The sequence below is a fragment of the Prenolepis imparis genome, unplaced genomic scaffold, assembly GCF_030444845.1.
Source record: "Prenolepis imparis isolate NDT839.2.m4 unplaced genomic scaffold, iyPreImpa1.0 SCAF_15, whole genome shotgun sequence".
In the NCBI taxonomy this organism is placed as follows: domain Eukaryota; kingdom Metazoa; phylum Arthropoda; class Insecta; order Hymenoptera; family Formicidae; genus Prenolepis; species Prenolepis imparis.
The window spans coordinates 6,259,904-6,548,261 of record NW_028141173.1 but is presented as its reverse complement, the minus strand read 5'-3'; the positions used below and the strand labels follow the sequence as shown (position 1 = coordinate 6,548,261).

At 37.1% G+C, this 288,358-nt stretch overlaps 19 protein-coding genes and 2 pseudogenes across 39 annotated transcripts in view; 15 read left to right on the top strand and 6 right to left on the bottom strand.

The window, feature by feature from the left end:
• The window catches only part of LOC145946000 (odorant receptor 13a-like), a 3,750-nt gene extending 1,096 nt beyond the window's left edge, over positions 1-2,654 (top strand). The window contains exons 5-10 of the mRNA XM_083055341.1: positions 714-975; positions 1,104-1,223; positions 1,318-1,408; positions 1,487-1,623; positions 1,715-1,847; positions 1,952-2,654. Coding sequence (XP_082911467.1) covers positions 714-975; positions 1,104-1,223; positions 1,318-1,408; positions 1,487-1,623; positions 1,715-1,847; positions 1,952-2,002 — 794 coding nt within the window. The 3' untranslated portion in view covers positions 2,003-2,654. The remainder of the gene's footprint in view (positions 1-713; positions 976-1,103; positions 1,224-1,317; positions 1,409-1,486; positions 1,624-1,714; positions 1,848-1,951) is intronic.
• The window catches only part of LOC145946014 (odorant receptor 4-like), a 29,283-nt gene extending 19,226 nt beyond the window's left edge, over positions 1-10,057 (top strand). The window contains exons 1-9 of one of the 2 annotated variants that reach the window (XM_083055378.1): positions 5,837-5,980; positions 6,058-6,177; positions 6,997-7,114; positions 8,022-8,283; positions 9,125-9,244; positions 9,337-9,427; positions 9,506-9,642; positions 9,734-9,866; positions 9,970-10,057. In XM_083055378.1, coding sequence (XP_082911504.1) covers positions 5,837-5,980; positions 6,058-6,177; positions 6,997-7,114; positions 8,022-8,283; positions 9,125-9,244; positions 9,337-9,427; positions 9,506-9,642; positions 9,734-9,866; positions 9,970-10,017 — 1,173 coding nt within the window. In that variant the 3' untranslated portion in view covers positions 10,018-10,057. Of the gene's footprint in view, positions 1-5,836; positions 5,981-6,046; positions 6,178-6,996; positions 7,115-8,021; positions 8,284-9,124; positions 9,245-9,336; positions 9,428-9,505; positions 9,643-9,733; positions 9,867-9,969 lie in introns of those variants that run through there. The other variant, XM_083055377.1, reaches the window with a different exon arrangement.
• A 4,095-nt stretch (positions 10,058-14,152) lies between these two features.
• LOC145945953 (odorant receptor 4-like) lies at positions 14,153-18,488 on the top strand. The gene is made up of 9 exons (XM_083055263.1): positions 14,153-14,430; positions 14,548-14,667; positions 14,797-14,914; positions 14,987-15,251; positions 16,262-16,375; positions 16,483-16,573; positions 16,943-17,079; positions 18,148-18,280; positions 18,381-18,488. Exons 1-9 carry the CDS (start codon positions 14,287-14,289, stop codon positions 18,429-18,431), a joined length of 1,173 nt encoding a protein of 390 aa, XP_082911389.1. The 5' UTR covers positions 14,153-14,286; the 3' UTR covers positions 18,432-18,488.
• A 2,055-nt stretch (positions 18,489-20,543) lies between these two features.
• LOC145946229 (uncharacterized) lies at positions 20,544-28,906 on the top strand. Its single transcript, XM_083055755.1, has 14 exons — positions 20,544-20,710; positions 20,856-20,975; positions 21,096-21,213; positions 21,294-21,558; positions 21,660-21,770; positions 22,589-22,700; positions 25,947-26,132; positions 26,316-26,435; positions 26,577-26,694; positions 27,699-27,963; positions 28,063-28,161; positions 28,285-28,375; positions 28,508-28,644; positions 28,717-28,906. Exons 1-14 carry the CDS (start codon positions 20,567-20,569, stop codon positions 28,904-28,906), a joined length of 2,076 nt encoding a protein of 691 aa, XP_082911881.1. The 5' UTR covers positions 20,544-20,566.
• Positions 28,907-32,001: 3,095 nt separating this feature from the next.
• On the top strand, positions 32,002-38,561 carry LOC145946228 (uncharacterized; annotated as a pseudogene).
• A 1,417-nt stretch (positions 38,562-39,978) lies between these two features.
• On the top strand, positions 39,979-42,433 carry LOC145945954 (odorant receptor 9a-like). Its single transcript, XM_083055264.1, has 8 exons — positions 39,979-40,032; positions 40,164-40,281; positions 40,367-40,631; positions 41,455-41,571; positions 41,678-41,768; positions 41,913-42,049; positions 42,148-42,280; positions 42,371-42,433. The coding sequence occupies exons 1-8, from the start codon at positions 39,979-39,981 to the stop codon at positions 42,422-42,424; spliced, it is 969 nt and encodes a 322-aa protein (XP_082911390.1). The 3' UTR covers positions 42,425-42,433.
• Positions 42,434-42,835: 402 nt separating this feature from the next.
• On the bottom strand, positions 42,836-99,383 carry LOC145946227 (uncharacterized). Its single transcript, XM_083055753.1, has 27 exons — positions 97,054-99,383; positions 92,644-92,733; positions 86,475-91,637; positions 83,428-83,529; positions 81,237-81,284; positions 79,058-79,257; positions 78,141-78,333; positions 77,871-77,972; positions 76,907-77,046; positions 76,667-76,739; positions 76,344-76,379; positions 74,974-75,118; positions 74,274-74,379; positions 72,916-72,945; positions 72,127-72,159; positions 70,371-71,195; positions 69,513-69,565; positions 69,245-69,414; positions 62,876-68,136; positions 54,785-56,882; positions 51,141-51,345; positions 49,146-49,404; positions 48,532-48,646; positions 48,303-48,425; positions 48,071-48,225; positions 47,870-47,949; positions 42,836-47,312 (listed from the first exon to the last, which is right to left on the bottom strand). The coding sequence occupies exons 1-27, from the start codon at positions 98,054-98,056 to the stop codon at positions 47,144-47,146; spliced, it is 16,977 nt and encodes a 5,658-aa protein (XP_082911879.1). The 5' UTR covers positions 98,057-99,383; the 3' UTR covers positions 42,836-47,143.
• A 34,317-nt stretch (positions 99,384-133,700) lies between these two features.
• Pus7 (pseudouridine synthase 7) lies at positions 133,701-136,591 on the top strand. Its single transcript, XM_083055469.1, has 6 exons — positions 133,701-134,016; positions 134,088-134,585; positions 134,662-135,138; positions 135,222-135,876; positions 135,941-136,092; positions 136,160-136,591. Exons 1-6 carry the CDS (start codon positions 133,920-133,922, stop codon positions 136,354-136,356), a joined length of 2,076 nt encoding a protein of 691 aa, XP_082911595.1. The 5' UTR covers positions 133,701-133,919; the 3' UTR covers positions 136,357-136,591.
• On the bottom strand, positions 136,102-137,709 carry Eif3k (eukaryotic translation initiation factor 3 subunit K). The gene is made up of 4 exons (XM_083055470.1): positions 137,552-137,709; positions 137,139-137,358; positions 136,842-137,061; positions 136,102-136,775 (listed from the first exon to the last, which is right to left on the bottom strand). The coding sequence occupies exons 1-4, from the start codon at positions 137,602-137,604 to the stop codon at positions 136,618-136,620; spliced, it is 651 nt and encodes a 216-aa protein (XP_082911596.1). The 5' UTR covers positions 137,605-137,709; the 3' UTR covers positions 136,102-136,617.
• Positions 137,710-138,351: 642 nt separating this feature from the next.
• On the top strand, positions 138,352-139,134 carry Phf5a (PHD finger protein 5a). The gene is made up of 4 exons (XM_083055844.1): positions 138,352-138,480; positions 138,554-138,627; positions 138,721-138,911; positions 138,994-139,134. Exons 2-4 carry the CDS (start codon positions 138,576-138,578, stop codon positions 139,081-139,083), a joined length of 333 nt encoding a protein of 110 aa, XP_082911970.1. The 5' UTR covers positions 138,352-138,480; positions 138,554-138,575; the 3' UTR covers positions 139,084-139,134.
• Positions 139,094-141,897, bottom strand: Hinfp (Histone H4 transcription factor). Of its 3 annotated transcripts, none has more exons than XM_083055833.1 (6): positions 141,779-141,897; positions 140,900-141,425; positions 140,470-140,806; positions 140,073-140,388; positions 139,701-139,998; positions 139,094-139,642 (listed from the first exon to the last, which is right to left on the bottom strand). In XM_083055833.1, exons 2-6 carry the CDS (start codon positions 141,380-141,382, stop codon positions 139,424-139,426), a joined length of 1,653 nt encoding a protein of 550 aa, XP_082911959.1. In that variant the 5' UTR covers positions 141,383-141,425; positions 141,779-141,897; the 3' UTR covers positions 139,094-139,423. The 3 variants fall into 3 exon arrangements, with proteins under 3 accessions (XP_082911959.1, XP_082911960.1, XP_082911958.1); XM_083055834.1 differs by having other exon boundaries at positions 141,794-141,885; XM_083055832.1 differs by having other exon boundaries at positions 141,706-141,844.
• Positions 141,781-145,315, top strand: LOC145946292 (5-taurinomethyluridine-[tRNA] synthase subunit GTPB3, mitochondrial). Its single transcript, XM_083055835.1, has 4 exons — positions 141,781-141,955; positions 142,458-142,631; positions 142,892-143,852; positions 144,721-145,315. Exons 1-4 carry the CDS (start codon positions 141,781-141,783, stop codon positions 144,959-144,961), a joined length of 1,551 nt encoding a protein of 516 aa, XP_082911961.1. The 3' UTR covers positions 144,962-145,315.
• A 29-nt stretch (positions 145,316-145,344) lies between these two features.
• Positions 145,345-153,401, bottom strand: LOC145946293 (uncharacterized). The gene has a single exon (XM_083055836.1). The coding sequence runs from the start codon at positions 153,399-153,401 to the stop codon at positions 151,941-151,943; it is 1,461 nt and encodes a 486-aa protein (XP_082911962.1). The 3' UTR covers positions 145,345-151,940.
• A 153-nt stretch (positions 153,402-153,554) lies between these two features.
• LOC145946294 (protein Loquacious-like) lies at positions 153,555-158,214 on the bottom strand. Of its 5 annotated transcripts, none has more exons than XM_083055837.1 (7): positions 158,005-158,213; positions 156,901-157,228; positions 156,684-156,819; positions 156,293-156,587; positions 155,477-155,626; positions 155,131-155,242; positions 153,555-153,691 (listed from the first exon to the last, which is right to left on the bottom strand). In XM_083055837.1, the coding sequence occupies exons 2-7, from the start codon at positions 157,217-157,219 to the stop codon at positions 153,555-153,557; spliced, it is 1,149 nt and encodes a 382-aa protein (XP_082911963.1). In that variant the 5' UTR covers positions 157,220-157,228; positions 158,005-158,213. The 5 variants fall into 5 exon arrangements, with proteins under 5 accessions (XP_082911963.1, XP_082911965.1, XP_082911964.1 ...); XM_083055839.1 differs by having other exon boundaries at positions 156,684-156,804; XM_083055838.1 differs by lacking the exon at positions 158,005-158,213 and adding an exon at positions 157,562-157,920.
• Positions 153,914-155,081, top strand: Mthfs (methenyltetrahydrofolate synthetase). The gene is made up of 4 exons (XM_083055843.1): positions 153,914-154,221; positions 154,362-154,617; positions 154,717-154,764; positions 154,837-155,081. The coding sequence occupies exons 1-4, from the start codon at positions 154,111-154,113 to the stop codon at positions 155,007-155,009; spliced, it is 588 nt and encodes a 195-aa protein (XP_082911969.1). The 5' UTR covers positions 153,914-154,110; the 3' UTR covers positions 155,010-155,081.
• Positions 158,215-160,740: 2,526 nt separating the features above from the next.
• LOC145945959 (putative ATP-dependent RNA helicase DDX5) lies at positions 160,741-167,587 on the top strand. The gene is made up of 8 exons (XM_083055268.1): positions 160,741-160,910; positions 161,232-161,585; positions 161,662-162,315; positions 162,433-162,605; positions 162,692-162,751; positions 164,745-164,987; positions 165,069-165,245; positions 165,793-167,587. Exons 1-8 carry the CDS (start codon positions 160,894-160,896, stop codon positions 165,828-165,830), a joined length of 1,716 nt encoding a protein of 571 aa, XP_082911394.1. The 5' UTR covers positions 160,741-160,893; the 3' UTR covers positions 165,831-167,587.
• Positions 167,561-217,008, bottom strand: Gluclalpha (glycine receptor alpha 1). Of its 11 annotated transcripts, none has more exons than XM_083055282.1 (11): positions 216,965-217,008; positions 212,199-212,266; positions 211,142-211,290; positions 203,625-203,692; positions 179,884-179,953; positions 178,045-178,198; positions 177,510-177,592; positions 177,299-177,433; positions 177,054-177,206; positions 175,400-175,680; positions 167,561-174,322 (listed from the first exon to the last, which is right to left on the bottom strand). In XM_083055282.1, exons 2-11 carry the CDS (start codon positions 212,255-212,257, stop codon positions 173,741-173,743), a joined length of 1,734 nt encoding a protein of 577 aa, XP_082911408.1. In that variant the 5' UTR covers positions 212,258-212,266; positions 216,965-217,008; the 3' UTR covers positions 167,561-173,740. The 11 variants fall into 11 exon arrangements, with proteins under 11 accessions (XP_082911408.1, XP_082911405.1, XP_082911399.1 ...); XM_083055279.1 differs by lacking the exons at positions 167,561-174,322; positions 203,625-203,692 and adding exons at positions 174,413-174,789; positions 181,410-181,483 and having other exon boundaries at positions 216,692-217,007; XM_083055273.1 differs by lacking the exons at positions 167,561-174,322; positions 203,625-203,692 and adding exons at positions 174,413-174,786; positions 181,410-181,483 and having other exon boundaries at positions 216,965-217,003.
• LOC145945960 (cytochrome P450 CYP12A2-like) lies at positions 213,579-234,300 on the top strand. 2 transcript variants are annotated; one of them, XM_083055271.1, is made up of 10 exons: positions 213,579-213,594; positions 220,669-221,004; positions 223,648-223,892; positions 225,311-225,554; positions 226,172-226,368; positions 226,681-226,882; positions 227,253-227,409; positions 228,920-229,168; positions 229,450-229,665; positions 232,941-234,300. In XM_083055271.1, exons 3-10 carry the CDS (start codon positions 223,676-223,678, stop codon positions 233,046-233,048), a joined length of 1,590 nt encoding a protein of 529 aa, XP_082911397.1. In that variant the 5' UTR covers positions 213,579-213,594; positions 220,669-221,004; positions 223,648-223,675; the 3' UTR covers positions 233,049-234,300. The 2 variants fall into 2 exon arrangements, with proteins under 2 accessions (XP_082911397.1, XP_082911396.1); XM_083055270.1 differs by lacking the exon at positions 213,579-213,594 and having other exon boundaries at positions 220,537-221,004.
• Positions 234,301-241,999: 7,699 nt separating this feature from the next.
• On the top strand, positions 242,000-251,903 carry LOC145946226 (cytochrome P450 CYP12A2-like; annotated as a pseudogene).
• A 3,776-nt stretch (positions 251,904-255,679) lies between these two features.
• On the top strand, positions 255,680-263,595 carry Fbp (fructose-1,6-bisphosphatase). Its single transcript, XM_083055389.1, has 4 exons — positions 255,680-255,962; positions 258,849-259,319; positions 261,550-261,739; positions 263,286-263,595. Exons 1-4 carry the CDS (start codon positions 255,790-255,792, stop codon positions 263,475-263,477), a joined length of 1,026 nt encoding a protein of 341 aa, XP_082911515.1. The 5' UTR covers positions 255,680-255,789; the 3' UTR covers positions 263,478-263,595.
• A 1,577-nt stretch (positions 263,596-265,172) lies between these two features.
• Septin4 (septin 4) lies at positions 265,173-273,889 on the top strand. Of its 3 annotated transcripts, none has more exons than XM_083055390.1 (9): positions 265,173-265,795; positions 266,195-266,371; positions 266,677-266,769; positions 268,200-268,365; positions 268,517-268,667; positions 270,018-270,183; positions 270,775-270,943; positions 271,493-271,574; positions 272,255-273,889. In XM_083055390.1, exons 1-9 carry the CDS (start codon positions 265,786-265,788, stop codon positions 272,414-272,416), a joined length of 1,176 nt encoding a protein of 391 aa, XP_082911516.1. In that variant the 5' UTR covers positions 265,173-265,785; the 3' UTR covers positions 272,417-273,889. The 3 variants fall into 3 exon arrangements, with proteins under 3 accessions (XP_082911516.1, XP_082911520.1, XP_082911517.1); XM_083055394.1 differs by having other exon boundaries at positions 265,175-265,795; positions 266,191-266,371; XM_083055391.1 differs by having other exon boundaries at positions 265,182-265,795; positions 270,775-270,931.
• Positions 273,890-288,358: the final 14,469 nt, after the last annotated feature.

The following is a 288,358-nucleotide window of genomic DNA, read 5'->3' as shown; positions in this document are numbered from 1 at the left end:
ATTCATTAGTCCGTTTCATACTTGATTTTGCATGTATTTATACATCAGAACCTTTTCAATTTATTATTACACTGGTCAACAAAAATAACTTTTGTTCAATTGCCAAGGATGTTTAAACGAATTTAGGGTACTTTGGAGATACTGAATCCAACAATGAACATAGATTTGTGCCGAATCGGCTCTAGTTTTTGAGACAATGAATATTCATATTATGATATTACTCCGATACGACATGTAGCTGCCGACATGTGCAAAAGGGTTTGATTTGTCTTTTTATTCTTTAATATTGTTTTATTTATATCCAACGTGATCCTAATGAGAGAGACATACATAAAAAAAAATTATACAAACAGCATTTTTCTATGCATTAATTGTGATTATCTAAATCAGTTTGGATTCATTAGGTATTTTATACATATACTTTTATATAATTTGAGACAGTTTCCGTATGATTTAGGGATAGGCTACGTCTGATCATTACATTTTTTGCACTCTTTATGTTTTTCATGGAATATCCATTATCTTAAAAGTTAGAATCAATCTAGGGCCATATTCGGTATTAGGCGACACAAAGTGTCCATCCTAAAATCGATCTAATATAATTGGCAATAAAATCAGTGTTGACCAGTGTTATAGATGATATATCTAGATATTCTATTCCGTCTTTTTCTCTGCGTTTCTGTCTTATGTAACTCTTACTTTGTACATTGCAGTATATTGCACAACGGCGGTATTTTTGTTTATGTCAATGTCCCTTGTGCCGTTCGCACTCGATTTCGTATGGCCCCTCAATCAATCCCGTTCCTTACTACTGCCGTACCCAGGATACTACTTCGTGGATCCTCGTGAATATTTCGTGCAAATTTTCTCGCACTCTCTCGTGTCCTGGATGCTTATTTTTACCGGCGCAATCGCTCACGATTGTATGTACGTGACTTACGTCGAGCACGTTTGCAGTTTGCTCGCCATGAGTGGGTAAGAATAATTAGGAATTGATTTGACATGTGCGAACATAAAAATTGCATCAAAAATTTGTTTTTTTTTTTTATATACCTAATTTAGCCGTCAAAATGGATAAAGTGAATTGTACAAATTGCTTGCAGACTTCGTTTCGAGCGCTTATTCTGTAATCATGATGAAACACAGACAGAGATCGTTGATATAAACGACATGTATCAGAAAAGAATTTCGTTCATCGTGCATATGCACCAAGAATCTTTAAAGTAAGTGTATATAAGATGACATATTCTGTTGTTTACAATTAAAATATTCAAAAGCGACAAAATTCATTTCACAATTATCTTATTTTTTACTTAGATTCGCGGAACTTTTAGAAGATACCTTCAGCGTACCCTTTGTCATACAAATGTTGATAGTAACAATAGATATAAGCATTACCTTGTTTCAAGTATTTATAAATTTATTATACAATTGTACTTAAAATTTCTGCAACAGATTTAAATATTGGACGTTTTTTATATTGAAGATTGCACAGCCGGGCGCCGATATATTGGAAAAGATAAGATACACGTTATATGTCATTGGTCAACTGATTCACTTATTCCTCCTCAGTTTAGAGGGACAAAGATTGATAGATCACAGTCTTCAAACAAGAGACAAGATGTAAGACGTTCGTCTTCGAATTTCTTTTAAAAAATATCGGATTTCTATGTTATGTTTTGTATTTACCTCGCGCATTTTTGGAATATTGTAGATACAACAGCGCTTGGTATAAGACATCCGTCAGATCGCAAAAGCTGATCATGATGGTGATGATGAAATGTCTTCGACCGAGCTCTTTAAGCGCCGGCAAGATTTACATTTTTTCTCTGGAGAGTTTTACCACGGTAAAGTATACATATATAAGTTTTACAAATCTCATTTTGAAGCTTCTCCTTGACATGCCTGTATATATGTATGTATGTATGTTTTATGTGCTTTTGTTTTAAAGATTCTACAAACTTCGATGTCGTACTTTACGGTGCTCGCGTCCTTTCAATAACTTGCGATCTATACATCTCTAGATCTGGTAATCTCTTCATCTAGTAATTTGCGTTTTCAAGTGTCGAAAACGTCACAAATGCTTAATTCTTATATTATAATTACATATTGTTTGTTAATCACGTAATATCTCAAATTTATACATCTATCTAACTTGTAAAATCTTATCGTGCCTTAAGATATTATTGTAAGTCATGGTTTCAAATTTTCGTGAAAGTATTTACCTGAAAAATTGCATCAATATTTTCATTTTTACCATTCCGAGTGACAATCGAAGCGATAATGAAGCGACCCACGAAAAATATCATCCATATCAGAATCCAATAATGATTCATACAAGGTCCCAATAAACTCCGGGAAAATAAAAATGAAAGGATTTGCCGTCTGTGCCTAATATTTCCTTAGGAAAATAAAATAGGTAAGTATAGGGATAAGTAATAGGAAAGTATCTAGTAGTTAAATCGTACCCCCTAAGGTAAATTAAAATGGCAATAAAACTATCAAAAAAATGACAAAACTTTTTTATTTATTTGAAATTGTTTTTTTTGTCAACGATATACGCTAAATATTAACACACCATTGCTCCATATCGTAAACTAAAAATAAAAAAAAAATAGTATTTAGTACGACTTACAAATACTGGCTTGCTAAATTGTACCCATGAGTTTTAAAATCGTACCTCTAACAATAAAATTAAAAAATTGTAACAAAAATGAAGTTTCATATTTTACTAAACAAAAGTTCTCAGTCTGCAACAAAACATATTTATAAGAATATCATATTTATATAATTATAAATTCACTTTAAAAATTTAACAAAAATACTTTTTGTATCATACAAAAATATAAATAAATATTATTTAATATAATTATAAATTAACATATCCTTATATAAGTCTTGCAAACCTCGATGTTAACTTTACGTTTCTATAGTCCTTCAGCGAATAAATCGACAGTCGATGATTTATATAGTAACATGAATACATGAAAAATATCTCATTTTGATCTGGTTCCCACAGAGATCTTGAAATTAATTTACATACACATAAAAATACAGTTTGCTCTGGGATTGTAAAACTTGTGCTACTAGATAATTCTATTTCTATACATAATTAGAGGTCTAATTATAGATGCTATATTTAGTCAGAATTATAAATAATTATTATTATAGAAATTATAATAGGTATAATTATAAGGATTTATAACTATTAGTATAATTCTGAGAAACTATAATAGACATAATTATAGACAATTATAACTTTTAGTTACATATTAAATGATATTACTACATTAATTGCATCTGTTGTTATTTTAAATTCGCTTCTCAGACTTAAATTTGCATTACTTTTTTTGAAACTTATTTTTCTCTAATGTTAGAAAACGTATTTAAATTTGATTTTTTAAATTATTTAAATGTATTTGTTTTTAATCTAATTAATTTAAGTTAGATAAATCTGCTTTTCAAATTATATTTTTTTGTTTGCATAAATTTTACTGAAATATATTTTTGTGGCAATATTTGTAGATTTTTAACACATTCAGCATCGCTAATAGCACAATGCTTTTAATGTATTTTAATTGGTATCCAAGTATAAAGAAGTTATATTATCTCACAATTAGCTTAATATTATAAGGAAAAATATTTATTAAATTTGATGTTGTAAGGAAAAATATTTATTTTTGCTGGAGAAATTTGCCTTTGCAAATTAATGTGTTTAAAGATTAAAAATTGATTTTGTTAGAAAAAAACTCTATAGCTATTGTATTTTATCTGGCTGTTACATAATAAAGAGATATTCACATTTGCCATGACTAAATATTTGAATCTGACAGCATTTTGAAAAATAATATTATAAAAGAAGATGCAATAAATGTCTTTTACTTCGTTTTGATGAATTTTGCCTTTGTCGCGTTGTAGTTTATATTATATATAGGTATTACACAGTTAAACATATATGTATTTTCTATATAATACACTCGTCAAAAAAATTATCGCAACACGTAATTAATATCAAAATTTAGCATAAATTCAAATAAGCGTATCTCCGCGAAAAATTGTCGTATTTCACAAATTTTTTTTTGTTTTAAAGGGTAATGTCTCTACTTTAAGGAACTTTCGTTCGATTTTGATTTTATTCTCTCCCCCTTTCTCCATCCCTTTAAAAGGGAGGATGTGTTTTTCTTCAAAAAATTGTATTGTTTGACGAACTCTATGGAGTGTACTAAAATTTTTTTCGCAAATATCATCATAACTATCGTAAAATATGGACTTTTCTCTACAAATTTAAAAAAAAATTCAATACCATACGATTTTTTTTCGCGAAGTTACAGCATATCAAAGTTACCTATGCATTTTTGCCTATATATTTAATTACCGCCAACATTAGCATTACCCGATGGGCACTACTGGGAGGTTGCTGGTCGGATTTTGCCCATCGTGTGTGTGTGTGTGTGTGTGTTGGGGCAGGGATATATGTGTTCGTATATAAAATTGTATATTTCTGCCTCGTCTTCGGATGACCTCTTGCAGGCGCTCACGCATATTAATGCAGGCTCTAATTGTGGCTTGCAGAATTTCGAACCATATTCGATGTAGGGCTGCTTCCAATTGCTGGAAATTGGTTGGTAGTCTTTCAAAATCATGCAGCCATCTTCCCATAAAAGGTCATCCGAAGACGAGGCAGAAATACACAATTTTAAATACGAACATATATCCCTGCCCCAACACACACACACACACACACACACGCGCGCGCGCACGATGGGCAAAATCCGACCAGCAACTTCCCCGTAGTGCCCATCGGATAATGCTAATGTTGGCGGTAATTGAATACATAGGCAAAAATGCATAGGTAACTTTGATATGCTGTAACTTCGCGAAAAAAAATCGTACGGTATTCAAATTTTTTTAAAATTTATAGAGAAAAGTCCATATTTTACGATAGTTATGATGATATTTGCGAAAAAAATTTAGTACACTCCGTAGAATTCGTCAAACTATGCAATTTTTTGAAAAAATAACACGTCCTCCCTTTTAAAGGGATGGAAAAAGGGGGAGAGAATAAAATCAAACTCGAACGAAAGTTCCTTAAAGTAGAGACTTTACCCTTTAAAACAAAAAAAAAATTTTTGAAATACGATAGTTTTTCGCGAAGATACGCTTCTTTGAATTTATGCTAAATTTTGATATCAATTACGTGTTGCGATAACTTTTTTGACGAGTATATTTTATATAATATACAATATTTAATATAATATTTAATATAGAAATATAATATTTAATATAAAAAAGATACACATGCGAAAAGGAATAAAATGTTATTTTGTTATCGATATTTTACTTGTTACATTTTCCCTCCTTTGATATTGTACAGTAGTATTTTAATAATAAAATAATAGGAATTACATTCGCGTTGTACTTTTTCTCACAAGTCTCGAAGAGAATTCGCGATGCACGCGAGAGCTTTTCACTAATAGAGCCCGTATTATTTTCGTAATATTGCTCTAATCGATACTCTCTCACTCTTCTTTCCTCTTGGGAAAAAATGCAATGACACCGCTCGTCAAGGGAGAGAGAGCTTCACTACGTTATATTTAGTGTCAAAGGAACAAATACTATATCTGTCTATCAAACATAAGTGACAGGTGTTCATTTACAAGCACGGAATCGTTTTGCGAAAATAGAATGTATGTATAGGTAGTTTTATCATTATGAGGGGATATACGTTAGTACCCTTAATTCCGTGTCCCGTTCAGGAGGGTGAGCTACCGGTCGTACGAAGGATCGAGATTAGTCGATCTCGCGTTTCCGAAGACGCAGTGTCTCTTGAAAAATTATGAACCTTACTTGGAATCATTATTACAATATTGTGTACAAAATATCATCGTTGACTGGTGTGTGGCCGTATTTGAAACCGAGAGCGAGAATATTTCGCGTTACCGTACTGACAATTATTCTGTTAACCATCTTCATCCCTCAGGTAAATCGATATACATCTAGAGTGTGCGATCGACGGATCAAGGAATTTTTTGCAAAAGTTGAGAAGAATATTTTCAGATAGCGTATCAATGTACATGCAAGAAAGACCTACAATGTACTTTTGAGGCGAGTACGTCGTATCTGCTGACGATTGTGGCTACGTTAAAGGTGTATACATTCCAATTAAACATCAGCACAGTAGGTTTTATGATATTTCGCGTCGCCAATAAGTATTACAATTTTAAAAATCATAGTTTGAATAGAAAAAAGAAAAGTTAAATTCTCTTAATATTTTCTTACATTATTTTTATGGGTTGTTTCATTGAATCGCGGGAAAAAAGAAAGGACCCCGATCAAAACCACGGGAAAAGGCCGTTCGGTCAAGTTTTCTGAAACTGCGAGAAATGTTTATTGATGTGATACTGAAAAGTCCTCTTGAGCACAAAACTCATTCATCGAGCCGTTCAGCCGATAGAAGCATCGGAATGTTGTCTAGCGTTACTTTCCTATTGATATATATATATATACAATTTATCGAGCCGTTCAGGTGGAAAGTCGCGTTACTTTCTTAGGGTGAAAACCCATGAATATTCAATTCCTCGTAAAAAAAACGCGGAACGGCTCTGATTGGTTACGCGATACGCGTTACGCGGAAAATATCAGTCCATAGGTTTTCACCCTTAGTTTACAATTCCTACCCGAATGTACTCCTATGCTTCTTCATTGCGTGTGTGTGTATATATATATATATATATATATATATATATATATATATATACACGCAATGAAAAAGCACAGAAATATATTTGTATAGAAATTGTATCAATAGGAAAGTAACGCAAGACAACATTCTGTTGCATCTATCGGCTGAACGGCTCAATGAATGAGTTTTATGCTCAAGAGAACTTTTCAGCATCACATAAATAAACATTTCTCGAAGTTTCAGAAAATTTGACCGAACGGCCTTTTTCCGTGGTTTTGTGCGGGGTCCTTTGCTATTAATCAATGTTTTGTTAGATGAAGAATCTCACCCGACATTTATCCGTCGATTGGAACAAAGTTAAAAATGCCGAAGAGTACGAAATAATGAAGTCGTATGCCAAGAACAGTCGACGATTCTCTCTGATATATTCGGGTAGAACCGACGAGAAAGATGATATAGATAGAAAATCACACATATGAAAAGGGCTAATAAGAAGAGCAAGGCGCAACAAACTCGTTTTTAAATTCTTCTCTAATTATTTTGAATATTTCTTTCAATTATCTTCAGCAGATCAATTCCAGCTCGAAATTATGCCCTGTCGAATTTATTAGTCCGTTTCATACTTGATTTTGCATATTTATACATCAGAACCTTTTCAATTTATTATTACACTGGTCAACAACAATAAACTTTTGTTCAATTGCCAAGGATGTTTAAACAAATTTAGGGTACTTTGGAGATATTAAATCCAACAATGAACATAATTTTGTGCCGAATCGGCTCTAATTTTTGGGACAATGAATATTCAAATTATGATATTACTCCGATACGACCTGTAGCTGCCGACATGTGCAACAGGGTTTGGTTTGTCTTTTTATACTTTAATATTGTTGTATTTTTATATCCAACGTGATCCTGATGACATACATAAAAAAAATTATACAAACAGCATTTTTCTATGCATTAATTGTGATTATCTAAATCAGTTTACTTTGTTTTTATGTTATTTTACTGAATATGACGCCATTAGGTATTTTATATATAAACTTTTATATAATTTGAGACAGTTTCCGTATGATTTAGGGATAGGCTACGTCTGACCATTACATTTTTTGCACTTTTTATGTTTTTCATGGAATATCCATTATTTTAAAAGATAGAATCAATCTAGGATCATAGTCGGAATTAGGCGACACAAAGTGTCTATCCTAAAATCGATCTAATATAATTGGCAATAAAATCAGTGTTGACCAGTGTTATAGATGATATATCTAGATATTCTATTCCGTCTTTTTCTCTGCGTTTCTGTCTTTTGTAAATCTTACTTTGTACATTACAGTATATTGCTCAATGGCGGTATTTACATTTATGTCAATGTCCCTTGTACCGTTCGCACTCGATTTCGTATGGCCCCTCAATCAATCCCGTTCCTTGCTACCGCCGTATCCAGGATACTACTTCGTGGATCTTCGTGAATATTTCGTGCAAATTTTCTGGCACTCTCTCGTATCCTGGATGCTTCTTATGATCGGCGTAATCGCTCACGATTGTATGTACGTGACTTACGTCGAGCACGTTTGTAGTTTGCTCGCCGTGAATGGGTAAGAATATTTAGGAATTGATTTGACGGGTGGACTTCCGAATACGACCCACGCCCGATTGCTATGAATTTTTGTAGAAACATTGTAAATGATGTCAAATGAATGTCCTTAAGTGGATTTTCACCGATACAATCATTTAATGCTAAAAATATTAAAATAATGTTCTGTATAAATTATTGTCTATTTACGATTTACGAATTACGAAAGACAATATGGCTGATCATTTGTGTGAGTTTCTGTGGAGGCGAGATGTAAAAAAACACAAATTAGATCCATTTAAAAAATTAATTGAAGACATTAAAGCTGTATATTCTGGCTAAAAAAAGAATAAATTGTTTCTTGTTGATGTTTTCGTTCTGATATTCTATTTTTGTATTTCTTAGGATTCTTTATATATGTATATTGTATATCTTAGGACGCTTTATATATATTTGATATTAAATGTGTTATGTTATTTGAATATATCTTTCTTGATTGTCTATTGGAATTCACTGTGTTTAGGCATATACTTTACAACGTGAAGCGAGGTCCACCCTGCCTCCCGTTGGGGAGGGTGCGGGAGGGGGGCCGAAGGCCCCCTTGCACCCCCCCTGGTGTGTGTGTGTGTGTGTGTGTGTACCCATGTGAAAAGACCCTATTCTATATAATTACCGACAATAATTTATATAGAAAGTTATTTAAATATTTTTAAAATTAAATGTTTGTATCGGTGAAAATCCGTTTAAGGACAATCATTTGACATCATTTACAGTGTTTCTACAAAAATTTATGGCAATCGAGCGTGGGTCGTATTCGGAAGTTTATCCAATTGGATAAAGTGAATTGTACAAATTGCTTGCAGACTTCGTTTCGAGCGCTTATTCTGCAATCATGATGAAACACAGACAGAGATCGTTGATATGGACGACATGTATCACAAAAGAATTTCGTTCATTGTGCATACGCACCGAGAATCTTTAAAGTAAGTGTATATAAGGTGACATGCTGGTGTTTACGATTAAAATATTCAGAAGCGACAAAATTCATTTCACAATTATCTTATTTTTTACTTAGATTCGCGGAACTTTTAGAAGATACCTTCACCGTACCCTTTGCCATACAAATGTTGCTAGTAACAATAGGGATAAGCGTTACCTTGTTACAAGTATTTATAAATTTATTATACAATTGTACTTAAAATTTTTGTAAATGATTCAAACATTGAAGGTTTTTTATATTGAAGATTGCACAGCAGGGCGCCGATGTATTGGAAAAGATAAGATACACGTTATATGTCATTGGTCAACTGATTCACTTATTCCTCCTCAGTTTAGAGGGACAAAAATTGATAGATCACAGTCTTCAAACAAGCGACAAGATGTAAGACGTTCGTCTTCGAATTTCTTTTAAAAAATATCGGATTTCTATGTTATGTTTTGTATTTACCTCGCGCATTTTTGGAATATTGTAGATACAATAGTGCTTGGTATAAGACATCTGTCAGATCGCAAAAGCTGATCATGATGGTGATGATGAAATGTCTTCGACCGAGCTCTTTAAGCGCCGGCAAGATTTACATTTTTTCTCTGGAGAGTTTTACCACGGTAAAGTATACATATATAAGTATTACAAATCTCATTTTGAAGCTCCTCCTTAACATGCCTGTATGTATGTATCTATGTGTATATATGTGCTTTTGTTTTAAAGATTCTACAAACTTCGATGTCGTACTTTACGGTGCTCGCATCCTTTTAATAATTTGCGATCTATACATCTCTAGATCTGGTAATCTCTTCATCTAGTAATTATATAATTATATAATAGCGTTTTCAAGTGTCGAAAACGTCACAAATGCTTAATTCTTATATTATAATTACATATTGTTTGTTAATCACGTAATGTCTCAAATTTATACATCTAAATTAATGGACACCTTATCTCTCGACCAAACTGGCAGTATATTTATTAAGAAAATTACAACGTTTCGACCTCTATATTTGGTCCTTATCAAGTGATCTGTACAGCAAGATTTTATATCATTAATGAGGGATTAACAAATGAAATAATTAATTTACACTTACATAGTTTCTTAAAGTTATACACTTATGTCAAATTGATACGCGTCATGCTAGACAGACAGTTTATTGCCGATTAAACGACCTTTATTATTTTGTCATAGATATTATTAAGATTCTCAATGTCCTTATGTGAATTTATTGTGTTGTTATTTTTCTTTATATAAAACATCTCAGCTATCTCTCTTTTTCTTATATGTTTTTCGTTATGTAAAATGTTTGGGGTAGACCAATCGAAGTCATGGTTAAAATCAATCCTATGCTTACTAACCACTGAAAGATTACTGTTGTGAAGTTTTATATTATTTGAATGTTCTTTGATTCGCGTGCATAATTGCCTTTTTGTCTGTCCTATGTATGAGGCGCTGCAATCCTTACAGTTTATTTTATAGACTATTCCCGTTTTTTCCTGTAAAGATAGGATATCCTTCCCAAGTTTTATTACATGGTTTAATTTCTTAGGAATGTAATGCACAATGTTAAGACCGATCGTTTTGAAATTCTAATAAATATTATTTAGGCCTTTTACGAAAGGGAGCGATATAGTATTAGTAATTTCCCTTTTCTCCTGATTGTTACTAACGTTATTTGTTACGCGATTTTCCAAGGTATGCAGTCTTTTGTGAACAAACCGATTTATGAATTGTTCAGGAAAGCAATTGTTTGTCAATATTCGTTTAACAATTTCAATATTATTATGGTGAAATTTTTTATCTGCTAGTAAAATTGCATGATCGACTAAATTAAAGATCGTATTCATTTTATACTTGAGAGGATGATTTGAGTAGAAATTTATGTATCTATCTGAGCTAGTAGGCTTTCGGTACCAATTAGTAACCAAACCTCCGTTCGATCTAATAACCGTTGTGTTAAGAAAATTCAGACAACCATTAGATTCTAATCATATGTAAACCCCAACCGCACATGATAATCATTAAAGACCTTCAAGATTTCCTGGACATTATTTTTTGGAACGATCGTGAAAATGTCATCCACGTACCTAAAATAAGTTTGAATGTTAAAACTTAGTTTTGACAAGCAAAAAGTCTCGAGATCGTCCATTACTAAATCCGCCAGAATAGGCGAAAGGGGGGAACCCATTGGACTGCCAAAAATCTGTTCGTAGAAACTTCCATTGAATGCGAAACTTGTTGAGTTTAAAATGAACTCGACAGCATAGGAAAAAATAATGTCCAGGAAATCTTGAAGGTCTTTAATGATTATCATGTGCGGTTGGGGTTTACATATGAATTAGAATCTAATGGTTGTCTGAATTTTCTTAACACAACGGTTATTAGATCGAACGGAGGTTTGGTTACTAATTGGTACCGAAAGCCTACTAGCTCAGATAGATACATAAATTTCTACTCAAATCATCCTCTCAAGTATAAAATGAATACGATCTTTAATTTAGTCGATCATTTTACTAGCAGATAAAAAATTTCACCATAATAATATTGAAATTGTTAAACGAATATTGACAAACAATTGCTTTCCTGAACAATTCATAAATCGGTTTGTTCACAAAAGACTACATACCTTGGAAAATCGCGTAACAAATAACGTTAGTAACAATCAGGAGAAAAGGGAAATTACTAATACTATATCGCTCCCTTTCGTAAAAGGCCTAAATAATATTTATCAGAATTTCAAAACGATCAGTCTTAACATTGTGCATTACATTCCTAAGAAATTAAACCATGTAATAAAACTTGGGAAGGATATCCTATCTTTACAGGAAAAAACGGGAATAGTCTATAAAATAAACTGTAAGGATTGCAGCGCCTCATACATAGGACAGACAAAAAGGCAATTATGCACGCGAATCAAAGAACATTCAAATAATATAAAACTTCACAACAGTAATCTTTCAGTGGTTAGTAAGCATAGGATTGATTTTAACCATGACTTCGATTGGTCTACCCCAAACATTTTACATAACGAAAAACATATAAGAAAAAGAGAGATAGCTGAGATGTTTTATATAAAGAAAAATAACAACACAATAAATTCACATAAGGACATTGAGAATCTTAATAATATCTATGACAAAATAATAAAGGTCGTTTAGTCGGCAATAAACTGTCTGTCTAGCATGACGCGTATCAATTTGACATAAGTGTATAACTTTAAGAAACTATGTAAGTGTAAATTAATTATTTCATTTGTTAATCCCTCATTAATGATATAAAATCTTGCTGTACAGATCACTTGATAAGGACCAAATATAGAGGTCGAAACGTTGTGATTTTCTTAATAAATATACTGCCAGTTTGGTCGAGAGATAAGGTGTCCATTAATTTGTTTTTATATTACTGGTGATTCTGATTTAACATCTACCACACCTATTGTTTATACATCTATCTAACTTGTAAAATCTTATCGTGCCTTAAGCTATTATTGTAAGTCATGGTTTCAAAAATTTTCGAAAATATTTACCTGAAAAAAATTACACAATCTTTGCATTTTTTACTATTCCGAGTGATAATCGAACCATGATGGTATCAGGATCCAATAATGATTCATGCAAAGTCTCAATATACTATGAGAAAATAAATATATAACAATTTGCCTTCTGTTCCAAATATTTCCTTAGGAGGATAAAACATGGAAAAGTATCTAATAGCTAAATCGTATCTCTTAAGATAAATACTAAAATTGCAATAAAACTATCAAAGAAATGAAGAAGTTTTTTTATTTATTTGAAACTATTGTTCTTTATCAACGATATGTGCTAAACATTAACACATCATTGTTTTATATCGTAAATTAAGAATTAAAAAAATGTTGTATTTGATACGATTTACAATTTGATTTGCTAAATTGTACTCATGAGTTTTTAAATCGTATCTCTAACAATAAAATTAAGTCTTTATTTTCTACAAATTTCTCAGTCTGCAACAAAACATATCTATAAAAGTGTCATATTTATAATCATAAATTCTCTTCAAAAATTTAACAAAAATACTTTTTGTATCACACAAAAATATAAATATGTATAAAAATTATCTTAATATAATTATAAAATTTGATAATATTTTCTTCAGATGTCCATCTAAATATAAAGATAAAACTAATGCTTAAATAAAAAAATTAATTTAGTAAATCGTACCAGTACGATATAGGACAAAATTAGTAATACGTTTTACCGAACTTCCATTGCTTTGTCAAATTTGTGAATAAAATAATAATCTTAAAACATTTTGTCGATTTTTTAACACTTCCATATACAAGATTAAATAAGATGAAAAAATGTTTTAATTATAAGTTTAATTGCTTATCTTTTTCAATGTGACAGTTTAGGCACGAGATGCCGAATATTACACATGCAAAATAATACAAAATAAATTTATGAACATCACTTATCAACGAATCGCTTGAAAAGAAAATAAACATTGCTGCATTCGAATAAAGCTAGCTGCGATACAGCATTAACGCCTTAAAATATTTAACTTTGTTTAAGAAATACAGTAGAAGTACGATTTAACGAACGGTACGATTTAGCATACTTTTCCCTATAGGTATGTGTCAATATCATATGTCGGAGGTCTTTTACGTAGTAATTTCGATGTGTCACATCTCGCGATATCCTACTTAGATGTCGCAGCGCTTATAACCGGCCATTAAATTGTTTAGATATATACAAAAAAAAGAAAACTCATTTTTACTTGGAAATTCTGATCGATATGCGCGGCACGCATCAATAAACTCGTCTCGCCCCATCGACAGGCCTTCATTTACATCGATATTGCATGCGTTACGAGATGTATAATAATAAGCAAAATTAAAGGTTTCCCAACGTGTGGTATTTTCATGTGACACTCTATTCTCCTGCTAAAATATTGATTCGTCCCTCTTTCTGGAGAACAAAACGAGAGATGTAGTTGATCGTGTGTCGTCGAGGGCGAAATACTTATCTGAAAAAAAATTATCGGCCTTGTTACGGACTATGAAGCCTGTTTGGAATCATTATTACAGTATAACGAAGAGAATGTTGTTGTGGGCCGGTCAGTGGCCTTATCAGAAAAGAAGAGAGAGGTTGCTCCGAGTGACTTTGGTGACTATGAGTTCGCTTTCTATGATTATTCCACAGGTTGCTCTTTTACATCTAATAATAAAAAAAAATAATTAATATAAAATAAAATGTTTAATTTAAAAAATACGTGATGATAAAGATTTTTATAATCTCTATCAATAATTGTGGTTTTAGATCGGCAAGTTCATTCAGTGTGACAGAGATGTGCCGTGTATTTTAGCGGCTGTACCGACGCATCTATTTCAACTTGTGATTATAGTGAAGCTATATACATGCCAATTTAACAATAGCAAAGTAAATTAAAAATTATATTTACATTGATAAAAAAAAATACTTTTTGACATTTTGATGATTATATACTCATTAAATTACTTTCACAAAATTAATTATCCGATAAAATTTATGCGAGATATATTTCTCTAGATTAAAGATCTTACTGATAAATTGTATGACGACTGGAAAAGCTTAGAAATCCCGGAAGAATACGAAATTATGAAAATTTATGCTACAAAAGCGAGACTGTTTTCCATCATATATATATGTAAGGATAAATCGCGTTCAATCCTCATTTTGCCTGTAATAGAAGACGACAATTTATTTATTTATGTTGCAGCGTTATATTTCGTAACTCCTCCCCTATTTGTATTAGTTAGTCTTACTCCGCAAATATTAGATTTCGTGTTTCCGCTCAACGAATCCCGCCCTATATTATTGCCTTATGAAGCACACTACTTTGTTCGCGACGACACGGAATACTACTATTACATTTTCTTCCACTCTCTTGTGGGTATAGTAATAGCTTGTGTGGGAATGATCGCGCACGACTGTATGATCCTGACTTACATCGAGCATGTCTGCAGCATCTTCGCCGTAGCTGGGTAATAGCACACACACATACAATATACATATATACAAAATGTCAAATTTTAATCGATCAATTCCAAAAATCAATTCCTTTTTTATTTTTGATTGTTCAACAAAATGTTTCAAACAAAAGTTGTTTGATTTGAAGGAAAACGAAAGATGACGCTACGGCTTTTCTGAAGGGCGCTTTGAAGGTCATTTGAAGATCATTTATGTTTTTTAAATGGAATTACTAATAATATTTTTACATAAATGGATTTCTTGCAATTTTCATAAAAATTTATAAAGATAAGATGGCAAAAAAATATAAATACTTTATGAGATATTTTATATCTAAATTTGATACTAATTTTACATAGTAAACTATGAATAAAATATCTCATAAAATATTCTTTTTTTGTCACTCTTACCTTAATACTTTTATGCACAAACTAACAAAAGGAATCAAATGATGCAAAAAAACACATAATTGTTTTTAAGAAAAAGTAGCTACTAGTTGTAAATTACATTACTTTTTTTACAAACAACGAAACAACTATGTATTTTCTTTACACCAATTGATTTCTTTCAATATTTTATGCATAAAAGTATTAAGATAAGATTATTGAAAAATGAATACGAGATATCTCACATTTTATGTAAAATTTAGGTGTAAAATATCTAGTAAACTATTCATTTTTTGGCCATCTTACCCTTATAACTTTTTATGCCAAAAATTGCGAGGAATCGATTAATATAAGAAAAATATAATGGTTCCATTTAAAAAAACATAAGCGACCTTTAAGTGATCTTGAAAAACGCCCTTTAGAAAAGAGTCAGTAGCGCATTCTGTCTTCCCCCTTCAAATCAAATGACTTTTATTTAAAATATTTTATTGTACAATTAAAAATAAAAAAATTTTTGGAAATGGTTGATTAAAATTGGATACTCTGTGTATATATATGTATATGTTATATTTTTTTCTTTTACAATCTTTTTATATAATAAAATTTACGAAACAGAGTTGATGTCTAAATATTTGCAGATTTCGTTTCGAAAATTTGGCGTATGAGAATATCGATACACTGAATAATGATCCAGATAATGTTTACAATCAAAAGATAGCGTGGTCCGTTCACGTGCACTGGCGAGCTTTAGAGTGAGTATGTAATATATATTATGAAAAATAAACAAATGCTTACGAAAGGGAATATTTTCAAGACAAGATGTAACGAATAACGTAACGTGAATTTTTGCTTGCCGAAGATTCGCGGAGCTTCTCGAAAATACCTTCTCTATAACTTTCGCCATACAGATATTGATAATTACCGCAGCGATGAGCGTTACCTTGTTACAAGTACGTACTTTAATCAGAGTTAAGAGTTAAGAGTATTGCAATTCAATTTGCGATAAAATTTTTGCACATATTTCGAAAATCTACTCTGTTCAACGAGAGAACCTGATGCATCGGATCGCACAAAAATTCGTCCGTTTCAGACAGGTTTTCGCCCATGATCTTCCCCTTCACTGCTTATTTAACTTGTTAATGTCTACAATAAATGGCACCAGGTCCCCGAAGTATTGGATCGCCGGTATCTCTTCTTATTATGCGCAAACCGATGCACGTTCTCTTGTTGAACAGAGTCCTGATCGAATCCTTACTCGTACGATTGCAATTAGCGCGAAGGTGTGAGAAATTAAAATATATATTTATCGCGTTCTCGAGATCGCGGCGCAAGTAGGTGACATTATGGAAGCAGTAAGATACGTGGCGTTCATTGTTGGCCAACTGATACATTTATTCTGCTTCAGTCTGCAAGGACAAAAACTGATAGACCACAGTCTGCAAATGCGTGACAAGATGTAAAGTATCGATTTTAACTGCAAAATATATATACCGGGTGTCCCAGAACAACCATATAAAACTTATTAATAGCAGATTCCTGGTATCATTTGGAGACGATTTTTCTTTAGGAAAAATGTCGAGGGAGGCCATTATTTTTGCATGTTCTCAATTTTTGCCATCATGTATCTTTGTAACTAAGCCTTAAATTAAAATTCTATTAAAGTAAACTCTACCTGAAATTAACTGATGAAGAATGTGGTTTTGTTAATATTTTATTTCCACAAGACTTAGTTTGTAAAGAACCTTTATTTTCAACCGTTTATAACTCGAAAATTATTGGTGCCTCGACATTTTCGCTGAGAAAAAATCGTCTCCAAATGATTCTAGAAATTTGCCATTAACAGGTTTTACGGCAGTTCTGGGACACCCTGTATATGGAGCATTCTATGTCAAGTGAGTCACTTTTATTGCAAAAAAAATTGACCTTTTTTTTCATTTTTAATAGCTAAATTTTATCCTTAACATCCCTAAAACCTAGGGGAGTTACAGAGTGTTATCTTTTACGGTTTAAAAATAGCACTTTATTCTATTTCGATATATCAGATTTTAATATGGCGAAACAAAAATCGCACAAAATGAATCTGCTATTTTGAATTTTACTGTTATTATTTTCTGTTTGAACTAAAAAGCCTTGTACTCGTTTAAATAAATAAATAAATAAATAAATTTTGAATTTTAAAAATTTGAACCCGAATTTGATATCTGTGATCAAAAATTCTTTGAGTTATATCGATTTATACGTGCAAAGTCCCGAACTCTTCGTCCTTTCTCTGTTAATGGGATTATAAGCACATATTTGATATAACGAGATGGAATGAGGTGCTATTTTTAAACCGTAAAAGAGAACATTCTATAATTTCTAGGTTTTAGTGTAGGAATGATAAAGATAGCTGTTAAAAATAAAAAGGGTCATTTTTTGTAATAAAGGTAACTTACTTGACATGAAATGCTCTATATATAAGTCTGCCATCGATTCGTAAAAGAAATGGGAAAGTTTAATGATCGTTAAAACGCGTATATTGCAGATATAATTGTTCCTGGTATAAAATACCCGTGAAATCGCAAAAGATGCTCCTACACGTGATGAGAAAGTGTTTGCAGCCCAATTTTTTGAGCGCCGGCAAGATTTACATTTTCTCCCTGAAGAGCTTTACTACGGTAAAGAAAATAGATTTTTTTTAACGATTATTCCGATACTCTACAAAGTATATTTTTTAAAGTTTTTTTTAAGAATCCTCGATACTTCTATTTTTTAAAGGTATTACAGTCCTCGATGTCGTATTTTACCGTACTCGCATCCTTCGAGTAAACAATGATCGATAATTGTTGCTGAATAGTAAATTTGTACAAACACAATAATATGTTATCATAGATACAATAATTTCCTAATTACATTAAAATTATAATACGTATAAATAATCTTATTTAATTTTTATTTCATAAAAAGTCATCCTATTAGCTGCACTGCCATATATCTATAATTAAAATATTGTTTAAACATAATTTTAAACTTTTATTGTTTCACGAACAAAGTTAGATAGAGGTTTGCTTGATAAAAAAGTGTGAACAGCATTGAATAGTGAATAGCAAGAAAGATAATATTTAATATTGACAATCTTGTATTTTTTTTATTATATCTCTCTCTTGAGATAAATTGTTGTCATTGTAAGTTGACAAAAATAATGAATTATGTTTTACTTACAAGTGCAATGGTATTTATTGTTTTATTTATAAATTTTCTAAAGTATAAAATATAATATTATATATTAATTATTGCGAATTGAAGATGTGAAAATACGGTTTTCAAATCATTTATTGATATAAAATATACATGAGACCATAAAAACTAGTTACATATTTTGATAAAGAGATTTTGATCAATTTTTTCCAAAGCGACAATAAGATTTATATTATTTTTTCTATTTCAGATCTTTATATGATAAAACAAATAAAAATTATTTATCATAACTTTTTTTAATTTCTTTAACATATAATGTGTGTGCTCTTGTTTTATATACCTATCTTATACAGGGTGTCCGATAACTCGCGAACCACCTTTCGTGGGCAGGTAGAGCATGTTAAACTGAATAGAAAAGTCCTGTACCATTTTGCGATTTTCTCAATAATTAATTTGAAATAAATTAAAGAAAATCAGCCAATTCGCGATGATAAGCGCGCGGCGAGAAGAGACAGCCCACTCGGGGGTCCAGCGTTAGCGCTACTCGTATGTAGTTTTGTCTTTTGTAAAGCGCTCCTCCCCGCTTCATCGCGTGCCAAGCAACCGTGTAACATTATACTGTTTCTTTTTGCCGCATGCTTAGTAGCGACATAAAACTGGGCTGTCTCTTCTCGCTGCGCGCTTATATCGTCGCGCGAATTGGCTAATCTTCTTTAATTTATTTCTCATTAATTATTGAGAAAATCGCAAAATGGTACAGGACTTTTCTATTCAGTTTAACATGCTCTACCTGCCCACGAAAGGTGGTTCGCGAGTTATCGGACACCCTGTATATGTATAATATATCGTATTTATTATATCTTAATTTTGTAGCTTGCGAGAACAATATACAACATTGTGTGTGTGTGTGTGTTATGTTTTATTATAATTCTTATATTAAAATTGAATACTCTTTTTCTCTTTCTTTCTTGTTTTTTCTTTTTTTTTTTTGTTATATATAATCACATGAAATTTCAAATATTTAATTTACAAATTTCTTAAAATTGTTTATGTATCATAATAATATAATAAAATATAATTGGTCACAAATTCTCTTGAAAAATATTATTTAATTGTAAATGTATTAAATGTTATCAAAAATACTTACTTAAAAATTGAAATATTATAAATTTTTATTTGTCAAAAGATGATTATGTAAAACAACTTTACTTATTCATATCATAAATAATGAATAAAGCGGATTTAATATATTCTTAAAATAAAAAGAATTTAACAGATCGTATCGCCACGAATACGAAATAATAATGCGAATTCTAAAGAACAGAGAATAGAATACATATGTGCGCGTAAATAGAACGTGTTAAAAGTCTTTCCCATAAAATAGAAACAATTTTAATATGTCACGTTTCGCAATAATCTATACATAAATACATCATAGCATTACATCTGGGATCTTATTGTTAAATATATGAATGGGACGCTAGAGTCTGAACAGATATGTTCTAGGATATTATTATTGAATCGATATGTTGAGCACGCGATAAAAAAGCATCTCCCCTATCCGCATGCTATTATTATTATTCACAATCACATTGTATGCATTATAAAGAGTGACACAAGAGATTAAAGGTTATTCGACATGTAGTATTTTCACATATGGCACTCTATTCCTTTCCACTGAAATATTTATTCGTCCCGTACATCGAAAAATGAGACAAAAATAATCGACATTGTACCATCGAGTTTGAAGGATCTCTCTGAAAACTATGGAGTCCGTCTGGAATCATTATTACAGTGTTACCAAGAAAATGCTCTTTTTCATTGGACAGTGGCCTTATCAAAAGAAACAAGAGAAGTTGCTCCGAATGACTCTAGTGATTACATTAGAAATTTCTGTGTTGGTTCCACAGGTTTCTATAATCACTTAATTGGATTTGTTATCCATAATTTTATCAATAATTAAACAAGATTAAACAAAATTGTTTAATTAAAATGTAATGATAATATGTGCAGAATGTTTTGGACTCTATAATCTACTAATAATAACATTTCTAGGTAGGAAAATACTTTCATTGTGGCAGAAACATGCAATGTATTTTAATGTGTATACCGACGAATCTAGTGTTCACCATAATTATGATAAAGCTGCTCACGTGTCAATTTTATAATTACAAAGTACGATAACACGCAATTTATATAGTTTTATAAGTTTCTATGATCATTTTTCGCGATTGCATTCTTCTATAATGACTATTAAATTATTATCTAAGAAAATTCAATATTTTTACACTTTAGATTAAACATCTCACCGATCAACTGTATAACGATTGGAAAATTTTGAAAAGCCCGGAAGAATACGAAATTATGAAAATGTATGCAGCAAAAGCGAGATTGTTTTCTTTGATTTATTCTAGTAAGAATAAAATTCTCTCGGTTTATTTCAATTTTACATATAACAAAAATAATAAACAATTTGTTTCATTTTTGTTGCAGTGTTTTATCTCATATGTTGTCCCATGTTCCCATTTACTAGTCTTATACCAAAGATATTAGATATCGTGTTGCCCCTGAACGAATCCCGACCTGTAATCATGCCTTATGAAGCTCACTATTTCGTTCGTGACGACACAGAATATTTCTACTATATTTTATTTCATGTTGTCATTACTGTAACAATAACGATAACGGCTGTAGTCGCGCACGATTGCCTAATCTTGACTTACATCGAACATGTCTGCGGCATCTTTGCCGTGGCTGGGTAAAAATAATTCGTATTTTTCTTTTCGTTATTTAAATATATGATAAGAATTTAGGAAAAACAAAGTTAACTGATGATTTACTAATTTCAAATCTATCTAGATTTCGTTTCAAAAACTTGGCACATAATCCTAATAGAGAGAAAAATAATACGGATAAGGTATATAATCAAAAAATAGTATCATCCGTTTGGGTACACTGGCGAGCTTTAGAGTAAGTATATGTAATAATGATATTATTTCTTTATATATTAAAGCTCGCCGCGGCCATGTTAGATTGTGACATCAGAGGCGAGAAAGCGCAAACTGAAAATTCTTAGATGCGATTTTTAAATGAAAAGATATTTCCATGAAACACTACTTCAGATGGCACACTTTTAAAATATTTCGAAAACTATTTTTTTCCCTTGACAGTCAATCAACAACCATAAAATGATCGTGATATCAGACTTTGTCATGCGGAATGACTGCGCATATAGAAAGACCAGACGGACTGGGCCTCATATTACAGTCATTTTACAGCTGTTAATTGATTATAAAGAGAAAAGAATAGTGTTCGAGATATTTTAAGAGTGTGCTAAAGCCATCTGAAGTGCTGTTTCATCGAAATATCTTTTTATTTCGAAATATGGCATCTAAGAATTTTTAGGGCCAATTTCACCAACGTCGGTTAACTTTAACCTCCGGTTAAACCATATCTTTGTCTCTTTTCAGATGTGTTCTTAAAAAGAGACAAAGATATCATTTAACCGGAGGTTAAAGTTAACCGACGTTGGTGAAATTGGCCCTTTTAGCGTGTGATTTCTCGCCTCTGACGTTACAATTCCAACATGGTCGGTGAGAAGCCAGAAGCCTTAATTTTATTATTATTATTTTAATATTATTATTATTATTTATTGTAATATTATTATTATTATTATTTTAATATTATTATTATTATTATTATTATTATTATTATATATTATATTTCGATATGTGTCAGAATAATTTAATAAATGCTAATTAAAAAATGATCAACATATGTTATTATAGTAACACTTATTCGCCATATAGATTCGCAGAGTTTCTCGAAAGTACTTTCTCTGTAACTTTAATTATACAAATATTTATAATTATCGTCGCAATGAGTCTTACCTTGCTGCAAGTACGTGCTTAATTGTTAAAATATTGCAAATCTTGCAACATATACACATTTTCAACATCAAATTATTACTTAAGTTTATATGTATAATTACCCCCGACGAATACAAAGTTAAAATATTATTCCATTCGAGATGGCAGTGCAAAAAGAAAATATTTTTGAAACATCAAGGAACGCAGCATTTATCCTTGGTCAATTGATTCATATATTCTGCTTCAGTATGCAAGGCCAAAAATTGATAGACCACAGTCTAGAAATGCACAATAAGATGTGAGATGACAATTCTAATTGTAAAATATTTAAGATCTGCGATCAGTTCACAGTGAAAATAAAGAAAGTGATAACTGAAATGTATATTATAGATATAACTGCTCCTGGTATAAAATGCCAGTGAAATCGCAAAAGCTACTTCTGAATGTGATGAGAAGAAGCCTGCAGCCGAATATTTTGAGCGCCGGAAGAATATATATTTTTTCATTGAAAAGCTTCATGACGGTAAAAAACAAATTTTCACAAATATTGCGATGTTACATAATTGCGATGGCAAAAATACACTCGTCAACAAAATTAACGCATATGTATTTTAAGTCAAAATTTCGCATAATTTCAAATAAGTATAACTCCGCTAAAAATGATCGGATTTGAAAAATTTTTTTTTCACTGTCAAGCTTGAAGTCTCTACTTTAAAAACCATTCGTCAGATTTTTAATTTATCCTCCTTCCCCGTACGCTACTGCTTCAAAAGTAAGGACGTGTTTTGTCTCTAAAAAATTGCGTACTTTGACGCACTCCACGGGGTAAAATAAATTTTCTTCGCAAATCTTATCATAACTATCTTATCATAACTATCGTAAAATGTGGACTTTTTACTACAAATTTAAAAAAAAAGCAAAGTTCGTACGATTTTTTTTCGCGGAGTTATTACATATGAAAGTTACCCATACATTTTTTCCATTTACCGCCAGCATTAGTATTACCCGACACGCACCACAAAATTGCTGGTTGGATTTGGCGCATAGTGTGTGTGTGTATGTGTGTGTATGTGTGTGTGTATGTGTGTGTGTATGTGTGTGTGTATGTGTGTGTGTATGTGTGTGTATATGCGCCCACGCGTGCGTGCGTGTAAATTTGGGCTCAAATTCCTTAAACAACAATTAGAGCATGCATTAATATGCGTGAACATATAGAAGAAGTAATCTGAAGACGAGGCGGGAACACACAATTTTGAATGAGAACATTTCTACATTTCCCTCTCTTAACCATACGCACGCACGCATACGCACGCACGCACGCACACACACACACACACACACACACACACACACAGCAGAGAGGGTTTGGAGTCATTAAATGGAGAAAATGTATGGGTAACTTTCATATGTAATAACTCCGCGAAAAAAAATCGTACGAACTTTGCTTTTTTTTTTTAATTTGTAGTAAAAAGTCCACATTTTACGATAGTTATGATAAGATTTGCGAAAAAAATTTATTCCACTCCGTGGAGTGCGTCAAAGTACGCAATTTTTTAGAGACAAAACACGTCCTTACTTTTGAAGCAGTGGCGTACGGGGAGGGAGGATAAATTAAAAATCTGACGAATGGTTTTTAAAGTAGAGACTTCAAGCTTGACAGTGAAAAAAAATGTTTCAAATCCGATCATTTTTAGTGGAGTTATGCTTATTTGAAATTATGCGAAATTTTGACTTAAAATACATATGCATTAATTTTGTTGACGAGTGTATATTGTAATGTTTTTGTAAAATTATATTTTAAAAAATTGCCTCTTTATTTTAAAGGTTGTACAATCTTCAGTGTCATATTTTACGGTACTCGCATCCCTTCAGTAATCAATGGTTGATAAATTCAGATAATATATTCTGCACAAGCATATTAATATAAATAATTACGGCATTTCAATATCGCACTTCTAAATAATGTGTAGATGAATCATTAAATTTTATTTGAAAGAATTATCATCTTGTTAATCATGCTGTTGAAATGTTACTCGTATTTTTATTAGGTATTCCTGTTTTACAATGCCAAACAGATATTAAGCGGATAAAGTAATGATAATGCTAAAAAAAATATAAATAAATAATAAGAAACATAATAATTTAATTATTATTTTAAATGTGCTAATATATCCATATTTGTCTTAAGGTAAATTATTATAGTTGCAAAATTTGACAAATTTCAAAGTACATTAAATTATATTTGCATCTAATGCATATAATATATGTAAATATAGTAACGCGAGTAATTAGCGCGAGTTTAAAATGAGAATAGAAAGTGGATTTAAATCAATAATTAGTACAAAATGCATTAAACCACAAAAGCTAGCTTGAAATAACAAAGGATTTTTCATCGAATTTTTTCGATCTGTTTGGCTTTATTGTAAATGTAAGTAATCAGTTTTTTCAAATATTGTAATATATGTGTTTCTTTGACATTTTTTTAAAAACGTTAGCTTCCAAAGTTTATATTTTTTTTCTAAAAATGTTACCTAAATGTTACCTAAATATATTAACTTTCATCAAAAATGCTTAAGTACTTAAAAACTAAAAAAAATGTTACAAACTTTTGTATTTTAAGTGATGCTTACGTAAAGCAATTTTTTTTACTCCATCGATCTGCTATCCATACCATACATAATAAATAATACGGTTTATATATATTCTTAAAATAAAAAGAACAGAGATCATGTCGCCACGAATGCGAAATAGTAATGCGAATTCTAAAGAAAAAAAAATAACAATGCAAATTCTATAAGAACAAAGAACAGAATATATGTCTGTGCGTAAATACAACATGTCAAAATTCTTTTCCATAACATGGAAATAATAACAAATTTAGTATGTCACGTTTCGCAATAATCTATACATTGACGACATCGTAGCATTTACATCTGGGATCTTAAATATATAGATAGAACGCTAGAGTCTGAATTGATACGTTCTAGGATATTATTATTGAATCGATACGTTTCGCGTGATAAGAAAACATCTCTCCTAGGTCTGAACTTTTTCCCTCGGATATAAATAACCGATATCGTTCTTCGCGCGGGAACAAAACATCGTCCCCTACTATTTGACAGGCTGTCATTTGCAATCATACTGTATACATTACGAAGCGTGACACGTGAAATTAAAGATTTTTCAACATGTAATATTTTCACATATGGCACTCTATATTCTTTTCCTGAAATATTTATTCGTTTCGTACATCAAAGAAACGAGACGAAAAATTTAGTCGTCTTTGTACCATCGAAGTCGAAGGATCTTTCTGAAAACTATGGAGTCTGTCTGGAATCATTATTACAGTGTTACCAAAAAAATGCTCTCATTGAGTGGACAGTGGCCTTATCAGAAGAAAAAAGAAAAATTGTTCCGAATGATTGTAGTAACTACATTCGAAATTTCTGTGTTAATTCCTCAGGTTATTATTATAATCATTTAATTGAGTTGTTATCTATAATTTTATCAATAATTGAATAAGATTTTAAATCTATAATTTTATCAATAATTGAATAAGATTTTAAAAAATCGTTTAATTAAAATGTGATGATAATATGTATACAGAATGTTAAACTGTATAATCTACTAATAATAACGTTTCTAGGTGGGACAAATCATTCAATGTGGTAGAAAAACGCAATGTCATTTAATCAGTGCACCATCATATTTAGTGTATACTGTGATTATGATAAAGCTGCTCACGTGTCAATTTTATAGCCACAAAGTATGATATTATAATACGAAATTTTATATTATACATTAATCAGAAAATAATTTTATAATTTTTTAAGATCATTCTTCGCGATAAGCATTCTTTTACAATGATTATTAAATTGTCTAACAAAGTTTAATATTTGCGCTCTAGATTAAACATTTAACGGATCAATTATATAGCGATTGGGAAATGGTGAAAAGCTCGGAAGAATACGAAATTATGAAAACCTATGCAGCAAAAGCAAGATTGTTTTCTTTGATTTATTCGGGTATGAATAACACCCTAGTTTACAAAAAAGTCTCTTTTTTTCATTATTTTAAACCAGACAAGGTATTTCTTATAGATTGTTGGATGCTGAAAACAATTCCGCAAGCCAATTTTCACCAGCATGTCAGGTTTCCGAAATAATTAAGGTTTAATATGCAAAAAAATGGCTTTTTTTGTGATATTTGAGATTTTTTGTGAAAAAGGTTAACGTTATCTGGAAATTCTGATCGGATGTCATGAATGTATTGTTCTTCTCCTATAAAATGCATTTTTTTTATTTCGATATCTTACTTTTTAGTCACGTTAGGAAGGATTTAAATACAGAGTTTTGCTGAAATAGCAAATATTCTGCCTATGATCATGAAGTCATATAATTATTCTCATAATTTGTAGTTTAGGACTGTCGATACTTCGATACACATACACAGTAATTTATCGTGATAGATTCTACTAAATGTATATTTATATATAGGGTGTCTCATTTTAGTTGCCCACCTTGAATTTTTCGAAACAAATGCATTTTCAAAAAAATGTTCCAGACAAAAGTTGTATGATCTAAAGGGACAAATAATGGTAAAATCAATTTTGGAAAAAATAATTTTTTTCCAAAAAATCTTTTTTCTCAAAAATATTTCCATATAAGTAGTTCTCAGCTTTAATCTTTCATAACATGGCTAAAAAGTAAGATATTGAAATAACAAAATTGCATTTTATAGGAGATGAACAATACATTCATGATATTTAATCAGACTTTTCAGATAACGTTAGCCTTTTTTACAAAAAATCTCAAATATCGCAAAAAAGCCATTTTTTGCATTCTCAATTATTTTGGAAATATGACGTGCTAGTGAAATTTGGTTTCTAATCTCGTTTTTATCAAAAATCTCTAAGAAACACTTTGTCTGTTTTAAAATAATTTTTGGCTGTAAGTAAACTAATGTAATTCGCTCTACTTCAATTTTACATACAACAGATGACAAACGATTTGTTTCATTTTTGTTGCAGCATACTACCTGATATGTTGTCCCATGTTTGCACTTATAAGCCTTATACCGAAGATATTAGATATCATATTGCCCTTGAACGAATCCCGTCCTGTATTGATGCCCCACGGTGGTCATTACTTCGTTAGCGACGACAGAGAATACTTTTATTACATTTTGTTTCACGTTTTAATAGCTGTAGTAATAATTTTAACGGCTCTACTCGCGCACGATTGCGTGATCCTGACTTACATCGAACATGTCTGCGGCGTCTTTGCTGTGGCCGGGTAAGCAAACGTATAATTTGTATTTTTCTTTTACTCTTCTTTTAATATAATAAGTTTAAGAAGTCATAATTGCTAATTTACTCGTTTAAATTTATATAGATATCGTTTCGAAAACTTGGCAAATAATATCGATATAAAGAATAATATAATCAATCAAAAAATAGTATCAGCCATTCATGCACACTGGCGAGCCATACAGTAAGTATGTATAATAATGTATTTCCATATATATGTGTATCAGAATAATTTAATAAATATTATATTTGAAAAAAAAAATTATCAATATATACGTTATTATAGTAACACTTATTTGCCATATAGATTCGCGGAGTATCTTGAAAATACCTTCTCTGTAACTTTAGTTATACAAATGTTTATAGTTATTGTAGCAATGAGTGTTACCTTACTGCAAGTACGTGCTTAGTCGTTACAATATATTGCAAAACTTGCAACATGTGCACATTTTGATCAAATTATTACGTTTAATTATAATTACCCGATGAAGAAGAAGTAAAAATATATATATGTATTTATTCCATTCGAGATGGCAGTGAAATTAGATAACACCATTGAAGCGATAAGGAACGCGGCATTTGTTGGTGGTCAGTTGGTTCACATATTCTGCTTCAGTTTGCAAGGCCAAAAATTGATAGACCACAGTACACAAATGCAGGATAAGATGTGAGATGACAATTGAAATTGTAACATTATGTTATACGATCGATTCACAGTGAAAATATAGAAAGTAATCAGTGTAATGCAATGCATATCGTCGCAACATTACAGATACAACTGTTCTTGGTACAAAATACCAGTGAAAGTGCAAAGGCTACTTCTAAATGTGATGAATAGAAGCTTGCAACCGAATATTTTGAGCGCCAGCAAGATATACACTTTTTCACTGAAAAGTTTCATGACGGTAAAAGATAAGTTTTTTCAATAATATTGTAATATTATAACATATTTTTATAAAATTATTTGAAAAAAATTCTTTTTTCTTTCAAGGTTTTACAATCTTCGGTGTCATATTTTACTGTACTTGCGTCCTTTCAATAATTAATAAAAAATCGATAAATTCAGATAGTACTTCTGCACAAGCATAATAATGTAAATAAATATGGCAATTCATTATCACACTGGAAATAATATGTAGAAATGTAGATGAATAAAAATAAATTTCATTTAAAAGAATTATTATGTTAATCACGTTGTTGAAATATTATATATATATTTTTATTAGATATATAGCGTTTTACAAATAAAGCCAAAACAGATGATATTTACCTATAAAGCAATGATAGTGCAACAAATAAAAATAAATAATGAGAAAGATATTTTAATTATTATTTTATACAAGTGTGCTAATATATTTACACGTGTCTTAAAAAAATTATTATCGTCGCGAATTGACAAATTCCAAAGGACATTAAATTATATAATATTTGCATCTACAGTATATGATGTATAGTAACGCAAATAAATAATTAGCGCGAGTTTAAAGATAAGAAAACAAGTGAATTCAAATCAATAACTAATATAAATTATATATATTAAATCAAAAAAGCTATAGTTATACCTGGAGAAAATAAAGAACTTTTTTAATAGCGTAACAGTTTATCTGTTTGGCTTCACTGAAGAAAGAATGAAGAATCGGTTAAGAATCGATTTTTGCAAATATTATGATACCATATATGTTTCTTTGGAATTCGTTTTAAGCGATTGCTTTTACATAACATGTACAATAGTATAACAACAGATTTTAATAACAAATTTGATAACAAATTTAATATGTCACGTCTCGCAATAATTTATATATTGACATTTTAGCACTTAAGTATATCAGACCATTTAATATGAATAGAACGTTAGAGTCTGAACTTATACGTTCTTTAATATTATTATTGGATACGTTTCAAATTCAAGATATAAAAAATAAAACTTTTAAATAATTAACTGATATTAAATTCTCATGAGATCACAAGATCTAGTTGCACATTTCTATAAAAAATTTTCAATTAATTTTTTCCGAAGCGACGACAAGGTTTATACTTGCTCTCCATTTTAGACCTTTATATATGATAAAGTATATAAAATTATCATAAATTTTTAAAAATTTTCTTAATAATGGTGTGCTTGTTCTTGTTTTTAAAATTTTTGAAACTAATGTCCTATTTCACACGTACTTGGCTTGCGATACCCTATTTTTAATAAAGTTTAATAATAAAGTTGGCACATTCACATATCCCGTCGAAAACAAAACAACACGCTATGTTTAATTATTACAATTTTTGTATATAATAATATTTTCATATATTACAATTTTATACGTTTGTTAATCATGTGATATTTCAAATTTATATATACAAATCACATAATCCTTTAAAGTATCTTTGTCAATCACAGTTTTAAATTTCTAAAAATATTTATGTAAATACTGAAAACTTGCTATAACCTTTCCATCTTTGTTTGCAGTGATAATTACCTAGATTATATGCGTTTCTTTGAAATTTTTTTTAAAGATGCTTTTTTTCTGAAACGCATCAGAATACACTATGACATGCACAGATGTAGAATAACTATTTTATCTTATCATAAGCAGTTTGTTAAAATTAAAAAGAAATTACATTGTTTCACAATAGATTGTTTATTTCTTCGCAATTTAATTAGTGAATATAGGAGATATAGAGATCATAACATATAGATAATCATAATTTCCTTTACTTTTACATTTGAAAAAGAAGATTTAACTTTCTAAAACTTTGTATTTTTAATTTTCGCTCATCCTATAATCGATACATGTGCGCACATGTTTTATAATACTATATTTATTTAGATAATCTATTTATATAATAGATTTACTATTATATACTATTATATATTTACTATTAAAAGAAAGAAAATTTGCTATTATATACTATTATATTATATAAATTTACTATTATAGATAGACTATTATAGACAGATATTACTATGATCATACAATTAACACAATTTTTTTATTTTGACATTTTCTTAATGACAAGATGTGTGTCTTAATTTTACTTTTTACAAACTTCGCGTTCACGATTTGACAATTAGAATCGGTATTTATATATCGCATCGAAAACACTATACAGTTATGTATTGTAATTTTTATTTTAAAATTTAACACTTTTGTTAATCAAATAATACTTTATATATTTCACTTTCACATATGTATTTCATTCTCATTTTACTATCGATCTCTAATTATCGGTTGACAAAATACGAGTAAAAAAAAGTATTGCGAGTAAGTTTGTGAAAAGTAAAACTAACTAAGCACATATCATATCATTAAGGAACAAATTCTTTTTACTCGTTTATATATCTATTAATAGTGTGACACAAATTCTGTCAAAAAAAATATCTAAATATATTATCTACTATCAAAAATACTTACTTAAAAGATGTTACAAATTTTACCTTTTGTTTTTTGAGTAATGTTTATGTAAAAAGCGACTTTACTCTCTCTCTTATCTATTCTAGCATTTAATAACAAATAATTCTTTATGCTCTAGTCTTAAAATTAAAAAGGAAGATCGTTCCTCTACGAATGCGAAATAAAAAATGCGAATTCTAAGAAATAAAGAATATAGAGAGTGCGTAAATACAGCATTTCGGAAATCTTTAACAATACAATTTGATATTCGCATTTCGTAATAATCTAGCTATTAACATCGTAGTATTTACATTGGATTACTAAAATATATGAATAGAATAATGGTAGGTCTGAACTTTTTCCCTCGGATATAAATAACCGATATCGTTCTTCGCGCGGGAACAAAACGTCGTCCCCTACTATTTGACAGGCTGTCATTTGCAATCATATTGTATACATTACGAAGCGTGACACGTGAAATTAAAGATTTTCGACATGCGGTATTTTCACATATATGTATACGGTATACTATCTTTTTTTCTCGACTGAAATATTAATTCGTTCCGTACATCGAAGAAACGAGACGAAAAATTTAGTCATCTTTCTACCATCGAGGTCGAAAGATCTCTCTCTGGAAAACTATGGAGTCTAAAATATCTATCTGGAATAATTATTACAGTATCGTCAAGAAATCGCTCGTGTTAACTGGACAGTGGCCTTATCTGAAGAAAAGAGAGAAATTGCTTCGAATGTCTTTCTATATCATAGTCCAAGTTGCTATGTTGGTTGTGCAGGTTACTTATGGATTTTTTATCTATAATTGCGGAAAATTTTATTAAATAATTGTTTGATTGAAATGTGATCGTAATGTGTATAAAGAATGTTGAACTATAATGTGCTAATAACAACGGTTTCTAGGTGGCAAAATTCGTTCAATGTGGTAAAAACATGCATTGCATTTTAATGACTATACCGATGTTTCTAGTGTACTCTGTGATTACGCTAAAGCTATTATCGTTCCACTTTTGGAACAACAAAGTAGGAGGATGATACAAAAAATTATATTATATATTATTTAAAAAATGTATTCTATAACCATTTTTCGTGGTTGTATTCTTTTACAATGACGATTAAATTTTCTAATAAAGTATTTTTGCTATAGATTAAACAACTCACAGATCGACTATCTAACGATTGGAAAATTTTGAGAAACTCGAAAATACGAAATTATGAAAACCTATGCAGGAAGAGTGAGATTCTTTACTCAGTTTTATACGAGTAAGGACATATTACTCTATTTCAATTTTACATGCAATGGATGATAAACAATTTGTCTCATTTTTGTTGCAGTATACTATTCCTTTTGTGCTCCCATATACGTATCTCTTTGCCTTGTACCAAGGGTATTAGATATCGTGTTGCCATTGAACGAATCCCGTCCTATAATCATGCCTATTGAAGCTCACTATTTCGTCAATGACGACCGAGAATACTTCTATTACATTTATTTCCACGCTGTGATATCTGGACAAATAGTTGTAATAGCTGTAATCGCGCACGATTGCACAATCTTGGCTTACATCGAACATGTCTGCGGCGTCTTTGCTGTGACTGGGTAAGAATAATTCGTATTTTTTTTCTTATTAGTCCTTTTAATAAATTAGGAAACAAAGTTAACTGTCGATTTACTGTTTAAACGCGTGTAGATATCGTTTCGAAACATTAGCAAATAATCCTGACATAAAGAATAATAATATAAATAATGTATACAATAAAAAAGTAGCTTTAGCCGTTCACGCACATTGGCGAGCTTTGGAGTAAGTATGTAATTATGTATTTTCATATGTGTGTGTGAGAATAAATTAATAAATGCTTATTAAAAAAATTCTAAATATATATTGTTGTAGTAATATACTTATTTGCCATAGATTCGCGAAGGTTCTTGAAAGCACTTTTTCGAAATATTTACTTATACAAGTGTTCATGGCTCTCGTAGGAATGAGTGTCACCTTGTACGATGTACGTACTTACAAGTTGTTAAAATTCACTTGCAATATTTGCACATTTTGAAAATCAAATTATTATTAATTTTATAATTATTATTGAAATAATACTTATTTATATTTTTGTCTGGTACAAAAAGTATTTTTGTGAAACTTTTAAAGAGAATTTATGATTATAAATATGACATTCTTATAGATATATGTTTTGTTGCAGACTGAGAACTTTTTATAGAAAATAAAACTTTATTTTTATTACAATTTTTTAATTTTATTGATAGAGATACGATTTAAAAACTATGGGTACAATTTAGCAAACCGGTCTTGTAAATCATATCAAATACTACTTTTTTTAATTTTTAATTTACGATATGAAACAATGATAAATTTGTGTTAATGTTTAGCGTATATCGTGACAATGAACCACAGTTTCAAATAAATAAAAAAATTTTGTCATTTCTTTAATAATTTTATTGCAATTTTAATATTTACCTTAGGGGGTACGACTTAGCACACTTTCTCCTATTATAATTACTTGACAAGTAAAAAGTTAAACTATATTTATTGTTTATTGCATTCGAGATGGCAGTGCACTTAGAGCAGAACTTCCTTCAAATGTTGAGCTCTGCAGCAGCTGTTTGTGGTCAACTGTTTCATATATTCTGCTTTAGCATTCAAGGCCAAAGATTGATAGACCACAGTTTAGAAATGCACGAAAAAATGTGAGATAATTTCAATTTTTTAAATTATATAATTCCGTGACCTGTTAATTGTCAAAAATAGAAGCCATCATATTGAAATGCATAACGTTGCAATATTGCAGATATAATTGTACTTGATACAATATACCTGCGGAATCGCAGAGGCAGCTTATAAACATCATAAGAAGGACTATGCAAGCGAATACGTTAAGCGCCGGCGGGATGTACATACATTTTTTCACTGAAAAGTTTCATGACGGTAAAAAAAATAAATTTTTACAAATATTGTAAAATATTCTTATAACATGTTTTTGTAAAATTAATTTAACAAAATTTCCTCTTACTTTGAAGGTCATACAAACATCGGTGTCATACTTTACCGTACTCGCGTCCTTTTAGTCATCATCGGTTGATAAATTCAGATAGTATTTCTGTACAAGTATAATAATGTAAATATTTACGGCAATAGATTTTCATATTGGAAATAATATGCATATATAAACCATTAAATTTCATTTAAGAAATTGCCCTATCAGTCACAATATTAAAATATTACGCATAGTTTTAGGTATTATATAAAAAAACATAATAATTATAGACCGCGCATATTTTTATTCTAATTTTGGCGAAGCGTTTAATTACTATGATAATAATTAAAAGATTTACTGCTATAAATAGATTATTATGTTTATACAATTATTTTATTTTTTTTTGTTTTATCTTTAATGACATGGCACGTATGTATGTTGTTGCTTTATTTTTTATAAACTGTGTGTTACTTTATGATATTTTGACATATGACAATTAGAGTCAGTATTTATGTCAAAAATAATATACAGTTTTTTAAATTTTATTTAAAAATTAAATATTTTTGTGTTAATCACTTAATATTTTAAATATTTTACTTACAAACTCTTTGTGATGATTTATATATGTATACAGGATGTTGAAAAAAAGGTAAAATATTTCAAGGAGACTTAGTATGTCTCAAAATAAGTTAAAAAATCTTAATAAATATAGGTCCGCAAATGAGTGATTTTTGAGATATTTGCAATATCTCATATAATTTAATTAACCTACAATTTAATTTAATTTACCTATATTTACATGAATAAAATAGTAAAAAATAAAAAAACAAAAATAATAAAAATAAAAATTTAAAACAAAAAATAGAAATTATAAAAATAAAAAAAGTATATAAAAAATAAAAATAAAAATATCTCAAAAAGGGTTTATTTGAGAGAATTTTCTCTTAAAATTTACACTGAAAATCATGGTAATCGTGGGACATAATATGGTATGGAACGAATTTTATGAGAATTTCTCTGAATAATATTTATCACAATAAAAATAATATCTGCTATTACAATAAAATACAAAATATGTTTGATTAATTTTACTATGCAGTTTAGTCAAACATATTTTATGATGATAGATATTATTTTTATTGTGATAAATATTAATCAGAGAAATTCTCATAAAATTCTTTCTATACCATATTTCTATCCCACCATTACCATGATTTTCAGAGTAAATTCTAAGAGAAAATTTTCTCAGTGTATATTTTTCTTCTCGTTCTTCTAATTTCTAATAAATTAGGAAACATTAATGTTAATTTACTGTTTATGTAGACATCGTTTTGAAGCATTGGGAAATAATCCCGATATAGAGAATAATAATATAGATAATGTATACAATAAAAAAATAGCATCAGCCATTCATACTCATTGGCGAGCTTTAGAGTAAGTATGCAATTATGTATCTCCATATGTATCACATAATCAATTAATAAATGCTTATTGAAAAAAAATTATAAATGTACATATATTGTTGTAGTAACATTTATTTGCCATAGATTCGCGAAGGTTCTTGAAAACACCTTTTCTGTAACTTTAATTATACAAATGTTCATGGTTCTCGTAGAAATAAGTGTCACTTTGCTGGAGGTACGTACTTATATAGTTTTTAAGAATATTGCAAGTCACTTGCAATCAGTGTTTGCTGTTATCTAAATAAAATTATATAGATGATCATCTATATAAAATTATCTAGATGAAATTTTGGCATCATCTTATCTTTATATAAATAATAAAAATATGTATTATCTAAGATAAAAGAAAGTGTTATCTTTACTAAATTATCTTGACAAATGTTCAGATAATTTGGTTTAGAGTCATAACACATAAAAATGCTTAAGTAGTAGAACTTAAGCAATAAGCGATAAAAAAATTTATAAATAAAAATATATTCATATATTTTTATATCCCCCCCCCCCCCTATTTATAATTTACATTTTTTTAATAACTGTGTTTATATAAACGGTCCTAAAAATAATTTTATCTGGAAGTTATCTAGATGAATCGCCATATAATTTTATCTTTTATCTAGATACATTTAAAACAAAATCATCTTTATCTTACCTAATATGAATTTACATATTTTCATCTCATCTTTATCTAATTTTTAAATCATCTAAGAACAACACTGCTTGCAATACATTTGCACATTTTGAGAATCACGTTATTACTTATGTTATATCTTATAATTACCTGACAAGAAGAAGAAGTTAAAATATATGTTTATATGTTTATTCGAGATGGCAGTGCACTTGAAATGATAAAGTCTGCAACATATCTGTCATTGGTCAATTGATTCATTTATTCTGCTTTAGCCTGATGCAAGGCCAAAGATTGATAGACCACAGTTTACAAATGCACGAAAAAATGTGAGATGACGATTGCAATTTTTAAATATAATATATAATTTCATGATCGATTGATTGCACTGTTCAACAAAAAATGACTTTTTTTAACACCGGAACGAGACTAATCGTTTCTGATAGTTTTTTGGACGCTAAACACGAATCTAATAGTTTCCAAATTGCTCCATCACGTCACAATTTTGAGAAATTTGCAATTAAAGTTGCAAGAAAGAGCTATTTTCACAAACTTGTCATATTATAACTACAATATGTGACGTGCTGGAGAAGTTTTATTGCAATCAAAATAAAGTATGTTGTTAGAACTTTCAACCCTCAAAAGGAATTTTTAAAACATTTTCTCTTACTTTGAAGGTTGTACAATCTTCGGTGTCATATTTTACCGTACTCGCGTCATTTCAGTAATTATATATATAATGGTCGAAAAATTCAGATAATATTTCTGTACAAGTATAATAATGTAAATAATTACAAAATAGATTTTCACATTGGAAATATTGTGCATATAAACTATTAAATTTCACTTAAGAGAATATCTTATTAGCCACGCTGTTAAAATATTGCATGTAAATTTAAGTATTATAATTTTAAAATATAATAAACATAGTAATTATAGATCGCATAGTTTTATTCTAATTTTGGCGAAGAGTTTTACATATCGCGCGTATATTTATTATATTTATAGCTTTAGTATTATATAGATAGATTACTATATTTATAGAATTATCAATTTTTTTAGTTTTTTTCTTTATGATATGTGTACTCCTTTTTTATTTTTTATAAACTTTATAGTGCTTGCGTTCTTTTGCTAATTTATATTTTGACATACGACAAATTTTATTTAAAAATTAAACATTTTTGTGTTAATCACTTATAATATTTCAAATATTTTACTTACAAACTCTTTGCGACCATCTATATCATTGTTATAATCATGGTGAGATAATTTTCAAAAAAATAATACTTAAATATATATTACGTATTATTAAAAATATTTACTTGTGTGTGTGAAAACTGAAAAAATATTATTACTTTTAATTTTCGTTCTCATTATTTTGAAAGATAATTACGAAGCGAATTTACCAATCTATTCCAGAATTCAATAATAAATTACGTGGTTTAAATATATTATCAGAATAAAATGTTGAGCTCGTATCGCTACAAATGCGAAATATGCGAATGCAAAATATTTTAACGGATATAGTATAGAAAACCTGTATATGTAAATACAGCATAGAATTTTTTTATATAACAATTTGGCGTGTCAAGTTCGCAAATATCTATGTATAGACATCCTAGCGTTTATATCGGATCACTAAATATATAATAGCAATGCTAGATCGAAACTTATTTCCTTGGATACTATAATCGATATGTTTCCCTATGGTAAGACATCAGCTTCACCATTTGACAGGTTATCATACACAATCATAATATATGCATTATGCAAAAGCGTGACACGCTAGATTAAAGGTTTTCGACATGTGATGTATTTTCACGTGACACTCTCTATTTTTTTTCGCTGAAATATTTATTCGTTCCTTACGTCGGAAAACGAAACGAAAAATTTAATCGTCTGCCAGCCGTCGTGGAGTACAAAGTATCGCTTAGAAAACTATGGAATCCGTTTGGAATTATTATTACAGTGTTACGAAAAGAATGCTATCATTAGCTGGCCAGTGGCCTTATCAGAAGAGAAGGGAGAAGTTGCTCCGAGTGACTCTAGTGACTATGACCGGGCTTACTATGATGGTTCCACTGGTTACTGTATCCATTTATGAATTTTTTATCAATATATTTTATCAAGATAATTGCGAAAATAGAACTAACAAGGGGAGGTCGCGGTTGACTCTTCACCGATTTTGATCTCCTTTGGTATGGTGAATCTACATCGAAAAAAAGTTGCTCCGTGTTCGAGCTTTTCGTCCAATGCGCCTTGTAAAAAAAATTTTTTTTTTCCCGAAGTTTAGAGAAATTGTCAGGTTCGTTACGAGGCCTAAAGAAAGACACACTTTCGATCGGTGCCGCTAGTGCAGCGGCAGAGCACAAGAATAGTAATCCCGGGATCCCAGGTTCAGCAGAACTTTGGTCTGTCATAATTTTTTTTTTTTTTTTTTTTTTTTTAATAACATTATTATTTATTATGATAAATAAATATTTGGCATATTTTTATCGTTAGTTATGCATATATCTCTTTATATATTTAAAATTAATAAAATGATCGTAATATAAATAAAATATTTTTATAGAGAAATATTTTTAGAAATATTTTTACTTTTTAAAGATTTATACATTTTTTCAAATTTTCTTTAATCTAATAATGTTAGAATATACACACTTTTCATAGCTTTACAAAATTCGGATTTTATACTTGCTGTGAACCGCAGGATGCAACCGCTGGTTGTGAAAGTATAAGGAACGTTGGAGGGAGACGAGAGGGTCGTCTGATCCTCTCTACTAATAAGGGTTCTAGAAGGTCGGTTAGAAAATATCTTACTTATATATTTATGACATATTTGTTACATATTGAAGCAGAAAATAATAATGAGTAATAAATTAAATTTTGTAAAGCTATGAAAAGTGTGTATTCTAACATTATTAGATTAAAGAAAATTTGAAAAAATATATAAATCTTTAAAAAGTAAAAATATTTCTAAAAATATTTCTCTATAAAAATATTTTATTTATATTACGATCATTTTATTAATTTTAAATATATAAAGAGATATATGCATAACTAACGATAAAAATATGCCGAATATTTATTTATCATAATAAATAATACGTTATTAAAAAAAAAAAAAAAAATTATGACAGCCCAAAGTTCTGAACCTGGGATCCCGGGATTACTATTCTTGTGTTCTGCCGCTGCATTAGCGGCACCGATCAAAAGTGTGTCTTTCTTTAGGCCTCGTAACGAACCTGACAATTTCTCTAAACTTCGGGAAAAAAAAATTTTTTTTACAAGGCGCATTGGACGAAAAGCTCGAACACGGAGCAACTTTTTTTCGATGTAGATTCACCATACCAAAGGAGATCAAAATCGGTGAAGAGTCAACCGCGACCTCCCCTTGTAAGATATCATAAGATATTATTGATTAAAATACGACATATCTTTTTACAATATTTTAGACCGGCAAATTTGTTCAATGTAACAAAGACATGCATTGTATTTTTATGACAATGCCGACATATCTAATGGTCATTGTGATTATGGTGAAGCTATACACCTGCCAGTTTAACAGCGACAAAGTACAATAATACGAACATTTATATTATGCATTCAAAATATGTTTTCTTAAACTTTTATTATTATTTATAATCTTTTGTCAGTTATTATTCAATTAGCTAAAATTTGATATCTATGCAAGCTATTTTTTTAGATTAAAGATCTCACTGATCAGTTGTATAGTCATTGGAAAAATTTAGGAAGCCCGGAAGAGTACGAAATTATGAAAGCGTATGCAGCAAAAGCAAGATTGTTTTCTTTAATATATACCTGTAAGGATATAAATTTCTATTTTTTTATATATAACGGTACAACGATACAACGATACAAAAAGATTTAATTTTATTTGTATTGCAGCATATTATGTCATATGTTGTCCAATGTTTGTATTAATTAGCCTCATACCGCAAATATTAGATATCGTGTTACCACTCAACGAATCCCGTCCTATATTATTGCCTTACGAAGCCCACTATTTCGTCCAAGATGACAAACAATACTTCTATTACATTTTCTCCCACGCTCTTATAGCCATAATGATAATCATAACGGGTGTACTTGCACATGACTGCATGATCTTGACTTATGTCGAGCATGTCTGCAGCATCTTCGCTATCGCTGGGTAAGGATAACTAATACACTAGTCAACATTGATTTTATTGCCAATTATATTAGATTGATTTTAGGGTAACTCTCTCTTTTGTATCGCCTGATTCCGCGAATATGGCATGGTTTTCCTAGATTGACTAATTTTTAAGATAATGAGTACTCCATGAAAAACCTATATAGGCGTAGCCTATCCCCAAATCATATGGAAACTGTCTTAAATCATCTCAGATAGCATGTCCAAAATCGACGCATAAGACATCTTTAAGATATTTTTAAAATGTCTTTTGGATATCATATCATAAGACTTCTTAAAGATGTCTTATAGATTTCTTAAAGATGTCTTATGCTCCAATTTTGAACATGGTGATGTCTGGGATACAAAAGTATATATGTATATGTGAATAAAATACCTAATGGTCGTATTCAGTAAAATAACATAAAAACAAAGCTAATTCAGATAATTAACAATTAATGCATAGAAAAATGCTGTTTGTACAATTTTCTTTTATGTATGTCATCAAGATCACGTTGGAGATAAAAACAATGTTAAAGAATAAGAAAACAGACCAAACCTTGCTGCATAAGTCAGCAGCTAACAGATCGTATTGGGGTAAAGTCCTAATCTGAGTCCATTGTCTAAAAAACTAGAACCAATTCGGCAAAACTGTTGTCATTTTTTGGGGGGATTCATCCCCAAAATACTCTAAATTCATTCAAACATCCTTGGAAACTAAACAAAAGTTTATATTTCTGTTGACCAGTGATATCTTTTTACGTTCTTTTTGTACAATAAATTTGAACAAGAAGTTTAGAAATGGATATCTAAATGTTTGCAGATTTCGTTTCGAAAACTTGACATGTCATAAGGATACTGATCCGATAAATAATGATCTAATTAACATGTACAATCAAAACATAGCTATCTCTGTGCATGCACATTGGCAAGCCTTGGAGTAAGTATATAAAGAAATAGTCTATATCTCTAGAAAATAAGAATAAATTAATAAATACTCATTATGTGTAAGGAAAGATTTTCTCAATATGGTGTTTTTATAATAGATTTGCGGACCTTTTAAAAAATACTTTCTCTATAACTTTCGCCATACAAATAGTGATAGTTACCGTAGCGATGAGCATTAGTTTGCTGCAAGTACGTTTTTATTTAATAAGAATATTATAATTCAACAAACATTTGCACATTTAAAGAATTAAGTTATTATTCACATTTTTTTAAATTAACAAAAGTGTGAAAGAGAGCTTAATATATTATTATTTATATATATTAATGTTCGAGATGGCAATGCAATTAGATAACACTATCGAAATGATAAGGAACGTGGCATTTCTTGGTGGTCAATTGGTTCACATATTCTGCTTCAGTCTGCAAGGCCAAAAATTGATAGATCACAGTCTAGAAATGCAGGATAAGATGTGAGATAACAATTGCAATTTTAACATATATATGTCTACGATTAGTCATTAACAGTCAAAATAAAGAAATTGTTGAAATCTATTACTTCGTTATACAGATACAATTGTTCCTGGTACAAAATACCCGTGAAATCCCAAAGATTGCTTCTTAACGCGATGGGGAGAAGCTTGCAACCGAACATTTTGAGCGCCGGCGGAATTTATATTTTTTCCCTGAAAAGCTTCACTACGGTAAAAAGAATAGATTTTCACGAATATTATATAATCTTCATGTATACATTCTCTGAAGGCTTTTTAAAAACATTTGCTCTTATTTTAAAGATTCTACAATCTTCGATGTCGTATTTTACTGTACTCGCGTCCTTCCAGGAGTAACCAATCGATCAAATAGTATTTATATATATATATATGTACAGGCATATATATATATATATATATATATAATGTTATATAATGTTATATAATGTATTTGTAATAGATTATTGCATTGGAAATAATGTGTATACGTACCTTTTTTAACTCTTATTTGAAAAAATTTACCTTGTTATCCGCGCTGTTGAAATATTACACATAATTTTAAGTCTTCCTGTTTCAGAAGTAAAAAAGCTATAAACAGATGTTCGCGCGAATAAAGAAATGAATAAATCTGGAAAATGGGAAACAATTGTAAGAGAGATAATATTTTTACTTGGAACGCTGATATAATATATATATATATATATATATTCATATCTTTGATCTATCGTGAGGTAAGTTATTATCGCGTTTTATTATTATGTCGACAGATTTTAGTAATGGACTAGGTTTATTTGCATCTAGGATATATAATACAGTAATATTATTATAGAACGCGAGTTCAAGATGTGAAAACAAAAGTAAAGTGAAATCGGTAGCTGAAAAAAATTTGAAAGAAAATTAATCAAAAATACTTATTATCGATATATAGATGAATATATGTTAAATCACGAAACGATAGTATTACGCTAGTCAGTGAATTTTCGATACTATCACACATTAATAAACTAAAAAAGTCGTTAAAGTTAAATTAAAATAAAAAAATAAATCTTAAGGCTGATTTGATAGCTTACTTATATAGATACAATTTTTTTCTTCCATAGAAAGCGAAATTTGTATCGTGCAAATATATATATGTATGTATATATGTAGCTTTCTTTCAAAATTGTATACTAATAAAAAAAAGAGTTATATTATAGTATCAACCAGTGCCGTAACTAGCTTTTTATGTGCCCTGGGCAAGATTTTATTTTTTAATCCCTTAATTATTTTGGGGGAAAAATAATAATAAAACGAAAACAATGTAACAATTGTTTATAAATAATTTTTGTGTACACAAGAAATAAGATAAGATATATATAAGATCATTCATATTTATTTCATATTTATAAATAAAAATAATTATTTTAATTGCACTTTTCTGGCTTTCATTGCAGCAAATTAATTGATTATATCATCATAATTAATATCTTTAACAATATTATATTCAATCGAAATTATGGAAAAATTGGATAATCGTTCTTCTCCAATTTAAAATTAAAAATTTGAAAATTTTATTATATTTGAACAATTTTTTTGTTTAGTTTCATTTCAAGGCCCCCTTTGTTCTGGGCCCTGGGCCTGTGCCCCTGTTGCCCCTGCCTAGTTACGGCACTGGTATCAACGCATATTACTATGTATACCAATGTTATGATATATCCCATAAGAATTTTAGGACCACCAATTCTTTTTATGAACGAGAAGAAAAAGGCTGGATTACATAGATTTATAACAATCTCTTCCTGGTTGTCTCGTAACGCGTTAAACTTGAAACTGTAAGTCTTAGTCAGATTTAACGGGATATGTACGTGGATATATGCGTGCACGTGTATGCACGAAATCGTGTGACACGCAAGACGCAATGTTTCTTGACGCACGCGAACGGCTCGTATCTTCATCGCACATTTAACGATGCATTGAATCATCTAGATGCGGCAGAGACAGACTCAGGGTTCTTTGAATTATGTTGATCATAAGGAAAGTACCCAGCACTAATCTTATGTGAAATAAAGTTCGGTTAAATCAACTGGTTTTTTCATATGTTGTAGCTTGATCTGCTGAACATAAGATGAACCAGCTGAGTTTACCGAGATTCAATTTCATTTAGGATTTTATATAGGTTCAAAGACTCCGCTAATTCGATATAAAATTGTAGCTTGGTAAAATCAGCTGGTTTTCTTATATGTTGTAGCTTATGATCTGCTGAACATAAGATAAGATAAGATAATTGCTTCAATGCTAAATAAGGAACTAGCTACAGTTAGATGCAAAACCCGTATTTTTCGTGTTTAACTGGCTGTAACTGTGCTTTTTGTTCAGTTTTGAGCCTATTACATTTTTGTTCATCAGGTCATAAGCTGCAACATATGAGAAAACCAGCTGATTTTATTAAGATTCAATTTTATATCGAATTAGCGGAGTTTTTGAACCTATGTAAAATCCTAAATGAAATTAAATCTCGGTAAAATCAGCTAGTTTTTTGTAGCTTATAATCTGCTAAACAAAAAATGTAATAGACGAACACGAAAAACTATGGCTCTGCAAGTTGTTTGACTGACTGTAGTTAATAAGTAACTGTCCATTATTTAGCTTTTTGAGGCTATATTATATCTTTGGTTCAGCAGGTCATAAGCTGCAACATATAAAGAAACCAGCTGATTTAAGCGAAATCCATTTCACATAAGATTAGTGCGGGGTACTTTGTTTATTTTTACACCATTAGATAGAAAAAATTATTGAAATAAAATTCTAATTTTTTCAGGCTTCAATTTTCTCCAGTCCTCGAAAAAAGAAGAAGTACAATTGTCCTGAATTAAGTGTGCGCTGAACATACGGAGCAAAAAGTAAAGAGGGACGATCTTTCAGGTCCTGTTCCACTAGTTTCTTTCGAAGGTAAAAAAAAACGACATCCTCCCGCACTCGAATATCATATTATCGGATATACATTTCGGCGCCTGTATAATGCCCTTGTCACATTACAGCTTTCTCTCTTTCTATATATTTCTCTAGAATTATTGTAGTAATAGTATTGTCTGATTCCCAACTGCGTTTGTTTCTTTCCAAGGAGAACAGAAAGTCAAAATGATGTCAATTTGACGTCATATTGACCAAATTTGGACATAAAGATTCAAATTTGATCAATATGACGTCAAATTGACATTATTTTGACTTATTTGTTCTCCTTGGGTTGTTATTCTAGCGCTTATATAAGATATAGGCGATCGTGCGTAATGGTGAAATAACGTTACGGAAGATCGCATGTGGATACGATTTGAATAAACGGCGATCTTTTTTTTTTTTTTTTGGTAGTTTCTTCGTCGTTCGATGACTTGCATGTTTATAGTTGTTTCTATAGCATGCATATGTATATACATGACTTTGTTACATGTCTGCGTGCGCGTGATAACGTTGCGTCCGATATTTGCTAATTATTCGTGTGGTACAACATGGTATCTTTATATATATATTATATATTATCATGTGAGACAGTATATATACGATATCTCTGTATGCGCATATGTATATTAAATTTATATATAGATGTATGTGTATATAGATATATGTTATATATCTACTCTAATATATATGTTGTATATTTATATATAACTCTCTGTGGGTATACAAATAATGTTTACAAAAATATTAATTTGGGTAGACAAACTTTCAATAATTATAAGTCCGTTAGTCTCGAAATATTCACGAATGCAACAATAACAGTGACCGATTTTATTATATCTACAGTATACGCGAAATCATCAGGGAAACCGTCGCGTTCTCTCTTTTTAATTCAACACAAGTCTCCACGCGAGCGGATGCTGATTCTTTTGCCGATCTCTCTCGAAAAAAAAACAGCCATCCTAAAATCTCAAATTATATTATCCGTCATTTCGAAACTCTTCGATGTCGTATTTTTTTTTACGCTTTTTTTCGATGATACTACGATCTCTTCGACGATCTATCTTCCTGGATCGGGAAAGCTAGCGGAAAGCGCGCTTGCCAGGAACAGCAACAACAATAACTTACTAAAATCGTTATCGTACACTACTTACAAACTCTACTTACAAACTCGCGAATATTCTAGCGGACTATCTTGCTAAATCTTTTGGTAAATCCGACGCCGGAGAGAGCCCTGATACGATCAGTGATTGATTCTGGTATTTTAATTATCAACAAACTCACTTAATTAAGTGTGAGAAAAGCATATAGAACTTCTGATAATGATAAGTGACATTAGATGCGAGAAATGATATCAATATTTCAAATATTGACAGTAATAACTCTGATCGTATGAGGGCTCCGTTACACCTCGCCGTAAACACACACTGACACTTGTAATATTTATCTTAATCGCGTTAATTTGATAACTTCATCGTTAGATCCAAAAAAGGAAGACTCGTGTGGCGTTCTTTACTTTTTTTCACTGTGAACGCTTAACCCTCTCGTCTTTCAAATTGTTCATCGTTAAGGGCGATGAGAACATCGTCCACGTTGCATGATAAGGATTTTTAATCATATTCGCTGAACTCGAAAAGAGTTTCTTTCGTGCGATCGCGTGGATTTAATTAGACATTTCGTTCGTTGTACTGGTGACATTTCGCGAATTATATGAATCTTTGTTTCTCGCGCGAATTATCATATAATTATCATCATAAATATTCTCGAAATGGAATTAAACATACTATTTCATAAAATATATTATCGAAAATATAAACATATTAGTTGACAATTGCTAAAATTTCTTGACATAATATACACGTTAAATAAAATTGCAAATACACAAAATAAATAGAGATAAAATAATCATGACTGACACTTACCCTTGATACAACGTAGTCATGCTTTAAAAAGAGAAAAATTAAAAATTCGTAATAATCTCTGTCGTTCGCAATCGAGGACGTTTCGTATTGTCGAAAGCGATCGGGTTAAACGCTGAGAAATTCGCCGTCTATCTTAACGATTCCGTCTAATGCTTTGGTGAATATTATTATCCTGGGTCTTGATACGCCGCGCGGCGTCCAAGTCCCGGATCGTCGGCCTTCCTCACAATCTCTCCACGTAGTTTCCCGGGAAAGTGCCGAAATAGCCGGTTCTCTGACTGGAACCCACGTACCATCCGTCGTCGCACTTCTCCATAACGTACACCGTGTCGCCCTCCTTCAGCTCAAGCTCGTCGTCGTTCTGTGGCTTATAGTTGTACAACGCTCGATACCTTTATACGAGAAGCAACCAGTGTTGTAGAGAAATAAGTAATTTGGATTAAATTCTGAGTCCTCGCTGCAGCCATATTAGATTGTGACGTCAGAGGCGAGAAAGCACACGCTGAAAATTCTTAGATGCCATTTTTAAATGAAAAGATATTTCGATGAACCACTATTTCAGATGGCTTTAGCTCTCGAAAACTATTCTTTTCCCTTGACAGTCGATCAACAACCGTAAAATGATCATGATATCAGACTTTGTCATGTGGAATGACTGCGCATGTGCAAAGACTAAACGAATTGGGCTTCATATTACAGCTGTTGATTGATTAAGGGAAAGGATAGTTTTCGAGGTATTTTAAGAGTGTGCTAAAGCCATCTGAAGTGCTGTTTCATCGAAATATCTTTTTATTTCGAAATGGCATCTAAGAACTTTTAGCGTGTGATTTCTCGCCTCTGACGTCACAATTCCAACATGGTCGGTGTGGAGCCAGGAGTCTTAAGACGATAAAATGTTAAAGGCTTTACACTAAACTAACTAAATGCAAATGAGAAGTCGCAAACTTACGGGATTGGTTCCGAATGCGTGTCGATGTGCAACGTTTCGCTGAGTTGCGTTATGTGCAACTTGCTCCCTCCCATACGTGGCTGCAAAGGAGATCAAACTGTTACTTGTGTGTTTTTATATTATTTAGAATCGCCTTGAACAAACGTTTTTCATTGATAGCGATATATATAATGAAGCGATACGAGAGAACGAGATAATTACCAGTGAATTGTAATGGGGCTGGGTTGTGTTGATATTGACCGGATTGGACGGCACGTAATGATGGGGTCCCATACTCAATTTTCCTCCGGACGAACCGTTCGCTAAGAGACTGTGCGCAGCTGGAGACGCGACCGGTTTGTTCTGAATCGGTGTCTCTGAAAGAGAAAAATTTCCTCCGTCAATTATCGATATCGCGCGATGCTCTCGAATCTCCATCGGATTTCATAATTACCTGATCGATGTCCGGGTTCCACGAGGACCTCGACGTAGGAAATCGGGAATATTCCTTTTCTGTTTCCTATGCGTCCTTCGTACCAATTTTCGTCGACCCTTCTTGTCAAGACCACCAATTCGCCTGTAAAAAAATAAAACCGATAATACGAGAAATAACTCGCGCATATAATTTTGCTTGAAGGTAAATTAAAAAAAAAAGTCTCTCGACTCGCAAGCATATAGCTCACCTTTCGCCAAAGACAATTCGAGATTAGTCTGGGCGATGAAGTTGAATTTGGCTCGTGCCTGTCCTTCGTGAGCCTTCTTCGGCGTCGTTCGCATCGTACCATCGTATGGTAGAATCTGCATTACAAACGTTTCAAACTTGTACAATACTATAGAGCAAACAATTTGGGTTGATTCATAAATAAATTGGGTTGATTCATAAATAAATTGGGTTGATTCATAAATTTTGCTATATGACAACGCCTGATCACATATAGCTGAAATAACCCTGGAAAAAATTCTGGAGCTTTCGCGATCAGTTCTACCTCATCCTCTTTATTCTCCGGATCTTGCCTTATCAGATTTCCATCTATTTAAGTCACTCGAAAATTCATTATAAATGGAAAAAAAATTCCATAATGATGCTGAGATCGATCTGAACTTTCTTTGCATCAAAATTCATAGAAGAAGAAATTAACAAATTATTGTCTAATGGGAACAAGTATTTAATTAAGGAGATTATATTATAGATTAAAATTTATATTGTAAATAATATTTAATATAAAAATTCAGTTTGCCAAGTAAAACGGAACTTATTTACGAATCAATCCAATATACAATAGGCGAGCGGATTTACCTCGACGTAGTTGGAAGGAAACAGTCCGATCATCGCATTGTACTCCCCTTCGTACCAGTTCTTGTCAACTTGTCGTCGAACAAATATGATGTCGCCGCGTCGGAAAGTCAATTCCCGGGATGACTGGCCGACGAAGTTGTAGAGCGCCCGCGCGACCAAACGCGGTTCCGGTGTTTGATCTTGGGATCGACTTCGCTGGCTCAGATCGTCCACGAAGTCGTCGTAGCGATTCAAAGGTATGGGTGACTTCTGGGAGGGTCTGTAATTGTTGGAACTGTCGAAATGAAACTGTCTCTCGACGAGCCTCGTCGAGATTTTGTCCCTTTTCTATTTGCCCCGAGCAAACGCCATCTTATTTCGCGGATTGATCATTATTATCGAGTATTTGCGGATGTAGAGAAATTTCGAGAGGAAATGATAGATTTGTTCTCTCTCTCATATTTTTCTCCTCGATCAATGTTCCCCCGCAGTTTTATATTCTTCATAATAAACAGTCGATTCATTTTACAATCAAATACTTAATAATCTTGATTAAGAGCAGTGTTGTTCTTAGATGATTTTTAAATTAGCTAGATAAAGATGAGATAAAAATATGTAAATTCACCTTAGATAAAATGAAGATGATTTTGTTTTAAATATATCTAGATAAAAGATAAAATTATATGTCGATTCATCTAGATAACTTCCAGATGATATTATTTTTAAGACCGCTTATATGTAAACACAGTTATAAAAAAAATATAAATTTTAAAAGGGATATAAAAATATATTCATATACTTTTATTTATAAATTTTTATCGCTTACTGCTTGAGTTCTACTAAAGTATTTTTATGTGCTATGACTCTAAACCAAATTATCTGAACATTCGTCTAGATAATTTAGTAAAAATAATACTTTTTTTTATCTTAGATGCAGATGTAGATAATACATATTTTTATTATCTACCCATATAAAGATAAGATGATGCCAAAATTTCATCTAGATAATCATCTATATAATTTTATTTAGATAACAGCAAACACTGATTTAGAGCTAGGGCGGAATTTCATCTGCTCTCTTTCAACAAAGGTAACTGAAGAGACTTTATATTATCACGAATATCCATGCTCGGAGCATCCTTCCCCGAAGGGGAAAGGACGTCGACGAAATTGATCTCTTTCTCTTTCGATTTCTCTACCTGTGTGCTCACCTACGCTTTCATTGTGACGCCCGCGTAAAACGACTCACGACGCGTTACGCAACCATTGAATAACAGGAAATGTTTACAAACCGATGACAAGCCAAGGATACACATGCCTCTTTCGCCATATTATAAACTTCATCTATGAAAATATTATCTTATATCGCAAGGAATGCGAGGGTGATCTAATAATTAATTTCTTCACGCGCAAAAATGTTGAAATTAAAATTTAGAACAAAATTTTGCCTCCGTCTCTAAATAGGAGAGATTAAAGTGAATAAAAAATATGTATTATCTTTATCTGTATTTTAGATGAAAAAAAGTGTTATCTTTACTAAATCATCTAGAATAATGTTCAGATAATTTGATTTAGACTCATAGCACATAAAAATGCTTAAGTAGTAGAACTTAAGCAGTAAGCGATAAAAACTTATAAATAAAAATATGAATATATTTTTATATCCCTTTTATAATTTACATTTTTTTTTATAAAACTGTGTTTATATATATAAGCGGTCTTAAAAATAATATTATCTGGAAGTTATCTAGATGAATCGCCATATAATTTTATCTTTTATCTAGATATATTTAAAACAAAATCATCTTCATCTTATCTAAGATGAATTTACATATTTTCATCTCATCTTTATCTAGCTAATTTTAAAATCATCTAAGCACAACACTGTTTACGATCAAATATCTTGGTTCTTGATGCCATTTCCTTATCCCGATTGATCGAAGCCTCGCAGTCGCGAACTTCGCCCGCGATTTTTCGAATTAAAACGAAAGAAAATAAAAGATTTTTTGCACTTACATGAAGTTGTCCGTGTGCCTGCGGGAGTCGATGTCGTGCAACTCCTGGAGATACTTGCGACGGCGCTCTTCCTGGTAGACGCGCCGCATGTTTTCCGCGCTTCGGCGCGCGAGCTCCTCCTCGCTCAGCGGTTCCTTCGCCTCTGCACGCACCGGCGAGCGATAGTGAATCGTCACCTCACCCTCCACATAACGCCTCGGCGATTCTGCGTTAAACAAGAGATCGGCGTTTATCGGCGTTTTTCGATCGACTCGCTAAATAATGGTTTCATCGCATTTTTCTTTTCTTTTTTTTTTTTAGATATTTCTGGGCAACTGTATTCAATTAGATTCTCTTACTAAGACTCTGCTTGTTTCAAAATACACACCTGACGTTTCATCTAGCTATTAATCGCGTCGCCATTTGACGCTGCCCCGACGGACCTTTGTCATGATTAAAAATGATGATGGCGCGTATTTGTTGTCGTCGGTTCTATTTATATTCTTGATAATGTGAATTTTAATAGGATCACTCAGGAGACCGAGATTTCGCGGATTTTCCGGCACATTCCGACTTGGTATATATTCGCGATCATTCATCCGACGACATTCGAGTCCGACAGAGTTACTGGAGCATGTATCCCGCGCGTCAGATCGTTTTACTGGAGAAAGATTGAATCATAGGCAACATACACATAAGAGAGACGACGACTCGACCCACTTCGGGTCCGGTCTCGCTTGTTTAGCTCATTCCCCGCTAGAACATATGGCTTCTTCGCGGAGAGAAACCGCGGTATTTAAGCCTCGCGGTCATCGACCAGCGAGAGATAAAAACCTAGATACGGTCCCTGAACAACGTAATTTAACATATGACATATAACGTATCTACGTAACGCTTGATTGACATTTGATTGCGCGCACGTGACCTGTCAAGTTTCATACCGATTTGGGAAATTTACAATACTTATACGTGTTATTATATCCTCGCGGAAGGAAGAACCGCGTATCGGTTAGCCGCACGTTCATCATCTTTGTGCTGATTTATGCAAAGACACGAAGAGAGCAGCCAGCCAAAGACCGGGTACCGACTCGCGCGGAACTTCCTCTCTCGTCTCTTATCTAGGGAGAAGGCGAGCACGCGTGTAGAGCTTATACATATATACGAAGCTTCGCTATTTTAGGAGAGAAGTGTTGCGCACGCACCTGCGCTGAGCGGGATAATGACCAGGTTCATCGCGATGCGAAGAAGTGCAGCACTCACGCACTATGCACTCGAGTGCATCGGACAACACCGAGACCGCGCGATTGATAATACGGTAAACACCTTGCGACTATCTCCGATAAAACGCAGTCGCGAGATGCATTTAGGAATACCAGATATGTCATAAAAAAGAGAGAGAGAAATTTGTTGACGTGCACAATTTTTCTGGCATAAGATATGCATTTTTTTGTATACGTACTTCAAATACTGGGATGCTATGCGTAAAAGTTAGAGAATGGAAAAGATGCGTGGAAGGAAGAAATAACACGTACTAGTTTACAACCAGAAATTACACTAGTTTACAAAAAAAAATTTTTTTTCATTATTTGGAACTAGACAAGGTGTTTTAGATTCTTTGATGCTGAAAACGATGCCAATTTTTATCAGTATGTCAGGTTTCTGAAATAATTGAGATTTAATATGCAAAAAATGGCTTTTTTGATATTTAAATTTTTTTGTAAAAAAAATCAATGTTATTTTGAAAGAACTGTCTGATCAGAAGTCATGATTGTATTGTTCATCCCTTATAAAATAATTTTTTTTTTCAATTTCGATATCTTATATTTTTTAGTCATGTTAGGAAGGATTTAAATATAGAGTTTTGCTGAGATAGCAAATATTCCGCCCATAATGATGAAGTCATATAATTATACTCATAATTTGTAGTTTAGAGCTATCGATACACATACACAGTGTAATTTATCGTGATAGATCCCCCTAAATGTATATTTATACATATATAGGGTGTCTCATTTTAATTGCCCACCTTGAATTTTTCGAAACAAATACATTTTTTCGAAAAAATGTTCCAGACAAAAGTTGTATGATCTAAAGGGAGAACAAATAATGGTAAGATCAATTTTGGAAAAAATAATTTTTTTCCAAAAATGCTTTCTTCCTCAAGAGCATCTCCACATGAGTAGTTCCCGGCTTTAATCTTTTAATATGGTTAAAAAGTAAAATATTGAAATAAAAAAAAAGGCATTTTATAGGAGATGAACAATACATTCATGACACTTGATCAGAATTTCCAGATAACGTTAATCTTTTTTTACAAAAAAAATTTTTTCAAAGTTATTTTTTGCGTATTAAATTTAAATTATTTTGGAAACCTGACGTGCTGATGAAAATTAGCATCGTTTTCAGCATTCAAAAATCTATATGAAACACCTTGTCTAGCGTTTCCAAAATAATTAATATAATTAATATACAAAATGCATATTAAATGCATATTAAATAATTAATATGCAAAAAATGACTTTTAAAATAATGAAAAAAAAAATTTTTTGTATATATATAAATTAGTGTAATTATTAAAGAAATTGAAATCTCTTTCGGAATCAGTGACTTTCATCCTCTTTTGCAGTGAAATCGTACTCGGCTAGCGTAATCCAATTTGTAAGCGTGTAACAATTCGAAATGAGAAACCAAATTTCAATCTCAGAATCTCTCTCTGCCGCATCGCAACCTTTCACCAGCTTTCATTCAGAGATTCTCACGCGATCGATCGCTCCCTCTTTCTCCTACGTGTTGGGCCTATTTTTTTTCTTTTGTTTACGGTATCTTACGATTCTTTTCTCTGATTCTCTCTTCGTTAATAATTTCATTCCACTTTATCGTGGGCGCTCCACAAATCGTGGGAGGTTACTACTTTCTTTCTCGCTATTGTAGCAAATTGGTGCACCGAAAATATTGTATTCTTGAAATAAAAGAGAAGACTGTAAAATATTATAAAATCCTTCTTAACAAATATTTTTAAGTGTTTCTAGAACTAAAAATATAATTTTTTGTTAATAATAAACGATTATATATTTTTTAATGCGGACCGTTTCATTGAGGTAATATCGTCATCTTGATGAAATAATGAAAAATGTCTAATTAATATAAAAATAAGAAAAATAATTAAAAAGTAAGTGAATTCTATTTTACAAAAATATTTTTTAAATAAATAGGAAATCCTTAAAATGAGAATACAATTTTTTCAGTATGCAATATTAATTACTTTTGAGAATTTTCAAACGCAAACCTTAAATTTAATTTTTCCATGCAATATTAAAATATTAATTGCTCGACAAATAAAATAAAAATAAATCTCAAAGTGTGATAAAAATAAATGATAATTAATAAAACAATTAATAAAATAATTAATGAATTATATAATGTTTCTTTCACGATTTGATTATATCACGTCTAAATTAACATAAGGCGGAAAAGAGCACCGGTTCCGGAATATGAAACCTACTTTACGCTCCCTCCATCACGCTTCCCCCTATCCATCTCTCTCGCCTCTTCAATCATCGCTTCAACAACAGCTATAGCAAAACGATTCTAACAGAGCGCGCGGGGCTATTTACGCGCGGCAGGAAGAGGATTATTTCAGGAAAATTGTGTTCATGTTTACTGACTGTACGGAATCGGTCCGTAGACCGTAGACGGAAGCGTGTTTCCGGCGGCGTGAAGTCCGCCAATCGGGCTCGTCTGATCGAACAAAGGGCTGGCACGGCGGGAGGCATCAGGGTCAATCGGACGTCTGTGTGTCCCGACAGGATCTACCATCATTCGCTGATCATTCGCGAAGCGATCGTTGACAAGCTGCGGCGAAGATCCGAGATCGCCACAGGATTTGCGCAGGAAAGACGGTCGTCTTCCGTCGTCCTTTCTTCCACGAGACTGACTATTTCGAAGAGGATCCCTGTTATCGATTCTCGTACCATGGCTGATCCGATCTCGTCGTTCCTTCTCAGCTGATTCGGTCAGCAGATCTTCGACGAGATCCTCGTGGCTGCGCAGAATAGTCACGTCGACGCTGTAGTCGTTCAGATATCTCCTCTCAGCCTCCTCCATGCGTTCGCACTGCTCGTTCACCATGCTGAGGTCCAACGGAGGAGGTGGAGGGATTCTCGTCTTGCTCTGCGGGGTCAAACGACGCTCGAGCGAGACCATCGGCTCGTCAGATATCGATTGTCCGCGACCGATCAAGCGTGCCCGACCCTCGCGTCGTCCCGATCGTTGCTCCCGACATTTGCCCGACCCGTGATGACCCGATCTTGCGATATGGGAATTGAGCGCGTAATCGTCCGACTCGGGAACATTGACTGCTCGTGCGACGTAGAGAGAAGCGTCCAGGCTCTGCCTCTGGATCGTCAGATTCGGCAGGGATTTGCAGAGATCCTGGCGTCGCCTTTCGTCGCTATTCAACGCGACATTCGCCGAAAAGGGATCCAATCGGCTCCAGCCACTTCGCTCCGACTCATCCCGCGTCGATCGATGATATCCGCTCCCGTCCCGTCGAAAATCGATCTTCGGGTCTCCGAAGATGTACTCGGGCAGGTTCCTCTTTCGACGCCACGTGACAAGATCAGTCTGATCGTCTTCCGAGACGCGGCACCGATTATTATCGAGTATTCCTCGATTATCGCGCGTCGAGCTACTTTGATCTACTTTGACACTCGGCGAATCCACGTGCCAATCGTTATTCGCCTTCCCGGCCGGTACGTTTCTCACGTCGACGCGTTTTATCTCGCTTCCGGGTAGGATGTTGACGAGCACCTTGCCGTTTCTCCGGATATCGCTCTCGCGATCGACTCGGGACGAATCGACGTTGAATTTCCTATGCTGGACGACGTTGTTCCTCCTGGCAAACTCGATAAACGCGTCGTACTCTTCCTCCTCTTCCTCCGGGGTGCGCGTCGTCAGGGTCCGGGACTTCCGGTCGTTTATACTGCTCATGGACGATTGATTGCTCTGGCTGGTGAGCGTCTCGGTGCTGCCGAAGCCGGCGCCTCGCCTGGACGTCTCCGTCTGATTGTTTCTACCAAGGTTTCTGGAATGCGACCCGTTGCAATCCCGTCGCGGGTTTCCCGAAGCGAAGAACTGTCGTCGGAGATAGCGATTGTGCGCGAAAATCTCGTGCAATCGATCCCTGCTGTCGCTGAAGTGCTCCTTCTCGAGTCCCACGGGATGACGCGTCGACGAGGAGGAACGCGGGATCATAGGACTTCCGTAGGAACGTTGCGCTTCTTCTTCTTGAAGAAAACCTCGATCTCCCGCGGTGATTCCGTAGACGGCGGGTTCGAAGCGCGAATCGCCGCAATAATAGTCCCTGTAATCCTTGTAGAAGTATTCCCGCTCAAAGTCCGTCCTCGGCTTCCAGCTCCACCGGGAGTTCTCCGGCTCCCGGTGACGGCTGTCCGGGTATCTTTGCGAGAGTGTACCGTCTTCGCAACGCACCGTGCAAGCCCGTTGCATTTCCGGCATGGAACCTCGTTGATAGGTGTGTCTCTCGATCGTCCGGGTCACCGGCCTGTCGTCGACCCGGCGTCTCTCCAGGTCGTCGATGTCGCTCGCCAGGTTGGTCCACTGAACACTGCGCTCCAGGTCCGCGACGCGCGGCAACATCGTCCTGCTGCCCATCTCGTTCATCGCGAAAACATGACAATGAATTCTACGAGTAGGTATAGTCTCTCTTTCCCGAGTGTGTCTCTTAATCAGTTTTGCGCCTCGTTATCAGGTTTACAGAGATTACGAGCGACGAGTCGAGTTTTTTTTTTTAATGTTGAGTTTCCTGAGAGATAAAATCGACGAGTCGGATATTACTCAAAAGCCGATGATGAGTCTCGCGGAATTAATTGCGCGATAACACGCGAACGGGAAGAATGGAAGACGCCGATTGAGCAATCGGCGGCTTTTGCGGCTTCTTCGCCTCGACAAGTCTTCGGAAAAGACTCGTTCATTCACGCGTGCGCGAAGAAACGTCACGATTTATTCATCATCGGGCGATGACTCGCGATCGTTTATTTAAACGCCACGTCCGACTTTTTCCACGTCCACGACAGTTTGGACATTAGTCGTCGTAACGGTTGTTACATGATGAACGGATGTGCGGAGGTGCAACGTCGGTTATCAAGGTCGAAACGATCGGTATCGTTCCGTGTCACGTTTCTCGCTGCTGCGCCAACACGTATTTTCGTATTCGCGATTAACCTCGCGTGTAATATTAATAGAACGGCCCAAATATAATTTTGCTTATTGAATTTTTTTTTTCAAGTAAATAAGGCCCGAAAAAAATGTTTGTTGACGATAGTCCAACGTAACTGGCCTCGTAATGACGTTGATTTATTAATATTTAGGAAAAACTATGCCGTTATTATAGGAACAAAAGACATTCACGTATCATCAGAAGAAGGTTCGCCTTATTAAGGAGCCTCTTCCAAAGTGTCTTAAGTGCCTAAACAAAGCGTGTTTGTTATACCTACGAAATCCTTCCCTGAAGGTGCTACTTGCCTGAAGAAAGGTGCTACTTGCACTCTCATGGCTATTCTATTTAAATGAGCACCGAGTTTCCAGGGCAATGTGGATCAACGTGTTCGCGAGAAAGACGGTATCGCGGTGCCGTTTTTTTCTCTCTCAAGGAGAACGAAAGTTTCACACCGAGAGTCGCGACTTATTTTCGTCCCATCGTCCCCGCGTTCAATTATTTCCTAATACAAATACGTTCAACAAAGTCTTGAAAATCTACGCGTTTGAATCCAATGTTAATTTCGAACAGACCATTCTGGAATTTTGAATTTCAAAAATTGCTCGATGAGAACGCGATCGTCCAAAGTCCGAAGACAAACTTCGTCGTAAGCCGATAATATCAGATAACCTTGCGCGCGACACGTATGTGCGCGAATTTACTTCGACGTAGGTATATAATCTCGTCTTGTTCGAGCTGGCGCGAATTAAATCGTCGATTAAATAGCCGCGACTTTTATCACCGTGACCGATCACGCACTGATAACTCCGCGACTAATTTATCCAAGGATTTTCCAAGAGGAACTCATCAACGGCATCAGCGCTTCCTCCTCAGGATTCGAAGCGGAATCGAATCCCTCTTTCTATGCACTCGCGCGATTTGACACTCGTCGATCGACCTCTTCTCGATCACCTGTTAACGAACCTGTTAACGCACCTGCGTCGCGCGACGCACGCGAAACACGTCTGAGAAGAGGCGCCGCGAGGTCGGCACCGGCTTATCGCGGCTCCCTACTCCTTGAAGAAGAACGGTTCACCAAGCACGAATCTTGAGGAACGTCTTCGGGCTCGCAACGCACTCGCGTAACGCGTGTTTACATCGAAAACAGTAGTATATCTCATCACCGATATATATTTCGGGATATTAGAATGGGTGATTAAAATTGATTAATTTGATCCTTCCGTCAATGAACGGGTGGTACCCGGGTACCCAAAGCAATTTCAAGTGTTAAAAATGTGTCGACATCATCGAAAACAGTATATTCCATCACTGATGTATATTTCAGAATATTAGAATCGATGATTAGAATTGATTAATTTGATCCTGCTGTCAATAAACAAGTGGTACCTGAGTACCCAAAGCAATTTCAAGTGTTAAAAGTGTATTGGAATTTTTTTCTATATAAAATAAAATACAAAAAGGGTCTTTGTATTCTGAAATTTCCTAAAATATAACGAGAAAGAATGTTTGATGTTGTTGTTATAAAAAAATTGCACACAATGCAATATGTCGAAAACACGCAGTTGGTACCCGGATATCCATATATTGATGAAAAGGTGAAAAAACTATGCATTGACAGAAAGGTCAATTAATTCTTATAAGTAAATAATTCTTTACAAAAAATCGAGATCGAGATCGGTATAAAAATATTAAATTACTCCTGTACATAACATAATATCTCATAAATATAACGAGATATAATTAATTACGTGATTTTTATAGGAAAATTCGCGAGTTAATAAACGTTTATTTCCTCCAAGTCATTATCCGCAAAGATAAAAAAATTACGTTTGTGTTAAAAAAACTGTTCAAGGCCGCTTACAAAGCCGCGTTGTTATTTCACAAACGCACATCGCGAGTTTTATTATTACAGTGTCTTGTTTCATCAACTTTTTTCACAGCGTATCACTAATTATTCACAACTTTAGCGATACCATCTCCACATTTGTTTTCCCTCCCTCGCGTGCGTGTATAAATTGTAAAAACTTTGTAAAAATTTAAAGACAGATAAGAAAGGCATAATGCAGAGAGAAGAGATTCCATTATCATCTCTCGACGAACAGGAAAAGAGACATCAGAGAACATCAATCATTGAGAGAGATTAGATAAGAGACGATCGAGCACTTCTCCGTGAGATCATCTTCGTGCGCGCTAAATATATTTAGTTTCAATGCGATTCGCGTATACACGTGACAATGTCAAGGTAATCTAACGCTGAAGAGACTCGGCCACGTGAGCTTGATTATGGGTGTATGCTAATTATAATATTATGCAATAACGGGGAACGACTGTTCATATTACGCAGCTGTTCAAATTTATCGCGCGATATTGTAACCCGACTACACAACCACACAAACACACAGACACTCACCACATACAAACACACACACACACACGTGGATGACTATTACTTCAGCGTCGCGTGTGTGGTCATCGTCGAAAATATAATGATGACCACCTACTTATCCAATTTTAACATCGCACAAATATGCGTTCTACGATTAAATTACGATTGAAATAATTAAAATCATCATCGATATTTTTTTTTGTTTTTCATGAATTTATGATAATGATTAAACAACACTTGTAAATAAATTTTAATGCATTTTCAATGAAAAAGATCTCGACCGCGTGTGAAAATTAAATAATGCCTTAAAATGAAAAATAATTATTTATATGTTGGAGATAATAGAATATGTTAAGCGAGAATTCTCGATTGCGTGCGGTCACATTTAATACTGTAAGTGTGTAAATTGAACGTCAGCCAGTTCACTGTTACTTTTCCGTTAGACAATTAGCATGCTCGGCTGTGTCGGATGCCCTTGACATCGTAGAACCGATAAAATGATTTAGGGCTCTTTCTCTTTCTCTCTGATATCTTGATACGCGCAATTATCCCGACAAAACTGATTTCCGATTTGGAATTTACGATGCCGCGATAGTAACTTCGATTATGCGAATTGACAGATCTCGTCATAGATCAGCTGATCGCCGGCTCACACTTTTTCCTTTGTCAACGTCAAATGTCGCCATCACCTCTATCGCGATTTCATCATTTCCCGATCTCACCTGCTCCTCTTCCTCTCTCTTACGTAACATAATATATTTTATTAATATAACTTTATATATTTTTTAAATATATAGTAACGTTATATACTTTTTAAATATATTTTCAGATGGTTCCATCATGGTTGTACCTTTCTAATACGTAATTGACATGTGGTCGTTTCAATTTTTCAAATCATCGCAAATCATTAAGACATTCAAAATCAAAGAAAGCGTAAAAAGTAAGATTTTACAAGCAAGATCCAATTTTACACGGGCAAACTTTCTGCAGAGCAACAAAATATTCCGTCCTCTTCGCATGCAACGATACATACATCGTCGAGACGTCGTCGTTCAGGCAAACAATAAGAAATCTAAGTGAACGCACGATGCATGTTTAATATCGAATTTTCTAATCGGGGCTGCACGGCGAGTGATTTCGCTCGCGCGAGCAAATTTCGCCATCGCGAAAGCGCGTTATTTTCGGCGCGATATCAAACGCGACTTATGACGATGAGCGAGAGGAATAATTAACGCACGTAACGCGGATGAACATCGTCGATTATTGCGCTCATGCTCGACCGCTCGTGCAAACCCGGTTGTGCAATCTCCTTCCCCCTTCCTCCCTCCCATCCCTCTTTTATTCCTGAGTTCGCCACGCATCCCCGAGTCGCATGCTTCATTGTACACCTAGAGTCCCTAGAAAATAACTCATCGTATCTATTTTTATTAGTTCAGCTTGCAAGCCCCTCAAAATGGCGTAACCAGTCACAGTACAAAGATTTTAAAAAAGTAATATATATATATACATATATATGTACGCCATTTTGAGGGGTTTACGAGCTGAACCAATGAAAGAATCTGGCCACTTCATGTGGCCAGACTCTATCTTCTAGGGACTCTATGTGCACCATCGTCATGACACAAGTGTCTAATAAGTGCCATCGGTCACGTGCGCGGAAACTTTAATGAACGTTAAATTGATGCAAGTGATACTCGTACCACTCGATGCATGTATACGTCGTGAAAAAATGTATGTCTTTCATTTCGAATCTAGTGTTTAGAATTAGAGCTGTTTCAATCTCGAAAGAGACAGAACGAAGCATTTTGTTATTTTTGTTTATATGTTAGTCGATGCGATCTTCAAATGAGAGAGATTACTTCGTTTTAGATCATTATTAGGCCAGTGCATAAGTTCTTGCCGATTTTTTGCCATTTTTCATAAATTAATCAAAGTATTTTCCATCGTTTTTTACGACTTTTTCCCAACTTTCCGCTAACATGCGAATGTCACGTCGAAAAATGGGTCATCTTTTCAAATAATTCATTCGTCGACTTATTTTTGCGATATTCGAGAAGTCAAACAAGCCGTGCTGCATCAATCTGAATAATCAGAATCAATGATGATCAGAAAAGGCAATATTTGGTGAGAAAGCTGAGTGGAAGAGAACTTCCTATTTCAAGTCGAACAATGCTTTTTTGGTCTCTAGCAATATGTGACCTATCATGCAGCAAGATGATTGCTGGCTATTTAAACCACTATAAGTCTTACAAATGATTCTATGTGAATCAACAGCACTTGTTTTATAAAAACAAAACAAAAGATAGTGGTAAATGTGCTCTTTATCTTATATATATTTTTAATCATCACTAAAGGCTGGTTGTTCCACCTCTTAGTAAATTTTACCTAACAGATAGTCTTCTCTTTTCAGATAAGTTTTAAAAAAAGACGAACATATACTATCTGTTGGGTAAAATTTACCAAAAAGTTGGAACAGCCGGCCCCAAATGTGAGGATATGTTGACATCTATAGCTTCTCATGCGTAAATGTCAATGTAGAGAAGCTATAATATACGAAAACCAAAAACATTTCTGTTCATAAAGTCATATTAACAGACATCGGCAAGAACTTTTGCATAGTTTCCGGATGAAGATCAGTACCAGACGTTACATAAAACAACACGCGCATAAACGTACACGAGATGCACATAAAAAAAATATACACACACGCTTATATGATATAACCATGAAAATATGATATAATAATGATGAGCTTGTAATCGGCATTACCTTGACGATCGTCCCTGCAGTGCTGGGATTTTGGCGGCGGCGGGGGTGCATTCGAGTATTCTATGGATGAGTGGAAAAAAAATTAAAATAATAATTAGCCGTGCGCTAGACACAGCTATATGAAAATAAACTGTCGGGAATTGAACAAGGTGCCGCACGTACACATCGCGCTATCTTCCTCTCTAGAATCTAAATGATATTGGTGTCGCGAGCATGATTTTTAGATCCGAATGTAAATGAATTTAATTTAAATGGTAAATTATTTCGAAAAACCCGGATTTTTTTCTGAAAAATGTAGAGAATAAATTTTCCCGCGAAACTCTTCTTCTTTCTTGCTCCTCAAACTTAGAGAAACTCCGAGACCCAGCTCAGACGCTCCAAACACTTGGCGGGATTCAGACCTTCGAAGGTGACGGTCGGTCGAGCCGTGTAGATAGGCAGAGTCGGCCACCAGGTTCTCCGCCTTCGCACGGCGGTGGGGGAGGGCGGCGGGGGCGGTGGTTGGTACCTGAACCTCGGTCTGTGCTTGTCAGGGTCGAAGGGTTGCCCGGCGAAGGCAGTGGAAGTCTGCGACGGTTTGAGGATCGACGCGGGCGTTCTAGGTCGCGTCGGCGACGAAGAAGTGGCGCGCGGTCGTTCCGGAAATCTCTTCCGGAAGTCACCAGCGGGAGACGAAGGACGCGTCCTCGAGGAGCCTCGATGAATCTCGAGATCAGCCGGCGATGATAAAGAGCGCATGTTGTCGCGACGACTGGGATACCGATGAGCCACCCACTTCCCCGCCAGGTAGGGCGCGATGTCGCGAAGCTCGCGGACATCCGGCGCCGATGTGAACATCTCGCCCATCAGGGAGGTCCGGGCGGCGACTTCCGGCGATTCGAATCTCTTCTTCATCCGACAGACCGGTCTTCTCGCCGCGAGTTCCTCGGTCTCCGCCTGCCTGGCCACGTGGTTGGTGACGGTGCTGGTGACTTGCGGGTCCTTCAGCTCGGCGGTCTTGCTGATGACGTCGATGTGCGGCATCGAGAGGTTGTCGCGGCGCAACGGCATCCGCGGGATCGGCGGCGACTCGCCCCTTCGTCGCGGTCTTCCTCTTTTCCTCGTCTCGAATCTCCTACGCAGCCAAGCCACGTCGATGTCGTGCTCCGCTCCGTGAAGTTTCCGCGAGCCGTTGCGCGTCGCCTCGCTCGTCCTCTTCAGCAGGCACCGCGCCAGTTCCGGGTCGCTCCGGAAGCGCTTGGGCGCGGGCGCGATCTTGACGCGCCGCGACAGGTCCTCGGCGCTCTCAAAGCGCTCTCGCAGTCGGCGCACCGCGCCGCTTCGCACCAGCTTCAGGTAGGCGCGCCAATACCTCTCGGGATCCGGCGACGAACTGCGCGGCCCCCAGCCGCTTCCGCTGTCCACGCTGCAGGACGAGTTCGATCGCGTGGTCGCGCGACACGGACTGACGCTGTGCGGTCTGGCGTCGTGTTCACGCTCCCGTGAACAGGAGCGGAACGGTCGTCGTTGCTGCTGTTGTTGTCGCACGCCCGTCACTTCCGACAGCGTCGGGCTGTCACGCGCCTTTCGCCGCTCGCTGATGCTTCTCCCGCTCGATGGCGACGTCGATCGCGATCGATCGAGCCTGCCGCAGAGCGGACCGTACCTGGCCGACTCGGTCTCGCCGAAGAGCTCCTTCAGGTCGGCGAAGCTCTGCGACGACGACAGTTTCTTCCTCGTCGTCGCTGTCTCTCGCTGCCACTCTCCTCCTCCTCCTCCTCCTCCTCCTCTCTTCTCTACGTTCTCGAAGAATTCGATCTTCCGCGACACGTCCTCCGTCTCGATCGCATTGCCTCGTTGAATCACCGTCTTCACCGAGGCTTCCGAGCTCTCCGTCATGCTGTCGACGTCGCTGCCCGAGATCAGTTTGCTAGATTTCGCTTTCTCCGACGGTATCGCCATGGCTAACAAGGGTGGTTTCTTCGACCACTCTTCAAGTACGGTTTCCACGCGTTGCTTGTCGCTGGGACTCTCATTATTGGGCGTCAACACCAGTAGAAAATCGCTCTTGTCCTTGGATCTCGTCGAATCATCGATGTATGACGCTTCGAGGGAATAACATGTTCTGGGAGAGGTACTGGCCACGCTGGGTGTGTCGGACGCGCAGATCGTCTTCGTCGTGCTCTTCGTGGTCGATTTTTTTGGCATCTTCTCGATCGCCAGAGCAGCAGCTATGCTACCGCGAGTCTCTCGAGGCGCTAGAGGCGAGGATAGTCTCCTTCGCGTTATCTTGTCCAGCACTTCCTTGCCAAGGGTCAACGACAGTCTCTTCTTCTCTAGTTCCGACATCGGCGGTGAAACCGATTTTTCCGATCCGGATCTCTCGAGCCCCTTCAGACGACCGATGGAATCGCTCTTCTTCAGGGTACCTTCGACTCGAGTCGCGTCGTAACTTTGTTCCTTCAGCATTGGTGATTCATTCGTCGCGATCATCGAATGGCATCGTACATGAAGGCTCTTTGAATCGTGCTGAGGACGATCCTTGGAGTCACCTTCAGGCGGAACAATTATTTCGTAACTCGTCAAGGTTTCGCGTTTAACCATTTCGCGATCTTTGTTAACAGATTGTTGATCCTCGTTAATTTCGCGAGATGTTTCCACGACTTCGCCATTCGATCGCAATGTGGATCTCTGAGGATTGTCGCTGCCGTAGATTTCATTCAGTTGCTTCTTCAAGGTTGCCACTTGTTCGATAGATAGACTGCTCCAAAATTTTTTGCTGCCGCCGAGACTCCTCTGCAAGGACGGATGGTGATCGGCGGATCTGTCGATATCCCTGGCGTTGGCCTTCTTCTGCATCGTCGTCGCCACGTTTACGACCGAGCTACCGCGCCAGAGAGGTTTGTACGTGTCCTTCTGCGAGGAGATGGCTGCTCGCCTGGAAGATTCCAGCTCGTTTCCCTCGTTTTGGAGCCTTTTGAAATACTGCAGGATGTCTTCCACGGAGCGTTCCTTGCAACGAAGTCCACAGTCGCCATGCCACCTAAATTTATCGATGTCCTTCGTGCTGAAGAGAAAGTCCTTGTCGCGCTGGACGCTCTTCAGCTTCCCGTAGAGCGCCTTCAGCTCCTGTTCGGCCTTCTCCTTCGACCTCACTTGCTTCCAACGATCATAGTCGATGATTTCCTCGTTCTTCATCCTCGGTCGTAGATCCCCGGACGAGAATGTACGCTCCAGCTGATCCATTCTGCTGAGGCTCGCGTAAAAGTCACGCAAGTCCTTGTATCGCTTCGACTTGCGTCTGTGATGCAGCAGCTCGAGTATGTATTGCTGATAGTCCTCGCGATCGATCGATGACAAAGAGCCGGTGCTCTTCAACGACAAGTTCGAACCGAGCATCCTCCGTCTGGCGTCTTCCGCCTCGCCGGCGCTTTTGGCTCTCGCTTTCTTCGAGGTGATCGTCAACGGAGCGTCCGAGTCGTCTTGCGTCGAGACGCGAATTCGTCGAGGTGCTTGGAATCTCACTGGCGACGGCGAAGACGATCGCGGAGAAGATTCCCTGGATTCCGGCAGAGTCTTCAGCGGCGGTTCGCTCAGACTCCGCTCTTTCACGTGTTCGCGCGACAATTCCGGACTGCGATTGCGCAATGTGGTGGTCGAACTGAACTCGTCTATGCCCAGCAGGCTGTCGAACTTGCTGATCTTCTGCAAAACCGATCGACCCGGCCAGCAGACCCCGTACGGGCTGGAACTCCTGGACGAGACGACGCTCTCGCGCTCCCAGTTCTTGAACTTTGAGTTCGAAACCGGCCGCTTGTGCGCCAGATAAACGCTCAAGGATTTCAGAGACGGCTCCGACTTGAAACCCTCTCTCGCAATGTCCTGGAATATCTTTGCGCGTTCGCCGACGAGAGATCTTCTCGCGGCCGCATGAGATTGCACGACTGAGGCGCTATTTCGCAGGAATAGGTTCTGGAAGAAGGTGTCGGTGCGTGTCATCTCCTGGTGCCGCTTAATTTCCTCCACAGTCAAAGGCACGATCTGAACCTTGAAAGGTTTCTGCTCGACGCTCGGCACTATCTTCTCTATCCTCCTTAATAACATAATATCCTCTTTCTCGACCATCTCTTTCCAGCCGTTCAAGGACGTGCTCGCATCAACTTGATCGCTGTCCTTGTCCCTCTGAGTTTTCTTCCTCGCTTCCATCTTCTTTCTGTTGCCGTTTGCGCCCACGCGTATCGTTTCCGGTTTTTTAACCGGAATCCTGACGATCGTCTGCGGCTTTTCACGAGGTCGCTTCCTCCTGTTTATCTCGCTATTCACCTCGGAACAAGACGAAGACACGGAGCGTAAGGATTCTTTACTGACGAGCAGTTTTTCCGGCGGCTTCGCGATTATCTTTGCCTTTTTCTGTTCCGGCAAGACTTTTTTAATCTGCGATGACGTGCTTTTTGCGGGAGATTTCAACTGGGAGCTCGATGTCTTCCTTGTCGTCGCAGATGGTTCAGACGTCTTTCGCAACACGTCCTGTCCCTTGGGCGAGATCGCCACGGCGCTCTTGAGAGATTTATCTATTGAACGCTTCTGTTTGCTCGATAAACTGTACGGAATCGTCGAGTTCTTTATCGCAGTGCCTGACGAGAGCAATCTTGACTGCACGTCTCTCGTTTCTCTCTCTTTCTGTCTCTGTAAAGCTTTTCTGACCTCCACTAGCGAGGAGAGTTCCGCCGGTGATTTGCTCAATCGCTTGCACGACTGTTCCTGCTCCTTCTTCGTCAGACGAAGCTTTTCTCTCTTCGCGCTTGACAAAGGATGATCCGATCTCGCGGCAATTTGACTCCTTTCCGGAGATCTCTGTCGCTCCTTGGAAGTAACGGAAGTGTATTTCGATGGCACTTTTACCGTCGGGAGTTTATCAATCTTCGTCGAAGATTCCCGTATGATTCTCGACGTCGGCGATGCTGAGGAACAGACGTAACTTCTCGTAGTGCTCGACGGCGAATTCGACTTCTTGCTTACTTCGAAGTGACTCTGCGACAGGCAGGGATCCGACTTCCTCTTGTTGAAGACGTTGGAAAACAGACCGGACTTAGTGGTCTTCGGGATAACTGGGCTGCTGGAGGATGTACGCGTGATGATCGCGCTGTGGAACTGCTCACGGTTTCGTCGTTGTCGCTCGAGATTGCTGCAAAATTTTTCCCTCAGCGACCTAATACTCGTAACACTGTCGGCGCGCGCGAAACACTGTTCGTGCCGGGGTTTCGACGAGGAGGAATACGAGCTATCGATCAGTCGCGTGCTTTCCGAGTACAGCTTTAGAGTTCTGCTGTGGCGCGAGGACTTTCTTCGGGGCGGCGAGGGCGGCCTCGGCGCCGACATAGCTTGCGATGTAGAGCTACGAAGAGGAGCTCTCATGACCGGCGGCGATCTTGAGACCGGTACCGATCGTAGCGTCTGCGAGAACGAGGAGAAGACGGTCGACGTGCTCGAGGCGCTTCTCCGATGCACGCGTATCTTCGTCAAGGTCGGCGAGATCGGGAAATACTCGATCTCGGAGTCGTCTGTGGACAAAGTTTCGGGTTCGTTTTGCGTTGTCTTGTGTGTAATTGAGTCCTTTTTGCCTTTTATACCCTGCCACCAAAAAGATCAAGTCGCCTAAGGTTGTCTCGCTCAAGGCTAAGCTGGTGGCGCTAAACTTGCTCCTCGCGTCGTGGTGTTACTGCGGCTGGCGGTGCGCTTTGCTTATGAAAGAAGATTGCAAGAAAGGAGCTTGTAAAAGGATCATTCCGCGCACCAATATCGACAGATTATCTCGAGAGGAGAATTTGTGCCATATTTAAATTTAGGTGGGAACGCCCGAGGCTGAAGGTTGCATCAACATCGACATTGGTTGGTTAACTAACACCAATTATCGATTACCTGTCCCGGTCTAGATCGTAGCTTCGCTATGGCGTGATCGGGGAAGGAAAGTTTTAGAGCTGATGGAGGTCGATATGCAAGAGCAAATTCCGTTGATTAATTAATTAATCGATATCAGAGTCGAGTTCTCGTTCCTCGGCAAGTTTAACGGCGAGATATACCATAATAGACGGGTCTATCCGGCAAACTTGGACACTTCATTGTCTCTCGCGCTGCCTCTCCTCCTCCTCCTCCACCTCAGCCTAATTAATCGCGATTAGTATTAACTCGACGTTGATGCAACCATCCACGGGTAGATACACATTGGAGGAGTTTCGTATGTGCTAAGCTATGTGTTTCAGCGCACTACTCACACGTCATGCCTTGCGCTTTTCAGCACAAATCAGCGCTGCAAAATTGAGATTCAAAATCATCGTCTCGATTCTCATTAATGCATCCAAACTTGCGAGAAACATTTAGGATACCATACTGCATAAATTATTCAAAATGCGTGATTATAAAAATAAATTATAATAATAATATTCTCTAAAAAATGATAAAATGGTGTAAAATAATTTCTTGACAATGCTAAAAGTTTCAAGACGCATGCGTGAATAACAAAACGTATTAATAAATAATAATAATAATAATAATAATTAATTAAACACATACACATTGCAAGCAACATTTGAAATGTACACACCACATGCCAGAGTAAAAAAAACCTGGGTTACACGGCCGATGTCGATCAGCGTGCTCGATTAAGGAAGGATAGAGCGTATCAAGACAAATGAAAAAGATGAAAAAAACCGAACAAATCAAAATACTCGAAGCTTAAGGCTCGGAGCGACTCACCCTTCGGACGTTCCGGGGCTGGTTTGCGAAGCCCATGAAGGGGTACGTCGCCACCGCTTTGAACCGTCTTGTACGCCAGTCTTTGTTCCAGAAGACTGAGCGGACTGATATCCTCCCTTCGGCGAAACACCAGGGTCGAGTCGCTCTCGTATCCCGACTCTTTGAGAGCACTTTGCAATCGAAAAACGACGCCGGTGAGTGACATCAGGATGTTGTTATCAAAAACATATATATTTTGTGATAATCAAAACTAATCTAAATTACTTACTGAGTTATATACGGCTTGGTCGCGATTCGTGCGTGGCTGCGCTGATCGAAAGGCTGAAAAGAGAGAAATCGTTATTGTTATCGTTGATACTTGACAGTCATCGATCAGTCGCTTATCGTCTACGAAACATGCTACGCATATGCTACTCCGCGGACTCTATTACAACGCGAGAGACCATCGGATTATCGGAGGATTCGAGAGCCGGTGCTTTCGATCGGCAATCGCACGAGCAAAACATCGAGCAAATCATGCCGCAGTCGTGTAACGCTAAGCCGGGATATAAAGAGATATAGGCGCGAGGATTAAGCTAATGAGACATCATCCCCGGAGGAATGAGAGATGTAGACGAGGCGAAAACACAAGTGTACAATGTACAAGTATCAAAGTATAAAGTCGACAAATACAACATCAGCCATTTATGATATGCAAAATATACGAGCAATTTTATGAATCAGATAAATAAAATAAAATTTTGTTATATACTAATTATTGACTTGTAATAAAAATTAAATAACGATATCGAGCAATTTGCTTTTGTAACCAAAAAAAAATTTGCTCATGCCATATCCAGTAATGTATTAAAAATATTTTCCAGTCTTTTCGGGATATGATCGCTACGTGTGAGAGAAGCGCGATTTCAAGTCTTTTTTTTTTCAACGAAAGGCGAATAGAAACGGCACGTACGTGTGTGTAAAAACAGGCATATAAAAAATACAAAAGATACACAGAGGCACAACAAAGAGACAGAGAGAGAGAGAGAATAAAGGAAAAATGTGGAGCGACAGCCAGATAGAGACAGCTAGAGAGGACAACGTCATCGTGCACTCTACTTGTCGACGATGTGGCAGCCGTTCTAACCCGTGAGGCGGCCGATTGCGCGGTTTGCGCGGTGATAACGGAAGGTGTTGTCGGTGATGGTGGTAGCATGATATGATCGGTGCTGGAAAAAGAAGAAGAAGTAGAAGAAGAAGAGAGCGGCGGACGCTGTTGCGGCTCTTGGTCTTGATGAGGGTGGCGATGCGATGATTGATGATGATGATGATGCTCGTGATGATGAGGATGATGATGATGGTAGCTGTAATGAGAACGATGCTGCTGCTGCTGTTGCTGCTGGTTGCCGGTCGAGCTCGGCGCGATCGCCACGATGGTGGCTGGAAGAGGCGACACCACAGATCGCTCGATCCCGACCGGATGCGATCGTCGCGTCGGGCAACGATCCGGCAACACGAAGCTCTTGGATCTCCCGTCCAGGGTTGTCATGCCGACTGCGTGCTGCCAATAGCAGGGATCAGCGGCGGCTGAGCGTTCCAGGGGTCGGATGATGCGACCAACCCCTTTGTTATCGCCGGTGACGACGGCCTGACGATCGATCGGGTCGACCGGCGGTGTCAGGGACACCGACTGATCCTGGACCGGAGTCTTGGACCGGTGCGAGCGCGACCTTGAGGACAGATCGATCGATCGATCGGTCGAGCCGCCGTCCATCGGATGCGGTCGCCTCATGCTGCCGACGAGCTCGGAGCTTTTCGTGCTGCTGCTGCTGCTGCTGCTGATCACCGGTATCCTTACATTGTCCCCCGGCCGATAGGAGAGGCTGAGGACGCCGGACTGCCGGACAGACTCGTTGCGTAGAGACTGCATCTTGACCTGCGCGTGCTGAGGACGTCCGTTTTCGTTCAGCCACTATCATCCGGCATCGTATCGTCGTCATCGTCGTCGTCGGAGAGGGATGGACAGCGGTGTGGGATGACATACGAGCGGTGACATACGACACGCAGACATGGACGCGCACGCACACGCATACACACACATGTAGGTACGATCAGGGACATCGATCGCGTCAAGACGATCCGGACGGGGATTCGAGGCGGAAGACGTTAGATGCAATAAAAAGACACACTGTGCGTAAGTTAACACATGGAGAGCACGATGCGTTCATCGCAAAAATTATTTTGTTATACGTCCCCAATATAATGTTTCGTCGTGAATCTCTCAATTTGATTATACGGATATCGAAAAAAAAATTCCGTAGTATTTTTTCAACGAGGTCTGGGAAATCCCCGGAGGGGTTGCATGCAAGGGCATCGATTATCGGAGCGCGACAAGCCGCCGTTAGTTATCACGTTTGACGTTAAGCCACGCGAGAAAAATGGCCAGTCGTTGTTCTTTGCTGGCTAACTTTATAAACGACCGCAAAGATTGAAACATCTCGAAATTTAACGATTATGTCAAACGTGAATAAAATGCGCATTTTTTTCGTAAAAAAAATTAAAATAAAAAATTATTCTCGCGAGCCTAGGAAACGACAATATTTTCTTATGTATGACTCTGATTTTACAGGATTTTCTACGGAGAAGAGAAACGGGAGAGAAAGATTTACGTGGAAACAAGGTGTTCTTTATAAGATTCCTCTAGAAGCTACCAAGTTAATTCCGAGGTAATGGAAAATGTTAATTTTAATTGAGTCTTACCATCTACATAGGAAAGAGTACCACAGTGATAAAGAAAGAGAGAGAGAGAGAGAGAGAGGAAAAGTAAAGAGGGAATAGAACGAGAAGGGAGAGAAGAAGAAAGTTCTCTTATTTAACTACGCATTAATATAAAAATGGCGTACCCCGTCAAATATGTCCATGACCTCGTCCCACCACTAGAATCATAGAATTAAACACGATGTTATGCTATGCATCATCTAAAAAGGGTTATCGGAACATTTAGATTCAAATAAAGGGTAATAAAGAGTGTAATCGAACACAGTATATTTGGATTTTCTCGCCATTTTCCATCTAAAATGAAACAAGAAGCTGAACAATCTAGCACTTTTAATATACATATCAAAGAAATTAATATTAAGAATTTTCTTGGGAAAACAATTTATGGAAAAATTAAAAAAAAAATTTAATTCATTATTCGATCGTAGATGGAAATCGGTGTATTTCAACATAGGATCAACTACAAGCAGCGCTACAAAAGCCGTGTTAAAATCAACGGGGTTGTACTACGTGAAACCGTAGAGTGCCTCGAGAAGCAGTTCTCATCACACGAGATATAATGAAAATTTATGTAACCTGTATTATTTTTAATAGCTTCTCTCTCTCTCTCTCTCTCTCTCTCTCTTTCTCTCTCGTGGGACTCTGCGCGCCCTGAACACATAGGCGTGTGCTTATGTATTTATATATGTGTTTATGTATATGTGTGTGTGTATATATAGATATATGTATTAAAGAAACGCAACAGCCACCTCGAGGATGGCAGGAGAGAGAGCGGGAGCTCGCAATCAATTAATTAATTCGTGACGCCAACAGAAAAGCTCTCAATAAACGGAGAAAATGTCAAGAAGAAGAAAAAAGAATTAGCCGGCAAAAGCAACTCGTTTTTAACTCGTTCGATTGACTTCGGTGATTACCTTCCTTCTCGTCCGCGCGTCGAAAGTTGGCTAGAAGCAAAGCCATTTCAAACGATCATGTTCACAGGTGTGTTCAGGTTCAGGTAAACCTTGGGCAAGCTTTCGGGCAAGTTTTGCGATCGCGCGCGCGATATTTACAATTTATATTTCTCGTTGCGAGAAGAAAATTAAAAAAAAAAAAAAAGATTGATTCACGCGAATTTTTCTGTCACAGTCGCGCAAAATACGATACGATACAGAGTGATATACTATACGCGTTCAATCAATTTCGCGACGTATAATGATGTTTTGATAGAGACAATCGGGAGGAATGGATGGCCAATTTTGAGTCCGCGCCAATTGATTTTTTGGCCATGGTTAACTAAACTCTCATATATGTATACATATATGTACACATACAAATATATATATTTTTTATATATTTTTATTTATAAAAATTTTATATATAAATTTTTATATATATAAATATATACATATTTTTATTATATACAATATACAGTATCTGTATTTAAATAAGTGGAAAAAACTTTGGAGATGATTCTTTCTGTCGAAAATTTAAGGGGGGAATTTTTCATATAAATATTCATATAAATAAGGAAGAGGTGAAAAAAGTTTTTAATTTTTTTTCCAAATTTTGGACGAGTTAAAAAATGAAATTTGATGAATATTTTCCACTAATAAAAAGGATATTTATTAAAATTGTTTAATCTTCCCGTATCGTTATATGTAAGGGAATGAAACTAACAACCCCTATTCAATTTTTTATCAGAAACTTTTTAACGGACCAGAATGTGATCATATAAAAATATGTGTTAGAAAGCTTGATTCTCTTTTAGAAATTTTTTTATTTCTTTTATTTTTTTTCGTAAAATCAATAGTTTTCAAGAAAAAAATTAAAATCTAATTTTTATCTCCTCCTTTAGAGAAATGCATGTTTATATGAAAACACCCCCTTAATTTTCGACAAAGAAATCTCCTAATTTTTCGCATTTATTTAAAACCTTATTATAACTTTTCTTTTTTTATTCAATATATATCTTTCATCTCTAATTTGTGTTTATTTAATATTCTTTTATATTTATATCTAAAACAGAAATTTACATGAGCTATTATGTACAGATAATATCATCTAAATATTATCTTTCAGTAAAAATTAGTTAACCGAGGCTATTTCGGGGCGAGAAACATTCTTATTGTTGGAAGATTTGATTGTTTCATCAATTATTACTCTCTTCGGACAAACTAATGAATCTACACGGTGTCTTATGATCGAATTTTTCGATGTTACATGGGAAAGTGCGTTTTAATTTGATACAGGCAAGTGATTTGTCTAATCTCGAGCATAAAAAGGTGCGTACCTCTTTAGCTTCCTTTTCGGCGATCGACGAGTGTCCTGGTTCATAATCCTCGATGCGACCAGGTTGATTTTTATAAATATCCGTCGAATACTTCAGCGCTCCATTTCTGAAATAGAAATAGAAAATTGCTCCGTCGTAAATGTGTCTTTTTTTCACATAAGAAGATACTGTCGTACTTTTCGAATTTTATCTTCGCGCTCCTAATCTATCAAAGTTCCCAGGTAGAACATAAAACTCATAATGATATCATGATGACTTAAAAATCTATAAATTTTGGAAAAATTTTTTATATATTATAATTATTTATTCTATTATTTTATTTATTTTTTTTTATTCTTATTTATTTGTTCACACATATTCTAATAATATTCAAGCAACATAAATTTTTTTATATAATGCGATTATATAACTTTTATATTAGGGAGCTTTAAAAATCTGATTCTTTTTGTCATCTTTAAATAAATTTTTAATCATTTTTGTCCAGGTAACTTTTGAGAGATGAATAAAATAATAATGACGTCATTATGAGTTTTATATTCTACCTGGGTTTTTCGAGACAATAAAATCTAATTGAAAGATGGAAAGAAATCACGCTAAAAGAGAGAGGGGATATAAATGATCTCGAGAGCACATCTTTTTTCGGTTAAAAGGAAAAAAAAAAGAAACAAGCGGACAACAAAGTTTCTAAATTCTCCCTTACTTTCTGGGCAGAGTCGCCGTGGTGAAGTCATTTTCTTTGTTGCGCAGCCGTCGACGGCTATCGAGAGTGACGGATCGATCCGAGTATGCGCGCGGTTCCGGTTCGCTCAAATATCCGCTGCTACTTCCGTATCCATATCTGCCTCCTGAAACAAGAATGTTTCGCTTTTTTGCATTCTATTCCCAGAGTCGATTCTCTCCGAAGTTCTCTGTTAGCCAAAAAAAAAAAAAACAATTTACCGGTAACCAAATAACATTCAATTAACAGCGCAAACAATTCGACGCTCGCCTTGGTTTAGTTTCTACGATGTTATAAAAATATCAGGTTACTTTGCGCACAAACACACGCACATGTGAAATACTGTGTTATTATTATTTAAAAATAAATTATCGAGCTCATCGATATTCAGATTAAATGCGTAATCTCGAAGAGCGCAATTAAAGTTTAATTAAAAAGTTTTTCTTCTCTCCCTGGATTAAATTCTTGTCGCGAAAGAATCGACCGCGAAACAATCTTAGGACGAAGTTCCAGGAAAGATCGGAGACGTGAGAATTTCAAATCAACTCGAAAAGTTTCTTCGCGACAGCGAAGAAGTCGCACCAATTCCGGAAGTTATTCCGATTTGGCTTAATCTATTCGACGAGAGCTCGTACTTCCGAGAGATTCTCCTTCATGGACGTTTCGATACGAGCCAAGAATCTCCCGAGTTTAAAACACACAAATTAATAAGATAACAACGTTGATGGATTAAGTAACAACATTTTTCTCATCTAGCTTCGGGGAGGAGGAAGAAAACAAGTGTTAATTAATTATTAGCAGGATGTTAGGTAAAGAGTCACAAGATATAATGATTCGTATACTTGTCGCAAATTGTTTATTATAATATATTATTTTCACGTTAGTGTGTCTAGAGCAGCAATCATTATCTTGCGTTACGTAAAAGGCGTCTGAATGGCCAATACATTTTTTTAATTTAGTTTACAAAAGTAGTGACCCCCCCTCTCTCTTGCAATATTTTATTTCGCAAGCCAAGTCACTTCCCAGATAATATCACGTCCAAAAACGGGACATAAGACGTCTTAAAGATGTCTTAAAGACGTCTCTTAAAGACGTGTCATAATATGTTGTCTATAAAAGACATCTTAATGACATCTTATGTCCCGATTTTAGACGGTGTCTGGGTTCCTTCTCTTGATGCATATTTTATTTTACAGATATTAATCGCGCTAGATTGCTATACAGATTTTGCAGCATACAAACTGCGACTACTGCGTTTACGCAGCCAGCCCACGCTCAGTGTAATATTAGTAGCGATGTCGCAATTCGCGACCACCGCGAGTAAACAGTCATGCGCGGAAGTGCATATTCACCTCTTCTCGATTTGTATTTTATGGTCACGTAGTCATCTGGAAAACACGAAATCGCAAACGGAATTATACATGGATCAATTGACCGATTGTTTTTGCGTTTTTCGCGGAAAAAGCATTAATATTCAAAAGCGCGGCACGCATTATATTTATTTAAAACGAGATCAAATTTCCCTCTTTTATTCCGCAAAAATAATAATAACGATACTAATTCACGTTGTATATGCGTATGGCGTAATAAAGAGATGCGATTTATTTTTCCCCTATCAAATCTGTATGCAATGACCGAAGCTCGTATATAATTACACGCGATGAAAGAAACTTACCATTTTTATCCGCGCGATGTAACGAGTCGTACATTCTCTTGTACCATTTCGCTTGATTATTCTCCTTGACTTCCTAAAAATAATTTGTCAAGAGTACTGACAAGAGAAAAGTAAGGCAATCTCTCTCTTTCTCTTTTTATACGCAATACGATTTAATTTCTCTTCCCACGAGACGATCTTATTACTTGTCAAGCATAGAGATAATATATATACTTTGAAAATTATTATTTATCGACCTACCGATCTCAACACGAGAGGGATACCCTCCCTAGTCACCGGGCCGATCCCCTCGAATTTTCGAGGGCCCAGATCGGCCATCTTCTTCGGCGGTTCATTCTCCGTTTCCGGCTCGCTCTCGTACTCTTTCTTCACGGTGTAAACTGAGCGATTCAATTTCACAAGAAATCATTAACACTCGCGTACGCAATCGGAGAACAAATAGAACACGTGTATATGTCTGTTAAACGATTATCACTAATTAACGTTAGCTTGATAAGAAGTGGAAACGGAAACTGGGTTTTCCGAAAACTAATATACATATATAAAAATTATTTTTTTTAGTTACTAGGGTGAGTCAACTGAAAACCTTAAATATTTTTTTATCTCGTAATTTATTAAATATAAAAGGTATAACTTACATTATTTTTCTACGTAGTCTCTATGGCATGCAATATAAGTGTTCCGGAAGTGGATGGATACATGTAGAAAAAAGATTTTTATATGTAGAAAAAAAGGGTTCTACTGATTTTCACGTCTTTGGACTGTTTAAATGGGAGGCAAGTCTCAGAGGGTCGATTCTGAAAATATAAAAATTACAAAAATGAGCGAACTTATTAAATTTGGACCAATGAAATTATAAATTTTCTTCTAAATTCGCTCATTTTTGTCATTTTCATCCAGTTGCGTGATACAGAATCAACCCCCAGATCCGACGAAGAGGCATAAGTGCCTACGTTCTAAAGGAAAAGACTATTTCTAGAGGTATCCATGCACTTCCGAAGCGCTGGAACACTTGTATTGCACGTCATGGAGATTACGTAGAAAAATGATGTAAATGTATACTTTTTATATTCAATAAATTAGAGATAAAGAATATTTAAGATTTTCAGTCGACTTACTTATATAAATATTAAATATTAATACTAACAAAGTAAAGAATTACACTGTCTGATTATGCAACATACGGTTTAATCAAAGTACTTACTTATTTCTCCCGGCGAAATCAACGGTCTTTCGTCGCTCGAAGGACGATTATCCACAGACTCGCTCTCCTCCAAGTAAGCCGCGCCTTTCGGCAATTGTCCCTCTGTAATAAAATTGCGATGACGTTACAATAGATTTATAATGTCCCTTTCAAAGAAAGAGGGAATTATATTCCCTCAATTTATCAAAATCTTCGTTTCTTTCTCTCTCCCTCTTCAAAATTTCTTCTTCGAAGAGAAGGGTCTGAGAGATTTACGTGAGAATCGCTGACCTCTCGCTTTCTGCAGCAACGTGATGGTCGGATTCTGGGCACGTGGCAAACGCGGGGCGGACGCGAGCGCGTTCAATCCCTGGGACGGCGCCGAGTGCGAATTCACGATCCGCGAGGTGCTGCTGCTCTCGTAAACGCTGCGCGAGTTCACCGTGCTTCTTTCCTCTTCGTTCTTCCAAGGTGGAGGCGCCTTCTGGAACAGGAACTTTGCGTGAGAGTCCCCGCGTCTTCCAGAACCGAACTTGCGACTCGACTCCTCAGCAGAAGTCATGAAGTCGGTTCCGAATAATTTGTGAAAATTATTGCAATTTTTTTATATTAAAAAATGCTTTTATCTTTCAATTCAAAGGCATATGTGTGGCATTATACGATTGCGAAATATGGACTGTGGCGGAAGTGAATATAGGAAAAAACTGGAACCATTCGAAATGTGGTGTTACAAATGAGGATACCGTGGATAGATAGGGTCAACAATAGGGAAATAATAGAAAGAGTAATAAAAGAGAAACAAAGGAAGGAATATATCGGAATATATGGATATAGAGTGCGATCAAGAATAGGAGAGACAGGATGGCAGAACGTTTATTGAGATACGAAGGATTAGTTCGTGACATATAGAAGCGTAGATGGGAATAAGGAGAAGCAGGGGTAATCCAGACTAGATTACTGCTCGCAAATAGTGAGAGACATGAAATGCTCTACTTAGGGAAATGTGTAGATTAGCGGGATAGGAAAGGATAAAGATACGCGTCCAACCAGTCTTCAGATCAGACTGAAGACTCTATGATGATGATGCCTTCGTTTATTTAAACGTAATGTTATCCAGATTGAATTCCAGCATCAAATTTAATGCTCTGACTAAGCAAGCCAGGGTTTCGCGCGCTTAAATAATTGCCGTCCAATTAAGGAACCCGTACCTCTTCTTTCGATTGCCTCTTCCGGCTCAGCACAGGACTCTCGAACGACACGGGACGAAATTCCTTCCTCTCGGCGACGGGGCTCGCGCCAGCGCTGGCCGGGGTCCAGACCGGCGGAGTCGGCTCGTTCTTCGGTAGTTCCTTAGTTCGAACGGGGCTAGGTTCCTTCCCAGCTGGCGTTTGTCCTGGCGACCAAACGCCTGGCAACGAGAATTTCGATACTTGAGAAAAAACGGTTATAGATACAGCGTTTGTGACAACGAGGCATGTTGTTAATCAGCACTTGGGTTATCGTCAAACTTGATTATGAAAAGAGACTGGACTGATCTATTGCGTTTATCTTTTTCTTTTTGTTTTTTATAATTTGCGATAGATATATCGATTAACCCAGATACAGGACCTAAATGAACAGAAATTTTATGTCAAAGGAAGAGGGAGCTCGCCGAAAGGTCTTTGCTCCTGAAACAGATGGTGCTGCGTGGATTTTGTAGATTGGCGCTAAAGCTATGAAATGTGTATATCGTCGCGATGCTAATTTTGGCACATGGAAAGGCGCGTATTACATAAGGGATCATCTTTTTCCCCAGCCGTTTCCCGCATTTTGCTACATCACTAGTCTATTAGTGGTCCGAACTAAAACGGTTTAAAAACTGTCCTCTGACGTAGATGATTTATTAAGCTTCTCGCTCGATGTTTACGTTAATTTGTCCCGCATATTTACAGAATCTACAAACAAAATTAAATCGCGCGCAAAGTATTTATAAAGACGATGCTTAGCTCGTTTTCTTATCCTAGAGCGCATTATTATTTCATAATAGCTTGTCATATAAAAATAAATTTCAACAAGTTGTTATCGCGCGCCTTCATAAGAAAAAATCTATGTCACAACGTAAGCGACATAAATGGAGTTATTGGCGAGTGCGATCATCGCTGTCCTCGTCGAATGTCAGAGATGGGGAGACAACATTAGCCCGATAAAGATACTCGGGGCTGTCGCGATGAGTCAGCCAGCTTATGCTCGTCGGATTGAACTTGTCGGCCAATTTGCACCGAGTCGTATCTCTCTCTCTCTCTCTTTCTATCGCTCGCGACAACACGAGGAAATCAGGAGCAGCGGCTTCATTCGAGACGCGGATAAAATTAGAAACTCGCGTGGGCGTCCTGGGGCATTATAAGACACGCATAATTACAATTGGCCGGGAACATACACAATGCCGCGATTTTCTGGAGCGATACGCATTCTGCGCACGACACGTCAGAGTGTCGGTGTTACGTGTGAATCAAAAATCCGAGATACTATGTTAAAAACAACACGAGAATAAAAAATAGAGATCGACATACCGCGCGAATAAAATACATCTCTCTTCTTGGCGACTGATTTATTATATTTTTCCCGATTAGAGAGAGAAATACGACAATCAATGTTATATATAATTTAAGTTATAATTTACAATAATAAATTGTTGCTAATCGTCGATCAATCGACGTGCTGTTGCGACACCAGCTGGCCGAAACGTCAAAAACATGGTTTTTGGAAACATGTATGAATTTTGCGTTATTTGTGATTGACAATGGAAATTAGCTGAAACACCAATTTCGCGAGGATAACATCTCCCGAAATTTTAACGCACACGCGCTTCCCGGTCTTATTTGGAGAAATTACAGAACGAGATTACACACGTTACTCGAAACACGCACGCATATATACGTCACACAAGCGGCCACAAGAACTTAATTACGATGCCGTCGTTAAGAACACACGTGGCTTCCCACACACACATACACACATACACACAATGCGGCTACACCCTACGCGTAATTAATTTTATTACACCTTCTAGATAGGTTTGTTAACGTAATGGAGAGGCACACTTTTAATAGCAGTCACTTTTCTCATTATATTGTATCTTCATTATTCATTTACAACGAATTTCCAGCTTGATATTTAATTAAAAGGTCAAATAAGTCACTTTTATATGTTAATTAATTAACATTTTATGGAAAATATTAGTAACGGGACCGTAAACAGATATTTTGATAGAGAGCCACGTCGATCATAAATAATATTGAATACTAATTAATTAAATCAAATATTCTCGATCGTTATGCAAAGAGTATTTATGCCCAACAACAACGAAAATACACACGTTAGTTTCACACAGTCCTCGCGCAGGTTTACCTGGTTTCGCTGACGAGGCTTTAAACGTAGGCGCAAACATAACGTTCTCTGAAAGCATGAAACGACATTTTGTCAAACAATGTGTATTTCGGATTCTCGTCGTTTCAAAGGTTTGCACTTTTCTCTGTCTATATAGCGGGACGTTTTTCTTTTTTTAGTATCCTGCATAATTTTATTACGATGATTTTTCTACAGTGTTAATTCGTTTGTGTGAAGAGGAATCTTTTTTTTTCAAGATTTAAATCGGTCTAGCTATCAATGCGGAATATCCTGATGCCTATCGCGGGTCAACGTCAACATTGCTTATATCATACGCCACGTCATCTAGAAAAGCTCTTTAAAGTTACTTTCACGATGAGACCGTCGCGCGATTCATTAATATAAAACCGATCTTGATGAACCACGAGACGAGCGCGGAAAAAGAAGGACAAAGCGAAGTGGATTGCCTTATTTATCCGCAGACTAAGTATAACGTTAACAGTACACTAGATGTCTTTTATGAATTGATCAAAGTTAATTCATAAATCAGATTTTATTCAATCTCCGTAAGTTGTTCTTTCAACCTCTTAAAATTGAATTATTTTTTTTTTTTTACACAGCGAAAGAGACAGATTTATTCGTTTCTGCCCCAATTAAATATTCTTCGCATGTTTTCCCTTAAATTTCTTCAACAATTTGGAGAACAACAATCTGATTGGACGCGATTGCCTTCCGATTCTCTTCACGCGAGGAACAACCTGTTGAAGAAATTCACAAACATCTTATCGCGGTCCTTATCCTCCCTCACCCTCTCCCTAGCCCTCAAGAAGGTCTCGTCGACCTTCCCGAAACGATCACTCACTTTTCTCCAACATTGTCACTTTACACAAGCACGATGAGGCGACGCCGCGTATTTTCGACGAGAAACAGCCCTCTCGGCGAGGTAGCACGGGAAAGTAGCACGGTAGGTGCCAATCGACTGAGAGAGAAGCGTCGCGACGCCGACGAGGCTCGACGCCGCGCCGCTCACTACGCCGACGTCGACGTCGCCCGAAAGCTGGTGTATACAGTGTAATTTCGAGTCCACCGCGCCAACCAGGGGTTATATATATATGAATGTATACGCGCGTTTCAACGATGAATGCGACTTCGATTTTTCTCAATATTTGTATATAATTTCTATATTTATATAATTATATATATATAATTTATGTATATAAAATTTCTATATTTATATACTTATATAATTATATATTTATACATTTGCATATATGTGCGTATATGTGCATTATATATTTAGTTATTATAAATGTATATATAAATATATAAATATTTAATTATACAAGGTATTTTTAAATAAGGAAGAAAAATTTTAGGAAAAGATTCTTTGTCGAAAATTAAAAGGAGTTTCATATATAAACATATAGTCCTATATTATCCTTCCCCGAGGAGTTACACTTCTCCAAAGAAGGATTTTAAAAATAAGTTTTTATATTTTTCTTGAAAACTATTGAGTTTACGAAAAACATAAAAGAAATAAAAAAGTTTCTAAAGGAATCAAGCTTTCTAACGCATATTTTTAAATAATCACATTTCGGTCCGTTAAAAAATTTTAATAAAAAATTGAATAGGGGTTGTTAGCTTCATCCCCTTATAACGATACAGGAAGATTTTAAAAAATATTAATAAATATCCTTTTTTTTATATACTAATGAAAAATATCTACCAAATTTCATTTTTTTAACTTGTCCAAAATTTGAGGAAAAAATTAAAAACCTAATTTTCATCTCCCTCTTTGAAGTGTAACTTTTCAGGGAGGGAGAAGTATATGTTTATATAAAAAAAACCCCCTTAATTGTCGACAAAGAATCATTTCCTAAAGTTTTTCACACTTATTTAGGAACACTCTGTATATATTTATATATTTTACAATATATTTATATAATTATATATTATATATTTATGAAATAATATATATATTTATGTTTTTCTCAATTTAACATAATAAATAAAAAATAACATTCGAGATTTAATTATAGTTTGACGATTCATCTGAAATATTTTCAGTCTCTCTTAGTACCAATTTTCTTCGTCGTTTACAAATTAATCTTTTATGTTGCAGAGTATTAGAGAATAATTATTTGTTTCTGAGAAAAAAATATGTGTATAATGCATGCATGCTATCAGTGATGAAGCGAAATTGCAAACGCACCTTGCCCAAGTAGAAATCCCCTGCTGATTCTCAAAGCTTTGTCAATCTCGTGCAGCAGACAGTCGCTGTCATTGTCCCTTGCCTTCGCAACGCAGCTAATCCCTTTGATTAAAAAAGCATGCCCACATCCACCAAAAAAATAAAAGAAAAGAAGAAAAGAAAGTTTTACGATAAATTAATCTCGAGCGGAGAGCGCATTTGTAAGTTTGTTAGAGCGAGCGGAACAATCTCTCTGTCGCTCAAATAAAGTCATTCGCTTTGTAAGAAAAGAAAAAAAAAAAAAAAAAGAGAGGGGGATGAATACATCGATCGGCATCCGAGAATACAAAAATTCCCTCGTGTCCACAGACGAATGCCTAAATTCGCACATTTAACTCCGACGAGACGCGCGCGCTGTGGCTAAACTTTCGTGCTAAAATTAGAATAGAAAATAAACGAACGCTTCGGTAACCGCGTTGAAAGGTTCACTAGACTTACGAAATGCAAATAACCGACAGTTAGTTAATAATAATAGGCGAGCGAGCTGGCAATATGTCAATGAAAGTTAACATTGTTGCGTGTCGGAGACAGGTGACTTTTATCGAATATCGATTTTATTGCATATCTAATATATACAGCTTGTCCCTGTATATTATTGTTGCGAGCGTTAACCGACGTGAAAATATTTAAACAAAACATGCACTCGTGCCGCATTGTAATTCATTTATTTACATGTATTAGTATTTATCGTCATAGTAAACTGACAATGAGAAAAATTGAAAGAGCGAACGTGCGATATTATATTGTATCATGCTATATCATAACAGCGTGAAAAAGTCACTTGTAGATGAAATATGAAGACAATCGATTCCATTAGGCACCGAAATCAATGGGAGGATCTAATTGTCATTTGTTTTTTCCTCAATAAAATAAGAATTATCAGTTCTCAAGAGGAAAGATGTAATATTGCAATATCGAAAAATGTTTCCCTCGTTCTCCGATTTCATTAACAAGCGCGACACTTACATAGAGGTCTACCTCTCGTGGAGAGAGCGAGCGGGCCAGTAGGCCAACATCGCGCGAGTGATTCAAAATAGCCGAAAAAACGCAAGACGGTGGTTCTCCCCGACTAGCCGAAACGCGAGTGGCCTATTTCTCATTTCCGCGCGCGGAGGCTCTTATATTTAGATTTTCATCCTCCATGAATCACGCATGTCGCGCGGATGCGGGAGGCGAATCGCGATCCGCCACTTTTCCGCGGCGAGATATTCGTTTCGGGTCGAAATAAATGTCTAGAAAACGTGTCGTGTCGACTAGAACGTTTTGTACGCAATCCTACGTTATTGCGTCGTCGCTTTTCGAGGGGAAAGTTGAAAAAAAAGAAAGAAAGAGGAACAAATCACTGGATGTAGGGTGAGTCAACTGAAAACCTTAAATATTTTGTATCTCGTAATTTATTGAATGTAAAAGGAAAAAAGAATTCTCTTCGTCGGACCCAAGACTTGCCTTCCATCTTTTTGAGTATCTTCCACATTTGCAAGATCTTGCCTAGTGATTTTTACGTCTTTGGACTGTTGAAATGGAAGGCAAGTCTCAGAGGGTCGATTCTGAAAATGTGAAAATTATAAAAATAGCGAATTTATTAGACTTGGATCAATAAAATCATACATTTTCTATTAAATTCGCTCATTTTTGTCATTTTGATCCAGTTTGTGATTCAGAATCGATCCCCAAGTCCAAAGTGTGATGCATGCCTACGCTCTAAGGTAAAAAACTTTTTTTCTAAGGGTATCTATGCACTTTCGAAGCACTGAAACACTTGTATTGCATGCATGGAGACTACATAGAAAAATGATGTAGGTGTGTATCTTTTGCATTCAATAAATTACAAGATAAAAAATATTTGAGTCGACTCACTTATGTAATAACGCGACGTGCGTGATTAAGTATTATTCCGCGGCTGATCGAACCGCTCGAGAGAATCGAAACGTAAGCGACATGTGACGCAATTTGATAGCCTCTGAGCCACCCCGTTGATATCCGTTATCGCGGTTCATTATCCGCGGATTGAACAACACGACGGTGGACCCGGCCGAAGCTCGAATGTTAATGCAATAATTTTCCATCGCGTCGCTTTGATGAATCGATTTCGGGGTTTCAGAATGAATACCAAAATATATGTATATATACATACGAGTGTCGATCGTGTCGGATTTACGTCATGGAATATTAAATCCCGCTTTGCACCGAACGACACGGATGAAGCCGATGATAAAAAATAGCGCGTAAATACGTATTTATTAATGTCGCGTTAGAGCCGCGTGTCGCGATACAACGCTTTATTTATTATTTACACGAGAGCGATTATCGATTACGGGACGAGATATTAATCGGATTTATTCGGGAACCCCGGGGCGCGATTTGGATGCTGCGCGAGATCCGAACCGCCGTCGAATATATAGAGGATTCGCGATGCTCCACACGCTTCCGCTTTATCGTCGAGAACTAATTTCGCCTTCCGAGAGTTGTCTAGGAAAACGTATTTACTGTAATGAGATTTCCGTTTTCGACGTTACCGCTTGTCTCCCTTATTGAGGAAGTTCGTCTAAACCGCCGACGTTCGTCAAAGACGAGAATTCCTGACTTTCGATAAATCTCCGGCGCTTTAATTAGAATCGTCAGGATGAGGGTATTTTTTATATTTTACAATTTTCGAATTTGAAAAAAAAGAAATTAATCGGAAACTAATTACTATCTCCTTCGTTCAACAGTCTTCGCGTTGTCGACACCGCAGGCGGACGGATAGAGAGAATTAGCATAATACCATCAACATCGTTAGTGACGACAAACACTAAGGCATCTACGAACGTCGAGACAAGATGCGCGCGCTACGTTAGTTGGTTGGTTACAAAAAGGGGAGGCATCGTCTCCTCGGACTTTCCGTTTCCCCGGCGCTCGGGACGGGACATCACTCTCTGAGCAGCCATCAACCCACCAATCATATCTCGCAACACGACGAGCAACACAGCAAAATCCATCGTCCATTCCATTCGCCGTAACTCACTCACCGCCCGCCTCGTCCTCGGACATGGTGGAGATGTTCAGGAACTCCCGCAGGTGCTTCGGCAGCTTGCCGGACGCGTCCCGCAGCTCCTTGCCGTCGATCAGGAACCTCGCGTTAATCACGTTCTCCTCCTCCCGCTCCTTCTCGGGATCCGTCTCGTCGAGATCGATCCCGCACCTGTTCAACCTCTTCCGCGCCTTATCGATGAACTCCCTAGCCATCGCGCTCATGTCACCCCTGTCATCGGTCTTACGCCCCATGTCCTCGCGCGAACTGATCTTCACGACCTTGTGGCTCTTCCGCTCCTGTCGCTCCAGCACCTTGTCCACGTACTCGTCGTACATCCGTTGGCGAAACGCCTCGCCATTCGTCGGCAACGTCGTCGGTCTCTCTTTCCACTCGCGCCGAGTTTCCTTCTCATTAGACACCTTGGAATCGTTCCTCGGCGTCTCCTCGGACGTGCCGTTCCCCGATGTTCCCTTCGCGTCTCCCCCCGTCGTCCCCCGGGTGATCACGTGGCGCTGCTCGTCCTTACGCTCGATACTCTCCGAGAATTCCTCGCGAATGCCGTTCTCGTGAGATACCTTTGTGGAAAATTGCCGACTCCCCGCTCTATCGATCGTCTCCGTGCGAGTCTTTTCCACATTCCGCGATTTCTCTCGCCAGCGTTCCCGCTGAATTTCCGGTTTCTCGCTTCGACGGCTATCATTTTCCAGGAAGCGCTCGTTGCTCTTCTCCTCGCGGTTACCTGGCTGCCTCCGTTGCTCATCGTTTTCGCGTTCGAAATTTACGTCACCTCTCTTCTTCCCGGTTCTTTCTTCGATGGGCGACGTTTTCCGTAAGTGCGTTTGAAATTCCTCGAAGGCCTTCCTCTCCTCCTCCTCCGCCAGCAAGACATTCTTCAGCTGCTCCTCCAACAACTCGATGTACTTGAGCTGCTGAACAAAGTACTCCTGCGGCAACGAGCCTCTCCTGTCACCGTCCAGTCGCCGCGACGTTTCCGTCTGCAGGGTCTTCAGCTTGTCCATGATCCCCACCGCGGCCACCTGCTTCAGCTTGTCGGTCTCGTGACGCGAGGGTCTTCGCGGCTCCAGGTGACTCCTCGGCGGATTCTGATCGAAGATGCTCGTCGTGTCGATGCACGATCTGTCGACCGTAACCGCGCGCTTCGGCAACGGCGGCACCTCCAATCTGTCATCGATCAGCGCCGGATTCACGTGTCTGCCGGGATCGGCCGATCTTCGAAGAAGAGGCGGCGTCCTCTTCCCGACGACGTCCATCGATCGATCGATGATGGCGCTTCTCGATCTCTCCGAATCGCGGACTGTCGCGGCGCCGTTCGCCAACGGATGACGATGTCCGTCGGTCTCCGCCGCGCTGGACCGCGGTTTCGTAATCTTAAGCTGATCGATCACGTGACCACTCGGCTTATCGTCGCCGTCCTCGCCCCTCGTCGCCGCCAGAAATAGCTCGTTCGCGGTGGCACTTCGGTTATCGCGATTTACTAGATTCGACCAGTCGCTCGGTCGGGCGACCTTGAGACTTTCTTGACCTCCGCTCCGCCCTGAGGAATCTAGGGCATCGTTCTCGGTCGTCGTTTTCGTTCCTCCGTTTCGTTCTTCCTTGATAATCTCCAGTAGCCTGCAGCTCGATCTCTCTGTCATAGTATCTTGAAGAGTCGCTCGAGAAGACGAGGCTTTCGAGGTCGCGTCATCGTCTATCCGAGTCGTCGGACGGATCTGTACTCGATATCGCGGTACAGGAACGCATCGCGGCTGGTCCTCTCGATAACTGTAGCGATTTAGAAACTTGCGGTGAAGATCCAGCAGGGTGTCCGCGCTCGCGCGCACCCGCGAGGCCTGCTGCGACGGCGACAGGCACACCAGGAGTCTGGGATCCTCCGAGGTGGACAGAGCCCGCCATCGTTCCTCCATCTCGCCGTCCGCTGACTCTGACAACTCAATATTAACGCTAGTGCGGTCTGAAACAGCGTTTACAATGTCGTTAGGCCGAAGCGGCGGTTCGCTCCCGTCCTGGGTTTTCGTTAGTTCGCGTCGTCGAGCATCACTCACTCCATGCAACGCTTTCAATCGCCGGGCGTTATCGTTATGCTGCGCACTCGTCCACGGCACGTCGTTCACAAACCTCTGCAGAATCCGCAGACTCTCGAAGATGTTCAGCTTGGGCGCGGTGATCTCGTCGATCATCTGCGACCCGAACGGCATGGATAAGATTCTCCTCACGCAGAGCTCCCGAAGGGACGACGGTCGCTTCGAGACTTCTTCGCGAACATCCTCGGTATCGTTCAGGTCGTAAAGATCCTCCACGGGCGAGTAAGAAACCGGCTGCGGCGATTTCGAGTTCCCCTCTGACGTTTCATCTGCGCTCTTCAGCAACGTAAGCTTTCGCTTCAAAGGGGAGTCTTCCTCGTTATTCTCCTTCGTTTCGTGAACGATCGTATCGATGTCGGCCAACGACGCGTCCAACGAGCGACGCTTCACGGTGTTCAAGGACGTGGTGCTGCTGGAGGAATCGTGTCCTTGAACGTCGCCCTCGGGCGAGGGATTTTCGCTCGCCGAGACGTCCGGCCTTTGAGAGCTCGCCTCGTCGTCGGACGAATTCCTCGCGTTGCTCTGCCGAGACGCTGAGCTGCGAGTCTCCTCCTCTTCGTGCTTCTCTTCGTGCCTCTCCTCGCGCTTCGACTCCCACGTCGAATATTTGAAATCGCGCTGGTTAGCGCTCGAGCTTTTCTCGTGTCGTTCGATCATCCTCGAAGTCTCCGACTTCTTCTCGCTCTTCGTAAATCGCTGAAAGACGCTCGACTTCTCCTTCCTCTCTTCTCGCTCGGACCTTCCCTTAGTCTTCGTACTCGAATTCCCCATCGTCGATCCTCCGCCGCTTCGCTTCGCCGAGGAATCCGATTTAGCGTCTTTCGACGACTCGTAGGTCGCAGAAGGAACCTTCTTCCGCGAATCTTCGTCCTGGTGCGAAAAAAGGCACCTCTGCACCTCCGCGTCACCCTCCTGCCGGCTCGGCGGTGCGCTTCGATCGTGTGTCGCCGCTGCAACAAGCGTCGCCGCGACCTCCCCTTCCCCGCGACGCGTTATTTCCGTCCTCGTCGCGCCTGCCAACGCGACGCTGAGCGTTCCGACGTCGCGCGAGCATGACGGATCATCGTCGCGAATACCCGATGACGCGATCGATCGGCTTTCCTCAGTGTTACCTTTCGAAACAATGCCCGTCTGACTTAGGGACTTCTCGCCGACGACAGTCGAAGAAAAAGAAGCAGAAGAAGAGCTACCGGAAATTTTCCTCGACGCGGAAGACCTTTCGCGAGTTTCCGGAAGTTCTGGTCGTTGCGGCGACTCGAGAGGCTGATGTTGAATGTTAGGGCAGCTCGAGATATAGTCTATTTCAGGTAGCGCCGGTGGTCTCTGAGGCTCGTAGCCGAAACTGGACGATCTTCTAGGTGGAACAGGCGGAGATCGTTTCATTCGCGACGGACTCGAGGATGAATCAGCCTCCTTCTTCGTTTGTGATACGTCGGGGGGATGGTTGATCACCGTTTCGGCGAAGTCTTTCGGCGAAACGCCGCGTTCCTCCGATTCACTGGCAAGCGTCTCGTCCTCGGGCAATAATTTATTACCTTTCGCTTCACTCGCCTCGCTTGCTGTCACGTTACTTTTCATCGTCTCCTTTGCCTCATCGACGTTCTCCTCTTTATCATTCGCGACGTTTTCAGCATCCTCTTCCACGATCTCGATTTTCTCGATCCTTGAATTATCTTGCGTCGCTATAATTTCCATAGATTCGCGAGACAGCATGTCATCTTTCTCGTTTGTTACTTCATCAGCAAATATGGTATCCTTTGTTAATTGCTTTTCAGGATTCGCCGAACTCGTCTCAATATTTTGCTCGACCTCTTCGCGATTATTTACTTTGTAGCTCGAATTTAATTCCGAAACGTCACCTTCCGTCGTCTCGATCTTAATCTTAACATCACATTCCAGCTTCTCGGAAGCTCTCTCGAGCTTTTCAGGATCGTCCGTCCTCCTCTCGACGGAACGTCTATCTTCGCGCCGATACTTGCTGATCTCCTCGTTTATGAAATCCCTGATGTGCTGCGCCTCGTCCTCCGACAGTCTCTCGCCCTCCTCCTGGATGATGTCCAGGAAGCTACGGGCGTAATGCGACGCCGCCGACATCGAGCGCTTCCTCGTCTTCCGGCGCGAGACTCCGATCGCTTTTTCCATGTACTTGCTCTCTTCCGTCAAAACGTCTCGTGACACGTCTTTCTCGAGAGATCGTCCTGCGTCCTCCGCCACTTCCTCGGAGAAGCTCGGGAGTTGTAGGCCCTCGATGAAGGTTCGCAGCTTCCTCTCCACATCCTTGGGCATCACCGTGGCGCACATCGAGGTCGGCGATTCCGTTTCCGGTTTGGAGAACTTCCTCTGCGCCACAAAGTGCTGCTGCCCGACTCGCTCGTTCAAGAACTTGGATTCTTCGGAACTCTTGAATCCTTCGACCTTTTCCGCAGCAGACTCGAGCTCGACGATCGTCGGCTGGCAATCGACCTCCGTATCGCTGTCGTCGACCTCCCGAATCTCCAATCGACTTCCATTCGCTCGCGAGAGCTCGGTCCTCTCGTAGCCAGGAAACGGCCGTATCGATTCCACCGGCTCCGATATCGTCACCGTCGTCCAGTCGCCGCTTCCGGTCTCCAGGATACCCACCCCGGCGATATGGCCGATCGTCGCCTCCAGAGGTAGACTGCTGACGGTCGTAATCTCGATCGTCCCCGGGCGAGACTCCTTCAGTTCGACCTTCTCGATCCTGCATTTATCGTCCGGTTGGATTCGATATCGGCGACTCGACGATCCGCCTTCGATCGGGTCGTCCGAAACGGAATCCTTCAAGTCGATGATGTTGTCGTCATCGTCGTCGTCGTTCCTCGAGGTCGCCGGTGGCTGTTCTTCAGGTTTCCTCTCGGGGTTCCGCGACGATTCCGCGACATTCGCCGGAAGACGCTCAAGAGACGGTCGGTTTCGTCGGTTCCGATTCTTGCGGCCGCGGTTCCGATTCCGCGCGCTGCCACCCTGAGGCATCCCGAAGACGACCTCGCTGTCCTCCGCGTCGGTCGCGTAATCCGAGAGATGATCGCGATATCCTACGACGACGTTTTTCGCGACATTCGTGGAAGAAGCTCTCAGAGCGCGCGTTCCGCCCTCTTTTTCTTCTCTATTTTTCTCTCTCGCGCAGGATTCTCCGTAAATATCCCGTCGCGGTCGTTTTACGTAACTTCTCCGAGCTCGTCCGTTTTTCGCCTCCACGTAACGTTTCGCTATATACGCGTTCTCTACTCGGGACTTTTCTCTCTGTCTCTCTGTCTCTCTCTTTCACGTGCGTTTCCGACGCGGCTTTATTTTTACGTTTAAAGACGACGGCTCGTTACGATTTCCCTGCTTTTCGCGGGAAAAATCAGCGGAAATTTAAAGTTTCTAAGAGTATTACGTGAAAAAAAGCTGTTACTGTATAGAAGAATATTAGGCAGAAAGTTATAGCTTCGATCTCTCCCACGAATTTCTATTGAACACATGGATGTCTCGGGACTGAGGCATAAACAAGTTTATTAACGAAAATAAATATTTAAGAGATATATTAAAATTAAAATACTTTCTTTAAATTTCTTTAATAACACTAATTTATAAAAAAAATTTTATTTTTTTATTTTTTAAACCAAACACCTTGTCTGGTTTAAAATAATTTTTGGTTGTAAACTAGTATAATTTAATAACTACTCAAAAATTATTCTTCTTTAATCGAGAATCTTTGACAACTGCTGATATTTTAATCTTCAGATACATTTTTATATTTAATTTCCGAGAAAATTTGCTACACTACAACTTTAATATATACGTACCCTGCATCTTTTATTTATATTTTAGATCCTAGTTTCTTTCCTACTTGAGACAATTCGACATGTTTTTAGGGAGATCGTTCCATCAGACAGTTGCAATCGCAAGATGACGCTTGATGAAGAAAAGAAGAGAGAAGAAATCGCGTGTATGTACAGTGTTTTCAGTGATCATGCAAACAAGCGTGGTCCAATCCAGCATCCCGCAACTATATATATATCCCGTCTCCTTTTGTCGATAACGAGAGGACCTACTTACTTTTCTTAACGTCGCTTCGTTGTTGTTCGCTCTGGCAGCTCTTCAGAGCACCGTTCTGATTAGCGTAGTTCTGCTCGACTTTTGTGTCATCTGAAAGAAATGGTTTCGATGTTACGGTGCGCGAATCTCAGAAAAATTGTCTCATTCCAAGTTAAAAATTATCTTCGTTTGCTCGCAACATAAACTGTGATTAAAATTTTTTTAATATAAAATTATAATACAAATAAATATAAATAAAATTACAATATAAATTTTTAAATATAAATAACATTCAAGAAGAGAGAAAATTTTTAAACTTTATATTGCTTTATGCAAGATTCCTCGACACATGATATTCTCATGACAGATCTCCGGAAGATGCTAATCTAACAGTCTTTCACGCACTATATCGATTAGTCAGTCCACAAAAAAAAATCGCGAGTATGTGTGCGTGCACGAGACACGCGCGTTAAATTTAGGCGAGGATCCCGACGACGATCATGTCGTCCGTGTTAAAACGTCAACCACCAGCAAATCATATCGCATGGCGCGATGTCGCGACCTGTAGGGTTCGTGAATCGCGATTATGCACTGACCACACGACGAGTGGACCCGGACTACTCGCGTAAAACGCGCCCGCGTTCCCCACCCGAGTCAAGAGTCACGTGTTTCGTCGTGCATCTACATACATTGCATACCTCACATGTTCGATCCAGGTGAATCTGTATGATGCGTACGCACACGGAAAGAGAATCCCGTCATCGGAATTTCTATAGTGCTTCGATCTCAAAATTCTCACTTATTCCGCGATCAAAGATGTTACATATAGTAGCCAGATAGCAAACGTGCACCATTTTAACGTCGAATAACGTCATTAGACGTCAAAATAATGTCATTTTGACGTTTAATAACGTCAGTTTGCTACTTGGAATATAGTTTGGGTATACGAATCAGCCTACACTTCCCAGGTAGCAAGCGTACATCATTTTGACGTCTCGATGACGTCATTAAATGTCAAAATGACGTCATTTTGATGTCTATGACGTCAGTTTTGATTAGATGTTAGATACGTCAAATAAGAGTACTCGACAAAATTTTTATCGCAAAATGTACCTCCTTTTTATAAGAGAAGGGACGGAGGATATCTACAGAAGAGAGTACAAGTATACATACACATACACGAAACTGTGTGTGCAGGGATACAATTGTGACGCGCATTAGCACACAGGGGTACGCACGTACACACGTATACGCGTCCCCTCTAGAATCCCCTCTGAATTCATGAATAGCGCCGCTTCCGAGTTGGACTTCCTTCCGAGCACACAATGCCGGTCGAGCGACTGTCGACTCGCGCACCCATCTATTTTCCACACTTTTCATTGCGTCACGGCACGGACGCACGCACACACGTGCGTCGCATGAGATCCGGAAGTGACGGAGTAACTCTTTTTATATAGATTTATTTTTTTTTTTTTTCGTCGAACGAACGCGCCTTCTCGTATTTCAGCGAGTTGACCCGTTTAATTCGGCGACGCTCATCGTAACTCGATCCGGAGCGAAAGGAGCGAATGTAGCTAAAATAAGGAATCCGATGGAACGGAAGCTCGATAGTATTAGTCGTAAAAAAGCCTACGCTCTGCGCAGATCGGATAGTTGTGACCTTGCGGTTACGCAACGAAAGTCACCGAGTGCGATAAAATATATCGTATTAATTGCGTAATTCGATCGAAGAAGCTTAGATAGCAGAATTGGAGGCTGTCACAAACACGATAGAGGGGGATGAAAATCGGGGTGGATACAGATATAGTATTACATAATTCCATAATTATATATATATGTATATATATAATTATATGTATTCTATATATAATTATATACATATACAGGATGTTTCCTAAGTAAATACAAAACATTTAAAGGGATATTCCTTGACTTATTTTATGAAAAAAAAGTCATAGAAACATATACATTCTAAACTGCTTTGTTTTCAAAATACAAAATGTCAAAATTGTGAAAAAAAATATGAAAAATGTGGGGGATATAGACTGACTATAAGCACACCGAACTTCGAATCTTCAAAATATTAAACAGAATAAAGCAGGTGGCTTATTGATACACATGATATTCAGCTTTTAAATTACAGTTTTTACAATTTTTATTTAATTTAATTTCAATTTTTTAATTTAATTTGAAAACTGTTTATCGTTTCAAAAAAATCAAGAGCCAATTTTAGAGTTTCAGTTGGGGATTTTTAAAAAATTATTAAACTTGGAAAAAAACAGTGGCGTACCATTTTCATTAAAAAAACTTAATATGATTATTTATATACGCACGACCCTGGTGAATCTAAAAATGTTTTATAATTTCATTAAAAAATGGTTCATAATATCACATATACGTGTATCAAATCTGAATAAAATATCTTTAAACGTTTTTGAAATTTTCAAAATTTTTATTTTTTTTCACAACTTTGACATTTTGTATTTTGAAAACGAAGCAGTTTAAGATATGTTTATAAGACCTTTTCTTCATAAAATAAGCCAAGGAATATCCCCTTGAATTTTTTTTACTGTACTTATTTAGAATTATACACTCTGTATAATTATATAATTATATATGTATATTATATATATATTAATGTTATTAATATTATATATTCTCTTTCTCTCTCCCATAAAAATTAATACAAACCCCGGTCCCTTTTAATTTACAGTCGCGTTATTATGAAAAAAAAACTGCACACGGCTGGCTTCACGGTATAAATTACGTGACGGATTTTTCCCCGGGGAAAAATTAGAGGGGAGACACACGCGCATTTATAGCGAGCCGGTACCGGGACCCCATGTTCGCCATGGGCGCGTTAATACGCACGATGGGTGCGTCCCGTCATGCCCCGAAGGTGCCAAGCCCACGTTTCCGCGATCCGACGTCTTCCATCTTCGTCTCCGGATGGTCTCTCCTGCCCTGCCTTCCTGCGCCCTTCGCGTCCTTCTCGCGTCGCGTCGGGGGATTTCCTTCGATCCGATCGCCACCGCCGTCGCTCATCGCTTGCGCAATCCCAGGTCGGCGTGACATATTTTATTGCGCGTCCGTTGCATAATCGATCGTCACGCATCGCGTACATTCGACGGATCTAAGAGCCCGCGCTCTCGTGTCTGATTTTTACATTCAACGCGATTTCCGTGAAAAATCGCAGAGCGTCATTTTTAATCGAAATAATTATTTTTTAATTTTAAAGATATTTTAATTTTAATTATTTTTTAATATTATAGATATTTAACGGAATGATATAACTTGGATATAAAGATCCCAAATTATACTCTCTCTGATACCAACTGGGTTTGATCATTTGAGGATTGATTCAACTATTAATTCTACTCTATTAAATTGGTCGTTTAATGTGGTTAAAGCGTGCGCTTTTTTACATTTTCCAAGTACGCGAACAAACTGTTCTAGATATCTAGCGTGCGACTTGTTCGCGATAAAGAAACAATTTCCGTTCGAACAAACCCGCTCAACAAACGGAGATTGCCATTTCCGGTGACGCATTGTTCGATCGAGACTGCGACTGCGAATTTTGCGACGTAAATCGAAAGCCATCGTTTCGATCGACCGTAATATCGATAAATGTCGAGCACGGAAGACTGTCGCGAAGAAATTGTTACGATAATTTTGTCGTTGACTTCAACAAATATGATTAAAATAAATCATGTAAGAGAATAATAGAAATACCGATAAAAATACGAATGATTGCTCATTATTTAAAAATTCATTATTTCAAAAAATATGAGAAAATTAATATTTCTTCTTACTATTTTTCAAATTATATAATAAAATTAATTAATAATAAATTAATAAATTAATAATTAATTTATTAAATTATTTATTAAATTATTAAATTAATAAATTAATAATAAATAATGATTAGTAAATGATTAACTGATTAAATTAATGATTAATGATGTAATAATCGCTTGGTTTTATTAACTAACAGCGTCGACGTGGTTATAACTCTAGTACATCCTTCCTATTTAAAGAATCGGATGACCCTCAAAAAGCGAACGTAATGACGCGTTACTAATTGCACCGTTTCGTTCGTTACGGCAAGAACGGCCTATAAGTGCGATCGAATTTCAGCGACAAGAAGCGCACTGTTGATGTCAACGCGAAATTGGATTGATGCGAGAGAGAAACTTGGGTTCCAACCGCGCAAAACGTTCGTTCAGCTCGTAATTAAATTATTAACACTGTTTTTGCAAAAATTTCCGATACCTCAATGATTAAACATTATTTAAACAATGTTTATCCGTAAAAAAATCTACGAAAATTTTATGAATATTTTTTACACACATAATACATGTTATCCACCTGTTCCCTTCAAATATATACAACCCTATATGTTCCCCAATCGACTTTAATCGCTATACCTACCGTTCCCTGTTTCGACATCAAACACGTTCGAACTCTCGCCCGGCGGTTTGTCTGGACAAAAGTCCAAGCCCTCGTCCACCTCCTCCTTCGTAATCTCCGTCTTTACACGATTATTCGATCCCACCCCTTCGTAGTCTTCCTCCCCGAGTCTCAACCCTTCCCCGTGTTCGACAGATGTTCCCGAAGGCTTCACCTCGTCCTTGAAGCGAACGGTCTTGTTCTCGCGCGCCGCGAGAAACACCTGTTCGCCGTGTCGGTTCTTCAAAATCGGCGCCCTGACAAATAGATCCAGCATCGTGCGCTCGATCTTCAGATGCTCCTCCACGATGCGGTCCAGCGTGTCCGCGTACGATCTCTCGGAAACGTCGTTTTCGCGAGTCAGGCCCTGGCTCGGGCGGAATCCGTCGGGAGAGCTTCTCAACATCTGGGATCCGAGGGTCCAGGGTCCCTCGGGGATCGCCACGGTATTCATCCGCCTGAAATCCAGGCTGTTCAGCTTGTTCTCAAAGTTCTGCCGGGTCTCCGTGTTGCGGAAACACGGTGGCGGATCGATGAGGAACTTGAGCGCCTCCAGGTGCTCGTAATATTCACGCTCGAGCTCCCCGGCAACCCCGTTGACTCCCTTCTGTCCGGTGTCGTTGACTCTCGACGTATCTACCCTCATGGGAATCTTCCTCTTCCTCAGGTGTACTCCGTTCAGCGTCCACGGAATTCCCACGCGTCTTGACGGTTCGGCCTCGTCGTTTCTGACGAGAAGCTTCTTCGGACGCTTATTCCGACGTTTCCACGAAGCGCTGAAGCTACGCATCGCGGTCAGAAATCGAACATTGGAGGTTGACGGAGAGGACTCCAAGTGACGACGGTGATGACGATGTTGACGGCGTCGAGTGGACGGACGTTTCGTCGTCACCAGAGGATCCGTCGTCTCGTTGCAGCCTCGCCATCGCGACGAACGTCGCCGATTAAACGTCATCAGACATTGAGCGCAATCGAAGAGTTTCATCTTCCTTGAAAGATCGATTTTGTCCGAATTTATTTAATTTTATTCTCCTTGTATATATAGTTCTATTCGATTCGAAATAAGCTCCACAATTGTCCCTCGTTCGAGCTTCATTAATTATCATTGATCCAACGGCGGCCTCATCATTGAATTCACTTTCGTCGCGTGATTTGTCCCGCAACAAATTTATCGCAGCGATGCCCTTTCCTTCGTCATCATTACGCAACCACGTGCAGCTTCATTAAACGGCGATTCGCGACTATTGTCGGATAATACACGCATTGTTGACGATCGCGTCATTCGCATCGCCAGTCATCCCCTGTTGCGTTGTATGTACGCATTTCCTGATTGAACACTCATCGGCATTTCCTTTTATATCGACTCGAACATTCGCTCGATCAAGCGACAAAGTTAACGAAAAAATTATTATATATACGAGAAATTATATCGGTCGATCGCATAATTGTCCACGGTTTCTTGCACCATATCTGTCATTTAAGCATCTCGCGTTTCATTAAATTTTATTACGCCGCGCCGAGAAAAAATTGTACGACTCAAAGCTATATACTCACGTACTTCATTATGGCTTTAACACACTTTCGCGTTTTTTTTCATTATTTTTTTTTTTTTTAACTGCGATCAACCTCCAATTTTCGACCGTATCCGAAAATTTTCGCGCTAATTTCACCCTTTTTTTGAAACGGACGATGCAACGCGGTTCGAAATTCGATTACTCGGCGCGGCGCGCTCGACAAGGCGTTCCCTGATACTGAACGGGAAGGTGGGTCTCGCAGGCCTGGAAAAGGAAGAAGCGGAGACGACGAGGGTCGCCTCCTCGCGATGCAGGGCCTTCTCGGAGAGCCGAGGGTGCGCCGGCCACGGAATTGCCGCGTGTCGTTGTGGTCGCAGGTGTACCCGTACGTAGATGAGAGCGTACATGCGAACCTGGGACAGGTGTGTCGCGTGTGCGTGGGACACGCACACACGCTAAGCGAAGCGTGGGTATATATGCCGTCTGGATGTGCACTGTACCGCGACGACGAGCGGGCAATTTGGAGAAAAGAGCCGGTAATAATGGCCAGAGTGGTGGGATGATCCGTATTTATGGTCAACGTACACGTCATACGCTGCACTTATTAGGCTCGTTGTTATCCTCGGCTAGAGTCCGAGAGTCGAAACTGAGCGGCCAATTAGCGACGATTAATTAACAACAGCCTTCGACGCATAATCTCTCGACATAACAGGGTGTCTACTCAAATTTCGTAAAAAATTTCTTTGAGAATTCTCTGATCTTCCAGATATTTTCGTTTAAATTTCAAGTAAAATAAGAAAATTTGTAGACGCAGCTTTTTAAAATAAGTTTCTTTGCTGCATGCGCTTTCTAATGTTTTCTATTCATACGATTCCAAAATTATCAAGTGTGCAGTTTTTCTAGCATTTAATTGATTTATTAATTGTAAAATTAATTTGGACAATAAGTGCGATATATCACTATATCTCAACACTAAAAATATATGCAAAAATATATAAAACAAAAAATAATTTAGTATAAATGTCTTAAAGAATACTAATTTATTTAAATAAATTATTTATTAAATTATTATTTATTTATTTATTAAATGAATAAGGAGTACTAATTTATTTAAATGTTACCTATTAAAAAAAATTGAACAATTTTCTATGAAACTTACATAAGATCTTGATATTTTGAAAAATAGATCTTTAATTTAAAAAATTACATTTTTAAAAAAACTTAAATATTGCAAAGATATGTTAGACATATATTTCTTAAATACTAAAGAAGAGTAAAATTATCAAAAAGGCAATTTTTTTTTAAATTCTCTAAATTCCAATCAAATTCCATGAGAATTCTCTGATTTTTCAAGAGGTAAAACAAATTCCCTGAGAATAGCAGGTTTTCAAGGTTTTTCCCGGGAGCGTACACCCTGTATAATCTTCAAAATATTTTTTTAACGTTTCATATAAGTGTATCGCAAAATCTTGGGTTGATGAAAAAAAAATTTGCTTCCATCGATTTTTAGAGCACGGAAGGCCGACTTGATTAATTCGGCCAACCTAAAAGCTGTCACCGAGGCTAACTTCTGTCGCTGTCGCGCATAAAGGAACAGGCCGCCATTGTCCGCCATTGAGATCATCGGAGATAATTAAACTACGCGCATTGTATACGCTCAGTTAACTGGCAGGATTATTGTGCTCGACCAAGCACCGGCAGTCATGCGTGGGTAATTTCTAGATCCTGCGGCAAAACGCGACAACCGGACAAGCGCAACAAACGGACAACGAGAATCGAATCGTGCGGAGAACGAGAATTCGTGAATTATTAAGAGTGTCGACAGGATAATCATCCGCCGACGATTCGATCGCTCTATCTCTATGAACTAACTGTGTTATATCTCCCCCCTTCGAACCCTTTACCGAAATTACTAGGATCCCTCCCCCCGCAATCATGGTCGCGTACCCGTAAAATACGTCGAGTTAGGCGCGTTAAAAATTAATTGGAAAATGACGACGGGGCTCTCTATAAGCCCGATGTTTGATAACGCGTGAGATTAATCGGGAATCGATACCGAACGCGGTGAACTACCCGTTGGTCAAATTCGCTCGCGATTAATTGGAAATATTCGCTCCGTAACTTTAACATTATATATTTAATTAATCGCAGGCCGCACATTCGACGCGTTCGGCAAAAGTTTTTGTAGTCAACTGTTAATTATTAATTATCGATATACATGATACGTTTACGTCTATTTCGTTTTACGTATACATATTTTTATCTTTATCCAAGATAACGTGAAAAAATAATTAATAATTTTATAGAAAGACAGCATGGAAACTTACTGGCAACGTTCTTTTCCGCTTCCGTCCGTGTGCGCGTTGTGGTCCTTGTGGTGATTTCTGTGGCACAGAAATGACGATTGGCTTTCGCTTCATATGGACACTGATAGGTTTTTGCGGCAAATATACTTACTATTCTGAATCTCGGTCGTGGTATTCTCCTGCAAACTGCTCTTGTAGATCCTCCTCTTTGGCGAGCCGATATTTTCCCTGCGACAAAAAAAAAAGAGAATAAAACTTCCGATTGGAGTAGAATCAAGGGTTTAATCTTGCTCGGTTATTTCGCAAAGAGTCTTAGTGTGTCTTAAAGAAAAACGACTCACTGATTGAGACCGAGCTTTAACTGTTCCCCGGAATTACGTAGCAAAGCGTGCGCCTCGCTGTTGGTCAGGTCTCGAGTGCTCCTTCCATTAATGTTACTAATCAGATCACCCTCTCTCACTCCCTGTTGAGCTGCCTTGCTTCCCGGATTTACCTGCAACAGATGAAATATAAATAGGTGAGAAAAATTCAGTAATTTTATCTAATAAGAGTTTGACGATCTCTGAGAGGTCGTTAGATGCAAAATAATACGATTCGGTTGATCGTAAATTAACGAGCGAATTATCAGAACAAGAGGACGATTGAGAACCACTGCAAACCCTCGATGCGCCTAGAGGCAGGCAACTTCCCAGACGTCGACGTTGTCTGAAAGCGACCGTGCAGGCGAAGCCACGACAAATTACCACGCGATAGGATCGAAATGCGATGAAATACGACGATACGTTTCACAAGTCGATAATTAATCAATGATTAAGTGCCGTAGAGTATTTAAGAATATATATTATAAGATATATAAAATATATATTTATATATATTATATTATATGTTATATATAATATAAAATATTATATATATATATATATATATATATATATATATTGTAATATTATTTAAATTATAATATATAATAAATTTATATATATTTAATTATTATAATATATTTATATATTTAATAATATATTATAATATTATATATATTATGTATATTGCGATATTTAGACAAAAATTTTTTTACGATTACATGCTTCTTCAAGATAATTGATTATATCACAAAAGTGTTCAATTATACCTATTATATATCTGGTATTGGAAAACTCAAGAGAGAGAGTCGCAGAAAAATGCTCTCGCGCGCGCACTTATTGCGATGGCAATATTGAACCAACGATTCACGTACAGCATAAATAAATCCCGAGATAAATCCCAGGAAAAATTAACTTTCCTTTCTTCGACGACGCTTAAGATTCTCACCGTGCCGTCGCGCTTCCGTTGACCGGATGCTACTCGGAACTTCAACATCCCGACGTGCTCCTCCGCTCAATAGCTGACAGAATGCAACCGCAAAATGTCAAAGTACCGGGTGAAGGGAGATTTGTCTCGATCCCCTTCTCCTTTGTCAACGAAAAAAAAACTTTTGTCGCCGCGAACGTTGCGAACTTTGAACGTTCGACTCTTTTTTTTTCTATGCAGTCTACGAAACAAACGACACGTGCGTATGGTGTTGTTTATTGCTTCGTAAATAAACACATATGTCTCCTTTCAGTTTTATATTGTTTGGAATGTGTGTGTGTGCTTTTATTGATTGATTTTCGATTAACCCTTCTGTCATTGAACAAATATCTGGTATACCAAAAGCAACTTTAAATATTAAAAATGTGTCGGAATGTGTTTTCTCTACCCGAAACAAAATACAAAAGGCCTTTGTAATCGGAAAATATAACGAGAAAGAATGTTCGATACCCAGCAGCTGCTATAAAAAAATGGTCTCAATGTACAAATATACAATTGGTACATTGTTGGTACCCCGCATATATTGATAAAAAAATGCAAAATTATGCATCGACAGAAGACTCAATTATTACAGAAGCGTTCTATATTTTTACACGGCTGTTTTCCCAAATTCGCTTCAATGGACACGTTATTTGCGCAACAAATCATGGGCGTAAAATTCGAATAAAATGCAAAATCGCGCTTCGGGACAAAATGACAGACAAACTATCAGAGAATACTCGGACGAAGACGCGACCAGGAAGACCAGGTGGAAGGAGCGACGGTGCACGACGCGTCGGAGGAGAAACGAATACTGAAGCTCGTCTCCTGGACAGGATGCATCCACGTCGTTGGACCGCCGTCGCACCGGCGCCAGACTTTTCGACTACGGCGGAACAACAGAGGAACTTTTCCGACTGACCTTCCTCTCGGATGTTGTTTGGATTTCGAGAGAAATGGAAAAAGGAGGGGTGGACGTGTAAGGACGAAATATAACGGCGATCCGAGCGAGAGATTCGATTTTGTTTACGTAAACTGGCTTCCGGCCAAACCGCATTGTTTCGCGCATTTTATCTCGATTAAAAATGCGTGCACTTATTTATTGTAGCCAAATATACAGGGTGTTTCTAAATAGTTGCGAAAAATTTTAGATGATTCTTTGTCGAAAATTAAGGGGAGTTTTCATATAAACATATAATACCCCTTGAGGAGTTATACTCCTTCAAAAAAAATGTTTTTCTTGAAAACTATTCATTTTACAAAAAAATAAAAGAAATAAAAAAGTTTCTAAAGAAATCAAGCTTTCTAATGCATATTTTTAGATGATCATATTCCGGTCCGTCAAAAAGTTGTGATAAAAAATTGAATATATTAGGGATTGTTAGTTTCATCCCCTTATATAATGATACAAGAAGATTAAAAAGATATTAATAAGTATTCTTTTTACTAGTAGAAAATATTCACCAAATTTCATTTTTTTAATTTGTCCAAAAAAATTAAAAACCTAATTTTCACCTCTCCTTTGGAGAAGGAGTTGTAACTCCTCAGGGAGGGATATAAAAGTATACGTTTATATGAAAAAGTCCCCTTGATTTTTGGCAAAGAATCATCTCCTAAAATTTTTCGCAATATAATTAAATAAATTCTCATGTCCCGATTATTTATATATCGGAGACGCGAGTTATTATGCAAGTTATACCGAGGCAGAAAGCTAAATTATCGATAGATGAGCGAGCGAGCGGCGAGGAAAATACGCTCAAAGTGAAACAGGCGGACGAGCGTTGAACTAGCAGACGGAATTCCGCGCTTTACGCTTCGCGCATAAAATCTCTCTCAAACTTTTAACTATGCGCGACACGACTTTCCAAGTGCATCGACAAAACTTCGGGACGCTCTGCTTCATTACCAGCCAATGCGAGCTATTTTCGCGGCTAAAGAACTTTCCGAGCTATTCACGACAACATCCCAGTCGTTGTCTCCTCTAAGTTCTAAATTATTAAATTCTATGTACATAAATGAATAAAATCTTAATGGACAATTCTATCATTCATCCATTTTTATTTAAAATTAACTCGTTTTGGATAAAATAATGTGTGCAGACCTTGATGTAATATATTAATATCTCAATTTTATATTTTTCGAGATGTCTATTTTACGATCAAATGTCGTCCGATTTTAATGACTCTTCAATCATCGTGCGGCGAGCTAAGAGAAACCGCAAAAGCGATTGGCGAAAGCGACGAAGAAAATTGCTTTCCAACAGCGCGAGATAATAACATCCATGGGGCGGAAACGCGATGGTGAAAAGCGAGGAAAAACCGGACAAGATGATGTAAGACCAGTCAAGGATCATCGTGCTCAATCTTACGGAATATAGCGAGATATAATAAGTGATCGTAGGATATATACAAGGCTGCCGAATCCGGACACTTTGCCAAAACATTCTTCAACTTTGAAAAAAAATTCGACTTTGAAAGATCTTAGGGAAGATCTCGAGTCTTTTGAAGTTTAATTCTTCTTGCAAATTTCACATCTCTCGTAAAAGTTGGAAGAAAAATAATAAGAGCGTAGCGCGAGTTATTCTTCTATCTTTGAGGTTTCCTCGAATCAATTTAGAGTCAATTTTTCCACGTCAACGGCAATTTTCGACCGTCAAACTGTCATTTCCCCTCGTAACGCTCATCCTTTCCTCGCGGAAGCGCTTCGTATTTGATTATACAACATTGTATAGGCGCGATTCCGAGGCGATTTATATCTCGCGCGGCAATCATGCGACGCGGCAGACCGAAAAATTGAATATTCTCGAATGCGTTCGATGCACGAGCATCGTGAAATCCCTCTCGTATATATTTTCCCGACCCGTTACGCGATCTTTACATAATTGCGAGAAACAAATCGACGTAACGGTGACAAAAACCGCCGGAGAACTTCCGTCTATCGAGTCTATCATCCGCGCCCAAGTGTTTTATTTTTTCCACAAATATACATTTTTTCAAATATTCCTCCTTTTATTTATTTATTATTTTTTTCTTCTTTTAGACTTGATAACACAGGTCTGCATGCTTTTGATGTTTGAGATTTAATAGTAATTTAAGAAGGTTATAAATGTACCAAAAATTACGATTTTAGCCAACTCCGCATTTATTTTAGATATACTAATTTTTTTTAAATATTTCTGATAATGTCATCGCAAATTACAAAATGATACGTGTACATAAATCATACAAACTTATACAGCACCCAATACCAAATAATTTTAAACATAGAACTCAAAAATTCAAAAATCCCAATATCTTAAAAAACACAATAAGCTAAAATACAAAAAATATGCATTTATAATTTTAACATCTTCAAAGTGATATATCTCGAGAACAAAATACTGTATGAGAATAATTAAAAATGGATTTTAAAAGGGAAGACTAGTATTATGCGACGACATTATCAGAAACATTCAACAAAAATTTAGTATCTTTAAAATAAATGCATATAAAGTTGGCCAAAATCGTCATTTTTGACACCTTTAACTTTATTTATCTCAGAAACCTGATGTGAGTAAATTCTGAAATCAGATTCAGTTTCAGCGCGCAAAATTATCTACGAAACTACTTCGTTTGCTCCAACATGTCTTAAGACTCTCTATTATGCAGGCTAATTATTAAAAAATTTTTAATTGATCAAAATGTATTACAATGATATATTACAAATTCATTTGTCTTAAGGCTCCTTAATCCTCGACGCGACCATGTTGGATTATGACGTTAGAAGCGAGAAAATACACGCTGAAAATTTTTGCGTGCCGTTTTTATTATAGATAAAAAGATATTTTGATGAAACACAACTTCAGATGGCTTTAGCACACTTTTAAAATATTCTCCGAAAACTATCCTTTTCCCTTTATAATCGCAATCAACAGCTGTAAAATGACTGTAATATGAAACCCAGTCCGTCTGGTCTTTGCACATACGCTGTCATTCCGTATGACAACTGACAACGTCTGATGTTTCAATTATTTTACGGTTATATTGATTGACTGTCACACAAGGGGAAAAAAATGTGCTAAAACCATCTGAAGTTGTGTGTTTCATCAAAATATCTCTTTATCTAAAAATGGCGCGCAAAAATTTTCAGCGTGTATTTTCTCGCTTCTGACGTCATAATCCAACATGGCCGCGGCGAGAACCAAGGAGCCTTAAGATGAGAAAAATTGTTGCGGGAGAGAAAAATAATTTTCTCTCGGCTCTGAAAGCCCTTGTGGCTGCCTATTGAGCGAAGAAAGGCATGACGACTTCGTGCCGGCTTTAATTGACGAAGCCAATTCGCGCCCATTATGTGATTATCGCGCAATAAGGCGGCACGTTATGTACAAAAGACATCGTCGAAACCGAGAAATTGCCGTTCGTCGAGGATCGTTAGCGGTCTCTCCATTCGGGGCGGCGTGTAAAGAGTGGCTAGGTTTCGCTACCGAATAAGACGTGAAATTTCACGCCGCGATCGATTACAACAAAGAACGAGTATCTATATATACATAAAGCAGACGACTATATATGCATAATGCATCTCGGCAACGAGTGCAAACTTTCCCGTTATTTCCGGAAAAACTTGCCGGATGTAAGTTACGAAGCTATCTCTGCTCGGAGGATCCGAAATGGAAATGAAAAATTGCAACGTTATACATTTATCACAAAAATAAAAATTTTTCAATCACTGCACGCGATGAAATATAAAACCCCGAAAGGCTTCGGATTCGCGGTTCCATAATTTTCCACAAAAATTGGGGAAACATTTTTATTCTCTCAACATTTTCAAACGCAAATACACACCTCGTCCAATATATATACGTCGAATAACGTTAATTTAGATTGAGAACCGTGTAAATATTTTACGATCAATTTAACGGGGAACTGACGTCTTTTTACCGTATAGGTATCTTTAGGACACGTCAATCGTCTTTACGCGGAAAAGGAGAGACGGAGAACCTGCCTACGAATCGCGTATGCATAAGAAACGCGTAACAAGTCGAAGGGATTTTCAAGTAGTCGACACTCTCGAGCTACGTGAGCGGAATCTGATGCTCATAGATGCCTCGTTCGAAGAGAACCGCGCACGTCAGATCTCTCAATATTTCGCCTCGAAATCTATTTCCGCGGAGACTTTATGTCGCGAAGTGAATCGCGGCCGCTCGAGACAGACACTAGATTGTAATTTAGCTGTTGATCGCAGCCAAACCGCCCCGACGATAAATCTGTAGACACCCACCGCGATATGCGACATTCGTGCACGCACACCAAAGATAACCAGCAATTTATAAATGATATTGCATCGTAAATGTATCATGTACTGGGTGTCCCAGACGTACCGGATAATCCGTTAATGGCAGATTCCTGGCATTATTTGAAACGATTTATTCCTCAGTAAAAATGTCGAGGTACCAATAATTTTCGAGATATAAGCGATTGAAAATAAAGGATTTTTCGCTAACTAAAAGCCTTGTGGAAATAAAATATTAACAAAACTACATTTTTCAATCAATTTCAGGTTGAATTCAATTTAATAGAATTTTAACTCAAGGCTTATTGTTAGTTACTTATATGATATATTGATGGCAAAAATTGGGAGAAAAAAATGCAAAAAATGGTGACTTCGCTCGACATTTTTGTTGAGGAAAAATCCAAATAACCTTATAGGAATCTCCTATTAACGGAACACTCTGTATATATACTATATATATATATATATATATGTATATAAAATTAAATAAATTCGGTAAAATTTATGGGTCATGACATTTAATTGAATTCTGGTCGGGATCGAGCGTTCAATTTTTTAAACAACACATTAAACCGCGACAAGTAAAATAATTAGACTTTTCTAATTAAATAAAAATGTCGCAAGCACGCAATTTTTACATTAAATTCATAATCGAGTTTTTGCGCTTTCACGAATATCGCGGGGCAGAAATTTCTCCTGGCCCGTTCGTTAAAAGTCACATTACATTAATTGTACCGAGGTGATCTTTTTTTTTAACGAAGAGAGAGAGAGAATCATGCGATTAATTACTATAATTCTGAAATAATAAATTGCACGAGAGTTCCATGAGATAGAGAGTTGCAAAAAGAAAACTTCGCACGAATGTGAATTACGCGAGAGAGTCATCACTTTATAATCGATTTATTATTTGTTTCACTGGAAACTCGCGTTTCCCGGAGCAAGTTTCGCTTCCGCCGTTGTTAGCCTCTTAATGCGAGTCGCGCATGGCGCGGCATTAATTATAATTCAATCGAAGGTGCACTACGTCGAAACGACGACTACGCTACGACGACGACGACGACGACGAACTTCGACCATTAGCCTAGGACGCGCTGGAACCTGGAGGATGAAGGCGAATTGTGAGGGATTCAAATGAGACAGGAAGAAAGGACGACCGACATCGAGTCTTGTGAAATGCATTATGCATTTGGCTAGTTCCTCGCCTCGCCGAGGATGGTTGAAGGCTTAATTAGAAGGCAGTCTAGAGAAGAGCAATTAAACTCACTGCGCCCGGGCGCAGGAAAAACAGATCGCGATATAAACGTCAGCGTCGTCGTTGACTGGCATTCTCTTGTCCGTTTGACGATCTTTTCCCTCCTCTTAGATCCTCCTTTTAGAACGGTAATTAACGCGAAATGACGAATCGGCGAATTCGCGGCTCTTTATTTTGAGACCTTAGTTGAATCATTCTTATTTTATATAATATAATAAATATATGAGCCGTTCGCTCGAAGAACGACTTAAGTCGACTTAAGTCGTTTTTTAAAATTCGCTTGCCACTGTGTTACTATTCATCTAAACAATAAATCTGTTCAGTTTCGCTAATTTCCCAACTATTTTAAGGGGATGCTGACCTTGTCCTGTTTTACCGACAGAACGATATTTTTCTGCACCCTTTTCTCTTTATTGGTTGAATAGAATAATAAATATTTTTCCACGATTAAAGTACATATAGAAACAAAGATGGAACCTCTCGATTTTATGTATAAAACAAAAAAATATTTTTAGTTAAACAACTTTTTTTGTTTTTTACATAAATTTGAAAGGTTCCGACTTTGTTTCTATATGTACTTTAATCGTGGAAAAGCATTTATTATTCTATTCAACCAATAAAAAGAAAACGGTGCAGAAAAATATTGCTCTGTCGATAAGGGTCAGCATCCCCTTAAGGTCTTAAAATAATATTTTGTATTGCGCGGTTTCAACGGTGCACCACCACCAACGCGCCAATAGTGCGCTGTCGATGTCATTGCGCGTTAAATTCACAGTTAATCGCTCAGATTTCTGTATATAATGTATATGAGCCGTTTGCTCGAAAAACGACTTAAGTTGACTTAAGATTTTGCACAAAAAATTGAATTAAAGATTCAACTGTGTGATTCGATTTATTAAACATTATGTTTTTCAGCTTTTATATTTTTTTAATATATAGAGGTATACTATTTAGTAATAATTTATTACTATAAAAACAAATTTTAAAGTAATATAATTGTTTTCACCATTGATTACATTAAAATCATATATAAAATTTTAAGTCGTTTTTCTGATTACCGACTACAACATGTAAAACATCTTTGATGTCCGAAAAAAATATTATTAATATACAAAAGCTGGTTTTTAGCATCAATTTCAATTACACACATAAAATAAAACATTAATTAATTTAAAAGAAAACTTAGTATCTCGGTGGACGAAAATTTATTTTATTCTATATTACATTAATCTACAACTGTAGTCTTCTTTTAAATTAATTAATGTTTTATTTTATGTGTAATTGAAATTGATGCCAAAAAACAACTTTTATATATTAATAATAGTTTTTTCGGACGTCAAAGATGTTTTACATGTTGTTGTAGTCGATCGTCAGAAAAACGGCTTAAGTCATATTTTATGTAATCCATGGTAAAAACAATTATATTGCCTTAAAATTTGTTTTTATGATAATAAATCATTACTATATAGTATACTTCTATGTTCAAAAATATAAAAGTTGAGATACATAATATTTAATAACTCGAACCACATAGTTGAATCTTTAATTCAATTTTTTGTGCAAAAACTTAAGTCGACTTAAGTCGTTCTTAGAGCGAACGACTCATATATTATAATATAATATTATAACACAATATAATATTATAATATTATAAGAAAATAAATATATATTATTTATTATTATATAATAAACGAGTAATTGACTTTTATAATTAATATATAACTCATTATACTACATATATCGCGACGATAGATCTTCAAACACATGTTTGCGTAATTTATTCATTTAATCAAGTAAGAATCGAAGTGACAAGAAAACAAATTATAAATTATCGTTTTGTTACGAACTTTACCGATAATAATTATTTTTTGAAAAATATTTAGAGGCAAATAATATTCGTGTTCTTATATAGATTATACATATACATATATACATCTATATATGTATATTTATGCTCTTATTTAAAGAAAATTATATATTAAAGTGAGATATTTAATTCCAAAATCTATTTAAATACATTTAATAAAAAATTAATAAATGATCTTTTCCCAGGAAAATCCATGCGATCCGTTCACATCGATCGACAAGGCTCAAACAAAGTTCGTTTGTCACATCGAGATGTGTGTATTTTTAAATCGGAGTCTCGATCGCCATGCATAATCCATTACAGTAACATCGACGTTTCGAATAAATATCCATATAAATCTAGTTTTGGATAGTCACGTTTCGCGGATATTTATGCAATATCCGATATTCCAGCCGCGAAATCTATTCGATGTCCGTCGTCCGATACCTATCGCATGAATATTCGCTGGCCGCTTAAAAAATTCAATAAAGAGTCTTATAAAAATGATGGGAGAAAAAAAAACGAAAATCACACAAATGTATACATATACGTCAAAAGTGCTTTATATCTCAAGTGCGGAATTATTTGTCAAAAGAATATTCATGTGTGTGTTGGCACACATGTGTGATTAATAGAATAGTAATACTTAGCTCCCGAAAGTATGAAATTAAAACGCAAATTACTCACTCGTCTTGTTCAAAGAACGGAGAACTGAAAAGGTACTAATATACTAGGTACTTTCTAACTTGTTATTTAATATGCTTTTTAATTAACTTGGCGTAAAAAAATACTTGCCATTAATTCCCCCTCCCGCTCCTCCAAATTAGCTTAAACTTGACCGAAACTCCTCGCCGCTCTATTTTTACACACTTTTATTCTGCAAAGAAGTCTTTTACGGTGGAATAAAAATTTTCAGAAATTCTAGCAGTATATTCCGGAAGAAGAGAGAGATACATTTTATCCCGCACGCAGATCATCTCTATCCGCTACAAGAATATATACTGTCATTCACAAGCACGCCTTGATTCAAGCGAACAAACGGATTCTCACTCGCCCAGATTATTATTACGGATCGTTAACGAGAGTTTACGAGATTGTGCGGGAATTCCGCCACTGTAATGTTCTCTTCTCGTAAAAGCCGACTCCCTCTCTCTCTCTTTCTCTCTCTCTCTCTCTCTCGAGGTGACGCGGAAGAAGAGACGCGGAGAGAAACCGCGTCGACGCCCCCCTTAAATTTTATCAAACGCCCGCGTTGTTTTGCGCGACAGAGCCTTCGACGACGGATATTAACCCGCTGCGCATTCCGTCGTCGAGAAATCGTCACCGGAGAGAGATTGGGCGGTGCCGATAATTGACGGGCTGGGAGAATATAAAGATGAAATATATACACGTGTATTCGAGAACGAATCGTATAAGTACAAGGGTTGATCATAAAGTTCGTACCTTTAGAGGAAAGACTTACAAGGAAAAGAATGAAGTGGTTGAAACTGTGCACATTTTTTATTAATCTTTTTCTATATAAATCCTGCAAAGTTACATATTTTTCCCAGCGATGCAAGATCTGTCGGATACAATTATTGTAAAAATCGACATATTTTGTTTTTTAAAAAAATAATATTAAAATTTTATTAAACATTAATAAAATTTATAAAAAGTTTAATAATTTATAAAATTCTTTAATAAAATTGTAATATCATTTTTTTATCTTGCATCGCTGGAAAAAATGTGTAACTTTGTGGAATTCATATAAAGAAAAAACTAATAAATGTGCAAAGTTACAACCACTTCATTCTTATCCTTATAAGCAAAGGTACGAAAACTTTATAAACGATCTACTTACTGTCAGATACTAGACCTTCTATTCGCTAATGGAAAATACAAGGTTTAACTGAGAAAACATATATGGAGCACATCAACAGATTCTCTGGCCAATTTGGAGACGATTTTTTCTCAACGAAAATGTCGAGAGGGAGGTCATCATTTTTTGCACGTTGCCAATTTTTGCCGTCATGTATCTGTGATATAACTGGCCTTAAATTAAAATTCTATTAACGTACACTCTACCTGAAATTAATTGAAGAATGTAGTTTTGTTAATATTTTAACTCCACAAAATTTAGTTTATGAAAAGTCCTTCTTTTTCACTCCTCTATAACTTGAAAATTATTGGTGCCTCGACATTTTCACTGAGGAAAAATCGTCTCCAAATTGACCAGAGAATTTGATGGTGTGCTTTATATATGTTTCTTTTTTAGTTATACCCTGTATATTTTTATATACGACGAACGCGGGATACTCATTTTTATTTGAAAATCGATATTTTTCAATTTATTTCTTTTCGTTCGACTCTTTATACGAATCACCCTTTGATTGAGAATCCCGTTAAAATCCGCGTCGAGTGCCTGGCGCGTACTCAAGAAACGTACTCAACGACGCCATGTGACTGGCATCGTACGACCCTCAATTATTTATATCGTTCGAAGAGAAAGAGAAAGAGAGAGAGAGAGAGAGATAGCAGCTCAATACGTCGGTAAATCTTCTCAAGAAGCGCAAGGTGAAGGTAAAATTTACGAGAAATATAAACTTTGCATTTCAATAGGTGTTATAAAATATTCTCGCCCACTTTACACACGCCTGGAAAATACGTAAGAATCTTTTTGCGGAAAAAAAATCATTAAAATAATATACAATCTTAATTATCCGTGAATATTATATAGACGCATACATAAATACGCAAGAAATTCCCTCTGTTCCCGATACACATCGATTAATTAAAAAAATGCATTAAACTCCCCCGCGGACCGTAATAACGCCGGATTATTTACGATGAAATATTCGTATCGATAACCCATGCTCTATCCTCTATCTACGTTCGTTCGCCACTAATAGCCGCGGATTATGTCGTAGGCTGGGTTAAGTCCCTAATTAATTTCTACACCCAATTTTCCGATCCGCTACCATGATTTATCGCGCGTTGCGGTTTAAATCGCGTTCAATCGCTCTCATTCTCGAGCCACAAATATTGCCCTAATCGTTAATATTTTAATACAACAATTACGATGATCAATGTACTAATCGAACCCAATTATTCTCTCAGATGGCTCAAACACGATTCTCAAAGCTCGAGACGTTATTCGCGTGTCGGAACTCGTTAGCACGAAAGCGAAAACGCGTTGATGATGTAATTCGTTTAAAAAAATACAATAGTCGAGTGTGTACATACATATAGACGATGATCCGAATAAAAGTGTATCGCGGCGATATTTCGCAGAGTTTCTTGACGTTCGTTTCTCGATACCGTTTCTCACCCGACCTTCGATCGATGAGCTTGCACGAGGCTTTCCGAATTGAAAATAGCCCCACACATACACCTACATGCTCTAGTTGACGCGTCTCAAGTTTCCTCCTACATCACCCGAACGTGTTCGCGATGGTGAAGCGTGAATATGCATAAGAGAGATTGGTATAAATATTTATGCAGAATTATGCAATGCGAGAAATTTGTCTCTCGCTCATTTTCAATTTCGCCATAAGAGCGAAAGAAATCGTCGTTAATTTCGTTTAATTCGCGCGAAGAGAGCAGATTCGATTCTAATGCCGGATCGAATCGATCCCTATCTCGCGATGTCACCGATGCGAGTCGACCGATAATAACCCGGCATGCAATAGTGACCCCGTACTCGACTCGCGATCGATTGCTCGACGTGCCGTTTTTAGCAGACGCGAATTTAACCACATTCTACAAAGCGAGAATAGTCCATCCTTTCGACGATGTTAAAACATTTTCTCCGACGTAAAGGGGAAAAAAATATCGAGCGAATATAAAAAAGGGAAAACCAACGAGAAGATAAAAACGGAACGAAAATATGGTTGAAGTAGAGTAAGAGCTGTGTGTGCAATATTATTTCGCGCGAATACGTTCGTCGATTTTTATCCGCTGTCGGAAAAATGTTTGCTCAAGTGTGATATATATATATATATGAATTTTGGAATCTAAAGTATATATAAGAGAAAACATTAGCAAGAATTTCCGGTTAATTATAAGTCTGTTTTTACCGACCACACTTTCTACATTCGTTTTAACTCTTTTCTTCTCTTCCTCTCCTCGAGGTATATATAAGTACGTGCTTGTTCCATTCTAAGTAAGGCGAGAAAAGTACAGAAAGCGGAAAAGTACGACACGGATATTAATGGAACTGTGTGTACGTGAGAGAGAAAAAGAGAGAACGATATTTCCTTTCAAGCTTAAAAGCTTTCATTTACCGCTTCATTTACAATGATGATGTGTGCTAAAAATGGAGCATCGTAATCAATAGAGAAGCTAAACAATCGCGAAAAAATATACTTGTTTAATAATGCTATATGTCACTGATCTGCGAATACTTTCCAATGACACAATCGCTTCAAATGGAAATTTATTCTCAGCCAAGCATTATAACACGACTATCATATCCACATACCAATGTACCACATACCAAGATTGCACATTATCTTTATTGACGATACCGCACCATGATTTTTAACAGATTACAACGTTCGCTTATAAAAGAAAAATCGATATCGCGTTCTCTAGTTGAAGAAAGATTAATGCTTTAAATTCGCAACACTGCAGAGTGTCATTAAGCCAGTGTCATTAAAATTGAGCCAGTTTTAAAACACTCTGAAAATATATTTACTGTCAATCTATTGTATATTCTAACATCTTCAATTTTATATCCATCCGCTCTCTCTCCCTCTTTCATTCTCTTTATCACTAAAAGAAATTGCGAATCCGAAGTGGATTCTACCTTTGCGCGTTTAGCCGCCACTCACCGTGTATCTCCTCTTGGACGTTTCACAACATTGATTTCCCGCCGAGTTTTTTCCCCGCTTTTCACGGCTTTTCACACCTAACTCCGCCTAATGTCTTTTCTCGCCCCGCGCGATCGCGCGAACTTTGCCGGACGAAAAAAATCGCGAGGAGAGACGTGTATTCGGCGTGGCCGATGGCGTCGAGTCCGGTCGGTTCACTGATGAGAGAGGGAGAGAGAGGGAGAGACTGGCCTAGGACAATATTAGAACCGGGTTCTCGACGCGCGAATCGCGGACCTCACCTCGTCCGTCTATATCCCGCGAGCCTCTTGATCTTGGTCCATCCCAAGCTCCCCCGACTCCCCGAGGCTCCTCGTCTTCTCTCACCCTGGTTGAATCCGACTCGACGTAATCCCGCGCGGACGTTCGGCCGTAAATCATTGAAAATTACATTACGCGCGTGTCAGTTTATGTCACTCGTATTAATATTGATAAAAAATTATGTCATCTCTATATCGACATATCGATGAATGAGAATTTTTGTAGAAAAAAATTAAATTCCTTCTAAATTTTTCACTGGAGAACGATCGTCGCATAATTGGAAGAAATTGTCATATCGATGATATTTATAGACCCGAGGTCTTGATTTTTCTCAGATATTCTGTTGATCAATTAATCGTTGACTTTTAATCATCCATCTTATCTATACATATATGATGATTACATCAAAGGAGCCTTCTATTTCTTTTTTTTTCTTAAGCGATACATAATATATGTTCGGTCGTAAATCATTGAAAATTATGCGCGTGTCAGTTTATGTCACTCGTATTAATATTGAGAAAAAATTATGTCATCTCTATATCGACATATCGATGAATGAGAATTTTTGTAGAAAAAAATTAAATTCCTTCTAAATTTTTCACTGGAGAACGATCGTCGCATAATTGGAAAAAAATTGTCATATCGGTATTTTATAGACCCGAGGTCTTGATTTTTCTCAGACATTCTGTTGATCAATTAATCGTTGACTTTTAATCATCCACCTTATCTATACATATATGATGATTACATCAAAGGAGCCTTCTATTTCTTTTTTTTCTTAAGCGACACATAATACGACCGCGATGCCTCATACAAGGTCTCCTTACATTTCCGTTACATGTCGCGTGTGTGACACTTCTCGCATAATTATCGAGTGTGTGTAGACAGACAATATAGGGTGTTTCTAAATAAGCACGAAAAACTTTAGGAAATAATTCTTTGTCGAAAATTAAAGGAGGTTTTTCATATAAACATAAACTCCTCCCTATATTTCTTTATGAGAAATTACACTCCTTCAAAAGGAGAGGTAAAAATTAGGTTTATAATTTTTTTCTAAAATTTTGGACAAGTACAAAAAATGAAATTTGATGGATATTTTCTATACTAAAAGTAAAAAAAAGATACTTATTAATATTTTTTTAATCTTTTCATATCGTTGTAAGGGGATGAAACAACCCCTATTCAATTTTTTGTTAGAACTTTTTAACGAGCCGGAATGTGATTATCTAAAAATATGCGTTAGAAAGCTTGTTTCCTTTAGAAACTTTTTTATTTATTTTATTTTTTTCATAAAATCAATAGTTTTCAAAAAAAATAAAAACCTAATTTTTACCGCCCTCTTTAGAGAAGTGTAACTCCTCAGGGAGAGATATAGGAGCATATGTTTATATGAAAAACCCCCCTTAATTCTCGACAAAGAATCGTCTCTTAAAATGTTTCGTACTTATCTAGAAACACCCTGTATATGCAATATATATTCAATATCCGATCGCGAAACGCCGACATCACAATCGCACTCGACGCGACCTCGATCGAAATCGTTACGCGATCGCGATGCAGGTAACAAGTCCGCTACTCTACGTCGCAGGTATGTTCACAATGCTCACGTAAGACGCCTCCGCCTCTCCTTGTAATGTGCGTGTGTATAACGCGCGCGATAAGGCGCAGCGTGTTAGATTTAGGGTCAACGATACGAGATGCCTAAGTGATGAGGCGAGTCCACCTGACATTATTCAGCGCGTGGGTCGCTTCGGGTCAATGTTAATGGATGTAGCTCTGGTTGACCGTAATCTTTATCTAAGACGAGTGTTCACGCTAATGTTGGATAGATCTTCAAACTTTATCTTACTGACAGCTAAAATTCTTTTCTCATGACACTTATATCGAGAAATAAAAAATATATTTTCCTTCTCTCTCTCTCTCTCTCTCTCGGTATTTTTATTTCGAAATTTAAGTAAAGAATTATGCGTGACAGAATATGAATAATTATTATCCTAGAATTATATAAATTCAGCACGCATATACACTTGCTGTTTATCATGCACGCTATCATGTTTCACGCTTACGCTACACGCATAAAATTAGTGAAGCATTTGAAATATGACGAAAAGATATTTTAGACTATCTGTAACAGCCACGCATGTTTTCGGCACCGAGTTGCAGATCTGGAATTAATTAACAGCCACTATCGCTGCTCTTGTTACGACGTTTAATCGTAAACCGAGAGGCGTCGGTTACAACCCGAGCTTCTTGCGCATCCCTCTCGTGTCTTGTTAATCTCGTCCATTTATTAAAGAAGATCACTTGAGTTATTCGTGATGTCGGCCACAGCACATGCGTGCAAAAAAGGAGTCGTGCAGTGGCAGAACTTTGGCTGCGCGATAATAAATAAATAAGAAGGAACGTCAAGGAAGCGATATGTGTCAAAATCCGTAAAAAATATGGATAAAATTGTCAGTCAAGAGTCAAATTCAAATATACGACGACAAATATAATCCCAATTTCTAAAGTTCTCCCTGGATGAAAGAACATTCTGCCCTTTGACAGATCCCGCAATTTGAGAACCCCTGGTATAGCGGGTAACAACTCGGACTCTCCACAACCTGGGTGGTCAGAGTTCAAATACCGTCCGTCATCTCCGGAGTTTTCTGATACACACACGCCATAGTTTCGCCGTGATTCAAAACACGCTCTGATCTACGGTTCCCTTTGTGCGATATCGATACATCGGATACATTTTCAAACTTTTCATATGCGAAATGTTGGATTAAAAACTACGTCAAATAATTAAATTGGAGATGTTCTAGATTCCCGATGAATCCCTTTCCTCCCCAACGGGGTCATCAAGACTTTCGAACAAGATTCATCATCGGTTACCTTCCTAGGAGCTAGTAAGGGATATTTTCCTCCCTCTTGGGTGTCAAATCGCGTTACATTTTGACGTAACTCCCCTTCGCGATAAATACACGATGCGTGCGTACACGCATAACGCAATTAGAGGCTCGCGGATGAAGCCAGGGAGAACAAGACCGCAATCAGCAGCTACGTGACTTTCACCGACGCGGTTGCCGCCGATACCCGTCCACATCTCGCGCATCTCTTTTGCTTCTTGCGGGACCCCGCGGGGGTTGCGAATGGGGGGAGAAGGGAATAATGGCGGTTGTTAGAGCGAGTAAAGATCAATTCGGGTATAATAATGTCGGGCAAACACGCGACGCGAAGGTCCGCGTCCAAGGACTCGCTGCACCTCGATATTGACGTATCGAGCGGCGAACTGCGCTAAGAACCGACTTTCATAACGGCGAACTATTTATAAAGCATCGGAGAGCGCGGATTTTATTAACAATAAGACCACCAGGTTCGATGCACACCGCTGGACCAAGAGCGCATTCTTCTCTCGTTCGAAATTCAATTAAATAAGTTCGATCAAATAAAGAGTAAGCTGGCAATACTTGGCGCGAAAAAGGTATCTTCTTATTTTCTTTCTCTCTTACTTTATTTATTCTTAGATTTAGCTTTATCTTTTTCCAGATCCAACCGCAACCTGGAATAGGTACTCGAACATTGCGTTATATCGTCAATCGTGACATCACGCGTATTGAAGAGAGAGAAGAGAAGTACAATGTTACGAGGAACGCATTATGTGTACAATAAGCGAATGGAGCTTTTATGGACGGCCTTCCCTTATTCGAAGAATGTGTGGTCTCGGTCGATATTTTTTTCCGAGGTGTGCACGAGGCAAACGTTGAACGCGCAAATATTTGCGGGTATACACTCACTCGCGATACTCTTATTCTATGAAGTTAAGAGCGCGGGACCGATATTTCCGGTTGGATCTAACAAAAAAAATTTCATTACATCCGAATGTGTACCTAGCTGCACTCTGGTTACGAGAGGACATTTATTTTTCCCAGACACGAGTCGAGTTTCCGATCGACAGATCGTCATCATCGTAGCCTTACACTTTGTCGTTATACTTCGCCGTCTAATTTCGGCGCGATTCTGCCTATTAATCTCGTGAGACTTTGTGTCAATCTTTTTGCGTAGATGATTATATCCTGCGTATTCGCAGATAAATACCAGCGTCTGCTTCACGAGTAGCGCCGCGAGCTACAGCTCTCGTCGAGATTGAGAGAGGGAGATCTCTCTCGCAATTAAAGCCTCGAGCATCCGCTTAAGTTACGATTGTTACGGAATTAAAGGCGCCTCTCCGCGAGAGAACGTAATCCCCGCCGGCTGCGAGGATCCAACTCCGTTTCAAACTATCCGCGGTATTCATCATAAACGAGAGGTCTCGCGAGATGAAAAAAAAAGAAGAAGATTTTGCATTATATATTCGAGATAAACGGTGCTTTTTCGTGCGAAACGGCTTTTATGTAAAATTATTCTCGGAAATCTGTCTCCCTCTCCCTTTCCCTTCAGAGATTTATCCGCGACTCGGAATCCCCTTAATCCGTATTACGTTTACTTTACAAGCGCGACGAGAGCTTGATTTACGCTTTCTTTAATTACGCTCCTTTCACGTGAATGACAGATCTGTCAGGCAGATCGAAACGCATGTAAGAATCAAGTCGGCAGGAGTTAGGGTACAAACCTTTTTCCGGTACGTGCTCGGCAAGCAAGCCCATTGCGCGTAACTCGTGTGAACCATTGTGAAGAGATTTTTCTCGATCCCGATCCTGCTCCTTATAGCGATTGTATACGCGCTTCTTGATGACTATAACTACTTGCTCTACAAACAACGTACAATCGGCCTCAATGCCGGATGCAATTTCGTCTCATTGTCAGCATTGATACACCAGGTTTCACACCGAGTTCTCTCCCCGCGATTTCGAAGAAATCATAAAATTCAAATCCTCCTCTTTCCCGGGAGGAGAAACGATCCTTTTCACCGATCTCTCCTCTTTCTCGATTAAATTCGTCGATTGAACGAGGAATTCATCTCGCACTTTGACATTTCCGAACCGAGCGCGACTTCCGTGTTTCTCAGCCAACGTGCAGGACGAATTTACGCGAGCAACTCATTCTCGAAGCTCTTACGAAGGCGTTCACGGTATATATATCTCGTGATACACGTAGCACAAAGCTTTCCCTGTTTCCGCGCGAAAAAAAAAGGTCGCTATCGAGTCTTGCACCATCGATATGACTCAGGCGCGTTCGCGTTTCTACGCGTCGAGCTGTATCAAATCCGACACGTTCATCGATCATTTAACAAATTTTTTTTTATCGAAATAAATGTTTCCGCACAATGAATTCCGCCTCGATAGTTCGTCATCGACTATAGCGAGACAACGACGCAGATCCGATAGAAGCGTCGGTCTCCGCTCATCCGCGTCATCGGAAAATGGCGCGAAATTAAAAGTTCATTAGTTAGATAGCGGATCGCGGATCTCGATAACGAGCGATTCGATAAATCGCGTAAACACGTGCGCCTATAGAACGAAACGGCGATCGCGAGCGTCTCTCGATCGTACGCGGGCGAGGAATCGCTGCCACTGGCCCAAGAAACGACGGCGCGGTCGCCTCGACGCGGCGAAGGCATATGGGACCCTCAGGCCCGTCATCACGAGGCTCCACCGAGGCTTCTAAGAAAGAACTAGAATACGCCGAAAGACGGAATAATAAAGAGCTTTCATAACGCACTTTCGATTCTTTGAACAATTTTCTTCCATACATATATATCAACATTGTATTTTTACTTTTGAAATATTTAATATCAATGAGGAAGTCTTTGATTATAATTGGAATAAAAATTAAAAAAACGATAACTTAAGAAGAATAAAAATAAAATAAAAATTGAAGAAGAATGAAGAATTTAATTTAAAAAAATTAAAAATGGATTACAAGTGTATAAAAATGAGAAAAAAAAACGTGATAAAATGTTCGATAAGAAAACGTCTATCTAATCTTAGAGCGCGAAGATGAATCGTAAGAGATAATGGCGATTTTCGGGGCCTCGACGGGGCCGGACACGCTCCTGGTCACTAACTCGTTCTACGACGATAAGTATCGAGAGTAGACGACAGGGCTGCGGAGAGGCGTAGTCGCACAGCGGGGCCCTGTTATGCGGGCGTAAGCGAACGCTAGTTCGAAACAGGGCGAGCACATTCTCTTTCTCAGAGAGAGAGCAACGTCGACAGGGAGAATGCAGGCGTGAACGAGTGAGTGAGTGAGTCACCGACTCTCTCTTTCCTTCTCTCCCTTTGCTGGAATGACCAATGATCTAAAGAGCGCGAGGGGCCCCTCTTGCACCCGCAGAACGTGCGCCACCAGACACACAATCGTCGTCATATATATGTATGTATGTACATACAACATCGGGGTCGTACGAGTGGCTCGTCAAAATGCTATTAGCGGCCATTTGCCCCTCGCCTTCATTCAGGGGCCCCTCTCGCTGCGGAAACGTCGCGACGAGTCACCACGAGAGGTGGCTGACCTTCATCGCTAATTCCTAAGCGGAGTTATGGGATTATGTAAAAAAAAAGAATTCATCTCTTAAACCCAGTGACCTGAATACTCGCTGACATAACTGACAAGCTCGAGTCACGTTCCTTTCTGCATTTTAAACGAATATTGGGGAATAGTTTCGCTCTTCGGAATTTTTCATCGACGTCAAATGCACGAGTGACTGCTATGAAAAATGGATGCGCAATCAAATAAGTGCAATAAATGTGTTTTACGAGAGATATTCCTAACATAAAATAAAAAATGCACGTACAAAAGAACGTTCTTCCCCCCCCCCCTCATCCCTTCATCATCAGAGAAGCGTTCCGGAAACGCCGTAAACACCGGGTATATATCGTATAATTGCCGTCACGGCAATATATTCCCTGACCTTGTCGTTATCACATTAATAACGATAGAAACAAAGGTGTTATCAGGTGCTCGGAATTGCGCCGTCCATTATTCATTAGACAGCGGCGGCGGCTTTAGCATTTATTTACGCGCCAAACGCGCGGCGGAGATCGTCGGGGCAAATTTATGGCCAGACATCAAACTTGCGCTTGTGCGATCGAATGCACACAGTTATTAAATCCTTGGCAACAGCCGAGTGGTGTTTCGCCTTTAGGGACGCCTAAAATTTAATACCCCCGACGCTTCCTTTAGTCGCCACTTGTACAAATATATATAATATCCGCATTAATTTATATATATTATATAATTTATATATATTATATAATTTATATATATTATATATTTTTTCTTATCTATTAATTCATTATTATAAATTATTTTCTCTTAATTATCATCGAATAGTGATATTTCTTTAACCCATCTAGCGCCATCAGCAAATTGGGTCTTTTAAGTTCATCCCGTATTACTTTTATGTTCTAGACTTTCAAAAAATTCTGGATTATTTGTTAATATCTCTATTACAATATCCAATCGATTTTTAAAGCCAGATATTAAACCCAATTGTTTATACAAAGCGAAATTTGAACAGCAATTTGGAAAAAATGGAAATTTGTGTCTTAAAAGACTTAGATTGCTGATGGAGGATTAAAGCTTCCTAATAATATCGAAATCGTATATATAATTCGTCTGTGCGGTATTTTTTAGTATCGATTCCAGCTAACGTTCAGCTAAGATAAAGAATGCTAATAATATTCGCTATCAAGAAAAAGAAAGATATCGTCCCGCTGAGACATTTGGGACATCCCTGGGGCCGATGCCGCAATCATTGGCGTAGCCAGGTGTCGGGGCGCCGACGCCTACTCTTATGCAACCCGGCGTGCAGGGCTGCAAACGCGCTGCGCGAGCCTGCAGGCGGCGGCGGCGGCGGTGGCGATCGATTACTTTTACGGGCGGAAAGGAGTAAAGCGCGCGGCGACTCCACCTCGTGCTCTTCAAGATTGAGAGAGAAAAAGAGAGCATGGGATATAAAATTGAAGATGTTAAAATATATAATAGATTGAGAGTAGATATTTGTAGATTGTTTTAACCCTCCGCCAGCAATCTGGGTTTATTAAGGCACAAGCAAATTTCCATTTTTTCTTATCTATTAATTTATTATTATAAAATTTTTTTCTCTTAATTATCATCGAATAGTGACATCTCTTTAACCCTCCGTCAGCAATCATTTTTTTTACTAACGTCGTCAGCAAACTGGGTCTTTTAAGTTTATCCTATATTATTTTTGTTCCAGACTTTCAAATTTCGCTTTGCATGAATAATTGGGTTTAATATTTTGGCTTTAAAATCTATTGGATGTTGTAATAGAGGCATTAATAAATAAACCAGAATTTTTTTTAGATTTTTTGAAAGTCTAGAACGTAAAAATAATATGGAGTAAACTTAAAAGACCGAGTTTGCTAACGATGTTAGTAAAAAAATGATTGCTGACAGAGGGTTAAAACTGATTTTAATGACGTTATCTAGCGAATTTTATCTTCTTCAACTAGAACGCAAGTATATCAGTTTTTCTTTATAAGTGAATTGTTGCAATCTGTTAAAAATTGTCGATAGAGATTTGCAATGTTTAGTAGCAAGAATATATATTTTTAATAAACTGTGAAGAAAAAGTACCAATCTTAGAGAGAGAAAGAGAGACAATGTATTAATGGCACATTGTTGTCGTTGCCGAATGCGTAGTGCAAAGTACTTGGACCGAGTTACAAGTTTCTATTAATGTCAAATTCTATTGGATGTTGTAATAGAGATATTAACAAATAAACCAGAATTTTTTTAGATTTTTGGAAAGTTTAGAACATAAAAATAATATGGGGTAAACTTAAAAGACCGAGTTTGCTGACGGCGTTAGTAAAAAAATGATTGTTAACGGAGGGTTAAAAATTAATTCTAATGACACTAGCAAATTTGAATCTTCTTCAACTATAGAACGCAATCAAGTATATCAGTTTTTTTATTTATAAGCGAATCGTCGCAATCTGTTAAAAATTGTCGATAATTTGCAATGTTTAGGTGGTAAGAATATATATTTTTAATAAACTGAAGAAAAAGTACCAATGAGAGAGAGAGAGAGAGAGAGAGAGAATATATTAATGGCACAATATTGTCGTTGCCGTATTCGTAGTGCAAAGTACTTGGACCGAGTTACAAGTTTCTATTAATGTCATGTCTCGCGTCGGGATGCGTTACTTATCGCCGTTAACGGTCTTGTTACGAAACTCGACGGCTTTCACGCCGTCGCGTTATTACGCTCGCAGCTTTGAACAATGAATTAAGCCACGCGCGGATGCAGCTCCTCGTGAATGCGTCCTCGCTCCTCGAACCGCAGCGAAATGCTATGGTATAAATAACGCAATTTGGAACAATGCATTACAGAAGTTAAATACGCCGATTTTAATCCGTTTGTAAATTGAAGCGGAATGATTCTCACTCATCCCTCGCCGCAGGGGGGCCGGAAAATGCTCTCAATCACGTTAAAATGACAATTTATGTTAAATTAATACAAACGAATACAAGCGCGCGTCTATTAATTTATTTCATTATCGGACTTTAGCATTCCGGCGAAGCGAATATTACTGCCATTTCGATCATTATCCCCAATTACTGTCGAACACGCGATAAAACGCATAATTTTGAACAGAGAGACGCCAAAATGATTTCGGAAATTCGCTTGCGTTCATCATCAAAACACGATCGCGCGCGCGCGCGCGTTTGAAATTCCTCCAAGAAGCAAACTCGCGTATTAATCGAAGCTGAACGCATATACTCCCGCCGCCCGCGGCGAATATCTATTTTTAAACGAGCGCGTTTGTATCCGAAGAGTCCAATTTGCATCCGTCGATTTAAACGAGAGAATCCAACCCGGACTCGTCATTCTATCCGAGAGAGAATGCAAACGTAACCGATGAGACACGGTGAACGAGCGCGGCGGGAGATAAGTGTGAATTAATGGACGTTTGCCCCGGGGTCAGAGAGCGAGTACACCAAATTGATACCGACGAGGGATGCAGCTGCTCATCTCTAATGCTCGATAGCAATAAACGATCGTCTATGCACGCTGGAAAAAAGAGATTGCCGTGAACTCCTTAACCCCTCGCTTCTCGAAGAAGTCCCGCCCACAACATGTAGCCTTACTTGCGAGAGATGTCAAACCGCGATCGTTCAACTGGCGGATAAATACACGACAGCTAAACGAGTTAATATCGCGGTAATAGATACTTTTGATACGAGATATAAAACATCAGAGGATTCCTCTCTCTTCGCAAACATCGTCCGTCAGGTCTCGTATTAACTCTCCGTCAGCAATCATTTTTTTTTCTTTTACTAACGCCATCAGCAAACTGGATCTTTTAAGTTCACCTCCTATTATTTTTATGTTCTAGACTTTTAAAAAATCCAAAAAAATTCTGCATTACTTGTTAATATCTCTATTACAATATCCAATAGATTTTAAAGCCAAGTATTAAACCCAATTGTTTATACAAAGCGAAATTTAAACAGCAATTTGGAAAAAAAATGGAAATTTGCTTATGCCTTAAAAGACCCCGATTATTGAAGGAAAGAACACTTGATTCGCAATTTGTCCGAGAGGAAAGGGTAATTTCCACAATACTTAAATAAAAAAAATATGATTGAAAGATTCACGTAAGAAGCCGCGTTGCGTGTAAAATCCTTGCGCTCATCTGAAATGCGGCGACGCGTCGCCGAGAAATGCTCAAGGAATAATAAGGTTCGTCGGATGAATTTATTTGCCTTCGTAATAAAGTCCGTTATACCCGAGCACTTGGTGCGATGAGGGCGGAACGTTTAGTTACATATGGACATTACAACACGAGTGATGACGTATCCGTACCTAACCGGTGGTGCAACGACTGGACGGCACTACTGTGCCGTCTATTTTCGTTGATTAACCACCCTATGTCATCGCTCGACATAGCGGTAAGCTATCCGCTATATAGAGATCGAAAATGCCGCGATTACTTATACATTCGACACGCTCCAAGGCGAGCCTCGTCGTAAAGAAGTTTTCAGACGCGCGCGAAATTACAGGATAGGAAGAGAAATATGCGAATACATTAAATCGTACTTTCTAACCAAGAGTTATGCGGCCGGTAAATAGGTGGTATAAAGTTTTGTTTTCGATAGTCTTCATGAAAAAAAAAAAGGAGGAAGACGCGATACTACCCTTTCGTCCAGGTCTTAAAATGGTATATCGTACATGAAATAACTAATTCGCTCGGTATGAAAGATCGACCCCGCGTGGAATTCCGTGCGCGAAGTCGATAGCACGTGACCGGTTTCAGTCTGGCAGAGAAAACGAAAAGGATCTCCGACGGGGCGAAACGAAATATATATCTTCCCGCGAGCATTAAAATGAAACATCGCCGACGTCGGAACGCGGGAACCAGGGGGGACCTAGGATTATATGGAACGGAGCCACTGTGCCTTAAAGTGGAACTCTAGTAGTCCTCGCGAAACGTGTCGCTCTTTCTCTCTCTCCTCCGGGCCGGACGGGACTGATTAACATTTATAGCGCACGATTAAATGGCGGAAATGTGTGTTGTAAATTTTGATCGCGATTCCCGGAAAAGGCGATTCGCGAGAACATCCTCCTCCGTATTTCGTCCTTTCATCCTCGCCAATGTGACAAATTCGCGTCAGGCGAAATTTATAAAAATTGCGTCCTTTCTTTATTCAGATTGTACACTCTTTGGATACGAGAAGCATACATAATTGATATTAAAAGACCGTGCGCGGTCTCGAAAGACGATTTGGATATATTGCGCAATCGTCAACAGGGTCACCGTGTTAATCAAGATCATCGCAACCTTTAATTCGTTTGCGCTCATAAGCATAAACTGCCTATTATTCATACATGGCCATTCTGACGCGAACAAAGCGTAGTCTGAACAAACGTTCATAACGAGCATTTAATTTTCGAGCCTCTCTAATAATCGCGGTGATCATTGGATCCAATTTTTCATTCAAATTCGCTCCTTTGCTCATCTTCCCGCACAATTATTACAGCAATTACGACATCTTTCTCTCGATTGAGAGAGCGCGGCAGATCCGTATAAGGATTAAAGAAACTATCGGCGCAAAAGAACCGGATAGTAAAGTGTCAGAGTAATCCGCGCGCAAAAAGAAAAAATAAGAGGCTTTCGACGATGACTTCCGCAGCGCAAGACAGCCTGGTAATGTCGGCTAACACACAAGAAACCGCGTTTGCCTTTTGCGGTCGCAAAGTCGTGCAACTGTGCGCTAATTGTCATCACGCGAGACATCAGGTTCCTCTCGCGTTACCGGTTTACACACACGATTGCGTCACGAATGCGTGCCAGTTTCTGCGGCCTTGAAAACGCGATGTCAATGCCACGTGGAACTCTTCCGTTTATTTATTTATTTCCTTTTTGCTGCTCTCTTGCCCACCTTTTAATGTAATTTAAGATTCGAGAGAGAATGAGAGAGCGAGAGAGAGAAGACATTCAAGAGTTGCCCCGTTCTCCAACTACTCTCAATTTTCTGATGCCAACAACGATGCGCCGTATATTCGACGGGATACAAAGCGGTACAGTATGAAACGTTAATACCGAACACGTGCTGCTCACTCGAGGGAGAATAATTTTCTGCATAGACGGCACTGATAAGAGACGGATCGTATGTGAAAGAACGTCGTTGTATCTCTTCGTCAAGCAACGCATTAACCGATTAAGCCTCGAATTTAAGCTGTGTACACACTTGTTAGCGCGCAGTTGCCCGGTCAAGAGTTCGCACAGAGTTGTTGTGACGTTAATATACATGATAAATTAATTTTAATCTATACAACTCGCAAATTTGCAGGCTCGTCGCGTTATTTGTTCGTAGAGTTCATCAAAATTTGCCCAAGTGGTGATTTAAACACGTAAAATCATGCTTAATTCATCTTTTCATCACTTTATAGGTAATATCCAAGTAGCAACTGCGTATTTTAGGAGGTTTCCGAATATAAAAACCCTTTGTACTTTGTTTCGGGCGGAGAAAAGAGTTCCGATACATTTTTAACATTTAAGGTTGCTTTGAATACCTGAGTATCCGTTCATTGACAGAAAGGTTAAACGGTTAATTTTAGCACAAATGAAGCGAATGCTGAAAGTAAACCTTAAGACCGCGATGCTAATAAGGTTATCGAAGGAAATTGTGGAAATGCCAACAAGAGACACAAGTTGGTACGTTTACACGTCACCCTTAATCGGGTTTAATGACATCTGTGGTTATAAGATTGGCCAATCACAGCTACTCCTCTGAAGAATGGAATGGCTGTGATTGGCCAGTCTTAGAACTACAGATGTTATTAAATCCGATTGAGGGTGACGTGTAAACGTACTCGAGATGATGTTCCACGTTTCGTCGAACTGGAAAGTACGGCGGCGCGAATTGTCGCAATTTTAGCGCGACCTTTGACCCGCATCAACTAGAGAAGAAGAATATGTTTTCGGATCGCGACTGGGAAACGTGTTTTCCGCGTCAGCGCAGTAAAATATTGTATTCATGTCACGCGCCTGATATGCAATTCAAACAAAGTTCCGTCTCACGTTGCTTGCGTTGCAACAATTTGCGCGCTTGTAGCATTTCTGAATCATTTGCCGCGTCACAACATCACCTACGTTACATAATAAAAGGTCACGTGTCGCGCTGCAATAGCGAGCAAACTCTCCGCACGTGGGAAACTGACACGAGAATTTTTCAATACAGGCAACGATATGACGATTCACGTCGCGCGGAGACACTTAATTGACATTTAATTAAAAATATAATGTCTGCTGTCTTAGAATATCACGCGTGTGTTATATCAAGCAGCGCCTACTGCAGGTTATAATACGGTCAGATTTTAATTATTGAGACAATTAGAAAGATAAAGATAAATCAACGGATAAGAAACGGAAATATATTCGCGCGCATATATTTAGTAACTAATCCAATTTTAGCAAGGAAAATTTAGCCCAGGAGAATCTCGCGTGCCAGAATCGATCGCGACTTTGTGAGGCAACCACGAGAGGACCGTCGTTAATTTGCGTTATCTTCATAGCCCACGCCGAATAGACGTGGTCGTGGACCCGAGTTGGAATAAAATGAGATTCGTCGACATTACGACGTCACACGTGGCGACGGTAAAAGACGCCAAGGTCCTCGTCGAGTCGGCTCAACAGACCCAACTATCGAATGTCTGAAATCGTAGCTAGTCGTTTCATAATCGCGATTACGCGCGTCTCTCTCTTTATTGCGATTATAGAAATTGAATAAATCGAGATAGATAATGCACTTGAATATGATTGTAAAATTCTGTTTCCTTTTCAGGAAAAAAAGTAGACTATTTCTTGAATATAACGAGCTACGTAAAATAATTTTTGAATATGTCTAATTGCAAGTGTCTAAAAAAAAGATATTGAACAACATCAAAACCTTGAAAATATTGTCCACTAAAATTTTATTTTCCGTTCTTTATGTCCTTCTTCTTGAAAACCATTAGATCGATTGTTACCATTTTTTAATCTGTTCAAAACTAAATAAATTATATGATTTGATCGTCCAGTTTAAAGAAAGTGTAATTTCATCAAAAGCTAAAGTCGCCAAAAAAGATGACTTTATCCAAATCGTAATAAAAATGCAGAAAGAGCTTAGTCAGCAAGAAGCATCGATCAAAGTGTAGCCGACATATGAGAAAAAAATTTTTTTTTTTTAAATTCTCAAAGAAAAGGAACATAAAGATTGGCAGTTTCACTTTTGTGATTTCCTCTTTAATTCGGACAAACAGGAAATTTCCATATGAATTATAAAATCTAATCAAGAGTTAGAAAATTGCACTTATTGACTAATAATGAATATATAAAAAATGTATATTAATTATTTTCGTTCTTGTAGAGAAAAACAAAATTTGTCTCTTGTAAAAGAGAAGTTCTATTAAAGTAAATGTCTAATTTTTCGTAAACTAAATAAGACACATGAAAGTGACTATAGAGCGTAATAGGGAGACACTAATCACATCTTAAGATTGTACTTAAGGCATTCTTAAATATAAGAACCGACTATGAATACCGGCCTAAGAAAAATTACTGTGGCGCATTCAGTGATAAAAGTATACGGCATGACACGGGCGGATCGATGCAACTTTTTCCACTTACGCGATTATCTCGTTTCACCACTCACGATAAACGCGGCAAGTCTATTGTAAGATTCGCTAAATTGGATAATAACGAGAAAAAATCTCTCTCAAAGCCTCTTTTTTAAATCGTAACACCGCTTTCACGATAAACTTGTGAGAATATCCTCGACGTAAATTCAACGAATTGGTGATAGGGAACGTTTAAATACGATGCAATAACGAGAACTGCATCGAAATTTAGCTACGTGTAATATGATATTTGTTAATTAATAATTACAGCGATATATCTTCATCAAGTATTCAAATTCGGAATGTGACATAATTATGATTACATTTCCAGTATCACTTCGCTTTGTCTGTGCATCGCGTTCAACATAAATCATACGATTGACGCATCCTATTCTATAGCACACACAGTACGCGCGAATAATTATTATCATTAATAACAGTTAACATTTTGCACCGTATTTCGCTGTGCAATAATGTGATAATATTTCCAAAAACACGAAATATATAAAATAATATACATATAATATATAGCGTTATATATACATCACGTTTCTTCGCGAAATCAAATTATAACCTTTAAATTTCAAAAAAATATCGCAATCACGTGATCGTGCGAGATCGAAAAAAAATATATCCGCGATATCGAATCATCAACCATCGTATATATATATATATATATATATAAATAAATGTCTTTTTAAGATACTCTCAATCATGCGATCGCGTGATCGCGAAAGAAAAATATACGACGTTCACTCACCCTGGAGATGCGCAGAGGTTGATGTGTGTCGCATCCGCCGTGCATGCGGAAGCCCCAGGGGGATCCGCCGAAGAGGGTGACTTCTCTGGCGCTCATCCCGCGTCGCTAGCCGGCACCACGTCGTCCACACGCGCATCCGTTTTTTCCCGCGTACTACGCGTCTTATCTACGCATCGCAAATTGCGAAATCGCGATATGAGAAATCGGAGCGAGACGAAGATTACGCGTATAGTTCGTTATCGCACTCGCGTAACTGTCAAAATTTCTCGCCGTCGCGACGAAAAGCAGAGGAGCCGAGGAACGCACCGAAAACACCGGGTACGTGAAACCGCGTCGTCGACGACGACGTGAACGCGATGACGCCCACTGACGGAAAACGCGACGTTAAATCTCGCGCGCGCGCACACGCGCGCGATCCGCACTCGACCGTGGCTCGCGTTGGACTGATGGCGCGCGTCCTCCCCCTCCCCCACGCCCCTATCGCTCTCCCGCGCACGTAGTAATCGCGCGTGTACTCTCTCCCCCTCCCCCGCTCCCCCTCTCCCCTCACCACATGTCTCGTATACTCGCGGGGGCGCGTGTGCTTTCTCCCTCAGGACTGCTTTCAGTGTTGTGCTTAGATGATTTTAAAATTAACTAGATAAAATGAAAATATATGTAAATTCATCTTGGATAAGATGAAGATGAGTTTGTTTTAAATATATCTAGATAAAAGATAAAATTATATAGCGATTCATCTAGATAACGTCCAGATAATATTATTTTTAAGGCCGCTTAAACACAGTTATAAAAAATATGTAAATTATAAAAGGGATGTAAAAATATATTCATACTTTTATTTATAAGTTTCTATCGCTTACTGCTTAAGTTCTACTACTTAAGTATATTTTTATGTGCTATGACTCTAAACCAAATTATCTGAACACACATTATTCTAAATAATTTAGTAAAGATAACACTTTTCATATAACAATAAGACGAAAATATAGATAATGCATATTTTTATTATCTATATAAAGATAAGATGACGGCAAAATTTCATCTAGATGATCATCTATATAATTTTATTTAGATAATAACAGCAAACACTGACCGCTTTCCCTTTATTTTATACATATATTCGCGAATCTCATGATTGACTTGCTTCTGCCGCAAATTTTTCGCGGATCGTTCAATATATAATGTTTGATTCTTTTATTATTTATTTATGAAATGCGCTTGCGAAAAAAATCCATCGAACGGCAGGACGAAATTGCGAATTTTACGGGGAGCCTACATATCCGATCCTGGCCTTTATCCTTCTATGCATTTTTTATCCGCATGCGCTTACCTGATCATGATTATCCTATATACGTTGTCCTCCCACACGACGACGCGTATCTCTCGGGACATTTTCGCGCAATCAACGCTGACTCTGCTTCTCCTTTTTTAAGCGTCTAGAATGAAAGGGAGGTGAATTCGTTGCACTCTTTGTGTTGGCAGTTCTATGATGCATTCACTTCTCTTCTGCAAAGAGGGAAGGTACGTCTCCTTTTCTCGACTAAAAAATGAAACATTGATTAGATGATTGTAACATGAAATAAAGCGAAATAAAACATATCCATTATATATTTCACATACTACATTATAGTTACTTTCGTGTATAAGTATTACAATATATTCTATAAGTACATATAATATGCTTATATAATAAAATAAGCGATTAGAAATCGACGCCATAACTTTAAATGAGAGAGAAAAGATCGATTCCATGCGTGCGTTTTTCATTGATATCAATAAATTTTCCTATTAAACAAATCCAGAGTTTCCTGACTATTACTATTATAATTGTTTAAAATTAAATACCTTGTATAGTGTATAGAGATCGCGATGTACATATCCTCGAGTTTTTCTTCGCGCGCGAAAAGGATTCGGAGAACACTTGTGAAAATGCAACGATCAAATGGCGCTAAAAATGGAAAGCAATATGACGCGAATTTCAACAGTAAACTAGTGCCATCTTTAACCGACTTTACGAAACTAAATGTTTGATGTATTACCTTACCAACATGCGATCAATGGAAGATGAAAAAATTATATCTTTTTCTTTTTATTGTTAAAAAAATTAAATTCTAGAAAAGAAGAGAGATAGCATAAAAATTTCTTTTAAACTTAAATGTGATAATTTTTATAAATTAAATAAATCTGATTGTGAGAGTAAAATTCGAAACCTTGACAGAAAGAATATGGCAGCTCTCTTTCAGACACGTGTTTCTGTATAAACATACGTACTTGACATATCCGATTATCAACGAATGCAACCTTAATGCAATCTTAATTTAGAAAAAAAATCTGATTTAAAATTGACGTAAAAATATATACTGATTACAAGGAATTATTACGGATCTTTTCATCGAACGCATACATAATGTCTGCCGAAAATGCTGGTCTTGCGAGTAAAAGATTTGCCGGGCAAAAACATCGAAATAATAAAAATCGCAATACTAGAAGATTTGAACAAAGAGGTAATTTATTGCTTGTTACAACAGTAAACATTTGATATAGTTCTGCAGTTAATGAAGAGATTTTTGTTAAGGTGATTATCAAAACAATCCTGACCGAAGAGGCTTTAAACGCAATTTTGAGCAATTACCAGGAGAAAATGCAAAGAGGAATAAATTGGACATCGGCAATAGACTGAAGGAATGTGATTTAGGAATTACTGAGTACATCGGCAAACACCCTGGCTTCTCTGCAATAATCAAAGAGAGATACACTGATTTCCATGTCAACGAGATAGACCTAGATGGACAAGTGACCAAGCTGACTCATCAGGATATTCCAAGTAATCCAGATGATAATGTAAATATCGAAGATCTAAAAACAATGATATCACCAGCAATATGGGATCAACTGCAAGTTCTGAAGGAAAATCCTTCAAGTATACAGATTGATGTAACAAATGTAGACAAAGCTGAACGCAGAATTATTCATACAATCGCACGAAATTTGGCAAATGTTATCAGCCAAACGAAAGTTGAAGACGATAAGAAATTTATAATGATTATCCCACATACTAAAAACATTAAAAATGGTAAGTTATAAATATTTATATATTTTCTTATTTATATCTACATTTACATGATTCTTTTTAATTCGTTCTATCACAGATCACAAGATACGCAAAGACAACAGAATAGATTGGAAAAAACGCGATGGCGATTATTGTCATTTTCTGTTGCACAAAGTGAATATGGATACGATCGATGCTTTGAACCAATTGGCCACAAATCTACGAATACGGCCTAACAATTTTGCTTATTCTGGTACAAAAGATCGTCGAGCATGGACGACTCAGTGGGTTAGTTTGAAGAGGGTAGATGCACGCGACATATTGAGAGCGTGTAAAAGTATACACGGCGCATATGTAGGAAATTTTAAATACGTTAAAAACAGCTTGAAATTAGGCATGTTACTTGGCAATCAGTTTAAAATAGCATTAAGAAATGTTTGCGGAACAGACGAAGAGATTGAGCAAGCAATGATATCGTTGCGCGATAATGGCTTCGTTAATTATTATGGTTTACAAAGATTTGGTACAGTAGCTTCTATACCCACACACGAAATTGGGAAACGTCTACTTCAGGGTAATTGTTATTGTATATATTCCATATTATCACATGTAACATTTTGATTTGATGTATATATTACAGTAATTTTTTTCAATTAGGTAAATGGCATGAAGCAATTGAATTAATTCTAAAACCGCGGCCAGGAGAGCAGGACAAAGAATTAGCAGAGGCTAGACAAATTTATGTGGAAACAAAAGATGCCCATGCTGCTTATGCCAAGATTAAAAGAATCGACAAGATTGAAGCCCGACTTTTGAAAGGTCTACAAACATCGGGCGAGAAAAATCCTTTAGGTGCACTTGACTCTGTACCGCGAAACATTCGATTAATGTATATTCATGCTTATCAAAGCTTTGTTTGGAATCATATTGTGTCGAGAAGAATAAAAGAATTCGGGACGAATGTAATTGTAGGTGATCTAGTTTATGACAAACAAAGCTGTCAAGAGAATATAACTGATGAAACTACGAATTATCCTTTAAATGATAGTGATGACGTTAGAGAAACTGATGTTATTTCTACTGAAGAAATAAATGTTGATCCAGCAGAAAATAAAGCAAGTGAAGAAAATTTGGAGCAAAATTTGTCAACAGTAAAAAGTCTTAAAGAAGAAGATTTACCAAATTACACTCTAACCGATGTAATTATACCTCAACCTGGATGGAAAGTTACATATCCATCCTATGCTAAAGCTTGGTATGACGAATTTTTAGCAAAGGACGAATTAACTACTGATCTTAAACAAAACAATAAGTAAGTGTTTTTATCTGCAAAGTTAATGTAACAAATTGTTATTATCATCTACTATCTTTTCCAGAAAATACAGTTTGAGCGGTGCCTATAGAAAAATATTGCAAATTCCGACGAAATTATCTTGGAAAATTATGCATTATAAAGAAAAGCATGATAATCTTATTCTCTCAGATATTGATGAAATGAGAAAGCATGTACCTCCGCAGAATAATCCAGGTAAATAGGTTCTTTTATACAAAACGTTTATTTCAAAGAGTTTGCATTACATTCATATTATTTTCAGATGGAAAGAACAAAGCATTAATCATTGAAATGTGTCTAAAGTCCAGTACTTATGCCACAATGGCACTTCGTGAAATTTTGAAAAATGATACTTCAGCAGAAACACAAGTTGCTTTATCTGCTTCTTATAATACAGAAAATGTACAGTCCAGTACTGTAGATAATTGTACAAATTCAACAGAAGTTGAAGAAACATAATATAGAGAAAAATTGTCAAATTTCAGAACAAATATATCGATGCAAAAAAGAATGAAGCAATGAAAATAGATAATGTAGAAACTATATCTTTAAAATATGCTAATATCTATTGTAAAAAAAAAAAAAATAACTTTTATAAATATGATAAATCATTAATACATATATGTGTATTTCTCAATGAAAACAAAAATGCTAGAAATTGACCGTGACAATAAAAAATTTTTTTAATGAATAAGATTTGTTACAAAATAGTTCCTGTATTTATAAACAAGCAGCCATCAAACCTGCCACATTCTCGAAATCAATCTTTTCAGTAATATTTTTGGTCTTGATATTTTCATCTTGATTTGCAATGAAAATGATCGACTTGCTCTCTTCTTTCCAACCATACTTTTTAACCCAGTGCTTCAATGTTGCATCTACAAAAACATAATAATAAATTTTATCATCCAGTAATATTAAAAACAAAAAATTTTGTGACATACCATCTACACCACCAAGCAATTGTGCCAGCAATGCTTTATCTATTGTTTGAAACGTGATACCGACTACGTGACACACAAATTTTCTTATCGAATCCTGGAAGCCTACAATTCTTTCGCACAGTTCCGACATTGATAATACTCTATCCCAAAAATTCTGAAAATCACATCGCTCCAAGATGTCTCCCAGATACATGATTTGACTAATGGGACTTTCTGACATCTAGAAATTTATATAAAATATATAAATATAAAACATTCATAAGAAAGAACATTGCTTTACACTTTAATCAAACTCACTAATTTCTCGCTGAGTAAACATTTGCACAGCACAAAGTCAGTGTGCGGAAGATTGGTTAAAGCCTTCAGTAGTATCTGACATGTAATATCCATATTGAATCGATGCGGATTTAATTGGAAGAGTTTTAGAACAGCCAAGTTTGCCTCCAAATCATAAGCATTCTCCCTCGATTGTATTTCCACATACTTCTCCAAGGTTGAGAGGTTATCTGGATTGTACCTAAAAACATGTATATTTTAATATAGATTCCAGCTAAAGATTGATTAATTAAAAATTAGAACAGTAAATAAATATGTGAATTTTCTAATGAATTTTAATTCTGCATTTCAGTGCAATAGTACGTTTTTAAGAAATTGATTAGCAGTTTTGTTAAAAAGATTATTTATACAAATGAGCGTAAATAAATAAATACCTTTCGATGCCTTTAAGCATTCCAGCCACGGTCTGTCGCATAGCCTCAGCCATTTTCGTCAATGAAAAATTTCAAATTGTAATAAAAACAAATTATTGTCGGCGTGACAGAAACGTGAGATTTTCCAAACAACCTAACCTCAAACACGCAAGACCATAGAATAAAATTATAGAGAGGTACAAAATGGACGAAGTTTCGGTCCAAATTACAGCCAATGGCCTAGTTTACATCGAGCACTTGATACACGTATTAAGCCTAGTCTACAATAGAGTCGTAAGGTCGTAAACGTAAGAAATTGACCAATCACAGTCGATTATTCTCCTCGAATTCAACTGTGATTGGTCAATTTCTTTCGTTTACAACCTTACGACTCTATTGTAGACTAGCCCTTAGAGTGCGATTTCACTATCAATTTGTCGCTAGCGTCTAATGGCTTCTGCAGCCAGCGCGATTTCGCGACACGCGACGCGCGATATCCAATGAGCGTACAGCTTTTTCGAGAAAGCTGTACGCTCATTGGATATCGCGCGTCGCGTGTCTCGAAATCGCGCTGGCTGCAGAAGCCATAACTGATCACGTGATCTGGGGCTCGATTCTTGAATTCATTCGCAAGAGAAACGTATGCGCAAATTCGGCTCTTACAGAAAAGTTGCAAGTTGATTGGCTAAAAGCCATGCGATAGCCAATCAACTTGCAACTTTTCTGTAAGAGCCGAATTTGCGCATACGTTTCTCTTGCGAATGAATTCAAGAATCGAGCCCCAGCTTGTCCCCGCTTGCACTAGTTCAGTTCAGTGCAGTGCACGGTGAACTCAGTGCAGCAATAAAGAACAAATCTCTCTTATTGGCTATCGATTTAATCTTCGATTATCGCCGCATATTTGCGATATGGCAACAAACTGTCAAGATAGGAGCTGAAAATTCGAATGTGTATGTATGAAAGTAGTTATACAAACGCCGATATATGTAAAGCAATAATTATTTCTCGAAATATTATTTTCAGAATCGGATAGCATTTGAAAAATATGGCCAAGCATCATCCGGATTTGATTTTCTGTCGTAAACAGCCGGGAGTCGGTAAGTCGAGAGGTTAGGTTAATTAACCTCACTTTTCTGACAGTTTGTTTATTTATTATAATTGTTGCTTAATTGTTCGAATTTTGTTTTCAGCTATCGGTCGGCTTTGCGAGAAATGCGATGGCAAGTGTGTCATTTGCGATTCTTATGTAAGGCCCTGCACCTTAGTCAGAATATGTGACGAGTGCAATTACGGTTCTTATCAGGGACGTTGTGTAATATGCGGAGGTCCCGGCGTATCGGACGCGTATTATTGTAAAGAATGTACAATACAAGAGAAAGATGTAGGTTTGCCACTAAAAAGGAAAACATTACATACGATAGATTTGTATATTCTCGTGGATTGTAAATTTCAATGTTTTTTAGAGAGACGGCTGTCCTAAAATAGTCAATCTAGGGAGTTCAAAGACGGACCTCTTCTACGAGAGGAAGAAATATGGATTCAAAAGAAGATAATCGCAAGATATTAAACATTCTATTTCTTTATATGGTTTCTGTTAAACGTAACATTGAGCATCAGGTAATTTACTACTTTTACAAAAATATTATAGCGATAACACGTTTGCATTCTGCAATATCATAATTATAGATAATAATTTTATAATAAAACAAAAGTCTGAGCAATGCTCTGTGCAAAATAATAGATTAATTAGTTGGGATAATTTTGACAAGAGTGAGTTTTAATGTCAAAATTGGTTAAAGCAAAATATCTCTATAACAGTATATCTTAATCGCAATGTATAATATAATTTATATAAAAGTATATAATCACGGAATATAATCTTTTATTATAGAATTATGTTAAAATTAACGGCGGTTCTTCCGATGGTGGTAACTCATTTGTTTCTTGTGTCTCAACAATTTGCCTTTTTATAATATTCCCTTCCTCGTCCACTTCATCAATAGATATCAAAATATTCGATATAACAGGCATAGATTTTCCAACATCACTATCGGCTATTTCTTCTTGCAAATCTTGCACGGTTTCTGTCTCCTCTGTATTGTCTTCAACAATCTAAACATACGATTTTAAATAGAACAAAAGTCTCTCGAACAATAACTGTAAAACTCACTTTTATTTTTGTCAACGATGTAGTTTGATTCAATTCTAGCTTGTATTTTTTGTTTGATAAGTTTGCCTCTTCGACAAGCAACTCATTCTCTTCATCTACAGCCTCATATCTGACCATTTGAAGTCTGTAGCATCCGTCCTCGTCCTGTGTATAATGGAAGCGTTTGTGTCCACTTGGCAATTGCAACTGATGAGTTTCTATAAGATGTTTGGTCAATCTATAACTCTTCCGGTACTTGATAGGACATTCGTGACAGCAGTACCATCGCACTGCTAAACTGTGTACTCGTTCTACATGCCTATGATAAATTTAACAATTGCAATAAACAATAATGGATAAAACAGCTTCTTTATTGAAAGTCTGTATCATTACCTATCCAAGGTATAAGCTCCTTTGCACGTATAAAGGCATCCTTCGAATTGACAAGAAAAATTCGGGCCATTAGTATGGACAGTCATATGAGAATCGAGATCCTGTTGCGATTTTGCAGCATGCGAACACAATTGGCAAGGAAACGTTCTGGTCGACACGTGGCGATATCTCACGTGTTTCGCCAAACTCGCCGGCGATTCACAGCTCATATCGCAAAGGGAACACTTGTAATTGAAGACATGGGATCTCATATGATCGCGCAAGATTCTCTCAGTGGGGTAAAACTTATTGCAGTGCGAACACTGGAATCCTTGTACTGTAAATCGTTGAATTTTAGAAAAAAAAAATTTTTTTTAAGAAATTTAAAAACAAAAGAAATATACGAGATTTAATTTACCTTCCAAAGGAATTTGTCGCTGACAATGCGTGTGAAATTTCGTTTTAGAGGCAAACGTGGCACCGCAGTCCGGACAGGCGACTATTTTTTCTTTGGTATGACATTTCATGTGATCACGGAGTTTGTATAAACTAGGATATTTGCCATTGCATCCGGTCCACTTGCACTTAACTCCATCCTTAACTCTATTGCCTTGCGGGCAATCTCTCATGTGTATAGTCACATGATACAGATACATTTGATAGTTTTTGAACACTTTCAAGCATTCTTCCCACCTGCACATGTGTGGCGATGGTGAATCTATGATGTTCCTCCATTCTGGATCTCTGCGGCATCTCTACAAGAGAATACAATTTTTAATTTAAAATATTTTCAATTTCAGTAATTATTACACTTGAAAATTTATCAATATATATTTAATATTACTTACAGGAAGCTTGGTTCTTCCACGAACATTGGATCCAATACACTTCAGCTTGGTGTGATAGGCATGATAATTAACATGCTGCACTATCTCATCGGATACATCGGTGCAGTAAGAACAGTCCTTCCACTGACACTCATAGACCTCATTGTCGTCCTTCACGCTTATGTGTATATTTGGTATGTGACTCGAGACATGCCTCATAAATTGATCCATATGATTACCACGAAATGTGCACGCCGTCCATTCACAGGTAAGATCCAAAACTTCATTCTTCAATTGCACTCCCACCTTGTGTCTCTTGGCGCCGCATTCCGAGACAGAGTCAAATTCCGAATCTGTGTTGTACCAATCATCGTATTCGGATTCCTCCAACTTTCGCTTGAGACTATCTTCCTCGGAGTAAGGATAATCTTGCTGCGATTCTACCCACTTGCTACATCTGTCGAGTATCTTGCTCGTCATCAACTTCTTCGCTAAGTCTGTCATCGTGTATAAATAATAAATATGTCACATCTCATGTAAGTTTCACCTGCAATACAATTTACAGATTAATGAAATCTCGAAGACTATACAATTCTACACGTTCAAATATGCCGCCGTGGCGTGACGTGATAAAACGACGCTGATCGATCCAGGAAAGTGATGAGATGATCTTGCAAATAATTTTATTTCACAAATCAATCAAACATATTCATCTCAAGGCGTCTTTCGGCATCAAACCACGCGACAAGTCACTCGATCGAGACCCTCGGCACGTGTTTAAATTATTCCAACAGTCTCATTGTGCCATCATAGTCACGATGTGCTACCTTTGCTTCGCTAATCGTTGCTCGCATATCGTTCCGCGTTAACGTTTATTCTTTATCGTATTGCAGTAGATACTTATGCTCAAGACACCTATCCTGATGTTCTCCCGCGAGTGTCTCGTCCGTGGACCTTCCTGGTGGAAAACGGCGCGAAATATCGTACCGATCCGTCACGTTGCTGCCACTCCTTGCGCGATCAGCTGTTCGGAAGCCAACAACCGAAGGGGGACGACAATTTGCGCCCTGTCTTCAGGTTGTCAAGTGCTTTCTTAAAAAACCGGCACGTTTTAATATCGCACACACATACCATGTGTCTTCCTTATCTTTCCTTCATTTCCCAAAAGGTTAAGAACCGCCAATCGAGCATGTCTCATCATGTGACTTCCCTCTTTTTTCAGCGAGATGTTCCGTTAGAATTAAAAATTATATGTACGGAAATATGATTATTTATTTTTTTTCGTACCATCAACGATATATTTTAATTTACAATTCAGCGAATCGTTAGCATGTGAAATGTACTTGAATCGTAAATGCATTCGATTAATATTCCACGTGTGAAATTATCGTTTTCTACTAGCTTCTTTTCGTAGTCTTTACGCGGTTCTTTGAACCGACAACTTTTCAAATTTATTTAGTTATAGATTTATCAACCTTTCCGTTTATACATGAAATTAAAACTTTGCAACTTACATTTTTATTTGTTTATAATACATAAATAATACAATAATAACAACAATAATTATATGTTTTTAAAGGACATGGAAAATGTGGCGTTGCGGTGGTGAGAATATCGGGAAGCCGATCTCTGGAAGCGCTAAAGAGGATGACGAATATATCGAAATTGGAGCCAAGGAAAGCTTTCTTACGGAGGATACGCGATCCTGAAACTGGAGAGGTCATCGACAATGGGCTCTGTCTGTGGTTTCCTGGTACGCGCAACACTTCAGCAGTTAATCATCAGTTCAACCCAAGACTCATCTGCTCTTTACCATGTCCAAAATCGGCGCATAAGATATCTTTAAGATATTTTTAAGATGTCTTTTAGATATCATATCATAAGACTTCTTAAAGATGTCTTAAAGATGTTTTATCCTTCAATTTTGGACATATGCATGGTGTGCTGCCTGGATTCTAATAATAATTAACTGTCGAAAAATATACGGCTTGAATAAGACGATGTGATTTTCAGGTCCGCACTCGTTCACCGGCGAGGATTCCGTGGAGTTCCACGTGCACGGCGGCTCGGCGATCCTGACACGATTGATGCAAGCCCTCTCGAGGCTACAAGTGCATCCGGCTCAGCCTGGCGAGTTTACCAGACGCGCCTTCTACAACAACAAGCTGGATCTGACGGAGGTAGAGGGTCTAGCCGACCTGATAGAGGCCGAGACCGAGTGCCAGAGGAAACAGGCGCTTCTACAGGCTGATGGTGTCCTGCGTAAACTCTACGACGGCTGGCGAAAGGTTCTCTCGGAATCCGTAGCAAGTCTCGAGGCGTACATCGACTTCGGCGAAGAGGACAACATCGAGAGCGACGTGGTGCAGCGAGCACACGACGCTCTCAAACAGCTGATGCGGGATCTGGAGGGACACCTGGCTGATGGCAGGCGCGGCGAGATCCTACGTAATGGAATTAGGACTGTGATTGTTGGTGAACCCAACGTGGGCAAAAGCAGCCTGCTGAATCACCTGGTGCAGCGAAACGCCGCCATCGTCACGCCTGTTGCAGGCACCACGAGGGACGTCATCGAGCTGAGTGCCAACATCTCGGGCTATCCGGTACTGATAGCGGATACCGCGGGTATTACGGATAAAACTGAGGATATCGTCGAGGTCGAGGGCATCCGTCGTGCGAGAAGCTACGCGGAGAACGCAGATTTCGTTATCATTGTGATAGACGCGTTTAAATACGTGGCCAGCGAAATCACGTATGAAGATTACGTGCCCGAATACCTGTCGTCGCTGGGAATGCACGAATTATTAGCGAAAATGGGCAGGGAACGTTTCATCGTGATAATGAACAAGAGAGATTTGCTGAAGGCGGAGGACAAACATCGTCTGGACGATGTTGAAGCGGTTCTCGTGTCTTGCAAGACGGAAGACGGCTTTCAGGACTTGCTGCGATCGCTAACAGATCGCTTCAGTAATATGTACGTACATGCACAAAATGCAGATAATATTACGTATATGTACAATGCAGATAATTACTGAGCTACAGCCAGTCAAACAACTCGCAGAATTTGAATTTTTCGTGTTTGACTGGCCGTGAATCAATCTGTTGCAGCTTATGATCTACTGAACAAAAAATGTAACAGGCTCAAAGCTAAATAATAGACAGTTACTGATTTACAATCAGTCAAAAACTCGGGCTTTGCGAGCTGTTTGACTGGCTGTAACTCAATAATTGTCCATTATTTAGCTTTGAGGCTATTGAATATTTTGTTCAGCAGGTCATAAGCTACAACATATGAAAAAACCAGCTGATTTAATCGAAATCCATTTCACATAAGATTAAGGCTCCTGGCTCCTTTCCGACCATGTCGAAATCGTGACGTCAGAGGCGAGAAAACACACGCTAAAATTTCTTAGATGCCATTTCGAAATAAAAAAATATTTCGATAAAACAGCACTTCAGATGGCTTTAGCACACTCTTAAAAAACCCCGAAAACTATCCTTTCCCCTTTATAATCAATCAACAGCTATAAAATGTAATATTATGAAGCCCAGTCCGTCTGGTCTTTGCACATGCGCAGTCATTCCGCATGTCGAAGTCTGATATCTCGATCATTTTACAGATGTTGATTGATTATAAAGGGAAAAGGATAGTTTTCGGGGGGTTTTAAGAGTGTGCTAAAGCCATCTGAAGTGCTGTTTAATCGAAATATCTTTTCATTAAAAAATGGCATCTAAGAATTTTCAGCGTGTGCTTTCTCGCCTCTGACGTCACAATCCAATATGGCCGCGGTGAGCACCCAGGAGCCTTAATACTTTGTTATTACAAATTGACGACGTTTTAGATGCGGCGAACCATCCGCGGAGAGTCCGACCATCAGTCAGGCGAGACATAGGGATCATTTGACGCGGTGTCTGAGGCATCTGCGAAATTACTTCGAATTATGCGCCAATGAGCAACACGACATGGCCATAGCGGCGGAGGAAATACACAAAGCGATGAGAGAACTCGGAAGGATAACTGGACACGTCAGTACCAATGAGATATTAGACATTATATTCAAGACCTTTTGTATCGGCAAATGATGGATCAGTGTAAGCATTTTTTATATGTACACACAAGAGCGTTTTGCGTATTTCTTATAGGATATTTTGTTGTCTGTGAGAAAAATGCAGAGCGTGTAATAAACTCGCGTTTTTTTTTCATCCATACACGATAAGTGGAATAATCTCTCGCAAGACAAAAGATCGCAAAATCTCAGAAGATATGACACATTATTTTGATATCCGGCAAGACATCGATTCTGCAAAGTCTTTGTTACAAGAAGATATCGAAAAACTAAGTTATCTGTGCATATACATATAAATGTATGTATAAATAAAAATATATCTCGTAGATTGTTTGAGGAAGTCTTGCTCAAGCTAGGCTACGAAGATACGGCATTGAGTTAAATAAATAGAAAGGTACCTTCATAAGCATCGTATGTTTATTAACAATGTTACACGCACAATCATACATAGAACAACCTTTTGCCTGATTATAGGATATAGATGCCCCACGCGTTTATACACAGATAGGGCTCCGTTATATGGTCTCAAGTCGTTATCTGTATGCCATGTCCGTGTTATATGTGCTAATTGTATCGTTATTATGACATTTTTTTACTCATAATAACTCGACTCGCTCTTGTAAAAAGGATAATTCGACAACAAAATAACGAAAGCAACACAACTCGACTGAGGGAAGGAGAGAAAGCAAAAAAAAACATTAGAAATTTACATATAAGTCGCATACAAAAATTCGCTTTTTTCTATCACGGACGATTATTTATATATATATATGTTACAACGCTGTGATATTTCGAAACAGACTATATTTCTCTATTACAAGAAAGAAAAGAAAAGAAACAATTGACGCTTAATCCTCTTAAATGGTATTATTATTAGTTACACAAAGTCCATTATGCACAACCGCTAATAAATATTATTCTTTTTTTAAATCGGTATTTAATATCGCCCTAGCTTCTTCCCCCATTTTTACAACGTTTAAATTTCGAACAGGTGCATCTGGTTCTTTGTTTTATTTTATTTCTCTATGGTAACTTCTCTCTTTCTTTTTATTAATCTTTTTTCCTCCCAATTAAGGATTAATTAAATTCAATAAATTCGTGATTCGTTGCGGGATTCGTCGTTCGCGACTTCTGCGTGCATAATAATATGTTCAAGGATGTGAGTCGCGAACGAGTTCACTATCAATATAATATACGATTACAAATCGATCGGAAAAAAAGAAAGGTAAATCGAATGATTTTTATGTATGTATATATATGTATGTATATATGTATATATAAATTAATTTGGCGAATTTATCACACGCGACACATTAACACGCCGCGCTAGAAGATTCATCTTTCCCTTTTTTTCCTCTTCTATTTCTCTTTTATCGTATAAACCCAATATATAATAGAACCCCTCGAAGAGTAGAATGCTCGTTTGTACAATTGCATAGTTTATTTCTTTGAGATCTATCCGAAAGCAAACTGAATCGCGCTGCGCTGTTTCGAGCACGCATATTTGTCTTCAAGATCGTCTTCATTTTCTATCTACACGTAATGTCCTATTTTTTCTCGCTTTTTTTCTTTTTAAAGCCTTAGAAAACGCAACGCCACGGTTTACACATTTCGACGAAAATAAAATGCCACTCTACATCGCTTCTCTCTCTCTCTCTCTCTCTCTCTCTCTCTCTCTCTCTTTTCTCAATTCTTCTTCTGTGAGATTGGACAATCTTCATTCAGACCTAGTGAACCGCTCATCCATCAAGCACACCCATCGGAATAAAAAAAAATCCAAGAGCAATTAACGCAAATAAAATTATAAAGACATGCTTGTTAAATACGAAAATATATTTTTTATATTGTTTCAAGAATAATAATAACGTAATATAAATTTTCATCGCAAATCAGTCGAACAAAATTACTCGTTAAATGTAAGAATATGTATTCTTTTATGATAAAATTCAAGTGTAATAGTAACTCGATGTAAATTTTGAAGTCAACGCTCATCTTTTCGATCAGAAGAATCAATTAACTATAGATGCGATATTTCAAATAATATTCGGGGCCCCAATCATACAACTTAGATTTAAGTAACAATTATCTTGCTTAAGACATACGCGCACACACATTATTAGACACATGCAAAAACTGTATACATATTTCGATTCGAAGCCAATAATTAGAATAGTTAGGATAAACGCAAGCGGTTCAGAAGGTTTCTTCGCGTTTCCACATGGAGGATACGAACGAGAAAAGATGGAAACGAAAGAAAGATTTTCGAAGACCCATCAGATCATTTTCTCCTTCTCTCGCCCATAACCGGTCCACGAAGACCTTTTCATGACATCGGAAGAGACATCGTTCATTTCACTCGCAGTTCGTTCTCTATCTAACGCGTCCCTTGTTTAACAGCGGAGGGAATACGAGAAAAGAAAGACGCGAAAGTAAAAGGTCTGTCGTGGATCGAATCGAAGACTCTTCGATTTCCGCTCGGTTTCTTTTTCCTCATTCCTCAAAATTGGTCCACGAAGACCATCTCCTCGTCCTGATCGAGGAGTCCGAATTTTTTTTTTTCTTGATAATCTTTTTTTCTTTCTCCTTATAGATTAACATTTTTTTTTAAACTTATTTAACGCGTCATTGACCATATCACATCATATCAACGTCGCGCGCTCTTCTCTTTATACTAAACTGCTCAGCATTTGCTCCTTATTTCTCCTGAAAATACTTTAGCGAAGTGTGAAGTGATTGTTAAACATTAGCTTTCAAAGACTCTCGTTCTCGTTTCTCTACTAAAGGCGCTAAATTCAACGATAATTACGATTATCGTGAGCGTTATTACCCAGCAATTCGTTAAACTGGAATAGAACGCCGCTAAGAAATTATAAATTAATTTATAACAGCATGCTGATTGAATTTTGAGACGCTAAAAACACTCTCGGTTCGATTTCGTGAGGTTTCGTTCAGAAAACTTCCGTAAAAGATGTACAATTCTCGCATAATTCTGACGGAAAAGCGAATTTTTGTCTACATTTTTTCATTTTCATCTTTGTAACTCTTTTGCGCTGAATAAAAAGTGGAATGTACATCAAATTGATTTCGTACGATTTATCAGATTCGTGAAATAGAACTTTCTCTAGATCATGTCAGAGAGATGACTGATTACGTCTTATAAAAAATGCATATCTCAACGCACAAAGTTTTGACAATTGTGTCGGAAAATCGCTCACGCATCTCGGAAACATTCCAGGTAGCAAGCGTACGTCATTTTGACGTCGAATGACGTCATAGATGTCAAAATGACGTCATTTTGACGTAATGACGTCAGTTTGCCACTTGGGATATATCTGTCTCGATATCGGTGTCTCATATGTATATATTTGTTAAATTATAAATACTAATAAATAAAAATAATAGTATATATCTTTAGATATTAATATTTATAAATTTATATAACATATGATAGTGTGTAGATTTAAAAATTTCTAAATTAAAAATTCACAAGCACATCTTTCTATACTTTATCGGACGCGAGGGCAGCTTTTAAATAAAGTAATCCGACCGAATCCGCAAGTTACATTACGTGGACAAAAAAAATAATCGGTAAAAAGAAACATTCTCACCTCGAAGAACACAAAGATGAAATATCGAAGACAATAATTGTCGCGTCATTATTCAGTATCTCGGAATTTTCGTTTCGTCTCGCGAGAATATCTTGAAATAAATCGAAATTAAGTCCTCGGGACTGGAACAATCGGCACATTTTTCGTCGACGTTCCGGTGCCGAGGTGATGATGACTCATCAAGATCATCAGCTGCCGATGGCACGGATCGTTTTTTTTTTCTTTTTCCGCACGGAAAGGAAAGGAGACGAGACCGCATTTATCGCTTTTCTTTTTTTCGCTTCTAGCGAATGTATGTCTATACACACATACACATTCTATACTTTGCATGTAAGTAATGCCTATTTTCCAAAGATATATACGTTATGAGAAGCACACACTTTCGCAATCATTAATCATTAAACTCCCTCTCTGTGTTTCTCCCCTTTTTTCTTCACGCGTTTCTATGATCCCTTGGAAATGTCATTCCTTCTGTCATCGCGGGTTTTCTATACTTCAAGACATGACAGGAACGCGTTTGTCGCTTTCGGGGTGACGATTGAAAAAGGTGTGCATACACGATTTCGTTTCTGTTAATTCTCGCCGATATCTGGCTAGGATTCAATCTAGGATCTGGTAACGTCAATTAATACCAATTTCTAATCGATCTCGTATTGATTTTACAATGTATTCTGAAAATATTCTCAAAGATATATTTTAGAAATAAATTTTCTTTGCAGTTTAGTAGTAGATTAATTTTTTTATAAAATTATAAACTTTTTTAAAGTGTTTTTTTCTAAGAAAAATATATATATATATACAAATCGCAATTGGTATTAAACGGCGTTGCTACTATCTCTGTTCTAACGCTTATACTAATGCAAATTTCTATTTTACGCGGTGCCCCACTTTTACAGAGCACAATGTATAAAAGAGAAATATATATTACTTAGAGATTGCAACGGTGAAATTTAATTCTGAAACTGTGAAATTCCTGAACCATCGCAACTCAAAATGGCGTATGCACACGCAGGATACTATAATTTTACGAAAAAAAAAAAAAATGAATAAAACCGAAAAAAGCCGATCATAGAAGAGAAATGAAGATTATATTGATGCTATACCAAATATATTTTGCCGTAAATCAATCTTCGGGGACCGATTAACTCCTTCAAGAACATCATTCCCTTATTACAGTACGAATGAAGAAGAAAACCTTCATCGCGCAGAGTTAGAATATCAATGTTCCGGTGAAATCGGCCCCGATAAAGAAAAATATCTTTAACAATGTTACTAAATTCATTCGACGGACCAAAGGGATATGTCACGATCCATGAAATACGCGCCTCGCGTATTTATTCTCTTTTATTTATCAATAATCGCGCGATGTTACTCTTTTTCATTTAGTATAAAAGTCTCATCCGGTACTTAACACGATCGATCTCTGTACGTAGGCAAATTCGAAAAATTCGACTACACACACGCTCGAGTACACATGCACATTCGACTACCTTGAGACATGTGTACTCTTTAATGAGGAATCCTTAACGATTAAATCCTTACACGCGTATTTAATATGTGATGCTTATGAGTTTATGAGCTACCTATACTAAAGGAAAAAACATACACCACTGAAAGATTATATTTCTCCTTATATCTCTTTCTCTCCGCGATCACGCGTTAATTATTATTAGCTATATTCGGATCGCGCCGCAAAGCTACGTTTTTTTTTTGTCTTTTTTCTTTTTGCATTGTGCATACGCTTAGTGGAGATGTAATGTTTCGCGATAAATGGGAGCAAAATTCGAACTCTACTCGCGATAATAAAAATTCCTAATTTTCTCATCTACCCCCCCCCCCCCATCATTCCTGTAACATGATCTTTCTCTCGCGCGCAGGCATCATTACACCACCACCCCATATACAAATAGTGAAGCACATTAAAAACATAGCGGTAAGCTAAGTATTATGTAAGTATTGGAAAACTTCCACTAATTCTATGCAAAGTATAGCTTGTAGAATATCATTCATTAAAACTAGGACTTACACAATAACCGTGAGATAATATATATTTTCATTTCCTTTCTCTCTTTTAATATTTAAGAATGTTTCTTCTCCCCGTCGAGAGGCGAAGCGTTTTCCGCGCTCGAATATTTCTTACCCGTTCAATCATGACTCGAAAACTAATATAATCAAAAACGACACGCCCCGTCCTAATCACAGCGTTCGCTGTAATTTAGGTACCGCTTCGCTTTAGATAGCGTGTATTCTTTTATATCGCCCCCCACCCCCCTTTTGTGTCTCTGTATGAAGATTCACACACGCTATGTAGATTATTACATCATATTATTACATCATAAAATTATAGTTGAGCTCACAACACTCACTATACCCTGCCGTGTCACATCGAATGACGGAAACAAGTGAAAATCATCGCTTCTGTTGTTTCTCGTATCGTTAAAACGCATCCTTTCCAAGTGTTGCGCTGTTGACGATGATTTGGATACGCGTAAATTTGCCAAAGTACCGTCTCCTCGCTCGGACACATTCGCGTCGATCGTGGCTCTATATATATAACTCAGATTGGCTAAAATTTATTTCAAACTGGATCAGAAATTGAAATAACTTTCACCATATCTCTCGCGTGTGATGCGATTGGTGCGAGTAATTTGGCTAATTTCGCGTACAAGTGTACTTGCGAAACGCTCGACGCAACGATTAACAACTCGACAGTACAACTTATTACATCAACTCGCCCATCGCGGATCAACAAATAACATCTACGTCAGAAAATTGATAAATACAGAGAGGGAAAGACAAATTCTCTTCAGCATCCACGAATCTCGTAATAACCAGAGGAAGAATGATGTTCGAGCATTCGTCATCGTGTTCTTAAATTTTTACAATATTAAGGCTCCTGGGTCCTCGCCGGGGCCATGTTAGATTGTGACGTCAGAGGTGAGAGAGCACACGCTGAAAATTCTTAGACGCAATTTTTAAATAAAAAGATATTTCGATGAAACACTATTTCAGATGGCTTTAGCGCACTTTTAAAATACCTCGAAAACTATTCTTTTCCCTTGACAGTCAATCAACAACCGTAAAATGATCGTGATATCAGACTTTGCCATGCGGAATGATTGTGCATGTGCAAAGACCAGACGAACTAGATCTCACATTACAATCATTTTACAGCTGTTGATTGATTATAAAGGGAAAAGAATAGTTTTCCCTTTATTTTAAAAGTGTGCTAAAGCCATCTGAAGTGCTGTTTCATCGAAATACTTCGAAATGGCATCTAAGAATTTTTAGCGTGTGTTTTCTCGCCTCTGAAATCACAATTCCAACATGGTCGGTGAGGAGCCAGATGCCTTAAGCGAAATCTATAGGGAAAAAAATCTGACGGTTTTATTTGTTGAATCGCGGCGGTCTCCTCAACCGTGGTATCAGCTCCGTTCTGACAGCTCTGGCGTAATTCGGCGCTGCGTATTGATCGGTCACCGCGATCGGGCTCTGAAGACTCTGTATGAACATGGACGAGTCCTGTATCTGACCTACGCCTGCCGCAGCTGCCGCCGCCGCCGCCGCAGCCTGATATTGGTACTGACTGTTGGTCATGTCGGCGGTCGGATAGTGATTCGGTTGCACGAACTGCGGTGGATTCTCGTACTGCGGATACGGAATCGAACTTTCGGCGGAGAACTGCGGGATCACCGCGGGATTCACGTTGACCGGCGTCGTGGCGAAGCTGCCGGGATCGTAGGTCTGATGATACTGATTCAGCTGGCCGATCTGCGTGGTGTTGAAGGGCGGCGATTGCGGGAACTGGGCCGCCGCGGTGTCGGAAAACAGCATGCTCGCGACCGTCGGCTGCGGGAAGGAGTCCGGTGGTCGCGGATACGGCGACATGTTGGCCGTCACCGCGTTGTTCAGATTCTGCACGTTCGGTATACCAGCGGCGAGCGGCGAGGTGCCGTATCCGTGGAACGTGGTGGTCTGCGAATGGCCGATATGATCGGTCAGGTCCTTCACGCTGCCGCTCTGCAGGGAGCTCATCATGTTGAGCTTGGACTTGGCGCCGCCGATGGTCTCGTTACCGTGTTGTTTGGCGCGCGCATCCGTCAGCAGCGGATGCCGCACGTTCACGATGCTCTGCGGGGCGCGCAACGGCGGAAAGTTGATCGGTGCCATCTTCAGCACCGAGTTCTGCTGCTGCTGTTGCTGCTCGAGCGCCTTGCGTGCCACCGCGAACGCGCTGTTGCTGTCATTCCTCTGAGAGACGGCGGTGTACGACGTAGCGCTGGACGGCGTGTGATTATCTCGGTGCAAAACAGTCGGCGCCGTCGCTGATGACTGATGATGCGTCGCGAATCTCAATGGCAGATTGGCGCAGGTCATCGCAGACGCAGCGGTGCCGCCGCTGTTATTGCTACCCCTGCTCTTGTAATCCGGACTGTTCACCGACACTGGTTCCTTGTAATCCGATTGAATCGGATAATTCTTGATGCTCGAATCCGCTTCACCCGCAAATTTCTTCGGACCGGCGTAATCCTTCAGATGCTTCACCGGATTGCTCTCGTGCGCGGTGCTGTTAACGCAGGTGCTGACAGGCCGTACATTGCTGAACGCTGTAGAAGAGCTGGACTGTTTCGCGTTGACGATCGATGCGTTTTTCGTCGCGCTGTGCGATTCGCTCGCAGACTTTAAACCTTCACTGTTACCGTCATTCTTTTTCATCGACGAGTTAATTTTGCTAGTGGCGATCGGGTTCCCGGACGTTGCGATGGTGTGCAAAGTAGCATCCTTATTACCCACTGCGATGTTTGCTGTTCTGACAGATAGCTTGGACGTTCTAGCTTTATTTCCCATGTGGTCCACCTTTTGTCCATTCTTTCCCTTGTCGGAAATCTGATTGCTAGCTGATAATACTTTGGTGTCTGTATTGTTATTCTGACTTTTCGATGCGAAATTATTGTGAGATTTGCAGGTAACAGTGACAGCTGGCAGGAGCAAAGCGCTGGCTCACTTCTTGGTCATGATTTTGAGATATTCCAGAGCATTTTGAGCAGCACTGGCTTGAGCATCTTTACTAGTCGCACCGCAACCATAGCAAACTGCCACTGGCAGGGTAGACAGTTGCACAAGGCACTGGAATTTACCTGGAAGATGGGACAACATTAATGTCTAAACTCTAATTATGCCTGCTGCATTACTTCTACTTTTCAACATGTACAATTAAACCATTTTAATAAAAGCTCGCATCACAATTCGTGATAATATGTGATATCATAGTTCATAGGCATCATACGCATATCAACAAACATCTTACATAATATAACGATCAAAGATTACACAATGTTCTGTACAGTTTATCATTTATAAGAAATGTGCTCGACATAAAACATTGTGACCATATTTGCATGCTTATCTGGTTTATTAACATTTGTAGTTATTACTAATTTTAAAAAATCGTGTAAACGCTAGTTTTACACCGGTAATATAACATTTGTTATTATTCGTTATCTACAAACATTCCTACATGTGACCTACAAGCAGCAGTACGATAGATCCAGGCACTATGGCAGCTTTCACATCAGCTAAGAGTGCTTTGAGAAAAAAAATGAAGAATACTCTTCAAAACATTAGCTTACAAGAAAAAAGGGAACAATCTATAAACGTATTGAACAAGGTGAGTCAGGAGAAAACATATAGATCAATAATATACTCAAGTCCTTGAAAAGGTTATGTTCTAATGAAATGAAAGAGTTGTATATAAAACAATCATAATTTTTTACATGTACGATTAATTATTCTCGCATTTTTTTACAGCTATGCGGGCTAAAGCAATATCAAGACAGCAAGAGAATCTCGGTATATCTGAGTACCAAGGACGAACTTGACACTTTGCCCATCTTAAAACATATGTTTGACACAGGAAAGGAGACGTTTGTACCGCGATATCGTGGAAAAACTATGGACATGGTGAAACTAAAGTCGCTGGAAGACTACGAAACATTACCCTTAACGAAATGGAACATTAAACAGCCGAGCCTCACTGAATGTCGCGAAAATGCATTAGAAACCGGTAAACCCTCACAATAAAATAAGTCAGTTTTCAAAAGTTTTCTTAATGTCCTAAGATTCATCGATTAATAATTTAAATTCTGTATATTTCATCACACAGGTGGATTAGATTTAATAATTTTACCAGGTGTTGCTTTCACGATGAATGGTGAGCTTTGTTCAACAAATAAATATCTTATGATTGTTTTTTATCCTATTATATTATTTTATAATTAATTAGGAAAACGTCTGGGACATGGAATGGGTTATTATGACAAATATTTGAAAATATGTTTTAAAAAACAAACCACAAAGCCGTATTTAATTGCAGTAGGATTTAAAGAACAAATACAAGAGGACATTCCAACAAATGAAAATGATGAGCTTGTTGATATTGTACTGGTCGATAAATAGATTATACATAAAAATATAAAAGCTTGTAATTTGACTTTCATGCAAAATGTGTGATAGAAATAAAATTGTTTTATCTTATTGACAAATAAAATTACCTTTATTATATAGATCATAAACTTACCACTGATAGATTTCTCTTCAATATCAACATAAGTTACTTCAAACTGCTGCTCTGATGCAATTTCTTGTAAGAATTGTACCAAATTTACATCCCCATCATTGAAACAAGTATTCTGCAACAAGATTAGAATGACTTGCACCGTAACTTTGTCAATTTCAGTTTATTATATATATATATATATATATATATATATATATATATATAATATATATATATATATCGATATAAACATACAGACAATTTCTCTCTAGCTTAATAGTATAAAATCTTTGTAGTAGAATAACACAAGAGAAGAATTATCAGAATATTTATTTTTCTATTGGCTTCATCGAATCTGAATACAAACCTGCAGTTGAAAAAGCTTAACACCTGTGGATGACTTGAGACTCTTGTGAAATTTCGAAACTTGGATACTATGTACTGTTGTCAATGTCGAGATTTTGCTACCTTTCAGATCGGCATAACGGGCGCTCACGTTTGCATTTCTTTGCACAATCTATAATGGACAATTAATATATACATGTAAAACTTTTGGTAAGCACATAAGTTACAAGGAATGCTTCATTAATAGCTACTCCACGTTTACATAAAAACTTAAATGAAGTGGATATGACCCAAGCGTAATTATTCTTCGGAGAGAATATACAATTGGATGTTAATATTGTACATTGAAACATGATACTACACAAATAATGGTCCGTTATAGATTTAAACAGATCGGAAAGATAGCTCACATTTTACAAAATGGCGTTAAAGCCAAAATCACTTCCACTTCGCTAAATACACGCGCATTCACACACACACATACACACATGTAAAATAGACATTATCACTAATCGCTTGTCTTTCAATCCCTGCTGTTGTATATCTGACAACAACTACAGGATCCTGTATTGCATCTCGACTATACTTTTTTTTCTTTTTAAAATGTATTTCTAATAAAATCTATGAATTTTAAAAACTAATTTCTAATTCCTTCCTAATTCTAATCAATGAATTTTAATTATCAACTATTTTATTAAACTACAATCACAAAGGATTATCAAGGAAATATCCAAACTTTACAAGTTGACAACGACAGGGATTAAACAATATACATACAAATTGACATATAATATTCATCATTTAATATAACAATTAACAAAACAATACGAGTTCTTACCTCATCCTCATCAACACTGGGAGCTTGGTTATTCATATCGTGTAAAGCTTGCCACATCTTATGAGCGGCATGCCTCTTGGCAACTTTTTTACTCTTTCCTTGACCAACCTCGCGATATTTTAAGATTGAACAAACAATAGTGAATTGTCTCTCGTGAGGTAAACCTTCCTCACCCTCCATCGAGTACTTCGGCGGTGGCCAATGACGGGACATACACATTTCTTGTAAGGCTCCAATTGGATTATTCACTACTTTCTCCTCTCCGTAAGATTGTAGTTCTTGTAAATTTTGCGAGCTGCATGAAAATAAAGCATAATTTCATATAATACATTTACATACAAATTGCAAATACTTGAAATATCTCAATATTCATAATAAGCAATGGCCTTACTCGGGTAAACTATTTGGAAGTGGAGATTCTGCAGACTCGGTATTTGCTCCGATTAATTTATCCAGAACGGCTTTCGCAGCAGCGTGTTTCGCTTCTTTTTTGGACCTGCCAGTTCCCATTGCTGAAACAATCGGATCTGTTTTTAAATAGCTACATACTTATCGATTGACAATATGCTATTGTCAATAAGAAAAAGCAATACAAAAAATATACAAACCAACGACATCAGCAACAGTGACTCTGTATCGAAACGTAGGTTCGTGAATAGCTCCCTCGATTTGAACCAGCTCGTATTTGGGTATCGTGCCCCTACGGGAAAGTAATTCTTGAAGAACAGAGACAGGTGTTTTGCTGGGTAACGCCTTCATTTCTAAACGCGCTGCCTCGTGTAGCGGTAGCTTCTCCAACATCATAGCGTGCAATGTCACACGAACTCTATTACGACGATTAACGTTGTTTGAGTGATTAGGAACGCCACCCACACCGGCCATCATGTTAGGTCCAACCTGCTGTTGTTGTTGATGCAACTCCTCCATTGTAATGTCCTTAAATAAATTATAAACATTAATAATTAATCTTTCTTCAATTAATGTCAACAAATTAGAAACGTACAGAGTATTGATATAATGTAAAAAAAAAAAGGAAAGAAAAAAAACACAACATTCGTCTAGGCCTAGGCACTCGAAAAATACACGATAAAGATAACGAGAATACTGTTGAGCTGTAGAGCATCTAATAAACCTTATCCTATATTCTTATCTATAGTTGTATATTCGTCTTATCGAGTAGTAACATATGTAACACAGCTAATTTATATGCACGATACGTTTCAAACTATCCTTGCGCTAGACATCAAGATACATATCAAGATCGCTTACTCGGAATTCCCGACCATTGTGGAAGGATATAAGCGAAACGTCAGCTATCAACGATCGTACGTCTTAAGAACGCGGAAATCGGGGCGAGCTGTCCGTCACGTCGAACGCGAGGAAATCGAAATCTCAATCGACGGCGCGATAAAATCGTCGGGGGACCGGCATGGCCGCCATGATTGTTATAAAATCCATCGATTGACCGTAATACAACGACGCGAGAGAGGAAATATAGGCGCGGGACTCGATGTCGTGGCGCGACGTAAAATACGACGTCGTTTTCCCCAACAATGATGTCGACGACAACGACGATGATGATGACGATGACGGCGGCGACCCGGTATCGGAGTAACGGCCGACCGGTTGTGTATGTGTATGTATCGTCCGCTACGCGGGTTCGATCCGCGGGCCAAAGTCACCGGGGGGACAAACACGCGTCTCACACTTACGGATTTTTTCCGGGGAGACGTGTAAAAGGTACGGCTGGCTCCAATGACAGGCCAATTCCTATGCGAAAAGCGAATCCCGCTTTTTGTGATCGATCCAAGTCTCACAAAAAGCTTGATCCGTTTGACGACAGAAAAATGGTTTACTGGCTAGCGGAGAATCCCTTCTTCGTTCGCAGCTCTGCGATATCTAAGAGTGTGTCCGTGCATCCCTCTTCTCACACGCGCGTGCGCGCGCGCGCGCACGTGTGACTGCGCCGCCGATACACTTGTGGCTCGTTCTGCGCAGACGCGGCGCGGGAAATGTATCGACGCTCGATAAAGTACCTTCGCTCGGTAATTCTTTCGCGACAGAATCAAAATTATCCAGATTAAAACGATCTGTGCGTATGATTGGTCAAATCTGAAATTTCATTAATAAATACATTGAGAAAGAACCCCGCACAAAATACATAGGATTTTGGCTTTCAGTGGAATTGGCTGAATTTTTGATATGCTGTAGTTTAGGCATTCTGATCAAAAGATGTAATAGCCTCAAAGCTAATTATAAAGGACCGTTACTATGACAATGAGTTACAAAACCAGTCAAACATCTCGCAGAGCGCGAGTTTTTCGTGTTTGACTGGCTGTAAATCATAGTAACCATCTATTATTTACTTTAAGGGGATCCTAGTCGGATGGTCGAACTCCGATAGGTTAGCACCACACATATCCAAACATATACACGTATACACATATACACACGATAGGTTAGCACCACACATATCCAAACATATGCACGTATACACACATTTGAATAAAACGTACTTTATATATAACTTTTTTATTAGACTTGCAATCTTACTTTAATTGCTCACTAATATTCCTTCAAGTTATCCCTATCTCGCCAGTTATATCTTATGCACAGACAAACTGCAGAACTTTTTTATTAAATAAGTATTGTTACGAACTGACACAAGTAACCGATAACAAAATTGTAATTATTTAACTTTTTTTTGTTTTTTACATGGAATTATAGCTTGCGAGAACCGTTCTTATAAATACTTTAATCGTAGAAAAGGATTTATTGATCTGTGTAGTTAACAAAAAGATATTGCAAAAGTCGTTAATTTCGCATTGGGTCGGTAAGACAGACTCAAATAGGATCCCCTTAAGTGTACGTACTACGAGTCGGGTTCAATTCCCGTCACTCGCACTTTTTTTTATTATTTATGCAAATTAGAATATTTATTCATGTAAAACAAATTTAATTCAACAATTTTTTTAATTTGCACTTTCAGAAAACAATTTTTTTAATGTACTCAGGAAACTGGATATAATTTTTATTTAACTTATAATCTGATTTTACACCTTATATTTAATATATTTAATTTTTTATATATTGTCCAAAGTTTAACCTCATAAAATTTTGTCCTTCTCGAATTACGTGGAACGCTACGTGCGAAAGGCAAAATCTCGTGCCTGCCGCCGCACGAGTCCACGAGACGCTCATCGTTGGTGAGACAAAACCAGAGCGATGGATTGTTGGTCCTTGTCTGACTCATCTGTTTAGTTCTCAACTCGGTTCTTATCCGAGTAGTTCGGATATGAACCATATCACGGATTCGAACCATTTCTACGTTTTTTACCGAGCGTAACGACGTAGTTCATGTCCACTTTCTCAGGGAGCGCATCAGTACACGCGTCCACCGAACCGCGGTGGCCGCTCTCAGGGGTTCGATTCTTGAATTCATTCGCAAGAGAAACGTATGCTCAAATTCGGCTCTTACAGAAAAGTTGCAAGTTGATTGGCTAAAAGCCATGCGATAGCCAATCAACTTGCAACTTTTCTGTAAGAGCCGAATTTGCGTATACGTTTCTCTTGCGAATAAATTCAAGAATCAAGTCCCAGGTTTCTCTCTGCTATGAATACCGGCCATTGTTCACTTTTCACGTTTTCGCTCTAAAGAAAAGTTACATGATCGACCCCCTACTTTGACCACAGTATACTTACATACAGTAAGGACAGTCCTTTGTTCTCAAATCAGCCGCGCAGATTTGCTTGCGCATCGTAAGCGACCATTTTTATAAGTCATGCCAATCCCGTTCAACATAAAGAACCCAATAACTCCATTACTGTGATTACATTTATAGTAAAATATAATCTGTAAAACTACAATACTATCATTTTGATTTCGCGTTTTATGCAATATTTAATTTTTATTCAGAAAAAATAACTATAAAATAATATATCGAAAATATTTCGCGCAAAATTGTTTTAATAGTAATGGGTACGACAAAAATATTGATACGGTGCTGCAACCTAAAGACAAGGCGGACTGCTGAAAGGTCAGCTGAAAAAGATCAAAGGTTCCGACGCTGTGTGTCCCTACTGTATATTATAAGTATACTGTGCTTTGACTCTAAAGCTGGGAACACAATGCTAAGCGATAGCGATAGGAATAGCGATAACGATAGAAAAATATCTATTCTCTGTTCTTATTGGTGGAATAAAAAATATTTACCAATAGGAACAGAGGTTAGATATTATTCTATCGCTATCGCTATTCCTATCGCTATCGCTTAGCATTGTGTTTCCAGCTTAAAAATGAGCGTCGGCGTGAAAAGGCACCTTAAACAAGGACTGCGCGCATGCGCGAGACGCATCGCGCGTCGATTGGCTCGCCCTGTCGCGCGACGACCAATCAGCTGACGGCAGTTGTCATCGGCGGATCAGAATGACGAGAGCGCGTCTATATCAATTGCCTACTCTTAATGGCCGTACTCTTTTCCATTTGCGTCACTTTGTCGAATTTGTTCGAGTTTTCGCGTTCCGTATGCGAATCGTCGCGCGTAATTTTGAGTGATACTTGTTTAGTGAGAAAATAATTTGTTCTTTGACGAGGCGCAGATATGGGCCGCTACAGAAGGTACGTAGATGCGAATAGGAATGCGACGAGGAATACGTGCGTACTGGGTCTCCGGTCGAGAACGCTTTTGTTGAAACTCCAACTTTCGCGCGATGACAAGCCACTTGCCTTTTCATCGTAAAAGCCGGCTTTAATTGGTATTCTTTCCAAAATTCTTTGACAAAGTGTTTCCATAACTTTGTATATTTCTTCAAAATTGCGATACGCTTTTGCTAGACAGCGGTTGTCAATCAATTATACATGACGCTTTTCTTGGATGTCTTAAAAAAATTTTGTAAACAGAATTATTTCAATTAACCGCGTATATATATGTTGATCCAGCCGTAGTCGAGACAGGGACAGGCGGCGCAGATCGCGTACTCGCTCGAGGAGCAGATCACCACGTGACAGGAGGAGCTGGGGTGGCAGCGGAGGACGCGACAGGCCTTCCAGCAGTCGCAGCAATCGTGGTCAGCCCGGCGCGAATTTGAGGAAACCACGATGGGATCTCAGCCGATTGGAACCCTTCAAGAAGGACTTTTACATTCCTGACGATTCGGTTCAAAATCGAGATTTACGTATCGTGGAGAAATATAGGGCTGACAAGGAAATTACCCTGAGAGGCAAGAGTATACCCAATCCTGTTCTCAATTTTGAGGAGGCGGGTTTCCCGGATTATGTCCTGAAAGAGATCAAGTAAGTGATTACAAAGATTGACTCTTTTGATTATTTGTATTTTTAAGTACTAAGTTATTTTTCTTTTATATCGTAGAAGACAAGGTTTCACCGAACCTACATCAATCCAAGCTCAAGGATGGCCTATTGCGTTAAGCGGCCGAGATATGGTGGGCATCGCATCCACAGGATCCGGAAAGACGCTGTCTTATATATTGCCCGCGATAGTTCACATTAATAGCCAGCCGAAATTAAGTCGCAAAGACGGACCTGTCGCGTTGGTGTTGGCACCTACCCGAGAACTTGCCCAACAGATTCAGCAGGTTGCCGATGACTTCGGCCACTCGTCAGGCATTAGAAACACCTGTCTGTACGGCGGTGCGCCGAAAGGCGCCCAAGCCAGGGATCTGGACGGCGGTGTGGAAATAGTTATCGCTACACCTGGTAGACTGTTAGACTTTCTCGAGTCAGGGAAGACAAATCTGAAAAGATGTACATACTTAGTATTAGACGAAGCTGACAGGATGTTGGACATGGGATTCGAGCCGCAAATCAGAAAGATTATAGAACAAATTAGACCAGACAGGCAGACACTGATGTGGTCGGCCACGTGGCCTAAAGAAGTAAAGAATTTAGCTGAAGATTTTCTTAAAGATTATGCTCAAATCAATGTCGGTTCTTTACAACTTTCAGCTAATCATAATATATTGCAAATAATAGATGTATGTCAGGACTATGAAAAAGAGAATAAGTGAGTATAAGAGTTTCGAGTGCTTTTGGCTTCTTGTTCAAGTTTTAATACAACATCTAATAGTTATTTAACAGTTATATTTAGCAGTTCTAAACAAAGTCATATCAAATTTTATAGATTAAGTACTCTATTGAAAGAAATAATGGCAGAAAGCGAGAATAAAACTATAGTATTTATTGAAACGAAGCGTAGAGTGGATGAAATAACGAGGAAAATGAAGCGCGATGGTTGGCCAGCAGTTTGCATTCATGGTGACAAGACGCAGCAGGAACGAGATTGGGTTTTACAAGGTATATATGAACGCACGATGCTAAATAATAAATTTTCAAACAAAATTTCGAAAAAAACATTAACAAAATGTGTATGTAATTTGTAGATTTCAGATCGGGCAAAGCACCAATCCTTGTTGCTACTGATGTTGCTGCACGCGGTCTTGGTAAGTTATACAATGTTTTCTATTATATTATTAGACGCAACGATATATTATCAGTTATTTTCCTATTACATGGAAGACAAACTGATTAATATTCACGGTATATTAATTTAAATTCCCCAAAATTATAATTTTTTTTCTTTTTTATATACAATGCTCTATTCTGATCGAAAATTTTTACCTAGTAGTATAATGTTCCGTTAAAAATATGATAAAAATGAAAGCAATTTAAATTGTGTTTGAAAATCTTGTCAATCTTGTGGTACACCAAGTTAGAGTTAATCTTGTAGCAAATTAAATAAATCGAATTATACATATAGTCGATAATGCCGGAGAAGAGTTTGTTAGAGTTGCACAAGACCTAATCTCTTAATCTAATTTATATGGCATATTATACATTGAAATCCGGAACCTTTATGCGAACGGGACATTACAATCTTGAAAGAAGGAAATCAGAGAGAAGGAATAGGGCAAAAAGCAAAAAAAAAAAAAAAAAAAAGATGAGCATATTGAAGCAGGAGGATGATTGGAGGTAGCCACACACAGCTAACGCGGTTGGATCTTTGTTTGTATTGCAGAGGCACATTGCGCGCAGGCCCACGCCGGGTAATGCAAAGCATGTCGGGGGTGCCCGCCGCCGCTCTTTGTTCGGTGGTGCACTGGTTTGCATTGTCTGCGCTGGCCGCGACGCCGTGCCTCTATCCGTCCGTCAATCGCGTGTGACCAAGTCCGGCCAAGTCCGGGCCATATCGGATGTACCACTACTACTCTACTACTACTACTACTACTTTACCTACCTACCTACATTCTGGATATCAGTCCTACTGCGCTGCGCTGTACGCCATCCGGGCTGGCTGGCCAGGTCGTTGTTGCCAGAATAGAGTCCCCTGCGCTGGCACGCTCAAGCTAATCAGACAACCAACAACGTTGGTCCGTTGAGGCGGTGGCATGTGATAGCAGATATGCCAGAGCCTCTCTTAGCGCGCCCTGCGCCTGTGAGCGACAGAGTGGCGGAGGCAGTAGCTGGAGCGAGCGCAAATAGCCAGGCCCTGCCCGTACGTTGCTAGCGAAACACTCGCCCACTGCCTAATGTATTTTAGTATTATATAGTTTCAATTTTTTTCATTAATCGACATTTACACATACACACATACATACATACATACACACACACAGACACATATGTACACGTATACGCGTATATATAAGTACATGTATGTATACATGCGTTTGTCTCTTGCCTGTGTGATTATTAACTTGTTACAGATCATGTTTGTCAAACTGATATGTATATATATATACGGGTATGAACGCGTAACACAAACCTACCCATCACTTTATGTCCCTTTAAATTGTACGCATTCCTTTGTCCTTTTAATTCTTGAGACGACCTACACCATACAGTTATATTCTTTTAATCATAACTAACTATTGTATCATACGAATTTGTCACGATTCTGGATCTCTTTTCTAGATATTAGCCGCATATATTTCTTAAAAAACTTTAAAATGTATTTTATAATCGCTTTTCTCCTTTTTTTTTAAAATTATATATATATAATAAGTATTCACCATTGTGATATTTAAGAAAGGAAGAACAGAATCGTGCTCGGTTCAACAGTTTGTTTTTGTTTTATAGTCTTGTGCTCTAAACACTACATAAAAATTATCTCTTTATAGAAAACTTATTAAAGTTATAACAAAATCATATCAATAAGAAAATGCTATTTTTAACAGTTTTTAAAAATAATTTTTCAAATGCAAGAAGCAACGCAATAATATTCGGATTATTACGTGGCTTCTTCGAGAGCGCATCGAATGTCGTTATATAATTTATCGTAATAAACCGTCCGATAAAAAAAAACATTAAAACCTCTACTCGACACGCGGTGTTTCACAATCCTTGCGACACTACTACTATCTTAACCCGTATCTGTCCTCAACACTGGAATCCCACAAAGAGTCGGGCCGGTCTAATGCCAAATCTTAATTTCAGACGTTGAAGACGTCAAGTTTGTCATCAATTTTGACTACCCCTCCTGCTCCGAGGATTACGTTCATCGGATCGGTCGAACCGGTCGTCGACAGAAAACCGGCACGGCGTATACCTTCTTCACGCCCAACAACGCCAACAAGGCCAACGACCTGATACAAGTGCTGAAGGAGGCGAATCAGGTGATAAATCCGAAGCTGTTGGAGCTCGCCGACGGTAAAGCCGGCGGATATGGCAGAAACAGAGGTATTTCTAAACCGAGTATATCTAGAAAACCTATATTGCTTAGAGTTCAAGCTTGTAAAGATGGATTCATGTCGGATTCAGGTGCAAGAAACCGATGGCGAACTCGAGGCGGCGGGGGCGGTGGTCGTAATGGAAAGGAACGCAGCTACTCGCGAAGTAGAAGTCGAAGTCATAGCAGGGAACGAAACGGTCGGAGCAGTCGACGAAGCTACAGTCGTAGCTACTCGCGAAGTCGTAGCCCCGTTAGCAATCGTAACGGTAAGAATGCCATGTCGACTACCAAAAAGCTGTTAAGGCTCCTGGGTCCTCGCCGCGACCATGTTAGATTGTGACGTCAGAAGCGAGAAAGCACACATTGAAAATTCTTAGATGCCACTTTGAAAAGATATTTCAATGAAACACTATTTTAGATATGGCTTTAGCACACTTAAAATACCTCGAAAACTATTCTTTTTCCTTTATAATCAATCAACAGCTGTAAAATGATCGTGATATCAGACTTTGCCATGCGGAATGACTGCGTATGTGCAAAGACCAGACGGACTGGGCCTCATATTACAGTCATTTTAAAGCTGTTGATTGATTATAAAAGGAAAAGGATAGTTTTCGAGGTATTTTAAGAGTGTGTTAGAGCCATCTGAAGTGCTGTTTCATCGAAATATCTTTTTATTTCGAAATCTAAGAATTTTTAGCGTGTGTTTTCTCGCCTCTGACGTCACAATCTAACATGGCCGCGGCGAGGACCCAGGAGCTTTAAAGCCCAACAGAAAGACAATGTATTAATGGGAAATCGTTTCTCCTCCAGAGGTTATCGGCAAGAGTTATTGGAGTAGCGAGAGATGATCTTCCAGCGGTGGCTAAAGAACGTATTTATACAAGGCAGGTAAATTTTTTTTACGCCCTTATAAAAGCGATGTATTAGATGGATAATTGACTGTTGAAACCAGCGATTTAAAAACGAAACATACGCTATTTGATAAGTTATTTATGCCGAATACTACAATGGGACGCTATTGTAATCTTGCATAACAGCATATAATCTGCGCATCCCATAGAATCGAACCATTAAAAACTGGCGCTAGATTATGCGGGTATTTGTGATTTGTGAATAGCATGATTTGAGAAAGATTATTAAATCCGCAATTCGTCATTCGGTAGGAACGATTTTTTTTAGATTAAGGCGAATCAGGAATCGCGAACGACAAATTTTGGACGAAAGTACTATGAAATTGCGAAATAATCTTGCGCCAGTTTTTTTGACTTGCCGTATAACATAATATTTGATAGTTTGCCGACCACATTTACACGAATCTCTTATGTCAACTTTGATATACCGATCGTAAGATGGTGAGCTTTTATGCAATTCACGCGTATTTATAAGAATATTTAAAGTATACTTGAACAATTGAAGATATTTTAATGGCTATACTCACACTTGTTATACAGTGGTAGAATGTGCTATCATCTTTTATTTCCTTTTGCAACTTTTCTGCCGTATCTCTAATTTTTTTCCTCTCAAAAGTGTTATCTATATACACCATATTTAGATTAGATATAATAGACGAACTACCGTTTATATGTTTTTATAACGCTCTATTTCTCATACACTATTTCCAGTAGTAAAAGAAAAAAGAAAAAAATAAGATGATGTAAGCGAACGGGTAAATCTAATCATTATGCAAACTAAACTTCCTAAGAATGTAACGATGTTTAATTTAGTATATGTATAAACATATATACACTATATAAACATTATATATACTATACATACATTATATACACATATACGCACATATATGTATATGTAATGTATGTATATAAGTTTAAGTAGTGTATATGTATATAAATATAGAGATCATAATTATAAATGTCTAGCGCGCTTATTTGTAATTTATTCGTTTGTATTTAGACAATTTTGTGACAAATAATAAATATTAATAATAATATAACAACACTCGACGGACAGTATTTCACCAACACAACATAAACAAATTCATAAATATGTCTAATGTAAATTACATTAATCTATATTACAATACTGACACATATGTTGGCTTTCATTTAATTATCTTCCAACATGACTATATTATTTTATCAGTAATCACTTACCTGCGATGCACTCGGCGATGATGTATATCCATAAATTAAAAGCGCTATTAATTTAATAAATTATTTAAAAAAATATGTCATTCGTCATAAAAAAAATTGAAATGAATCCTAATTGTAATAATTGTACTTTGTTAATCGCGTATAGGGAAGAGTAAAACAACAAAAGAATGACTCATGCGTAGGATCGATTCTTCGCTCCCGTTCTGTTTAATTTAATTTATATCTTAATTACAGTGATAATGTTTAAAGGTCTTACGGTAAATTTAGAATACCGATTCCGTTTGTTGTTTTCTCAGCCTAATGTGTGTGCAGCACCGATCTTCGGTTCGGTTCGCTTATTATTAGCTCCTTTCGGTGGCCGATACATGTCGACAGGATGTGATTAATTACTTACTCAACCAATATAAGATGTACACACCGGTGTAATTGACGATCTAATGTGATTTTACGCTGGAAAAGATCCCTTCTTTTTTTTTTTTTTTTTTTTTTTTCATCGGACTATGCGCCACGATACAAATTTATTATGTTACACATCTTGGAATATCGAATGCTTTTGCACTCACGAATCACAAAACACATGCAATATCTTCTTCTTCTCGCTCGAGAGTCGAGATTGTGTGCCGCCACTCTCTTTCGCCAAGGGAGGACACAACAATCCTTATTACGATTATTATGGACAACGTTTAATATCCGCTCGTCGATACTTATCCAGGACGCGAGCGCGGTTTTATGGATTTTAGGGGATTAATTGAGACGGTGATCGACCTCGATTGCGATTACGGCGAGGAAATCCTCGGCAGTCTCGACGGAAAGGTCGAGGCACCTTCGAATAATCGATTGAAAGAGGGGCGAGAAAGTATCCCACACACTAATGTTATGGATTTCGGTTAAATCAGCTGGTTTTTTCATATGTTGTAGCTTACGACCTGCTGAACAAAAGATGTAACAGCCTCAAAGCTAAATAATGGACAGTTACTGAGCTACAGCTAGTCAAACAACTCGTAGAATCTGAGTTTTTCGTGTTTGACTGGCTGTAAATCAGTAACTGTCTATTATTTTACATAGGCTTTGAGCCTATTATATCTTTTATTCAGCAGGTCATAAGCTACAACAATGAGGAAACCAGCAGATTTTATTAAGATTCAATTTTATATAAGATTAGTGCGTAATTTTTGAATTTATGTGAAGTCCTAGATGAAATTGAATCCCGATAAAATCAGCTTATCATCTACTGAACAAAAAATGTAACAGGCTAAAAGCTAAATAATAGACAGTTACTGATTTACAATCAGTCAAACTTGAGAAACTCGGACTTTGCGAACTGTTTGACTGGCTGGAACTCAATATTTGTCCATTATTTAGCTTTGTGACTATTGAATCTTTTGTTCAGCAGGTCATAAGACATATGAAAGAACCAGCTGTTTTAACCGAAATCCATTTCACATAAGACATGTGCGGGATACTTTCTACGTACTTAATTATACATAATTCGATCCGTAGAAAAATTTATCGCGCTTCTTTCAGTTTAAGAGTCCTCTACTAGACACAGAGGTGCGTCGTACTTTCGGTCGAGGACCAAGAAGAGATCGCTCGTCGTTCGTCCGTGATTGTAAGAAAAACGATATACTACCGATGTCCCACTAATCGTAAATGTTAACGTTAAAGTGCGATTTATTTATTCTTCGTGTATTCTTCGCAAATGTAAACGTGCGCGAGAATCTCTTTCGTATGTATATGTGTGTACGTGTGTTTTTAACAAGCTCCTCGCATAAGTTTTATTTTATCTTTTCTTGGGGAGTAAAGGAGGGATTTATTTTGTTTTTACAGAGGGCTCAGCATGCTTCGTTCACATATATTACAACGTACGCATATAACAATACATTAAACCCTTTAGGTGTGTGTCTTCGGACGTGGGAGAGAGCTATGTGTGTGTGGCGCGCTTATAATTATTATACTTGCGATACAACGGGATCTCGTTATTCGTGTGTCGTGCAAGGGTCATATATTCATGTGTGTGTATATGTGTGTGTGAGACGCTATGTACTTTTTTTTTCTTTTTCTTTTCGGTGTGCGAATCGATCTCGCCTGGACTCGAGTGACTCCAGGCAAGCGAGTGACAAGTGTGAGGGTGAAGTTTTACACGGTCGTCCCTAACTTCCGGTCACCGGCAGCAACCTCCTCAATCCACGAGATATAATATAATGTATAGTCTGTCTCTATTCCGGAATTTTCTTTGTTCTTCAGCGAGATTTCTTAAGAATCGAGGAGGATACGCGATCCGGTGACGCGTGCCGGCGCGTGCGTGCAGCAGATTCGATGATATTCTATAATTAAACGTGTCAGTCAATTGTCTGCAATCGCTAAAACAGCCGGAAGCCCCGTCTCGAAGAGTCAGCGGCTTCCAAGAAGGAAGCGAATCGATGATGGGAGACGAGACGAAACGTTGGAAGCAAATCGTTGCTCGGTCGCTCAAATCAAAGGCGTTCGAGGGCTAAAAACCCTTCATTTTCATCATAGGCAATCATGAAGACAATGCAGGGGAAAAGGAAAAGACGATTTCTCGAAGAAAGACAATTTCTCGCGCCGTTCTATCAAACTCTCGTGTGGATTCTACGATTGCTCCTTTGTATCGCCAAGAGATGATCGTCGGAAAACACAAGAGTAAATGTTTCCGAAGTGACTCGTAACACTTACATATAATCTCTCGATCGTATTTTCTCGTGACTTTTCGCGCGCGCAAAAAAAAAAGAAAAAAAACAAGGTCAAGTGCCACGACGCGAAATCGTTTTTATTGTGTCAGGTTGATGAAAAACATGCGGAAAGTTTCAAGCGATCTACTGTGTAAGAGCCTGTAAAAGATTTCGCGACGATTTAAGTTTCAATTCGATATCGAGCGTCCGCGAGATTCGCTAAATACATCAGGCGCGAGTCTATACGCTATCGAGAGAGATTCGATTAACCGATGTACCTATATATATACATAGATCTCTACGTATAATCGTTTCGTAAATACTGGCTTTGTGTCCCTTCAAGTCTCTAACATGTACAGAGAGAGAGACATCTCTTAAGTATACACGGCTCACGCGGAAGCCAGTAATATACCGGGTGTTTACGCGCAAACACTCTATCATATTCACGAATCGTAGGCCACGATATAGACGTGGAGCAGAATTCGAAATGAACCGGATAGGATGGAGAAACAAAGATCGAGAACGATCGCTCGTCGTCCATATCGCACCTGCGATCCAATTTTATTCTACGTAATTCGAGAACTCCGAGCAAAAGAATAAAAAAATCAGGTGTCCCCTCCGATTATTGCTAACGTTGTTATACGCACGATAATACACACTGCGCGATTATTAATTAATTATTCGTCTACTTAAATTACATGCGTGAAGCGGCGCTTCAGATATATCTCACGCGCAATCGATTCTAATGCATATCCGGATTTGCAACAAGTACGAACGTTAGTCTGAATTGCGCGAAACGATTACGGAATTACGAGTCGAGAGATTATAACATGCATTACAAGTTTCAGAAGAATGATGAGGTGTACTATCGTTACGATATGGCGAGAAGCTGGCTTCCTTCTTGAGAAAAAACTCAACGCAAGATTTTCGTAGCTTTGTATAGCGCATGTAGAGATATTTCTCGGCTGTCGGAAATAATTCCCGCTCGCGATTATTCGACTTTATTTCTCATCATGATTTTCGATAAAGAGAGATCTGCCTAAATAATTACTTAGAAGTAATTTTTCACTTGAATCGTGTGACGTAAATATAAACTCTCTCGCAGCTTAATATCCCTTATACCTTTACGATAATATTTTCGAAAAGTGCGGCGATTCGTTATTATAAAAAAACACAGTCACCGTTTAATGACATTTGTATCTGCATTTACGACGATTTCCGCTTTCGTGAGGATGCTTTCCGTTTCCGTATACGCGTGTGATCCTTACCGGAGGCTTGTTATACCCAGAGACAGATCTATATCTTTCATTTTAAAGACATTATCTTGGACTAACGACATTGATTGATATTAAATTCGCGTTTACCAGGCGAACAATTGTAATTGTAGAAAGAAGATGAGCTCGTCTCTGAGTACAACACGGTCCTACAAAGGCGCGAGGTAATATCCAACGTCGCAAGATAGTTACTTCTTCTTATGCACGCGCATAGTATCGATTGCACGAAGTAAAAGGAAGATACACGAATGGGGGAGAGGAAATGCAGAGGGATGCGGATCGGACATAACTCCGTTCATCGCAAATTATCCGTCTATCTTCCTGGATTGGAGATGATAGCTCTCCGCGTCTTCAGAGAAATAACGCGGAAAACTGCATGTCCGATCGCGCATTCTCCCGCTTCCTCGTTAAGGCTCCTGAGTCCTCGCCGCGGCCATGTTAGATTGTGACGTCAGAGGCGAGAAGGCACACGCTGAAAATTCTTAGATGCCGTTTTTAAATGAAAAGATTTATATTTCGATGAAACACTACTTCAAATGGTTTTAGCACACTTTTAAAATACCTCGAAAACTATTCTTTTCCTTTGACAGTCGATCAACAACCGTAAAATGATCGTGATATCAAACTTTGTCATGCGGAATGACTGCGCATGTGCAAAGACTAGACGGACTGGGCCTCATATTACAGTTTTTTTGATTGATTATAAAGAATGAGAGATATATATAAGAGTGTGCTAAAGCCATCTGAAGTGCTGTTTCATCGAAATATCTTTTTATTTCGAAATGGCATCTAAGCATTTTTAGCGTGTGTTTTCTCGCATCTGACGTCACAATTCCAACATGGTCGGCGAGGAGCCAGGAGCCTTAACCTACCGAGTACGTAACAGGGTGGTGCTCTCGTCGAGGCTTGCCGGGGTCGCCGTGTCGTCTCTCGCTTGAGGGTAGCGTCTCCCGTCGAGTTTCAAAAAATACAACTATCGTCCGCACCGCGCTTTCCTTCCTTCTTGCGATTTCTTTTTCTCTGTGTGAGCACGTTCTGCGTCTGTGTCTTCGTCGTCTCCTCTCGTTCCGTCCGCGAGGTCGACGACACCGCAGTTTTCCTCGCGACGGGTAGAATAATAAGTCGACGGGGATGGTTTTTCACGCGCGGCGTCGCCGATCTCTTCTGAGCAATATACGTGTGAGAGCCCCGGAGCCGGGGGCATCTCCCCTCTCCCCCTGGGTGACCGACCCGGGGCAGCGGAAAAAGGAAATACATTGTTCGCGAATTGCGCGCGAACGCGACTACTTCGCCGGTTTACTCTTTGTATCGGCTCGCACTCGCGTCTGCGCGTTAATCTTTATCCGGGCTTCGGATTATCTTTGTGAGAAAAAAATAACCGGTTGGATTTACATCTCCTTCACATTCATTCATGGTTTTCTCTGCCGTTCGTTTAAAGTATTACGAATTCGTCGATAACTTTTACGGCGATTAATGGGTTCGGCGAAAGCGTATTAGCTTTTCTTTCTATAAACGGGAAAAGAATCACCCGGATAAGGATTAAAATTAGCGATACCAAGGCGTCTTTTGTCTTTGTCAGTGATGAAGGAACAGATGGTACCTTCTGAAGCGTTAAATTACAATGGTCGAGTCTTCCCGACTCAAATTTTACACTTTGGGACAACTGTTTTTCTTTCCATATCTTTTTTTATATAAATTTTACGAGATAAATAGAAAAAATACAACTCAAAAACACGTCGTGGATTTTCAAAGTTCCTTGGTACCGCTAGAATTGATAAACCCGCCAGCTCATACCAGCAGGTCGTTGCACATTCGGAAAACTATCGGGGGGAACGTTCGACATCTCTATAGATATATCTCCTAATATTTTGCAACGTCAAACATTCCGACCGATCCTCCCCTGTGCAATCTTAAGAAGGGGCAACACGCGACGTAGCGAGGTAACGGCAGACTGTTCCGTATTCTTTGCGAAATGACTATACGAAACATCTACAAACAAACATTGCCGATGCAAATATTATCGTTTCGCGAAGAAATCGGAGCACGATCGTCGTTATCGCGTTATGTCGCGTGTTTATCATCTTACCCCCCCTCCTCCCGTTTTACGGTAATATTTACCGGATCGTGGAACCGTCCGACATCAATTCGCAACGACGGACGTGTTGCCATCTCACGCAACGCAGATATAATTATACTTATAAATTTTACGCTTTTTTTTTTAATTGTTAACAGGCCGTGGCTATACAGGGCCCACTACGCTTTCAGTTCAGTCTGTGGCACGCGGTCTTCCGAGCGGGTCATGAGGTACGGTGTGCGTGTACATGTACTAATTGTGTAAAGTGCACGCGGGTAATGTGTTGCGTTTTTTTATCGTCCTCATCGTTTTCTTTTTACCCACCGTCGTAAGATATTCTATCGAGCATCGCTAACATCCTCGTTGTGCCTTGGATGATCCTCGTCCTGGAATATTTTCATTTCGGGTCGCGGACAGTAGAGGAATCTCTCTTCGTCAAAGTGCCTCTGGTCCTTATCGGTCCTTGTATCGAGCAAACGCGACTTGATCTCGTTGGTGTCAAAGACTCTTTTGAAAGTTGCCGCAAGGCATTTCTTCAAGGATCCGACTTGGCTTCTCGTACGTACACGCGATTCTGATTCCGTCACACTTTCCTCTTCCCCTTCCTCAATTCTGTATGCCCGCGTTATCTTCGCCGCGAAACAGATAAATAGACCAGTACGCAAAGTTGAAGAAAATGAACATGAGGGGGAAGGCAACGCGCGCAAAGATATCGATCCTCGCGCTGCCCTGGGCACGACAGGTGAGCAGTTTGCGCGACAGGTCCCAGCAGCCCTTTTGCGACGACACCGTCATCGCCGGCGCGGGCGGTGGCACCGCGGATGATGACGTAGGCGGCGCGATCGGCGGCGAGGGCGTCGCGGCGCGCGACATGCGCGACGGCGTGCCCAACGGCGACGCCGAGGAAGCCGGGGAGGGCCATCTCGACGGCGATAGCGACGACCTCGCCGAGCTCCTGCGCGAATGGTGTCGCAGCGGTCGCGTCGGGGAACAATGCCGGTCGGCGACGCAGTCTTCGTCGTTCAGCGGCGAGAAGGACGGCGACGGCGAGCGATCCGGATGATAACGCTGATGACGATGCTGCGACTTGTGGTGATGCTGCTGCTGCTGCTGATGGTCCTGCTGGTACATACGCGGCAGCGAATGATGCTGCGATATCGTCTGATTACCGCCGGCACGCTGATGACGCTGCAACTGCTGATGGTAGTGATGGTGATGCTGATGGTGATGATTGTGATGATGAGGAGGATTCTGTGGAAGAGGAGGAGGATGATGATGATGATGATTCTGAGGATGATTGTACGGCTGTCGGTGACGAGGACGCGAACGTTGTTGCGGCGGTCGTGTCTGTTGTTGAAACTGTTGTTGCTGAGGATGGCCGCGAGCCACTTCCCTTGTTGATCCGAGCGCTTCCTCTTCGTGGTTTACTCGCCCTCCTCCTCCTCCCGAAACAGGTACGTGGACCAGTACGTGAGGTTGAAGAAAGCGAATACGATTGGGAAGAAGATCCGTGAGATAACGTCGATGCGCTTGGACCTCGTCGGGAACTTGGACAGCCACGACCTGCAGCAGTTTTTTTTCCGTGGTTGCATATGTATTTCGCACTGCCGCAATTTATCCGACATGGAATCCTCCGGGTGTCGGACGAGAGGCTTCTGAAAGAATTCAGGCGATATTGATCCGTTAATTGTTCGCACTCCTTTTCTCAATTCAAGCAATTTCGATTCTCTCCACTTTGCCAAATAACAGAAACTCTAACTCTATAATCTTGTTTCAATCTAGGAATTTTAGATGTAGAAAATGTTTGAGAACAAACTCGACACACGTGAAAAATTCAGATCTTCTCCTAGTCCAAGTTTAGAGGATTGAAATCTAACTCGCTACAAAATTCAAGAAGGAGATCTATTTATAATTTTGTGCTGCATATTTTAATATTATATATATCCTGATACGTGTATTTTTCAGTAATATTATAGCGATAAAAAATTATAAATAAAATTTCGTTGTAAATTACAAATCATTTAAAGTAAGCAAGACATTTCTAAATTTCATTTTGTTTCGAAAGACTCTGAGAATTTTCAATTACACTTTTTCTCGTAACGAACGAGAGCAAATCGAATAAGATGCCGACAGAGGAACGTTCGAATAGAAGCGGTGGCCAGTAAAAGCACGGTGACCATCTCTATAAAGCATCCCGAGCGTGCTCGGAATCTCGAGAAACGCATCACGTATATGTATATATCTCTCTGTTCTTGGTATACTGACCATAGCGAAGTTGGCGGATCCGTCCGGCTCGAGCAGTTCCGAGGATGGGTCGATCGACGACGAATGCTCCATCTCGCTCGGCGGGAACTGCTTCTTCATGTTGTCGCTGTGCATGTCGCTGCGCGACGCGTAGTTGACCAACGCAAATTCGAGTAGAGCGCCAAACACGAAGGTCAAGCACACCCCCGTCCAAACGTCAATGGCCTTGGTATAAGAGACCGGTGGCAGTGAGGCGTTTATCCCTGATGTCTGCGTGGCCATCGTCAACAGTGTCGTAACGCCTGGAGAAGGACAGATGTTAAGAAGGATCATGTCTCCCATGACGAGAGAAGAGAGAAGAATCGTAATAGAAAGTAGACAACACAGTTACAAGGTTTCTCCTTTTTTTTAGATCATCATTATATTGATTATTTTGATTTTTCTGCAAGCAAAATACCCCGCAATCCTAAATGGATTTCGGTTAAATCAGCTGGTTTTTTATATGTTGTGGCTTATGACCTGTTGAACAAAAGATGTAATAGCCTCAAAGCTAAATAATGGACACTTTCTGAGCTACAGTCAGTCAATCAACTTCCAGAATCTGAATTTTTCGTGTTTGACTGGCTGTAAATCAGTAACTATCTATTATTTAAAATGTATTACAAAGAAAGGCGAAGGAACCAGCGCAGTAATTAAGGCGCAAACATTTTAGTTTATTCAAAATAAATCATATATATAAAAACGTAAATCATATATATAAAAACGCGAACGTTTCTGTCCTTTTTTTGGACTCTCCTCAGCGCAATACCTAACTGATACAATAAATTTAATCTAAAGTCCCTACGATGTTAACGGTTTTCAAACTTACATAATACTTAATTGTTAAACGGATGATTCGCGCGTGTCAATTACATTAGAAAGTCTAATCTAACGGGTTCCCTGGTATGCACGTCATCCTTAGGTTGTGTCTCCATATATATGCTCGATGTCATGTTCAAGAGCCTGTATATCTGTGTAATCTATTATTTAGCTTTGAGTCTATTACATTTTTTGTACAGCAGGTCATAAGCTACATCATGTGGGAAAACCGGCTGATTTTATCGGGATTCAATTTCATCTAGGATTTTATCTAGGATTTTATATATCAAAAAATTCCATATTAAGCCTGTAAAATTAAATCTTGAATCTAAGATCAGCTGGTTTTCTCATATATTGTAGCTTATGATCTGTTGAACAAAATATATAATAGACGCAAAGCTAAATAATAGACAGTTACTATAAAAAATTCGGGCTTTACGAGCTGTTCGACTGACTGTAACTTATTGTTAGTAACTATCCAATATATAGCTTTGAGACTTGACATCTTTTGTTCAGCAAGTCGTAATCTACTACATATGAAAAAAAAAACAACCAATTCCACCGAAATCCAAAATTCTATGTAAATATTTAGTGCTTTAAAAATTTTCGAAAGTCTACTTTAATCTCTATCTCGCGATGATTATGTTTCATTTCTCGTTAATATATTGCGTTCTCGACTCTTGTAATTCTATACTCTTGTTATTGCCAAAGAGTCGCCAATAAATATGTAAATGAGCAATCAAAGTTCTGCGTTGTCCGATAACACGAGCCTGGACACGAACGCTTGCGCGTTTAGATTAGCCGTGATAATTTGTACCTAGTGACACTCGGGCGGGCACGGCGCTCTGATCCAGCCAGAAAGACACCCAGGACACGATAACGAGCATGCAGCACGGGATGTAGATTTGGATGAGATAGTAGCTGAATTCCCTCTTGAATAGCAGGTCCACTTTCAAGCAGCTGTATTCTCCTATATTTTTTTAACATCCAATAATCTCGTCAGATTACGTTAGGGTTTTCGTCTACAGTGTATCCTGAACCATCTACAGCGATTCTACTCACCGGTGTTCGTTTTACTATTGCAGTAATCCGTGAGGAATTTCTCCAGGGTGAACCTGGGCAGATGTAAATTCTTGACCACTTGAACGGGATCGCCTTCCTTCCAGAGAAAGACCAAGTCGTCCGTCGTCCATCCGTCTGTCGAAGAAGGGAAAGGAGGCGTAATTATTATTTGCGCGTGTAATCGCGATTAATTACAACTGTTGTTACTTACAACTGGCCATACGAAGTGAGCAAACTTGTCGATCCAGGGGATACAGTTTCAGATTCATGGGACAGGAGAGCGTCAAGGATATCCTGCGCCAGGGCAAAACAGATTATGTGTATAATGTTCTCTGTGGGGTGAAGGAAAAAAAAAAAAAAGAGATGGATCCAATTCGCGATATAACGAGAGAACGTATGCGTGTTCGATTGTCAGGGTACACAAGATAGATCTCCCCGGTGTGTACATTAGCGAAGCGAATTTCACAACATTCAATTATACGGAGAATGAAACGCGGGACGGGTATATAATGTATTCTGGTTTATATCGAAGCGACGTGATTTAAATGTCGATCGGATAAACTGGTCGAAAAAAAAAAAAAAAAAAAAAAGAAAACTGCGTGCGATGTTTACCGAAAAATAACGAAAAATAAAAAATTAAAAAAGCGCGTTTTTCATGTCGATCTTTTATAAAAATTACGTCATCTCTCGTTGATTGAATTGGCTCTGACGGACGTTTTTTACCGAAGGCGAGGATGGATACTCACCGTATGCTGTAAAGAACCGAGCCGTTGGGAAAAATTCGTATATATACGTTGGGCATAATGATATTGTGGAAATGGCCCTCCTTCTCGTTCGAGAAAAACAGATCTGGCATCCAGACCCTCGACGCCTCCGTAAGAGTTAAATATTTAAGTCTACCTGCAACGGACAGTCCGACAATTTTTCATTCCGCGAAAAATCGCTCTTTGGTATGCGTCGCTCGTTAAAAAAAAACGTACGGTTCGGGGGTAAACACACATAAAGAATTGCACGAGCGGCAATTTAGGAAAGAGAGGAGAGAGAGATAAAAGTGGCCACTGTGTGTTAAATTTGCGTAACGACCGTTGCTCGTCGAGAATAAAATGTTATGACTCGCCCTTTTACGGGCGATATGGAAAAAAAAAAGTTTAATATAAATGCCCTTTATATACGTGCGGAGAGATTCTCGCGCATGTACCAAATTATGCGATACTATATTGCGTAAAAATACTTTGGCATTTGTTTAAATGAAAAGAGAATGAGATTTGGTCGAGCTATTTTATATAACTTTTCATCGCGAGAAACGTTCGGACAGAATATATTCAACGTTTAAAATCCTGTTATATATATAGCACGATTAATGTGTTATTCTTGTAACGGAATTACATGATTGTTGTTTCCATTTTATATCGCGTGTAATCCTCATTAGCGTTAAAATCGATATACCGAAAGTATCACGCGTGGGAAAAAGAGTGAAATGTAGCCTATTTTGTGATCCTCGAAATTCGAATCGAATTGTATGTCAAACGATGCTGAATGATGGGACATTAATCTCTGAAAAATTTAAAGTTGAGCATACGGGTTATTTTGGAGATTATAAAGTGACCAAATTTCAATATTGTCCAAGCACAAAAACTTCTGATAATATAGTGGTATTTTGTCTAAAATTAGTCAGAATGGTTCTCTGACCACTGTAAAAAATCCGACTCCTTTAGCCCTGTTGCTTAATTTTTTTTAAGGCTCCTGGGTGCTCACCGCGGCCATATTGGAATCGTGACGTCAGAGGCGAGAAATAACACGTTGAGATTTCTTAGATGCCATTTCTAAATAAAAACATATTTGCATAAAATAACACTTAAGATCTCTTTAATACACTTGTAAAAAACGCCGAAAACTATTCTTTTCCCTCGACAGTCAATCAACAACCGTAAAATGATCGAGATATCAGACTTTGACACATGCGGAATGACTGCGCATGTGCAAAGACCAGACGGACTGGGCCTCATAATATTACATTTTACAGCTGTTGATTGATTATAAAGGGAAAAGGATAGTTTTCGGCGTTTTTTAAAAGTGTATTAAAGAGATCTTAAGTGTTATTTTATGCAAATATGTTTTTATTTAGAAATGGCATCTAAAAAATTTTAGCGTGTGTTTTCTCGCCTCTGACGTCACGATTCCGACATGGTCGACAAGGTACCAGGAGCCTTAAGGGATAAAAACTACTTTCAAAAAAGTTTTTGTTGAATTTCTCAAGAACGGATATAAGATACGAAAAAATGTTTCAAATAAAAGTTGTTTGTCTTGAAATTCTGCGCAAAAAAGGTTTATTGTATTTTTTCGTAGGACTAACCCTTTGGCCGGAAACCGCGTCTGAAGAATAGTTTCTGAAAATAAAGAGAATCCTCTTCTATAAGAGGAATCTGTAAGGAACTATTGTGCAGAATTGCTCAACTTTAAATTTGTCAGAGATTTCGAATTTCGAGGGCCACAAAATAGGCTAAAAAACTGGTGTTTTTGGGGTCACTCTTTAGATTAAGCGTAAATATATATGTATAAAATATTGTTTAAAAATTTCTACGTACCTCCAAAGTCGTCAAATTGTAATCTCTCATCGAACCATTGTTCCCGAAATGTTAATTGTACGGAGTATTCCTAGAGAGAAAGAAGAAAAAATTGCAATTAAACAGCGTCCCGCGTGAGATGGCGACGAGTTGTTTCCCTTTCTTCTTAACCACCCGCGAGCTATGGTCTTTCCAAATTAATAAAGTTTCGTAAAGTAAAGAAGAAACCAACGTGCGAGACGTGAAATGAAAAGCGGCAAAAGTCTAAATCGCCCAGAATCTCAAATCAGATGGCATTTATAATATGGCAAGTCCTATATATATAGTCGTCGTAACGAAAGAAGAAAATAGCTTTATGCAAATGATGGCTTTGCAATTTAACGAAAGAGACCGCGCGAAGATATAATTACACAATTTTATTTCTCATTCAATAATTATCATTTTCTCTCCCCCGGTGTATCCAATAGTAATAATAATCTCTCGACGGGGGAGAACTTGATAAATGAGAGAATTTATTTGCCGTATAATAATCAATTCTCCCCCTTTTCTGGTAGCGATTTGGTAAAAAAATATACTCTCGCACTTCTTATAATATTATCTCGCAAACGTCAAATCGATATTCTTACCGTGAAAGATCGTTGATGCAGATATGGATAATAGAATTATATAAGGATATTCTTCTTTTCATCAGATATTCGAATGTTCTGACTTTTCGACTTATTATATATCAGATCGTTATCAGATCGAGATACGTACTTATGTACTTGTCATTTGTAATTTCAGCAGAATGTAAAAAAAAAAAAGAAAGAAGTAAACTATCGTTCGAGTCATTTTCTACGTCAGAACAGGAACATTCTACGTGATTTTAATCTACGATTATAAAGATTGACGAGGTCAGCAAGATTCGTCGATCCACATCTGCCCGATTAATCTCCCTTGGAGTCATCGCGTATCGTCGACAAGTCGATTCGTCACGGATCGAAACCGGTAGTATCGTCACATCCACGTATAGGAGGACGTCACTCTATCGACTTTTGAGTACGACGTACGTACACGTGTCAATCCGTGACGAAGACCATCTATCAACCGGTAACATATATGTGTCGAGAAATGTGTATCGTCGCGACAGAAAGGAGACGGAAAGAGCGTCCCAGGAAAAGAGAACGAAAATACACTCTCGTTATAATGTGCATTATTTAGAGAGAGAGAGACATCCGGGGACGCTTTTCACCGTCAGAAGCGATTTTCATGCAATTTCGAGGGCGACACGCAAGCATCGACAAATCGGCCGATCTGTCGTTAATAGATATTCCGATACATCGCAGTGCAGCCAAGAAATGGCGGGGGTGAAAGCAGGGGGAGGGGAGGGAAGGACCAAGGTGCGAGGGGTTTATAAGAGCCATGCAAAAGCGTACATCGAGAAAAAAGGGGGACCTACCGGAATGTATATATAATATCAGGTCAAACGCCAGAAATATATGTCTACAACGCAATCTGTTTAAAAAAGCGATACAGAGAGAGAGAACAACGCATGCAGTTTGGCTCACGGTGTCTCGTGTTTTCCCCGGTTCTCGCCTGCGACCTTTTCTGCCCCCGGCGACGAAGTCCCGTGCCCTGTTTCCTATTTCAGAGAGGGTATAAAAGGGGGAGAGTGCGCGCTTCCGCTTATATATATATATATATATTTACACACATGTGTACATATATATATATATATATATATATATATATATATACACATATACGTATATATATGTTTCCTTTTTAGTCTCTTTGTTTTCCTCGACCTACCGACCGCCAATTTGTATCCTTCGTGTGCGGTGTGCGGTTTCGCTACGGTGTTTTTTGAACGTGAAAAACATTAGGCTCTCTCCGTTCCGCGCTGGCCCTTCTTTTCTCTGTCTCGGGTTCTCGTAGTTTCCTAGTTTTCCCTCCGAGAGCCGACTTTTTCACCTTTTCGTGTGTGCATGCGTGTATGTATTGTGTGTTATATACGTGTGCGCGTTTCGCTCTTCACGTCCGGCTTTTCTCCTGGCTAACTCTCGTCCAATAAACGTCTGGTTCCCCGTCGTTAATTTTCTTTCAGCGACCAGTCTCTCTCGCACCCCATTCGTTATTCGCACTTATTTGATAAGTTTCTGAAAAAATTGACGAACATTGCGCCAGAACCAGACCACCTTCTCTCGAACTTCCATTCGTTTATTTTATTTTATTTTTTTTTCGCGTCGCTTTTCTCGTTTCCTTTTCTACCGATCTACATCACTTACAGAGGAACATGTGTTAAACTCCATTTGAGAGATGCCGGTTTGTAGTTCAAGATACTTATCCTTCTTGTGTTAGAGGACGAGCTAGCTCCTTGGAACTGTAAAACAGTATTACCGCGATCGCGAGATGCGTTTTCACATTTTTTTTCTTTTTCGAGGTAAAAATGATCGTCGCTTTTGTCCGCATGGAAAAAAAGTGTGCATAAAACGACGTTATAGGGCGTCGTCGAAATATGCGAACGAAAATCAATAAGATTGTTCTATCAAATAGAGATATGTGTATATATCTTACCTTACATATAGAGCTCTACATCGACCGGCGGAATAAATCGCCACTAGTGCGACAAGACCTTTTGACATTCAACTTTATTTTAAGAGTCGACAATGATACCTAAAACGAGCATTCTGATTGCCGGATCATCGCGGCAATATATTTTCGTGGAAAAATCTCGAATCCGCGCCTTTTTTTCGAAAAAATAAAACCAACCAACCATTCAAATCGAGAAGCACACATGGAACGAAATAAAAATTGTGTGTGTGTGTGTGTGTGTGTGTGCGATGCGGAAAGTTTGTGTACACATTTTGTAGCCCTTACCAAACGTTTTTGCCAGAAAAAAAAGAATACTTCGCTTGTTCTCTCAATCGAGCATTTCGCATCATCGAGTAGATCTACACCCAAATGACGACGACATAAAAAAATATATAATACGAATAACAGTGAGATATACATATCGAGGGAGGGGGGGCAGCTTCATACAAATCTTTGGCGTACAAAAAATCTACATACAGTGAATATATATATATCTCCAGTTTTTACGCTATACAAGAACAAGTGCAAAGCATATCCACAAAATTATTCAGTGTTCTATATTAAAGAAAAAGAAAAAAAAAAAAAAAATAAAGAATAAAGGTAACCGCACAGCTCTCGAGTTTACGTCCAACAACGATCCTCGCCCATAAGATCTAATATTACGGCGGGACGCACAACGAATTCCTGATTCTGTTGCACCGTAAACACTGTTACGCGCGTAACAGCTGGGGCTCGTAATTTTTCATTGGCTCTTACCTCTAGTAAAGCCGTTGCTCCAGATAGCAGTTGGGCTCTCTCACTCTCTCTCTCTCTCTCTCTCTCTCTCTCTCTCTCTCTCTCTCTCTCTCTCTCTCTCTCTCTCTCTCTCTCTCGCGAAATTCTCGAGTTTACGCGCAAAGGCAATACGTTTGGCGTTTAGCCGACCATTTGGCGAAGCTTCCCCTTTTTGTTTCTTTTTTTTTTACGTTGATCGTCGCGGAAATAGCGATAGTTACTGTCCCCGGAGAATCGTGCGGGATATTTTTAATGTGTCTGGGATATACAGACTTGCTCGGTGCGAAGGAGCACAACTCGATTATGCGAAGCGACGAAAGGCTAATTGGTCTCGAGTCGAGTCCTCGATCTCCCACGTGCAAAACGGCGAGTTCGAGCGACGAAAAAGTACACATCGTATCGTCGTCCTTTTGTTGTTCCGGCAATTGTCCTGATGGCAATGGGATAATGGGATAGCGCCGCGAAAAGTATTCTCGCAAACCCTCCGTAGGCCGTATTAACTTTATTATCCTCATTTCTCTAACACGTTCGTGGCCCGAGAGCGGGAAAAAGAGCGCTATAATATATTTGTTAATCCGCGTTTAAAAATATTTTCTCCTCGTTATTAAAAAAATATACATACAATTTTACAATAATCGAGAATGTGCTAAAATAATGAAACTGAATAATAAACGAAATGTACAATTATTGTCGAATGAATAGGATAAAAATAGTAATTGTCGAAAAATGTTTGTTCTCGAAAGAACCCCGCACAAAATACATGGGATTTTGGCTTTCAGTGGAATTGGTTTTGATATGTTGTAGGTTTAAAGCATTCTAATCAAAAGATGTAATGGCCTCAAAGCTAAATAATGGACAGTTACTGAATTACAATGAGTCAAAAAACAAAAAAAGTCCTAATTTTTCGTGTTTGATTGACTGTAAATCAGTAACCATTTATTATTTAGCTTTGAGTCCATTACATTTTTTGTTCAGCACGTCATAAGTTACATGTGAGAAAATCAGTTAATTTTATCGGAACTCAATTTCATCTAGGATTTTATACATATATGTTAAGGCTCCTGGGTGCTCACCGCGGCCATATTGGATTGTGACGTCAGAGGCGAGAAAGCACACGCTGAAAATTTTTAGATGCCATTTTTTAATGAAAAAATATTTCGATTAAACAGCACTTCAGATGGCTTTAGCACACTCTTAAAAAAACCCCGAAAACTATCCTTTTCCCTTTATAATTAATCAACATCTGTAAAAGGATCGAGATATCAGATCAGACTTTGACATGCGGAATGATTGCGCATGTGCAAAGACCAGACGGACTGGGCTTCATAATATTACATTTTACAGCTGTTGATTGATTATAAAGGAGAAAGGATAGTTTTCGGTGTTTTTTAAGAGTGTGCTAAAGCCATCTGAAGTGCTGTTTCATCGAAATATTTTTTTATTTCGAAATGGCATCTAAGAAATTTTAGCGTGTGTTTTTTCGCCTCTGACGTCACGATTTCGACATGGTCGGCAAGGAGCCAGTAGCCTGAAAAACCATGTACTAATCATATAAAATTGAATCTTAATAAGATCTGGTTTTCTCACATGTTGTAGCTTATATTGTCTGCTGAACGAAAAATCTAATAAGCTCAAAGCTAAATAATAGATGATTACTAATTTACAGCCAGTCAAACGCGAAAAACTCGCGCTCTACGAGATGTTTGACTGGGTCCTTTATCATTTATTATTTTACTTCTATACGTCGATCGCTAAAACTCTCCGTCATCCAACTTACGCAATATTTCGCAATTTTGTTAGGTCATAGAGGGTTTGCCGAAAAAATTTGGGATTTTAATACTGCCAATCAGCTCGCTCGGCGATTCGTCCGTTCTCTCACCGATGAGAGGCAGCCTCACGTGTGTTGAATTATAATTTGGTTTCGCCCAAGTGCGACGTTTCCTCGTGTGCTCTTTACGGAGAACGGGTTATAATATGAATTTTCCCCCTTTCGTCTTCGACGCGCTCGTACAAAATTCACCGTCACCATCGTCTTTAACATGTTTGCTCGCAATAGAGCTCTAACAGGCGACATCCATTCCCACACGCACGAATTTCATTCTCCCCCATCCTTTAGAATGGAGAGAATCCGTTCCAATGTTCGTTCAGTCAACAAATATTTGTCAGGATAAGCGATACCGAACGTGCTCGCGTACTTATGAGAGCGTGATATGCAGAATGAAAGAGGAGACAGCGAGAAAGATAGATATAGATAGAAGTAGGAGAAGAAGAAGAAGAAGACGAAGACGAAGAAAGGAACGGAATTCTTGCAGGGCCTAAAATTGAACCGACCGAGATACTTTTTCTCGCGATATCCTTGCCGTCCGCGACATGATGATTACATAATACATATATAAAGTTTCGATTTATAATGATTCACGAGCGTATGATGTCCGAACGACGGAGGTAGGGAGAAGGATATGCGTATATGTGAATAAGTATCGTATGATGCTGGCGCAAGCGTTAACGAGTCTCTGAATCGTCGAGGCAGAATACTAGCCAATTATCCGACGGGTTTCGTGTGACGGCCGGCGAGGCAGGGAAATTGATGATTGAATCGCGATTTCGAGCAGCGAGGGTGACAGGGGGTTCCTCCCGAAACTGTGTTTGGCAGGTATCAAAGTGAATCGACAGACAAGTGAGAATGGCGCGACCCCTTATCGCGAAGAGACCCCTTGTTTCACGACGTATAATAAAAGTCGCGCCCGGAAATTTCATATTTATCTTATCCCTTCCCTCAGTCGCAACAAAAATTGTCCTCCATTCTTACGCGACCCTCATATTCCTTGATGAGCTCTCAAGAACACAGAATTCCGAGATACACCCGCTATTACGGGAGAATTACACGGAAATCGCATCGACGAGACAGAGACACGTTAGTGTGCACATTAGTGTGAGCTCTTGCTATCCTCCCGTTCGTTCGGCGAGTGAACCTGAGGCCCTGCAACGTGTCTCGAAACGTATTTTGGTTTGCATTGCGAAACGCGTGCCCGATTATACATTTCGCCGTCTCTCTTTTTATTTATTTTTTTTTTTCTTTCGCGGGCACGTCAGTCAGTTTCTCTATAGCAAAAAAGGTTTCCAACAAGGCACAAGACGTGGTTGCAACGTACAGTCAATCGAACGTTCGTATACAATCAGTAATGTGACAGACAAAGGGCCGATTGCACACCGCCTCTCAGGGGATCCTGTGACCAATTCGAAGTCGATCTTTCCTTCCCACAACAATGTGCCATCTCTTCAACACCATACATATGTACATATACATGGTGTTGAAGATGCGATAGAATTTTGAGTCAAAACAATAGACGATTATTTGTGTGCAGGTCTAAATCCAACATCCTCGATCGCTAGCAAGACAAACTTTGGAGATATATCCCCCTTTCTCTTTCGTTTCAAGGAGAGACCGACTCCTAAATTGGATCCGTGGATCAATTGGAGGGCGACGGCAAACCCGGGACACCCTGCATAATACGTATGTATATAGACGTAACATGACAGTCAACGACATTGAGAAAAATCAGCGAGGTGCGACTTTGGTTTAGCACATATCCACTGTCCAGCGCGACGCACGTGATAGTATGCACATATATATATATATATATACACGTGCGCAAAGACACGAGATTTATATATATATATGCATATATATACATATACATATATATATATATATATATATATATGTATTGTATATATATGCACGTAATACAGATACAAGACAGAGAAGTGCAAATCTTACGGCATCATATACACGTGACGTTAATATATTCAGTACACAATATGTGAAGACTATACAGACTGTAGGCCTTGTTGATGATTACTTGTATATTGCACTCACCATATTATAATCATCTATTTTGCTGATAGAGCGGAGAAAGATGTTGACCTTCACATTTGTCGGGCCATCTAACATCGTCGACCGGGGAACAGAACAAAAGAAATCGATTAATTAAATCGGTCGCCGTGAACCGAAAATCGCTTGCTTTATTTTCTTTCTTTCTTTCATTTTTTTTTTTGCTTTTGTCAATTCGCTTTCGCTTTCATTTGATTGACTCTGTAATAAATACGATTTGCGGTGTGAGAGTAGAGGGGAGATCATCGATGAGTGACAGGGTGGGGGGCAGGGTTGGGAGATGATCGAGAGACCGAGTGTGACAAGATGATTTTTTTTTTTTCGATTCTCGAACGCATAATGGATCCAAGTGTCGCTTTCGGAATGATACTTCCTTCCACAGCTAGTGGACGAAAGATGGGATATTATCACGTACTTCTGTGCCCCTGCATGCCGATAAGATCATGATAAAATCCTCGTTACGTATTTCGAAACTCTCATCATTGGATCAAATTAGGAAAACCGATAGTATTTTCCTAATGTATAACAGATATTCGTTCCGCGGAATCGTTTTTTTTTCTTTTTTTACAAATGACACACTCGAAACCGCTTCATTCGAAAATTAATTTTTAATCAATTTATGAAACACTCCTCCGGCCCTTTTCATTATCTTACCGCGGGGCACAGGACGCACATAGTGATATCTCGTTATTACGCGATTCAATATGTGACATGTAAAAAGCGTATATAAAAGAGCTTGGAGATGAGCTTTGGATATATGTATGCCAGAGAGAGATCGTGTGCGAGATCGATATATAAAATTTTAAATAAACGCGCTACGACATTTAAATGGCACATGGGGTGTGATGCGATGGAGCGAGCTATAGGTATATTAACTGCAGCGATTTAACGAGCTTGCGTATTTTTCTTTTTTTTTTTTTCTTTTCGCAGCACGATATTAGTCCAATTTAATGTCCCGCGCAAGTTATACTTATGCGAACCATCTACGGTCGAAAAAAAAGGACTTGTCTCTCGCAAAAGCTAGCTGCACCCGGATCAATTCGGACTTGCGGATGATGATAATAATATCCTGCGTATATGCGGTCTGTTACGAGAGCATCGTACCGCAAAGAAGGGATAATATTCAACGCTAAAAGCGACGATTATATTGATCCGCGCGCTCCGCCAACTGTAAATAATCCCCGTAAGAATATAAGTAAGGAGAGAACAGAATCGATATGCGGGATATATTTTACGCGTTGCCATACACGAATGTGCAAAATGCCTGAGCTGTCGCTTTGTTGTGTCTAATCTCACACAGTATGGCGAGAGATAAACGCGCCGGTTGGCTGAATCTTAAAAGAAGGCGGGCGACGGAATACCCCAAATATTTCGTCGAAGAAAATATATGCATACATAAGCGAAATAAGGTATAAAAGGGAATAAAATTCGGAGTAAGAGAGCGACGTTTCATGCGAGAAAAAAATGTGAGGGAAGATGACTCTTTGTATTCGAAATAATAAAAAAAAAAAAGAACCTTGAAAGTTCTATATTCGTTGAGTCGCGCAGACATTCGGGGAAGAAATGCGTTGTAGTGCGGATTTTTAGGGTGATGTGATCGACAGCCTCGTTCGTCCCCGCCCTCCGTAATTCGGATTCGACCAGATGTCTCTCTCTCTCTCTCTTTCGAGGGTCGACCTTTAATTATAAGGCAGAAGGGTCGGATTGAAGGCCAGATTGTCGCGACTTTGCACCTCTTTCGCTGCTCTCTCGGACGAGATACGTCATCGTCATCGTCGTCCTCATCGGCACGGGGACCATCTAAGAGAGAGGATCCTAGAATCCCATTGCCATGCTCACGTTTTTTTTATTTTTTTTTTTCGTCTTTTTGCGATGAAACAATCGGTAGTTCGACGGCTTGGTTTCGCCGAAGAGCGAATTGGTGCGTTTTACGCGAATTATATCGTCTTGTTTTAGTTAGAGAACTCGGAACTCTCCATCTGCAACTTGTCCTCCGATCGCGCAAAATTCTAAAACGACGTCATTGTTCGTGCCTGTCAACAGAATACCACTCTCGCGCTACATAATGGAAAAAAGTACTTTGCGAGATAATATATTTCATCGGGCGCGATTGAGAGAGTGATTTAATCAATATTACGAAGACTACAATAGGCGAAAATGTCGGCAGAGTTTTTGCTTTTTGCATTTTCGCATACATTGCGTAAACGTAAAATATATAAGTTGTATTTTCACATCGCCTGTCTGTATCTATTATAGAGATTTATCATGCCTTGTGTGTGTGTGTGTGTGTGTGTAATGTATGTATGTCTCTTAATCTGCAGCTTAACATTGTTTAACTTGGCACAATTTGTTCAAAAGCTTTATACTTTTGATGAAGAACACGCGAAACATTTTATTTTTCTCACTGGTGAATTACACAAAATGTTCGTCGTTCTACGTTCCAAGATGTTGGAATAATGTCCATCAATGAGGAAAGACAGAAAAGTTCGATAATTAAAAAGTCAAAGGGAAAAAAATATGAAGCAAACACGTGAATCAAATGTGGATGGAAATGCTCTGTACGAGTGTGCGTGTATATGTGTGTAAAAAAGATGGACGTATTCCCGTGAAAAAGAAAGAACGTATATCGATTTAACGGAACGTCCGTTAAATCTTTGACAACCCCTGAAATACAATTCTTTCCGCTCCGTCGACGTCCGCTAAACATCGATTGTTGAAACATCGCGCATTCGGATTTTAAACGAACCGTTAAAAAGTCGCGAACCATCATCAATTTAACGTTCATTAAAGTTTATTTCAGAAATACGCATCGCCGCTTCATCAATCTCGTACTCAAAGCAAAAATCTCTCAACTCGCATCGCAAAAATTCACGCGATTTAAAATATCTCGTCGTTCCAGGCTCATATTGCTGTATATATTTCCGCCCCTGTCGTAAATGGAAGATAATAATTCAGGAATCAGATGTTTATATGCGTCCTGATTTTTGTAATAAATTGCTCTCGAAACGATCGCGAAATAATAACAATATACCGCCCAAAGTACGCTTTCGGCCCCCGTCCTTATTGAACGACGGACAGATCAGGAAATGTTTTGTGTCGCTAATCGGCGCATTGCAGTTGCATTAAACGCTCCGTAATCTAATAAGCGGACCTCGGATATTGCCGCTCTAGCGAGGCTTACGAGGGCCTCTCTCTCTCTCTCTCTCTCTCTCTCTCTCTCTCTCTCTCTCTCTCTCTCTCTCTCTCTCTCTCTCACACACACACACTCTCTCTCTCTCTCTCTCTCTCTCTCTCTCTCTCTCTCTCTCTCTCTCTCTCTCTCTCTCTCTCTCTCTCTCTCTCTCTCTCTCTCTTTCTCTCTCTCTCCCTCGTGCGACAATCGCGGATTTGTCGGAGAGCTCTGCATTTCGCACGAATTCGAGCGTGCGACGGGGAAACGAATCAATCTTCCATCCGATCCAACTTTTCTCTCTCCTAGAATCTGATTAATGATATACGGAACCTATTCTTCTCCAAAAGATTTCCTTTTCTTTCTTACATTAAGAAAATATATATATATATATATAATAATAAAAAATATAAAAAATATGTATATTGTATATCGAGCATTCCATGTCACGTGAACCACCTATATAAAAAAATCGACCCCTACACTAAAACCTAGAAGTTATAGCAGAATGTTTTGCAGTTTAAAGATGGCGTCTCAAAAAAGTTTAAACTTTCAGTCCACCGCTTTGAATTTTATAATTTTGATCTCACATTTGTAATCAGAGACTCTAAGAACCTTTTATAAGTCGTTGCTTCCTCAAAGATGTGACACGATTGAGTTATTCCATTTTGTGCGATTTCAGTCCGTCATACTGAATCGGCTATTTCTGAATTTTGAAAATCTGAGCCCTGATTTGATATCAACGACCAAAAACCCTTTGAATTATATGCAATTTATGCAAAGTCTCAGACCCTTCGTCCTTCCTGTTACTATAGGGTTAAGCACATATTTCGAGGTAGAATGAGGCGTCATCTTTAAATCGTAAGATAACATTCTGTAACTCCTAGGTTTTAGTGTAGAGATGTTAAGGCTCCTGGGTGCTCACCGCGGCCATATTGGAATCGTGACGTCAGAGGCGAGAAAACACACGCTATTTTTTTTAGATGCCATTTCTAAATAAAAACATATTTGCATAAAATAACACTTAAGATCTCTTTAATACACTTCTAAAAAACGCCGAAAATTATTCTTTTCCCTCGACAGTCAATCAACAACCCTAAAATGATCGAGATATCAGACTTTGACATGCGGAATGACTGCGCATGTGCAAAGACTAGAAGGATTGGGCCTCATTACATTTTACAGCTGTTGATTGATTATAAAGGGAAAAGGATAGTTTTCGGCGTTTTTTAGAAGTGTATTAAAGAGATCTTAAGTGTTATTTTATGCAAATATGTTTTTATTTAGAAATATGGCATCTAAAAAAAAATAGCGTGTATTTTCTCGCCTCTGACGTCACGATTCCGACATGGTCGGCAAGGTACCAGGAGCCTTAAGGATAAAATTTAGCTGTTAAAAATGAAAAAGAAGATCGTTTTTTTGCAATAAAAGTGGAACTCACTTTACATGGAATGCTATTTTTTTTCTGAGAGCTCTAAGTGCATATAATTTTTTAAAACTTTAAATTATAATTTACCACACGCAAAATTAAATAGTATAAGAAAGGAGATGCAGTATGCTACTTTAAAGTCTCATTAGAGAATCAAGTTAATGTCCCTGCTGATACGCGTAACTAATTAAATACACTTAAAATGGAATGCAATAAGCTTCCAAGAATAATTTTGCTGTTGCTTACGATGGTTACGATAAACAACTGTGTCGCAAAGTTCTATATTTCCTCGCAATAACATCGAAGGAGCCAATTATAGCGCAGAGATGTAAGCACATAAATATTTATGACACAATGGTTGAGATAACAAAATGTATCGTAAGAGCGCACCGGGTATATTTTGATCCCATTCATCAGATATTTTTTCAGTAGCACAATTACATTGATTTTTGTGTGATTTCTTGTTATCTCAACAATTATCATAAACAGTTGCGCGCTTACATTTGTGTACTCTGGTGCTAATTAACCTTTTCTTATTATGATGTTATATTAAAGAGTCTCTCTATTTCATTTTCTCCAACCAATATCTCTCTTTCTCTCTTTTTCTATCTCTCCCGTATATTTTTATCATATTATCTCGTATCTAATATCTATTCCTCAGCCATATATGCCGCGCGATAAGTGACAAGAACATCGACGCCGATCAAGTGGGCTTCACGAGGGGCAACATTCAAGTACCACTGATGAGAAAAGGGCCAATTAACTGGAAAGATATAAATCGCAGATCGCGATTAAGCCTAACGACGCGCGATGAAGAAAAAGCTACCCGCAGATTAGCGATCGAATCGATAGCGCGATTGGAATTTTGGTCATCTTGAGCTCTCACAGCAATATAAATATATGCAGTATCGTCATGTACGAAGCGCGTGTGTATTTTAGAGGATCGAACTAATGGAACTGCTATCCTCAATAATGCATACGCCAAGTATCGACCACTGAATAAATTACTCAAACGGCAGTTACACGAGAGAGAGACAGACAGAGAGAGAGAGAGAGAGAGAGAGAGAGAGAGAGAGAGAGAGAGAGAGAGAGAGAGAGAGAGAGGGGGGGGGACTCGGTGGTGTCTGATAAATCCTTAAGCGTCATCATCTTTTCTCGCACTTAGCGTGTGAATATTTGAATAGCGGTCTGTAACGTTGGTTAATCACGGGGGATCGATCGGTAAACGAACAAGCGACTCAAAGTGGAACCCGGCTTGAAACGCGCGCGTTGGTAATTGCAACTCTATAACGAGAAAACCGCGACAAAGTCGCCTTTCACGTCGTCGTAGTCGTAGTCGTCGCTCCCACGTATAATTGATTGGTACCAGGCCTGTCTAATTACGCTGCCTCCTCCTCCTCCTCCTTCTCTAACGACGACTACGACGACGACGATGTACGTACGTCATCATCGTCGTCGTCGTCGTCGTCGTCGTCGCAATTGGCAATTCGCGGTTAATCCCGCTGTTGCCGCGACAGCACAATGTCGCGCCACCGTTTCCGCCGAAAGACGCGCTCTTGTTCTCGGTAATCCTCCAGTTATTTTCCGTCAGATGAAGGTATTCGCGCACGTCACGGTTTACGAAATTATTCTAAGGGTATATACTGACTTGTGACGTCGCTTGTGCTTATACAGGGTGTAACTGGAAAAAAAAAAAAAAAAAAAAAACATATATGGAGCACATCATCAGATTCTCTGGCCAATTTGGAGATGATTTTTCCATCAATAATTGAAAAAGAAAGGCTTCTCGCAAACTAAACTTTGTAGAGTTAAAATATTGACAAAACTACTTCTTCTACTAAGGTAATTTCAGGTACACTGAGAGAATTTTCTCTTAGAATTTACTCTAAAAATCATGGTAATCGTGGAACAGTATGGTATGGAAAGAATTTTATGAGAATTTTTTTATTAATATTTATCATAATAAAAATAATAATATCCATCAAAATAAAATATAAAACATGGTTGATTAATTTTACTAAACTGCACAGCAAAATTAATTAAAATTAATTATTGTGCCACGATTACCATGATTTTCAGGGTGAATTCTAAAAGAAAATACTCTCTGTGTAGAATTTACTTAGCTTATAGTTAGTTTATTGCAAAGATATATGATGACAAAAATTGGGAACATGCAAAAAATGATGATCGTCTCCAAATTGACCAGAGAATCTGATGGTGTGCTTTATACATATTCAGTTACACCCTGTATAGACTGCGAGAGAACAGAAGCGCGAGGCTATATATATTTTTTTTAAAGAAAAAAATAGGTGCGACAAAATTTCGTTTCACGTTGAAAATTCCGACTTTTTAATCTCCTTTCGTTCACCTTTTCACTCTCTCTTCTGATACGCAGCGAAGGAAAGTCTGTATCCTACGTACATACATACATATATAGGTATATGTACACCTACTCTCTACGATGTAGTACACACGTTAACGTTAATCTACATGATGTCCGTTAACGAAGAGAGAGAAATGAGAAATGTGTGTTGAATGTAAATCTTGTGGCTCGCGCGAGCAATGAGCAGCTCTTGAAAATTTGATCCTCGCAATTAAATCGCGATTGCATTAGCCGTTGATTCGCGCTAGTGATTACGCTCTGCCGACGTGAATTGCGCTTTCGCCTTTTCCCCGCAACGATTACAAGAAAGCTTTTTCGAGCCGAGAGATCGTTTCCCCCTCGTTGCCAGCGAAGGTAAATACATCGCACGAGGTGTTTCATTTTCATATAGATGGGCTTAACAGGTACAGCATACAGAGATATACGTTTTCTGTGTGTTAGCAATAAGAAAAAAAGTCATTATCAAGAATGAGAGATAAAAAAGGTTGCACACTACCGCAGAGTTTTGTATATAGCAGCACGAGAAATGCCTTAGCGAGTGTGTTGGTTATCGCACGGTGCAGTAAAAGATCAATGAGTAAATCAGTACATCGGTATCCGATAATGTATGTATGTACACGTGTATATGTGTGTGTCATTATAATATTGCAAAAAAGAGAAAGAGAGCAGGAAGAAAAGAAATGTGTGTGTGTGTGTGTGTGTGTGTGTGTGTGGAAGTAAATAAATGGTAGATAAGAGAGAGAGAAAGAGAAAGAAAGAGAGAGAAAAGAGGAGAAAGATAGAAAGAACGCGCCAATAAACGTATGTAAATGTGTCATATATGTGTGTGTCTGCTGTATTGCGAGGCAGCGTGTGTATGTATATAGATATATATATACTTGGCGTTAAAGACCCAACGCGAATAAACATAATCGGAACAAGTCAAAAAGAGACGAAACTCCATCAAATCATCTACCACACAACAGCGGGTGAGCGATACTATATACTCTAATGGAATCTCGTAATTACGCACAGCACGACGCTAAGTAAGAAAGATCGAATGGATACGAATATTCGTCTGGGGAAAGTTGAGATTGCGCCAGAATGAGAAAAACAAAATTCGAATCAATCTGATAGATATAAAAATAAAATATGATAAAATAATTCTGTTTTCCTCCATAAAAAACATTAAAACGGAAATTTTCACGCAAGGTTGCTCCAATCAGCTGTTCACACACTCTGCAATCTTTAAATTCTTTAAGGCTCCTGCATACTCACTGCAGCCATCTTGAATTGATGACGTCAGAAGCGAGAAAATATACCATGAAAATTCTTGCGACTTACGGTAAAATAAAAATGTTTTTCAATAAAATAGGGTTTGTAACCGATAGAACCGACTTGTAAAATATACCGAAAACTCTCCTTTTATTTGGGTAAGCAATAAATAACATTGTATATGTCGAATTGAATTGAGCCTAATCAAGGACGAAAACCCGCTGTTTGACAGGTATCGAAATGAAATAAATATTTGCTTTTACATATTAAATTATAACAAAATGAGAGTCTTCGGTATATTTTAACACTATAACAATTATTTTAAAAATAGAAACACTGCACTAAAATGATAAATGACGCTGTAAGTCGCAAGAATAATTTACGTCATTTTCACGCTTTATAGTTTATAGTTTTGCCAAATGTGGCGCTGTCGTACAAATTTTACGGACTTGGCAATCGAGTATGCAGGAGCCTTAAAAATAATAGGTCTAAAAATACGATTTACACATGTGGCGCAGAATTTGTGTCTGTAGAATTTAGTTAGTCGAGTTAGTATCGCATTCCATTATCATCTCCCTTCATTCTCGTGCGATCTGAATTTTGCTCGAAAGTGCCTCCTCTCGCCAGCCATGCGTTTAGTATCGCGTTTAATATCGACGGAGGCGAAGGCGGGAGAGTGTGGGAGCGTCGTGCTATTCGTAAGTCCCAGCTCATTCATAGACAGATACAGAATAGATACTTGCTTAACGTAGAGAGAGAGAACATGACGGTAGAGGTGAGAAGTTACAAAAGAGCCACGAGAGCGGGCCTCGAGATACGCAACGGGTGTTTTGCTTGGTGTTTAGCACGGAGGAGGAGAAGAGAGACACAGAGAAGTAGAGAGATTGAAAATGTGTGTGTCGTTTCTATACATCGTGAGATCAAAAAGGGCATTAAGGAGGATACTATACAGCGACTTAATGATAAACAAGTAAATTAACGTGTGTGTGTGTGTTTATGTCACGCACAAGTGTCTCCCATCGCTATCGGTGGATATAGAACCAGTTTCACCGATTATCTTACTTAATCGACCGATTAAGTTTAAAAATTGCCAATTGCAAAACTTAGAACTGATCAACTTTATCCACATTTGTAATAAGATGTCTGTGCAGTTGGCAATTCTTAAATTTAATCAGCCAATTAAGTTGACAGGAGATGGTGAAACTGGCTCTACCGAGAAAGTAAGAAATAAGAAGTAATCCCCGAAATTTTCCACCTTCTCGAGTTTCCATCGAAAAATTTCAATATCATAATTTTGCGTCATTACTTTACCGTCTCTTCATTTTTCTAGTGACTCGCCCAAAAAAGTCGATCCCAAATTCGTCAAAGACGAGGTCCATTGTCGAGTTATCAGTGGACAGCGACGGGATCCTCGTGCGTCGTGTCTTTGTATGTGATCGTTATACATCCCCGCAGCGCACGAGGCATCCGAAGAACGCACTCACGCACGCATTCGTGTGTTCTGACGTGCGCGTTTGTGCGCCGACGTGCGTTACGTCGATGTACAGTTTGCACAGAGAGAGCTTCCTTAGGTAGGTAATATATGCGCTGATACATATGGTATAGTATAACGTAGTAACACCCAGCATTATAGGTATGTATGCATGTATGTACTAGTGTGTGTGTATACGATAGACAAAAAAGGAGGCACATGTGTGTGTCTGTGATCACGTTGGGGCGTTGCATTCTTTTTTTTTCTTTTTTTTTTTCAACTTACCATGGTAACGTCATCTATTTTTGAGATACTTCGAACAAATATGTTGACGCGGACAACCGCGGGCCCATCTAACATGGCAAACAGAACAAACAAAATTAATCAATCGCTGAGCAGCAGTCAGATACATCGAGAGATAGAGATGTGTGCGTGTGTGTGGTATGATGAGAGAAATTTTAGTCCCTTTCAACCACCTGCGCGACATTTGACGATGATGTTGTGAGATGTGCTTAATGTTAGCTTATATATTCGAGACTCGTCTTACTAGTGTGCTTTCGAAATTTATATAGATATATATTATTTATTTATTTATTATTTTTCATTCAGAAGAGTTCATTTATCCGTCCCATCTTCCGTAACTTTTGCGTCGCTTCCACCTCGTTTCCTTCTCTCTCTTTTTTTTTTTTTTCTTTCGACTTATTCGTCGCATCTCCTTGCTCCGATCGAACGAATCGGCTTTAACACCCGTTTTCCCCAGTGCGCTTATCGTCGTTAAAACGTAAACGTCGCTGATACAGCGAAAACGTTTTTCGCCGTGATTTTCAAACGCGCCAATAAACCTTGCCCTAAGTGGAAAGCATATACTGTTTTAGTAACCGTTTCACGCTCGATAATTCGCGCTTCTCACATAATTCACATGTATTTCCAGCAGAAATAATAAAGAAATTGGCTTATAAAGGTTCCTTTTCGCTTTTAATTTCTCCGTCGTTAAAAACGTCGGCATTAACCCCCAAAGTGAAGTACAGAGCTCTTTCATTACGTTAGGGAAAAAAAATTCACAGCGGGATTCCTAGATCTCTCGATAGATCGATCTCTCTCGGTCTTTTTTCTTCCATTTCCTCGCTTTTCGCCGCCCTAACTTGATTTATCGGATTTTTACGCAGGGGACACGAAAATCGGTCACCGTCGTCGTCATCGTCGTCGGAAGAATCGCCGGGCGCGGAAATAATGTATGACGCACAGGAACGCGCGAGCGTTATTCCGTGGAATTTGCGGAATATCGGTCGCGCGATACCGCGAAACGAATTCTCTCTCTCTCTCTCTCTCTCCCTCTCTCCCTCTCTCTCTCTCTGTCTCTCTGGTGCTCTCCCTTGTTTACTCGCGCAGGAGGAATCGACGCGCTGTCCGTTGATAGGGGTAGATGGGGACGGTTGGGGTAGGTAGATAGGTAATAACCGGCGCGTCTCTCTCGTGCGAGGATAATCGATACAAGCGGGACGACGCGAATCACGAGATACGGATCAACGGAAGTTAAATAAATTGCGCGCGCGACGCGGCACAATCGAGCGGTTAAAATATCAAGGATCGGATAAGCGGAAACGCGATGAAAAATCGATGACAGCCGCCATCGTCGTCGTCGTCGTCGTCGTCGTCGTCGTCGTCGCCGGGACACATCTGACGACGCATCTGTCTCACGTCAATGTCGAATTAATAACCGATCTCTGGATCGGATCTGCTTCAACTTTGCGATCCGACAGCGGATGATATACTCACACTGTATATATGTGTGTATGTGAGTGTACCGATTTATCTTGCAAAAATTCCCCAAAGGGTAAAAACCTCGCGAAACTTCGGAAATACAGAGCAAAATTGAGAGATGCAAAAACCGATGAAAATATTCATGCCGCGGGGGAGCGTCGAAACTTCGTTTGCCCGGCCGGCGCGCGAATTTCGATCATCATCGTTCTTCTTTCGCGAAAATCCCACCCCGAGAACGCGAAAAAATAGAAAATGGCGCGCTGCGCAGATTTACGAATAAAAAATGAAGGAAAAAAAAAGATATTCGCATGGGAGATTTTTCTTTGCTCGGAACCTAGAATCTAGTGTCCGACCGAAACTAGATTTTGATGCCGAAACCAAAACTTTTTTCTAATTAAGTTTAGTAAATATTGATATGATCAAAAATACAAATGATAAATCAAAATCATTGTTTAAAATTTCGTTTCCAGAATCCAGATATGCTAGGGCTTAGATTACACTAGTTTACAAAAAATATTTTGTTTCATTATTTCCAAACAATGTGTTTCTTATAGATTTTTGAATGCTGAAAACGATGTCAAAGCCAATTTTTGTCAGTTGGCTTTTTTGCGATATTTAAGATTTTTTTTGTAAAATCGGTTATCGGGAAATTCTGATTGGATATCATGAATGTATTGCTCATTCCCTATAAAATGAATTTTTTTATTTCGATATTTATTTTTTTTAGCCATGTTATTAAAAATTAAAATTGACAACTACTTCTCATACGAGATGTTCCTGAAAAAGTAGTTCCTAACTTTAATTTTTCATAACGTGACTAAAAAGTAAGATATCGAAATAAAAAAATGCACTTTATAATAATATATTCGTATAGGTTTATATTAGTTATCATCGCGATGAACGTAGTTTCGGCGGCAGCCGAAAGTTCGGCCATTTTTTGGCCGAAACTGGCCGTAACCGAAACCGAATCTTTGGTCGGACACTACTAAAATCCCACCCCTGTCTCCTGCACTCGCGCGAGATATTATCGAGCGAAATTTCCATGTCGCCGTCAGCATGGTCAGATTAGTTGTTGAAGCGAGACACGACACACCTTGGTTATCCTTTCAACGTTAATTACACAAAAAAAATTAATATAGACACACGTGTAAAGTCAAGCGGTGGGATTCCGGAGCTTCGCAAGGAGTTTGGAAAGTGTATTAATTAACTCTAAGGGACGGCGAGAACTCGACGACGCATCGACAACGCATCAACGCGTTAAACGCCTTCGCATCAATCGCCAAGTTGCGCGACATTCGACGCTGTTAGAAACCGATGCCAGGCGTCATATGGCGCACGTGGACGTTATATATACAACACACGCAGATGGAGAGTCGGAGTAACACGCGATCCCTGTTTAAGCGGATACACATCGACATCGCTCGTCGACGATCGATCCATCTCTCGCGCGAGCGAAGAAGAATGTCTTTTCCATTAGTTATTTCGAGAAAGCGATCAAGCTAGCTCTATGATAAATATATATAGAAATCATATGATATCTCTCGGAAGCTGTTCTCGTTTAGGAAAGGTCTGAAATTGACGCGCGTCAATTATAGAGACGGGGATTAATAAAATCCGGCCGCTTATATTATGCGCCTTCTTCATCTTCTCTCGGGGTGATCGATCGAAACTAATTTCACGGTGATCGGATTGCGTCTTACTCCAATCGGAACCCCTGTACGTAGTCGGCGAAACAGCCCGGCGGGCTTCGCTATCGACAGCTATCGGAAGAGCGATTAGCAGCTCGCGTCATTATCAGCGTTTAGCCGCGCGCTTGAACGTCAACGCGCGTGCGCGCGCACGCTTCTCGCGTTTGCGTTACGTCATCGTCTTAATCTGTCCGCAGCAGCATGAACGAGCCAGCCGTATCGTCCTGAGCCATACAGAGTGTTTGCGTACCATTCCGCCCTACATGAACCAGGACAAGACGTCGGACACGCGGGGTGCTCGTCGGGGAAGTCCGGGTCTCTCTCGTTATTGTCGATATATCGCGCGCCGACCCACTTCAACTATTTTTAAATCCCCGAATCATCTCCCGCCACGTGGAACGGGAAACGTGCTCCTCTATCCGGAACGTAAAAAAGAGGTTTCGAATTTGAAATCCCTCGCGGGACAAAAACGCTTGTTAAAAAAAATGCTCCTATTGACAAAGTGGTTGATATTATCTATTCATGAGATCGATGCATAAATAATAACTTTTTACGCGGATAATGACTTGTTTCTCTTTCTGAATATCCGAAATGACTCAATCTTGCTAATGATACTGAAAATTATACGCAATTTCCTATAAATAATTCGAAAATTAGTTATTAATGAGATTGAATCACATTTGAGATACTTGTTATCCGCGTGGGAAATTACTTATAATTCGACCCTGTTATTATATATAAAATATCTGAATTGTAATTGTATAAAATAGAAAAGAGAATAAATAATTTGTACACTTTTATATATATACATGTAATACATATCGATTAGTTGCAGAGATTTCTATCAAACTCGTCAATTTCATAAATTTTCCTTTGGTTATCATCCCCAGGCGGTATCAATACTTGCGTTGCTCGATAACTAATAAGTTTCGCGAAGAGTCCGGTAGAGATTAAACGGTGCCCTCCAAGTTTCGATAATAAATTCTCTTGTAAAAAGCAACTGGCAAAAAAAAGATCGATTCGCTTGTATGTACATACATACATACACAGAGAGAATTTTCTCTTAGAATTTACCCTAAAAATCATGGTAATCTCGCGACAATTTGGTATGGAAAGAATTTTATGAGAATTTCTCTGATTACTATTTATCACAATAAAATATAAAATATGTTTGATTAATTTTACTAAAAGTATAGTAAAATTTATTAAAAGTATGGTAAAATTAATCAAATATATTTTAAAATTCTTTTTATACCATATTGTCTCAATAACATCATTTTCAGGGATCTAATTTCTAAGAGAAAATTCTCTCTGTGTATTTTGACAGTCGGCAACCTGCTGCTCTTTGCAGTTTAGATTTAAAATCTCATCATTTATCTGATATGCGACATTATTTGCAAATTTTTATAGCAAACAATCGGTCGGTCTTCGGCGTACATAATATAATAAAAAAATTTGTTTATCGAATAAATTAATTCTTAGAAGAATATATAGCCGCGAACAAAGTAACGTTCGCTCTCCTCGAATGATTCCGTCATGGAAATTGAAGCCTCGCAGACCGATCGATCGTCCCCTGGTGAAATCGCTCTTTGATCTGGCGAGAGCGGTGCGTTTTACACGAGAGGAACTCGAACACACGAAGAGAGGCCTCCCTGAGCAAGGTAAGCCTAGCACGTTCCTCTCTCTTTCTCTCTCTCTCTCTCTCTCTCTCTCTCTCTCTCTCTCTCTCTCTCTCTCTCTCTCTCTCTCTCTCTCTCTCTCTCTCTCTCTCTCTCTCTCTCGTATAGAGAGAGTGTCGGATCGCGTCCGATGTAACTTCTCGACGTGCACTTTCGGTGGCCGAGCGGATGGCGACGGTACGGTGGTATATATACGTGTAATCTCGTTACCCAGGTGAAACACAAGTTTCGCTCCGCGGTCTCTCGACACAAAGTGCAACGGGCCGGCCGATCGTCCCTCCGCGAAATCGCGTTGAGCGTCCATTGCGAGCATTGCGTCGAAGGAAACGTGTTTTCAAAGTTTTTTCTTTTTTTTTTTTTTTTTTCTTTCGCCCTGACTGTGAGCCTGACATAAAAGCCTGACAGACGTGCCTTGAGTCTCGACGTCCTGTGTGTATATAGCCTTTCACACATTCCTCAAGTGTCTCTCGAGAAGAGAACTTTCTCGGAAAGAAAGCGCGTGTCGTCTCGGGGATTCCGCGTTACACTCGGAACTCACAATAACGCTCCGTTCCGCAATGACGAGAAATAAGATTACCTTTGGGGCAGGAAGAAGACGGAGGGGGAGAGAGAGAGAAAATCCTTCTTCTCTCCCGTTAGTAATTACGTTACTCGGAGATCGAGGCACGTAGCGGTCGGAGAGGATTAATAGCGGCCGCGTTATGAGCGAACCCCGAAATAGAGAGCGATATCATCCCCGTCGTGTGTTGTGTTATATGTATATATATATATGTATTATATTATATATTATATACACGTATATATAATATATATACGTCGCCGCGCGAGGTCCGAGTGTAATTGCACCCCTCGAATTTCTCCGTCCGCGCGGCTCGGGTTAGGTGTGTCGCTCTTTCTCATATCCGGCCGCCTCCACGTCATCGTCCGTCCGATGGTCCGTCCCCAGTACCCAATGCGACGTAACTAACATACGCAAATAAGCTGGAATGCCACATGCCTGCGTCTATATGCTATAGAGTGCTAGAGTTTCTGGGCTGGATTTTCTCGGGCGCTTTGGTCAAAGGTGACGGTGGATGATGCGGTGGTCGTGATTGTGTAGACGTGGTGTTCTTCTCCCACGGGAGGAGGAGGAGGAGGTTGCTAGCTAGCAGAAGGCGGCTAGCAACGCGAGGATGGCGAGGAGGCCAGGGGAGGAGAACTGTGGCCCGAGGGCCGGAGTGCAAAAGAGCGCGGGTGTGTTAAGGAGGGCAAGATGCTTTGCTGACCGGTACTCTGCTACGTTGCTGCTCCCTACTACGTTGCGTGTGTTGTTGCTAACGCTTTTGCCGACCTGTCTGGTCTCTCCGAGGAAGTATCGAGCTCGTCGCCGCCTCCGGTTGCTGTTGGATTCTCTTTCTCTCTCTCTCTCTTTCGCTCTCTGAGATCTCTCGCGTTCTCTCCCTCTCTCTCTTTCTCTCACACACACACACTCTGTTCGATTATACGAGACCAAGACCGCCTAAACCTACTTTTGCGCCTACTGCGTTTTTGCAAAGTGACAGAGACAAAATAAAAAAGGGGAAAAAAGGGGCGGGGGGGAATAGAGCGGGGGGTTAACCGCGTCTCGACAAGAGAAGAAACGGCGAGTTGCGGCCGGTTGCGGTTTTTCAAAAGGCTTGGCTTGATTAGCGTATATATATACTTACCATCTTGATGTCACTAATTGTCGCAATGCTTCGCACAAACAGGTTTACCCGGACAATGGCCGGCCCATCTAAGGGCAAAAACAATACAGCTCCCTTTTAGTGAGTCAGCATTTCTGGTGGCTTACATACTCTACTGGAATGTGCCCGATATTATCGTTTTTTTTTTTTTTACCGCGTTCTCGGCTATTATTTAAAAGCGATCCCGTCGAGTCACAGGGTCGATTAGAAAGGGAAAATTATGTATGTATAGGCGCGGAATAATCAAAGTGAGCGAGCAAGTGTGTTTCGGCCCGTTATGTCGTCGAACTCGGTGTTGAGATTCGGGTCGCGGGCTTATTTGTCGCGATCGAAGGATGATTATTCTCGAAGGAGAACTTTACCTCGATTTTCCTCGTCAACCGACTCCGGACATTAACACGGGAATCACGTATTTAGGGGAGGGAAAAAGGGAGAGGGACGTCTCCTCAAGAATTTGAGATACGAAAAATCTGTCGAGTCATGAAAAGAGATTGACGCACAAAGTATTATGAAAAGGAAGGGGGAAAAAAAAAAGAGACTAGAAACCATTTATCGCGAAAAGTTGGAACAGCGCCGTCGAGGAAAATTGTGTAAAAGTCCTGTTTCGTTTAATTTAAACGCGATAACAAATTGCGGGATCGTGACTCACGTGAATTACATACCTGAATCGTTCTCGCGTGAGGATTTAATCTGAAGCAATATACGTATAAGCCTTAACGTCTCTCGAATAAGAATTGTTTTTCCATGACAGAGTGCCCGGTGAAAGGTGCGGGGTGCGCATATACCGTGATACGTGTATTTGTGTCATCTAATAGCATCGAATAATCTAATTATCAAATCGAATTTAATTGTGCAGGACGCACACATTGTCAAAAGCGTGTGTGAAAAGAATATCTAAGTAAAAGACTCGAATGTGCAGAGAACGAGATATAGTTCGGTGAGTTCGCGGAGCGTTAAAGCCCTCTTCCGGTTATTTCGCGCCAGTCTCTCAACTCGTGTGTGCGCTCGCTCGAGATAATTTTGCGTGTCAAGCGTTGGTATACGCGTGCGTATGTCGTGTCGTGGCAAAGGTGCTCGTTGCAAAGGGCGAAGGTCGTCGCGAAGCGCGATAATTATCGTCGATGCGCCTGACTTAACTCTCTGCGACGCACAATATGTGTGTGTATGGCTGCGTCTGCCTCTTCCCATCAGGCCAGGCCAGGACTCTCTGCCTCGGGTCGTCTATATGTATATGATAACGTCGTCGTCGTCGTCGTCGTCGTCGTCGTCGTCGTCGTCGACGACGTTTCTCCTCGTCTCCCCGCGGACGTTTTGGCGTGACGGGTGTCCAACGCGAAATCCGGTCGCGGCCTGCCAAATCCGGCCGCGGATGAATCCCATAACTGCATCGGATGGCACATGCCGATCGCGAGCCAGGGACACCAGCCAAATCAATGCTGCGTGTATGTCTGTGCGTTTCTCTCGCTCGCTCTCTCTCTCTCTCTCTCTCTCACTCTCTCTCACTCTATGATCCTTCCTCTCTCTGTTTCTCGATATCGTATCCACACGCGGATCTCTTTCCGTTACGTGTGTGTGTATGTGTCAACACCTGCTCCGACAGACGTTCTCTCACGCTTCGCCCGCTTAACTTTCGATCGCAGAACGACGATCGAGCCGTAATGTAAACACGAGTGTAAATATGTACATTGCACGTACGTATATCAATCTCGACAGATTTTATTTTGATTCGGTTAATATTTGCTGCGTGTTGCCACTTGTCTCTTCTTATTCGTCTGTTCAGAAGGCACTCGCTGTCTCGTCACTCTTTATTATAGAAGCAGGCTAATATTCATATGCAATTCCGAAAATAAAATTAAGTATAAATAAAAATATTAGTATTTCGATGTAAAAGAGATAACAGTATCGAGATTTTTTTTTTTTTCTATAAAAAAAAATTATTTATACGCGCGTGTGTGTGTTATATTTATTTTTAATTTAGCGCTAGCAAACATGCTAAAATTTTCCTCAATTTTCCGTTCTGTAAAGCTTTAATTGGCAAATAACACATATACAAGTAAAACGCGCAATTTTACGCGAAAGTTTTCATTTAATTACCAAGTAATATGGCCGTCTCTGATGGCTCGTTTAGAGCGATTCAATCTTTATTTATTATTTTTACCTCCGATGCAAAATTTTATTCGCGCCCGAGAATATTTGTCTGTTTCCTTGACATTTATTCATATAATATATATATATATATATATATATATATATATATTTCCATATATATTTATAATTGCATGACTGGCGTATCTAGATCAAACTTTATATAGATTTGATTGAAAAGACGAATTCCTTCCATCATTCGGAGCGAGTTTAACCGTGCAACAGACTAGCGTGATTAATTACCTGGTGTAGTTTATAATATTCGGCACTGGAATATCTGCAGTTCCACGCAGAGCTCGCACGCTCGTATATCTTCTCTTCTTCTATATATGCCAGTTATGAATCTTCCTCAAGTCACTTACGCTCGTTACATCGTATACAATACAGTTGGTATTCGGTCCAGGTTTTGCTTTGCACACAGACGGAAGACGAGAGACTCGCGCGTAAGATTGTAGTTAACGTGCCAACCACAAAGGACGTGTACGTGTAATTGTAATGTTCTCCCTAATGCAGCGGCCCGCCATTGTCTTCATCCCAGACTCGATTTTATCTTAAACTAGAGACGACAACTAGCGGTGTAATAACAATATTTTCATACACTATACTTTAATTTCCGTAAGACGAGCCGAGGAGAAATATTACCATTTTCGTACAATCGCGAAAACATGTCGGGGACAAGCTATGTACGAAGAGCGATATATATTCTCGCGATCTATTTGAGAAAGGGGATCGAGTTTCGTGTATGTACAAAGTACAGCAGTTAGCAAACACACGTGCATTTAATACATTATGCAACGAGACTTATCGCGATCAAAGTTTCCTTTTTTTTTTTTTTTTTTTTTAGATTAAAAACAAAATGTGTTTAATACAGATGTCTTAAACTAAAAGTAGGTATATAAAATGTCCCCGCGTGTATTTTAAAAAAAATATATTAAAATATTGAGAGAGAAAAAAGGGCGAATAAAAAAATTTGTTCGATCCAATCGAGGTTCGAGTTTAATTAAAGAATTACGTGTAGCAGATGTGTAAAACCTTGAGTCACTTTGTATACGTCTTTCCCGAAAGAAGATTGAGCGTTGCTTATTTCTTTCTCGGGAGAAGTTCGTCCAAGTCGCGAGATTAATTATTACCCTCGCGCGATTAGGAGACCAGGAGAGTATGTAAAATGCCTCTGCGTGTAATTTTTCTTTTCTTACTTGCCGGCACATGATCAATCGTGAGCAGTTATCCGCCCCCTAATGCAATAGCTCGAGCCGGATATCTCGCGAGAGAAGGTCTAAGTAACGCAAGACATTGGGCGAAAGATTGAACGACAACAGTTCATCAAGATTGTAATATAAATCAACGACGCCGACGGACACACAATGCGAAGCAAAATAGTGTGTTTGATCGATATTGGCGCCATTCATTACACCGTTACATACACTGTAACGTGTTACAGGTAATTGTAGTCCGAGCGCAAATACAGATCCGCAGACCCATAAATTACAGATCTATCATTGCCCAGCGCTCCCAAAGATTCATGGAAACGCATAATTTTCGACCTACCTAATTTCCGTCCCTTTAGATATACCTTTAGATAAAAACGTCGTATATACATATACCTGACATTAACATTTTCTTGCTCCAGTATCCAGTTTCCGGATCTGGAAAGTTCATCAGCCGCAGATACGATTTTTTTTTCACTAATCTGAGCAGAGCACCATTAACAGGTTATTAATTTATGATGTATAATATCCTACGTCGTGAATACATAATAATATACCTATATTATACGAGTGTATATTAAAAAAAAGAAAATTGTAGAGAAAAGATTTGCATACATATAGACATGTTATAAAATTTTCAATTCGTCATTCTCATCAAATATCGAATATGAGAGAGCGAGAATATTGATGAAAAGATATTCTCCCTCTCGTCTCGATCGATCGAAAGAGGATGGACGATCGAGAGATGTGACGCCGGACTTGAATGCGTCATCACCTACGCGGCGTTTACCATCCCCCATGATCGATTAACTCCGCGTCGCGCGACGTCATCGGCGATAAACGGGCCGTTGATTACGGACGGGGCGAAATTACGAATGCGCGATCGATCGAGGGGTGCAATAATCGACTATCTCCGAATTACTGCCCGGAGAGGCAAATCAGAACGGCTCCTCTCTCTCTACTCGGCAGCAGCGACGTATCGTAATATCCTCTCCGTGGCGTTAATCTCGTTGCGTGCAATCTTGACGGCACCTTCTTTCTTTCTTTTTCTCTTTTTTTTTTTTTTTGCCGTTCAAGCCGGCCAAGTGGCGGCCGAGCACGAAGCGCCATGAATTTCTACCCTTCCCGGCCGGGCAAAAACTCACCCTCGGCGGCGCGCATTCACGGCTAATACTCGGACGATAAAATTAACGAGCGTCGCGTTTATCAAGGCACGCGATCCGATGTTTAAAGCGTCGCCGCTCTGTTCGAAATATATATATATATATAATATATTCATATATGTATATAAATATATAATGTGTGTACATATATATATATATATATATATATATATATATATATTCGAACAGTCGCGACATGCAAAAATGCCTTTAAAGACTCGCGTGGGACGGGTGATTAAAAACACTTTATTACCGCGCGACACGTCTTTAAACAGAATGAAGAAATCGCACAAAGCGTACCCCTTCTCTCCTACAAGTTAACGCGATATATATATGTCCCATTTTAATTGATCGCCCCGAAAAACTTTTTTATTTTTGATCACAACAAAATATTTCAAACAAAAGTTGTTTGGTTTGAAGGGGACCAAAAAATGACAGACTGATTTTTTTCTAAAGGGCGCTTTTGAAAGGTCATTTATGTCTTTTTTTAAACCACTTTTTGGAACCACTATATTTTTTTATATAAATCAATTTCTCGCAATTTTTGACATAAAAAGCTAGGATAAAATAGCCAAAGAATGAATAATTCATGAGATATTTTTATATTCATTTTTCGACGATCTTACCTTAATACTTTTATGCATAAAATAATGAAAAGAATCAATTGGTATGAAAAAAACACATAATTGTTTTATAAGAAAAAGTATATAGCTGCTAGTTGGTTTAAAAAAACATAAATGACCTTCAAATGACCTTGAAAAGTGCCCTCAAGAAAAAAGTCAGTAGCACTTCTTCTGACTCCCTTCGAATCAATCAATTTTTGTTTGACACGTTACACAATTAAAAATAAAAAAGTTTTTCGCGATAGTCGATTAAAATCGGAGACACCCTGTATAATGTGTGAAGAGGCACGCAATGCGCGCCTGGGGAATATTCTGGTCGCATTCGTCCGTTTTACTGCGACACGTGATCGGGGCTCTCGGTGTGTGCGATTTATTCAATTACTCTTTTATGCCTCCTAACAACGAGGATAGAATTCCATTCGCGATTTCCTCGCGATAAACTCGGCAACAAATATCTCTCCAAACATTCGTGTAAATTATATAATTGTACACCTGTCACAATTTCTTACGATGCAATTACTTTCTGTTTTATAAACAGAATTCTATAATAAATTGTAAGTAGGTACTGATAAAAGTGTCGTCGCGTCTCATTATTTAGTCTTTAAATACACAGATGTAGACGTAAACGTTTCATCGCGCGTACTTTGTAAGATAAAAATCTGAGAGAAAAAAAGATGCTTTTTTTTTATCACTGAAAGACTGTCTTTGGCAGAGCGCTAAATGATTCTTAAATCGATCTTGGACCTTCGCGGAGGAACGTTGAAAACAAGTACGGGCGATTTCGTAAAAGCGCCAGAGCGCAGATAACTTCCGCCGTCATATATATATACACACATCGATATTCAATTAGTTTATCTTGGCTACACCGTTGTACTTGGCCGTGTGCAACCCACTTGAGAGAAGTTAATCGATTTAGGCTACGATAAACGCGGCTGGACCAAAGCAATCGTCGTCGTCTCGCTCTCGTTGATACGAGGCAACATCCTCGTTTCTACTTGGCTTCGTTTATCTATCGTGCTGAACGAACGAACGACTTGCCTTCCACTCGACCCGCTGACTACGGGAATCGCGATATTTATCGCGATGCAGTCGACGACGATCGATATCGGCGGGGGATTCCGTTTGGGACTCGAAATTGCCACATCGCAAAAAAAAGGGAGGAAAAAAAAGAAAAAGAAAAATCGATACACCTTGCCCGTAATGTGGAGGAGATTGGAAGACGAATTGCGCATCGCTTTCGCGTACGTTGCTCGAGGATACTCGGGGGAATTTGCGAAATCTTTACTTTATCGCGTAAAATGCGATCATCACTGTGAGATTCATCTTTCTCTCTTTTTTTTTCTTTTTTTTTTTATTAAAACTCGGATCAATTTGTACTTTGATGTCTGTACGATGTGGTACATGTTGAAAAATTGTACGATATGTATTATAACGTGTCAGTAATATCCTAATATATATATAAAATATATATATTTAATATAAGAGAATATTAAAATTTTATTATATATAATATATAATATATTTATATTATAATATATATTTATTACAATATAATAAATATATATTATATAAAATATATTATATAATATATTTATATTATAATTATATAAATATAATATAAATATAAATATAAATATTAATATATATATGTATATATAATTATTTTTTTTAAAATTATATCTAAAATGTCTGCACCGATGGATGATGCCAATTCTCCCAATCTACTAGCACATTTTACCAAAGCATTAATACAAGAGAGGTTCGTATACATTAAGAAAAGGAACAATATGTGACAATTCCAAGAGCGCAACAATAATATTGCGAATAGTCACGGTGGTCTCGAGAAGATTCGAAGGCCGATCTCCGAACCGGAACCGGTCTGCCGTATATTCGTATTCGCGAAGTTTATGAAGAAATTTCTCGCCGCCGCTCGGGTATGCATTCACTCCTACTATAAAGACGTGCGGAAAATGCTCGCGCACAATTCGTCTCTCGCTCGCTTATTATATATATCACGTATTGTCAATAGACGCGCATCAAGCGCGACGACGAAGGCGAGTTACATCGCGCGTTCAATTTTCCGCGCTCGACCAAAAGGGGGGGTAGGGGGAGGGGAGCTCAACCCCTCTCGCCGAACCTTGTATGTAATATGTGTACATTATCTCTCCGTCTCTCACCCCGTTTTTTTTTTCTTTTCTCTTTTCTTCGTTTTCTCCATATATATCATATCCTACATTCACACTTTTCGGCTGATTTCTCGCCGCAAGTGTGTTTCGATATAAAAATTATACACGGTACATATGGTGAGGATGGGCGGAGGGAGTAAGTAAGTAAGGGAGCGCAAGAATCTCTGTATTTACCTGTTCTGTTCTCCCCGCTCGGCCGGATGCGCGCATCGTATCGGCCTGGTCCTAGGATGTTGTCGAGCACCTCCTTCTCCTTCTCCCGGAAGTTCATCTGAGCCCGATTCCCCTGACTCCCCTGACTCCCCTGACGCGCCTGCGTACATCTGGAAAAAAATACAGCAACGGTATGGTACATCGTCAGTATGTTAGGAATCTAATTTCCGGGAAAAAATAGAAATCTCTCTCCCTATGTCGCAACCGTCAAAAGTAATAAATTGACGATACGAAAAAACGCAGCCAGTCTACAGAAGGATACATATATGTATATTTGAAACTTTATACAGGATGTTTCTAAAACTATGTCGGAGATTTTAAGGGCGTGTTCTAGAGGTCAAAATAAAAAAAAAAGTTCTCATAAACATGGATCCAAAAATGCTTTCCCTCCGAGTTCTGGCCCCCTAAAGTTGGGGGGCAAAAATCGAAAAATGTATTGCAAGTCTCGGAGACAGATGGTTGAAATTTTGCACAACGTAATAATTAATAGTGACCTTTTATCTGGTTTTGAGGGGGAGATATGGGGGGTTCTAATTCTCATGTTTATAGGAACTTTTTTTCTTATTTTAACCCCTAGAATACGCCCTTAAAATTTCTGACATAGTTTTAGAAACAGCCTGTATAAACAATTTTATAAATTATTTTGCAAACTCTATATAAATTATTTTATAGATTCCATTTTTACTTCCACTTGTACAAAATTCCGAAACGTGCCGAGCGAAAACATTGAGCTTAAAGTATAAACGTTTATACGCGCCGTAACAATAATCCTGCACGTGTCGATAATGCACATCTTTACGAGCCATAACTCGCTTTCTAGGAATTATGTTTCGATTGGTACCGATAGATAGACCACTCACGAGACCGGCGTCATCTTGACGACGTTCCAAAAACTGTTGCATTATATTAATTTACGCGACTCGCGCGCGCGCGTGGCGGAATATAGGTGAGCGATATCGAGGGTTCAAGTACGAGCGATCGTTTATAAATTATCGGGTGTGATGACAAAACAACCTACCTCGATGGATGCAGCAGGATCGCTAGTAACACCAGGAAGGGTAGAGCTCCAGGCCACATCGCGCCGGCCTACAACCGAACAAGATGCATATATACATGTATGTACGTCAGCCTCCGAAAAACTCTGCGGAAGAAATTCCCGCGCGGAAACTCGCACATTAGCGATGATTAAAGTTATATCTCTCCCGCCCGAGATTCAATCTACATATCCACTCCCTCGCGACCCCTTGATATCTCGGACGTTGGTTTTACCCCAAGCAAAAGTCGACGTATACGTGTATATCTCGCGTTTGACGCGGAGATCGGTCGAAAAATTACATTACTCCGCCAATTATACGCGTCAACTTTCTCGGAGCTCTCGCGCGCGCGAGTTGGCGTTGTTTCCAAACTATATAATTCACTTAATTACGATATCATGCGCGCGCGCGCGCGCGATATTTAATACAGCACGCGAGGAAGCTCGACGAGGGCGCGAGGCTGATGTACAAAGTGGAGAGAGAGAGAGAACGCTTCCATTTACCGTGTCTCACCAACTCCCGGAGATTGATCGAATTAAGGCAACGTGTGTGTATGTGTGTGTGGATCAAAGCGCGGCCAAGACCGGCGTGTTCCTTTGCCTCTCGTACCGCACGAGAGTATCTACTGTCTCGCGAGATTAAATTGATTATGCGAGGCAGGGAGAGGCTCTAAATATATACGAATATATCGCGGCTCTTTGCGGAGAAAAGATGAAGAAATTGTCGCGCGATCCTCGTTCGCGCGTCACCGAGATCAGACTGATGAGGTCGGGCGCGAATCCGAGAGGGAGTATCATCGGTTCACGGATGAGATAACAAGATCTTTATTCCGCCTTTGTCCGTCCGCGAGCAGTTGTCGAGCAGGGAATTGGACGGCCGCCTCGACGGTGACTCGAGTGCTCTCGTGTATCGCTTGCCAAGATATACGCGCACGCAGCTTATTTTGTCGGAAGAACGCGCGATTTTCTGTCGAGCGATTTGTCCGTCCGGAAGAGAGATCCTACCCACGTGTCCGCGCGCCGGTTGCACAAATTGAGTGCACAACCACGGCGATTCTACGCACAATAGTCGAGTCTATTTCGGGCAGGGTTCTCTCTCTCTCTCTCTTTCTCTCGGATCGGAAACTGCGCCGACAATATTCGCAGATAATTACGAGGGTGTTTTAAGAGCGCGACGACGCGTCGGTCGGCTAACCCGAAAGTTTCGAGTACCGACCTGACCTCCGAGATACTCGCAGATTTTCGGGTACTCGAGAGAGCTAATCGCGGCTGTTTGAACGCGGCCCGCGGCCAGTTCGCTTCCCTTTCCCCTCTTTCCTCTTTGCAATATTGTCGCCGAGTTCTCGAGCATATGTGATATTTTCGATCTTGGAAACAAAGGGTTCGTTCTTTATTGCCGCACTGGTGAACTAGTGCAGGAAGTTAGAGCGAAACAAAATATATTTGTCTCAGTTTAACTTATTGCACCAGTGTGCATTAGTTGATCGGTGGAGCGATAAAGAACAAACCCTATTATACCTAAATAAAGACTGACCTCGATTGAGATATTTTCGACCGTGCGATTGTCCCAGAAATCGAGAGAATCTAACGTCTTTAAGTCTAGAGTTCTGGGTGCAAATATTTGATCGTTTTATATACATTAGATTTAGTGGCCAATTTGGAAAGGATTTTTCCTCAACGAAAATGACGAAGGAGATCATCATTTTCCCAATGTTCCCAACTTTTACCATCTTTGTAATCAATTGTAAGCCTTAAATTAAAATTCTATATTAAATTCTATCTGGCATTGACTGAAAAATATAGTTTTGTTAATATTTTAATTCTACAAAGTTTAGTGTGTGAGAAATTCTTCTTTTTCAATTATTAATAACTCGAAAATTATTGGTGCCTCGACATTTTCGCTGAGGAAAAATCGTCGTATAAACCTTCCGCGTGTGTATTCATCTTCGCTCTTTCGCGATTCTCGCCGCGGAATATTCCGCGGGTGGAATATTACCTGTTATTTGCCATTTGAGGCCCGGTAATCGACGATGCGCGACAAAGTACGGCACGTCGACGCGCAAATGATTTTGACGGACTGTCCGGTACTTTGTCCTCGACCGGATGAGGGACAATGATTGAGTGCGATTGCGCCTAACGAGATCCGTACGCGAACGGCAAGTTCTAAGTGAGCTAGGCGAGTACATAATAAGAGTCCTTTTCAATTAGTAATTTCAAAGTCGTTTGTGCGAGAGACGCCGAGGAGGGCAGGCCATCCTTGGGAACAACCTTGTCGCCGCAAAACATCTTGCTTCGTGAATTACGCTCTTGTCGCCTAATACCCTATCATTAGCGAATTAGCATTTTGCCAGTGGACGGAGATAACAAGCGCAGCCTCTCTCGTCACCTTATTGATAATCTATACAAAGCTGTAACTGAACAAACATATGCGGAGCGTACCATCAAATTCTCGGGCCAATTTGGAGACGATTTTTCCTCGGTGAAAATGTCGAGGCACCGATAATTTTCAAGTTATCAATGATTGAAAAACAAGAGCTTTTCATAAACTAAACTTTGTAGAGTTAAAATATTAACTACATTCTTCAGTTAATTTCAGATAGACTTACTTTAATAGAATTTTCATTTAAGGCTTAGATACCAGATGGCAAAAATTAGGAACATGCAAAAAACGATGACCTTCTTCGACATTTTCGCTGAGGAAAAATCGTCTCCAAATTGGTCACAGAATCTGATGGTGTGTTCTATATATGTTTTTTTCAGTCACACCCTGTATAATACTTAATTTACAATCTCGCGATATAAAGCGAATTAATTTAATAATCGTCCGAGAGAACGGGGGAAATAAAATGTTTGAAGTCATCTCTAAGAGCGTCAATATAATGAGCGGAAGAAGAGAGTCGCGATAAATTTTCCAACGCGTATAGATATAAATCTTGGGTATAATTTTCCGAGAAATCTTTTCTAAACGTTTCGCGCAAAATTGAGTGAAATTTATCGCAAGTGTATTGAAAGAATATCGATTCCTCTCTCTCCTTCTTTCCGAGAGTTTAATAAACCCTTTCTTCATACTTGAGCTACGTGAATAGACCACGCGGACACCATAACTCATAATTTAGGTACGGTGCTGACAAATGGTGACAAAGAAGAAGAGCGTGCGGCTAGGTTACCGCGAGGAGGCAGGCAAGCGATTTACGACACATGCCCCGAGTTAGTTTGCCATATATATATGTGTGTATCTCTGTTATCGTCATTATACAGTAATAACGTGCATTTCACCCGCGACGAATTAGTTTATCAGGCGAAACGACCGATCATCTCACCATGATCAGTCACTGATTGATAAAAGCCATTTGATGGAGGGTAAATAAAGCGCTCGAAAATGCATCCGCGCGCCATAGTTTAATGGGCATCGTATATTTGACGCGTCCCAGCAATTTATCAATCTTGATGCAACTTTAATGGCGAAATATGCGTCATGCTTATCGTTAAGCGAAATCCGACGGAAAAATAAAATTAGCATAGAGCGCGCGCGCTTTAAAACTTAATATTCATAACCGGTTCCCTCTCCGGAATTACTCTCGCGAATGTAAGCCACCTCTCGATCTCTCTTCTTTCTTCGCTCCTTTCTTATTAATTTATCTTTACGAATGTACAAATATTTATATCTGAATATTGTTTTAAAATTGAAATGTTTATTATTTTATTTTTTTTGTGGATAGATAAAGCGATGATTTAGTATCTCGACGATTTCTGTCAGTTTACAACACGAAACTTCGCGCGGATCTTGATAAGAAGAAGTACATTTTTCCGACCGCGCAATCTTCAACAGTGTCGAGCGATTGACCCAGCATCCATCCATCCATTCATCCGCATTCCGTTACGTTATCGTATCTGCGAAATCCGTCTTTCCGTTCTGCCAATTGCCCATATTTATCTGTCCGTCCCGTCCGTTTCGGCGTTGCCGTCGATCCGCCCATCGGTCCATCTATCAACCTCTACCACCCGTCCATCCCGCGCTGTCATCCGCCTAGCTAGCTGCGTGCGTGCGTACGTACTTATCCAATCTATCTGCCAATCTATGCCAGCTTCTCCCACTTGTATACCTCTCTCTCGCTCTCTTTCTCGCTAGTCCTCTCACAGTCGTTCGCCTTCTTCCGCTCGATGCTCCTACCTTAAGATCTTACACACGCCGCCTCAATCGACTTACACAGATTGGCCGCACGCTGTCCAATTCGGTCTGCACTCACTCTCTCTCCTCTCTCTCTCTCTCTCTCTCTTAATGGAGAGAGAGCGAGAGAGAGCGAGAGTCCCGGGAATTCCCTGTCACGATTCCCGAGCAGACGTCAATCGCGCCGCGGGGATTTGCGGAGACGAGATTCGGAACGAGATTCGGAGGAGGATTCGCGCGCGCTCTCGGCACATGCAGCCGGGAGATCGCGATATGAAAACGGAGGAGGTTGCCGCTGGACCCTTCTTACCTGGAGAGGCTGACAGTCCTAGACGCTGGACACCCCGCTGCTACGCTCGTTTATTGGCATAGCGTCGCTCTTCTCCGGCACCGACACTGACAGGCCGCCGAACTCTCTCTCTCTCTCTCTCTCTCTCTCTCTCTCTCTCTCTCTCTCTCTCTCTCTCTCTCTCTCTCTCTCTCTCTCTCTCTCTTCTATTTCTCTCTTTCTCTATCTATCTACCTAATCTATCTTTCCTCTCCCTTTAACTCTCTCTCTCGCTCGACTCGTAAAGTGTCCTACCTCGCGAGGTTCGTCTCCTGGACTGCCACCGTGGAGAAAGCTACATGCACCCATACCTACTACCTGGTTGCTGGCGCGCTATTGATCCCGGACCCCCAGACACCCACCGACCCACGCAGACGCCTCGCGTTGCCGCGTCGCTTTAGCAACGACGTGACGTCATTCCCCCGCGACGCCCAGAGAGAGATAGCCCACCACCAGATTTTCTATACATCTTTCGCCTCTCTCTCATCGCGAGCCTTTCCTGCGCTGCTGCGGCCGCCACCACCGCTGCCGACGACGACGACGTCCGCGCCGCCGATTCCTCTCTGCTCCAGCATCCAGCATCCCTTTGCTCGCGCGCTACCGATTTCGCTGGTGTCGCTCCATCTCAATTTTATGAATCATACTTTTCCCCGATGATAATTGCAGATTTTATTTACCGCAGATTGCAGATTTTATTTATTTATAATTCCTTGATGGGAATCAACGTAAATAAATCTGTACCGAGTATTTCATAATTTTTATCCCGGAGAGATTGCATTTTTTTCCGATAAAAATTCGAGCTCTGTTTTGTCATTGCTCTCGAGGTGTCTAACATAAGTATCAAGGGTACGAGAAAAATTCATTCGGTATCGTCATTAAGGCATCGATATAGTTTCCCGATACTATTGTTACCGGTTACGTCGCTAAAACTAAACCAGCTTCCAACCATCGATATATATATGTGTGTATTACATATACATAGAACGTTCGTTTTCGCCCTCGGTCTTCACGCTCGAGCTAACCAGAGGCGTGAAGATCCGTAATGAGAAGCTTAATGACCGAATTCACGCCTATAATGAGTGCGAACGTAGCGCGGCGGCTCTTACTTAGGACTGTTCCTTTTCGACGTAACGAGATGTAACGCGCTTTTTAAATGTCGCGTCAATTACATAAATATCGTGGTGAGATGAAGAAATAGATTGATACGTAACAAATAATAAATATATAACAGAATAAAAGGAGAATAATAAATGAATGTTGCAAAGAAAGGTAAAAATAAATAATGTCTCGGGGGTATTTTTTCATCTTTCCTTCCTTCTGTCAATGGGATTCTGATGTATGAATGCGTGTATATACCTGCCACGTGTTTGATATATACAAGAAACGGGGATTATACGGGAGAGAATAAATGTGACGTCCTAGATTTTCCGCCACGCGATTCTTGATCGAATTTCAGCTACAGACATGTTTTTAACGAAAAATTTACGTCGCGGCGTCTAGATTATTCTTTTCTCGACGAGAACTTGTATCGTGGCATCTACATTATGAAAGTGTCAGGAGTTATTTTATTCCACGTCGCGTGCTAACTGCGAATTACGAGCTTACGGCCGAGATTAAATGTCCAATGCGCCGTTCCCTCTAAATGCACGCGATAACGTTTCGGGGGGAGAAGGAAACGTCGTCTCTTATCTCGCGATATTTCCATCATGCTTGAGAATTAATATCATTAATATCATTAATATCATTAATATTGAAACACGTGTCACATGTCACAAATGTATAATTTATGTGGGTGTAATGAGAATATTCATAATCTCTATCTTTTCTGAAACATGTATATATATATATATATACGTATCTTTAAATGCGCTCGATAATGTTTCGGAAAAGAAATGTCAACTCTTATCTCTCTCGCGATATTTCTCCCGAGAATTACAATATCGTTATATCAGGACACCTGTCATGTCACAAATATAATATGTATAATAAAAATAGAGTAATATGTTATAATGTATTATATATATATGATGAAAATAGTTCCGACTATTTATAACTTGCTTCTTGTGCTTTTCTGAAACCCATGTGCAAGAAATCAATCAGTTATTCTTTTCGTGTACGCTGATACGAAAAAAGGAGAATTAAAAGAAAAAAATTCTGCGTCTCGATATTATCGAAGAACCTTCATTCCCGTCGCAGCTATTAATTCCTACAATTCTTAGATCAACCTAAATTTAAGTTTAATCACAATCCTTTACAGGGAAACAAACATCTTTGTTATCGTCTTTTTTTTTTTTTTTTTCCTTTTCAGTTAAGATTTCGGTCAGGATGATTGTATGACAGATTGTGTCTGAACAACCTTCTGCTTTGTCTAAATTCACAGCTATATTTAAAGCCGTGACACTTTTAACCTGACTCCTTTCCGTGTTATTTTATTATACTTTTCATATCCTTAGAAGGCTTCTAAGATAAAAATAAAACGGCTCTCTCTTTCTTCTTCTCTCTTACGAAAGCACCGAGACTCGTGGAAGTAAAGAGCAGGGACCCGATTCTCTAAACTCACTCGTAAAAGAAACGTATGTGCAAACTCATTGTCAGAGTTACGAGCTTTTATATTTGAGAACCTATTCTCGAACCTCACATAAGTACACGCATTTAAACGTATATGCAAATTTTCGTACGCAATGCTGCCTATTCAGTGTAAAATGGTGTAAAACAAACAATTCTATAAATAAAAATAAATATTATTAATAATATTGTGGTTGCACATGCCGTCGTGCGGAGAAATCGTACAAGACATGTAGCAGCTGACGCATTCGGTATATAAGCGAAAAAAAATTTGTAAAATTGTTTCGTTTAACAAAATTAGTGCGTAATTTAATAAGAGATTTAGCATTTTCTTGCATCCATTTTTGTTTCTTGCTCTTTCCAAAGTGACACAAAAATATACGCTTGAAAAATAAAGCACGTTTGTTGAAAAATACTCGTGTTTTTAATGCAGACAGGTAAAAAATTCAGTGTTGCCATATATTGCAGGGTTTGACTAAGTGGGCCCAACCCAAATAAAACCCACCGGGTTTTATTGGGTTGGGCCCACTTAGTCAAACCCTGCAATATATGGCAACACTGAATTTTTTACCTGTCTGCATTAAAGTGGGTTTTTTTTAAAGTGGGTTTAACTCAATAAAACCCACCGGGTTTTATTGGGTTAAACCCACTTTAAAAAACTTACTTAAAAACCCATTTATAAAACCCATCCAAAAATGCTAAAAATTTAATAATATTATAAATGAAGTATTTAATATTAATTAATTTTTATTTAATTTTTCTTATTTATTAATGTAATAGAAGGTCTATTACATTAATAAATAAAAAAAATTAATTCATAATAAGGAATTGTGCCAATTAAATAGCCAATTTTCTTAATCATTAGCGAATTATAAAAAATTAAATTAAAATTTAAAAACCCAACAAAATCCCAAAAAACTCAATAAAACCCCCAAAAAACCCAATAAACCCCAAAAAACCCGGTTTTAAAAAAAAAACCCACTGGGCTGGGCTTTTTAAAAAAAAACCCGGGTTTTTTCAAACCCTGATATATTGTATGCAAACGAACATATTTATCTAAATACAGACAACCGCATATTATCTTAAAGAATTACGTATCGATGATTTGTGGATAAACACATGCGCATTTCAACCACTCATCGTAAGTTGCGTATACGCAAAGTTACGAGTGAGTTAGAGAATCAGACCCCAGAAGTCGATCGTACTAAATAATTATTATTCATTGTGTCGAATAAACAAAACTCGAGATTTTGTGTGACCTTCCTTTTAAGTGGGGCACTCGATTCCGCGATATAATTCCACCGAGTGAACACGTCGTAACTTTATTAAGTCACTCGTTATTCAGTCTGATAAAGTCAGTCACAGTCAGCCGGATACTCGCGAAATTTTTCCAGACGACCTTAGGTACTCGATCAAGTGTATCGCGTCGAAACAGCTTCAGTTCCACCAGTCGATTCTTTCGCGATAACAGAAGACTTCAACGGACGTGTGCTCTCGACATCTGCGTGCATTTGATTATAAATATATTAATATATTCTCGTTTGTGCTATAAACGAGAGGGAAAAATAAAACCAAGCAAATAAGACAGTTTTAGTTTGGTGAACGAAGGGGGGAAGAGAATCGGAAGGAAGCACAAGGTGTCGGCGGGAAGGTCGTCGGATCTCTACAGAAGAAAGATACGCGGATTCAAAGGCACGCTGTCGCACGAGATTGTTTGATCGAGCTCGATTGTAAGTACGCTTTGTTCCAATTTGACGCAGAACGTTACGCGAATACGTAATATACTGCGTGTGCGCCCTCAATTCCCGACATTATGTATCGAATATCGCGATATATACGCACGATAATTAGTTTGGACGTTTCAATGCGGAGAATTTCGTTTCCTTTTTACGGTGCACTTTGCCACTTTATCGTCCCTTTATTCTTTTATATCGTATTTTTTTAAATACGCGCGTAACGATAGTTTCGCATAGTTAATATGCGTCGCAGCGCGACACATATCTTGAAGAAAGTACGGTTCTTTTTTTTCTTCGATAAGATATGATAAGTGGAATGTAAGATTAATTCTATCCGCAGTGTGACGCAATATATTTCGCGCACGTCAGCATATGATTTTATTGAATCATATCGAGAGAGTCATCATATTTCCTTATTCTTTGTTTATTCTATTTATACTATATATTTTTTATATTTATTTTCTTTTTTTTTTCTAATTCAACAGTATCGCAGTAATAAATAAATAGCTCATTAATTAGCATTCGCTAATATTATCTGTCACTACATTCTACAAATATATATTTGTCCAAATATTTGTCCAGTTACTAGATAATAGAGATTTGATCGAACCTGTAGAGCTCATTAGATCAAATTAATCAGTATTTTCATAAATTTTCACAAGATTGTGTGCTCTCTGCGTAATATAATTATATAATCGAAATATGTAATAATATTTAAAAAATAATAATAATCACTAATAAGTCGGCTCTCAGGAGCCAATATCATATTTTACCAAGTCGACACAACAACTTTTTTCACTCGTGGGTTGGCTCCTAATAGCCGATTTATTTGTGATTATTATTGTTTTGACATACGAAGCCTGTTTCTCTCTTTGGGCTTAAAAAATATTCGGTCTAGATGCAGACTAGTTCGACTCATTAAAAGGCTGCGTCATTTTTCTCCGATGAAAAAAAAAAAAAGAAATAAGAAAAAAAACTTGCACGGTAGGGTAAAAGTTAGGGCAAAAGTTGCCTCATCAGGCGTTTCCTGCATTTGGAACTTGTAATAACAAACCTGTCGTGCCACGAAGAGCGGCCACGGGGTGAAATATGACCTATTTTCGTTACTCTCCGGATTGAAAGTATTTCCGACGTCTGAGGGTTAAGCTAAGGCGGGAAATGTCGGATCGAAACGCTCGCTCGTTGCCGGGGGAAGGTGAAAAACGGGGGACGTTCGGGGCTCGTCGTCGTCATCGTCGTCATCGTCGTGCTATAACGTGGGCTGACGCGTGTCGATATAGAGACACTCGCGCGCGCGTTTCGGTCCAGCTGCACAGCCGCCCCGGGGTCTCCCTGGGACCATAACTCGATATCTCCCGGAAAATCCCCCTATCATGCTTTACAGCCTATACAACGTCCGAATTGAATGTTGGCCCAAGACTTGGGCCACTTGTAAATATTACGCGGCGACTCGTCCATCTTTAAGCTTTTGATTGCGAAAACTGTACATAAACATTCGACTAAGTGAGATAAAGAGCTCTCTGAAAAACCTAGTAAGAGCGTGTAAAACCTTAAGAGTTATAAGAGTCCTGGCGAATTGAAAAGGATACTTTTTAAATTTAAAGAAATGTCGCTTTTTGTTAAAAATATATATTTAAAATAAAAAATATGCGCATTTGTCGTTTTCGCGATTCAAGTTTCTTTTCAAATTTCTATTTTCTTTCTTTAAATTATAAAAATATGAAATATTTAATAAAATAATTTCCAAGTTTAAATGTGTTGTAATTTTGGAAAAAATAAATTTGCTAAAAATTCCCCCTGTGAATCATACATGACAAGTGCAAAAATAAAAAAATATCTATTTTTTATTTCAAATAATTTATCGAGGCTAAATCTTGGCCACACGATTATTTATAACGGCACTACAATTCTGTTTCATTATTTTTCGCAATTTTTTATCTTGGTCTTATTATTATAAAAATATATATTTTTAATAAAGAAATATTTCCATCTATTTTTTTTTTAAATAAAACTATTTCACAATATTAACAGAGTATGACATTTTCCTATATTTGCTAGAACTTCTATAAAATCCTCTTAAATAAATAAGCTTCGCCCTGTTAATTCACAGCATTTCAAATCGATTAAAATGGAAATAATTAACGTTGTACGCTATGTCATAGTTGTAATGCACTTGTTGGGAATTTCTGCGTGCACCAGTCAACGAATTAACATTTCTATCGCCGAGGAATATACACTCCCGAGTGGAAAGACTTTCCACCACCGTATTTTAATCTTTTACTCGAGATTAAAATTTCAATGTTGGTCTTTCATTTTTCACAACTAGGACGTATATATTAGGAAAAGTTCGACATTGCGCGCATGTGCGACAACGTTATTCGTATATATGTATGTGTATGTGTCTTATAAATTTCACGCGTGGTTCCCGATATTTTTCCATTAGTCTAAACTAATATTTCGAGTCGTATATTTACCGAGCGACATAGTTTCGTATGTCCGTTGCTGTAAATAACCATACCAAAACATGACCGAATATATTTATGTATATATTTATTAAACGCGTTAAATCAACAATATATTGCCATCATTCAGCAGCATCTGTGCGGTGTGTGACAAATATTTACGGATATATTTCAGAACAACAAGATCAAGATCCTGATAAAGCATGAGGCTTGCTAAGTGTCTCACTCGCGAGATTAATGGCTCGTGTTTGCTATCGAGAGTACAACGTCGCGTAAGCTCGACCGCGGCTTGTTCCGTCGAACATAGCGAAATAAAGAACTCGAACAATGAGCTGCAGGACGCGAGGCCGACCAAGGATATTCCCGGCCCGAAAGCGTTGCCCCTGCTTGGCAATTGGTTCAGATTCATACCGTACATAGGTAAGAGATCTCTCATCTCACCGATATAAGCTCGAGAACTTTTTTTCATCTCCCTCACCCCGAGTAGTCGTTCTTTCCGGCTTGGATTAAAGTACGAAATTTTAAACGAAAATCGGATAAAACATAAAATAACATCTATATAAAATAATATTAAAGAATGAGGGACTTATTTAATCCTAAAAACGTTATTCTACATCAAAATCAGGCAAAAGATGATCGTGATAATATATCGTGATCTAAAATTGCTTTTGAGTAGCGTTTTTCAAAGATCATTAAAAGATCAATTTAGTTTTTTTAAATGAAACCACCTTATTTTTTTATATATAAATCGATTCCTCACAATATTCTGCATAAAAAGTTATAAGGGTATAGGATGGTCACAAAAGTGAATAATTTACGAGATATTTAATTTGACGTAATTTGACGTAATCTTACATAAATATAAAATACTCATTTTCCGATAATCTACCTCAACACTTTTATCAAATAATGAGAAAAATCAATCGGTGTAAAGAAAACACAGTTGTTTGTAAGAAAAAATATATAGCTTCTAATTGCAAATTACATCTTTTCTTATAAAAAATTATGTATTTTCTTTAATATATTGATTGATTCCTCTCATTATTCTGTGCATAAAAGTATTGAGATAAGATCGACAAAAAATGAATATTTTATATTTCATATAATTTCTGTAAAATTATGTCAAATTAAAATATAAAATATCTCGTAAACTATTCTTGACCATCCTATCCTTATAACTTTTTATGCTAAATATTGCAAGGAATCAATTCATGTAAAAAAAATAGGGTCCTTTCATTAAAAAAAAACCTAGATTGATCTTTTAATGACCTTGAAAAACGTCACTCAAGGACAATTTTAGAACATGATATTATGTTCCCCTCGAAACTCTACAAAATTTTTGCCTTATATATACTTTTTTCTAAAACCCTGTAATTTCCAAATCTTTGTCTGTTAAGAAATTAAAATAAATCATTCTGGTAATTAACTGACCAACGCTTAAGAGTAGATTCCTGGGATCATTTGAAGACGATTTTTCCTCAGCGAAAATGTCGAGACACCAATAATTTTCGAGTTATAAGCAATTGAAAATAAAGGGTTTTTTGCAACTATAAGCCTTGTGGAAATAAAATAGTAACAAAAATCACATTCTTCAATTAATTTCACACAAGTATAGTTTACTTTAATAGAATTTTCACTTAAGGCTTAGTTACAAAGATACACGATGGCAAAAATTGGGAACGTGCAAAAAATGATGGCCTTTCTCTCGACATTTTCGCTGAGGAAAAATCGTCTCCAAATGATTCCAGGAATCCACCCTTAAGCGTTGGTCAGTTAATTACCAGACACTCTGTATGTACATTTCCTCGCTCTATTAATCCGAATAAAAAACAATACAGGTGAATACGGTACATACAATTTAAAAACGCAGTTTCGGATGCTGCGTGACCAATACGGCGACATCGTCAAACTGGACGGTATAATAGGTCGTCCAATGAATATCTTATTATTCTCACCGGAGTTATGCGAAAAGATGTATCGGGTGGAAGGCATGTGGCCGATGCGGATTAGCATGGAAAGTATGCATCACTATCGCGAGAATAGAAGAAACATCTACGACGGACAATACGGTCTAGGAACAAGGTAAGAAAGAGAAAAATAAAATAGGAGAAAAGAGCGTTTCTTGGGAAAAAGAATTTCCATTACATACTAATCCTTCTTTACGAGAGATCATATTTATTCACCCATCCGCATATTTTTATTTTCACACTCTGTTATCACACAAAATATAAGAACGCAAAGCGTAAGTAATTTTGTGAAGCGATCCTCTCAATTTCCATAAGACACTTTTAATATATATTACAACTTACAACTTATTTAATACATGTTACATGCTTATTTACGGATGGTTGCCGGTAAGCTACGTCCCGTTGAAATGTTAAATTAATAATGCTCCATTAGCTGTTCGATTAGAACACGAATCGATATCTCGAAAATTCGTCAAAATACGAGGACACGAGCTGACGAAGCAACCCTTGTCCCCGTCGGCCGCTAACACACCCTCCCTCTCTTTCTCCCTCTCTCGCTCGCTGGTCCCTCTTGCCTATCTCCTGTACGGTCGATAGTTCACCAAGTATACAGAGAACCACGGAGATCAAACGCATAGGCCCGCGTACGATAAATTGCGTACGATGTCACCTCTCCCTGGCTAAAAAAGAGCGCTCTCTCTCTCTCTCTCTCTCCTCTGTTGTATTTTCTAGCCAGGGCAAATCGTGGCACGACTTTCGCACCAAAGTCAATCCGCACATGATGCAACCGCGAGCCATCATTCCACACATCGCGCAAATCAGCGAGATAGCCGTCGAATTCGTGGAGAAGATGCGAACGCTGCGGGATCCCGGGACTCTGGAGTTGCCGGGCGATTTTAAAAACGAACTGTACAAGTGGGCCTTAGAGTGTAAGGATGAATAGATACTACTTTGTTTTCTCGTTCATCGAAAATATGGAGATGGAGTGTCGCGGGTTATGAAATATAAAACTCGCTTGTATATAACAATAGAATTGATAAAGTAGCTCGCACTCGCAATTCACTTTGCGGCTCTGTAAATATACGAGTGGATCGCGATGTATTTGCAAACAACGATACGAGACGAGAGGCGTAGCTGAAAGTTGAAAATGCGCTTCTCTCTCTCTCTCTCTCTCTGTTGTATAATATCGGACTCCGTCAATCATCCGACGATAATATAATCTGTCGTTGTGTAATTAACAGCAATATGTTCGATCGCGCTGGATTGCCGACTAGGGTGCTTAAAGTCTAATCTCGCCGCGGACTCGGAACCGCAAATAATGATTAATTGCGTGCATAAAATATTCGATCTTATGTACCGGCTGGATGTTCTGCCGTCTATGTGGAGGCTGTACAATACGCGTAATCTGAAGAAGTTCTTCCGTGTGCTAGATACGTTTAATGGGTAAATATTGAAACTTATACTCGTTATACTATACTATATGTACCACGTCAGCGTATTACTCGCAAACTCCTGCGAATACTAGGAACTTTTCATCGTCATTACCGTAATCCCCGATATATTTCTCCGGCATTTTCGTGTCGCGCAGCTATACGTAATATAGCTCGTTATCAATAATGAATCGTGTGTCATCCGTAATTACTTTTTGCAGAATGACAATTAATGGTTCTGTGTCACATCGCTGTTATATTAGAGTAGCGCGCTTTGTGCTCGCGTATATATAATCCTTTCCGCGCATTAATAATGACAAGTTTAACACAGACATCGTATTATATAATAGAATTCAATCATTATCGTTGACAATCTCTTTCAGAATTGCCATTAAACATGTCGATGAGGCGAGGATGAAACTTGGCGAAACGATGGATAACGATATGAATAACCGTAGTATATTGCAAAAACTCCTGTGTCTTGATAAACAAATGGCTCGCGTTATGGCACTCGATATGTTGACAGCTGGTATTGATACCGTAAGCATGAGATTCTAATAACTCTGACGTTTGTCGGCGATCGAAATAATTTTAACAATTCTTCGTGTAAAATCCTGACTAAAATAAAACAAATCTTTACCAATTTTTTATATATACCAGGTGTCCCATTTTAAAGGACCCACTCAAATATCTCATTGTCAGAAACACTGCGTTAAATCGAAAAATGTTTCCTACAAAAGTTGTAGGGTTTCGAGGGGGAAATAACATAGTAATATTCATTTGACCTTGGGCGGCGTCTCCAAGGTTAGTGAAGGTTAACCTTAAGTGAAGGTGAGAATGAATTTTGAAGAAAATCAAAAAATGCTTCAGATAAAAGTTGTTCAAATTAATTAGTAGAAAAAGATGTTATAATAAAAAATATGGGTTTCCATTTAAAAAATTCATTCTCATCTTCATTTGACCTTGGAGACGCCGCCCAAGGTCATATGAATATTACTATGTTATGTCCCCCTCGAAACCCTACAACTTTTGTAGGAAACATTTTTTTATTTAACGCAGTGTTTCTGAGATATTTGAGTGGGTCCTTTAAAATGGGACACCCGGTATAACCGAGGGGTGTCTCACTGTCGCAATACATGTACATTTTTTCTGGAATTACGCATTACTTCGCATTGATTTACAAGCATAAAACAATAATAACCCAGACAAGATTGAAACGTCTTAAAAAGTAAAAATAATGTTTTTTTTTAATATATATTTTACTAAACATTATAATTTATGAAATCATTAATATTTGATATTTAATTCGTTCAGATCTAATCTAATTTTATTTGTATTTTGTGTGTTCAAATTTATATAAAAGAAACGTTTATTAAAAAATGGTTTTTTAAGTTGATTTTTGAAAATTTCTGAATTCTTTAATCATGAAGTTTAAAACAAGACATTTTTTAATACTTATAATTGGGAACACGTATCTTATTTATTATAATATAATATTTTAATTTAGGTGTTCCAACTAAATATTTGCAATATTAATTTTTAAAAAATATTAATTTAAAATTTTTTGCATAATACATTGGTACTATATGATTTACAATAATATCTCACAAATTTATTTTTCTTAACATTTATTCTTTTTATAATAATTCTAATTACATTTTTTTTATACCAAATTAAACAGTACTATAATATTTAAATATTGTATTTTATTGAATAAAAAAGAATTAACATAATTACACGCATTCCGTCGCATTATTTAGAATTATATGGCGCATTACATGGAATTACTTAGAATTCTCGGTAATTTGCAATACAAATTTTTGATGAGTGAGACACGCCTCGTATATAACGAACAAGTAAATATTCTATATCTTCAGATATCCATTTATTTTTATAATTGCTGTAGCTTTTTGTTAAAATTTAAAAAAAAACTCGAAAATTTTGTCCGCGTAAAAATGACATTCTAAAATTGAAATACTAACTTCGCGGAGATAATACGATACGCTGCTTACATAATCGCGGATTATACGGAACTAATGATCTGTTACAGACCGGTACCATAGCCGGCAACCTTCTGTATTACATCGCGAATAATCCGGAGAAGCAGGAAAAGCTGCGAGAAGAAATAATGTCTGTATTACCGTACAAAACGTCGCCTATTACGTACGACATTCTAAAACAGTTAAGATACGCCAAGGCCTGCATCAAGGAATCTCTTCGACTGTTTCCGATCTCTATCGGCAATCTCAGAACTATGCAAACGGACGTTTGCATTGGAGGATACAAGATACCGGCAGGAGTGCGTGCCACATTTTATCTCTCACATTTCCTCTTTTTTTTTTTTTTTTTTTTTTTAATACAGAATTTAAGATTTTTTTTTAATACAGAATTTAATATTCTTATATCAGTGAATATCTATGTTGGCGTATTTCCTCATTTCAGGATGAAAAAATTCAACGTTTCTCGCAAAGAGAAATCTAACTTTAAATCGCGTAGAAAGAATATAAAGTCTTGTCGGGACATTTTGTGAGCAATAACGTAAATTTTCAATAACCCTTCTTCGTCATCTTGTGTCATCAGATTAACGTCATCGCCTGTCATTGGCTGATCACGATGGAACCTACGCAGTTTCCGCGACCGCAAGAATACACTCCCGAGAGATGGATGCGAGAGAATACGGAGTTTCCATCAGCCAAGGAGGCGCATCCCTTTGCTTATATGCCCTTCGGATTTGGACCTCGCACATGCGCCGGCCGACGATTCGCCGAGATGGAACTCGAGACGTTGCTCTTGACAGTTCGTAAACTTTTATTCTGCCGACTTACGGGAGTCGAAAGCTCCCGAAATTCAGTCGATGAGACAAGGCGACTTTATTCGCGTCGTTTCATTCGGAGAGGATAACGGCGCCGATCAAAAATGTCCTATAATAAAATCTTTACGACTATACCTACATTTTCGCACTTAAGGCTCCTGGATCCTCGCCGCGGCCATGTTGGATTGTGACGTCAGAGGCGAGAAAATGCACGCTAAAATTCTTGCGTGCCATTTTTAAGGCTCCTGGGTGCTCACCGCGGCCATATTGGATTGTGACGTCAGAGGCGAGAAAGCACACGCTGAAAATTCTTAGATGCCATTTTTTAATGAAAAGATATTTCGATTAAACAGCACTTCAGATGGCTTTAGCACACTCTTAAAAACCCCCGAAAACTATCCTTTTTCCTTTATAATCAATCAACATCTGTAAAATGATCGAGATATCAGACTTTGACATGCGGAATGACTGCGCATGTGCAAAGATCAGACGGACTGGGCTTCATAATATTACATTTTACAGCTGTTGATTGATTATAAAGGGGAAAGGATAGTTTTCGGGGTTTTTTAAGAGTGTACTAAAGCCATCTGAAGTGCTGTTTCATCGAAATATTTTTTTATTTCGAAATGGCATCTAAGAAATTTTAGCGTGTGTTTTCTCGCCTCTGACGTCACGATTTCGACATGATCGGCAAGGAGTCAGGAGCCTTAAATAAAAAGATATTTCGATGAAACAACACTACAAATCTCTTTGGCATACTTATAAAATTGTCCGAAAACTATGCTTTTCCCTTGACAGTTAATAAACAACCGTAAAATGACCTGTAACTTCGGACTTTGTCATGTGGAATGACTGCGCATGCGCAAAGACCAGACGGCTTGGACTTCATATTACGGTCATTTTACAGTTGTTGATTGATTATAAAGGAAAAAAGATAGTTTTTCGGACAATTTTACAAGTGTGCCAAAGAATTTTGTAGTATTGTTTTATTGAAATATCTTTTTATTTAAAAATGGCACGCATGAATTTTTAGCATGTGCTTTCTCGACTCTGACGTCACGATTCCGACATGGTCGGCGAGGAGCCAGGAGCCTTAAAGTTAAAGTTAAATCGTCTCGACAAAAATCCGAAGACAGTCGAGAGAGACGAGATTTTATAACTATCAATCAATTAACGAGTGAATCGTCATCTTACTAACAAATCTATTTGTTTCTCCTTTTGTGTTTTTTTTATTTTATTTATTTAAATCAATACATTTATTCCTTTGTCCAAACTAAGGGCATGATTCTCTTTCGATGTATTGTTCGAGATTTGTCGAGAAACGGAGAGAAAGCTAGCGCGAGCACCGAATATTTTGTTATTCTTATTGCATTTCGCTTGTTCGCATGTTTTCATACACATATACACAGCCGGACGGAAGAAATGTAAACATCCTTTAAATGGGTGCAGCGTGGAAAACCGATTTTTGCCGGTTCGTTTCCAATCGTCTTGCGCGGAAAACTACGCTCTTCCTTCCGACCATGTTTTATTCACACATGTTAAGCGTAGATGTTTAATAAGTTGAAAAGTTTAAACGCGCACGCGCGCAGCGAAAAAGTATATCGCATGCAAAGATAATAACCGAAACGGACAATGTGCTTGCATAATATGCAGATTCCCTTCGAGCATCGGACTATGCGTGACTATGCATGGCAATGAAATAACGATGTCACACTCAAGTATAAATTCCCGTAAGGCTAAATATTCTCGCGGATTCCCGTTGGCGCCGTTATTCTCCTCGTAAAGAATTAAAAAGTATGATTTCACAACTCGACACGGCAGTTTGACGTTAATATGCATACATTTTTGCACAAATAGGTATTTTCACTCACTATTATTTCACGTTTATTATTTGATTGCGAAATATCTCTGAATTTTTCCTTTAAATGTATTTTAAATTTTTATTTCAAGTGCAAATACATAAATGTACGTGTAAATACCTGTATGTGTATATACAGGGTGTTTTTAAATAAGCGAAAAATTTTAGGAGATGATTCCTTGTCGAAAATTAAGGAGAATTTTTCATATAAACATATACTATATCCCTCTCTGAGGAGTTGGGTTTTTATTTTTTTCTTGAAAACTATAGATTTTACGAAAAAAATTAAAGAAATAAAAAAGTTTCTAAAAGAATCAAGCTTTCTAACACATATTTTTAGATGATCACATTCTGATTCGTTAAAAAGTTCTAATAAAAAATTGAATAGGGGTTGTTAGTTTCATCCCATTGTAACGATACAAAAAGATTAAAAACAAGTATTCTTTTTACTAATGGAAAATATCCATCAAATTTCATTTTTTTTAATTTGTCCAAAATTTGGGGGAAAAAAAACTAAAAACCCAATTTTTATCTTTCCTTTGAACAAGTGTAACTCCTCAGAAAGGTACATAGAAGTATTAATTAAATAAAAACTCCCCTTAAGGCTCCTGGCTCCTTGCCGACCATGTCGAAATCGTGACGTCAGAGGCGAGAAAACACACGCTAAAATTTCTTAGATGCCATTTCGAAATAAAAAAATATTTCGATGAAACAGCACTTCAGATGGCTTTAGCACACTTAAAAAACACCGAAAACTATCCTTTCCCCTTTATAATCAATCAACAGCTGTAAAATGTAATATTATGAAGCCCAGTCCGTCTGGTCTTTGCACATGCGCAGTCATTCCGCATGTCAAAGTCTGATATCTCGATCATTTTACAGATGTTGATTGATTATAAAGGGAAAAGGATAGTTTTCGGGGGGTTTTTAAGAGTGTGCTAAAGCCATCTGAAGTGCTGTTTAATCGAAATATCTTTTCATTAAAAAATGGCATCTAAGAATTTTCAGCGTGTGCTTTCTCGCCTCTGACATCACAATCCAATATGGCCGCGGTGAGCACCCAGGAGCCTTAATTTTCGACAAAGAATCATCTCTTAAGGTTTCTCGCACTTAGAAACACCCTGTATATATGTATACGCACTCAAATATTTTATTAGTACTGAGATATTAGTTTTATACGAGTGAACACGTGTGATTTTCCGCAAAGAGTTTTAGCACAGAAATTAAAAGCCAATCCCCCGTAGCGAGTTTCGGAATCACCCTTTTCAATTAAATCGCAGATTCTCGAGATGGTTCTCGAGAACGGAAAACACGTTCTCTGCACTACCCTCCCAATCGTTTTCGTCGCACGCGGCAAACAGCGAAAGGAAAGCGTACTAAAAGCGCGTTTGTTTTATCTAGGTCATACGAAATTTCCGGATCGAATGGCATCACGGACCGCTCAAGTACGAAAGCCGATATATAAACACGCTCGCGTCGCCGATGCGATTCAAGCTCATCGATTTGTGAATGTCTAAAATCTCCTACGATCGACTCACGCTTTGTATTTCTCAGTCGTCCTTCTATGCGACGTTGTGCGTTTCTTTTTTAAATTATAAAGCCAGCAAATATAAAACGCTACAAACGCTTGCGAGCATCCGAAATTCGAAAAAATCAACCGAGGTAAAGAAGACACCGTATACCTTCTGATCGACAGTGTGTGATTCTTACAATTTTAATCTACGCCCAAGGACGACAGAAGGCACGACATTTCTCAGGATTTAATAGGAATTTAATATAGAAGCTACTCTTTTTTAGGGAACTCGTAAAAAAACAAATAAGAGTTTATGTTTAAATAATACAAAAATATGAGAGAAAGTCATAAATTTTTTAGATTTTAGTTGATGTTTATTTTACTAAATATTAATATCTGTATATTTTTTTAATATTTATTTTATTTAAAATTGTCTTGAAAGGATGTACCGGGTGTCTCATTTTAAAGGCGCCCCTCAAATATCTCAGAAACACTGCGTTAAATAAAAAAATGTTTCCTACAAAAGTTGTAGGGTTTCGAGGGGGACATAACATAGTAATATTCATATGACCTTGGGCGGCGTCTCCAAGGTCAAGTGAAGGTGAGAATAAATTTTTTAAACGGAAACCCATATTTTTTATTATAACATCTTTTTCTACTAATTAATTTAAACAACTTTTATCTGAAGCATTTTTTTATTTTCTTCAAAATTCATTCTCACCTTCACTTAAGGTTAACCTTCACTTAAGGTTAACCTTGGAGACGCCGCCCAAGGTCAAATGAATATTACTATGTTATTTCCCCCTCGAAACCCTACAACTTTTGTAGGAAACATTTTTCGATTTAACGCAGTGTTTCTGACAATGAGATATTTGAGTGGGTCCTTTAAAATGGGACACCTGGTATATATTGTCAATCTTATACGTATGATTGTAATGTTAAAATGAGAATAAGAAAAAAATATTAATAATAAATGCTGTTTTATTTTGTTAAATATTAATTTGTTTGTGACGTCACTTTAATAAATGGAATGAAATCTTTGTTACTCTGAAGAAAGTAATTTGCGTAAAATATAGTCGCTGCGTACCCAAGGGACGTAAAATAAATTGCCGTTATTTAAGCGCGCGCGATTCTAACGTTACAACGCTAATTTCGTCATATGCGCCATTTAGCTTAATTCAATATTAATTTGTTAATAAAACTCTCATATGATTACAAATAAAAATAAATTGGATATGTACTAGATAATTATTTCTGCGAAGGATTAATCAATTTCCTCTCCGAGAAATTCGAATGCAACGATGTTAAAAATACATTCGGTATTATTTCTTTTTAAATGCACGCGATGATCTTTCGGAAAGAAAGGACACGCCAACATTCATCTCCCATGACATTTCCATTTTTATTAAGAATTAATGTCATATTAAGTAAGACGCGTTGCAAATGTAATGTATAATGAAAATGTTCAGTATTTATGAGATGTTGTTTCCTACCTCTTTCGTAGTATTTATATACTAGAAATCGATTACTTATTTTTATTGTGCATTGATACAAAAAGAAAAAGAAGAAAGAGAAAGAGTCTCGATATTACTAAAGAGCTTAAATTACCGTTTCAGTATGGGAGACTAATTTTTATATTCTTTACAATTTTTTAGATCAAAATTTAAATATTATGTTAAGTTTAGTTCACAAACTTGCAGACAAACAAATATGTTTGTTGCTGTCTTTTTTTTTATCTCAGTTAAGATTTCTGTCACAATAAATGTAGGACAACGTTTGAAATAATTTTATATTTTGTTCGGCTATGTTTAATTATAATTTTTAACTTTTTTGTTACTTTGTCGTATTTTTTTTTTAATTCTTAGACATTAATATTTCCCCCTCTCCCCCCCCCCTCTGTCTTTCTTCCTCTCCGCTTGATTATGAAAGCGTCAAAGATTCATGGACGTAAACACTCGAGAGCGAACAGAAATGTAATGAACTTGTCCGTTTCTAATTATTTACCTACTATTCAGGATCGATCAGTCAATTAGCTAGTGCTATTATAGCAACGTTATTCTAGAAAAAAAATTTTCGACGCATTCCTACAATTGCGGTAAGTACCTTATATATACAGAGTGTTAAAAAATTAGACCGACAAATTTTAAAGGAAAATAGAAGATTTCAAAATAAACATTTATTTTAAATAATATTTTTCTTTACGTTTTTCATTTTATACTAAATGGTACGAAATAGGAGTTTGTGACTTAAACAATAAACAAACATAATAAGCGGAAAAATTAAATTGCATTTTAATCTTGAACAAAAAACACGGACCAAATACATAAAAGTAATTCACTATTTACAGTAAATACTCAAAAATTCCTCCATTAATTTTAATACAAAGATGACAAACGGAAAAGTCACAAACTCATCTTATATCATGTAGTATTAAGGCCCCTGGGTGCTCACCGCGGCCATATTGGAATCGTGACGTCAGAGGCGAGAAATAACACGTTGAGATTTCTTAGATGCCATTTCTAAATAAAAACATATTTGCATAAAATAACACTTAGGATCTCTTTAATACACTTGTAAAACGCCGAAAATTATTCTTTTCCCTTGACAGTCAATCAACAACCGTAAAATGATCGAGATATCAGACTTTGACATGCGAAATGACTGCGCATGTGCAAAGACCAGACGGACTGGGCCTCATAATATTACATTTTACAGCTATTGATTGATTATAAAGGGAAAAGGATAGTTTTCGGCGTTTCTTAGAAGTGTATTAAAGAGATCTTAAGTGTTATTTTATGCAAATATGTTTTTATTTAGAAATGGCATCTAAAAATTTTTAGCGTGCGTTTTCTCGCCTCTGACGTCACGATTCCGACATGGTCGGCAAGGTACCAGGAGCCTTAAAACTAAACGTTGTAGAGAAAATTAGTATTAACAAAAAGTGTTTATTTCGAAGTCTTCTTTCTCCCTTCAAAGTTTGTCGGTCTAATTTTTTAACACCCTGTATATTATATATTATTTATATATCTCTCTCTGTACTCTCATCGATCACACTTATCGTCGCGTTTTCGTATTAAATAAAGAAACCTTCGAATTCCTACGTTTGCAGTTCGGGCGCAATTGTTTCTTGCAAATACGTCACTCGTGACTTAATCATTTATAATAATTTCGATAAAGTTATAAAAATTTCGATTCTGCAAATACAGATGAAAAATGTTATCGTGCGAATATTTCTGTACATTATATTTTTCTTATATACAGCCGTGTCACTTTATTCATCTTTACTATAAAAATTGCAAACCAATTCTAGTTTGCTACAAAAGGGATTCCGATCGGAAGAGACACGTGGAAGATCGTCGAATTTACGGAAAGGGGATACGCGGATTCAAAGGATTCTAGTAAAAGATTGCGTTGGATTTCAAATGCGCTTTGTTCCAATTTGATACTGCGTTACACGTGTGCATAATGTATGCGCTCGCAAATGTTTTCAAATGTTTTCTGTATTTCAGTACTGGTTTTTCTCTCGTCTGAGATAAAGATAAAGCAAAAACGAAAGCGAAATTTAAAATTAATTTCGTTCGTTGTGCGATGCAATGCATATATTCTTTATTAAATTTTACGCGAATCCACGTCACGCTTTTGTAGGATCTGAGGATTTTTTATGAACCTGACGATATCAAATCATAATTTTTTTTATTCTTTTTCTCTGTTATACGTCAGTGTCAATAATAAACGAGTGCCTGCAATAAATCAGTTGTTTATTAAGCAGTACTTGCTAATATCTTAATGCATTCTACAAAAAGCTTCAAATTCAAATTTAAATTTGACATTTCGCTTGATATTTTTTTTTTTTTTTTTTTAGTTTAAATTAATATTGCATTATAATTAATATTCCGAGACATATATTTAGCGAACGACAGTTTCACGTCTCTCTCTTAAATGTATAAATGACGAAATGTACAAATGTAATCTCATATACATATATGTATATTGAATCCGTTGAATTGATAATTTTGTGAGATCGCTCAGTTAGAGCAGTAAGTAATTATTACTGCGGATACTTTGCAGAGCGATAAAATCAAGAGGCATTCAATAAAGCATGATACGTATTAGGTCTCTCACTGGCGAGATCAACGACTCGTGTTTGCTGTCGAGATTACAACGTTACGTAAGATCGACCGCAGCTTGTCCTAATCAACATAATGAAATGAACAACGAATTGCAACACACGCTGCCGACCAAGGATATTCCCGGCTCGAAAACGTTGCCCTTGCTTGGCAATTGATTCAGATTCATACCGTACATAGGTAAGAGATCTTTCTTCGTAAGCTCAAAACATTTTTCACCTGTGTATGTGTGTGTGTGTTTATTAGCTTCTATTCTGAATTACATATGAGATTTAAGCAAAATTGAGTAAAATATAACTCTGCATATAAGAACTGATGAACTAATACACAATGTAATCGCGCATTTGCATATATTATCTATTAAACAAACATGTTGATTGTTTAAATTATTTGTAATAAAATTGCATCTTCTATAGATCATTATTTACATGTGGGGGGTTTCCATATATCTTCTTTTATAGTTCTCAAAAATATATACGTATGATAAAGATTTAAAAAATCTCAAACTAAAAATAATAAATAACTATTAAATTATATTTAATTATTTAATTATATATTAAATAAGATTATGCAGAATAAAGTTTGTAAATTCCAGGAGTAAGCAGATATTTATGAATGATACTGTACGTATAAAAAATATCTTGTAGTTTCAATGCATTCGCTTTTATTCTCGCGGTTTATTATCAGTGAAAAACCTAAAACAAGTAATTTTGCGAAACAAGCTTCTCAACTCTGGAGAGGCAATATCTTTACTCAAGACTTCACTTTAACGAGACTTATCTGATGCGGCCAATTCTGTAAGTTTCGTCTTGTTGAAATATTAGATTAATAACGCAGCTATTACGGTTTTCGATTAGTGCGAATAAATACAGGCGTTCTCTCGATGCATCATGATCGATATATCAAAGGTCAAATGTCAAAGATCAATATCACGAAAATTCTTCAAAATAAGCAAGAGACTCTTGTCTTCGTCATCATCCCAATTCTCTCTCTCTCTCTCTCTTTTCTCTTTCAATCTATCTTGTTGGTCTCTTCTACCTATGTCATGTATACGGTCGATAGTCCGGCGAATATACAAAGAGAGCCATAGAGGTCTAACACACACAAGTCTATGTAAATAGCAGGTACAATCAGTGTTGTGCTTAGATGATTTTAAAATTAGCTAGATAAAGATGAGATAAAAATATGTAAATTCATCTTCGATAAGATGAAGATAATTTTGTTTTAAATATATTTAGATAAAAGATAAAATTATATGACGATTCATCTAGATAACTTCCAGATAATATTATTTTTAAAATCGCTTATGTAAACAGTTAAAAAATGTAAATAAATAAAAATGTAATGTAAAATAAAAAAAATGGAAATTATAAAAGAGATATAAAAATATATTCATAGTTTTTTATTTATAAGTTTTTATCGTTTACTGCTCAAGTTCTACTACTTAAAATATTTTCATGTGCTATGAAACTCTAAATCAAATTATCTGCATATTATTTTAAATCATTTAGTAAAGATAACACTTTTTTTTATCTAAGATGCAGATATAGATAATACATTTTTAAATTATCTATATAAAGATAAGATAACGCCAAAATTTCATCTAGATGATCATCTATATAATTTTATTTAGATAACAGCAAACACTGCGTACAATATATTATCCGAGCGGGTGTCTCACTCATCAAAAATTTGTGCATGTATTGCGAATTACCGAAAATTTTAAATAATTCCCAAGGGTGTCTCACTCACCAAAAATTTGTACATGTATTGCGAATTATCGGGAATTCCAAGTAATTCCATGTAATGCGCCGTGTAATTATAAGTAATGCGACGGAATTACGTGTAATACTAAACAATATAAAGTAATTCCATGTAATACTATGCAATATAAGATAATATAAAGTAATTCCATGTAATTCTAAAGTAATTCGATATGTTTGTTTATAATTTTTTGTTTTACAAATACAGTAAGTAATATATAGAGTATCTTGCAGTTTTTTCCAATTAAATATTCCTCTTTATTTACTAAAATAAACACTATTTAGAAGTTTTGCAAAATGTCAAAATATTATAGGATATGTAATAACATTTTATAAAATTTTATGTATCGTTTCTGATTTCATCGAAAATAATATCAACTCTTTTCAAATAAAATACAATATATTCAAATGTTAGTACTAAAACTTTAATTTAGTAAAGAAAAATGCAATTAAAATGGAGAAAGATATTAAGAGAAATAAATTTATAAGATATTATTATTAATTATGTAATCGATATACATATTATGTAAAAAATTCAAAATTAATATTTTTTATCATACAAATATTTTTTTAGTTGAAACACCCAAATTAAGATATCCCTATATGTATAATACTTAATATATAACAAGACGTTTCCGATTATAAATAAAAATAAATGAAAAAAAATTATTTTAAACTGTGACTAAAAAATTCAAAAATTTTTAAAAAGTCAACTAAAAACATTTTTAATAAAAATTTATTTATATGTTTATATTAAATTTTTATTTCTTTTATACGAATTTAAACACAAAATACAAACTTTTAATACTGATCTGATCAATTATTAATGATTTTATAAATTATAATATTTTGTTATACATATATTTGTATAGAGTTGTGTTTACATATACAGGGTGATCCATTTTAACTTAGGCAGCCAAATAACTCGAAAAATAAGCACACTACGAAAAAATGTTTAGAATCAAAATTTTGTCATTTCGAGGGGGACGTACAATGACGTTAAAATGAGCCCCCCCACCCCTCCCCCTGGGCGGTGAGGGGGGCAAGTTTAAAATCTTAAATGGGAACCCCTATTTTTTATTGCATATTCGGAATCTTTGGCTAAAAACACATACAATTTGTCTGAAACATTTTTCTCGATTCATGATAGATGGCGCTGTAATCGACGAAATTCAATTTCTTCGATTTCTCTTACTGAGAACCCATGCTTACGATTCTGCAATAAATTAACAATAAAAATACCACGTTTTCATTGTTAATACTCGAAATTAGTCTTAAAACAAACTTCTCATTATTTTTTATTACTCATTAATTACTTCTCAAGAAACTGCTTTTAGCGTAACCCAGGAACAACGTCGTGGACGTAGCAGTTTTCTGTTCCCTTCGGGGTGCTTGATTAACGTGAGTCCCCTCGCCTCTCACAATTCGGGGTGCTTGAACGTGTGGTAACCCAGCCAGTGAAGGCAAGGTCGTGTGGTGATCCAGCCAGTGAAGGCAAGGTCGTGTGGTGACCCAACCAGTTAAGGCAAGGTCAAGTAGTGACCCAGCCAGTGAAGGCAAGGTCGTGTGGTGACCCAACCAGTTAAGGCAAGGTCAAGTAGTGACCTAGCCAGTGAAGGCAAGGTCGTGTGGTGACCCAACCAGTTAAGGCAAGGTCAAGTAGTGACCCAGCCAGTGAAGGCAAGGTCGTGTGGTGACCCAACCAGTTAAGGCAAGGTCAAGTAGTGACCCAGCCAGTGAAGGCAAGGTCGTGTGGTGACCCAACCAGTTAAGGCAAGGTCAAGTAGTGACCCAGCCAGTGAAGGCAAGGTCGTGTGGTGACCCAACCAGTTAAGGCAAGGTCAAGTAGTGACCCAGCCAGTGAAGGCAAGGTCGTGTGGTGACCCAACCAGTTAAGGCAAGATTGCATTGTTATCAGCTCTCTCCGCATGGAGGAGATGCTCAAAGTGTGCACCATTATTTTCTAAGGATAACAGTAATCGACAGCGAAAGTTACGTTGTACATTTTCTAGCATTAAAGGAGTTATAGCTTCACAAGCTCTTCTTATTCTTTCCATCATATTCAATCTTGTCGTTGGAGCTTTACTATACACTGCATCTTTAACGTATCCCCATAAAAAGAAATCAAGGGGGTTCAAATCCGGTGATCTCGGAGGCCACAGAACTGGTCCACCCCGCCCTATCCACCGATTTGGGAACCTTTGATTCAAAAACATCCGTACAATACGAGCATAATGAGCAGGAGCACCATCTTGTTGATACCATAAATTTAGTCTAACTGCAAGGGGAACATTCTCTAGGTATGCTGGCAAATCATTTTCGAGGAATTCTAAATACATTGGACTATTAATTGGACGTTCAAAAAAATGAGGTCCAATGACTTGGCCATTGCAAATGCCTACCCATACATATAAACTCCAACGATGTTGATTAAGCACCTCACGATACCAATGTGGATTTTCTGGTGACCAATAGTGGCAATTATGCCTATTGAGACTACCATTGCTGATGAATGTTGCTTCATCACTGAAACAAACATTACTAAAAAAATCTGGATTCTGATCTAACATCTCAAGAGCCCATCTACAAAATTGTACTCTGAGTACGTAGTCGGCCTCACTTAATTCCTGTACCAGAGTAATATGATACGGATGGTAATTGACTGATCGTAACAATCTATGTGCCGTAGTTTGAGGGATTCCCAGTTCTCGTTCTATTTGACGGGTACTAATATGGGGATTTTGATGAACCATAGCCAAAACTGCGAGCAATCTAGGGTCATTATTATTATGAAGTCTATTCCTTCGCCTTTCGCGATGAAGTGGATTATTACGAGATCTCCTTTCAATGTTTATAATTTGTTGATCAGTAGGATGGCGGCGATTTGGGAATCGCTCCGCATAAGTACGGGCAGTAAGTCTGTAATTTCTACCACATTCGCCAAAGGTTATAAGAATATCGACTACTTCTGTAGGCGTATAATTTGCCATTTTACCAGAATTTTATCAGAGTACAAATGTTAAAAAAATACATAAACACTTGTGACTTTGGCACTAAATGGACAAAATTTTGGAGGGATACTTAGAGGAACTCCATCAGATGGAAAGTCCAAAATGTCTCGGTACTTTGGACCATTCAAGTTGCCTAAAGGGCAGGTTACGCTAAAAGCAGTTTCTTGAGAAGTAATTAATGAGTAATAAAAAATAATGAGAAGTTTGTTTTAAGACTAATTTCGAGTATTAACAATGAAAACGTGGTATTTTTATTGTTAATTTATTGCAGAATCGTAAGCATGGGTTCTCAGTAAGAGAAATCGAAGAAATTGAATTTCGTCGATTACAGCGCCATCTATCATGAATCGAGAAAAATGTTTCAGACAAATTGTATGTGTTTTTAGCCAAAGATTCCGAATATGCAATAAAAAATAGGGGTTCCCATTTAAGATTTCAAACTTGCCCCCCTTTCACCGCCCAGGGGGAGGGGTGGGGGGCTCATTTTAACGTCATTGTACGTCCCCCTCGAAATGACAAAATTTTGATTCTAAACATTTTTTCGTAGTGTGCTTATTTTTCGAGTTATTTGGCTGCCTAAGTTAAAATGGGTCACCCTGTATATATTTTAGTTAGGTAGCATGTTATATAGGTAGGTCTATATATTAGTTAGCTTATATATTATACATTTTTATTACATAGTTAGTCATTATATATTTTCTTTAGTTCTTTGTATTTTTTTTCAATTAATTTTTTTTATATAGTCTTTGTCTCTTCCTCGCGTGATGGAAAAAGAGATGAATAAAAAACAAGCGAGACGCGTACATGTACACTACTACCGAAGCACTGAGTGCATATGTACGCAGTACATACAAGAATAAACTTTGATTTTACACACACAAACACATACAAAACTTATTTTATTAAATTAAAAAAATTATTTTTCTGCGATTATTACCCCTATTTATCTGAAATATTAATAAATAATCATAAATTTGACTCTCAAAAAAATTGTAAATCAATGCGAAGTAATATGTAATGCGAAATAATACGGCGTAATGCGAAGTAATGCGAAGTAATGCGTAAGTAATTCCAGAAAAAATGTACATGTATTGCCACAGTGAGACACCCCTTGGTAATTCCATATAATGCGCCATATAATTCTAAGTAATGCGACGGAATGGGTGTAATTATGTTAATTCTTTTTTTTAAATAAAATACAATATTTAAATATTAGTACTGTTTAATTTAGTAAGAAAAATGTAATTAGAATGATTATAAAAAAAAAATGTTAAGAAAAATTAATTTATGAGATATTATTGTAAATCATATAGTGTACCAATGTATCATGCTAAAAGTTTTAAATTAATATTACAAATATTTAGTTGGAACACCTAAATTAAAGTATTATATTATAATAAAAATATAAGAAAAAGTTACGTGTTCCGAATTATAAGTAAAAAAAAAAAAATGTCTTCTTTTAAACTTCGTGATTAAAGAAATTTTTAAAAATCAACTTAAAAAACCATTTTTAATAAAAATTTCTTTTATATAAACTTGAACACACACAAAATACAAATAAAATTAGATTAGATCTGAACAAATTAAATACAAAATATTAATGATTTCATAAATTATAATATTTAGTAAAATATATATTAACATCATTTTTACTTTTTAAGATGTTTCAATCTTGCCTGTGTTATTATTGTTTTATGCTTGTAAATGAATGCGAAGTAATACGTAATTCCAGAAAAAATGTATCGCGATAGTGAGACACTCGTCGATATTATCTGCCCTCCCCTACTGTAAAAAAAATCTCTATTATTTTTAGCCAGGGCAAAGTGTGGCACGACTTTCGCTCGAAAGTTAATCCGCGCATGATGCAACCCGCGAGCGATCAAACCGCACGTCACGTATATCAGCGATATAAGCAACGAGTTCGTGGAAAAGATGCGAGCACTACGAGATCCCAGAACCTTAGAGTTACCGAATAATTTTAGAAACGAATTGTATAAATGAGCTTTGGAATGTAAGTATATGCATGTGTATACACGAGTGAGCCTCGCCAGATGTTTTATGAAAATAAAAAAAGGGAACACCGCGCGAGAATGCAATATATGTACATAATAATTCGTTTGAAATAGATAAATAGATCAAATAGTTTGCATTGTCAATTCAGTATGCAGTTCTGTAAATTGGAGCGAATAAATTGTATAAATCGCGACGCGCCTTTTAAAACCGTAGGACAAAGGTAGTTAAAAGTTTAAAAAAATGCATCGCTGCCTGCTCTAATATAAATCATTACGTAATTAACAGGAATATGTTCGATCGCGCTGGATTGCCGACTAGGACGTTTAAAGTCTAATCTCATCGCGAACTCGGAACCAAAAGTAATGATTAATTGCGCGAACGACATATTAACGATCTTACGTATATCGCTTGGAGATTCTGCCGTCTCTATGAAAGATATACAATACACCGAATCTCAAGAAGTTCTTCCGTGTGCTAGATACGCTTAATGGGTTAATATTGGAACTCATATCCGTTAGCATATATACTACGTTAAGTTTTAGCCCATTATTCGAGAACCTGTGACTTTTCATCGTCATTATCGTAATATATTCGATATAATTCTCCGGTAATTTTCCATCGCGTAGCTGCGAGCAATTTGTTGTCAATAATGTACCGTGTGTCGTTCCACGTTAATCACTTCTTGTAAAATAAATGTTCATAAATGTTGTACGGTATTTCACCGGTATTTATGCATTTAATGCTCGCGCGTAATCCCTCCACTGCACATTAGCAATAACAAGTTTTAAAGCGCGATCCATTATCTCCCGTCGTATAAAATCGGCAGCGCGTTCTCCGAAAATTTGCACGTTTTCATTTACGATCTCTTTTTAGAATTGTCAGTAAACACATCGAGCAGGCTGAGGCGAAGCTTCGCGAAACAACGAGCGACGACACGAATCTGCATGATCGTCGAGAAACTTTTACGTCTTAACAAACAAACGATTGACGTAATGGCGCGCGAAATGCTGATGTTGATGCGATGAGCGAAACAATTGTAACAGCTCCACCTTCTATAAACGATTCTTACTCCGAAAAAAAAAAAAAAAAAAAAAAAAAAAAAAAAATGTATCGTAATAAAATCGAAATCAATCCGGAGTGAAAAAGAAAGTTTTGTCCAATTTTTATATACAAACATGAAGCTGATATTCCATTTGATTTAAAATTTCTATTTTTTTACATTCCGTGGAGTTTTGTGAAATGTATGGAGAATATGTGGAATTTCCTTGTTTTTCAGAAAGAGCTAGAATTTCATCAATTATATCGAAATTTTAAATACTATACTAACTTTATAGGACTATACTAACTTTATAGGGATACGTTATACGATACGCTGCTTACATAATCGCGTATTAGATGGGATTAAGTAACGATCTGTTACAGACCAGTAACGTAGCCGGCGCCACACTGTATTACATCGCGAGTAATCCGAAGAAGCAGAAAAAATTGTGCGAGGAAGTAATGTCCCTGTTACTGGACAAAACATCACCCATTACGTATTAAGTACTAAAAATCAGACGAGATACACTAAAGCCTGCGTCAAGGGATCTCTTCGACTGTTTTCTGGTTTCAACGGCACCATGCAAACGGACGTTTGCATAGGAGGATACGAAATTTCAGCAGGGGTGCGTATATCATTTTTTCGTATTTCTAATTTTTCGCGAGGGTTAGCAGTTTGACAGTTTGTTCAAAATAAAATTAAATACAATAATATAATGTTTTAAATAATATTTTATAAAACTTTAAACTCGATTAATATTTATTAGTTATCAGCTGATTTCTGTCAAAAAATATTAATCGCGCATACAATATATTTACAACATATTACTATTTTAATTTTTTACCATATTATTATTTTAAAATTTAATTAGCAAATTAACGCTTTATTAATATTTTTGACAGAAAGCAGCTGATAACTATCAAAAATATTAATTGAGTTTAAAGCGCATACAATATATTTACAACATATTACTATTTTAATTTTTTACCATATTATTATTTTAAAATTTAATTAGCAAATCAACGCTTTATTAATATTTTTGACAGAAATCAGCTGATGACTATCAAAAATATTAATTGAGTTTAAAGTATATTATAACACATTATTTAAAATATTATTTTATTTTATTTTATTTTGAACAAACTGTTAAATTACTAACCCTCGCGATGACAGTCTCTCGATGCTACGAATATAACGCATAATGCGAATCGAAACAGTTAATCAGCATCGGAAAAGATGCAAGAATACTTGCAAGAATCGACTTAACGTGCCTTTTTTTTAGAAAAGGATGTTATAATATTTTTAATTCGATTAATATTTTTCACAATTATCAGCTGATTTTTGTCAAAAAATATTAATCACAGATAAGATATTATAACATATTATTTAAAACATATGTTACTATTTTAATATTTTCAACATATTATACATATATACCCTCATTACCGCTATAGAAATATTATAAAATAAACAATTTCTCACTCACCGATACTTTACACGGCACTCCCGACACGACGCGTGAATCGCACTGTGTATCGCAATGCTACCTGTAACAAATAAAATACATACATATATTAGAATAATCTTATTATTTCGCATTACAACATACACAATATAAATATGTAAGCTAGAATTAACGATAGATATATCCACGGATCGCAACACATTCGCGCGCGCGGAAACAGATTAAGTTGGGTTATGTTGGCAAGAGATTTTGCATCGAATTTTTCGCGAAATATGCGTTTCGAACAATTACGACGACATATTAACGTTGAAATTATGATATGCGATTGATAAATATTACAATACAAAGGTTAGAAATCGTTTCTAACGATTATGCTTACTAATTAATCACAGCGGGACGCAGCTCCAACTGCCTGATACTCGCGGCGTTTCGATAATGGCCGAAGCTACGAACATCGGCAACTTCACTCTAATGACGCGCGCGCGATACTATATACATGACTTAATATTAATAATTAATTAAAACTCGAAGGAGATTAGTTCGAGAAGATATAGCTTTAGAAAGAAAAAATATTAATCGAGAATAAGGTATTATAACATTATTTACAACGTATTACTATTTTATAACTTTTACCATATTATTATTTTAAAATATAATTAGCAAATTATAATATACACAATATAAATATAAATAGGTAAGCTAGAATATTTAATTAGCAAATTTTATTAATATTTTTTGACAGAAATCAGCTGATTAAAGCGTTAATTTACTAATTAATTTTTAAAATAATGTTATAAAAATTAAAATAATATAGTATTAAATAATAGATTATATAATACTTTAAACTCGATTAATATTATTGACAGTTATCAGCTGATTTCTGTCAAAAAATATTAATCGAGAATAAGATATTATAATATATTATATTTACATGTTACTATTTTAATTTTTTAACATATTTTATTATTTTAAAATTTAATTAGCAAATTAACGCTCTAATCAGCTAATTTCTGTGAAAAAAATTAATCGAGCTTAAACAAACTTTATATTATTTTTTTTTTAAATATCATTTTTTTTAACATAAAACCGAAGAATGGTGCGCGCGTTTGTGTTGTTCTAGTAATTATAAAAAGTTTATATGATTTTTTTTTCATTTCCTATCATTATTTAATGTCTGGGTCCGTGTACTCTTGCGTTGAAATATTTAAAAAATTTGAAAATAACTTTGTGATAAGTAGAAATTTAGAAATGCTACTTGACACTTTCGTTACGTTTAAAAATTAATTTTAAACTGAAGTAAGGCTCTGACTGTTAACAAATAAATAATGAACCAAGAAGGGCAAATAAATATAGATTGTTACAGATTGTTCAATCAAGAATAAAACTACTTTTTGTTGGCGCCTTTATATCCAGTGCCTCTGGCTTTTACATTTCCCTTTCTAATTCATTATTAATTTTAAATTGCACGAAGAATTTATATCAAAAGATTTGTCGGATAAAGAGATTAGGAAGAAACATTCTTCAAATGTAACAAACATAAAAATTGCATTCTCTCGATAAGCTTCTCTTTTGTATATCGTCGGTTCGATGTCCTCGCCTGACATTCACTAATCACGGTGAAACCTATTTACATTTGCCCGAGGGGTGTCTCACTCATCAAAAATTTGTACATGTATTGCGAATTACCGAGAATTCTAAGGAATTTCATTGTAATGCGCCGTATAATTCTAAGTAATGGGACGGAATGCGTGTAATTATATTAATTCTTTTTTCAAAATAAAATACAATATTTTAATATTAATAGTAGTGTTTAGTAAGAAAAATTTAGTAAGAAAAATCTAATTAGAATGATTATAAAAAGAAATATTAAGAAAAATTAATTTATAAGATATTATTGTAAATCATATAGTACTAATAATGTATTATGCAAAAAAATTTTAATTAATATTGCGAATATTTAGTTGGAACACCTAAATTAAAATATTATATTATAATAAAGATATAACAAAAAGTTGCGTGTTCCCAATTATAAGTTTTAAAAAATGTCTCGTTTTAAACTTCGTAATTAAAAAACTCGTAAATTTTTAAAAACCGACTTAAGAAACCATTTTTAATATAAATTTCTTTTTATATAAACTTGAACACACAAAATACAAATAAATACAATAAATACAAATAAAATTGGATTAGATCTGAACAATTAAATTAAATATCAAATATTAATGATTTCATAAATTATAATATTTAGTAAAATATATATTTAATCTTGTCTGGATTATTATTGTTTTATGTTTGTAAATTAATGCGAAGTAATGCGTAATTCCAGAAAAAAATGTACATGTATTGCGACAGTGAGACACCCCTCGTACTTGTCCTTTCTAATTCATTATTAATTTCAAAATTGCACAAAAAAATTCATAAGCAAAAGATTTGTCGGACAGAGAGATCAGGAAGAAACATTCTTCAAATGTAACAAACATAAAAATTGCATTCTCTCTCAATAAACTTCTCTTTTGTATATCGTCAGTTCGATGTCCTTGCTTGTCATTCACTAACCACGGTGGAATCTACGCCTATACGCACTTTCCGCGACCGCAGGAATATATTCCCGAGAGATGGTTGCGGGGCAACATGGAGTTTCCATCAGCCAAGGAGACACATCCCTTTGCGTATACATGATACATGCTTTTCGGATTCGGCCCTCGCAGCTGCGTCAGCCGACGATAGAACTCAAGACGTTGCTTTTGACAGTTCGTAAACTTTCGACCTGTCCGATTGCCCCCCCACTCCTCTCCTCCCCGCCTTCCCTGAGATTCAGTCAGTCGAATTTGCGATAACGAATCTTTCATTAGTAAGATAACGACGCCAAACGAAAAACGTCTTGAAGTTTTTACTCAAATTTTTAGGGTCAAAGTTAAAACGTTTCGATAAGAATCTTACAAGGATCTTGACTGTTAAGATGATGTTTCGCGTAGCGCAATTATACTAATAAATTAGCGACTTTATCTTAATTTCATCGCTAATAAATTTATTTGCGCTTCTGTGTTTTTTTATTTTTCCCTTGTTTAATTAAATCAGAGAGAATGTTTTGTCCGAGGTTTTGTCTCCATCCACATCAGAGGCATGATTTTTTTATACCATTTAAGGCTCCTGGATGCTCACCGCGGCCATATTGGAATCGTGACGTCAGAGGCGAGAAATAACACGTTGAGATTTCTTAGATGCCATTTCTAAATAAAAACATATTTGCATAAAATAACACTTAAGATCTCTTTAATACACTTGTAAAAAACACCGAAAACTATTCTTTTCCCTTGACAGTCAATCAACAACCGTAAAATGATCGAGATATCAGACTTTGACACATGCGGAATGACTGCGCATGTGCAAAGACCAGACGGACTGGGCCTCATAATATTACATTTTACAGCTGTTGATTGATTATAAAGGGAAAAGGATAGTTTTCGGCGTTTTTTAAAAGTGTATTAAAGAGATCTTAAGTGTTATTTTATGCAAATATGTTTTTATTTAGAAATGGCATCTAAAAATTTTTAGCGTGTGTTTTCTCGTTTCTGACGTCACGATTCCGACATGGTCGGCAAGGTACCAGGAGCCTTAAGATTTGTCGAGAAATGGAGAGAGAAAGCTATTATAAATATCGGATATTCTTCTGTTATTCTCATTGCATTTCACTCGTTTTCCTTCGCTTGCTTTCACATACAAACGGTTGAAAAGAATGTAAACATTTAGGTAAACAAGTAGGTTTAAAGCGCGAAAAATCAATTCTTGTCCGTTTGTTTTCCAGCCACTCGTACGTCTTGCACACACGCAGAAGACTTATACGTTCTTCTTTCCAACTATATATGTTTTATTCATACAGGCTAAGCGCGGATCCTTAATAAATTGAGAGGTTTAAACCCGAGCCGCGCAAAAAAATATATATCGTTGTAAGATAATAACCGAGAGGTGTCTCACTCATCAAAAATTTGTACATGTATTGCGAATTCCCGAGAAAGTAATTCTAAGTAATTCCATGTAATGTGCCGTATAATTCTCACAAAGTAATGCGACGGAATGCGTGTAATTATGTTAATTATTATTTTTTAAATAAAATACAATTATTTGAACATTAGTACTGTTTAATTTAGTAAGAAAAATGTAATTAGAATGATTATAAAAAGAAATGTTAACAAAAATAAATTTATGAGATATTTTAAATCGTATATAGTACTAATAATGTATTATGCAAAACATTTTTAATTAATATTTTTTTTTTAATTAATATTGCAAATATTTAGTTGGAACACCTAAATTAAAATATTATATTATAATAAAGATATAACAAAAAGTTACGTGTTCCCAATTATAAGTTTGAAAAATATTTTGTTTTAAACTTCGTGATAAAAAAATTCAGAAATTTTTAAAATTCAATTTAAAAAACCATTTTTAATAAAAATTTCTTTTATATAAACTTGAACATACACAAAATACAAATTAAATTAAATTAGATCTGAACAAATTAAATATAAAATATTAATGATTTCATAAATTATAATATTTAGCAAAATATACATTTAAAAAACTTCATTTTTAATTTTTAAGATGTTTTAATTTTGTCTTATTATTGTTTTATGCTTGTAAATCAATGCGAAGTAATGCGTAATTCCAGAAAAAAATGTACATGTCTTGCGATAGTGAAGCACCCCTCGATAATAACAGAAACAGGTAACGCGCTTACATAATATGCAGATTCTCTCGGAGCATCGAGGCTATGCGTGACTGTGCATGGCAATAACGATGTCGCGCTCAAGTATATAAATTCCCGAAGGATTAAATATTCTTGCGGATTCCCCGTTGGGCGTCGTTGCTCTCCTCGTAAAAAATTGAGAAGTATGATTACGTAACTCGACTCGACAGTTTGACGACAGAATACGTACATATATATTTTGAACGAAATAACCATTTTCACTCTACGAGTTAATGCAGATGTTTGCCTCTATATGAGGAATTGTTTAATGTTTTTCTGAATATATTTTTAATTTATATATGTTTCTTTTTCAAATAACACAACATATATAAATGTATACATATACCTATGTATTACACGTACGCAAATATTTTAAAAATATGAAATATCTATTTTATATGCGAGTTTGATGTTTGATTTTTCACAAAATGGAATTTTTAACACAGAAATTAAGAGCAGCCCTTTAAAATTATATTTTTCAATTGAATCGCTGATTCTCGAGCGGAAAAAACGCTCCGGATATATCATCCCTCCCTATCGTTTTCGCGACAAATGTTAAAAGCGTTTTCTTTATCTAGGTTGTACGAAATTTCTCGATCGAATCGCATCACGAACCGTTCAAATGCGAGAACCTAATCGTAAACATGCTCGTATCGTCGATGCGATTCAGGCTCATCGATTTGTAAAAGTCTCCCCGCGGTCGATCCTCGGGTTTTACGAGCCATCGGAATATCCATCGTTGTCTGGTGTGACATTTTTTTAAATAATTACTGACGTCGAGCCCGAAAATTTCACCAGGGTTTATCTGTACTTTGCAAGCGTTTGTCCCGGAGATGGAGAGGACGCCGATCAACCGACTACGATTCTTACAATTTTTATCTACCGAGCGAGAGAGGACGGAAAATGCAACCTTTTAGTGCGAAAGTTACAAATTTTTAGCAAGCACACGTGGAAGAGAGAGTACGCGAACCCGCGAGTCTCGCGCAAATGAACGCTGATAAGATTGCTTATTTCATTAGATCCTCCGCATGCAACGAAACGTTGATGTAATATCGCCTGTGAATTAAATAAAGTCGTTGTTATGGAAGAGGAAAGTGAACAATTTGCGTAAAACGTAAAATATAGTCGCGAGGGCCGCAAATTGCCGTTACGTGTTTACCGCGTACGCGAATCGATCGATCTAACGTCGTTACGACGCTAATTTCGTCATATGCCATTTAGTTTAATTATACTGCACGACGGAATAACAGCATTCGCAACAAAGTTCCGGTATGCTCTACCGATCTGCCCGATCTGCTATCGCCAATTAATTAAATAATTCGGAAATTAATTTAATAAAATTAAATAAAATAACATTAATGTTTTAAATTTGTTATAATACTTAAAATTTGATTAATATTTTTGACAGTTATCAGCTGATTTTTGTCAAAAATTATTTATCGCGGATAAAGTATATATATTATAAGTACATATTATATTATTTACAACATATTATAATTAAAATAATATTTTTTAAGTAATATAATATGTTATAATTTATAATACTTTATCTGCGATTAATATCTTTTGACAGACATCAGCTGATAACTGTCAAAAATATTAATCGAATTTTACGTATTAAAATATATTATTTAAATCAAATTATTTTATTTAAATTGGGAATTTACAATTGCGTTATCGAATAAATCGGGACTCTGATAAATTTCGCGTGTACGAAAATTTATTTTTCACACCGCGATGCGGCGAGCAACGAAATTATTTTTACAAAAATTGTTGCACCGTGCGAAATCTCACGTTTATCGCACGGAAAGAGAAGACATATATATATTGTATATATAATCGTTGAAACAGATCTCAATGCTAATTATTTACCTACGGTATAATGTATGGCTGTATAATAGAACATTCTGCTATATCATCCTACAATATTTTCTTTGTGTCCTTTTCGTTTACAACATTGCAACATATTTCACAAGACCGAATTACACAGAAGTAATATTACATATCCCATAAAAATAACTCGCGGAAAAAGCGACTCGGATAAAATAAAATGCGAGAGCGAGAATCTCGGAGCAAAAACGAAATAATAATAATTGTAGAGTTAAATTCGAGTATTAACTGCGCACTCTTCGCATATTTGTCGGTTCTTTTTAAGGGACTTAATTTTTTTAAATATGTTATCAATGTACAATTAACCAACGCGCGCGCGCACGTGGCTACGTTAAATTCAACAAAAAATATATGATTCACGTTTTACGTCAGCGAATTAATGAAAATAACATGAAATAACATTTGCCTAGTAAATTGCGAACATCATCAATGATAACGTATTTTTCCAACGCGATAATTGATTTCGCCAACTGATTCAGAAATAAACTCCATCACATATTTTAATTCTCGTAATATATCATCCGCAACACACGCAAAACGTCCGTACATGGATTGCACTTACAGATTTATTTACGTAATCAAGTAATATCGAACAACACAAATATTTTTAATAAACGAAGCGTTCGATGATGCGATATCGCGATTACTTAATATTGCACTTGGAGAAACATATTACAGGGTGTTTACTTCAATTTTGTAAAAAGTTTCCTTGAGAATTCCCTGATCTTCCAGATATTTTTATTTAAAATTCCAGATAAAATAAGAAAATTTGTAGATGCGGCTTTTTAAAATAAGTTTCTTTGCTGTATGCGCTTTCTACATATAATGTTTTCTATTCATACGATATCTCAAAGTTATCAAGAGTGAAGTTTGTCTAGCATTTAATATTGATTTATTAATTGTAAAATTAATTTGGACAATAAGTACGATATATCATTATATCTAAACACTAAAAATATATGCAAAAATTTAAGATAAATATATAAAACAAAAAATAATTTAGTATAAATATCTTAAGGAATACTAATTTATTTAAATAAATTATTTATTAAATTATTATTTATTGATTTATTAAATAAATAAAGAGTACTAATTTATTTAAATTATACCTATTAAAAAAAATTGAACAATTTTCTATGAAACTTACATAAGATCTTGATATCTTGAAAAATAGATCTTCAATTTAAAAAATCACATTTTAAAAAAAACTTAAATATTGCAAAGATATGTTAGACATATGTTACGTAAGTTAAATAAGAATAAAATTATCAAAAGAACAATTTTTTTTTAATTTCCTAAATCTCAATCAAATTCCATGAGAATTCCCTGAAAATATACCAGGTTTTCAAGGTTTTTCCCGGGGGTATACACCCTGTATTATGGTCAACGAGGGGTGTCTAACTCATCAAAAATTTGAACATGTATTGCGAATTACCGAGAATTCTAAATTTAAATATTAAATATTAAATATTATTATTATTTAAATATTAGTACTGTTTAATTTAGTAAGAAAAATGTAATTAGAATGATTATAAAAAGAAATGTTAAGAAAAATAAATTTGTGAGATATTATTGTAAATCATATAGCACCAATGTATTATGCAAAAAATTTAAAATTAATTTTTTTCTTTAATTAATATTGCAAATATTTAGTTGGAACACCTAAATTAAAATATTATATTATAATAAAGATACGTGTTCCCAATTACAAGTTTAAAAAAATGTCTTGTTTTAAACTTCGTGATTAAAAAATTCAGAAAATTTTAAAAATCAACTTAAAAAACCATTTTTAATACAAATTTCTTTTATATAAACTTGAACACACACAAAATACAAATAAAATTAGATTAGATCTGAACAAATTAAATATCAAATATTAATGATTTCATAAATTATAATATTTAGTAAAATATATATTAAAAAAACATCATTTTTACTTTTTAAGACGTTTCAATCTTGTCTGGGTTATTATTGTTTTATGCTTGTAAATCAATGCGAAATAAAGGTTGATTCACACTATACGGCACGTTCCGGCACCGGCGCGACAAATTTTACATATGTTCAGATTGCTTCGGCAATCGTCCGTCGTCCGTCAGTTTTACAGCAGTCAAAATGGATGATGGAAAAAAAAAGTAAAGGAAAAAAATCGAAAATGGATACATCCTATATTAAAACAAAGAAATACAACCCGGTCCCAGGTCTGATCTTAATTAATTCATATTGGCAGACCCGGCACCGACACGTACCGACACGAACCGTCAAAATATTCTTTGCGATAATGTCTCATTTAAAACGCATGTTTTAACGTTTTGTCGCACCGGTGCCGATACATGCCGTTGCCGGAACGTCACGGTCCGTCCTGTATAGTGTGAATCAATCTTATAATGCGTAATTGCAGAAAAAATGTACATGTATTGCGACAGTGAGAGACCTCTCGATGGTCGACGATCGCAATATCGAGCCGACCGAGGAATCGACGTTGGAGACCGGGACATCTAATGTCGCTGCTTTCACTCTCGCGATAACGTGCCGGTTTAATCATTGCCCTCTGCCTTATATAACGTGGCGCCTCGGCCAGACCGAGTTTCAGTCTACGTCGAGTCGAGCCCCCGGTTCCTCTCTCTTTCTCTCTCTCTCTCTCGTCGTCACTACTCTATTTCGAGAACACCGACCACGCGCGCGATGACATCGAAAGACATAATGGACTCGGACTGCATGACGCTGACGAGATTCGTGTTGGCGGAGCAGCGCAAGGTGCCGACGGCGACCGGCGATCTCACACAGCTGTTGAACGGCATCCAGACCGCCGTGAAGGCCGTCAGTTCGGCCGTGAGGAAGGCCGGTATCGCTAACCTGTGAGTAGACGCGGATAAAGTATAAAGTGTCCGAGCGTCGTCCACGTCAGCGAGAAAAACGTAACGCCGCCGCGGAATCGTTCCTCACTTTCTGTACAGTCGAGTGGATAAAAGCAGACCCGTCTCGAGAGAATTGCCTTATAAATTAGATACTTTTTAACTTGTAAGGTATTAGACGCGAGAGAGACGGAGAGAGATACTTTATAATTTATCTAATAATAATTTCTGTCTTTTGTAAATTTGTTTTCAATTATACAGGGTGTTAAAAAATTAGGCTAAATTTTTAATTATTAATTTAAAAGCACTATTACGTTTTTAATTTTCTATACATGATAATGAAATAGGAGTTTGTGACTAACATAACCAAACATACCAGGTATCCCATTTTAAAGGACCCACTCAAATATCTCATTGTCAGAAACACTGCGTTAAATCGAAAAATGTTTCCTACAAAAGTTGTAGGGTTTCGAGGGGGACATAACATAGTAATATTCATATGACCTTGGGTGGCGTCTCCAAGGTCAAATGAAGATGAAAATGAATTTTGAAAAGAAGAAAAAATATTAGGAAAATAAAAAAATGTTTCAGATAAAAGTTGTTCAAATTAATTAGTAGAAAAAGATGTTATAATAAAAAATATGGGTTTCCATTTAAAAAATTCATTCTCACCTTCACTTGACCTTGGAGGCGCCGCTCAAGGGCATATGAATATTACTATGTTATGTCCTCCTCGAAACCCTACAACTTTTGTAGGAAACATTTTTCGATTTAACGCAGTGTTTCTGAGATATTTGAGTGGGTCCTTTAAAATGGGACACCCGGTATAAGTGGAAACATTAAATTCTATTTTAATTTTGAACAAAAACGCGGAACAAATACATAAAAGTAATTCACTCTTTTACAGTAAATGCTCAAAAATTCCTCCATTAAGGCTCCTGGGTGATCACCGCGGCCATATTGGATTGTGACGTCAGAGGCGAGAAAGCACACGCTGAAAATTCTTAGATGCCATTTTTTAATGAAAAGATATTTCGATTAAACAGCACTTCAGATGGCTTTAGCATAAACTCTTAAAAAACCCCGAAAACTATCCTTTTCCCTTTATAATCAATCAACATCTGTAAAATGATCGAGATATCAGACTTTGACATGCGGAATGACTGCGCATGTGCAAAGACCAGACGGACTGGGCTTCATAATATTACATTTTACAGCTGTTGATTGATTATAAAGGGGAAAGGATAGTTTTCGGGGTTTTTTAAGAGTGTGCTAAAGCCATCTGAAGTGCTGTTTCATCGAAATATTTTTTTATTTCGAAATGGCATCTAAGAAATTTTAGCGTGTGTTTTCTCGCCTCTGACGTCACGATTTCGACATGAACAAGGAGCCAGGAGCCTTAATTTTAATACAAAGGTGACAAACTGAAAAGTCACAAACTCATATCTGATCTCATGTAGTATTAGAACTAAACGAAAATTATTATTAACAAAAAAATGTTTATTTTCAAGTCCTCTTTCTCCCTTCAAAATTTGTCGGTCTAATTTTTTAACACCTTGTATACTGTTCTTTTTTATGTAAAATAAAAAGCTCTGATATATAAATACAAATTCGGGTTAGAGAAGCGGGCTAATAAAAGCTAGACGCAAACATGTTTTTGAAATCTTTTTTATTTCATTTGAACGTTTCGGTCCTTCCTTTCGATCATCTTTAGCAGATTAATTAATAAAAAATTCATGTATCTTCTATATCCCCGTCTTATCTTTGGTAAGTCCTCAAAGCGGTCGAAGTCGAAATGAATAAGGAGTTAAACGCGATGACCTCAGCGATATACAAAACAGTACACAGTAAACGAGTAGTGTTTTGTATATCCACTACCAAAGAGATTACCAAGCCACATACATTTTTTTCTTAATCGATCTGCTGAAGATATGATCCAAGGAGAAAGGAGCACAACATTTAAATTAAATAATAAACCAGAACAAGATTTTAAAAACAATTTCTATTAGCCCGTTTCTTGCCTAAATTTGTGTTCCTTTTTAAATTATACATATAATTATAAATTATATAAATTCAAATAGTTGGTCGAGCTACTTTCTAAGTTGAAAAATCATTCTGCAACTGATATACGAGGAACAAAATTTTTTCTTATACCGTAGATTGGTATATGCGTATGCGATTTTATATTTTTTACTTGATGCGAGACGGTCTCACAATTTAACACACGGTAGAGCAAACTCGACTAATGCCTTGCATAGTGCATGTGCCAAGTCTCCATTGCGTCGTCAACTGGGGCTAACGTTCGCTCGAGCCGACGCGCGTTACTAGTTTATTCAAATGTATTCGGCAGCCGCGTGTAATTTCACGCATTTACTGTCGTGCTCAAGCTGCCGATACACGCCAGTAAACATTAGTCTCTACGCCGTGACAATTCTGCATTGCCCCTCTTGCATATAAATACATATATAAATGATTTATTATCGCATCAACATGAATAAAACAATTCCATAACCGGTCTAGGCTTTTGCATCCCAGGGGCAAGCTCTCAATTATCGATAATCTGACTTTGCCTCAAGTTAAGATTGGAAAGTGATAATTAAATCCTTGACATGTCCATCATTCCTCGATCATTCTTATCCCTCAACTATATTCTTTCGCGATATCTCTGTCATAATTATTTCGATCGATTTTTGTTAATTTAATATTTCTTTTAGATAAAGAAATTATATTTAATTTGCTTATACACCCTACCTAAAGATTATTGTATAAAGGATATTCCAATGTTACATTTACCCGATTGTCACAACTAATCCGATTGACCGCACAATGTTCCCGTTGGAGAATACTAATCAGCTGTTAAACGCGCGGGGCGCATTTCGATTCGTCCAGGTACGGGATCACCGGCAACACCAACGTACAGGGCGAGGAGGTGAAGAAACTGGACGTTCTGAGCAACGAGCTCTTCATCAACATGCTAACGTCCTCCTTCGCCACGTGCGTGCTCGTGAGCGAGGAGAACAGGCAGGCCGTCGAGGTGGAGACGGAGAAGCACGGCAAGTATATCGTCTGCTTCGACCCGCTCGACGGCTCGTCCAACATCGACTGCCTCGTCTCGGTGGGCTCCATCTTCGGAATTTACAAGAAGTCCGAACAATCCGGGGATACCGCGATGACGCAAGCCGACGCCCTGCAACCGGGACGAAACTTGGTCGCGGCGGGATACGCTCTCTACGGCTCGGCAACCATGATAGTGCTCTCGATCGGCCGCGGCGTTAATGGGTTCACGTACGATCCGGCCATCGGGGAGTTTATACTGACCGAGAGGAACATGCGTATGCCTGACAGAGGAAATATATATAGGTAGGGGAAAAAAGCAAGTACACACACTCTGAATTTTCTCTTAGAATTTACCCTGAAAATCATGGTAATCGTGGGACAATATGTGGTATGGAAAGAATTTTATGAGAATTTCTCTGATTAATATATGTATTTATCGCAATGAAATATAAAATATGTTTGAGTAATTTTAACTATGCAGTTTAGGAAAAATTAATCAAACATATTTTGTATTTTAATGTGGTAGATATTATTATTTTTATTGTGATAAATATTAACAGGGTGTCTACTCAAATTTTGTAAAAAATTCCCTCATCTTCCACGGTATTTTCGTTTAAAATTTCAGGTAAAATAAGAAAATTTGTAGATGCAGCTTTTTAAATCCTTTATTGTATGTGCTTTTCATTGTTTTTTTATTCATATACTATTGGAAAGTTATCAAGAGTGCAATTTTTCTAGCATTTAATATTGATTTATTAATTGTAAAATTAATTTGGACAATAATAAAGTGCGATATATCATTATATCTAAACGCTAAAAATTTATGCAAAAATATAAAATGAAAATAGAAAACAAAAAATAATTTATTATAAACGTCTTAAGAAATATTAATTTAAATTGTTATTTATTAAATTATTATTTATTTAATTATTTATTAAATGAATAGGGAATGCTAATTTATTTAATTTTTTATGAAACTTACATAAGATCTTGATACCGAAATAGATCGTCAATAAAAAAAATCACAAAAAATTTAAATAAAAACTTAAATATTGCAAAGATATGTTGGACATTTTGTTTCTTAAATGCTAAATAAGAGTAAAATTATCAAAAGGACATTTTTTTTAATTCCCTGAATCCCAATCAAATTCCATGAAAATTCCCTGATTTTTCAAGGTAAAACAAAATTCCCTAAGAATACCAGGTTTTTCCCGGAAGTATACACCCTGATCAATCAGAGAAATTCTCACAAAATTCTTTCCATACCATATTGTCCCACGATTACCATGATTTTCAGGGTAAATTTTAAGAGAAAATTCTCTCTATCTAGAAATTAAGCCCGCAAGTCGTATGAATTCGCGTTGGAAGAGAGAATGTTGCACATTTTCGAAAAATTACGCAATCAAATATAGTCAGCGTATTTATTGTACATTAGGATGTCTATTAATTTGGCAATTTTTAAAATTCTTATAGGACTCCTTCTAACTTTTTAGAAAAAAAAAAAATTTTAGTCCTAAGTGAAACATAATACGATGAGTCTCAGGGTTCTCGCATCGACTTTGAAAATTCCCATTTAAAATATTGAAAAAACTAAACATTTTTAAATACAAAGATATAATCGTAGGCTCCGATAATTAACAAATAATAACGAAAGCAATGGAAGCCAGCACGGGTAATATTGTGCAATCGAGAAACTTTTTTTAAAAAATCTTTAATTCAAACTCATGTAATCAGCATTACAAACTAAAAATTTTTACATTTTATCTAAATTAAAAGACTATATAACAAGTTAGAAAAGCTCATAATGTTTGACAGCTATTAAAATTTGTAATCGATAAGTTAACAATGTAACTTCAAATAATAAAAGTATAATAAAACAAAAAAAAATTGACAAATTACAAAAATCTTAAAGAATTCTATCTCGGTGTGTGTGTCAATCGATTGTCTATGAGTGAAATTTCAAATGTTATTATGTAAGATGATCATCGGCCTCCAAGTTTAGGTAAAAAGAAACAAAAACTGTAAGCACGATACGGTGCGAAGATTGAAAACGATAAACGATTAAAACTCAATGTATTTTAAATGAGAGTTTTCAAAATTGATGCAGGAACTCTTAGACTAATCGTATTATGTTTTACTTAGGATCAAAATTTTTCTTTCTTTTACCGACTAAAAAGTTAGAGGGGGTCCCATAAGAATTTAAAAAATTGCCAAATACAAACGTATGTACATTCGAATGTGCAAAATTTAAAGCCCGCTTTGGATTATAATTTCCAACAAAATTCCAGAGATGAAAATCCATTTATAATTTTAACGTATTATTCGTGTATTTTGTATATTTTATTTCTCCAAACTATTTGTTTGCATCACAAAAAATTAAAATTCTGTCGCGCGAACTAGAAATCATGTAAAAAATCTGCTCGATTTAGTTTGTTTTATATTTTAAACTTAATATTTTTCTCGCGAACGAATGTCAACAGGTTCGATTACCATCAATCGCCTTGATAAAAAAAAATCGTATAATTATTTACAGTATTAACGAGGGCAACGAGAGCACGTGGGACTCGTCTATCAAGGAATATATACGATCGAGAAAATATTCCACGACCGGAAAACCCTACAGTGCCAGATACGTGGGTTCTATGGTTGCCGATGTACATCGAACGATCAAATACGGCGGCATCTTTCTGTATCCAGCGAGCAAAAGCAATCCCAACGGCAAGGTATTAATCTCGCGATAATAATTTCCAAACGTTATTATAAATTAGCGCTTTCGTAAACGCTTTCGTAATACTTGGGGAAAACAGATCGGAGAGGAAAACAGATATAAAAGCGACCAGGGTTGGCAAAATTCCACATTTTTTGGATATAGTCCATGCCAGTGGTAAAAACCGGTATTTTCCGGAAAAAAAACCGGCAAAAATTGGTACTTTCTAATAAAAACAATAAAATAAATTTAAAAATTTTTTATATCTTTTAAGTTTAAAAAAATGTATTTTATATATTAATTTGAATTAAGGCTCCTGGATGCTCACCGCGGCCATATTGGATTGTGACGTCAGAGGCGAGAAAGCACACGCTGAAAATTCTTAGATGCCATTTTTTAATGAAAAGATATTTCGATTAAACAGCACTTCAGATGGCTTTAGCACACTCTTAAAAACCCCCGAAAACTATCCTTTTCCCTTTATAATCAATCAACATCTGTAAAATGATCGAGATGTCAGACTTTGACACGCGGAATGACTGCGCATGTGCAAAGACCAGACGGACTGGGCCTCATAATATTACATTTTACAGCTATTGATTGATTATAAAGGGGAAAGGATAGTTTTCGGGGTTTTTTAAGAGTGTGCTAAAGCCATCTGAAGTGCTGTTTCATCGAAATATTTTTTTATTTCGAAATGGCATCTAAGAAATTTTAGCGTGTGTTTTCTCGCCTCTGACGTCACGATTTCGACATGGTCGGAAAGGAGATTTTATATTTCTCTTATTTTTTTAATCATAGTGATTAATATGGTTTATTAATTAAAGCAAACGCATATTGTTTCATAAAATTATATAAATATATTTTAATGTAATCATTTTTATCGTTTTCGCCAGTTTATTCCATTGGATAAAAAAGTCCGAGACATTACGCAGGATACAGCTGTCTTCTCGTTGCATTTATCTCGTTTCGTATTTTTTCTCCACTCTCTGTATATCCATTTTCGCCCCGATTATTACCAAACACACCATCCGCGATCTCGCGTTTATCGGATATACTTATCATCACGGGCGACTTGAGTAACGAAGCTCGTTATATAGCTCGTTGTATAACAACTTTGCTTCGTAACAGATGTTTACGTTGGTCCGATAAGCGCGTATATAGGAGGAGTATCGGACTTTGGAAATTATTTTATCTATAGACGCGGGCAGATATCCGGTTTCACATGCAGCTTCGGATCGATGTATAGTGGTAATCTCTCGATTTTTGTGTAAATATGTGAAAAATTATTGGACTTTACGCGTTATGTATCCATTTCTGTACGCGATCTCGTAACTTTTTATCGAAATATCGTATAATAATTTAAAAGGGAACATGCGTGCGTTTATCAATAATTAACTTTTCCGCGTTTATTACATCACCCCGCGTGCATATATTATAATATATATTTTAAATTATACTCTCTCTCTATCCCTGCATTTAGATATGTATATTCACAACAAATTTAATCGACGCGATAATTATTATGCAATTGATACTAATGCGATTTCGTATAATTTCAGCTACGACTTTTATACGAATGCATACCGATGGCTTTCATAGCAAAGGAAGCAGGTGGTCTCGCAACGAACGGCAACATCGATATTCTGGACATTGTTCCGGAAAGCATTCATCAGAGATCTCCAATTTTCTTGGGTTCCAAGGACGATGTTAACGACGTGATGGCGTATATAAAAAATAAAAACGACCGATGAAAGCCGGAAAGCTCGACCAACGGATATATTCGATGCGAATACTTAAACGAGTTTTGTATTTTGTACTTATTTTAATACCTCGAATTGTTATTTTGCAATAAATTTATTTTTCATTAAATTCCGTTCTCTATCTACACGTTCAACATCGTCGCATCGAGAACCGGTCGCGCAATTTAAATACTCGAATAATTTATTATCGCTACAAAGTACTGGGTAAATAATTGATAATTATTAATTAATTGAGATTAAAGTTGGAGAAAGCGCGCGAACGCGTAATAAATTTCACGCCGTCAAGCGCTTTTGCAGGTCATTACGAATAATTACGGGCGATTGTTGACACAAATCCGGTGAATCCGAAAATTCATCGCGTTTTCGTAGAAACGCTAAAAATTGCGCGCTAGAGCGTTAACGCGGCGAATTATTAAATTTATTTAGAGCATCGATATAAATAAATATAATAAATACATCATCTAGATACTTTTTAAACGTATTTATAATACATATTCTTCGTAAAAGCGCACATATTGCAATTAAAAAATCATGAAAAAGAAATATCGGCCAGGAGTAATAGAACGATTTCGTAAATACTTGATCAAAGGACTCAATTTATTTCGATATCGCTATACAGGGTGTCTGGTAATTAACAGATCAACGCTTATCAAGGGTGGATTCCTGGGATCATTTGGAGACGATTTTTTCTCAGCGAAAATGTCGAGGGAGGCCATTATTTTTGTATGTTCCCAATTTTTGCCATCATGTATCTTTGTAACTAACAAGGGACATGTCACAACTGTCTGGAACCGATTTGATTCTTCTTCAAATATGTTGTTAAATACACAAATCTAAAAGACACGTATTTTTTTATATTTGCGGATATTGAGTTTTAAGGGGTGAAACACCCCTTTAAAGAAAAACGGTATTTTTCTTTAGGATCGAATGTCTGGTAAACTATAAAAGGTAGGAAAAAAAGATGTACAACAAATTTTAATGGCTTGAAGAGTACTTTAAAGTTATATGAACAAAATTTTTTTATTTTGAAAAAAAAATTAAGTGGTGGGGTATTTAAAAAAAAATAAAAAAATTTTGTTCATATAACTTTAAAGTACTCTTCAAGCCATTAAAATTTGTTGTACGTCTTTTTTTTCTACCTCTTATAGTTTATCAGATATTCGATCCTAAAGAAAAATACCGTTTTTCTTTAAAGGGGTGTTTTACCCCTTAAAACTCAATATCCGCACATATAAAAAAATACGTGTCTTTTAGATTTGTGTATTTAACAACATATTTGAAGAAGAATCAAATCGGTTCCGGACAGTTGTGACATGTCCCTTGTAAGCCTTAAATAAAAATTCTATTAAAGTGAACTCTACACAGAGAAAATTTTCTCTTAGAATTTACCCTGAAAATCATGGTAATCGTTGGGACAATATGGTATGGAAAGAATTTTACGAGAATTTCTCTGATTAATATTTATCACAATAAAATATAAACGATGTTTGATTAATTTTACTAAAAGTATAGTAAAATTTATTAAAAGGATGGTAAAATTAATTAAACTTACTATTAAAATTCTTTCCATACCATATATTGTCTCACAATTACCATGATTTTCAGGGTAAATTCTAAGAGAAAATTCTCTCTGTGTACTAGAAATCAATTAAAGAATGTGATTTTGTTAATATTTTATCTCCGCAAGGCTTAGTTTGCGAGAAACCCTTTATTTTCAATCACTTATCGAAAATTATTGGTTCCTCGACATTTTCACCGAGGAAAAATCGTCTCCAAAATGCCAGGAATCTACCCTTAAGCGTTGATCACTTAATTACAAGACACCCCGTATATCCCCTTCACCCCGCGCGGTAATAATAATTTTTCCACGAGTTTTACACCGCGAGTTACTTGCCATGCGTGCGACATAATAATCAGGGCCGTCGCGCCGTCAAGCGATATGTCATTTCCGTTCTTCCGTCTGTTACGACCGTCAGAGCGAGACAGCGGACGCTGATAATGTTGCTATTTATTCCTCACGCGCTCGCGGTTCGGCTTATAACCTCTTTCGGCCGTGCACGGAACAGCGGCCGGCCGGCCGGCCGGCAGAGAGAAGAGAGAGTAGTGCACTCGTAGGAGAGCGCGAAGCACGAGCGAGTATTATTGATCGGCCGGTCGACAGTGCGCCAGCGCAAGTCGACCGGACGAACGGATAGGCATTCACGAGCCGCCCTCTCGGAGCCTTAGTGCGTTTGGTTCGCGGGCGTTTAGCTGCTGTTATGCCCGTCCGAGCACCGAAGCGTTCTTAGATGCTGCCATTATGTCCGGTGGTACGTAAACGTTTTTATCGAAAGGAAAGGAAAAGAAAAATACAGGGCGTTGATTTTCCATGTAGAGTAGACGCGAAATCGTTTTCTCCTCCAATCGATATACGGGGGAGAGAAGCCGGCTCTCTCCTCGTTTCGTGACGTGAATTATGCAGGGGTGAGACGCGAGTATATATATTTCTCCGCACCGAAATCCAACCACGATACGTGACTTTATACCTTGTACGTTTTTACGAGTTTTCTAGCCGTATGCGAATTTGAATCGCGCCACGCTGTTGATCCTTTAAGCTTAATTAGTTGCTGAGTTTAATATTACTCCCAAGAGATTTAACGGAGGAGGGGGTGGGGATATATAATATCGATGTGTGGCGATATTAACGAGCCTTTGTTTCGCTCAGTAAGACAGGGATTATATCGGCTTCGCGACGCTGCCGGAGCAAGTGCACCGAAAATCGGTGAAGAGGGGCTTCGAGTTCACCCTGATGGTGTTGGGTGAGACCGGCCTCGGCAAGTCGACGCTCATAAACAGCCTCTTTCTCGGGGATCTCTACAAAGACCGGCGAATTCCGGATGCGGCAGGTGCGTGTAATTTCATTCTCGAAATTATTCTCTCGACGAGTATAAAAATCATCAGTCTCCTTTCGATTCTATATACATCCGACGACGATGTAACATTGGAATATATAATTACATCGTTGAAGTTGGAGGGCGTGCAAACGTTACGAACGGATGGTCGCCGCTCTGAATATTTTCCGCAATATTTTCCTCTCCACGAGAGTTATTGACACGCGAAAAATATTTCGTCAGCTTGCACCGTTGCTAAACCGCTCGTCCCAAACTCGAGAGGAGAAGTCGATAAATATTCATCGTATACATGTTTTCAGAGCGCGTGGCTAAGACCACTTCTATCGAGAAAAAGACAATGGATATAGAAGAGCGAGGCGTTCGCCTTCGTTTGACGATCGTAGACACGCCAGGTGAGAAAAAAAGTATCGCCATATATCTTTTTCTTTTTCGTGACTAGACTAGACAAATTACAATATTACGCCCACTATGTCTCTACACGTCGAAAATATGAATAAATTTTATAAATAAAAAAGAATATAAATGTATAAGTAAAAAATAGTTTTATAAAAAAAGAATGATAAATTTAGAGAATATAAAGGATGATTAATTTCTTTTTCCGTGACTAGATTAGATAAATTATTACGCATAGCATGTCTCCATATGTCAAAAATATATGAATGAATTTTATAAATAAGAAAGAATATAAATTTATAAGTCAAAATAGCTTTATAAAAAATAACACAATATTAATTTCTTTCTCCGTGACTTATTATATTTCTATCTCAACTATATCTCAAAAATAATGAATTTTATAAACAGAGAAAAGTATCGTCATATTATATCTTTTTCTTTTTCCATGACTAGACTAGACAAATTACAATATTACGCCCACTATGTCTCTACATGTCGAAAATATGAATAACTTTTATAAATAAAAAAGAATATAAAATAAGTAAAAAATAGTTTTATAAAAAAAGAATGATAAATTTAGAGAATATGAAGAATGATTAATTTCTTTTCTCGTGACTAGACTAGATAAATTATTACGCATAGCATGTCTCCATATGTCAATAATATATGAATGAATTTTATAAATAAGAAAGAATATAAATTTATAAGTCAAAATAGCTTTATAAAAAATAACACAATATTAATTTCTTTCTCCGTGACTTATTATATTTCTATCTCAACTATATCTCAAAAATAATGAATTTTATAAACAGAGAAAAGTATCGTCATATTATATCTTTTTCTTTTTCCATGACTAGACTAGACAAATTACAATATTACGCCCACTATGTCGAAAATATGAATAAATTTTATAAATAAAAAAGAATATAAAATAAGTAAAAAATAGTTTTATAAAAAAAGAATGATAAATTTAGAGAATATGAAGAATGATTAATTTATTTTCTCGTGACTAGACTAGATAAATTATTACGCATACCATGTCTCTATATATGTCAAAAATATGAATGAATTTTATAAATAAAAAAGAATATAAATTTATAAGTCAAAATAGCTTTATAAAAAAGAACACAATATTAATTTCTTTTCCCGTGACTAGACAAATTATTACGCGTACTATATTCCTATATGTAAAAAATAATGAATTTTATAAACAGAGGAAAGTATCGCCGTATTATATTTTTTAAATATATATATCGAAAATATGAATGAATTTTATAAATAAAAGAAATATAATTTTATAAGTAAAAAATAGTTTTATAAAAAAAATGACGAAGAAAAGGATATTAATTTTCTAGAATAAAATTGTATAAATATAGATCGATTCTATAAAAAATATACTGTTAATAATAATTGTAATATACTATTCAAGGATTCGGCGATGCGGTAAATTGCGAGGACACGTGGAAAGCATGCTCGGCTTACATCGACGAACAATTTCGCCAGTACTTTACAGACGAAAGTGGATTAAATAGGAAAAATATTCAAGATAACAGGGTACACTGTTGTCTGTACTTTATACCACCGTATGGCCACGGGTGAGTGATTAAAAAAATATTTCAGTTCGATAATTTTTAATTTATATTAACCGTTGAAGAATAATTTTCATCTCGCTGCGATTGCATCGAATTGCAATTTTAATATCGGGCTCGATTTTATTACTCTAATCCCGAGTCTATCTGTTTGCAGCCTCAGGCAAATTGATCTCGAGGTATTGAGGCGTTTACATCGAAAGGTTAACGTTGTTCCCGTGATAGCAAAGGCGGATACTTTAACCACTCACGAGGTGAAAAAGCTGAAAGAGCGCATTCTGGCAGATATCGAGGAACACGAGATTCAGGTAATTTAATATTTTGATTATGATTTTAAATAAAACGCACAAATTTTGTAATATCAAATATAAATCCCGAGGGGTGTCTCACACATCAAAAATTTGTACATGTATTGCGAATTACCGAGAATTCTAAGTAATTCTGTATAATTTTATATAAATAATGCGACTGAATGCGTGTGATTGTGTTAATTCTTTTTTAAAATTAATTTCAAATAAAATACAATATTTTAATATTAGTATTGTCTAATTTAATAAGAAAAATCTAATTAGAATGATTATAAAAAGAAATGTTAAGAAAAATAAATTTATGAGATATTATATTGTTAAATCATATAGTATCATATATATTAAATCATATAGCACCAATGTATTATGCAAAAAATGTAAAATTAATATTTTTTTAAAATCAATATGGCGAATATTTAGTTGGAACATCTAAATTAAAATATTACATTATAATTAAGATATAACAAAAAGTTACGCATTCCCAATTATAAATTTTAAAAAATGTCTTATTTTAAACTTCGTGATTAAAAAAATTCAAAAATTTTTAAAAATCAACAAACATTTTTAATAAAAATTTCTTTTATATAAACTTGAACACACACAAAATACAAATAAAATTAGATTAGATCTGAACCAATTAAATATCAAATATTGATGATTTCATAAATTAAAATATTTAATAAAATATATATTTAAAAAACGTTATAACAACATTATTTTTGCTTTTTAAGGCTCTTGGGTGCTCACCGCGGCCATATTGGAATCGTGACGTCAGAGGCGAGAAATAACACGTTGAGATTTCTTAGATGCCATTTCTAAATGAAAACATATTTGCATAAAATAACACTTAAGATCTCTTTAATACACTTGTAAAAAACGCCGAAAACTATTCTTTTCCCTCGACAGTCAATCAACAACCGTAAAATGATCGAGATATCAGACTTTGACATGCGGAATGACTGCGCATGTGCAAAGACCAGACGGACTTGGCCTCATAATATTACATTTTACAGCTGTTGATTGATTATAAAGGGAAAAGGATAGTTTTCGGCGTTTTTTAGAAGTGTATTAAAGAGATCTTAAGTGTTATTTTATGCAAATATGTTTTTATTTAGAAATGGCATCTAAAAATTTTTAGCGTGTGTTTTCTCGCCTCTGACGTCACGATTCCGACATGGTCGACAAGGTACCAGGAGCCTTAAGGCATTTTAATCTTATCTGGATTATTATTGTTTTATGCTTGTAAATCAATGCAAAGTAATGCGTAAAATGTACATGTATTACGACAGTGAGACAAATCCAATGTAAAGTGTCGGTACAATATAAATAACTTTTTGCTTTCGCGCACAGATATATCAATTCCCGGATTGCGACAGCGACGAGGACGAAGAATTCAAGCAACAGGATAAAGAGCTGAAGGCCTGCATACCGTTCGCGGTTGTCGGAAGTTCGACAGTACTGGAGGTTGCCGGAAGAAAAGTACGCGGTCGACAATATCCGTGGGGCGTAGTGGAAGGTGAACTTTTATATTCTACGTAAAAATTAAGTAAAAATTAATATTTTTTTCAATTTTACCCTCATTGCGAGGTATGTATATAATTTTGGAAGATAAATTTTTCAACGTCGCAGAGATATATTTATTTTTCGAAAATAAGTTTTGCGTTTCACGTTCACGATGAAAAACTTGCTCAATCGTCTCGAAGAATCCTCGGTCTAATTATCATTATAAAATAAAATCCTCGCTAATGAGCAGTGTTTGTGAAAGAATCGAAAATGCACTTCGGCGCCAGTAGAATCAAAAGAATCGTCCATTCGGAAGACACAGAGATTTTCATAATGCGCTCGATGTCTCTTGTTAGAGGAATGCCTAGCTTCTTGATCGAATTGTCAAGTAGGAACGAAGCCGGAATGAAAGCATCAGTTATAGGAATTAAAATGGTAATTGGTTAAAGAGCCTCTGAAGCTTAAACCTTTCGCCGAGTATATTCAATCAGCGGCAATTCAATTAGCGTATTCGAAAGCTGAAGGGGTTGAGAGAGTGCCTCTGGCTTTCGCGCTCCTATATACTTCCATCTTTAACGTCTCGATTCTGGTTGATGATATATAGTCGAGAACCCGAAGCACAGTGACTTCGTCAAACTAAGGACGATGCTAATATCGACGCATATGCAGGATCTAAAGGACGTAACGCAGGACGTTCACTACGAGAACTTTCGGGCCCAATGTATTTCCCAAATTTCGCAGCAAGCGATTCGGGAACGGAGGTATTTACGCATGTAAATAAATATTGCATTTTTCAGTAGATATATTACATACGGACGACGCTTATCGCGCCTTCGCAATGCGTGCGAGGATATCTCGAGAGTAACGCGATGAAAAATTATTATTTTTTACGATTAATCCGCGCATTTAAAGCTTTTTTACGAAAATTTCTTAAAATACAAAAGATTATATATTTTTAATGGAATATATTGCTGTAATATAAATACACGTTAGCTCTTTTCAAAGAGCTCCATGTACTTTCGAAACGTCCCGTACACTTTGCATGATTATTAAAAAGCATCCGCCATTAATATTTCGAACTATTAGTTACTCGATAGTTTACGATTATTCTGACGTATGGTAATTAAATCGGAAATTAGTTTTGCATTAATCCTTCTAACAAAAATTGAATAATGTTGTGAAATTGATATTTTAATATAGTAAAAGAGTGCACGATATTCTCTCCCTGTCACTCTTATGCTTTAATTGCATTGGCTAGTCTCTGTAGTCTTTCTTTCGGATAATCGAGGATAAATACACTTGTTGTCTTTTTCTTTTTATAGTAAATTGAAGAGAGATTCCGGACCGCATTTCGAGAACAGTATATCCGACACCGACAGACTTCTTTTACAGAAGGACGAAGAGGTATTATTATTTATATAATTAAAATATATAATTATTTATATAATTAATTATATAATTAAAAATGATTCTGAAATTTGTTATTTATACACAAGGAGAAATTTTCTCTTAGAATTTACCCTGAAAATCATGGTAATCGTGGGACAATATGGTATTATATGGAAAGAATTTTATGAGAATTTCTTTGATTAATATTTATCACAATAAAAATATCTACTACAACAAAATATAAAATATATTTGATTAATTTTACTATGTAGTTTAGTAAAATTAATCAAACATGTTTTATGTTTTATTGTGATAGATATTATTATTTTTATTGTGATAAATAATAATCAGAGAAATTCTCATAAAATTCTTTCCATGTCATATTGTTCCACGATTACCATGATTTTCAGAATAAATTCTAAGAGAAAATTCTCTCACAATCAGTGTATAATTAAAATATGTGTCCAATTTAATTTTCACGAAAAATATATATAAATATATATAAAAATATATTTAAAAATATATATAATATATAATATAATATAAATTATAAATATATATATAATATATAAATATATAATATATATAAAAGTATAAAATATATATAAAAATTAAAAATGTATATAAAAATATATATAAAAATTTTCTTCCGTATATCAACCGCGCTATATTAACTCACGATTCGCGATTCGCAGATACGAAGGATGCAAGATATTCTGGCGCAGATGCAAGAGAAGCTGAAAGCGACCGGTCAAGTCGGCGGTGGAGTCGGATTGAGAGGCCGAGTCGGCAGCCTCGGCAACGATTTGGATTCCGTGGACGTCGAAAAGAAACGGAACAGTATTATAGACGTTTGAAGAGAGTAGATTATTACTCTTCCTCGGGATATATTCAGAATATATATAAAGTTTATAGCCCTCCCGAGAGATCTGTACATATTTCGTTCAATTCTTGACAAGTTTTCCGATATATATGTTACGCGAAGCGTAATAAAAAAAATACTCAAGATTATAACTTTTCGAGATTATGTCAGTATAGTTACGGAGATTTACATTCGAAATTACGATTTCTAAATTTTTAATTTTAATTTTTAAATTATTAGATTTATCTTTATTCGACTAATTTATGATAAACTTAAATTTAAGCGAAATAAATTTTTATCTTCGCTTATAATATGATATTTATTATGTTAAGATAATTATGCGCACCTGTTCCCTTTCTTGATCTCGTATTATTTATATTATCTATCAATGCGGAAGAAAAGACAAAGTAGAGCTGCCAAAGATTGAATGCGAATGTTTGCTCGTCAGATATTCGATCAAGTCAAACAGTTGTACAGATCGACTACACTCTGATTACGTCGATATACGTAAAAAAAAAAAAAAGTCTAAATGTATTTTGTACTTAACGCACATAGGCAATTTATACAAATAGCAGATATGCGTAATCGTATCAAAATTTTATCGAAAGATCTATGTATATGTATACATCGAAGGCTCGTTGCGAGACAAATGTGTAATTGATCGCGCGAGTATCGAAATCGATGTAATAATCTTATTTAGTTTATCGTTTAGTGCTAGTATGTACCAACCAATTGTGGAAGGTATGATAAATTGGAATTTCTGAAGACGCACAATATGTTCCGATTATACATATAAGTAACACACAATGATGTAACAGAGAAATTAATTTTTTTCGAAGGAACAAAAGATAGTCACGTATAGTCACTTTAAGTCGATTTTAAGGCTCCTGGCTCACCGCGGCCATATTGGAATCGTGACGTCAGAGGCGAGAAAACACACGCTATTTTTTTTTAGATGCCATATTTCTAAATAAAAATATATTTGCATAAAATAACACTTAAGATCTCTTTAATACACTTCTAAAAAACGCCGAAAACTATTCTTTTCCCTTGACAGTCAATCAACAACCGTAAAATGATCGAGATATCAGACTTTGACATGCGGAATGACTGCGCATGTGCAAAGAAAGGACTGGGCCTCATAATATTACATTTTACAGCTGTTGATTGATTATAAAGGGAAAAGGATAGTTTTCGGCGTTTTTTAGAAGTGTATTAAAGAGATCTTAAGTGTTATTTTATGCAAATATATTTTTATTTAGAAATATGGCATCTAAAAAAAAATAGCGTGTGTTTTCTCTGACGTCACGATTCCGACATGGTCGGCAAGGTACCAGGAGCCTTAAGTCGATTAATTAATACGTTTCACGAACATTCTAAACTATAGATAAAAAGAATATGTAGACGTTTTTGTAATAATAATAATAAACGTGCCGTATATAAATGAATGCGGTGAAAACAATCTTAATTAATATTTACATCAAATTTTATCATTTTTATCCCACTCCATTACATTCTTCCTTTGATTGTCTAACGAAAAATGAGTTAAAGAAATATTTCATATCACGATAAATGCGTAATAAAATCAAAGCATAAATTTACAAATTTAAAAAATATTTAATACAGCACTAATATTAAATCTAATTTAGTTTTTAATTTAAATTTAATTAATTTAATTAAACTTATTTAACTTTATTTAATTTAATATCTAGTTATTTAATTGTTACTTAAAATAAATTGTATAATCAATTAAGAAAAAATTACGATAAGCTGGTAATAAAAAAATATAAGAATTGTCGTTTTAAATATATTTGCCTATTTAATATTTAATAGCGTTATATATTATATACGGCACTTGTGTCTAGCCATATTTTTTATTCATTATTTAAAAAATCCTTTTATAACATTTTTTAAAGCAAGAAAAAAAAAGAATATATATAAAATTATTTTCTCTGCACATTATTTTCTCTTACATTTATATATATATATAAAACACTTAAATCTCTACCTTACGATGATTTCACTGTTAAAGTGGTATTAAATATTTTCTTATTATTGAATAAAGAAAATATTAAATATAAAAAATATTAAAAATACACAAAAATATATATATACACAAAAAACATTTCGAAATATCTAAATCGAATACGCAACAATTTATTTGGTTTAGAAAATATATCGTGTACGAAAGAGAATTTATTTTGCTCGAAATACGCGAAAAATCGTAAGGAAGAGATAACAGTTTTGATTCCAAGAAATCCTCGCTTACCCTTGGCGCGCTCAATTCTCAGAACTCGCTCGAGCTCGGCCGCGTCGACCACCTGATTATCGGCGATTCTCTCTTACACTCCATTCCATAATACACACACACAAACACTCGCGACGCGATATACTCATATCGAGTTTAAGTCTTTAAGACTCGGGGGAAAAAACGTGCAATCTCAACGACGAATTTAAGAGGATATACTAGCACACACGATTCTCGCATTTTGCACAAATTCATGATAACATTGTCGATAATGTTTCGCGACGATTGGCGTATTTGAAAAAGAGAGTCCGCGCACAAAATATAACGACACTTTTTTTCGACATTCCCGATTTTACACTCGCTCGCAGGCGATGTTCATGCTCGATAGTTTTCATTAGTTTTATTAATACACGCCGCTGCTCAGTCCTTCGCGAATACATAAATAAAGCAATATTCTCACTCGTTTTATTCTCCCATCGCGGCTGCGTTTGTAGTAAAAACCCGGCGTCGCTCGAGTCGACGAGATTCGCGGCAAACTTCATATCTGATCTGCGAAGCGTCCAATTTCTGGAATTATTCCGAGCTTCGTCGCGACGATTGTTGATGTATCCTTGTAGACAATCATTTATTGCGATGCACAATACACATATATATATATATATATATATACTCGCGATGCGATACGCGTGAAAAGAACTTTTATTCAACAACGACCGACTTCTCGCTGCTTCTCGCGACTGCGCGATTTTCACGTTTTGCATGTGGCACTACTGACTACTCACTGCTACTCGCGCACTTTCCGCTTGTACTGTTGAGAACACTGACTAACGTACGCGGCGCCGTACGACGAGTTTGAACAAGTTTTACAACTTTATCAACGACATTCTCACACCTTTCTGTCCTTTCTGATCGCGAATCGATCGACATAATTGATGGTCACGCGTGTCTCATAGTTCTGCACGCGTCTATCACTCGACTCGCGACGAAATACGCGAAATACGCGATGAAATAGGCGAGAAAACGCGCGACTCGAGCGAGAGCGTCCGACCGTAAGGGTAGCCCGAATCGAACTGCGAATGCGAAGATCGCGTGCTTTCGGCGCTGCGACGAGAGCATTCAAGGTCGCCGCACGCAGCATGTATAGTAGCGCGCGCGCCGAAATCTCGATTTATTACAATATTTGTAAGAATATTTATATACAAAGTTGGGTAATTATTTTTTTCAACTAATTATTTTTTACATTGTTTGTATTTGATTGAAGTATGTGATTGATTGAAGAGAACATTTGAACAAATTATAATTGTGAGCTAATTAACAGTCAAACATCGCTTAATTTCTAAGCATCTATTGTACATATTAGAAAATGCACTCGAATAGTCAATGTAAGATATATTGTTCACCATCAAAAATATATATGTTTGTACCTTTTAATACGCTTGAAAATTCGTCTGAGTTGGTAGGAAAATATATTTTGCGAAAAAGTCTATAATTAAAAGTTACATATTGTGCAAAGAGATAACTAATTCAGAGTTCACGAGCAGTAATGTATCGTTTAAATCTACCATACTTTCATAAAATCACCGCGCTCCCCGCCGTAAATTGCCATATATTTATTATTATTATTATTATTATAGAGTACCTTATACAACTAGCAGAAGTGCCGGCAACTTTTCTGAACCCCGATTCTCAGCAACAGTTATAGATATTAACCGCAATATAAGTCGATATTGTATATTCGCAACATTCTCATTGCAAAAATTTAAAATTCAACATTACCTTAAAATATTTTAAAATAATTCAACACTCACCAATTTGATGTGCGGAATTGTAGACAATGTTAATCTGTAAAATATAAACGTATGAATATTATATAATGCAATTATTAAAATATTTAAATCATTTATAATATTTCAAATCATTTTTTGAAATATTAAAATTAATATTTAAATTTCCAAATTAATTTTAACATTTCAAAAAATGATTATATTAGGCGCATAATTAACTTTTTTATTCGTACTTAAAGATATTAAAAACCTATATAATTTGCAAAGAAATATTTTTTAAAAAAAGATAGAAATAATTATAAAAAATATTTAAATTAAATTGATATATTTTACTATTTACTTTTACTATTGAATATTTTAAAAGAATTTAGTTACGCATTACATAAATAATTAAATCTATATATCTTTTAAATATAATACAATGTAGAAATTGTATTTTACACATATACAAATATTTATTATTAAAAATTATTAAAAATTATTATATTTATTATTAAATATTTTAAGTATTTCAAAATATAAAATCTAGGATATTTTACATTCATTATTATACAACAATGTAAAATGTGAATCATTACCGCGAAGATAAATGGATAATCTCATAAATAACAAATGAAAGTTAAATAAATTATAAATTATATTTACATTATCGTTCCTACGCCGTTGTCCGATGCCTCCCCGGGCCTCTCTCTCACTCTCTCTCTCTCTCTCTCTCTCTCTCTCTCTCTCTCTCTCTCTCTCTCTCTCTCTCTCTCTCTCTCTCTCTCTCTCTCTCTCTCTCTCTCTCTCTCTCTCTCTCTCTCTCACTCTCTCTCTCACTCTCTCTCTCTCCACACCGTTCCGTTGAATTTTTCGAAACACTTGCACTCGCGTTACTTTTTTCCGTTCGCGACGCGGGGCGACGTCCGGATTTTAGATATCACATTTTCGACGTGTTTCGGTAAAACGAGAGAATCGCGAGAGCTTATTCGCGCGCGAATAAAACCGATGCTCTGTTTTCGCGTCGCCGCTTTTTTCAAGGCCCACTTATCGGAAGGCCTCATCGAACGACGACGATGCGGCGACTACTTCACGACGCACTCAAGAGTCGCCGATATTCCACGAAATGGGCACTACATTTCACTATGTTTTATATATCACAATTGAACGATGTAGAAATCGGATCGACAACGCCGAAAAACTCCGGAAATTCGCGTCGAAAGCGCAACGGTAATTCGATCCGTGTATAGTAAACTCGCTCATGAAATGGCGTCGCGTCGCGTGACGGACTCGCCCGTGCAATCGCGATCACGATGTACACGATTTCGCGACGCGATCGGATTTGTACGATAATTAAGCACGTAAAAACACTAAACTCACACTCATACTGTCGCGGACCGGAGATGAGCACGCAAACATCGATCGCGAACAACCGAAAATAGATCTAAAATTAGCTACTGATGCTAGACTGGCACTGCCAGTTACGGAACGCGCACTATCGAGGATCGCGGACGCCATGGTCGTAGTGGTGGGGGGTGGGGAGTGGGGATTGCCGCCGAGCCGAGCCGCCGAGCGCCGAGCTCCGAGTCGAGCCGAGCCGAGCCGAGCCGAGCCGAGCTCCGAGTTCGCACGTACGCCGCGCCGCGACTTCTCCCACTACGTCACTACGACCTTGGCCTTGGCGTGCTGCGCGTCTCGTAACTGGCACAAGCCTGTCTGTTACTAGGTGCATTTTCGGTTCGCGATCAACGTTTGCGCTCTCATTACGACAGTACGAGTGTGAGTTTGGTGTTTTTACGTGCTTAATTATTGTACAAATCCGATCGCGTCGCGAAATCGTGTACGACATCGTGATCGCGATTGCACGGGCGAGTCCGTTACGCGACGCGACGCCATTTCATGAGCGAGTCTTCTTGTACATGGGCGGATCGAATTACCGTTGCGCTTTCGACGCGAATTTCCGGAGTTTTTCTTCGTTGTCGATCCGATTTCTACGTCGTTCAATTGTGATATATAAAACATATAGTGAAATGTAGTGCCCATTTCTTGGAATATCGGCGACTCCTGAGTGCGTCGTGAAGTAGTCGCCGCATCATCGTCGTTCGATAAGGCCCTGCGAGAAGTTGGCCTTGAAAAAAGCGGCGACGCGAAAATGGAGCATCGGTCGTGCGCGAATAAGCTCTCGCGATTCTCACGTTTTACCGAAACGCGTCGAAAATGTGATAGTATCTAAAATCCGGGCGTCGCCGCTGGTCGCGAACGAAAAAAGTAACGCGAGTGCAAGTGTTTCGAAGAAAAAAAGGAACGACGCGGAGAGAGAGAGAGAGAGAAAGAGAGGTCGGAGGCCCAGGAAGGCATCGAGCAACGGCGGAACAACGATAAGGTAAATATAATTTATAATTTATTTAATTTTTCATTTGTTTTATTTATGAGATTATTCATTTATCTTCGGGGTAATGATCCAAATTTTACATTGTTGTATAATAATGAATGATGTATAATAATGTTGTATAATAATGAAAATATCATAGATTTTATGTTTTGAAATACTTAGAATATTTAATAATAAATATAATTTTTAATAATAAATATTTATATATGTGTGAAATACAATTTCTACATTGTATTATATTTAAAAGATATATCGATTTAATTATTTATGTAATGCGTAACTAAATTCTCTTAAAATATTCAATAGTAAAAGTAAATAGTAAAATATATAAATTTAATTTAAATATATAAATTTAATTTAAATATTTTTTATAATTATTTCTATCTTTCTTTAAAAAATATTTCTTTGCAAATTATATAGTTTTTTAATATCTTTAAGTAGGAATAAAAAAGTTAACTATGCGCCTAATATAATCATTTTTTGAAATGTTAAAATTAATTTGGAAATTTAAATATTAATTTTAATATTTCAAAAAATTATTTGAAATATTATAAATAATTTAAATATTTTAATAATTGTTTTATATAATATTTGTACGTTTATATTTTACAGATTAACATTGGCTGCAATTCCGCACATCAAATTGGTGAGTGTTTAATTATTATTTTAAGGTAATGTATTTGTGAAAATTTTAATCCAAATACATATATTCTTGCCCAAATAAGATATTAAAATTATTGGAATAATTCCAGCTCATTTGTTTTAATAATACAATTTTTTAAATATGACACATATAAGTAATATGAAATTAATCGAGCTGGAGTTAATTTTTTAATCCAAATACATATATTCTTGCCCAAATAAGATGTTAAAACGATTGGAATAACCCCAGCTCATTTGCTTTAATAACATAATTTTTTAAATATGACACATATAAGTAATATGAGATATTTAATTAATCGAGCTGGAGTTAATTTTTTAATCTAAATACATATATTCTTGCCCAAATAAAAATATGCTATAAAAATTAAAATAATAATGTTATAAATAATATGTTATAATACTTTAAACTCGAATAATATTTTTTGACAGAAATCAGCTGATAAATGTCAAAAAATTTTAATCGAGTTTAAAGTACTATAACATTTTATTTAAAACAGATTATTTTATAAATTTTATTACATATTCTTATTTTAAAAATTATTAACAAATTAACGTTTTAATCAGCTGATTTCTGTCAAAAATATTAATTGCGGATAAGGTATTATAATATATTATATTACTTAAAATATATTATTATAATTATAATATGTTGTAAATAAAATAATATGTTATAATATATAGTTATAATATATGTATAGTTTGTCCGCGATTAATATTTTTTGACACAGAAATCAGCTGATAACTGTCAAAAAATATTAATCCTAAATAAAGCACTATAATTTATTATTTTCAACATATTACTATTTTAATTTTTATAATTATTATTTTAAATTTTAATTAGACAATTTACGCTTTATTAATATTTTTAACATACATCAGCTGATTAAAGCGTTAATTTGCTAAATAAATTTTAAAATAATATTATTTTATGTAAATTAAAATAATAATATGTTTTAAATAAAATGTTATTGTACTTTAAACTCGATTAATATTTTTTGACAGTTATCAGCTGATTTCTGTATAATTCTTTTTAACATAAATAAAATTGATGAATAGTGCGCGCGTTGCGCGAGCTTGTGTTGTTCTAGGCCTTTTTTAAAAAAGGCATGTCAAGTCAATTCTCGCAAGTTTATATATATATATATAATCTGTACTGTGAAATTTTAATTTTAAGCTAATGGATCGAGTGTTCCTTTTTTTCCGAAAATTCTTCTTGTCGCTGAAAGAAGAGACGTCAAACAATTTCCAAATTTTTCGGAAAATAGATTTTTTTTCAACTTTATTTTCATCTCTGTGCACAGTGTATTTCGAAACAATCTGTAATATATACGCGAAAAGATATAGCATCGTTAAATTAATCATTTATGAGATATTGACGCTAAATTGAGAATAAAATAGTCCATTGATTTTAAAATGGAATCGCGCATAATTCTGTATTCGCAAGCTGCCTAAAAGTTGCCTCTTTTTTGTGATGTTGATTAGCTGCCTCAATATGCATTGTAAATTATATTCATAGCATCGAGGCTGTCATTGCGAGGGTTAGCAGTTTGACAGTTTGTCCAAAATAAAATAAAATAAAATAATAATATGTTTTAATATTTTTAATTCGATTTATATTTTTGACAGTTATTAGCTGATTTCTGCGTCAAAAAATATTAATCGCGGATAAAGTATACATATATTATAACTATATATTATAACATATTATTTTATTTACAATATATTATTATAATTAAAATAATAATATATTTTAAGTAATATAATATATTATAATACTTTTTATTTTATTTTATTTTATTTTGGACAAACTGTCAAACACACTGCTAACTCTTGCGATGACAGCTGCTCGATGCTATGAATATAATGCACAACGCGAATCGAGACAGCCAATTAGTATCGCAGAAAAGCGACAACAATGTCAATAACATGCCTTTTTTTAGAAAGGGACTAGAACAACACAAGCGCGCGCTACGCGCGCGCCATTCTTTGATTTCATATTTTAAAAAATAATTATTAAAATAATAATATTTTTTTGACAGAATCAACTGATAACTGTCAAAAAATATTAATCGAGTTTAAAATACCATAACATATTATTTTAAACAAATTATTATTTTAATTTTTAAAATATATTATTTAAAAACTTAATTAACAAATTGGCGCTTAAATCAGCTGATTTCTATCAAAAAATATTACTAAAGCATTCATTTGCTAATTAAATTTCAGAGTAATAATACGTTATAAAAATTAAAGTAGTAATGTTGATAATACTTTATCCTCGATTAATACTTTTTGACAGAAATCAGCTGATAACTGTCAAAAATAATAACCGAGTTTAAAGTAGCTAATTTCTATAAAAAAATATTAATAAATCTTCTCGTCCATAAAATCGTAATTAGTCTCGACGTTGTGATTATCTCGATTATCAAAACAGTCTTACAGAAAATTCTATTTTTTTTGTTCGCACTTGTTTTAGATTTAAATACTGAATTTTTATGCATTGCATAATTAATTAATATATACTTCTTTATGTATTGATTGCAATGCATGCATAAAAATATGTGAATTAATTATGCAATGCATAAATATTCATTACTTAAATCTTTAACAGAAAACCAAAAAAATAGAATTATATACAAGAATCTTTCGAACAAAATATCTATGCTTCTATCAGATTCATGCGTCTGTACACACACATCCAACACACTGCAGTCTCGCGCGAGACTGACCGCAAGACTCTGAGCAGCGGTATCGCCAAGCGCACCCGACACCCTACACATCCTCCACGCTGCGCATCTCGCGCGAGACTGATTCTCGAGACATTGTGATTGCGAGACTGATCGTCAGTCTCGCGCGAGGCGCGCAGCGTGGTAGACGTATAGGCTGTGTTTGGCGATACCGCTGCACAGAGTCTTGCGGTCAGTTTCGCGCGAAACGTGCAGCGCGATGGATGTGTGTGTATGTACAGACGCACGAATCTAATAGAAATGCAGATATTTTGATCGAAAGATTCTTGTAGAAAATTCTATTTTTTTTAATTCTCTGTTAAAGATATAAATAATAAATATTTATGCATTGCATAATTAATTGACATATTCTCAGGCATGTATTGCAATCAAGGCATAGAAAAATATATATTAATTAATTATGCAATACATAAAAATTCAGTATTTAAATCTAAAACAGAAGTGCGAACAAAATAGAATTATCTATAAGAATCTTTTGTGAATAGAGATAATCATAACGTCGAGATATGATTTTATAGACGAAAGTATTTATTAATATTTTTTCATAGAAATTAGCTACTTTCGCATGGGGTCAACGGTAAAAAGTATCGTTTTCTAATATTTAAAGACGAGCCAAAAATTCATCGATTATACATTTTAATAGTACATTGATTACAGAATCATTTGGTACCAAACAGACACCAGCGTACAAATTTTTTAATACGATAAACATAAATTAAGTATGCGTCGCACAGGGTCCGCGTCAAAAAAGTATCGATTTCTAATATTTTAAGACGAGCCAAAAATTCATCGAGTAAACATTTTAATAGTACATTGATTACAGAATCTTTTGGTACCATGCAGACGCCAGCGTACAAATTTTTTAATACGATAAACATAAAATAAGTATGCGTCGCACAGGGTCAGCGGTATAAAGTATCGATTTCCAATATTTTAAGACGAGCCAAAAATTCATCGATTATACATTTTAATAGTACATTGATTACAGAATCTTTTGGTACCAACCAGACAACAGCGTACAAATTTTTTAACTTGATATACATAAAATAAGATTGCGTCGCATGGGTTCAGCGGTAAGAAGTATCGATTTCCAATATTTTAAGACGAGCCAAAAATTCATCGATTATACATTTTAATAGTACATTTATTACAGAATCATTTGGTACCAACCAGACAACAGCGTACAAACTTTTTCATTTGCTATACATAAATTAAGGATGCGTCGCTTGGGATCAGCGGTAAAAAAGTATCGATTTCTAATATTTAAAGACGAGCCAAAAATTCATCGATTATACATTTTAATAGTACATTTATTACAGAATCATTTGGTACCAAGCAGACAACAGCGTACAAACTTTTTCATTTGCTATACATAAATTAAGGATGCGTCGCACAGGGTCCGCGTCAAAAAAGTATCAATTTCTAATATTTTAAGACGAGCCAAAAATTCATCGATTATACATTTTAATAGTACATTGATTACAGAATCTTTTGGTACCATGCAGACACCAGCGTACAAATTTTTTAATACGATAAACATAAAATAATGTTGCGTCGCATAGGGTCAGCGGTAAAAAAGTATCAATTTCTAATATTTTAAGACGAGCCAAAAATTCATCGATTATACATTTTAATAGTACATTTATTACAGAATCATTTGGTACCAAGCAGACAACAGCGTACAAACTTTTTCATTTGCTATACATAAATTAAGGATGCGTCGCTTGGGATCAGCGGTAAAAAAGTATCGATTTCTAATATTTAAAGACGAGCCAAAAATTCATCGATTATACATTTTAATAGTACATTTATTACAGAATCATTTGGTACCAAGCAGACAACAGCGTACAAACTTTTTCATTTGCTATACATAAATTAAGAATGCGTCGCATGGGATCAGCGGTAAAAAAGTATCGATTTCTAATATTTAAAGACGAGCCAAAAATTCATCGATTATACATTTTAATAGTACATTGATTACAGAATCTTTTGGTACCAAACAGACACCAGCGTACAAATTTTTTAATACGATAAACATAAAATAAGTATGCGTCGCACAGGGTCCGCGTCAAAAAAGTATCGATTTCTAATATTTTAAGACGAGCCAAAAATTCATCGAGTATACATTTTAATAGTACATTGATTACAGAATCTTTTGGTACCATGCAGACACCAGCGTACAAATTTTTTAATACGATAAACATAAAATAAGAATGCGTCGCACAGGGTCAGCGGTAAAAAGTATCGATTTCCAATATTTTAAGACGAGCCAAAAATTCATCGATTATACATTTTAATAGTACATTGATTACAGAATCTTTTGGTACCAACCAGACAACAGCGTACAAATTTTTTAACTTGATATACATAAAATAAGATTGCGTCGCATGGGTTCAGCGGTAAGAAGTATCGATTTCCAATATTTTAAGACGAGCCAAAAATTCATCGATTATACATTTTAATAGTACATTTATTACAGAATCATTTGGTACCAACCAGACAACAGCGTACAAACTTTTTCATTTGCTATACATAAATTAAGGATGCGTCGCTTGGGATCAGCGGTAAAAAAGTATCGATTTCTAATATTTAAAGACGAGCCAAAAATTCATCGATTATACATTTTAATAGTACATTGATTACAGAATCTTTTGGTACCAAACAGACACCAGCGTACAAATTTTTTAATACGATAAACATAAAATAATGTTGCGTCGCATAGGGTCAGCGGTAAAAAAGTATCAATTTCTAATATTTTAAGACGAGCCAAAAATTCATCGATTATACATTTTAATAGTACATTTATTACAGAATCATTTGGTACCAAGCAGACAACAGCGTACAAACTTTTTCATTTGCTATACATAAATTAAGGATGCGTCGCATGGGATCAGCGGTAAAAAAGTATCGATTTCTAATATTTAAAGACGAGCCAAAAATTCATCGATTATACATTTTAATAGTACATTGATTACAGAATCATTTGGTACCAAACAGACACCAGCGTACAAACTTTTTCATTTGCTATACATAAAATAAGGATGCGTCGCACAGGGTCCGCGTCAAAAAAGTATCGATTTCTAATATTTAAAGACGAGCCAAAAATTCATCGATTATACATTTTAATAGTACATTGATTACAGAATCTTTTGGTACCAAACAGACACCAGCGTACAAATTTTTTAATACGATAAACATAAAATAAGTATGCGTCGCACAGGGTCCGCGTCAAAAAAGTATCGATTTCTAATATTTTAAGACGAGCCAAAAATTCATCGAGTATACATTTTAATAGTACATTGATTACAGAATCTTTTGGTACCATGCAGACACCAGCGTACAAATTTTTTAATACGATAAACATAAAATAAGAATGCGTCGCACAGGGTCAGCGGTAAAAAGTATCGATTTCCAATATTTTAAGACGAGCCAAAAATTCATCGATTATACATTTTAATAGTACATTGATTACAGAATCTTTTGGTACCAACCAGACAACAGCGTACAAATTTTTTAACTTGATATACATAAAATAAGATTGCGTCGCATGGGTTCAGCGGTAAGAAGTATCGATTTCCAATATTTTAAGACGAGCCAAAAATTCATCGATTATACATTTTAATAGTACATTTATTACAGAATCATTTGGTACCAACCAGACAACAGCGTACAAACTTTTTCATTTGCTATACATAAATTAAGGATGCGTCGCTTGGGATCAGCGGTAAAAAAGTATCGATTTCTAATATTTAAAGACGAGCCAAAAATTCATCGATTATACATTTTAATAGTACATTGATTACAGAATCTTTTGGTACCAAACAGACACCAGCGTACAAATTTTTTAATACGATAAACATAAAATAATGTTGCGTCGCATAGGGTCAGCGGTAAAAAAGTATCAATTTCTAATATTTTAAGACGAGCCAAAAATTCATCGATTATACATTTTAATAGTACATTTATTACAGAATCATTTGGTACCAAGCAGACAACAGCGTACAAACTTTTTCATTTGCTATACATAAATTAAGGATGCGTCGCATGGGATCAGCGGTAAAAAAGTATCGATTTCTAATATTTAAAGACGAGCCAAAAATTCATCGATTATACATTTTAATAGTACATTGATTACAGAATCATTTGGTACCAAACAGACACCAGCGTACAAACTTTTTCATTTGCTATACATAAAATAAGGATGCGTCGCACAGGGTCCGCGTCAAAAAAGTATCGATTTCTAATATTTTAAGACGAGCCAAAAATTCATCGAGTATACATTTTAATAGTACATTGATTACAGAATCTTTTGGTACCATGCAGACACCAGCGTACAAATTTTTTAATACGATAAACATAAAATAAGAATGCGTCGCACAGGGTCAGCTGTAAAAAGTATCGATTTCCAATATTTTAAGACGAGCCAAAAATTCATCGATTATACATTTTAATAGTACATTTATTACAGAATCTTTTGGTACCAAGCAGACAACAGCGTACAAATTTTTTAATACGATAAACATAAAATAATGTTGCGTCGCATAGGGTCAGCGGTAAAAAAGTATCGATTTCTAATATTTTAAGACGAGCCAAAAATTCATCGATTATACATTATAATATTACATTCATTACAGAATCATTTGGTACCAAACAGACACCAGCGTACCAATTTTTTAACTTGATAAACATAAAATAAGGATGCGTCGCACAGGGTCCGCGTCAAAAAAGTATCGATTTCTAATATTTTAAGACGAGCCAAAAATTCATCGATTATACATTTTAATAGTACATTGATTACAGAATCATTTGGTACCAAACAGACACCAGCGTACCAATTTTTTAACTTGATAAACATAAAATAAGGATGCGTCGCACAGGGTCCGCGTCAAAAAAGTATCGATTTCTAATATTTTAAGACGAGCTAAAAATTCATCGAGTATACATTTTAATAGTACATTGATTACAGAATCTTTTGGTACCATGCAGACACCAGCGTACAAATTTTTTAATACGATAAACATAAAATAAGTATGCGTCGCACTGGGTCAGCGGTATAAAGTATCGATTTCCAATATTTTAAGACGAGCCAAAAATTCATCGATTATACATTTTAATAGTACATTGATTACAGAATCTTTTGGTACCAACCAGACAACAGCGTACAAATTTTTTAACTTGATATACATAAAATAAGATTGCGTCGCATGGGATCAGCGGTAAAAAAGTATCGATTTCTAATATGTTAAGACGAGCCAACAATTCATCGATTATACATTTTAATAGTACATTGATTACAGAATCATTTGGTACCAAACAGACACCAGCGTACAAATTTTTTAACTTGATATACTTAAAATAAGGTTGCGTCGCATAGTGTCAGCGGTAAAAAGTATCGATTTGCAATATTTTAAGACGAGCCAAAAATTCATCGATTATACATTTTAATAGTACATTTATTACAGAATCATTTGGTACCAAGCAGACAACAGCGTACAAACTTTTTCATTTGCTATACATAAATTAAGGATGCGTCGCATGGGATCAGCGGTAAAAAAGTATCGATTTCTAATATTTAAAGACGAGCCAAAAATTCATCGATTATACATTTTAATAGTACATTGATTACAGAATCATTTGGTACCAAACAGACACCAGCGTACAAATTTTTTAATACGATATACATAAAATAAGTATGCGTCGCACAGGGTCCGCGGTAAAAAGTATCGATTTCCAATATTTTAAGACGAGCCAAAAATTCATCGATTATACATTTTAATAGTACATTGATTACAGAATCTTTTGGTACCAAGCAGACAACAGCGTACAAACTTTTTCATTTGCTATACATAAATTAAGAATGCGTCGCATGGGATCAGCGGTAAAAAAGTATCGATTTCTAATATTTAAAGACGAGCCAAAAATTCATCGATTATACATTTTAATAGTACATTGATTACAGAATCTTTTGGTACCAAACAGACACCAGCGTACAAATTTTTTAATACGATAAACATAAAATAAGTATGCGTCGCACAGGGTCCGCGTCAACAAAGTATCGATTTCTAATATTTTAAGACGAGCCAAAAATTCATCGAGTATACATTTTAATAGTACATTGATTACA

Excerpts from the sequence above, each read along its gene's own strand:
- LOC145945953 (XM_083055263.1), top strand. The coding sequence starts at position 14,287 with ATGAAGCCTGTTTGGAATCATTATTACAGTATAACGAAGAGAATGTTG. Across the intron at positions 14,668-14,796 it reads GCCAATTTAACAATAGCAAA|ATTAAAGATCTTACTGATAA; the intron begins GTAAATTAAAAA and ends ATATTTCTCTAG. Across the intron at positions 14,915-14,986 it reads GTTTTCCATCATATATATAT|CGTTATATTTCGTAACTCCT; the intron begins GTAAGGATAAAT and ends TTTATGTTGCAG.
- LOC145946229 (XM_083055755.1), top strand. The coding sequence starts at position 20,567 with ATGGAGTCCGTCTGGAATCATTATTACAGTGTTACCAAGAAAATGCTC. Across the intron at positions 21,771-22,588 it reads GTACACTGGCGAGCTTTAGA|TAACACTTATTCGCCATATA; the intron begins GTAAGTATATGT and ends ATGTTATTATAG. Across the intron at positions 26,436-26,576 it reads GTCAATTTTATAGCCACAAA|ATTAAACATTTAACGGATCA; the intron begins GTATGATATTAT and ends TTTGCGCTCTAG.
- LOC145945954 (XM_083055264.1), top strand. The coding sequence starts at position 39,979 with ATGGTCATTGTGATTATGGTGAAGCTATACACCTGCCAGTTTAACAGC. Across the intron at positions 41,572-41,677 it reads GCACATTGGCAAGCCTTGGA|ATTTGCGGACCTTTTAAAAA; the intron begins GTAAGTATATAA and ends TTTTTATAATAG. Across the intron at positions 42,281-42,370 it reads CCCTGAAAAGCTTCACTACG|ATTCTACAATCTTCGATGTC; the intron begins GTAAAAAGAATA and ends CTTATTTTAAAG.
- LOC145946227 (XM_083055753.1), bottom strand. The coding sequence starts at position 98,056 with ATGAAACTCTTCGATTGCGCTCAATGTCTGATGACGTTTAATCGGCGA. Across the intron at positions 74,380-74,973 it reads ACGGCGACTCTGCCCAGAAA|AAATGGAGCGCTGAAGTATT; the intron begins GTAAGGGAGAAT and ends TTTCTATTTCAG. Across the intron at positions 68,137-69,244 it reads AGCCCCGGAACGTCCGAAGG|CTTTTTGGTGGCAGGGTATA; the intron begins GTGAGTCGCTCC and ends AGGCGACTTGAT.
- Pus7 (XM_083055469.1), top strand. The coding sequence starts at position 133,920 with ATGTCTGCCGAAAATGCTGGTCTTGCGAGTAAAAGATTTGCCGGGCAA. Across the intron at positions 135,877-135,940 it reads GATCTTAAACAAAACAATAA|AAAATACAGTTTGAGCGGTG; the intron begins GTAAGTGTTTTT and ends TATCTTTTCCAG. Across the intron at positions 136,093-136,159 it reads ACCTCCGCAGAATAATCCAG|ATGGAAAGAACAAAGCATTA; the intron begins GTAAATAGGTTC and ends TATTATTTTCAG.
- Eif3k (XM_083055470.1), bottom strand. The coding sequence starts at position 137,604 with ATGGCTGAGGCTATGCGACAGACCGTGGCTGGAATGCTTAAAGGCATC. Across the intron at positions 137,359-137,551 it reads ATGCTTAAAGGCATCGAAAG|GTACAATCCAGATAACCTCT; the intron begins GTATTTATTTAT and ends ACATGTTTTTAG. Across the intron at positions 136,776-136,841 it reads ATTGCTTGGTGGTGTAGATG|ATGCAACATTGAAGCACTGG; the intron begins GTATGTCACAAA and ends ATGTTTTTGTAG.
- Phf5a (XM_083055844.1), top strand. The coding sequence starts at position 138,576 with ATGGCCAAGCATCATCCGGATTTGATTTTCTGTCGTAAACAGCCGGGA. Across the intron at positions 138,628-138,720 it reads TCGTAAACAGCCGGGAGTCG|CTATCGGTCGGCTTTGCGAG; the intron begins GTAAGTCGAGAG and ends TTTTGTTTTCAG. Across the intron at positions 138,912-138,993 it reads GTACAATACAAGAGAAAGAT|AGAGACGGCTGTCCTAAAAT; the intron begins GTAGGTTTGCCA and ends AATGTTTTTTAG.
- Hinfp (XM_083055833.1), bottom strand. The coding sequence starts at position 141,382 with ATGACAGACTTAGCGAAGAAGTTGATGACGAGCAAGATACTCGACAGA. Across the intron at positions 139,999-140,072 it reads GGAGCTTATACCTTGGATAG|GCATGTAGAACGAGTACACA; the intron begins GTAATGATACAG and ends AATTTATCATAG. Across the intron at positions 139,643-139,700 it reads CATCGTTGACAAAAATAAAA|ATTGTTGAAGACAATACAGA; the intron begins GTGAGTTTTACA and ends TCGTATGTTTAG.
- LOC145946292 (XM_083055835.1), top strand. The coding sequence starts at position 141,781 with ATGCTCAAGACACCTATCCTGATGTTCTCCCGCGAGTGTCTCGTCCGT. Across the intron at positions 142,632-142,891 it reads GCTCTGTCTGTGGTTTCCTG|GTCCGCACTCGTTCACCGGC; the intron begins GTACGCGCAACA and ends TGTGATTTTCAG. Across the intron at positions 143,853-144,720 it reads ACAGATCGCTTCAGTAATAT|ATGCGGCGAACCATCCGCGG; the intron begins GTACGTACATGC and ends ACGACGTTTTAG.
- LOC145946293 (XM_083055836.1), bottom strand. The coding sequence starts at position 153,401 with ATGGGAAATAAAGCTAGAACGTCCAAGCTATCTGTCAGAACAGCAAAC.
- Mthfs (XM_083055843.1), top strand. The coding sequence starts at position 154,111 with ATGGCAGCTTTCACATCAGCTAAGAGTGCTTTGAGAAAAAAAATGAAG. Across the intron at positions 154,222-154,361 it reads CTATAAACGTATTGAACAAG|CTATGCGGGCTAAAGCAATA; the intron begins GTGAGTCAGGAG and ends ATTTTTTTACAG. Across the intron at positions 154,618-154,716 it reads CGAAAATGCATTAGAAACCG|GTGGATTAGATTTAATAATT; the intron begins GTAAACCCTCAC and ends TTCATCACACAG.
- LOC145946294 (XM_083055837.1), bottom strand. The coding sequence starts at position 157,219 with ATGGAGGAGTTGCATCAACAACAACAGCAGGTTGGACCTAACATGATG. Across the intron at positions 156,588-156,683 it reads CTTCCAAATAGTTTACCCGA|CTCGCAAAATTTACAAGAAC; the intron begins GTAAGGCCATTG and ends ATTTTCATGCAG. Across the intron at positions 153,692-155,130 it reads TGAAGAGAAATCTATCAGTG|GTAAATTCCAGTGCCTTGTG; the intron begins GTAAGTTTATGA and ends CCCATCTTCCAG.
- LOC145945959 (XM_083055268.1), top strand. Across the intron at positions 162,316-162,432 it reads GACTATGAAAAAGAGAATAA|ATTAAGTACTCTATTGAAAG; the intron begins GTGAGTATAAGA and ends CAAATTTTATAG. Across the intron at positions 165,246-165,792 it reads CCCCGTTAGCAATCGTAACG|AGGTTATCGGCAAGAGTTAT; the intron begins GTAAGAATGCCA and ends TTTCTCCTCCAG.
- Gluclalpha (XM_083055282.1), bottom strand. The coding sequence starts at position 212,257 with ATGTGGCCTGGAGCTCTACCCTTCCTGGTGTTACTAGCGATCCTGCTG. Across the intron at positions 179,954-203,624 it reads CAATTAGTGACATCAAGATG|GAATACTCCGTACAATTAAC; the intron begins GTAAGTATATAT and ends CTTTCTCTCTAG. Across the intron at positions 177,207-177,298 it reads CAATAGTAAAACGAACACCG|GAGAATACAGCTGCTTGAAA; the intron begins GTGAGTAGAATC and ends AAAAAAATATAG.
- LOC145945960 (XM_083055271.1), top strand. The coding sequence starts at position 223,676 with ATGAGGCTTGCTAAGTGTCTCACTCGCGAGATTAATGGCTCGTGTTTG. Across the intron at positions 226,883-227,252 it reads GTGCTAGATACGTTTAATGG|AATTGCCATTAAACATGTCG; the intron begins GTAAATATTGAA and ends AATCTCTTTCAG. Across the intron at positions 229,666-232,940 it reads TCGAGACGTTGCTCTTGACA|GTCATACGAAATTTCCGGAT; the intron begins GTTCGTAAACTT and ends TGTTTTATCTAG.
- Fbp (XM_083055389.1), top strand. The coding sequence starts at position 255,790 with ATGACATCGAAAGACATAATGGACTCGGACTGCATGACGCTGACGAGA. Across the intron at positions 255,963-258,848 it reads AAGGCCGGTATCGCTAACCT|GTACGGGATCACCGGCAACA; the intron begins GTGAGTAGACGC and ends CGATTCGTCCAG. Across the intron at positions 261,740-263,285 it reads AAAGCAATCCCAACGGCAAG|CTACGACTTTTATACGAATG; the intron begins GTATTAATCTCG and ends GTATAATTTCAG.
- Septin4 (XM_083055390.1), top strand. Across the intron at positions 266,770-268,199 it reads GACGATCGTAGACACGCCAG|GATTCGGCGATGCGGTAAAT; the intron begins GTGAGAAAAAAA and ends ATACTATTCAAG. Across the intron at positions 270,944-271,492 it reads GAACGGAGGTATTTACGCAT|TAAATTGAAGAGAGATTCCG; the intron begins GTAAATAAATAT and ends TTCTTTTTATAG.